The sequence below is a fragment of the Nothoprocta perdicaria genome, unplaced genomic scaffold, assembly GCF_003342845.1.
Source record: "Nothoprocta perdicaria isolate Ctin4 unplaced genomic scaffold, notPer1 scaffold_4, whole genome shotgun sequence".
In the NCBI taxonomy this organism is placed as follows: Eukaryota; Metazoa; Chordata; class Aves; order Tinamiformes; family Tinamidae; genus Nothoprocta; species Nothoprocta perdicaria.
Window position 1 is genome coordinate 3,497,824 of NW_020455643.1, and position 242,905 is coordinate 3,740,728.

The 242,905-nt window shown below is 42.1% G+C and overlaps 2 protein-coding genes across 2 annotated transcripts in view; one reads left to right on the forward strand and one right to left on the reverse strand.

Moving 5' to 3' along the window:
• The first annotated feature begins 18,233 nt into the window (after positions 1-18,233).
• Positions 18,234-185,110, forward strand: LOC112952379 (multiple epidermal growth factor-like domains protein 6). The gene is made up of 37 exons (XM_026045227.1): positions 18,234-18,304; positions 28,673-28,807; positions 29,423-29,532; positions 30,961-31,065; positions 106,286-106,408; positions 124,012-124,134; positions 133,396-133,518; positions 136,505-136,627; positions 138,434-138,571; positions 140,653-140,688; positions 140,774-140,896; positions 141,669-141,827; positions 143,740-143,871; positions 145,663-145,791; positions 146,058-146,186; positions 146,805-146,939; positions 147,892-148,026; positions 148,608-148,733; positions 149,555-149,686; positions 150,631-150,759; positions 152,901-153,032; positions 155,783-155,911; positions 162,078-162,206; positions 167,348-167,476; positions 169,186-169,314; positions 169,460-169,585; positions 170,665-170,793; positions 171,351-171,479; positions 172,332-172,463; positions 176,619-176,747; positions 177,613-177,738; positions 178,361-178,489; positions 180,097-180,225; positions 180,556-180,684; positions 181,313-181,438; positions 184,080-184,208; positions 184,796-185,110. Exons 1-37 carry the CDS (start codon positions 18,234-18,236, stop codon positions 184,873-184,875), a joined length of 4,557 nt encoding a protein of 1,518 aa, XP_025901012.1. The 3' UTR covers positions 184,876-185,110.
• Positions 185,111-216,925: 31,815 nt separating this feature from the next.
• The window catches only part of MECOM (MDS1 and EVI1 complex locus), a 45,992-nt gene continuing 20,012 nt past the window's right edge, over positions 216,926-242,905 (reverse strand). The window contains exons 7-15 of the mRNA XM_026045323.1: positions 239,346-239,730; positions 237,303-237,390; positions 227,521-227,687; positions 226,177-226,254; positions 223,699-223,868; positions 222,627-222,771; positions 219,658-219,894; positions 219,023-219,209; positions 216,926-218,107 (exon numbers count right to left, since the gene is read on the reverse strand). Coding sequence (XP_025901108.1) covers positions 217,973-218,107; positions 219,023-219,209; positions 219,658-219,894; positions 222,627-222,771; positions 223,699-223,868; positions 226,177-226,254; positions 227,521-227,687; positions 237,303-237,390; positions 239,346-239,730 — 1,592 coding nt within the window. The 3' untranslated portion in view covers positions 216,926-217,972. The remainder of the gene's footprint in view (positions 218,108-219,022; positions 219,210-219,657; positions 219,895-222,626; positions 222,772-223,698; positions 223,869-226,176; positions 226,255-227,520; positions 227,688-237,302; positions 237,391-239,345; positions 239,731-242,905) is intronic.

Sequence of the window (242,905 nt, forward strand, 5' to 3'; positions counted from 1 at the left end):
AATATGCATTGTATGTACATGCTGCTTGGTACCATGTAATGGCACAGAAGTTCTTACCTGAAATCTATTTGTATCCTGTCAGGACCCCAAAGAAAGTTCATACCAGAACATCCTGGTATGTTGTCAAAGAGTTCTGGCTATAGTGWACTCACTGTATTTTAAACATAGGATGCTTAATTTGCCTCCAAGTTGGAGGTCAGAGCATTATGTGCCTGCCAGCAGACAGAGGAACTGATAGTCCCTGAGGAAAGTGCTCTGTGACTTAAAGGTGGCAGATGGCAGCATTCCTAGGAATTGCTAGGAGGGATGGACTTCGCTTCCGGTCTCCCAGGGACTGTTTTGCCCCTCTTAGGCCCAGTCTCAAGGAGATTCTCTCTTCTTCCCTACATATTCTACCCTTGACCCGAAAAAAAATTAGCCCTGCTAAATCTGTAGGAGTCAAAGTTGCTCTTCTCATAAGTCAGGCTGATACCAGCAATCCAGTGGCCCAAAGCTTTGGTGACCGTCCATGCATTCAGCGCACATCCCAAATGCATCATGTGCAGGCAGGGACCTGATTCTCCATTCTTTCCTTTGGGATATTTTGTGCTTTTGAAGTCTCACTTATGCTGACCTGCTAGAGGACRAGGACATGAGATTTTATATGACTGTTTGTACCTGCATGTGATTTGTAGCAGGCGGTTGTTTATTCTCTACTCTTCAAAAGGAACCTCCTTTTCCAACTGAGCCTTACGGAAGTTCCTGTATTTAAAAATAGCAACCATAAAGAGCTGGAATTCTTCTCTTGGCTTTCTTCTTACATATCGTATGATTCAAGAGAAATCCTGAGCATACAGAGAGGAAGTGACACAGACATATTGCTCGTGATGAGAGCACTCATCATGAAAGCAAATGGAAAACAGAAAATAGAAACCTGGCAGGAGCAGTGAGAAAGATTAAAGTACATCTGGAGTAGAGCTATTTTAYTCCAAGGGATTGGAAATCCAAATACATTATTGGATATTTTAACATTCAGTTATCCAGTCATCCAGCAGTGGAGAGAGGGAATTGCCAAATTTTGGTAAAATAATATTTTATTATGGTCAACTTTCTAAAGCTACTTAGGTAAATTTCCTGGTTGCCTGGAATTAATTTGTTTTATCTGTAAATTACTTCTAAGAAAAGAGAAGAATGTTGAAACAAAGTGACACAGTTTCCACATTCATGTGGAAAATGCTCTAAAATGCTGAAGTTTTTCTCCATTTTCAGATAGTAGAAATGTCCAAATCTGAAGGATACAGTCAGGTAAAACAACTTACCTTCTGCCCTTAAGAATGGTTGATTTAAGCAGCAATTTCTAATCAACTCAAGTACCTAAGATCTTTGCTCCTCACAAGAGACACGTGCTGTGTAAACCATACTACACAAAGAGAAAAAAGGCTTGAACTCTTACAGACGGTTTTGTAGGGTGACGTACTGGTTCTATGAAAGTCAACATCAGATTCCTGAATATCGTGCACTCAAGATTTCACTTCTACTTTCTTTTTTTTTTGTCACAATTTAATATGTGATTACTTTGTTTTGACTTGACTTGACTTACAACCGACTGCATGACTAATGCTGATATGCAGTGATAAAACTTCTTATTAGAGTAAATCCCAAGAAACTCCAGTATTTTTACTATCAATTTGGACTCACACCTATGTTACAGGGGAGATTTTTTTCATCTTTATCTCAGTACAATAAAAATAAGAGGCCCCAGTTGAAATGTGACAGCCAGGCTGCATTTTTGAACAGTTTATGTCCAGAGCCAGACCTGCATTCTGCACTTGGGATCTTGTTCTAATTAAGACACGTGATCTGCTGGTAAGAGTGYAGAAGGGCTTTTGAAGTTCGACTCTTTCATTTTCACAGGGTATTTTGATGGAGGAGAGTTGCCTGTGTTTTGGGGCACATACCTGACGTTAGCAGATTGTAATAGCCACAGGCTAGCTAGTGCTGTGAGTTTCTTACCCTGCTTTGCTTTCTTTATCCTAAAATTCCGTCGTTCTTACTGTACTTACTAGAGGGGTATTCAGAAAATTTATTATGCTTCAAATGGGACTCAATAAGATTTCAAACTTTTATTTTTCTCAGATCAGTGTAATCTCTCTTCTAGAGCTGTGTTCTTTCAATTCAGATACTCAAACTGATTGAAGGAGTGGGTTTTATATTATTTTTTGAAGTCAAGAAGTTTCAGAGTTATTCAGGATTACCCATCCTCTTTGGAYGCATTGCTTACATTCAAATATACCAGCATTTTTCCTATAAATATCAAAGGTATGCGGCCTCATCTGAAAAGTAGGGTTTTTTTTTTTTTATGAAAAACTATTTCCACTTATTTGGTAGGAATTACAGAATATAGCATATTTTGATTTATGAAAGATTCCTTTCCATATTTGTGCCTGATACTGATAAACTGCAACTGATAAAATGCAACTGATAAAGCCCTAACATTCAGTGACTTCACATGTACATTTTAACCCCTGCTTTGAGCTCCTATTAGCTCATTTGTATGTGGAGCAACAAATAAAACTGAAAACCTCAAGGTACTCAGCTGCTGAATGGCTCTCTGTAATGTCACTTTTTTGAGGGAGAAAATATCTTTCCCAGAAGAGCAGGATTTATTTAAATTTCATGTTTGAGATATTAGCTCCCTTCTCAAGCAAACATGTACTCGCACAAAACTCCTCCTTTGTGAATATTTACCTGTAAACTTTGTGGGAATGCAGCATGTTTGGTGACCTCCCTATGCTCATGAAGAAGCCACAGCATATTCACCTCCTAAAGGGCGCGTGTTAAGTACCTCCTGATAACCCTGTGTGTGGGATGTGCCCAGGATTTTTAATTAACATGGGATTTCTTCTGGCAGTAACAAACACTCTTCCTAAAGAGTGCCAAAGCTGTTACCACTGGACATTTTTCTATTGAAACGTGTAATAACAGGCAAAAGGGATTCCGCCTGGTTGTTGCTTACACAGACAGTACGCCAAGACTTCAGACATGAATGATAACAGTTTCTTTCTCTATTTTCTTTTATTTTATTTACAGAGCAAATTGTGCAATTCAGCATACGTAGAGCAGTCCTTGAAATCATTCAAAATATTCACAGTGTTTTTGGTACTGCAAAGGCCCCAAACCTCCTGTTTGTACAGCAGATTCAGAACGCACATCCARGCTTTCTGTCCTGTTCAGAGCTTGTGTGCTTTGTCGGGAAACAATCTGAAAATTCCTTTGAATTCCAGTTCTTCTCAACTACAAGAAAARAGGCTAAATGATGATACCCAGCTTATATTAGTAAATATTTTCAATGGAGAAATATGCACCAAATGATTCCTTACTCCAGGTTCTCCATGGTTTTCCACACTGCTTTTAGAACACAATTGTCTTCTGGACAAAGACCATCTCTGCTGGGCATCCTGCCATATTCTATGTTTGTGAGGCACGTTCATGAGAAAGGAGGCTTATCCAAGATTTTTTTTTTAGGAATTTCCATTTGGATTGAGAAGTGCATGAGCTTTAACTTCAATTTTTCATGACAATAAACTCCACAGAAGTAAATTGCTTGTTCAAATATATCTCTGGCAGCATATGCAGGAGCAAATCCAACAACCCCTTTTCGGATTTAACTCCTAGATTCCAATAAAAACTGCTTTGAGATTGGTAAGTAAACCTGACCCAGGTAAACCCAGGAGCCGTTTCTGTTGTTCCCATGGGCTAGAGCAGGAGCAGTGCTGATGTCCTCCTGTCACAAAATGCAAATAAGAGAGTCAGTTTGTTCAGGGGTTGTTGCGGATGGGGCCACAGGCTCCCGGTGTCCACCAGATGGCACCAAGTTACTGATGCTTTATAGAAATATCCTGGTGGCTCCACAGCGTTCCGGCTGTGACGGCACTAGCMGTGGCTGTGAGGGACTCACAGAGCAAGCCATGGACCTGAATGGGGCTGTGGCTTCACCTCTGTCTCCCTTTTCTCTGACAAAACTACTTCCTGTGTAAGCAAACGTGCTTTGTTTAGATTTCAGACATAAAAAAAAAAAAAAAATTCTGAGGTTGAACTAAACCCCAAATATTTAAATATGAAAACTTAGTTAAAGAGTTCACTTCAGCAGCATTTTCCTTCGAAGAGTACAGATCTTGGGCCTTAAAAGCTCCCTCAGTCTGAAGGATCTTTGTGAGAAGACCTTCCTACCCAGGAATTCCAGGACAGTTCTGCTTCCCTGCTTCCCTTGTGTGCTGCAGGTTTCTTACAGAGCTGTAGCTGAATGGTTCTGCTCTCCAGCTGGGTTGCAGCTGCCCCTGCAGATTCTGTCATTTTGCACTGTCAGTTTGACTTAAGGAATTAGCTCTTTGGAGCATTTCGTTGCCCACCGAGTTGCAAATACTCTATTGCCGCTCCTTCACCTGGCCTCAGAGGAATCTGTGTAGGGGAAATAAAATCTAGTTGGGRCCACCTATCCCCGTGCATCAGGTTTATTTCAGAGCCAAAAACAGAAATGGTGAATAGGAAACAGGAAAAATAAATCATCTCCCAGTTGTTAGAATTTCATCTTTGCGTTCAAACATAACTATATATTGTTGTTCATCCATGCTTTCCATCTTCTGATCCTTTTTCCTGTATGGCTTATACTGAACTTCACTACCACAAATAAAAATATATATGCATATATATAGTCCACTTCTTTTAGCTAGGGCACTGGTGGGGCTAAAGATATCTATGTTCATTTCTTAGCTTTGTTTCTGYCTAATTTGGGGCATTTTGCATATTGCCTTTTCCTCTTAGGTAAAATAGGGATAATCATTCTCTTTTTCATGCATGTTGTTTATTTATACCACAAAACTTTTATTTCTCACTGTTCATTTTTTTCACAACTGAGCTCAGACTTCAGTGGGTTTCTCTAGATGCTAGTGTAATGGAAACAATACTTGATTGCTATGATTTTTCACTGATTTTCTTTTCTCTCTATGAATTGCTGATAACTCTTCTTCAGAACGGTAAGGGAATCTTTGCTAGAGAAGTGCCTTGAGATTTGCAGGAAGAACGTGCTAAAGAAGTGCCAAGTGAGATGAAAATAACCTGTGTTTATTACTTAGATATAATCTGTGGAGCTGCAGAAGAAGCAAGTCAGAAAATACTTGTACCCAGCTGAGGGAAGCTGGGAWCTGTCTCTGGCAAGTCTTAGTACTTTCCTATTACCTTCTTTCTGACACCCAAAGTCGTCTTCCTGCTTTTCATTGACCTACTATTCTCAGTGCCCCAGTGAACTGCGTGTTTTCAGTGCCAATGTGCTTGCACGTAGACTAAAGCCCAAAGCCTGCACTCTAAGTGAAGCACTTTGGTTTCTGATGCCTCATTACTTTATTTTTTTTGTGATATACCATGAGGCAGGGGTGTTTTTACAAAGCATAATTGAAACCAACAGGTAATTGCATGACCTGCACTAGTTAGAACTGACCTAGTAGGTATCCATTTAGGGTAGTCAGGCTGCTTTTTTGGCTTGTACACAAGTATTAATGGCAAATCGGTTTTAAGTCTATTATAAGAGGGGTTGCCTTGGCACGATGGGGTTATTTATGGCCTAGAATTTCACCTCTTAAAATCTAGCTTTTATTTCACAAATAAAAATGAACCCGTTCATCTCTGCAGAACAGAAATTGTACCACTGTGCAATCTCACATTTACTGGGAGCTGCTCAACCTGGAGGTTTTGTTCAGGGCCCTAAAAAAAAGAGAAAAGCTGAAGTCTGTATGGACTGTGGCCCCCCAGGGCAGCTCTGCACAGGGGTTTTGATTGCTAAATTTTCTCAGAAACAGCTTTTATGGGAAATGTTTGGGCAGGAAAAGTCCTAATAATTTTAAAAGCGTTGGAAACATATTTTTCTTTTCCATGGACATCTGTTGTGCTAAGAAGAAAATAGAGCTCAGAAAATAATGCTGACTGTGTAGCTCAGTATTATTTTCACTGTTTGCACATATTCAGAACAGACCATATTTGTCAAAAGTTTTTCTAGGCATTAGTAAGTGTTGATGTAAGTACAATATGGAGCAGTGTGTTTGTAGAAATCACATAATAATTCATAGAAATAAAAGCAAAAGGCGGTGAGAGCATCCTCAGAGCTTGCAGTTCTAGAAGGGAACTCATTCTTCTTAGAAGAAATTGCAAATGCTGCTGGAATGCAGCTCCTGCAACTTAGGTTTGTCAGCTCTAAACTCATCGACTCTTCTTTCTTGGCAGCCAAGAGCAAGTCAGTTACGGCATGAGGAATGCGCCGAACAAGGTCAAGAACGTTTTAAGGCAACAATTTCTTTCCTTGATAACATAAGGCTTGGGCCTTTCAACAGCTAAGTAAAGGTCAGGACAATTCACGGTCAGCTTGAAAAGTTCTAGTTGTAGAAGAATCATAATCAGACAATAGCCCAGAATTTTCTAGTGTTCAACAGTCTTTATAGCTGATTACCCCAGAGAGAACATAGATAATCAGTCAGCATCACAGGTCCTGTGGGGATTACACCTAAATTTTATTTACGAACAGAGGAAAACATTATGAAGGGTTTTTTTGGAACCCATAATTCATATTTATGGCAAAAAAACACAAGACCTTTCTGAAAAAATAAACCACAACAGCAGTCTTTCTGAGAGGAGAAATATAAGCCTTATTTTATTTGGGAAAACCTCATAAAGACGGACTGGAATACTGTTCTGTTTCTTTTATTGTAAAGGTGTCTACAAAAAAGCCCAGTTGCAATCTCACAAGAGGTTTGAGCCAGGCCATGTCTAAAAACTATTCATTCTTTGATATGTCACAGAGAACACAGGGCAGAAAAGCTCTGTGCATTGTGAAAATGTCTTTAGGAGTGCAGACAGTACTTCTGCTCAATACCTCACTTTAAAAGAGTTAAAAATTGGCTGAACTATGCAGTGACAATTTGTCTTCTAGCTTCAGCAGAACTTGGATAGAGTCCCTTTTTCTGGAATATGAGTTTATTGGCATTTTGCTTGTTAGAACAAGATTTTTTTGTCGTGTGAGGGTAATTCATGCTTCCTAAGTGTGTCACATTTCTTTAGGATGCCTTTTCTACAATTGAAATGTGACTGGATGTTGTCCATCATCTGTCTTAGGACTGAGAACATGAGTGACAGAAGCCATTTGTTACAAATTGTTAAAATTATTCCACAAACACTACAGCAAAGTTACATTGTTTATGTAGCTACACTGCAGTATGTGTATTTAAATGAAATACTGGGAAAATAAATTAGTGCAAAACATTAAAGGCCTTTTCAATACATGGATTCTTCACTTTGTCAGGTCTGATTTATAATTTTGTGGCTTCTAGAACCCTAATTACAGATTAATGGCAGAGCATTTGCCTTTTAAGACCCTACTGCTGAACTGTTTGCTCAACAAAGCTGCCTGTCACTCCCCCTCCATCAGACATGTTCTCTGCAGCCTCATCTCTCTATGGTCTACCAGTAAGAAATGTGTTTTACATAACGAGCTCCACAAGCTCATTGCAGGAGGGAACAGGTAAGCACATTCGTGATGCTCTCAAATATGTCAGAACAGACACTGATTTCTAAGGACTGCTAGTGCCTTCGTTGCTTCTCATTGTGAGATTATTTGTATACTTATATGAACTTCATAGCACACAGCTCATTATCTTTGCGAATAAACTATTTTTGAAAGCCATCCGGCTAATAAATTAGCTTGGAAAAAAATGGTAGTCTAAAACACCTTTTCAATAGATGGCTGCCATGCTTGGTTCCTTTCAAAGAGAAGCCTGAATTTTTGTGGTGACATATGGAATAACTGAGCCTTCCCTGCTGCGAGGAAACAAAAGAGGATTGGTGATGCATGGAGCAATCAGATCTTAAAACAGAGACATCAACAAAGAGACATGACAGCGTGAAAAGGCAGGATACAGTCTGCTGTCCACGTTTACAAAGTYGTTCTGTCTGCAGCTCCAGCATACACCTATCCTGTGGAGTTTTTTTCTCTCCAGATAAGSAACAGTGTTCCTTAGCTATATCATCTTTTCAAAAAACACCTCCCAGACAAAAGTAGKAGCCTATAAAAACAACCTGTATCTTGGTTATCTTTTCCATTAATCCACAATAGCTCTCCAGGGTCAATGAAGAATCATCTCCAAGCAGTTACTTTCTTTGCCCTGGCTTTCATTTGTCCTAGGGGTTGATACCCTGCTGAAACTCAAATGTGAAAGAATAGAACAGGCTGGGTTTTGGTATTCTTACCTCATTTCTTCTACATGATCATGACATTTTACTTGAGACAGTTTTATTTGTTGCTTCTGCTTTGCCTACTCCTCATGTGTTTAGATATCTAGCTATAYAGCCATTTATACCACCCTTGTCACTGACAGCTACATCCTTGTGGTCCAKCTTGTTTCTACATACGATGTTTAGACATAAAGGGCTCATTCTGGGCTCTGGGCTGGTGGATCAGCCCATAGTTCTCGTCCCCAGCTTGGAATCAGTGACTTATTCGATTGTAGAAGAGAGAAAGTTTGGTAGTGCAAGCAATACAGAAAGCCACAATGGCTTTGTGCTTGGAATGCAACTTTCCTGAATGCAGGAATGCAGAATTTCCTATTGTTTAAAATATGTAATAAATTTTGCTTCAAACAAATTGTTATCTGCTGTTCATGCTCAGGTGGATTAAATTTGTTTATTGATATTTACCCCTTCAAGATCTGAGACTTTTATTTCATTGTCTTTAATAGCAATACTTAGTATTTTCTTGATTTTTAGATAGAAAGATACTTTATTTCCTATCACTTTAGAAGTATTTTTCTTCTCTGAAACTCAAGATATTTGTGTGAAAAAAATACTAGCCATTGCATAATTCTCACCGTACTGACTATTGCTTTTAAGGGTGATTTTCTGATCCTTAAAGAACAACTAATAGAGCTCTTTGCCCAGTCTATTCTTGTCATTGCTGTCAATAGAAAAAAACCTCTCAGCGAGAGAAATTATTCATTTTATTACAGCTTGTCAAGACTGTCATCAGAATAAGACTAGATAGCTTGATCCTCTCTTTCCTAATTCTTATTTTACACTGGCAACTTCTCTGGCTTGTCTCTATCAGAAGTAAGTGGGAGGGAAGTCCACACAACCTTCTGCAGGGGGAAGGAGAGGAAATAAACATCAGCCCTTACAGCTCTTTGCAAGAAAAAAGTGTGGAAGCTTGAAGSGAAAAGAAGACCAGATCTTGCTTATCCGCAAAGCCTTCCATGATTTATGAGATCTACCTGCTCAGTTAACACCCCAAGCGTACCTGCATTTCCCCTGTATTCATGGATTTGTCCTCATGTCCACTGTTGTCTTTAACACTAACAAAGCCAAATACACAATTTAAATTTGAAGATTCCAACTACTAATGCTGGACCAGCTGAAAAACAGTGTAGCAGCTCAGGAAGCAAACTCCATTTTCACTGAAAATCATGAGAAAAACTGTACAATGAGAAGCTGCTTTTTAAGCTAGATTCTTGCATGTTGCTGTAGTTCCTAATATCATGATCAGATCCCCTGGAGGGCTGCTACCTAGTTCAATATACACACGTAGTTAAGTGACAGGGGAGGAGCAATTAGGCTGTAGAGGCATCTCCTTTAATCCRTATCATATCCTGACCAGGCCCTGAAAATCAACTGCCCTGGCAAAATTATGTGCTCTAATAAAACTAATTGATGTTAATTGAATGTTGTCTTTCCTGACAGCTTAACAAAATACAATATTTCTGTCATATTTCCCTAYGATGAGTTTACTTCAGTATGAAAGTAAAAAAGATGTTGCTGCAAGGAATGACATAGTGGGACTGAGATTTTGTTCTTTTGCARGAAATGGTGTCCGGATCAAAAGGACGCTCTGCCACGGTTTAGATCTGCAAAGTGGGCTTCAAAATCGCTGATTAATCTCTAGTCTTTCTCCCACATGCTTCATTGCCAGAGATAAAGGTCTTGTAAAGAAAATTTAGGAGGCAGCTTAGCTGATGGCGCACGAAGGGATGATAGAACCTGTCTTGTTCTCCTACTAGCCCTGCAGTAGGATCAGTAGGATCTACCCTCAGGATCTACCTCACTGGTAAYACATGGTGTCCAAAGAAGGAGCAGCAGCTACTCTGAGAATCAAGTTGACACATATCATTATTCTTCCACTTCCAAGTAAACTATTAAAAAAAACCCATCATTTCACACTGCCAGTAACAGCAGAGAAACTTAGCTAGCAGGTATGAAGTACCTTGACAGCACTGCTGTAATTACCACATTAGTGTCCAGACGGGTGCGTGCAGCTTTGCATTTAAAGACTGTAGCTGGCCTTTGCTTTGGTCTAGCCTCAAGCTAATTCTTCTGTGATCTGAAAGATAAGTACATTTTTCCTCTCTTAAAAGAAAACATCACAGCATGCTCTAATTTCAGGGYGAAGTTGCCATTTTTTGGTTGTCATTTAAATTAGCATAAGGCTCAAGATCCTCAAGCAAGATTCAGAATTCTACTGCACTCAAACACAAACCAAAAAGATTATTCTTGTTTGAAAGGCCAAAAGGCCCCGTTGTTGGAAGTCGGTAAAAACTAGTTAAATTCGCAGCCCCTAAGGCAATTTTATGTAGTTGCTTATGGTAGAGCCCAGTTTTTAGCACACARATCTCTCTCTTCCGATCTCCTAAGTTATACCAGAAGTTCCACTACTTTCAGGTTGCATAGTCTTTATTATGGGGACATCTCTTTGCACGCTATGCAGGTAAAATAAACAGCATCCTACGAGGCAGGCTGTAATAGTAGTGATGTCTTCTCCATCTCAGCAGCTGCTTGCATATTGCAAGTRAAGTGGTCCAACTCTAGTGCCTCTCTTCAGGGATGTGCTGAGAACTGTGCCACAGTTTCTTGCTGCAAAAAGGAAGATTCCGTATYGTGAATTCCTAGTSAGCAAAGGGAAATTAAGTCTTTGTTTTTTCATTATTCCTTCAGAGGTAACTGTTTACACACACACAAGCACAAATACATGTCTTATATATGTATATATGTGCATGTGTGTCTGTGTGTGTATAAATATATATACAACATACTAAAAATGGATCAATGCATTATTCTTGTACCCGTGGCTGCAATACTCTATGCACGCTATGGTTATAGTGATAGGATTTGTTATTAAATGATTAAAAACTGCTAGGAACGTAACATGAAAKGGCCACCTCGTGACCAAACCCAACCCCCTGTTATCACATATAAACATATTTTGGAATTTTCTAAAGAACTTTTACAGTTCTGCCATGTAGCTAGTAATTTTTGTTCTTATCACTTGTATTAGGAAGCTATTCCAGACCTTGACTTGTGAATGCTTAAAAACACCCCCCTAGTTTCCTGCTTACACGTATGCGTGTGGCTGGTTTCAGCTGGTTTGCTCTAATGCCAGAATTGTCTCAGCTTTGCCAACATTCTTCCCTGTCCCTGATATTTATCCTCTCCCGGCCCCCTTTTCCATGTGCTTTAAGAGAGCAGTCTCACAAAGCTCCCCCCCAGCCCCAACTTTCYCTCTGCTGGTTTAAACAAGCGTTTTTGCTCGTCAGAACAGATCAAATTCTTTGGAGTTTCCTGGCTCCTGGTAGGCCTCCTCCAAGTCCGTTTCACATTGCAAGTTTTTTTCCTATTCCTGAAAAATCAAGATTGTATGTGGTGCCTCAGAAGGGCTCCTACWGGGCACAAGATGGCTTTATTTCTAGAGTAGCTCTATATTCTAGGACAGCAGCTAATATATTTTTTTAAACTAACGTTTCAAATTAGTGGCTTAGAATCAGGYGAATGACTCTTCCATCCCAGTTTTTCTCTTTGTCCACATGTCAAAATGAGCAGATCGTTGTTATTACTGTTCCCCAAGTGCATCATCTGGCTGCTGCTTCTTTTAGATTTCATCAATTTCTTTCTTCAACCTCAAAGTCATCATGTTTCTCAAACATGTTCTCATGCTCTTCACCACCTTTCGTGTTTTTCACCACCAAACTTCCTGAGTATATTCCTKTCATTCATGTGCAGTGACATTCATGTGCAGCAATAGTACTGTTAACTTTTTCTTCCTGAGGCTCATCCTTGAGAAATTCATTAGAATTTTCCATAACTAAACAATTTGCTTTTGAACACAGATCACCATTATGTACCCCCTGGCTTTTCTCATTGTACAAGAAGCTGCATCAGGTTAAATTAATAATTTTCCACAGGCAGGAAATGCTTCATTGAAGTCTACATGGATTAGACATATATATATATACATATATATATATATATATATACACAAGAAGAATTTTGAGCTAATTCGGCACTTCAGAAGCAGTTTGATATTTTATTCCATTTCTATTAATCTTTAACTGAGTAATCTTCAGGAAGATTTTTGATTTTTAGACAAATTTTGGGTCAGTCTACAAAGCCTGTAATTGTTGACATTACGGTTTTCCTCCTTATATCCAGGTGCTTAATTTAYTACTGTCTTGACACTTGAATTAATAAAATATATTTGCTTTGCCATTCTTGGTCCRTTCCATGTTGATTTTATTGGAGTAAAAACTGCATTTTTGGCCCTTGTATGTTCTTCTCAAAGATGTATTCCAGAAGTCTGTGTGTCARTGTGGATTTCTCTGCAGGTCAGTAATCGGAACAGGATTATTTGGCAATTCCATTGCAAGACCAGCTTGTTGTTGTTGGATATGATCAGTGTACAACCTTTTAAGCTGAGGATAAACAAGCAGGCAGGTGTGAAATATTTAATTCCAACTTTCTTTCCACAGTCCTTTGCTGGCTCTTTCCTGAGGCATGATCTGTGCAGTTCACGTACTTGGAATGATTTTATTTATATTTGGCAACAAATAGTGCAAATGCTTTCTATCTGCCTCCCATATCTGTATCCCTTAAGATTTCAGAAATAAAATGTGTTAAACCATTATCAATTCATTAATTCCTTGCAGACAGGAATGTTTAAATTCTGCCTAATAACACATTAATATAACTACATATATGTGMATGGTAGCATCAAGTTAACCCAGTTGATTCAAAGAACTATTCCAGGATTTTTCTTATGAGAATAAARGAAATGAAAACCCTTTTATGTACAGAGACGAGCCTCCTCTATGCTTGTCAAATATCCATGATGAGAAAAACAGGATTCTTAATGGCTCCTCGATCCTTTTAAGAGGAGTTGGCTACTAATGTTTGATAGGAAAGTACAGAGGAAAGCTTGCAAATATCCTAGGACTAACTGCCCAAGACTAGTGTGCAAATGTCCTAAGACTAGCAGGAAGGAGTCATCTTCTAGACTTGATATTTGAAGAGAGACCACCAAAAGGTTAGAAGTTAGAGGAAGCTAATGAGTCAAATACTTTAGCACCATAAAGGAAAAATACGCCTACAGAAACCTTCCGAATAACCCTGGTTGGAAAACAGACATTTTAGCATGAAGGTCTCCTTTGATCATGTCTTTAGATTCAGACACATTGGATCAAGTTGGATAGGGCTGTTTAAAGAGTAGTTCTGGCATCTGAATTTGACCCATTTTGGTGTGAAAAATCCAGATAAGCTTTTGAGTTGGTAGATCACGTGGGGCATTTTTGTCTAGTAGGAAGACAAAAGGTTAGGAGGAGGAAAGGAGGGGAATAGCTTTTCTTTATCTCAAAGTGCGAGGAGGTTAACTAAATTTTAAAAGGTAGTAAGCTCCAAAACCATCTGAAAGGATAGTCCAGACCTGGCAGTTCCTATTCGTACAAAAAAAAAATGTACTGCAGTCCATAAGAGTGTGTGGTGGAGAAAAAGAAGAAAAAAAAATCTCAAATTTGGATTCCATCATTCCCATGAAGTTTTCCTGACTTCTATTAATGATTAGTTAATATGTTCATTGTAGGTGAACTGCCCCTTATAAAGAAAGAAAGTTAAAACCTTTCAAATACTGCTCTTTTAAGCTATGGATAAAGCACCTTTGAAAGGCAATAAAAACATGAAGAATATGGGAAAAAAATCCTCTTTCATTTCATCTTTCCCCCATTCTTTGCCTCCAAGCCACTACATTAATTAGCTGTCTGACTGATTACTCAGTCAAGGACTTAAGAGATCAATGGTGACAGGAGTCAGGCAGGTAATTTAGAGCAAAACCAGTAAAGTGATGCTGTAATGTCTGTCTGAGAACGGAGTGGGCTCTGGCTGCGTCAGCAGGACGGACAGGGAAACCTAGACCTAGAAACACAGCACTGCGGCCCGGATCCTGTGTGACACATTATGTGGAAAGSTATTGCTGGGATTTCATTAGCTCCTAACTGAAAACAAACAGAGACCCCCTTGTCCACATCTATTCGTTCAATTTTTAGTATTTTAAGTACTGGTGGTGGGCTCAGCACTGAATTAGAGCAGAAAGTGCAGATCTTCCTGGGAGCTGATGTCAGAAACAGATGAGTGATTCCAAAGGGGCCGGGAAACCCTGAGGAGAATTTGAGAATTCCACTTCTGAGCCTTTTTTCTTTTTTTTTTTCCTTTGATATATTTCACAACTGCATTTTTATTGATGTAGATTAGAGCTACTAGTTTTAACATCTTAAAACCAGATTTTGAGGGGGATGCCTACCCTGGAGGATAAATTAGAGCACTTGAAACACCAGTGCTAGTTAAGGCTGTAGTTTCACATGCAGAAGTTGCTGAGTGTTATTATTGCCTATTCCTGGTAGCTGAGTTTGTTCCTTTGCAGCTCAATAGTCTTTTCTTGACACTCACTAAACTATGGTTAGAACACGATGAATAATTCATTGTGTAAAACGGACCTCTTTTATCACATTCTTTATTTTTTTTTTTTGGCATATATTTCTTTGTTTCAATTTACTTTGAGAATAACTTTGTGAAATGTGCTATTCTCTGGATAAATCAAGACACTCGAAATTCAGGTTTTGTTGTCGGTCTCTGATTACTGCAATAAATCACAAAGTGCTCTCTGTACTTCCAGCCTGGATGAGTTTGTAAGCACTCACCATTTTGTAAGCACTTCCACCATAAACCCCYCATATTTGGTTTCTGTGAATACAAGAGCATACAGTACTCTGCTAAATATTTAAATCAGTTGCCTACACAGATTTCCAGTTAAATTTTTTTCCTGTTAAAAAATTATTGCTGGAAAATATTTTGTAATATTCGCACGGCTCTGCAAAAGAGCGCATGGCTCTGAATCTTGGTGCTCTTCTTTGTATTGACATGACGCTGGAGTAGCTCCACCGAGTTTATTAGTCACATCTGGCTCTCACCTGTGTGGGTCAGAGAAGGTGCAAGTCCTCCCATATGTGTGATTTTAATGTCAATATATGTACGATGGATTGGCCACTCACAGAGTGTTATTATCCAAAAGCGGAAATAGATAGAAGTATTCACAACTGTTATTGTGTGCCAGCATAACACATATTTCAGGATTATATTGTCAATAGTGGATTCTTGGTAGGTTTCTGGTTAACTAATGCTGAAGTGAAAAGCTAAGAAATGAGATCAGTGGCCTTCATGTGAGTAATTGTGAATGTAGGTACCATTTTATTTTCTCAATCAGATGTAATAGCTCCCTACAGAGCCTGACTTGAATATCCTGACTTGAATATCAATAGATTTCTACTTATATTGTCAGAAAGATACTTTATTTGAACATTTCGTCTTTCAGAGGTACTGCTGCAGAGTCAAATTGTTCAGACCTTGTCTTTTCTTTCCAGTCCCTTCCACCCTTTATTAAGGAATTATTAAGGAATAATTAGAGCAATCTGACTAACAGAGTAACCAGTACAGACATTTTTTTTCCCACTCTCAGTCTGATTTGCCACCCAGTGGCACTGCTGGAGATGAAGGTCAAAAACTCAGGCAAGTGAAATAAAGCAGAATTCCAGGGAATCAGTGATAAACACTTAGCATCCGAAAACAGGTACTAGCCCAGCAACTCGTTCCTTCCTGCTCTCTCAGCWTCCCCTCTTTTTCATCCTATCCCTGGGAACTGAACAACCAAAGTCCAAATAGGCTTTTGGATCAGGGATACTGTGAAGACAAATGGCAAATGTCTGTTACCCCAGCTGCTAAGTTAATTACTGTAATGGGAAACATCTTGAGAGAAGCATTGCATATGGTTATTAGCAATTAACCCACCACTCTAAAAATCACAATTCTTGATAATAACAGAACACAGCACAGTCTTTCTAATTACAATCTCTGCACGAGAATTTCTTTCTATCAGAAGGGAATGTTAAATCCTGTAACTAGCTACGATTTAAAAAGACTGGAAATCGAGGTATTGAGGATTAGACAGAAAAATTAAAATAGAGGAGCGTGGCGTGTGACACACTCACAGTAGTGGGTTGACTCGTTCATGCTTGGGGATGCACAACATCTTTCACAGTGTCCCTGTCGCAAGATAAAATCATAAATGGAAGTCAAGGTGCTAGTGGAGATGGAAATAAGCTTTAAAATGGAGTGGGTGAAATGAGCTTCATGTGAGAAATACCAAGTTTTCTAGAGAATTCATGGTCTGGACAGYGATGTAAGCAATATACCAAATTTGACAGTGCTTAGCACTGGAATCTAATCAACAAGAGAAGGGAATAATGAAAAGAGTGTGTTTTACATTCCATAGAAAGTCCTTTGGCACTATGCACAGGKAATGGGATGCCCCTTCTGTCAATTTGTATTTTACGCAATTGGCTCAGATTAAAACTCACCTGAGCAAAATCACCAAGGGGAATCAGGATCAAAGATACACAGATGTGTAGCARATACGTTTCGTGACAGTAAGCACATGTCTAGTTGGTCATGTGGGGATGCGGAATGTAAAGAAGTCACTAGAGCTAAATCCACTACCCTTTTTTTCTGGACATTTCCCACTGTCACCCTGCAAGAACAAGAATAAATGAGCCTGCCTTTCGCACTGTATTATCTGCGTCAGGTTCGAAGATTTAACTGGCGTGGGGACAGTCGGATCAATTATCTCAATGGGCTTTGGAAACGRCCTTCACAAATGTTGGTTCCCCGCAACTCTTACTGGTGTGAATCATCCCATTCAAGTCAACAGCTTTGCAGGATGTTCTCAATTAAAACACAGCTGAGGATGAAACATTAGATAATATTTGGAAGGGGGCAGATAGCACAAACTGGGTTCACATTTCAGTGCATGGGACGCAGCAGCTAAAGCCAGTCTCTCTGGGCAGGTTTCAAACCGCAAAGCTCTCATCCATTACGACGTGGCCTTCACCAAGGAAGATGCTGAGAATACTTCACTTTAGTAACTCCCAGTTTTCATGTTGCTGGTCCAAATCAGGGCATAATTAACGCTCTGCCTCGACATAAAGATGGTCTGTTATTTTATGAAGAGAGATTTTCTGGGGTTTAAGAAATAAAATGATTAGAAAACTGTGTGCTCTGTAGGAGGTAATGAGATTAGCTCGACACAAGGTCCTGCAGAGTTAAGGCTACTCCGGATACAAGGAAGGTTTAGCCCTTCAGYGGAAGTTTCGGGGTACAATTAATCCACTCTAAGGTCAGATAAGGCCTATATGTTTTYTTTAACTTGAAAAATAAATGAGCGATACAATCTCAAGCGGATTGTGTCATTAAGAGCTTCAAAGCAACAAGCAGAATAAAGAAAAATCCTGTTACAATTAGCAAACATTTTAGCAGAGCTCCTGGAAATAAAAACCACACACAGAACTGTGCTCATAAAATCTGTATAAAACAGAAGCCGGGGTACCCTGTCACACGACCASAGGGAAGACCGATTGATGCCGATTTGTGCAAAGCTGGACTGAGCCCAAACCTGAGGAGTTGGTGTCTCCATAAAGCTCCCTATGCCACAACCTGCACAGGAGCCGGCCCGAGACTTTCCCCATCCCAAGGGAATGGATGGGAATCTCCCTTGGGAAGCCAAGGGGGGTGAATCTGCTCCTCCCGAGCCCGTGGCTGGGTAGTTTCAGGACCCTCGTGAAACGAAACCCGCAAGGCRCGACCCTAAAAGTGGATGCCCAACCCCACTTCCAGCCTCCCTCCRCCTCAGGGCGAAGAGAAACGATCCCTTATCCGAGAGCGGCACCGGTAGCGGAGCGGGGCGGAGCCGGGGGGCGGTCCGCGGCTCGCGGCCAGTGACGAGCGGCGCCGCCGCTTAAAACGCGGCCGCGGCGGCGCCGCTTGTCCCGCGCGCGCGGAGGGGCCGCGGATCGTTCGCCATGGCCCCCGGCGCGGCCCTGGCGCCGCTGCCGCTCTGGTGGTGCCTCAGCTGGGCGCTGCGGCCGGGCATGTGAGTGCGCGGGGACGGGGCCGCGTGGGGCTGGGGGGGCGGCGGCCGGAGCGGCCCCGTGGGCGCCTCGCGGAGCGGGGACCCGCGGGCGCCATGAGGCGTCATGAGGCGTCGGCGCGTCCCCGCTCCGCGAGGCGCCCGCGGCTCCTGCTGCGCCCGCCACGCTTGGGGAAATCGAGTTCTTGCTTGCTGCTCTTATGAACCGTTCCCTCTTACCTGGGGGGAAACTCTGGTTGACCTGCAGTCCCTTCTGTCCGCACCGGGCGTGAGCAGCAACCCGGCTTCTGCACTTCGGGAGCTGAAGATGAGCAGCCTTGGGTGTGAATTGCTTCGGTTTAAATCGATTTTGCCAATTTGCTGTCACCGAGAGTGCCACCCAGAGCGTGTTTCCTTTGGGGGTGCTCAGGTCTGAGCCTATTTCTGCTCTGCCTGAGTTGCTGGAGCCAGCCGAGTGGCCCAGCAAAGCCTGGTGCTTTGCCCAGGGGCTCCTCAAATACTGTTGAGCTCATTGCCGTGCTTAAATTAAGGCAAAGAAAGTGTTTTTTTAATGCTTGTTTTATGCTGTTTGGGGTGGTCTTTACTTTTGGTATAARTAGAAGGATAAGAAGACACTGCTGACTAGGGAACTCTCCAGATGATTTATTTTCCTTGATTTTTTTAATTAATAGCCTTTCTCGCATAGCATTGTTGTGTCTCTGTTCATCTGCTGCCGGGAACAAGGGCTCCAGATGCATCCCTGAGAGCATACCATGCTGGGTGCCTCCTTTCTAGCACTTGCTGTTTTGATGGGGAACTTCTGGGACTGGGAACATCCAGGAGATTCCTCATAACTGCCCTCTCGTTCCGCTGCTAACTTGAGCACTTGCTCCTGGCTAAAAATGCCCGGGTTCAGTGTGGCTGCTGCCCTTGGGCTCCCAAGCCCCCTGAGGAGCCTTAATGAAGGGCAGATTATAGGCTGAGTAGCTCTTGCCATCAGCTGTGTTTCCAGACAATTAGCCCCTGATGATCCTGTGTTAAAACTGGAGAGAAGGCTGGAACTACCAGAATACAAATGTAGGGTTTTCATCCCAAAGCGTGTTATTTAGGCCTTTAAATGGGGAATTAACCATCACTCCTTTTGAAGTGCATCTCTTCAGCAGCTCCCTTTGCTGCAGGCAGCTGCGTGTTAGTTGGGGTGTGGGGGGTCATTGTTAATGGGTGATGCCAAGTTATTTAGGGCTGAAGGGCTGTGGAGTCATCAGAGGGTCTAGGTTGGAATGGCACTGCACAATGTTTGTGTTGTGAAAGGTGGAAACCTCTAGAGAAATATTCTGTTGTGGATTTTATAAGCACAGATGTTTGCTTACAGAGATCTTACAAGAGAAAAAAAGGCAGAAATGATTGCAGGAACTTATTTTGTTCAGTAAGTGTAATGTTTCTCAGTAAGAATTTGAGGCAAGAATGGGCTKATTTGTGACAAATGAGTGAGGACTTTTTTGGAAAAGTTGCAAGATAAATTGCTTCCTTTTGACCAGCAAGTATTGATTTGCTGTGGGGTTTTGCAGGCTCCTGCTATCTGCAATGTCTAGTCATAAGGGATCTGGTCCAAATCCTGCATCAAAATTGTTGCTCTATTACTTTTTTGATTGCTAAAATATTGCAGCTGCCTATTTTCACTTCAAGCAAGAAAACATGATCACGTCCCAAGCTACACCTGCATTTAGAGTTGGATTCTTGTCTGAAGAAGTTCTCCAGCTTCCCCAAGTCCATCAAGCAGCACAGGCTTGCAGGCTAACTCATAAATGCACTTCCAGATGCAGCTGAGTCCCCAGAGCAAAACCGAACATTTGTGGCAGGGCAAATGACAGTACTTGATTCTTTTGGGCAAGTAGTTAGTGTTTAAAAAGTGATTAGTGTTTAAAAAGGCCACACATTTTTTGTGCACTGTTGAAATGTACCTCAGTGAATTTCACAGAGCATTTTCTTGCAAAGATGCAGCCTCTGGATTTTGATTTTTGAGTAAACAAAATGGATGTCACTTTAAATACATTGGAATGCACTACAGAAAGCCAAGTAAAGCAGGAAAACCTCCAGTGAGGAATCTAGTGATGGAGTTTAGTCTTGGAGATGAGATTTTGGTCACAGAACTTGTCACAAATGATGTGAGAAGTGGTTGTGCAATCTTTTTTGGTGAGAAATGWCCTCAGTATATGTTCTTTAGCAAATACATTATTTTTTCTTCATCTCCGGTGWTGCAGATTTGCAGATACGAGGGAAGGTCCTGGCCTCCCAAAGGCTGAAGGTAGGCTTAGGTTGAGGAGCTGAAATGCAGTGGAAACTGTGGGCTGCTTACTTTGTATCTTACGGGCAAGTTGGTGTGGCACTTCTGATTTCTGTCTTTTGTTTAAATAAATCTCTTTCTATATTTTTGAGGTGATGCTGACATCCCAGGGTAACTATCAAATTCTAATCTGGAGCACTGGATCTGGCCTAGCAAGGGCTAACACGATTGYTGCCTTTTTATCTTGAGCGCATGTGGACTAACTCTGCAGAACAAAAGCAGGTTGTGGTGCTGGCCTCTGCACTACACCGTGCTGCCACCAGATAGAGCTCACGCTGGTCTAAATAATGCACAATTACATTTTTCAAGAGTTTGCCTTTAAAGCTTGTTTCATCAGGGTTCCTGCAGGAACATTGAATTTATTTTCTGTTAAAAGACTAAAAGCATCTTTTTTTTTTCTTCCCTGGTAATTCACATTGGCAGGAGGTTTAAAGATGGTGAATGAGTGTCTTTGTGCTGCAGTGCTCTTTTTTTTCCCTCCTCATTTATGACATATTTTTCTACTTCTCAGGAGAAAAATGAGATCAAGGCTTCCTTGTAAACTCTGAAATAGCCATAAGACAATGAAAATACACAGCCATAAAAGTCTGATAGCCTGAGGCTGCCTTATTTTTCAAAGATAAACTTGATCTGATAGRTTGCAATATGTATCCCAGTTCTTATAAATGCGCATTGTGCCATAACATGCACCTTACAACATACCTATGTGAGATTTTAAGTTTCCCACCCATGAGGAAATAGCTSATCTAGGCACTGAAAGGCTTTAAATTTGCAGTTTAAGATCGATAAGCCTCCTTTCCATTTACTTCCATGAATTTTGGATTCCTAAATTGCGGTCTAAAAATGTTCTCTAGCAAAAGAACCTGTCACTCCTTCATCAGGTTTAATTGTTYTGTATTCTGAAATGTTGGTGCTATTTAGTTACGTTAGCTAGCATTGTGTTTATCCAGTATTTCTTAATTCTAAAAGAATTGCAGCTTTTTCTGTACTTTGCATTGTTTATCTCCAGTTCCTCTGATTTACCTCAGTTCTAGGTATGTGTGYTGGGGAGAACACAGGATATTTTAATAAAACTGAACAAACTTTTTGGAGGAATGGGTGGAATTCTCGGAGTTGAAAAATCAGTGCTTGTGTGACTCTTTAGCAGGAACCTCCTTTGTAGGAAACAGCGCTTTGGCTCTCTGAGAGTTAACTGACCATATTGCAAACCCCTGTTATTCCTCAATTAAATACCTTCTCTTTGAACACAGTTAATAGATTTCCTTCTTCTGAAATTCAAGCCTGTTACTGCTGACATTCTGTCTGAAATCTACTGTTCTTAATTTACATCTGACTTAGCAATAATGAAAATTTTCTCCTCCGAGTATTTGAAAATTGTAACGTGAGTGTACGTAGTCTGCTTTGTACTTTGGTCTCGGTCTAAAACTAGTCACTAATTCTGGGGGTAAACTTGAAAGCCTTTTGCCTTTTCATTATAAAACTTGCATGCTGCAGTTATAATGTATGTACATCATAGGTGATAGTTGCATTTCTAGTTGCATTTCCTTCAGCTGAATTTGAGAGCATGGATGTGGAATATGGTGTTTTTAAGTTGCAGGGCCAAAGTTCATTTTTTCTTTGTATTCCCTAGCAGAAGCACCAGGAATTGTGAGTATTTAAGTCGAAGCAGAATGTGCATTAACCTTTGGTTATGTAAAGAACATCCCGATATGCCCATGCGGTGGCTTTGTATGAGTTAATTTCTTACTGATACCATGCAAGCAGTGCCTAGGAGGAGGCTTGTTAAGGTGTGTCTTGAATCATTCCCAAATCCATGGCTCTTCTGGAGTGGTCCCTGAGAAGGAAGCTGGTTCCTTTACCCCTTAACCCTCACAGCACTGCCCAGCTTTGTGCTCCTCTCTGCTGGCCACTGCTCTCCCTAGCACATGCATCATCAATTGTGTTTATATATACATATATGCTTGCATGTACTCATCTCTGATAATGTTGTTGTTTGAGGCAAAAACCTGCCTTTTTTTGTAGAATAGGACTGGGTTGCTCTAAACCTTACTCTGAAGTTTCCGTTGTGAAAGATTGAAATGTTCAGCAGTAACAAACTGTGAAAACATTAATTCAATAATGTGCATGTTAGTTGCCCCAATTATTAGGACTAAAATTCATAAAATATATAGCTCTACTGTGATTAATCTTAAAATCTGAGTTCTGCATTAATGGTATCGAGTTGAGGGCTTATAGGGGAATAACTGCTGCTTTGTCTTCTCTTATCTCATTTTTTCCATTGGGTTGGTCTGACTTTGGGCWGTTACTGCATCTGAATGACAAGGACACAAACCTCTTGTGAGGTGATTTGCTACGAGCCCCTTCACTTGCAGAAGCCTCGTGGTGCTGGAGAAATTGCCCTGTGCAGGAACCTCTCACTGGATGTTGGGGCCTGGGGTCCTGGGCAGCCAATTGAATCAGGAACCTGAATCTTTCATCATTTTAAAGCAGCAACTTACATAAGTCATGTTAATTGACCTGATGTTTGTGTTAGTGTACTGCGTTTTTTCCTAACCAAATCGGAATAGGCTGTCTTGAAGGTGAGGGGAGGATGGCTGAAGAGCAGTTTAATGGCAGGCTGGGACTAGGCATCTTAGTGCCACTATCCTAGCAGTGTGTGTAATTAATCATCTCATCGATTTGCTCCGAATCCAGATGCAGTGCACAGAGGCAGGAAGAGCCCTCGTGTTGTTGAGCTGCTGTGAATACAGCCCAGCAGTGCTCTGGTAACCCGGGCCTTGGAGGAGCCCTCTCTGGTAGCCTCTGCTCCAGCAAATGACCGTGATAATAAGGCTTAGTCTAAGGCCTGGGCTCAGCCTTGTTCCCAGAGGGCCTTTCAGCTTCACACACATGGGCACAGAACCCATGGAGAACAGGGATTGATTAGTGGTCCAGAGGGCGGTCTGTCCTGATGATCTTYGGTAATGCTCGTTAATTTTATCCAAGCAGTGTGGGGAAATGAGCCTTCAGATAGGCTARGAATAGACAGGGGGCACAGCAGTTCAAAGGTGTGTGTGTGTGTGGGGGGGGAAGCAGTTTAGGACATTCCAGCTTATTGGAATTGTTGATATTCAATAATAGGCTTTTTTTCCCTCTTAACCTTATTTCCATGACCTATTTCATAGTTAGATTTTTGCCCAGATGAAGCTTTCCTTCCCCTTCCTCATTGAGATAATATGTATGGCAGGTTTTTAATTAACAGACTGTTTGCATACAATGCCCTATAGCTGACCTTTTTCTGTCTGCAGGGCAGTGTGTTTTAGCTGAGTCCCAAAGCTGCTTTTCCCTTCTTGCAGCAACTGTGCTGGGAGTATTTGGGTTGGATGGAGGCAGGGGATTTGGAGATATTTCTGGCCAAAAGATTCCAGCCTAGTTATAATTTATGGCTATAACAATGTGTGACGAGAGTGACTGGTGTCATCACAGTGGAGATGTACCCCGGGAAACAGGTTATATTGGGGGCTGCGGTTCTGGTTTGATATTTTTGTGAAGTAGGTGTGGAAAAGCTTCCACAYTGTGCTTTCCCACATTGTAGTGGTAGCAGGAAGGAGGGAGAGCCCTTAACCAATTAGTATTTTGAAGGTATAGGATCCCTGTAACTCATTTCTTACGGCAGGTTTCATCTATTGACTCTTGCACGGGAAGGATCAATAGTGCTCAGGCTGCAGATTCTTCAGCTGAGGCGGTGCTGCTTCAATGTCTCGTTTTTGGGAAGATATTAACAGGCTTCTGGATTAGTGTAGAAGGGGGTGTCACTCACGGAGTCTCTGTGGAAAGGCCTAAAATTAGACAACCAGATCATTCTTTGGTTCATATTCATTAATACTTTGATTTCAAATTTGTGCTGTTGAACAAAACCTTTGGGGACCTTTTGATGTATTTGCTGTCTCACTGCTATTAAAACTCGCTACCTTTAGCTTGAGTTGAGAAAATGTGGATTGATAAAGAGTATGAGAGATTTGCCTCAATTGTCACTCAAAGACTCAACCCTTGGGATTTTGCTAGACAGGGGATAATAAATACCCCTATTGCAGAGAGCTGATATGTCTTTTGATAAACCTATTTGGAATGGATTTATTTTAATAGGAACTAACTAGACTGTTTCTGATGCAGTTATTCTCTTCAGTGTGGGGGAAGCTTTGAGCCCTGTGTGTGCATCCTCCTGATGAAATGACTTGCGTAGTGGAGTTCAGCATTTACAAATTCTCACAAAATAACCTGGTTTCTTTAAGACTTCAGTCTGTGTCATCAGATCCCTTCATTCAGGAATGAAGTCAGGTCCCCCCCACCCGAAATGCAAGATTAAAAGATAAAGAATCTAATTTCTCATTCAGGCTTTTGAGCCTGAAGCTACTATGCAAGCTTTCCTCTAAAACCACAGGGCTGGGAAGGCTGTTTTGGAATGAAAATTGAGATTCTTGGGTAACCATATGTCTTGGGGATATAGAATTTTTGGAGAAAATCTGAATACTGTGAAATTAATTCTCATGTGAACTTTCTTTTTTGCAGTCGTCCTCAGGCATCGCAGCTGAGGCTGCTCTGGCTTCATGTTGCTCTAATTATCTGTTCATTAGGATCTTAAGTCCTGAGCTGGGAGTGTGCTGGGTGCCTTTGTTTAAAGGGCATCTCCTAATGCAAATATTAAATAAGAGCTCTCTAGTTTGCTCAAGTCAGACTGACAAGCTAATAACAGCCTTCGTGTTAGTCTTGGCTAACAGAGCAGTGGTATAAAAAGGTTTTAGGGGATTGGTGCATCAGTTAAAGGGTAGAATATAATAGATGTTTTTGTTTTAACACTTAAGCTCCCATTAAGAAATGTTTTCTGAAAGCAAAGCACASGGGAGCTCCAAATGTGCCATCATACCCACTTAAAGTGCTGGTTTGGTTTGAAGGGATGGAATATCCTCTAGTCAGGGGGGAGCCCTAACACAAAGCTGTGTTCAGTAATGATACTGTTCAAGAGCCTGGTCTTAAGTAATGTATGAGTGGCTCACATGGCTAAAAATTGGTGTGCTGAGTGGTGGTGGGGTTGGGAACATGGCTAAATGTTGGGGAGGGAGTGTTTTATTTGCTGGTTTTGCCAGCAGAGGATTGTGTTATGCAATTGCAGCATTTTAATTATAATGTAGCAGAGGTTTTGATATCTGCCTTTAAATTATCCCAAGGGCATCCAGGAGGAATGGCTTACTCGCAATAAATCTTAATAAGCACATGACTTTTTGCTGCTGCCTTGCTTTATTCTGTCCGAGTGCTATTTGTTCCTATTAACCGTATTGCAGGAGTCAATACAGCTATTCCTGGAAACATGGCAAAAAATCACACGAGTAAGAATTATGGATGGGCTGGGGATGTCATTACAACAATTGTGAGCTGTTTTATTTATGGAGGAGCAGTGTGGCTGGATGTAGCTCTATCTGGAAAGTTTTAGGCACTTCTCATAAAAGGAGATCTGCATGAATTATCAGTACACGGTGTTCTAGTCGCTGGGGGAGGGTCCATTTTATTTGCCTCCATTAAATGAGGCAGGGTTGCCTAAGTTAGGCGAGGGTTTTATTAGACCTGCTCATGCAGAGAGGGAACAGACAAGGTTTGGGGTGTACAAAGACTTGTTTCTGAAGCTCAAAGCTTTCAGCTGAGAATGGTCTGGGAACAATTGCTATGGACATGAATGTCTTAAATGGGAGGTAATTGAAGAGGGAAGAGCTGGTAAGTAATGGAGATGGTCCTGGAGCCCATGGGTAGGGTTGTTGTATGTTCCTGCAGGAGCAATGGGACATGGATGTTGCTCCTGCCCTCTGCCTCCTTGCATCATGTTGGCAGTGGCAGCTGGGTGAACCCCAGGAATACAAAATMGAGCAGTGTGGCAAATGGATATCGTGGGTGCACAACGAAGGGGAGAGTGTGGAGCAAGAGGCTTGAGAGGCTGGGAGATGGTTGGCTTTGCAGGGGAAGGGATGAGGGAGAAGCTATGTGCCAGTGGCACTTGGGTGTTTCTGTCCTGTTGATTGAGGTTATTTTGGTCAAGTTGTTGGAGACAGTGGTGTTGTCTGAGGACCCTTAGTGCACTGACTGAAGCATGTTTATGTTCTTATGGATGTGTAAGATACAGAGCGTTCTACATTTTTGGACACTGCTTTTTGAACAGTCTCACCCAGATGTGTGTTGTGGTGTAGGCAGCGAAGGGTGGCAGCCTTTTTGAAACTTGGGCAGAGATGGTTTTAATTCTACAAAAGCTTCCATCAATATAAGGTGCTCTGGTGTGAAGTAGTCTGAGGTGAACAGTGGGAAATACTTCTGTCCTTGGGCTCTGTTTTACCTGCAAACGCATGCTTGTGTGACTCTGATTTGGGCATGCAGGTTTTCATCCAAGTATCTCTAACTCATCAGTAAAAACAATCATTTTTACAGTGTTTTCCTGTTCTGCATGGGCTTAATYTCAGTGATGCTTACAAGCTACCTCCAGATCTGCAGGTGACAGGCAGGTATATTGTCCTTTTACTAGCATGGCTACTTTGTGCAGCGTTCAGACATAACAGGGAGCTGCCAAGTGCTTTGAGCCCCTGAGATAAAGCACTGTAAATCATGAATGAGGAATTAATATTCAGTGTAGCTAATGATAACTTTAACAGCCTGGCAGCTGTTGGGCTATGACTGTTATCTATCTGATTAATGCAAAAGAAGTTGTTTTCTACAAGGAAGTGTGTGTGGGTGCATGTACATATTGCGCTGACAACCCAGCCTGCATGGTGTGTCTCAACTGGAAGCGTGAGCTGATGTGACACCACTGCTAAGTGTTGCTTGCCACTTACCAGAAAAGGTATAAAACCAYCCAGGCTTCCCACCGTGTTTGAGTTGGTGAGGCTTAAATGTGCAAATCATGGTTATAACAGCTAGAACAGGTGTTTTGGAGAATTAATGACTTTACAGGTTGTCAGTGTAATTATCAAGCACTCTGAACATCACCAAATTCCTCTCAGTTTGGAGAGGCAGCCCTCTGGCTTTAGTCAGATGTTCGATGCATCTTTTGCAGGCTTCTTTTCTGTTATGCAGCTCTTGGGACCTTGTACCAGGGCAGCACAGTGAGAACCTGGCTGAGGACCTGGCAAACCCATCAATATGGGACATGGTTAATTTTGTGCTGCCCAATCACACCTGCTAAAAGTTACTGTTTTTCTAAGCAGGGCTCAGCAGCAGGATGAGCATATCATCCTGCAAAGCAATGCTTCTTATTTAGCCTTGTTATTTTAGGAATAATCAGCAGAGAACATGCATGCTTCCCCTATTATAAATGCCGTGTGCCCAGGGGAGCTGGTAGCAGCGGGGGCTTCCTACAGGCTCTGGTTCCCCAGCAGAAGCTCCAGTGAAGGTCTTATCTTCACTTGAATCAATGCAAAGCTTGCACTGACACGGGTAGACTCTGAATTTCCCTGTCTGGTTTGCAGTGTTCTCTGCATCCTCCCCGGCCCTCCAGGCTCTCACCTAATGCTCCTCAGCCCTGCGAGGCACCGTCCTTGGTCCCTGCTGCGTCTGCAGGGATTACTGGGCTGCTGTTATCTGCAGACAGCCAAGGGTCTGCAGAGTCTTCCGTCAAATCCTGCTCGGAATGAAGCAGTTCATTTTCTGGGAACAAAGTGCAATCACATTTTGCTAGCCTTGCTGCTCAGAGGCCAATAATTCTTATATTGCTCATGTTAAAAATTGCTATTGGAAATCCCTTCATGCTTAGACAGCCAATACACTAATGAAATCTTGGCTCAATTAAAGTTTGTGGGACACTTGCCATTCCGACATCATCAGATCATGTTATACAGGTGTCTGACTGCTATATTCTTGCAAGAGCTGTTTTTTCCACTCTGAACTGATCGCAAATTGCAGAGTTGCAGTATTTTTAACCAGCAATATAAAATCCATTTTGAACTACTTTATAATTTAGCTTTATGCCTTTTTAAGACTTTTAAAACTCGCTGTTAGAAATAACCAGTTTTTCCTCTCTTTTTCTCTTCCCAAAGGCCAAATGTCTGCCCAGAGTTGGAGCTGGTGCTGGTGGGGCACCAGCAGCCCTGTGTTCAGGCCTTCACCCGCACTGTCAAGATGTGGAAACAAGGCTGCACGGGGCGGAGATGGTGTGTGGGCTATGAGAGGAGGTAACTAGCAATACCTACAGCTATTTGCTGTAGTAACAAATGAGTTCTGTTAATTAAACTTAATATAAGGCTTTTATGAAGTTTTGAACTTCAAAATACACGTAATCATTATTTAAGGATAGTTCATGTCTTACTGACTTTTTTGAGGTTGTATTTGGTTTAAGTGAGCAGAAGAAGCAAATATGGCTCTYTGAGCATATTATGAACTTGTGACCTAATGACCAAAGTCAACCATTTCTCAACTGTCAGAAGGTGATCCTGTTATTTCAGGTGATGTGCAGCTGCCCAGCTCACCTGCTTTGAAAACTGAAAGCTTCCATTTTATGTCTTATGTTTAGAAGTGTGGGAAGATCAGACTCTCAACACTTTTCGAAAAACATACCATGCAAATGGGTTGCCATTATCCTTGACTAGTCTGAATAGACCCTGGAATGTATGGGGACATGCCTGATTTAGAGCTATTGAAAGTCATCACGAGGCATTTCCTATTTGCTTTGTTTATAAATAGGAACTACTGGCAGGGCTTGAAAAAATGTGGTAAACACAAGGGCTGTTTTTTACTGGTGAGATGGGGATAAGCTGGAGGGGAGCTGTAACTGCTCTGTTCTTTCACAGGTCTGGGTACTACACAGTTTACAAGCAGATATACAGAATGGAGCATCAGACTGTCTACAAATGCTGCCCTGGATGGGCCCGAGAAGGTGCTGAACCTGGCTGCTTACACTGTAAGTTGGTGGCAAAACTGATAGGACAAGACCAGAACCTATGATATTCTTAGGCTTTACTATCTAGATAAAGTTTGCTCTTAGAAAGTTGGATTTTGCATCTTATTGTTCATAAATAGATTTTCCCAGTTATAAGGAATAATACTCCATTTAGGGTGAGAGAAGGTTTTCTAAAAATACAGAAGCTGTTACATGCAAAAGTACAGAGCATCTCTAATTCTAGTTTAAACAGYAGATAATATGGTTTTGATTGTGTTTTTGAAGCAATCTCAGGCCAGCCTTAGCTTGGCGGACTAACTTAATTTAGTGCTGTTATCCAAATTAGAGMGAATAAGGAGGCTGTAATGTGCTTTCCTTGGACTTGGCACTCACTGCAGAGTCTGACTGGTTTTGGCTTTTTCACTGTTGATGTTACAGTTGAAGTAATTGTGTGTACCCTRAGGTTACTTATCTGAGGAAAACCTGTTACTATTAGTAGTTTTTAATCATGATTGGATGTTCTTCTAAAATGAAATTTAATTTAAATGATAAGGAAGCACTTCRGCCACTGCTAACAGCACAGGCAAGTGTGTGATAACAATCTGTTTTCTGGTTTTGCTACTGTTTTGTGAGTAATTGTCTTCTGTGTGAAAGTTAGCATCTGTTCCTGTGTGTGTTAATCTTTCTRCCAGCTTAAGGACTGTATTCTGAGMTTGCTTTTATGATTTTTATATTAATAAGGAGCAAAAGAAGCAAGCCTGTGAGGTATAGTTGTTTGTTTCAGCATGAAGCCATGTATCTAGTGTGCACCTCTTCTGTTGTAAGAAGCCTGATATGTTTAAAATGTGTGTTTTAATACCTGGCTTACCCAAATCTAGAATATTTGGACACCAGTGATAACAAACTTTGTCCTTGCAAGAGCACTACAGGCTTGCTTTCAACTATTTAAAGCACCAAAGGGGTTAATCTTTTGAATTTGGTATATTCAGTCAGTGAATTTTGCTCAGGTATGTGGAATTTACCTTCCTGTAAGTAAACATCCTGCCTTGTAGGATAAGATAAGTAATGCAACTCCCATGGGCATATATAATCTCTTTTAATGAACCAGTGGTTTCTGAACCACTCTGCATTACTGTCCAGCAATTAATATCTTTTGCCCTTCTGGACCCAGGTAGTATCTTTAGGCCAGTCCAGCTATTCTGCCTCTGCAGCATCTTGAAGTTAAAATGTGTTTAACTTACTGARGTTTAATTTCAGGCCAAAATTTACTGTACTAGCACCATATTTTTCTMCGCTAACAAATCTGTTGCAATCCAGTTGGTTTAATAAAATCAAAAGCTTGTTTGTTTTCTTGGTTGCCTTGGAAGTTCTTGATACAGCAGAACTGTGRTATGAGAAGTGGTTCTGGAAAGGCAAAGCCCAAAAGCTGTTTCCTTCTGCTTGTACTAGCCCTGTGCACTGTTGGCACTTGCTTCAATGGAGGGAAGTGCTCGGAAGCAGGATCGCAGATGTGTCGGTGTCCGGCAGGATTCCAGGGTCCCCGCTGCCAGTATGGTGAGTCCTACAAAAATTTTCAAATACATCTGCTGGGAATGACACTTTTCACACTTGTGTTCAGGTGAAATGCATGTTTAACAACTTATTAAAATACCAATAACTAAATATTAACTTGAGATTGAAGTAACATCTGCTGCACTTCAACTGGCTGTGTGGCAGTCCTTGTGTTTTTCTCCATTTGCTACTTTTTATTAATTTTTACAAAGCAATGTAACAGGCTGATTGCTAGAGGTCGAGTTTCTGCGGAGAGCAGTGCTGTTCAATCTCCCTCGTGTCAGAAGGAATGGCTTTGTACTGCCTGCTTCTGAGCTTGCACAGTGCTGCGAGTAGCCTGGCATTCAGCATTGCCTTTAACCTTGCAAAGGTAACTTGCAGATGTCAAAAGAAACGGGGAGTAGGTAAGGAATGGATATATCAAGTGAACCAAATGTACTCTAATGCTTTTCTAGAGCCTCTGAAAGTAGGAAGACTGGATTGCAGATCATGTTCTGTGTGACCCAATGTCATGCAGTGTCAGTGGGAATCCGCTTGCTGCTTTGCAAACTGGTAACCCCACAAYGGGGTTCCTTGTAACTTCTGTGAACTAATAATATCACATACTGTGTAAGCCTCAAATCATGGAATTGTATCTGTATAGTTTCCTTCAAGGAAAAAGAAAACCAGACCTTTGAGCGGGCTGTTACTGGGACCAAGTTCTGCTTTTTGTTAATTGAACAATAACTTTAGCTATAAAAGAAGCATACTGGGTTTTGCTCAAAGAAATGCAGGTTATAATCCTTGCATGCTTCCATCCTTACCTGGATTTTATTCTGTGRAAGCATGAAGTGTAAGTGAGAAGAATATAATAAGAAGGATTATAATGATTTTTGTTGCAATGGTACAAATAAGAGCTGAAATACTGTGTGCTTGATTCAAAGTTCGTACTGTTCTGGTTCTGTAACGTGTGTTATAAGCTGATCTCTAGACTCCACCAAGGCTTGTGTGATGCTGAGTCCTGGGTGTGCTTGCTCCATAGTGCAGTGTCCTGCCCATATGAGCAGCATTCTGCCCAGTGCTACTCTGAAGGTAGTGAAACAGTTGGAGTTGCAGCAGGCAAGTGAAACAGTGAGTGGGAAATGCAAAAATCAAWTGTGACAACAGATCCGTTTTCATCAAAGCTCGGTCATAGATGATAACTTTCATTTGTAAAGTAAAAGGCAAGTATTAAAATGCTATGCATTTTGCAATAGAACTTCTGCTGTCTTCAGACTGCAGTGATGAAGTCTGTCTTCAAATGATGCTAGTTGAGGTGAGCGGACTTAGTGGTGCTGCAGTTCCTTTTACTTGCAATGTAGAAATGCATAACTTTGCATTGGTTTATACTTAGTTATACCAATGAAGTTTGCTTTGTTACTGGCTCTGCAGTAATGCTGCTGCTGCAAGGTAAGCAGGCTTGCCGAGGCTAAGAACCCCATTTAAGAAGCATGAATTTTAACAATCAACTGTTCTCATTAGTCTTCTGATTGTCTACTGCATGTTAGAAATCTCRATCAGAATTCAGAACTCCAGCCCCAAAAGCACCATTTGTCTGCAAATATCTGCAGTGCTACAGCATTCCCCTCAGACTGTGGATGCAGCACATGGAGAATAGAGGTCAGATTTAAGGAGTGCGATGTGATGCTGCCTGTATTTCACGGGGAGGTAACTGGAACCGCTGTAAAAGCAACATGAGGTACCCCGTGGCTTCTGTTCTTTGCAGCTGGCTGAAACTTTATCTTGGTGGTTTGTCTGCTTTCTATTGATTCCATAGGGCTTGAATGGAATCCCAGTCGTCATCACTTCTGGGCTGTGCAGTAGTGGCTATCGCAGCCTGGCAGCAGGGAGTTTATAGATGAAGTTCTGAAGGAAAAACCTTCTTTCAGAAAGACTATTAAGGATTGGGCTGCCTAAGAGAAGCAAGGCAATATAAAGTGCAAGGCGCCTTAACCACTGCAGGAGCCCCCAGTATTGGGTGTTTGAGGTTTGCATTATATTTTTTCCAAAGGAAAAAAAAGCCAAAGCTGTATTTTTTTCAGACTGATGCTGGAAAATTGTCCCTCTCAGTAGTTTAAATTTAATGTGGATGTGTTAATGGCAATTTTGTGGCGYTTTTATTTTTCAATAGCACTGAAACCTAGTTACACCATCTTCCTCACTTGCATTTGCAACCTTCCTCAAAAATACTGTTTTCTATTCTGTATTTCTCAGATAACAATCTCTATCATCACTGTGTTTGAGGATTCAGTGAAACAGATGTGTATCACCCAGATCTCTGCTTACAGCTTTAAAATGTATGTACTAAAGTACTAGAAGAGTGTTGCTGAAAGGGAATGTGTAACCATAGACGGTGCTGTCGGAAGGTTGGTCTTTGCTACAAGGATGTAGGATTGTATCCCAGTTCCTTTTTGATTGGGATACTGGGTCACCCTCTTGGAATTCATGTCGGAGGAAAGATTCTCTAACCTGGATATGAGGCTGCAGGGCTCATTTTCTTGGAGGAAGTTGCCCATGGGCTCTACTGAAATGGGGTGACTGGTCATCTTGCTGGGGCTGTGGCCTCCTGTCTCTCTCCTGACAGAGGAGGAACCACTGGTGTTTGGTAACCATATGCTCACTCTCTTCACCAAAACTATTGCACATGCTTCTATTTTATACATGCTTGTATCCTCTCCTCTCAATGTCATTGCTCATCATTGTGTTGATGTGTGATCATAAAGGTTTGTATGTGCAGTGGCTCCAGGGATCCTCCTGCTTCCTACCCTGAYCTGTAGAAGAAAGACAAACTTAGAYGAATGAGTTAAAAYTGCTCACYCTAACGAGTAAATGGGAACAAACTCCTAATCTGGGTTTTCTTGGTTGTTGCTTTTACATATGCTAKTGATCAGTAGCTCGAGCTACTCCTGAAGTGTTACATACGCATTGCATCAGTCTATCCCATGAAAGAAGATTGATAATGACTTAAGATAGCCCAGGGTATCTCAGTGATCTGTAATGGATATTATAATTCACAATTGGCATGATCAAATCAAATGACTTTGTGAAGATATAATGTTGTGTTTTAGCAACTTGTAGCATAATGTTACTTCTGGTTAGATGCTGAATGGGCTTTGATTCCTGTAACGAAATACAGGAAATTCTGACTAGAAATGCATTTAACTGCATCCATTGTATGCTTGACTCTGGTTTTATTATTTTACCCACACAAGGAGCAATAAAACTTAAAAGAAAGATTTATGAGTGAAATGGCCAGGCTCTTCATGCAGCCGTTAGAAGGATTCGGTAACAGATTGCGCTGTCTCTTTCACTGTCTGCTGCAATTTGTCTTGTAATTGATACGAGTCTATTATTACAATATAAACTTGCAAGCTGCATTTCTTTCAATTTTTTTTAACTTGTTTGGAAGTTGCTTCCCATTTCTCCTGAGYGTAGTGGAAGAGAGGGAAGATTTAAATTGCAAAAAAGAGAAATGGCAAACCCCAGTGCCAGGAATGCAATCTGTTGCAGTGCTAATTTCATTGCTRTTCACTAGTTGTCCTAGTAGTTTTGTTGGAGGCCTGCTAGCCACCTGAGCTGGACAAAGAAGTAAATTAATTTCATTTAGCTTGTATAATTCAGGCCCAAAACTCATAATTGGACATGCAGCTAGTGAAAACACCTCAATTCTACTAGTGGAGGTGACTTCATTTGTTCCTTTTGTACATTAAATTGCCCAGTGCAAAAAGTGCTTCTGAGCATTGTCATTGAGCCTCAAGTTATTGGAAGTACTTTGCAAAACCAATGACTTCCCAGGTTTTTAGGTGAAAGCAAAAAGGACAAATGAAAAGGCTTTAACTTGGACTAGAATAAGGTCCCAGCATTATGAAGATTTTGCAATAAGCCCTAATTAGGGCATAATAATAATGAAATCTGAGAAGACAGGTGTGTTTGCCCACTTCCAAACATCTGATGTAGATGTTTGAAGAAACAGTATTTGTTATCTTGGAGTAATCCTTTGGGGAAAATAAATTTAAGGTAGACTCTGTAGAACACTGGTGTGTATAGCAAGTGTCGATATAGTGAAATTTCACATTGTAAGATGAAAGGTAAAATTTTAGATGCTGTTGGTGGGAAAGAATTCATTGTATTTTTTGAGAGACAGTATAGTCTCCTGAATGTAGTTCTGCCTTGAAAACTGTTAAGAGCTTTCTTTTACCTGCTACTGACCTTGGGTATGAATGAGTTCAATAACTTACAGCAAATAATACCACTGTGCCTCTTTTTTTGTATTATTAAATGTTTATAATGATAGCTTGTTCCTTTTTAAAGTGTTCTGAGCTCAAAGTAATTAAGCAGGAGATAATTGGGACTTCGGAATGTGTGTGTATAAAGGTAAAATACCCTCTGCACAGGTAGCTAAGATGAAATGCTCATGAGACAGATATTCATCAGTTCATTGACTAGCTGTCAGTCTCATCCACAACTCTGGTCACAAGCTGTTAAGATACTGAACTATAAAGATTTTTAGTAAATGAAAATGCCAGCAGAACTTAGTCCAGGTGAGTCGAGGCATTCACACTAAAACTATTTTCCTTCTTTTCTCCCCACTTAAGCATATTTGAAAGGGCAAGGAGCCTGGATCTTCCTGTAGCCAAAAGTACTCTTTTGGGAGCTGAAAAACTCTATGTTCCTTCCCTTTTCTCAGGATACTTTCTAGTCATTGGACCTGAACCACACTAGAGAGGGAGTGTGGGGCAGCGTCCAGACAGGTCCCTTTGGCCAGTCACAAATACTTAAATTCTATGGCAAGTGTTGGTGTTTATCTCCAGTGGTTTTGTGGATTTTAAAGAGTTTTCTACTATGCAACATATAGAAGCCAATGGGGAATTTTCAAATGTAAGATCACATTTGAAATTAATTTTAGATTAAGTCCTGCTTGGGTGGAAAATGTTGCTCTAAATGAATTCATGTGGTTTCACTGAGATAGCAAGTTGGATGCTCAAATCAGAATATATGTGTAGGTGTGTGTATATATATATGGGGACATGCAGGGCCTTCAAAAAGGAGTTAGAAATCTTCTTGGCCTTAAAATAAGAATGACATTTTCAAATTTCATCTCATTAACTAAAAAGCAGTCTCTTTCCTCATGTGAAGTCACTGCTGTTACTGCTATATTAGTCCTCTGCCCGTGTGTGTCTGCTTTCCTTGATACCTGTTTGCTGCAGAGGTATCGGGTGATTTCAGTGTGATTCTCAGGGTGTCATCAGCCTCTTTCAGCTTGTAGATGGCAGGGTAACCTGGTGTCCTGCTCTCACCACAGCTTCTTGCACAGTTTCTTGGTGACCTTGGAAGCTGCTGTCACCAAACGGCCTGTTTCTGCCTGAAGTGGGGCTATGAAGCCTCTCTAAGATTTRCACATTCATTTTTGCCCCTTTCAGACCCAATACAGAAGATGAGTAGTGCTCCAAGCTTGTTTGGTTGAAGTCTGGAGTGGACTTTGTATAATTGGAGACAAATAAGGGGACACTTTAGGCAACAGTCACTGATACATCTGGAACAGATGTCTCCATGCAAGTTCCAGAGGAATCTTAGTRAAGTAAGGTGCAAAGTTCTTGCTTCAGACTTTCTTATGATGTTGAATTTGGTCATTTTTGCTAACCAGGACCTAGCTCTAGATGTGTGCACTGACTGAAGCAAGTGCTTCAGTGTGCCTTTTTGTTGCGCMCTTGTTTGAAAATGGTAATGGTAGTTCTCTCTTGTTTGGCCTCTAACTGCAAGGTTTATTTTGAGGGGCAGATTTGTATAGGAACTGTTTATAAAGGGCTTAAAACTGCATAAAGTATTTGGTTTATATAATTTGGCTAATCAAAATTAATTGTATAAGGGGGGAATTATGCCAAAAGACATTAGGTGCTTAATCTTAACCAGAACAGTGTCATTTAGTCTGAACTAGATAAGTCATTTTCCTTACTGTGTCCTACACTGTTTAGAATTGGTCCATCTTTTTCTGTCTTATTTGTAGGGAAAAGGCAAAAACACTCAAGTCTTGCTCTTTAGTTCATAATGTAAATGCTGCTTTAGCTGTGGTAAGATTTTCTGCCTTAACCTTTTAGCAGTTTTTGTTCTCAGTGGATAGTCAGATTTCCAACATTTTGATCTAATTGCTTTGAAAACTTGAGAACACAATATAGGCTACTTAAATTTGGTTTTCTTATTTATCGTTATAAGCCTTAATGGAGCATAGCATAATTTCACATTTGGCTGTTCTGATACTTTAAAAGAGGATAAAAAGCTATTTCAAGTATTTAAAAACATTTCTAACATACAGTGCTAACCTGTGTATCTGTTAACATGGTTTTCAGTCACTGAATATCTGCTTTTGATCTCATGATAGGCTTTTYCCTTATCTGTTTCTACATTTCACACAGCTGGCAACTGATAGGAGTTTTTATACTTAATACAGACTGTCACTGAGTATTTTATATAGTCACAAACTAATACAGAGGTAATATWGGACTTAAATACAAAATGTCACAGAACTAGAGCTGGTTAGAAACCCAGGAAGGACTAGGCTTTTAAYTTATAAGCTTAATTGTGATAGAAATTGTCAGAGTTGGGAAGATGCTTTGCTGTCCATCTATTTGCAAGAGACAGAGTTGGTGGGGAACAGTGCTACTCASAGCCATTTCCCTCCCTGCAAAGAAAGATATGGTTAAGATGAGATGACTTTATCTGTTCTGATGGTGGTAAGTGGTTTAGGATATTAATTCCACTTGCAATTGCGCTTTCAAGCAAGATTGTAAAAWGGATTCTGAGAATTAAAGCACAGATTCTTCCAGCCTTTCCCTTTCTCCGTTTCAGCTCTGTTTCCTGAATTCTCTGCTCTCTTCACACACGGCTAGTCTTCAGGATAGATTACAGGAGTGTCTTTTCTGTGTGGGTAAAATAGTCTGCAGCTGAAAAAGCTTTGTAGCAGCCCCTAAAAAAAGCTAGGGAAGGGCTAACTGCTTTGTCATTTTATAATTTCCACTTTAAAATACAGATGGCAAAATCCTGCCTAGCTCCCACCTAGATAGGATATAATAATCAGCCCGTCTTGCAAAATGCTTCTGAGTGCCTGGGCCCTGCAGCCCTTAGCACAGAGCGACAGGTAGACAGACGGGAGTCGTAAAGAGGCAAACAAATATGTCAAAAGCAAATGAACCTGAGAATAACCACTTGAGAGCAAATTCACCCTTATTGTCTTTGATACAAAAGACTGTGCTTGATGGGAAAAGTAAAAAGAGTAATGGCAGTAAATTTTCTTTGTAGCTGCTAGCACTTGGGATTGGGCTAGGAAATGGCAGCTGTGGGGAAGATGAGTGTTGTGAGGAGGTTCCTGCTGTCACCTTCCTCTTGRTAAGTGTGAGGGAGCAGATTTGAAGCCTCTGGGAGAACCTGGCTCCTGCTCCGTGGCTCCTGCTGTGTGACCCTGGGCATGGTTGGGGATGTCCAGGCCACCCTGCAGTGGAGAGCAGAGTGTCCCAGCCCCATGGCAGGCGGGTCGGTGCTGCAGGGGTTCAGGTAGTGGGTACAGCCACAGCCAGCTTGTGCATTCATGATGTGCCTCAGTGCWGGTTGGAGATGATCAAGCATACAGCAAACCTGAGGCTTCAGCTGTCAGTTGGTGGAACAACCAACATGAGTGTTTCCTGATGTAAACAGAGAGGTTTGCTCTGTGTTGACAGAGCCCTTTTGAGGGCTCTGCACCCTGTTCTGCCCTTGATGGTTCGTGTCCCCTGCCATCCTGTGGTGTTGGTGGCTGCTGGAGCGGCCTTGGCCGGGCTGCTCCCGAGGAGGCGCCTGCCAGGCCTGAGGGCCTGTGACCGCCTTGGTCTGCCCTCTGGCTCGGTGGTGCCGGGGCTCCCCAAGACTGTCCTGAGGTGTCTCCATCGCTACTGATATATCCCTGTAAAAATGAAATCCTTCAGCTGTGCTTGGAGGATTGAGAAGGTCAAATGTGGGTAGCTAATTGAAGCACTAATGACACCTGTTATTGGTGTTCTCTTAAAACAGTTTTATCTTTCTGGAGAATGTTTTGAGGCTTAAGAATAGATTTGGTCCCATTGAACCTCCTTTCCTTGGGGAATTCCATCCATCCTGAGCCTTGTATCTTCTTGGGTGTCCTCCCAAGCTTTTAAGGAAACCTTTGTTCTCACCATTTATCAAGAAACTTGTTTTCTCAGGTTTAATGACCACAGTAGAATTTCTCTATATAAATACCATTTTCAGTCAGTACCAGCATTCTTCAGTGCTGATGTTTATTTCATCTAAAAGGGGCAAAAGAGTTAATTACATTGTCTAGAAGTGGAGACAGGATCTTGCCAGCAACCACCAGGCATTACTGCTCACTTCGATATATCCTGTGCTCGCAGTAGTGGCAGCTGGATTTAATTATAAGTTTGCAACCCTGTGGTTTCTGCGGCAGCTGCTGAAGAACCAATAATGCGAGTAGCCTTCGAAGCCATTCACATTAGAGATAAAACCTTGTCATTCAGGGAGACAGCTGAGTGAACAAGCATTGAAATGAACAAAGATTTCCCCAGGGAGGCTGCAGGGAGAGGTTTGGTTTGTGCCTGTTTGGCTCCTCCTCAGATATCAGGCATGCAGGATTTTATTCTATTTCCACCCAAAATGAGACTGAAGAAAGTCCTAAGGAAACTAGTCAGGAACATACTGGACAGTGATGTTGGTGCATGTGCTTTTGTCTACTTTTGAGTGACTGCCACAGTGCTGGGGAGGCTCCATAGGGCACTGGCTGTTTAATTAGCATGGGTGCTAATGGAGTGGAAATGAAATAATATGTACTGTTTTTGTTGTATTTCTGTAGCAGTCTAGGAATTAAAAACTGTCCTGATCAGAACCGTGAGGAGAGGACAGAAAGGCTAAGCATGTGTTCAGGTTTCATGTCACTTTTGTATTTGTAGTGACATGTCAGTGATAACTCCTCCAGCTGCCCTGTTATGGAATAGTGTGTGGCTCTTAAATATTTTTCGTTTTTGGTTGATAGTTTTCCAACTTACAGGGGAAATTTTCCAATTCCAAAATGAATGTGAATCTTTAAAACTTTAAAATCGAATACATCCTTGTTTCCCTAGGGGACTTCATATATTGTTCCAGTCTAGATTGGGGTGGAAAAATAAATTTCTAAATGGCATGGAAATTCTGAGTGGTTTTCTAAACAAGATTTTAGGCTTTGTTTCAAATCTGGTTGCATTAGTATCACTTGGTGCATCACACCTTTTCCATATGAAAAGCTGCTTTGCTACTAGATTTTCTATTTCCAAGGCGGCAATGATGCTTTATTTCTTTAAAGTAGTTGAGCACCAAACTGTTTCCAGGAGAACATTTTAAAAAGCAGAGCTTTACTACTTGTTCTGGTGCCTAGAAAAGCTCTCTGGCCTCTCCAAAATGATCATAATCGTACAGTGGAAAATCCAACCGCTAGTCCTGAGGTAACTATGGAGCAGGCTTCCAACTCCAGGCAATTTAACCGTTCTCTGTCACTTATATTTTCCTATGTTACCGGTCACAATTGCTTTCTAAAATCGCTTTCTGTGCTTTTAAATTAAGGAATCAGTAATAATTTGAAATGCTGGAAATCCCTTTGTTTTCTCCAATTTCTCCAAGTTTGAGAAGCAGTGCTCTGAAAATATTCCATTTAAGGTAGTTCTTGGACACAACCTAATTTAAGTGGAGTCTTACATGACTTCCTGGGACTTTTTTCTGCAATAATAATGAAGCAATGAAATGCATTACTTCAAGGGAAATTGCAATTTTTAGAGGCTTTTATGTAGGCAGGTATGTCCTTTGTGCCTCATCATATCTCCCTGAAGGTCAAGAAGGATATGGGTGAGGTGGTGTCCTAAGGTCTCACCCTCTTGCTCCTCTGATTCTACAAAATTCTGCAGTCTTGGCTTTTTTCCCCTTCATTCTTCCCTTTTTCTTTTTTCCTTTCTCCATTTTCCAAGGCAAAAATTATCACCATGACTTTAGGTGCAATTGTTTGAAAAATAGTTTTCTGCTTTTCAGCTGCTTTCTAACTTCCAGGTGCAGCCAAAGCTGGAGACACCAACTTTGGCTCATAGTTGCCTAGAATGATGGTGGCTCATTTTGCTTTGCAAAAGTTGGAAATACTCTGATACTTCCTCCTAAGTGAAGAACCTGTGAGTGAAGATACCATTAGCTTTTAAAGAGAAGTMATTTCTAACTGTTCCTTTTTTTTCTTTGTTAATCTAATGGCTTTGGTTCACCCGAAGTTCATGGACAATGGCTTTTCTTGATATTGGCCGTACAGCAAGTGCAGCCTGTGCATTAGGGGGTGCTGACCTGAGTCTGGCTTGTTTCACAGGAAGCTCATACTGTTTCAGAGCTCAGAAGCTGGTGGGAGGTAGGAAAGGCATCACTGCTCTGTTGGATTGTACATATTTGCATTGCATCCTCTACATGTGAATACTTGAAATTCTGTTAATGCATAACGTGAAGGTTAGCATGAAAAAATGGCCATCAGGTTCTGGTGGGGATTGTTCACTCAGCCTTCCCTGCCTCCTGCCCCTCTTTGCCTGTTCAGCTCTCCTGCATCTAAAATTGTTTGTTTTAAACCTTTACAGTCTGTTTACAGAATAAACCCCAAACTAAACAGACCCAAATAAMCCCCAAACCACAGACCTAAAAGCTGTGACAAGCTTTCTATTGGGATATGATGGTTATGCTTCACATTGTGTCAAGCTTCCTTAAATGTTTTCTTCTCTATTGTTTTGCCTCCCTTACAGGACACACTCGTGAAAACTTCTAGTTCTGGAGTGCTGGTGCAATGAATAGACCTGTCAGTACATTTGCTTTACTSTTGCATTGCTGGTATCTGTAAGGGCTGCGTATAAGTGGTGGTTTTTAAGGTTATGCTTTAGGTGTATCTCATCTGGATCTTAATACATTAAAAGAAGTTGGAAATCAGATCTTTGTGRCTAAATCTTAGCTTGACCTGTGCTCTTAGGCCCCTATTTTAAAATCTGTTTCATCTAGTTTTCAGGTGCTGCTGTATGAATGTGTTTGGGAACTCACTATGGTAAGCTCAGAAATAATTCCAAATTAAAGCAGAAATCTGTGCAAGGGGTGACCTTATTTGAGTTTTACATTGAGTGGGAAGCAGAAAGGAGAATGTGCTAATGAGGTAGATCCTAGATGTTCATCAGAGGGCAAGACTAATAACCGCAAGAGTGAGAAGCGAGTGTATTAATGCTTGCACACGTCTGCGTGGAGAGCAAATTCACCTGCAGCGTGAATGATCAATTAGCCATTGATTGCTTTGAGGTTGTACTTGATATCCCTGGAGAACTTAACCACAGGTTGCTCCCTATTCCACCTCTGCTTCAGCCGAGTAAATTTGGAGCGGAGAAGTGCAGCACAAGGGGGAAAATGAGGAGGGAGCTGTAGGTGTAGCTCAAAGTGCTGCTCTCATCATCATCATCTTCGTACTGCTGAGCTGTGTGTGACAACCCATTCATTGTGGCAATCGCTCATTATCCTGCCAGCCCCTTGGCATTATTGCTTATTCTAACAAGTGCATAATAAAGCCTGGAGTTTTAGAGCTGGTGAACTACTATATATGWGAATAAATACTTGAGGATTTGGGGRGCTGTGCAGTTAATTAAACTTCAATGAAAATACATTCCTTTCGGTTTCATTGTGACTATGCAGGCAAATGGGGGTGCAAATACAACCAACAAAGGAGATGCCATCACTGCAGTGCCTGGTGTGCAATGTGGGGGCCTGTGGATATGTTTGATAATGGGCAGATCTGTTTTTGTAAAGTGTGGAAGTTAATGCAACTCTTTGAAATTCTGGGGATAGCTGCAGGTACCTGTTTAGGACACTTCGGTTCAAAGCAAAATTCAGTCAGCAACTTGTGATCTCAGCATTTCTGCATATTCTGAAATAAGCTCATGTAACAAACTCGGTAAGTGGGCAGCTACYGCAGCTGCCTGTGTATGGGCTTGCCTGCATGTACAGGTTGCCTGCACATACAGGGTCCACCTGGGAAATGACATGATGCCGTGGTTCCCTGCCCTSATCCTCCCCCTTGGCATGGTAATTTCTTTTATACATTTTCTTTGAGACAGGGATTGAGCCTTAAGGTCGTCAACCATTTGTAATTCCCTTATAAAATTATTTAAGCTGTTTTATGGATTTTTTTTGCATGTGTTGTTTCCAAAAGGCTGGCATCAATATTTTGTTCCTGCATCCTGGGAATGGTCCATTGCAAGTGCTTCCTACTCTTACCTTTACTTTGCAAAAAAGTCTCTTGTCTTAAAAAAAAAAAAAAAAAAAAAATGCTTGAATGAGTTAATCTCCAAAATAGCTAGTCCTCTCTTTTGTGAAGTTTCATATGTACCTAAATATTAAGAAAAGCAAGTTGTGTGGTGCACAGTGGAAGCAGCTGTGAGAGCTGAGTAGGAGAACTAATCTAATGTTAAATTTAAATCTAATGTTAAATCTATCCTGATAGAGYCTCAGTTAACTGTAAGGCTACTCTGTCAGAGCAAGTTTTCCTTAGTAATATATGTACTGCTCTTCTGCCCTTTTTGTGAGTGTTCATTTACATAAGCTTTAAAAATGCAAATTCCATGCCAGGATCTTTTTCTCTTATTTTTAATAGACATATCGAAGCACCAAGAGGAAAGCATCTGCAGGAATAGCATATTGAAGTTTATAAACACAAATATATCATTAAAGTAGCCTTGTTCTATGGCATTTGTATGTTGAATATCATTTGTGTATATATAATGAGGTATATATGTAGCCTGAATACCTTGCACAAACCCTTCTGCATTCAGTTCACTCTGTACTGTTATCTACACACAATGTCCTGGGTTTTGTTTAGCCTTTATCTTGACARCAGTGGCCAGTAACTATCACTTGATTTATTGCACTGGGCTTGTTTCCTTCTAATATTGAATTTCCTGACCTAGTAGTCTTAAGCAGGTCTCCTGCAGGTCTTTTTTTCCCTCCCTCTTTTCCTTCTCGTGAGAAGCCCATATTTCTGCCACCACTTCAAAAGCTTTTATGAATAGTCGTGATTAAATTTTTTCAGTGCTAACAGAAAACCTGTTAGAGATTATTAACCAGTAACGGGGTGATTTTTTGCTTATGTAGTGTACTGTCCTGACAAATGCTCTGGTCTTTTTATTACTGTGGTAATCCACTATAGGTTGCAAGTTAAATTACAACTTGCAGTAAGTTGTGAGGACAAATGATGGGTGATGGCACTTGTGCAGAAACCACATAAATAACTGTTTGGAGGGGCAGAGTGGAGGGTTTCTGTGGCAGGTAGGGTAGCCCTGTTTAAGCTGTTCCCCCAGTCTCTTTTTCCAGGAGAAAACCATCAGCACCTGCCTTTCAACAAGTAGTGTAGAAGCAAATGGGATCAAAACTACTGTGTTTTTCTGCCTGTGACTATCTGCAGCCAGCTTCTGGATCGCAGAAGTAGGTCTCAGTGCTTGTAAGTACCATACGTGTGTAGTGACATGAAGGAAAGCCTGACACATCTGCCCTTGGGCCAGATGTGCCTGTGTCACCCAGGCTGTGAAGAGGCAGCCAAATCCAGGGTGCGGAAAATAGGTTGGTGGCAGTTACTGTGTGTGGGAGAATATATGTTATCCTGGGTATCTACCACGAAAGAATGAGGAGACTGTCTGGGAAGGCAGTACTTTTCCTTTTTAAGATCTTATTATTATATTTCTTACTCTTACACTCATATTCCCATAGTAGATTATCTTAATATCACAATTCATTTTTCAAGCTCTCACTGGAATTAAGTACCTATTTAAAATGAATGCTTTGGTATCCCTTATGAGAATTCCCCAAGCAGTTTATTAAAAGGCTGTATTTGTAGAAAAGGGCGAGTTTGTGTGTGCAGATGCATGCAGAGCCAGTAGTGTCCAGTGGGAAGTTGGGGGGGAAAACATGGATTCCCTGAAAAACTTTCTCCTCTTCCTTTCCCCCCCTGTGTGTATGCAGTGTTAAAGATGGGCTTCCAGCTGTGTATAAATAATCATCTCTAAAACAGATGGTCTTTCTCAGGCTACTCAGCAGAGGTGAATCTGAGGCCCTCTTGCAAAATGTGGTTAAAGGTTTTTATGGGAATTTTCTTGGGTGAAAGTTTGCTCCTGATCTAGATGTTTTTGAAAGCTGGGACTTGCATCAGATTTGAAACCAGTGATAAAAATTGCACGTTTCCAACAATGAGCTCAATGATTAAAATAAACTAAACACTCAGAATACATGAAAAAATGAAATGAAATTTTCAAATGAAATGAGTATTTATTTCTCTTCCTGTCTTGTTGTTCCGATGAGCACAATAAAGCATTTTGTTAGCTCCAGTCATGCACATCTCTCCCTCTTTCAGAATCCTGAATCAGACTAATCCTTCTTTCTTTACTGTATAATACTGCTTTTAAAAGGTTAGAATATAAAAAACATTTCCTTATTTTTTTCTTCTGCTAAAGAGTCCATTCTTATCCTGGATAAATATGGGAGTTCCAAAATGCAAAAGGTCAGTTTGTTTTTCAGATTGCTCCCTTCTCTGGAAGGAGATCCTTGCATTTCTGGTATGCCAGGACGGGACCAGACAGCAGCTCGTTCTTCAGAGTGGCTGAGGTTGATGCGCCCATTCCACCTGTTGCTACTGGTTGAAATACCAGCAAACAACGTTTACCTCTGTAAAGCCTTTAGATCAGGCTTTTCTTGGAGGTTGTGAAGGAAACACCGTGATCCGGAGCTCAGGCTTAGCTCTGCAGGCACTGCAGGAGGCAGACTCCCTGCTGCTCTGTCTGTGCATCAGGGCTCTTCCCACACCTGCCTTGGGCTCCTTGTCCTCCTTGTTGCTCCTTCTCACTAGGCAACACGAGCTGCTTTGCAGGGATCTGGCAGCATATTGTAAGTAGCAACACAAGGGCACACCTATGCCAGATTGATATGGAAGAACAGATATTGCTGAAAAAGAGGTAACTGATGATAAAAAATCTGCTCCTAGGCACACTGGGGGCTGAAATGGTTTCCCTAAAACATCTGGGTTATTCTCCTGGCTCTTTGGCTTGTTTTTGATGTCTGTGACCATCAAACTTTTCCCTAGACCTCCTCATATATCATCTAAATGTTAAAGTTGGATTTTTTAATAATTACATAACTGTTTTTGTTCTCTATTTGTTAAAACCGTGCTGTGTTCAAAGTAAAGGAAGCAAGTTTCATTTGAAATAAGATGTTTTTTCTTAAACATTACAGTAACTATGCTAAAACTGGGGATGCATATTAATTTTAAAGTACAGATTAACATTGTAGTACACCAAGTTTTTCTTAGTAGAAATGTGTCTGCACACATTTTCCCAGGTGCTGATGACTAGGCTATATAATTCTAGATAAATTGCCAATAATGAAACTAATAGGAAATTTTTTCCTGGTTCTTTGCTTATCGGCTGTGTCATACCTGTAATGGTCTCATTCTTTCACTTGCTTAAGTGAAAACATTGTCCTGGTTTCCTTGAGAACAGAATTAAGCTTAAAATGTAAATTTATGCAAATAGCAGCAATTTGTAATGTGCTATTTACAATTTGTGGGTAGAGTGAATGTGACAAATCCTTGAAGAGACTTCAGCTGAAATTACTGACTTGTATTCTGTTCAGTCCTGCTGTTTCCTGAAGAGCTGTGAGGCTGCAGGCAGCTCTGGTCAAGGGGACCCTCTGTTTTGCCCACGGTTTTTGGAGCAGCTCCTGTTGCAGTCATTGGGAGCCCTTCACATTAAACAGGGGCAGGGCAGGGTGGGTGAACTGGGACAAGCTGCCCCAGGAGACTCTTGAAGAGCAGAAATGAAATGGTAAAATAATCATGTAGATACATAATGGACCTGTCTGACAGGATCCTTTCCAACTGCATTAAGCATCCCTGGAAGTTGCCATGTAATTCAGGTGAGTGATGTGCTGTTTCTGTGGAGCAGGTGTCAGGCACTTTCCATCAGAAGGCTTCCTGAGGAATTTCTCACTTGAGTTCCATCCTGCCCTTTTCCTTTCTGTCCAGTGATGGACAGAATGAGTCTATGCCTGGTTCAGCTGGAGAAAATGGGAAGTAGGCTGGTTAAAGTGAAGAGAGGAGTTCTGGGTGATGTCTATGGTATGGTGGCATTGTGATGTGGAATGACATTGAGTAGCTAGGAGAAGGTGGGACTGTGCTGGGAATAAGAGGAAAAGACTGGGAATAAGAGCTAAAAGGATAGATAGTTGCATTTTTTTTCCAGTGTGTGTATGATTCTCCCCTAGTTGAGGCCAGGAAGTTGGTGGTTTCTGATGCACACTCAGGTTCTGGTCTTGGCAATGTGATACAGCTACAATCATCTAGCCAGAATTTTGGCCAAACAGCTTGCTCAGCTCTGTCCATCTGTCATCAGCATCTTCTGTTCTGTGGCAGAATGAAATTGGAGTTTGACTTCAGAGATGCTTGTTATGCCTGGCATGTCACTGTTCGTGACAGCTCTGATGTGCTCGTGTAGCAATTAATGGTGGTGCAGATTTTCTTTTGGCACTCTCATGTTTCATGAGTTTTCATCAGCCTGCGCTTCGTTTGAAGTGAACTAAATGCTGAATATCAGGCACCAAGGGCTGGGACTGCAGCTGCCTCTGCAAACAGCATGAAAGGAAATGTTCTGTAGCGCAGACCTGGCCAGGCAAGGAGATTTCTGTTCTCTGATTACTTTCAAAATCAGATAGTTGTTTTGATCTTGCTTTTGGAGCAGAGTGCCAAAACTCAAATGTCTGTAGACCTGAACTTCCCTGTTGTTCCACTTCAGGTGGAATACATGGCCAATAGCAGAAGACACTTGATGCTGAATAAACCTGCAGTGATGCTGGTCACATCCACTAGACTCATAGCAAGGCAGAGCTCTTGACTCACGCAACAGGAYGGGCTCCTGCTTGGACACAGGTGCAGTTTGGCTGTCCTGGGCTCAGGACCACACAGGTTCTAGGCTTCTGGCTTATGATTCTTCCTAGAATGCCCCTAGGTTCTGCTGTTGATGGATGGGGCTGCTGCCTTCATATGTCACTGAGATGGGCTGTTGCATACTGGGGTCTTTAGCCAACTATGGGAGCTGCTAAGAAGATGCGCACATTTTTTTTAGCGGATGCTTCCTCTGGTTTCTTCAGAATTTGACTGTAACTCATGCTGCCTGTAAAGTATTTAAATTTCAATGAATTTTCTCTTTGGAGATAAATAACTATTTCCTTGGAAAATTCTCAACTGCTTTTATTGTGTATTTCATTATTCTGAAATGGAGGGAAGACTTGAGCAGTGGTGTGATCTGGTAATGGGCCTCCTATAGGTGATGGGCAAAATGGACTTGATGCAGCATTCAAATGCCTTCTGCTGAAAATAGTTGCCTTTTTACTTAAAGCTAGTAAAATAGAGGAAAGCCTTCTCCTTCACAATGAAACTGAGCCTTTTAAAGCTAAAATATAGGAGGTTTAAGCAAGATAAAATATTCAGTGCCTATTTACTAAAAGGAAGATAGTAAAATAAAGATATTTAACTTGATCAAAGACACGTAGATTTAAAAATCTTGTTAAAACCTATATAAATCACTGACAATCATGCTGTATAAATAAATTCAATCACAAAATGACTTGACTCTGCTATTCACATGGAGCGTAGCTTTTTAGCCTGTTGCTGCTGCTGTTGAGAGCATCAAACTCTCACCTCCCATCCGTGGCGGGGAGCTGGGTCGCCAGCTCTGTAGCTGAAGATGCAGACACAGGTTGCTAGTTGGTAAGAAGGAGCTGTTCTGGATAACCTCTGCTAGGTCTTCAGTGACTCCCCAAAATRAGTTTTCTGTCCTCAGGCTGAAATTAGTAACAAGTTGAAATTCCAATTACTTTTGAGTATTACAGCCTATTTTCAGACYGTTTAATAGGCAGAACATTACATAATTTTGCTTACTATACTCTTCAAACTGAAAAGTAGCCCTCTAGACTTSATTTGTCCCAAATCCAGCTTGGCAGCAGTTCCGCTGACGACTTGTAAGCTTCTCATTCTAAATCTTGTTGATCATGTTATTCCTTAGTCCATTACAGGTTTCTTACATAAATAACGTTAAGTCTCAAAGGGGCTAAAACASCAGTTGTGGTGGCCAATTCTGGGCTGTGGCTTTCTGGTCTTTTTATTACTCTGCTGGCAGTGAGTCTGTGCAACAGCCTTCACTCAGCTACTGCAGTCCTTTGGCTGCTTGTTTTTGTTCCCCTTTGTTATTAACAATATTAAAGAATAATGTGAAGTCACAAGGTTGAGCTTTGTATAACTTAGTGCTTGGTGGTTCTGGTATTTCAGTTTAAAAAACCTGAACTATCTTGGCTTCAGAGTAGATGTAAATGATGCAATGTAATCCTTTAGGCAATTCTTTCATGTTCTTTTTGCTAGTGTTATGGTTAACAACTGGACTGGGTAATAGAATCAAATAATTATTTCAATAATAACTTGAATGCCTAATGCCTAAATGCCTCTTAATTCCTTCTGTTTTGCTACTGCTAAGGAAAGATGTTAGATGTGGTTTAGTCATTATACCATTTGAAGGATAACAAAAAGCTCCTGCTAGAATTCACCATTTCCGTCATACGGTAATATATTCTTAAAAACTTGCTCAGTTTTTTACAATATCTGTCCTCCTGAATTAGCAGTGTTCCATGCCAACGTAACTGTGGAGAATTCCTTTGTGGAAAAGTTTTCTGATGCTTTTCTGGAGGAAGTTTTCAACAAGACGTTCCTCAAGCTGGGCTTGAGAAGACACATCTGCGGAGAAGATGGTGCTGCTGTCATTGAACTCAGTGGTAGATTGGCAACTATGTCACTTGCAAAACAAACAAGAAAAAAAATGGTTTTACATACATGTTTCTGGGACCAATAAAAAGATGGCTCTAGATGATTTTTTAATATAGAAAATCTGTGTGAAACTTCACAACCTTTTTTCCTCTCCTGTGGCTGGCTGGGTTTGTAAGACAGTAATTCTGGGATAGCCCAGCCCACACAGGGAAGCTGATGTTTGTTCTTGCATCTTTTGTGTAGATGTAATTGGCTGATGCATATGTATGAAATGTTTGTATATACACAAACATACAAATTGGAGGAAGAGATAAAATCGATTTTTCTGTATCTACAGAGGCCTTTTGGTGAAGATCTTTCAGTAAATGCTCTGTTTTGCTTATGAAGACTCATTTAGATGCACATAGAAATGAACTCCAAGTGTCTGAGTTCATGCTCAGCTCTAATTGCTGCGCACCCTGCATGCACACCAAGAAACTTGGCTATAAATCATGCTTTTTAAAAACCTTTTTACCAAACTTCAGAGAAGGAGACTAGTAATATATTAGAAATCAAAAGAACTATCGGAAGAAGAGTGGTATGGATGTCTTCCTGAAGTAACAGTACAGAGTGTGTAAGTACAGAGTGTGTAGATTTTAAAAAGTAATTTACTAAAAGTAGAATCTTTACCAAATATCTAGAATGGTAGAAGCTTTGGTTAGTTTTTGATTTAATCAGAAAGTGCCAGGATGACAATGATTAAATGCTTTTAAAGGGTTGGTTTCTGGTCATAGTTTAAGACATGGGAACTATTGTGAAAGAACTTTCTTGGTGTCATACATGTGCATGTCTGGCATTGAAAGTAAACCCATCTCTCACCRCCTATTTTCTCTAAAAATGTATATGTTGTAGTGAATTGGAAGGAATATACCTCTAAGCCTGTTTTCTATTAATGTTTAAATGTTCATCTTGTAAGCTGGCCTAATTCTAAAAATACCAAGTCTTTGGAAGACTTAAGTCTCCAGTATCATTTTTTTGTGCCATGATGCAGCTCTGTTACTTCTATTGCCACATGCTAACATCTGTTTCATTTTASTGAGAATTTCAAACATTTATTCTCAGTATAGTATGTGAAGTTCTGGAATATCATTTTATGCAGTCTTCTGGGGATTAGTGTTGGAAATGGCAGCAGGTTTTGAGGCTRCATAGGTCCTTCTGCTCACTTAACTGTGCACAGTGGACCGTAATACATGGAAAAACTGAAGTTCTCTTGTCTGTCATAAAAATTAGTACTTTTCTTTCCCTTGAAATATCAAATATTGGAGACATCAATTTCTGTTGTCCCCTCTCAGTTCTTCAGACTTGAAGTTATGTTTAGATGACATTAATTTCTCTTTAGCAGTCGAATGGAGAAAAGACCATTTGCTTCCAAGTTCACCCAATTAACTTTGTGAACTCTGTTTTATCCCTGCAAATTAGTAGCAACTTCAGAGATATCAGTCTGAGGTCACTTTATAAAACTGAAGAGTGAACAGGAACTTTTGAGAAGCAATCTGCAAAAGGTGTTTGTGGTAAAAATTCTGTTAAGAAGTTTTCTTAAGAGTTTTTATTCACTGTTCAAGTAGTGTTGAGTGCCCAGCCTATATGTCAAGGGAGAAATAAAGGAATCCAGTTGACYTTAGACCTTTAGGATGTTCTTTGTGCATGTAAAACGCCCCTCGTGAATCCAACTTTCTGCTCCACCTTTGCATGTGCCTTTGGCAGACCTGCTCTCCCTGATCTTCCTGAGTGAGAAGCCCAAATTGCAGAAGAAGCCTCATTCCTATTCCAAGCCTATGGTTGAGAGTCTGGAAATAAAATGAGAGACTCCAGAGCAATTACACAGCTGCAGGGAGTTTAAATAAAGTTTAGTAAGGCACACAGAACTCGCAGGGCCTTGCGTGATCATCAGTCATCTCTGTAGATGAGTAATACTTGCTAGGGGCAMATTTGCTGTTGAGACTCTGTAAGACACTATTGAGGAATAGTTTGCAGGGCTGGTTTACTATGAATTTTTGTCATATAAGAATAAAAATTATTTTCCTTGACCGGACAAAACTGAAACAGATGGCTCTTATCATCTTATCCTATCTTTTAAAGCCTGTCTGGATTATATCTGCTTTATTAAACTGCAACCATTAAAGAAAATAGGAGGCTGCTCTGAGAGTCAGAGATCTTTTCATTAGAGAACTGGAGAATGCCACAATAGGTGGGAAGAGCTTGTGATGAATTTTCTTTCTGGTCCACGGTTCAGATGTTTACAATAGGAAATGATTTATGAGATTAATCTCCTTTTCAGCCTGTGCTTGGAAAGAGGAAGAGGCAAGAACACCCTCTGTTRAACAGCATAATGAAATGAAGGCATTTGACTTCTTAATATCATCCTGCACTAAATGAAGCCTGCCAGTTAGAGACATATGTGCTATTACTGATTTAATCATATAAATGTTATACACATAAATGATACACAGCTGATGGGTATTTAGAGTTAATGAATATGAAAATCTTGTTTAATATCAGTTCTATGAAAAGTAATAGCCTTTTGCATAATCTTCTGTAGCACTGTGAATAGCAGCTTACATTTGTTAGTGTTGTAGGACTGCGTTTCCAGGCACTGACATGCACTAGAAGACTTGTTAAGTACTGGAGGAACACTGAGCAGAGACAGCCCATGTCTCAATGCTGAGGGAGAGACAAGAAATGGGAATAGAGATGAGATTTACACATGGAAAAGGCATATGTTTTTTAAAGGAATAAATGTCTTAAAAAGACTAAGAATGAAAGAAAGCTTGTCTGGATTGCAGGGTTTCTACACTTTATTTCTTAAGTAGAATTCAGATTCATCTTTGGGAGTTTTGCTGTTCATTCTGATAGTTTTATGGTTGTCTTGCACATTGTATTGGAAGGCAGCTGCATAAAGGGTGAAAATCACTTAAGGAAATRTGATTTTTTCCTTCCCATGTTCAGACTGTTTTGCTGTTACTGTTAATTTGTCACTAGTGAAATGACTGTCTTGACAAGAAAGGTAGGGTTTGGCAAACTGTGATACTGCTTTGGTTAGTAAYAGACCAGTTAGGTTAACCTTAAGAAAAAGGCATGAGTATCTGCTACAGGCAGTGTCTTGCCTAGTAAGCAGATAGACACATCTAAGATACGGAACCTGATTTTGAACCAGTAGGTCAAACTGTTTGCAAACAGGAACAGCCAACAAGGGGAGCCGGCTGCAGGCTGGAGCCTGGGAAAGAACACCTTTCACTGCTGGAGTTTTTCCTCAAAGACAAGGGAGCAGCTTTCCCTGAGTACATCTATTGGCATGTTCCAAGATCTGACACCAGGYATTTCACTAAGCAATCAGTAACCCTATGGAAACCATAATGAATTTATGACTAAGTTAAGCATCCTTGGGAAAATCTTCATTTATGGCTATAATGTTGTTTCCCCAGATACAGCTCTTGCATCTGCCTTTGATTCTACCTGTAACGGTCAACAGGTATTTCAAGAACACTGCTGCTTACTTTCTTCAAGTACATTCCTGGCGAATAAAGCTTGGTAGTTGCTTCAGCAAGCTCTGTGTTGTGAAGCCCTGAGTAAATCCCTCTTTAAACAGGGAATGGGATATTGCAGTTTATTCCATCACCAGGCAACCAGGGCCTAGGCAAGCGTAGGTAGGACTCGGCTCTAGGTTTTGCTTTGCTGCAATTGCATTTCTGTAAACTTAAAAATCACTAAAAAATTTGAAACCTAAGTTCTTTTGCTAAGCATTTTTTTGCAGCAGAATAGGGGCTTTTGGAAAATTTGAGAACATTGTATTTATGATTTATTTCCTGTGTGAAATAAATGACTTCAGGGAGAACTGGGTAGATACTTCATATGAAACAATGAAGGCTGTAAAAGTTGCTCAGTGAATAGCGAGCTTAAACAAGTAATTATTTTTAATGTTCTATAGGTTATTAATTCTTAAAAACATTAAAATATTTCTCTCAAACTGTTCTTGTGAGGATTTCTCTTTCTGCTTTTCTTTCCCCCTCTTTTATAGTTGAAGATCGGAAAATACTCGAGGCTTTATCCACACTTTTTTCTATTTTGTATTGTTCACCACTTTGAATTTTGAATCACCAATTGGAATAAGTTTTCAAATGTTGCCTCTCAGATGCCTCATGAGCGATGCTTTTTCATGAGACAGGAATTATATGTAAATTATGAAAAGTGGCTTCTGATGCAGTTCCTTATTGCTAATTTGTTCTTGGTGGGTTGATTTGCATTTTTTGTCTGTTTTACAAGTAAACTGAGCTTATCTTTTAATGAAATGTATGAAAGAGGTTACATAGATATCCAGAATGAGAAAAGCTAGTCAGGTATTAGATATTAGGAACTCCCTCTGTTAACCTTCTGCTTAATATATTTTTGCTTGTGTTGTTCTTCAAAGGTTGCACCTTTGCAGTTCTTTTAAAAATCAAGAAAAAAAGAAAATTCGCACAGTTTAGCATTTCTTGCACCTCTAAGTTCCCTGAAACTTCAGGAAAAATAAATATTAAACTAAATGCTTAAAAGTGTGCATATGGCAGCATCCTGTTTTTGTGCTTTGAGTAGATGGTGTATCTGTTTACTTGATGTCACTCATAAATGAATGTAATTTAGAACTGTGATAAAGGCTGGCAGTGCTCGTACTAATCTGATTTTCAGTTGAAATTTCCCTTACAATTTAATCTTTAAAGGAACCAGATTTTATTGTTCATACAAAGTTTGACCCAATAACGGCACAATGTACTTGGGAAAAGGTATAATGTTATGAGTGTGGGAACAAGGAGAGAAAATGTATGCTTGGTGTCACGGAGCAGGAGGACCCTGTGGAGGAAGGAGCGTGGAGGTTGGTTTGGGATCTATGGATTTGTGGGGATCTGCAGGAAGCCCTTGGACGCAGGTCACCTGGGTTAGCAGCTTGCCCTGGAAAGGGTGGGAATGGGTTACCCTGAGATGGGACAGGAGGTCACAGCATCACCTCCTCCAGTGCARATGACACCTGAACAGACAGCAGGACCCTCATGCTCTCCCCGTGGCAGCGCATCCTCCAAGGGGCTGGAGACTTCCTCCGTGAAACACTGAAACACTCTGCATCCCCCACACACCTTTCCAGGTGTGAGAACATTAATCAAAATGCCTGGTCTGATCAGACCTTTCATATCTGTGCTCCACTATTTAATTTTCTATATCTCTTATTCTAAAGATAAAATACATTTAGTTCCAGGCTTGASTCTTTCCCCCTCTATAAAGCTTCTGTGTTCTGGACGTTGGCTGAGACTTTCAGAGAAACGGGGCTGACCTGAGCAGCTCTSCCTGCTTTCCTCTTCCCTGACCCTCCTCTCATACAGCGGGCAGAGCAGGCAGATTGCAGTGAATATAATTATATGGGAAAGCAAAGTCTCTGTTTGTAATYGCCTTTAATTGCTACTGTGTGCCAATAGAAAGTGCTGGCCCTCCAGGTTACTTACAGAAATACTGCTTTTTTTTTCTAGGGGAATTTTTATAATTCTGTTTTYGTTGGTAATGATCTCAATTGTTCAGTCTGGTGACTGTGGCTAGAGAGGAGATATAATTAGTAGCTAATTGCAAGCTTTGGTTGTGTGTGATGGCTTTATTTTGGAAATAACTGTACCTTTTCGCAGCTCAATATGCCTGTTGCCTGTACGAAACTAGTAGCCCAGGGTTTTATTATTCCGTTCCACGATGAACAACCCTGCAAAAGTAGTGCTCTTGTTCATGTGCTATCTGTAGAAAATTAGTCTTTGTCAGCAGTGTTTCCCCTACTTTCCATTCCCGGGAATGTCTGGATCTGTTTTATCAGGTGCTTGAGGAGTATCCTGTTCTGTTGGAAACCTCAAAGGAGAAATTCATGCAGTCATTTCGGTCAGACATTTCTCCCCTGAGCAGTTTTTTTCAATCCAGCTCTTGCAATATTATCCAAATATTTATAAACTGGAAGGCGTAACATACTGCAAACAAAGGGAATATTTATTAATGTATTTTGTCTTTTCCAAGTTGTAAATTGCAAATAATAATGCAGTGGCTGCTAAATATCTGCCAATAATTTGTTTAAATTGTTTTTTAAAAGTGTGTAGGATAGATTGCACTAAAAAAGCCAGGATTTTTCACTTTAAAATTTGTGTTATTTCTAGTAATGAATCCTTGCATTTGAATGAGCTGTTAAATGCCCCTCCCCCTACTTATTTCTAGTAGTGATAMTTTGAGGGCAGTTTTGTATATTAAACTTATATTAAAAGACAGACACTTTTAAACATGCATCTTCCTGTAAGATGCAGTTTTGTTCTTCTGTGTAGGGAACACTGAATTATTTTTCCTTTTAAGAAGCCTGATACAAAGTGAAAGAAGACTTCAGATAGCTAGAGCAAAGCAAAGCTTGTGCAGAAATCTGTGTTGCTTTTGTTGTTAGCAGTGACAGGGCTTCTGGTTTTACTATTTTTTGGTGGTTTGTTTATCAGATGGGAATGTTTCATTCATCACTTGTTCTTCACAAAGAACAAAATTGGGCTTCATTCCTTTTGATCATTGTTAGTATAGCTAATACATGGAGAGCCAAAGTGTGCTGAGGAGAATGCTGGTAAGTTTAACACTTATTTTAAAAGAAAAATGGGCTTGCACATCTGAAAATGAAACTCTTTCTCACTTTATCTTGATGTTTAATCATAGACCTTGCAACTTCCATTTTCACTGTCTGGTGCTTAAGGTTTTGATATGGTTAGTCGCTTTTCTCTAAACTTGAAAGCTCCTGAGAGTGCCTGCAAGCACGTATTAATGACACAGGGTTTTTTTTAAAATTTTTTTTTTGAATTTAAAGACTTTAGAATGAATGTTAGGTAAATCAGAGGTACAAGTAATTATTACATGTGTTGAAGCACACAAATATGGTATTTTACTGAAGTAAACTGATTATTCCTAGGTACAAAGTTCAGAAATATATCCAGTGTGATTCTGAATGGCTTGGTATCAATTTTGACTGTGTACATTTTTGTTCTCACTAACTCTTGGCTTTGCTTGGGACAACAAAGCTTTTTTTTATGGATTATATTGGTACCTTTAAGAGCACATCCTTTGAGCTACCAGACCATGTGTCCTGTTGGAATTATGCAGAATGATCACAGTACAAATCTCAAATGACTTCTACTGTGTATAACTTGGGTTTTACTCTATGYTCCTTGTGGATGTGATTCTTGTGAAAGAGAGCAGAAATGAGTTCACAAGAAGTGTCAGCTCTGGATCCTGCCGTTTATCTCTTTGCAGCAGTAACGAATCCACCTTCCAAGTTTCCTGAACACCCTCGTGTCCCCGTCGTGCCGTTGCCAGTGGAAATCCTTCCAAGGCAGGAGGGGTTTCCTTTCCACTTGAGCCTTCCGTAAGTTAGGCAATTGGGGTAAACTGGCATTGTTTTCATGAGATATTAGGTGTAATCTGGATTGAAGCMATTTCTGTGCAGTGCTAGTATTAAGGTTAGGTGACTTGCCTAGAAACCCTAGTTATTTTCAACATATGTAGAATAAAGTAAAGCTAATAAACACTGCTTATCTTTAAGTATTTCTTACTGCTATGTAACAACAGTGGTATTTTCAGCACAGTCCTTATTTGAAAGCTCAAAGGCTGTTTCACGTTAGGTGGCTTTATTTCCCAAAAATGTATTTTTACACTGCAAGAATTACTGAAATCTCAGACCTCCCTGCTTGGCCGTAAGTCCTCTAAGCTTGATCACCTCTCTGCAATGATGCTTTTAATGAGACTCCGCAGTTCACATCTGGCTTTCACTACTGTGAGCCTACGGCAGGATACAAAGGGTTCAGTGTTTAGAAATGAAGACCTGAGGTCCGTAGGAAAGCAGTAGGAGTTGGAAGYGACTCTAAACAAAATCCATTTTAAATGAATTCAAGTCTTCCAGAGAGTTTCTTGTATACTTTACACATCAAAGGCCTTCAAGCTTTATTTATGCTAGGTGAAAACTCTATAGGCAACTGCTAGGTATTGTTTTGCCCTTATTTCACTGTATTAATGGTTAGTTATTTTAGAGTGGTAGCTATACTCAGTAAATCTATTAATCTTTTCTATATGTAAAGAGCCAGTATGTCTACATTTTTTGTTCAGGAAAGTCTCTTTGTGTTTTACACAGTCCCAAATACCATAGGCCTTTAGTGACAAATGGTGAATAATATTTGCATTAGAAAATGAATAGCCCTCTGTCTCCTGGTCAGGTCCTTCTGCAAAGGGACATGTCCAGGGGAAAACTTTCAAGTGCTGTTGAGAAGGAGGTAGGTAGAGGTAAGTCTAAGAGGATTTTATTGGCCCAGGGGTGCAAACACTCATGAGTGATGGTGAATTTTGCAGGCCAGAACCCCTTGTTTGGGGAAGGACAASGGAGCGATGGTTCTAGAGAGCACTTCTGCAGCCCAGAGGGGTGTGTTGTAGCTGTGAGGGAGGACATCATCTTGCTGCTGCCCAACAGCAGGTCCTTGCACAAGGGTTCTTTTGCAAAATGAAGCAATATGTCTGCTTGAAAGGTGGAGCTCTTCTAGTTCATCGGGGTTTTTGCAGATGTGTTGTGGAATTGCCATAGTACTGCCAAGGGATTTGGGGCTGCACTGGCATTGCTGTGAAGCTGATCTGCACAGCCYGTGGTTACAGGTCAGTTGTGTTTTTCTATGCCACTTTTCCCCCATCTCCTACCATTGTTTTTTATTTTTCATTTGAGTGAATTCAGAGCAGGGGCAGTTCCCCCTGCGCTGTGGCCTCGGATGTGGGTTTCCCTGCACGCTCCGTTGATGTTTCATGCTCCGATTGAGCCCTGCTGCCTTCCGAGCCCACGGGAGGCTTTGGAAGCAGCAATTTCCTGCATGTCGTGTAGGCRCCTCCGCATGCTCCTGTACACGTTSCTACAGCTGGGATGTCTGCACGAGTCCCGAATATCTGCTCTGCTTTCAGGCCAGTTAGGACAGCCTGTCTTAATTCTGTGCTTTCCTTTGGCCTCTAATGTTGCTACTCATCGTTACTGATTTTGAGTCAAGAAATAAGATGCAGTTCAAACTAATGGCATGTCTCTCTTGTGAAGATATGAGGCAAGTTATTAATTAAAGACATTTCTGGAAATATGAAAGCTTGTGATTGTGAAGTTACAAGCCTACCTAGAGGACACAGAAAAAAGTGATAAAGCTAATACTATACACTGTAAGCAGTGTTTCTATTTTCTGTTTAGTGGTTTACATTGAAATTGCATTGGGACTGGATTTGGATTGAAAGAATTGAAACTTTTTTTGTAACTGGGTCTAAATAGTTCTTTTTATTCCTTATGATTTTCTTTATTCCTGATTGATTTTCTATAGTTCTGCAGCTTATCTCCATATGCTGTCAAGGCAAGCAGCCTTGTTACAGCACTGCTGACCTAATCTGACCTCTAAATACAATCCTTAAAATAAGTATTCCTTTTTGCCATCAGTGTATGTGAATGGTCTTTTCATGTATGATCCTTGAAAGCGGGCAGAATGTCTGCTCTTCTCTTCTCCCCAATCTTTTTATTTTAAAAGTAAAGGAATGCTTGTTTTTTTGTCGAGGAAGAGGGAGATGATTTTTATAAAAACATATGTWCATACATATATACACACACYCAGAGCTATGCATATGTACACACGTGCTGACAGGCTAAGCACTGCAGATTGAGGCCAAAAYTGAGGGACCTCCTAGCAGATGATCAAGGCTTTTTGTCTCCATTCCCYAGAAAAGCCAGACCGGGCCTTTGGCCTCATCTCCTTCGCTACAGCTAAGAAAATGTCACGTCTAATTCATGAGAGCTTGATTTGCTCATAAGGGGTTTTGGACTGATGAGAGGCTATGTTTGTAAGGCTTTTGTGTATTCTTAGGAATAGTCCAAGGAAGCACAGGCAGGATTGGAGGGCTGYAGGGCAGTCCCTTCTGCAAAGGGTGATGTCCCACGAAGCAGAGGACCCAGCGCACAGCTGTGATCCCCTTGGAGCATGAGATGTGGWGTGAATTTGGGGAATAGTGGTCCTTGATAAGGATTTAATTAAAAAATCCTCTGGAGCTGATCTACGCAGGCTATGCTGACTCCATAAAACTCAATAAAAAAAAGACTGCTTGGGTAACATACAGTTACTACTCAAGTTAATGTAATCCTTCTGGAAGCCAAAGAGCTGTGGGAGATGCATTTTAACAGGAATTTATACTGTAGCAAATGGTTTTATTTACCTAAAAGGGAGCCTGTGGTGCTCTTGTCAACCTCGTGGATTGCTGGGAACCCTGGGCCACTTGGAGTTTGCTCTGACACTGCTGAGTCTTTAAAACACTCWTCTTTAAGCCATCTTTGATGGTCAGGAGACTATTTGTAGACAGACCTGAATAAAATATAAGCAGGTTAACCTTAAAGTAAGGTGCTGGTAATTCTGTTTCTCACCTGCAGGCAAATGGCAGGTCCAGTTTGTAAGGCAGTGTCTGTGTTTGCCAGCTGCTTCAGGGGACAGTTGGCCAGCCCTGTAGCCCACTCATCACATGGATTGCTGCCAGGTTGACCTTGTTGGAGCTGATGATCTCAAGCCAAGCTCGTGTGTGAGATGGAATGGTTTGCATGTCTCTGCATGCTCCTCCATGCTTATTCTGCTTATTTTCACTTTAATGGAACATGACATATGAGGTCCTGCAGTTTTGTTTTCTGCGTAATTACCCTGTTTATTTGTATTTTCTTGTGTGATAGAAGTAGATCTGCTTTTCATAATCCTTGCTAGCAAGGGGAATTTTAGAAGTCTTTGTCTGTAGAGTCAAAGCACTGCTGTGGTTTGGCATCTAAACCCCTTCCTAAGCAAGAGAGACCTGTCAACACCTTTCAGTGCTGGCAGCAGCAGGAATGTAGGAGCAGTCAACGCAATCGGATTTCTGCAAGTGCCCCTCACCTTTTTGTTCTGAGCAAGACTGAGGTTTTTCTTAGATAAATGTTATCTTAGGGAAAAGATAACAGCTTGGGTATCAATAAAATTTTGTAATGCATTGATGTGTTTATCAACCCACATGTAGAGCCACGAGTGTCTATTGATCACCTGCCGTTACTGTTGTGCTGTTTGCTGTGGTGCTCGTGACTGTGGGCTGTGCACTTCATATAAAATAATGTGCACAAAGGTGAGTTAAATCTGCTTTCAAAGGTCAAGAMAAGGAGCTTCAGCACTTCCAAGGCCCACATAGTTGCGTTTGTAGCAGATGGCGTGAGGGGAAAGCAAGACAAGCATTTGAGTATAGAAAAGACCACTGAGGTCCAAGTGAATGGAGTGCAACAAGAAAGTGCTACGCTGAGCAAGCATTGCATCCTACAGACACCAGGTATTCTACTTTCTGAGGGCAAACTGTTAGTTTTGAGTGTTTTCTGTTTCTGGAGCAGATACAAATCAAACAAACCTTCCCTAACATCACCTAGTCTCCCATTAAGTGGCCAAACTTCTGTTCCATGTAGACCTTTCATGTCTACAAAAGGTTAGAGGCTGGGATGTTGTCCTTTACCTCTCAAGGTCCAAGGTGTTCACATGTAGTCCTGTGTGCTGCATCTCCTCAGTCTATATGTTAAACTGCCACAGATGCTCTGCAATGGCAGGGCCTGCACTGGCAGCAGGAACTGCTCTACCTGCCCGAGCTGTCGGCACCCGCACTTCAGTGCTTTGCTTGGCAACCTTCTACCATCTGGTCTCCAGGATGTTAATTTTATAAATTGTGATTCATGGATACACAACGAGTTAGTGAAAATGGCAGTAATGAAGCTAAATTTCCTAACCTCAGGAAATTTCGGCAACTCCTTCCTGCCAGGTTATGCAGGACACAACTTCTGTAATCGAAGCAGGTCTCTTTTGGTGGCACTTTGCCTCCTTGGAGAATAGTTAGCTACAATGGCTTCGTTTTTCAGAAGTGCTGGCTACCCAGATAACGTGAGAAGTCATTTCAAGTGCACACACTTGACATTTTTGAAAACAAAACTAGGAATCTGGAATGCTGCCCAGTGCTTCAAGTATTCAACCAATTCTAGAAAATAATTGTGCTGTTACTAACTCTGTGGCATAGCATGTATATTAAAATATTTAGTCAAATAGCTTTGGATTGAGTAAAATGCAGTATGGCATTAGTGAGATCTTAGAGACCAAACATGTCTGAAGGTAAAAGACATTTTCTCTTGCTTATTTGTATGACRTAAATTGAAATGAATCTGAAATATGTATCCAGGTCAGGCCTTCTTAATCCTTAATGATCTCTAAATACTCTCCAGAGCATCTAAATACTCTTCCATTGGCTCTTGTTGTTAACAGACCAGGCTCTAATTGTCCCTTTAGTGAGAAAATTAACCTCTTGTCTGGTTATTTTTCTTTTGTGACATTCATTTATTTTCTTACTTGGAGAGACTTTACATTCCCTCAAAATGATTCAGTTGTACAAAGAGTTTGGGAGAAGAACTGAGTTTTTTTTTAAAAAATCCTTTGTACTTTCTTTTGAGGAGCTCTCTAGGAACATCCTGGTTCAACAAAGAGTAGAAATCAGTAGGGTCTCATTAGCTTAAGTCATACAAAAAAAAAAAAAGAATCTTTAAGGAGGAAGTTTAATAAAGATGAGTTACAGCTTTATATTTTTTAAATCTATATCAGATTGATAAATCAATTGGCTGTAAAGAGTATAAAATATTTCTTTGTCTCTTACAGACCTTTTTAATTTAAGCGCCCCAGTAGTTTTTTCYGCAATGAGACACTTGAAGAACCTTGGAGAAGCTGTATTTTTATGAAATTCAGTAAGTAAGCAGAATCATAATTGATTAGAAATTGGCAATAGGAAGATACTCTAAGAAAAAATGTTTTATGACTAACATATGTTGTGACTATATAACATCTTATTACTTTGAGGAATAATGCTTTAATTGGGTATTCCAAGACAACAGTCAACCATCTGTTTCTTTCCTGAATCTTTATATCCAAGGAAGATATAGAGGTCATTCTCTTCCTTAAAACACCTCCCTACTTTATAGCTAAATTGTGAGYGTTGCTCTTCTAAAATAAGAATTGCAGTAATGAAATTTCTCTTTCTCCTGAAAAAATTGGGTGTCAGGAGKGAAACTCTGTAGTCAGAAACTGTATGTAGACACCTAATATTTTGTGAAGAACGATTTCTCCTCCAGGATTACTGTTTCATGTTTTTATTCTAGTAGATCTTGTTAAACAATGAGGCAAATAACTYTGTCTTTACTTTTAATGACTGGCTTTCAAAAAACGTGCTGCTGTTCCGAAGTTGAGTGGTTAATTACTGTTCCCTGGGCCATTTACAWATATGCCCCAAAGCAGTCTATCAATGTAAATATTAATTGAAGTCATTTTGTTGTCTGAGGAAAATGCGAAGTAATTTTGTTGTCTAGAGAGAATTTCAGACAGTTTATGCTGAAGTTCCCCATTTTATGGGTAGGCTTACAGGCGAGTTGGCCTGGGCTTGTGTTGGGCTTGTAATGGCCAACTTTTTTTCAGCTTTTTCAGCCTGTTCCCAGTCCTGAAACTAGGTACCTTTGTTCAGGAGCGCCTCTGAAGCCAGGGGCTCAGACTTCCAAGCAACCCATGGCTTTTTGGTGTGTACATTTTACTCCATTGCTACTTGCTTATTGCTGTGACTTTGGAGGATCAAAAGAGCAGCCACTTTACAGTAATCRACAAGCTGGGATAATAACAGAGGATTTAAAGACAGGAGATTTGGCTTTTAAGACCTTGCACAAGTTGATTCATTAAACCATCGGTACGAAAAATAGAGTTTGCCTAAATGCTAAGCATTTGGCATCCTGAAAAAATTTCATATTTGATGKATATTCTGCTTTTCATCAATGTCTGCATGCTTTATGAAGCGTTCATGAACTTCTTAGCTGTAGCRATTGCTTTCTTCCCCTCATTATAAAAAAGTGTTAGCTTCTGGACCAGAGCTCTGCAGTTATTACGTTAGCTGCCAGTAGCAGTCAAGAAAAGAGAATGTTAATCTTATCTTCTTTTAGTATTATGTAAAGAACCTAGTCAATACGTGGGCCACAGTATTGCCGGTATGGTACAGCCACATAAAAGGAAGACAATTTCTTTCCCAGATAGTATAATAAGATAAGTATAAAATTAACAGTAACAGGTGGAGGCAACAGATTGGAAGAGCGCAAGTTAATGATGATATTGCTATAATTAAAGTATTAGCAGTGGTTATTTTACAGCAGCTGCCTAATCATTGTCTAGAACAACCCATCCAGCTAAAGGAACACACTGATAAAGGTGAGAATGGAGCTTCTAATAATAAAATCCTGAGGAAGGCTTTGCAGCTAGTGTCCTGGCATTAGCACAAATGCATCAAAACACTTTTATTATTTGACGCTTGTGGTTTTGAGTGGCTGTTCTACCTCTTAAATCTGATCTGATTCATGGTGATGGTTGTGATGGTCTGCAGTGGGTCTAATGTTATGGTGAGACCTGGATTTGCTCCTAACCCGTGATACTTTTCATATATATTTTCAAGGTTCCTACCAATATCTGGATTTTTGAGGGAGTTTTACTGAGGTTTAAATAGTAAATTTATTAAGATTTGCCTATTCTTGGCCACACTCATAAAGTCTWTCACTGATGGAGAAATGGGAGGAATTCACATACCCATGGAAGCATGTTGATTTAAGCCCTCATAAAACAAGTAGGAGGTAAGGCTGGAGTACAATCCTATGACTATTTTTTTTGAAAAACTTAGTATCTGATGGGAAAAGCAACCATGCCCAGTAGTAGAGGGACAAATATCCCTACAGGCATCGGCAGTGCTCTCAAATTTGGCTAGGTCTTTTTTTTTACATCATATTCCTGAGTTTTCTTACATTAAAATAGCATGAGTTATTATCTAAAAAGGTTAGGGATGTCACAACCATAAAACATAGCCATTCGTCCATCCATTAATTGTCGTGGTCTCTTCTACCCTTGTGACTGTCCTGTGGTTTCCAGTGCGCTGAGCACTGCCTTGCCCCTATACAAGTGCAATTCAGAAGCTGCTATTCATTCAGAGCAATTTTCTGGAAAAAGGAACATACTAACTTTTGATGTGCGCTCTCAGGAAAGGGTAGAAAAATGCCATATTCAAGAAAATAATAGGAAAATAATCTTGAAAAGGCAGTCTGGGTGCTTTAGGGTGACGCAGCTTTGTAACAGACCAGTGTAAGCTTGCAAACAGAACTAAAATATGCTATCTCTGCTCTGTACACTACATATATTAATAATTAAAGTTGGATTTCCAGGGACAGGTCTGCTTTGATAATGTAATTCTTGGCTCTGCCTCTTTCCCTTTTTTGTTCATTAAGGATATCTTCAGTGTGAGAGGGAAAAAAGGCATTTTCAGAGCATTTGTGTGGCACAGCACAAGGGTAGTTTTTGAAATATGTCTCTGCCTTTGCAAATTTATTTTTCATTGGACTCAGTGATTGGATTAGCAGCACTGTTGGCTTTATTATTACCCCTGATTAAAGTCAGGGCCTTGGGGATCTGAGAAATGAATTCTGTCTGTAGTTCACCCAGCACACACTGCTTAATCCTCTTGATTGCAAGGCTTACCAAAATTGTTTAGTCACAAAGCTCGTTCTGTAAGGYAGCAAGGAGAAAAAAAGGTAAATACAAGATGACTCAGGAGGAAATCAGTTTGCAAATGATGTATATTTACATCACTGCTGTTGAAGTGAAGAGAATCAGAGCAAGGGAAGCTGGAGCTCAGAATRGCCTTTCAGTCATCTGGTGTGTCCCTGTGTTAATGCAGGATTATTTCCTGCATCTCTTAAATCCTGGTAGAAAAGGGAAGATTAGGTTGGAGCACTCAGCCAGGGAAGAGGTACTGAGTGGTAAGAAGCAGGAAAAACATTTCCTATTTCATTTTATTTACTCTTCTGTGTTCCTTGTGCCTCAAGTCTCCTAAGTGTAGCAAAATTGTTATGAATGAAATTATTCTGCTCCTATTTAAGACATTTTTTCCCATAAAACTGAGCAGAATCATGGTTTCTCACTGAGGGTGTTTGTCAGGCGAGTGAGTGACTTTTTTCGGTAGCATTTACCTTTGAGCCTGCATTTAGCTTTGTTCTCTGGGTGCTCTTGATCCGCAGTCTCCGCTTTTGCCAGGGCCCGGGGAGCAGCCCTGGTCGTCCCCCACCACGGGMTGCAATCGGGCAACCCGTGACCAGGTTTCGTGGTCACCCTTGGTGTGTGTGCAGACTTTGCAGCTTGTGCTCCAGCCCRGCGGCCTCGCCAGGGCTCCCGGCGGCTGCTGCTCCTCTGTGGCAGGTGGGATCCTCCTGGGAATCCCGCAGGGAGGCGAGGCCGGGATATTGCATTGAGTAGTTGGGTGCTGGCAGAGCCCGGGTTGCACAGCAGGGATGATGTCTTGTGTGACGTCCTAAGGAAAAAATGCCTATTCTTAAAAAAAAAAAAAAAAAGCTTGTTGAAGAGTAAAATGCTGGGATGAGGTTCCCCCTGAAAGGTGAACATATGGAGCACATACTGTTCTTCAAGTGAAGATCATGGCTGGTTCCTTCTGCACAGGATTAACTCACAGCCAGCATGCAGAGACACTTGAAAATCTGCATGTTTTATACCGTGTATATGGGAATATTTCCTCTGATTTTAGCTTCAGTCACGTTATGGCATTACACAAGTCATTGAGAGGAAGCAGACATGAAGGATCTTTGCATGGTTTGGAAGCCAAAAGTTGCTGCATTTGGGATTAGAGACAGTGCTAGTATGTGTTAGTGACTGCATCTTTACAGAATTTTCCTTTATTGTTACTATATTGAAAAAAACTCTATCTTTCATTTTCTCTTTACTGATCAGTGAGGACAGTTCTCACATAGGCAAAATCTGCCTGCATGAGTCTTCATGTCCCTTGGTTCGTGGGGTATGGGCTGCATCCCAGCAAGGTCCCTGCCGTGCACGGAGAGCGGCTGCTCTGCAGAGGACCTGCTGCAGGAGCAGTGATCCACGCCTGTGCTTTTTATTAAGCAAAATAAACTATCAAAGAGAAGAACATAATTTTAACTGCTTTAAAGTCCTGTTTTTTGATGTKACTTTCAGGCAGAATTGTATAATAGTGTAATTCCCGTGAATGCAGTTGAAGCAGTGCATGTGCATGACAGAAAGCTTCCCAGCTGCTGCAAAAGATCTGTTGCTGGATAAAGAGCCTTCTCCAAGCAYCCTTACTCAGGCAGAAGGCCTCATTACCTAATTTGCCTGTACAGGGTCTACAAATACAGAGCTATAAGCAACACATTTATTCCCTGTAGCCGCCTGTCTTTTTGTAGTTCAGGAATGGTCATTTTTTGACTTGTGCAAAAGCTTTAGGCTGGGATCCCTCTTGCTTAGTGCAGTCAAACTAAGAAAAGGGTTTCAGGTGTTTATTTTCCCGAGTGAAAACGGGGAGGATCAAATGAGTGGTGCTGTTAACACCCAGCTCAAAAACAGGGCCCTGGGGCCACCTCTCAGAGTGGCTTTGACCATCCATCATTAGACCGTCGAAGGAGGGTTATGCAGATGAAACATGATAAATCAAAGCCTCCTTTAACAGTGTGTAATTTGTAGCGAATACCCTCGGAATGAGGTCTGATGATCTGGAAACTGAGTATTAAAATTTGTGGGGCAGAAAAATGTTTTGATGAGAATTAATTCCCAGCTAACAGAATTATGTTAGTGTCTACTCAGCCTCTGTCATCTCCAGGGCAACATCTGGTTTACACTCCTGCCTAATTCTACATTTGGATAATATCAGGATTTAAAAAAGGCACTGCAGTTTTAACCAAGTCAGTCATAGACCTGGTCCCGCTTAAATTCCTTCTCGCTGTTGGCTCTTTGCTTTGGAGCCAGCAATCTCGTGCACTGGGGCCTGGAAAGCCTCCGAGCCCACAAGCAGAGGGCTGAGGCTTCTGCCTCTCTGCCGKTTTTTTTCACTTTCTGTAGGAATTTCCTGCATGCACTGGCCAGATTTTTCAAATATCTGTATTCAGAAACAGCTTCACTTGAAGGATTTGAAGTTGAAGGATTCCATCAGTGGCCACTACATGTTTAATGAACGCTGCAGCATTTGGGCAGAAGAGCTACGAGCACTGCTACAGTCCAGCTAAGGTGAGGAGAATTTGCAGTTTTCCACCCTGCCATTTCCTTCTCATTTTGGGGCTATTTATGTTAATAAATACAGACTACACAGTAGCATTCAAATCTTGTTAAATGATGTTTGGGTTGTCTTGTGAAGCAAGATAATTATGCAATCAAAAAACTGGTTTAAACATCTGATTTGGATAGGGAGCAAAAATGCTGGGTAATTCCTCTCCACAACTTGTAACTCGCAYGTGTCGGGGGTGTTATTGGGCAGATGTTCTTCTCATTCCCCAGAGCATTTATGAGCTCTGATCCTTAAGTCAGAGCACGAGAGCAGTGCCCAGTTGCCTGTGGCTTTGGCTGCAGTTCACCTGCTTCCTGAGCCAGTGTTTTAGGGCATAAAGAATACTCATATTGTGGCAATGCTGGCATTTAAAACAACTTCCTGGAATTTAAGAGTTATATGTTAAATAGACTTAAAAGGGTATTAATATGTAAAGCAACTCATAGCTCCGTGCACACTTAGTTAGATGCAAACATATTCTCTCATTGAGATAGAAAATACACCGAAAGCTTCATTGTCTTTTGGGAGTAAAGCTTTAAAAACAGACTTACTCTTGCTAACCCCAGACTGAGGGCTTCCATCTTTTGCGTGTTTTGTRTGTTCTCTCTCCATGTTTTTATGCTTTTTGTTTGCATTTTTTGCATCAATTTTGTTGTAAAAGGGTTGTAAACATTTCATTGAAATACTACCTCTTCTACTGATCTGGGAAGAAATTCCAAAGAAAACTTGCTTTTTGTTACTTTAAAAAGTATGGAGGGTGTTGTCAAGTCTTAAACTCTTATCCTAAGAGTACAATCCCAGTTGTCCTTGGAAATTTTTCCACTGAGAGACTCTAAGAGCTGAGGAGTTCTGAGGGTGATGTAGTAGGTAGGTAGAGAGACCTGCAAAAAAATCCCTCCTAACCAGAATTTCTTTTCTTTTGATTTTTTGGGGAATTTTCTTGTTCATGTTATAATGTTTTTCCTCTTGCGGTCATATGTCTGATCACTGCCAGGTTTTCCCACACATCCTTTCAGTGTAATGTGATTTTTTTTTCCCTTCTGACGATGTCTATTCCACTGTCACTGAATTTTCAGCATGTATTGATCTTTAATCAAGCCCTGCCTTTAACAGTATCTTGCCTGTGGGCAGCTGCCTCTCATTACTGCTTCCTTGGGAGCTCTGCTCGGGGGCTATGGCAATCACCCCTTTGAAAGCTGCCAGCTCTCTGGTCTTCTAATGGGGGGAGAAAAATAGCAGATATCTCTCTTGAATAGAGATGCAAAATATTGAACTTGAATTATTTTTTCTTCCTCCTGCCCCACAGCAGATATGAATTCCCTTGAATGTGAACTGCTTTATTGTAGGAATGGGACCATCTTTCAAGCTCATTTTCTTTTTGTGTATGTCAGCTCCTACACGTATGCGATTCATAAAAATAAAAAAGCTAAGTATGGTGAGTGCAGTTTGTGTTACTCATAGCTCACAATATAACGTACCTCTATATAGGTAACAGTAGATGCAAGTAAGCAATATTGTGTGCAGCTCTGTGAAGATAAATGATACTCTTCATTAATGCTGTGGTACATTGTTAGCCCCACTGGCATTAGTTCTGTCTCTGAAGAGCAAGTTATTAAGACTTGGATGTAGATTAATCCAGTATCCAGGTACTCTTTTAAAGACATTGGTGGCTTCTGTTGGAAACTGGGTGTTTCAGGGTGGTCTTGTGTTTCTGCTCTCTGTTCTGCTGGTAGCACCCAGTACTTGATCAGAACTCCCCACATTCAGAAACAGAGCAGATCACTCTTTACAGGAGCACAAATAAATTAATTTGTTTCTCAGTTTTATATGCCTCTATATTCTTGGATGAATAGACAAGGGATTTGATCAGGCAAAGCTCAGTTGTGCACTGCACAACAGTATCTAAAAACCTGCAATCGGGAAGCTTTTCTTGGCATGTTATTAAGAGTATGAAATATCCAGGAAAWTATTTTTGTAGAAAGCCATATTATGTGCCATGATAAGAGGGTTATGCTAATTAGGGCTGAGTGAGATTCACTGATCTTGGGGAAAGGAAGGAATATAGCCAATTATTTGGTTGGAGAAGGGATTAAACCAAGTAGGGAAAATAGGTGGTGGGATGTGATTCATGTTCACAGGATCCTTTCTTTTTTATAGAAGAACACAGCATCCCTTTCAGAGGCTGGAAGTGTGCTGGAAAACGTGCTAGCTCAGGGGTGGGAGGAAGCTGCTGCTGGTATTTGCTAAAGCCAACAAATGTGAAATAGTTCTAGAAATGAGGTCGTAAGGCCCGGGAGAATTTGAAGGCACAATTCTTTTATTAGAGCTTAGCACTTAAGAACACGATTGATGCCTGCGGATGCAAGTGGTGTGCAGATGTCTAGCAGCTGTAGGTTAGGAATTTGGGATTTGATGTAGGGAAAAGAATAAAGATGAGAAGCATTTTAAGGAGGAGACAATGAGCAGAATGCAGAAGAGCACGTAGGGCATATGGACCTCCTTTGGGAAGCAGGTTTTCCTCTGCAAGCCTTGGCAGCCCCAAAGCTCCCTCTTGCCTGCAGGGAAAGGCAAGAGCAGTGTTGGCAAATGCCCTGAGGACTGAGAGGATCCCACAGAGTCGCATGGAGCTGTGACTCTTTGGGCAGCGGAAGAATTCCCAGGTGGCAGAGCAGATGTGTCACATAAATCCATCTATAAAACCACAGCAATTTTTTAAAAAACAAACTTAATTTCTCATGTTTGTTTCTTTTGAGGTCTTGCTGTCGTTACTTGCAGAGCTCTTAAACCCTCTGCCTGTGGACACAGAACCTGTAGTATTTCCAAGGTTTCCTTCCTCTCTTCCAGTTGGGTTTGGATTTCCCGGGGTAGCACCGGACAGAAGTCCGAAGAAATGAAAAGGTGAAGGGTTAAAACCCTGTTGCTTTCCTGATTTCATGACCCAGGCAGCTCATGATTTATGGCAGAGRCTGAACCTTGGCTATTGTGATGGCAATTTCACATTTATATTGTGATTAGTTAAAATAAACATTTATGAGCACAGAATATCGCAGGCTGGGATTTCATACATAGAATCTGCCTGTGCTTTCTTCAGGAAACCTCAGAGGAAAATAAAAAAAAAAAAAAAGGGGGGGAAGAAAATAGGAAAGAAATTCCTTTCCCTGCCCATGTTGTGGTGTGCCAGGAGAGCTTTTGTCTGCTGGAGCTGCCTGTGGAAGAAGGTGCTCGGAGGAAGAGCTCAGCGCAGAGCTTTGTGTAGCTGCTGGCCTTTAGTATAGCTTTTTCCTCTCTATTTTTGGATTCAATAAAAGGCAGGAATAGCTGGTGATTTCTTCATATCTCACCCCATCCTTTATTGGGCTGGGTACCCTTTTCCTTAGTAAAGTTTGGACTCCTCTCTGGAGGTAGTTAGCTGTGTGATTCTGCTTAAATACCTCCACTTCTTTGATCAACTTGAGAAACTCCAGCTTAAATGCAGGATAAAGTCCTTTTTGTTGTCCTTSTGTATTTGCATGTTAGTTTCTTGTGGACTGAAATTACACTCCCTATTTTCTTTGCTTACAAGGTCAACACATGACCCCTATTTCCACCTTGCCRTCCTGGTTTGAATTGCAGCTCCGGGCACTCCTGATGACATTAGATACAGCTACTTCCCCTCCAACAGCTGTGGGAATAGAGAAGTCAACTGAACAGCAAGATCAGGTTCTGTTGCTGCTACTTTCTTTYGTCGAGCCAATTTGAATTACTTTCTAGATAAACACTTCAGTCCCAAGCATTTGCACAGTGGTTTGTGTGAGTTTTTAAAACAAATATTTTAAGTAGTCTTTATTTTTGTATTTTGTATTGAAATATTTTTTCCAATGGATGTTGACTTTAATTACAGGTAAGATGAACTACCCACATACTTCACAAAGTAGCTCAAAGCTGTGATGCGTTTTTTGATGGAGCATCTTCCCTACCAATCTTACGGATTGGTATACTTATTTTTGGGTCCTCGTCTCTCAGGCAACATGCAGACTGAAGCCAAACTTCCAAGAGAGTCTTGGTGTGCGGTGAGTAGCTGGTTGTTGGTATTTAGCGAAGTGAYCAGCGTGGAAGAGGAGCCACCCATGTGGCTGCTGCTGCTGCTCTGGCTCCGTGGCCAGGCTGGCAGCAGAGCTGCACATCAGCATCCTCGGTGCCATCCGGCTTGAGAGCGTTGTGCCGCACACCACGTGGAGCACGAGAGAGAATCATTTCAGCTGGGTATGYAGGGAATGCTGCTGGATGTTGGAGGTGCCTCTGTGTCCTCATACTGACCCTTTCTCTGCAGTATATCTGCTTAGTTGCACCTTGTCAGCATGAGGGTTTGCACTTGCACTTTCCCTCTTACAGGACAAATTAATCTGGTGAGAGTTTTATACCAATAATAAATTATATCCTGTGTCTCCCTCCCCTCCATTCCTCCTCCTTACTGTTAGCAGGCGCTACCTCCTGCCAGTCCCTTTAAGTGTCTTTACAAATAACTGAATTTTCTCCTGTGAGGCTGATCCTTCACAGTGGATGAGATTCACATTGTTGGAGGAGTTGTTTTTTAGTTAGCGACTTGTATTTGTTACCAAAYGTCCCATTTCAAATGCAAACAAAACTTGTGCTGCCACAATGAAAACARAACACGTTGAGCAAAGACCAGGCACACGGGGCTTGTCTGATGTTCAGAAGTCCCCTTTTCTCTATGAACTCTTGTCAAAGTCTAGAATTCATGAAAGCAAAAAAGCCTTGATTCACTTTGTGTGCCCTAAAGGAATATACATGGCAAAAAGATTTAAAATTCTGATACGGTAGCTTCAAAAAACACAGCATCTGAAATAAATTATTTTCGCTATATAGCAGCAAGTGAACTTTTACACTGAAATTATTCCGTTTGAACTTGTGCATGGTGGGCAGCCCGGCTGTCTCAAGCCGTACGGCCCCKCCAAGTGGCTCTTCCTTCACTGCTGTAGCCTTTCAGGCTCCCATTTGTAGCAGCAGCTGTCAGACTGTTCCTTCACGTTGATCGTTTGACTGGAAAATGAAAAGATAATCAACAGTCTGATAGGGAATTGTTTTAAAAGCAGTTGGTGTAGAAGGGATGCTGGTGGAAATCACCCGGAGATTGTATGTTGCACTTAAATGCAGATTTGCTTCTCATAAATCTTAACAGTTCTGTTCCGTATTAGATGAATTTAGTGTCAGCAGATTTAGAACAATGTCTGAAGCATCTAATGAGTTTATAAGCCACTAGAGAAGATAGGCTGCTTTGCTTGCAACATGGAGCTTAATTTGATGTTCAAGGTCAGCACATCAAACTCCTTAATCAAGACCGTAATGAGGAAAACATTTCTATTCAAGCAAAGGAGCAGAAAACAAGAATGGTGCAAGTCGGAACATTTTATGCAGTTGATTAACATGTTCTTGTTTTAGTCTTCTGTCAAAGTTTAACCAAATATCTCTTGCTCTTCCGTGTTAAGCTAGTGCATTAAAATATAAAAATTACCTTCGTTTCTAGGGAATTGGTAAATGGATGTGAAACCACATTATTTCATTTTATTAGCAAGGTGACAGCATGCTGATATCCTACATTKGAAATGGAAAATCTGAATGCTTCAAGATTTAATTCATTAAATGTTCTCCAAAATTGTGCCCACAATAAAAGGAGAGCATGAGGAGCGGACTGCATGAAGGCTTTGTGAAGGAGCTGCTTTGGGGAATTAGTGAGGGTATTCTGTTTATATTAGCAAATGAAGATAAGATAGGAATTGCTTAGTTCCTTAGCAAAGTTAAAATCTTTCTCCTTGGGGTACTGTTTCGGATAGAGAGAGCAGTCTGTGCCTTAATTTTATTTGTATGGTTGATAACGTGAATTGCCGCTGTCTTCACTAACTGATGACCATGGGTTGAAGCAGTAGTTTTGTGGTACAGCTGCTATTTRGGAGTGCTTTAGGCATTTGACCTTCACTTTGCTCTTCTGCTGGCTGTTTGGGCTCTGCATCTGCAGACTACATAAATGGAGAGTCCCAAACTATTTCAGGCTGAGGTGCTGTCAATGTGTGATCTAGTACAGACCTATTAAGGAATTTTAAGAGTCTTCTCACCATGTAATGGATRTATCTGCTTAAACAGTTCTTAAAATTCTGGAGAGATAGACAGATCCAGCAGAAAATCAATAACATGTTGCTAGTAACTCTATTACTTATTAATTTCAAAACAACCTAGTGTTATTTCTCTGAATAATGAAATCATTTTTTATTTTTTCCCCTGTTATATTATAAAGCTAGTATTGGGGAGCAAGGGGGACAAAAAGCAGGAGGAGAAAATGTTAGTTTGAAAATCTTTTGTTTAGTATTGGGGAGCAAGGGGGACAAAAAGCAGGAGGAGAAAATGTTAGTTTGAAAATCTTTTGTTGGCTAAGTATCTGCGGAAGGTTTGTCTACCTAATTCTGTCCCTTTTTGGGATATATGTGAAATTAAGAGTTGAATGTCTATATGTAGACTGATATTCGTATGGAATACTGTAGAGGTACCTTTCTTCATAGTGTTTTGTTTTCTCTGGAATTAGGTGTTGATTAAAAAATGTTCTACTTCAGTATGATCCTTCTATCAACTGTAAGCCTTTTCTGGGAAATGAAGCAAAGAGAAAAGTCTGATATATAGTCCAATAAATGCAAGGAAATTCTTCTGATGTGCCTCATAAATAAGGAGTGTAGAAATGCTCTTTCAGTAACTGTAGTTTGAGAATAAATCTATTCTTTCACAGCACAAGCCATTATTGCTCAGTATGGGTGTCCACTATAAACTGACAGTAGCTTTGGGCAGCTGTTAATGGGTAAATCTTGATTATGAAGATATTAAAGCGTGGCACTACCATAAAAAATAGCTATATATAACAGTGACCCCTTCATCCTTGCATATCTGCTTTCTGCATGTATCCACAGCCCAACGTGCTGACAGGAGCAACTTGAGCRCATTTGAGCTCTTCTTTCCTCCTGGGAGCTCCACGGTCAGCATGTTCCTGCAAGGGGGAGTTGGGCTTTGCTAAGGACTAAGCCAGTCAAGCCTGCTCGTTAGGAGAGCTCTCACAGCAGTGTCTGCATGGCCATTGATATATGTAGCAGGAAAAAAAGAAAATTACAATGGCATCCAGATYAGAAATGAAATTGCTAGGATGATGGAAGTCGAAGGGAAAAAGCCAATAGATAGAACAAGATAAATCTAAAGACCTYCTGGGAATTTTCTACAGCACTGTATTTGTAAAGAGGGAGGGGAAAACGAGAAACAGTTCAGCAGTTCAGCATTCAAGAAAATAACTGGTGTGCTGCTTTGCTGCTGAGAAGTGCAGCAGCTGATTTGCAGAGGGTTTTGCTTGGAGAGCAGTCAGCTGGCATGGAGGATCTCCTGTGCTCATCTTCATGGGGAGACGGACGCTGCAGTTCTTGCAGTTCTGAGCAATTCCTGCTCAGTGAAAAACTGTACAAATGGGAAACACCAACAGGGGGTTGTATTTCTAGCGAGGTTTTAAAAACTGGATAAATAGAGGTAGGACCCAGCTCAACAAGCTGAGAGCGCCGGGATTTGGCGCAATTCCAGGCCCTCGAGCTGTCCCTCAACTTCTTTACTGACTGGATGCTTCTTTGAACCTGTCCCTAGCAGTGACAGCAGCTTCATAAGGGTGTCATTTTTGTGTTGTACAGCAACACAAGGTAAATGGTTTTGCTCGCATGGAGTGGATGGGTTGTCATCCCGCGGCTCTCCTGCCGTGTGGCCGTGGCCATGGTGGGACTGCAGCRCTCTGCCTCGCGCCTCAGCACCTCCCTCGGGTCGCGCTTCCTTTCATCCTTATCGCATCCCTACGGAGCTCTCAAGGTGGGTGCAGTACCGTGGATCAGCTTCCTTCTTATCAGATTTGCGTGTTTGCCAGCAGCGCTGGCTTCCCTTCCGAGGTCTGGAGGAGGATGGCGAGCAGCAGCGTGGGCTGCGTTATCCGCCCCGTCCTGGGGGTTACTGGCAGCAGAACCGGGTCTCTGGTGGGAAGATGTGGTTGCGTACGATGAGCAGGAAAACTTGATGCCCTCCTTAAAACTGAGCTCCTGAAATGTTCATTATGCCTTTGGTGCCTCTTTTTCCGTTTAATAAAAATAACCCTCTCCAAATTGCCAATACTAGTCTCCTTCTGTCTTCTGATAAATGAGTCTATTTTTGCCATCTTCCAAGAGGGAGATGACAGCAGCACGTGAGGCAGGAATGGATAACTTAGCCCTGGACTCTGTTCCTGCTGCCATGGGTCARTCTCATCATGCCAGCCCCTCCCTATTTTTTTGTTCATACTGCTACTAGGTTTTTGGGTTCATTCTTCCCTTTCCGGCTTTGTAACAAGTGACCAAAGATATTGGGCATGTTTCAGTCCTTTTGCCTAGCCAGTGTGCACTTCGTTCTTACATTTATCTTATAGTCTTAGATGCAAGATGCCATCTCCGTACCAAGGGTGTTTATCTTTTCCACCAAGACTGATGGAAGCAGACCCGTGAAGCTGATGGTCTAGTCAATACAAAACGTCCATCTCCCTGTTTAAATTAATAATGCAATGTAATGCAGACAGCTGAAATTTTTTCAGGTGAATTGATAGCACTCGTTGCTATTTTTAATCATCTTGGCGGTGTATTTTCACTGGCCCCTGGGTTGTGTTTAATGAAGTTGCTGGTGGATGCCTGTTACCGTCTGCAGTCTGGCGACCAGTTCTGTTTTGCTGTAGTGGGAACCTCAGGGACCTCGTGCCAAGGTGCTAGCTCGGGGCCAGGCCTTTTCTTTCACTCACAATATCTTATGGAAACTACTTGGTGCAGGTAGAAAACTGATATTTATTTAGTACTCATGTACAATAAGGATTAGTGAATTGTACAGCACTCTTTTTTTTTTTTGGATTTTTATCGTAGTTTAACTTGTGGCAGAATTTAAGACATAAAGACCCCCATTAACAAAAGTCTTAGTCCCTCTACTAGCTTCCCTGTAAGAAAGTGATGGCCATTCTGTACATTGAGTGCCAGAGTGTAGGTCTGGGGCTCTTCTGGGAAAAGCATTAAGCAGACACTTAAGGGRGAAAGTCTGTGCTACAAGGACAGGAAATGTCAATTCTAGTACTTCCTACTTATTCTTTGAACTTTATATATAATGTGGGGCTTTTTGTTTTTCTTTTTTTAAGTGGATTCTCTTTACTCAATGGGCTGTTGATCTGTAAGGGTGTTGTGGGGCTCATTTATTTGGGTTTCCAACTCACAGCAGTAAGTCAAGTGATGTAGGATTTGAACAAGCATCTCTTCTATAATGAATTTTAGCATCCAAATACTGCMTTGTAGTTTATAGTATGAGAAGACCTATTAAATACACTTATTTTCCTATTCACTAGTAAAGACATTGTCATCTGGAATATAATACAAGTTTTCTAGAGATAGAACTTATTTAAGACCCCTCTTTTATTTTCAGTAATTTATGACATATAAATCTTTGCTTGTAACTATATGAAGCCTTTGGGCTGGAGGTGGTGTTAAAAGATGAGTTACAGAAGACAGTCATTTTTTATATGTTTCTTATATGGTGCTGGGCTGGATAAGGATGTAAAAAATCAATACTAAGGAAGTAAAAATAAAGCCACTAGATTGTATTTGTGGCTTTTATCAAATCCAAGAAAGAAACAATACACATGCAACAAAAATTGAATAAGGTTTGCATTGCATCTGCCTACACAATAAATTCAGGAGAAGAAATTCTTACTCTGGGCAAGTTCTTGCTTCATTTATGTAACACAAGTTGTATTTGTGTGTTGTCTTAATAGGTTACATTTCAGTGAAATTGGTTATCTTGCATTGCAGATAKGTAACTGCTGATGTAAATCCACAGGAAAGTCAGAGCAATAGGAAATTGAATTGTGGATGTAATTTTTTCACCAAATACATATAAAATTATATCGATCATATGAGACTTCCACAAATAAGTGCTGAAGGAGATAGAGTGGAAAAGTGCTAGTTTTGCCATGAGAAACGCTGGATCTGGAGCTCTATGTTCAGACTTTATCAGGGCCATGTTATGCTGGTTCCTATGCATTTATAAAGGCAAAAACAAACATTTAATGCTGAGTAGCAGAAGAGTGAAAGGTAATTACACTCCTAAGGGCAGCCCAAGAGCAGCTAAGATGATAGAGTTATTAGTCTGTAACGCACAAGTCAGAGTCCGAGTCTAAGCCGTTAAAAAGAAGCCAGAAACCAGTAACAGCCACTTCCAAACACCTTCTCCTCATCTCCCTTTGCACCCGAGTTCTTAGGCTTTAGTGGGGAATAGAGGAGAGCTGGAAAACTTACAACTCTCACAAGCACCATGAATGAAATTATGGTTTTCAGACTGTTAGGTGTTGTGAAAAATGTGCTTGGCGGTGGTTGTAGGCCTGAAAGAYGGAGCGAGGCTTTAACACAAACACAACAGCTCGCAGTGATTTTGGGAAACTCAAGGTTCCCAAGGTATGGAAATAGCACCAAAAATAGAAGTGAGTGTTTATTAGAATATTTTTACCTTGCCAAGTTCTAGGAAAATAAATATTTGTACCAAAGCTACCTACTCTTGAAGACTGAAATGATGCGACCAGTCACTTCTTYGACCTTTGCAAGTGCCACATTGAGGACCACGTGGGGCCACCTCACCCAGACCGGGGCTGCAGCGCACGTCAAGCCCAGGCACCTCCTGAAGGGCAAGATGAAYGTGACAGGGCTGCCTTAAATAGTCAAGCAGGTAATTTTTTTTTTTTGTTAAGTAATTACTGGTGAAGTAAAGGATGAGTTGAGGCATCCGGAGGTTTAAAATGACATGACGTATTTGGTACTACTGTTGTAAGAAGTGATTTATCCCAGTGGATCCAGAAGGCTGCTGTAATGAAAATATTTCTGGATACTGTTACTGCTTACCATGCATAAAATCCCTGAAAGAAAAATATCTGAACCGTCCTGGAGAACAATGTTGGCAAGAAACCCAGGATATGCAGTTTCTCCCAGTTTACCTGTTCATCTCATTCTCTGTTTTTCCCTTTGAAAAAAAGCTAGTAATCCATAAATAATATTTACTGTTGAGAAAGAAATATCCTTTCCCTCAGTTTTTAGAACCGTAAAGTGCAGAGCTGTAATTGAAGTGAATGCAAGATTATTTGGTTGATTACCCACTTTCCCAATGATAGGTTTCCTTGTTGAGTGTGCAAACCGAATGATACATTTAAGTCATGACTGCCCCTCGCCAGCCTTTGAATTCAGATATACCGAGCTTTCCTTAAGGTAATATCAGAGCCTTGCAGGATAAAGCGGTAATTGATGTGCCTGATCTGCGAGTGAACTCTGCAAGGTGTAGGATGAATAGCAATGAAATTGCCAAAGCTACAGTAACGAGGCAGGCTGGTTTTTAGGCTGTTTTATTACATGTGTGCAGCTGCAAATTACACTGACTTGCATTGTGTTGCGTTGTGCAGGGCATCCTAACTCAAAATTTTAGTTTTTATTTATTTGAAATAAATCTCTGRCCTTAAACTTACACTAAGGTACTATCTGAAGTACAAGTGTATTCTTTATATGCACTTGTATATACCTTGTGCTTCAAATGGTGCCTTTTATTCTGGTAAAGCTTGCTTGTAAATAAAAATACTGTGGTGTTTTTAATGCTGCCTTTTATTGTTTCTTATCAAGTTACATTACAGTCTTTTTGTATGTGACCTAAACATGTTTCTTTCTATTTTTTTTGCATTCTTGAAGAGTCGTTTTATTTGAAGTAATTATTAAATTAATATAGCTATAAGCAGCTRTGTTACTGTTTCATGGTAATAACTCACATTTCTAAATTTGACCATAATATTTCTTAGAGAAACTGAGAGAACATTCAAAACAACTTGCTTTAGACGAGCACTGAGGCTTCAAATTCCGGCTTTTGTGTTCAGTGCTGTGATTCCTTAGTCAATATATTTCACATTTGGAATGACAGTTGTGTTTACTCCCTGACACAGAGCACTTGGTTTGGAAGGAGACCTTTCATTGGTGGCAACTGGTGAAATATTTACTAGATCACTTGAATTACACAGAGTGATTTTTCCTGCAGGGCTCCATTGTGGYGGCATTTGGCATTTAGCAGATCGTTTCTGGTTTCAATCTGATAATTAAGGCGGTATGGTGAAACATTTCAGAAAAGCATCAAGTGAGAAAGGAATAAAAAGAGGATAAGAGTAGAGTCGGGAGCGTTTCAGTTGCTTGTGATCATCAGCTGTCCTATCCTTGACTTCCATGCAGCAGGAAAGCCAGGCTCAGCGATCGGAAACGGGATGGACTGGAGTGTTAGTGCTGGGAGCTGGTGGGAGGCTGGAGTTAAAAGGGTYGGGAAGTTTATCCATTACTGACGGAATAACCATAATGACTCCTTAGGAGCTATTATGTGGTGATATGTGAAGGCCTTAGTTGGGGCTGGTTTAATTTATGAATCATTTCCGTGATGGATGGCCTGTTGTGTCAGACCGGCTGCTGCGCGACTGCCGTGTTCTTAATTCATTATGAAAGATTTTATGCAAAGTAATTGCTCTACAACAGCCACTCTTCAAAATGAAATAATGGAGACGCTTCCCTCCCTCCCCAGCCGCGCGAGCTTTGTTCGCGTGGCGAGCTATCCGGGACTGGCAAAATACCATCCGGAAAAGCTTTCCCAGGAAGCAGCACAATTAAAGAATAGAGCTCCTGAAATGGCAAATACTTTTGCGCTTTGAGGTGTAATCTTTCAGGTTTCAGGTGTATTCTGCTTAATGAAGTCTCACTTTAATTCATGCATAGGTCACCTATTGAAATTCTTGTCACAATTGCGCCAGAAAAAATTAAGAGCTGGTTTTAAAATAGCAAAGTGGAATTGCAGAATAATATRTTTTTATTATTTTGCTATACTTCCCATAGAGTTTTGAGGAAAAGCAGTGCAAAATCACAGAACTCAGCTCAGCGATACCTGAAGGCCAAAAGTGCAAATGAATCTGGAAGGACCAGATCCAGTCTGTCTGTCAGCGGCTCTTATATCCTAGGACATAGATGCTCCTGTCTGCAATGCAGCGGCATGAGGAAATCTCTAAGTCAGCCCCAAAATAAGCAGCTGTGTTAATGTGATGCTCAATTAATTCTGCTCCTCAGGGGCTCAGTTACTAGTCATTACTTAAGAGAGAACATAATATACAAATACACGATAAGATCTTGGTATTTATTTTAAAAATCTTAATTCCTTAATTTCGTTTTCATAATTCCAAACAGGTAGGGCACAGTAATACAGTCTTCTGGGAAAGCRCATAAATGAATTCCTCTGGGTTAAAAAATTAAAGCATGAGTCTAAATACACCTTTCGTAGTCTTTTCACTTTCCCCCGACATACCCTGTTTTTAAAGTCCAGAGGTGATTCTTTTGAATAAATAAATGAATCATTTGACAATATTTCTGGGAAGAAGCTTTAACAAGATATGGGCTCCTGTGCCTTGGACAAGATGGATGAGGTTCCCCTGCGTGGCGAGTTTCCAAYCCGATGAGCAAACCAGCCGCCTTGCCGGAGCAGACACGTTGCAGAGGGTGTGTGGGATGTTCACGAGTCCCCGTAGAGCAGGACAGAGATGCTATGAACGATGCAAGAGGAACATTGCACAGGAAGCTATAGAATCAGAGTCCTTAAGGTTGGAAGGGACCTTTAGAGATCATCTAGTCCAACTTSYGCACATGCAAGGTCACCTAGAGCACGTGGCACAGCCTGCGTCCAAGTGGGTTGTGAAGATCTGCAGAGAAGGAGCCTCCACAACCTCTCTGGGCAGCCTGTTCCAGGGCTCTGTCGCCTTCACTATCAAGAAATTTTTCCTTAAGTTCCTGTGGAACTTTTGGTGCTTTGGTTTGTGGCCGTTTCCTGTAGTCCTATCAGTGGCCACCACTGAAAAGAGGTCAGCCCCATCCTCCTCACTCCCTCCTATAAATACCTTGAGATATTTATAGGCACTGATCTGTTCTTTAGGCTGAACAGGCCCAAATCCCTCCACCTTTCCTCACAGGGCAGATGCTCCAGGCCCCTGAACACCTTCATAGCCCTGCGCTGGACTCCAGCAGCTCCATATCCTTCTTGTACTGGAGTCATTACAGCAGACATGGGTGGGTTTTGGCCCAAACCTGCTTTGGTTTTCAGTCGTGCTGCAGGGATTGAGCACTGACGGACRCCGCAGCCCTCGTCTTCATCCCACACGAACTTCCATGGAGGTGCYGCCCGAGGCTCCCGAAATCAAGGGTGGGTGAGACCTTGTGAGCCAGCTTTCAGGCGACCCATACTTGGTTTCAGGGGCTGGGTGGCCACTGCCAGCGCTGCTTATCTGTGAGTGCCCAGCTGGGAACTTTACTTTCTTGGAGGAAATGATAAATGTATGGGCAGCACAGAGCAATTTGGCTTTTCCCCTGCTTACGCTGAAGTCCGTGACAATGAAAAATGGAGCGAGTGGCATCGAGGGGCTCTTTTGCATTAGCAAATGTGAAGCTTACTTGGTGCTGAGGAGGGAAGGAAGGCAGGGCTTAAACTCTGAACTTCTTATCCTGACAGGCATAAAGTTCAAGGGAGATAGCAGGGCATAGTGATTAAAAATGCAATGAAATGTATCCCTACTTCTTCAAAGATTTTAGCACCTTGACTCTATTGAAGTTACCCAATTTATATGTAAAACAGGAAGATATATTTTCTGTGAAATATATATAACCTATTATTATTTATAAATTTATTCTAATTTAAATATTTCTCTAGTTTTGGAAGAGGGAAGACAATCAGCTTTTTGTTCTTATTTCACTTTTTTTTCTAAATGCTCTGCTTTAAGAGTGGACAGATTAAATTAGTTTTCTTTGAGGAGAGCTGGTTGCAGAGTAAGTCCACCCAAATACAACAGAGGGTCCTATATATGAATATCCTGCATATATATATATATATAAAAAATAACTATAGCTTTTGTTTTTTATCATCCAATACCAATATGTTTTGCTGCTAAGTACACTGGACAAACATGAGAGTTTGTGTTCAGTTCAGCTGGGGACTTGGCTTTCCTGGTTTTCTGAGAAATGCAACAATTACGTGTTACTTTTTCTCCTGGCAGTGGATCTGATCGTATTTAACCATGGAGATGTAGCTTTCAAAATTAATTATTAAAATGTAGCTTGGACTTGGTGGCCTTCAAAACGACTGGTGAGTTTGGTTGTCCAAGTAATGAGAGTTTGCTAGAGAAAGTCCATTCTGTGTCTTAGTGTGCAGTTAAATACATAGAAAATAAAAGCAGAAATGTGTGAATCATAGTCAGAAAACACGAGTGTCTTGTAAAGACAGTTATTGAGAATACATATCTTAAAATAATCTTTTGAAAGTTTTTTCAGTGTATGTTTTAACCTGCCCCATGTGTACCCCTAAATGAGCTGTCAGTGTCTTTTTAAATTAAAATGCTTAGAAAATAAGGAAAAAAGTAAGAACTCCCCATAAATTTTACATTATAATTTAGACAGAAACTTCRTGCATTGGAAAGATCTGACAAAAGAATTAAAAAAGAAGAAAATTCATCTCTGTATGCCATTTATCTAAATCCTTTTTCATTTGCATAGTGGCAATCAAAATAACCCTATTCTTATTCTTTGAATAAGCTTTTCAAGACTGTTTCTTTTTTTTTAATTGCTGAATTTTCTTCTGGCATATAAGATAGGTTTTTTCATATTTGTAGTGTAATAATTTTTCATATGCATGTTCTTCTAGGAATATAAAGATTTCAGTAGTATACCTTTAAAGCTGATTTACAGTTTTTCTTTTATTGGCTTAAGGGTTAGAATCTCTGGGCAGATATTAAAGTCTCTGATCTTTTTTTTCCCCCCTGTGATGATGACAGTTTATGGCAATCGTGAAGCTTTATCGCTGTGGCTTTCCTGCGAAAAAATTATCCTTTTATGCAAATTTATCCTTTTATTTTGAAAGCTTGAACAAGGACCATTCAGAAAAGGCTGTATTTTTAACTTAAAACAATCATGTGCGGATGGTAAAAATAATCCTTTTGTGGGTTTATTTGTGGTTGCTTGGCGGGGAGGGGATAAATCTGAAGTCTATTCTCAGCAATCTACAGTAAGAAAATTCAGATTTTGCAATCCACGGAGCAGCCAGTGGAATGTCTGTGATTGGGAAACATGGAGTTCAGAAACACTGGAAAATTAAYCCAAATGTCAGACATCTCTGGTAGCTCCAGAGCTTTGGCTGGTCCTGCTGTTGCCACTGAAAGGGAAGAGGCAGGAGCTGGCATGGATGGTTGGGCACTCGCAGTTCCCTGCTTCAAATCCTGCAACAGAGCAACTAGCCTCTTAATTTTCCTCCAATTCCCTGCTTTTCTTAGTACAAAATTCTTGATCCTATCTGATCCTACACATCCTCRCTTCTCTTGGTCTTAGGCTTTTGTGTTGTCTGAAGTTATACTTGAGATTTCACTCAATGCTATTTACTGAGCCCCTTTTCTTCTCTCTTCAGCTTCTATTTTGGGGAAATACCCTTGTTTTCTGAATGGTCCCTCTTCCCACAGGGTTATCTCTTGCCCCATGGAAGCACCGTAGTGACTTTGACACAGTGTTGGTGAGACCTGCAAGGCATCGTGTGTCCTTGGGAACGGACATATTACATTACATTGATGGCTGCTGTTATCTGCTAAATGTCAGGGAACGTGGGTAAACTGCAACACATCTGAACCTGCTTGGAGATWCTGCTCCTTTTCAAAACACTTTGGTTTAAGAATTGTTTGTAAGAGCCAAACACCTTCTCTTTTCACAATGAAWAGATGGAGAACCTTGGTCTTGCCTCCGTGGAAAGCATTTAGCCATGAAACTAGCAAGTTTACCTGGAAGCCTGCGAAGAAAGATACGATAATATTCCCAACATGCTGCATGAATACCAGTGTATTTAATGAAAATCTGTCTGGATTTTGTAGTTAGGGCTGTATCTAAGATATTAATGGACCTTTTCTTTCATAAGGTTATACTGTACACATACAGTGTTAGATGTATATCTTTGACCAAATGTCTTTATTTTGGGGACGTATATAAAAATCTGGAAGACTCCTGGGTTTGTGCAGATCTCTTGTAACTCGATGTGGCCGTGTTGGCGTTCCTGCGTGGAAAGCTGCCGAGCTGCGTGGAGCTCGGGCAGTGTGAGCACAGGCTTCACTTGGGTTGGCTGCGTGCTCTCCTTTGCAAAAAGTTGTTAGTTTGGGCTGATTTTTTATTTGTTTTTGGGACCCCCTAGACCAATGTGAGGTGTCTTGGCACTCATGGTTCCTTCCCTGCAAAGCCTGGATGCCAGGATGAAGCTGCTGGGCAGTGACACAAAAGCTGGAGATGGGACCTTTGGTACAAATGACCCTTATCTCCAGGCAGGAGAAAGTGCAGGAGCTGGGGCCGTGTGAGCCCTTTGACTGGGACCAGTGGGGGATCTTGCATTGCTGATGGGCCACGCTTGGCTGGGATGGTGCCCCGTTAAGCACACTCTGCATGGATCCTGTGATGCTTTGAAACGTTGGTGAGGTTTTCCCAGGCGCGCGGCTGTTGCTAGGTGCTGTGTTTTATTTTTCTTCAGTGTGCTTGTTATGAAGAAACCTTCAGCAGGCTAGGAATATTTTATAAGGTTAGAAAATGGTGTTAAATGTTAATTAGCAGTTGCATAATCCCGGGTGGCATCCTCTAACATGCACTCGTCAATTTTTAATGAGTGTCACTCGTGCACATCAAACTCAAAATTAGCTTTCTTTCCCAAGCACGCTGTTTGATTTTCACACTCGCCACCCTTTCCCTTCTCCTTTGATGTTCCTGCCACAATATATCACGTTGGCATTTGCTGTGGTGTCACCTCTAATACATAGCTGCCGTGTAGCTGGTTAGCATAGCTGCAGCTGAGGCCATATGAGGCCTGCAGAACCCGCACCTTGACTTACTTCTTAGGCACAGGCTATGTGAACTTGCATGAGGAACTTGGGGTGCAAAGGTGGTTCAGGTGGGTTGACCTGATGACCGTGTCTCTTGCCCCAGCTCTCCAGTTGCTCTCAGGTGACCTGGCTCTATTGGTGTTTCCCAAACACTGGTGTTAGAGAAGGTCCACATGTGTAAAATGATTCAAACATAGGGTCAGTCCAGCTGTGTGCAATCCTTTCATCTATGACTATGTCTTTGTCTTGACGTTCTCAGTTTGAGCGAGTCTGTAGATCTGTAGACTGAAATACGTTAAAGTGACTTCTCAGTAAATCATTTGAATCATTTAAGCTCTGGTTAGCTTTAAAAAAGTTGAACGGAATAGAAGCTGAGATAACTAAATTTGCATTGTTGATTACCTACCTTCATCTTCTGACTTTGTGAAACAAAACATACAAAACAAGACATCTCCCAATACCACACACACAATACAGAGTTTCCTCCTCTGCTTCCAAATTTGATCATGAAGGTGATTTTACTTTGTTCTGCATTTTGGCTTAATTTTTATTTATTAAGGAAAGAATTCTTCCAAGCATCAGTATGATTTTGTTTTGTTATTGGGGTTGTTAGCTCACTTGGCAGGAGACTCTGTACAGACTTTGCTTTGATTTCCCCTAAGAATACCATGTGTTTGAAAAATATTGGCTTCTTGACACCATGGTACCAATGACCTCTCTTTCCAATAGAACAAATTCAGCCTTAAATTATTTTTATTAATCAAGATTTTATCTTGTGTCCAAGACTGACAGTTTTCCAAAATCTTTTTGACAGCTACTGTTGCACACAAGAGGTGAACCAGAATTAATGATTAAGGGTTACAGGCCTGATTTGGGTGTTACTTACTGAAATGTAAATTGGATAAAATGAATGATCCTAATGCAGTTGCACCAGGGTAAGTGCAATCAGAATGCTGTGCTTTATCCAGGAAAATGAAAATGTCACAGCAGTGACTTGTGCCCAACTACTGAGATATTCCAAACACTAGTAATTGCACTTGTCTTTCAGCCACCCTGCACACAATTTTTACCATCTTGATGCTAAGTTATAGAAGTATATGCAATAATAAATTCTTCCATACCTATTACTAATTTTCAAGAATAACATAGCCACTTAATATGAACAAAAACATGCCTAGAGGCCAGGTTCTGTGTCTCTTGCTCAAGTTCCCGGAGTTTTCAAGCTAAAGTAGAAGAGGAAAACTCTACACTTTCCCATCCCAGCAGTACATGGAAGCCCCTGTCACAGAGAGGACATCGTTAATGCAGACACTGCTAAAGGAACAAGAAGGATCAAATCAAGGAGTGGACAGTTGCCCCCTTCCTTCACCTCACAAAGATATGAACAGTCAAGAGAGCAAACTGAAACACATTCTGCTTTTAGTTCAATATTCTTACTGCAGGGGATAACATAAAGGATAGATATACTCTGGGTTGCATCATTGATCTAATTATTTGTAACCATAAGAAAAAGAAAAGGAAAAAAAAGCAAATAAAAACATTTTGATAAGAATCCAACCCTTGCTTGCTCCTGAGCTTGTATGTGTTCTAGACCCACCTGGAAGCAAACGTGATGACTGAGAGAGAAACTCTTACAGAGGTTTTTTTTTCCAGGCTGGACCAGAAGTTGAACGTTAAAAATTTAATGAGATGGCTTGCTGTTGTGGGATTTGGCACCCTGCTGGAGTTGCTCATAAGCTTTGAATAATAAGCAGTATTTATTAGGACTGAATCTGGGCTCATTTTCMCTTTCACTGTTAACCTTTAGGTTTTTCACATTTTGTTTTTCAAGAGATTTGGCCTGCCGTTTGAAACTTCGAAAAAAGAGATAGATGTCACTAAAGAGAATGTGCATTGCAAACTATTTTTGTTGGTGGCTTTTCAAAAAATATCAGCTTCCTCTGGAAGTTGTCCAGGCATTTTGTGTACATTTGTGACTAGGCACATGCTGCTKGACAACTGCCTCCAAAAAGCAGGGGGAGCCTGGAAGAGAAGGGCAGAAAGGTGCTTTTCAGTGCATTACTTCATGTTCTGTTTTCTGGCACATAATTTCATATTTTCAAACACACACAATATGATGTGTGAAGCCTATTCCTTTGGAGGATATGGATTTTTCTTTTTCAGGGATCTTGCTTTTGAATTATGATTTATTTAATGTAAGATATTCTGCCTTCCAGGAGAGAGAAATTGGTTGCTCTTTAAATATTGCCAATATTTMTAGTTGAAAAGCATTGCCTGAACTTCAGAATAACGTTAATCCCAGCGCACATGCAGGTTGTTACCACAGTGAAGGACTATCTTTATCAACTCTAGCTGCCCTTGCTATTGCTTCAGGTCATTAAGCAACAAATYGTCTGTAAGGAATAATTACCTAATATTTTCCCCACTTGTTTTATAATGAAAGGTGTGTATATCTATATGTTCTGCTCTCTTGTGTTCACTTGTCACCTCCAGATAATTCTCTCAGTGCTTCAGGCTATGGGATTGCCCATTTATTCCACCTCGGGGCTATTGCTTTAGGTAGATGAGATCACTCTGTTTAGTGTTTTTTCTTTTTTTCTTTTTTAGATACTACCCTCTGTTTTGATCATCTGTTTGCATTTCGATAAAAAATTTGCTAAATTCATATACTGGCATTTCTAAAGCTGTTGCAGAAGAGGAATGTAGGGAGACAGAATTACTGAGGAAATTCTAGGAATTATTGAATAACTTTACTGAATGGCATGGGAAATTTGAAAGAATGGGAATGTGACACTCTTCTGAACGGAGACCATAAAGGGAGATGTCCTAGGTCATCTGCTCACTTGCATTGAGTTGAAGTCTGATCTTCTCCTGATTGATTTCTTAATGAAAAGGTAAATATGTCCCTTGTCCTTAATGGCTTTATCCTCCATGTTTACAGCTTGTTTCCCCAGAGAGGTAAATATGTTCTATTTTGCATGTTTTTTCCAAACCCCTGTGATTTTGACTGTAGTTTAAAGGAAAAAGAGCGGCCATCAGCTGCCTTGTCTCCTCACCTCTGCATAGGCCAAGGTGGAGCAAACCCTCTTGTCTTGAGCCCGTGGGGCTCTTTCACTGTTCCTCAGGTTTATTCTATTACTCTATCAAAACTAATTCTCTTTCACTGGAAAATGGCTGAGAAATGGCCCAAATACATTGCAGAAAGTGCATTGACCAGGGAGGTGAGAAACAGCAGGTCTGATGTTTCTTTTAGGATGGGGCAAATCCAAAATAACTGCTGAAATCGGTGAGTTAGCTACATAAGYATAAAAATAGGAGAAAGCAAAAGTAAATCTGCCCCATTACCGTTTTGCTTTTAAAATCAATATATCCGATAAAGGAATCATTTAGAAATAATAAACATGCCGTTTTTACAGTCACATTTTGGAGCAGAACCACACTTCAAGGGCTATAATTGTGACCTACATTCTGAATTATTTGATAAGGCTGACCCCCCATGATGATCTCAAATTAAAATCTTATAAATTACCACTTTCTGGCAAATAGGCTTGCTGTTATCATTTCACTCTGACATTTATTCTTTGCTATGGGTCACTGCTTTATTACTGTAAGAGCTTTTGGCCGAGTGCTGTTCCCAAAGCATAGGAAAGACATTAAAGGTTAATTTCTTGCAAACTGTGAGAAAATGTTACCTCTCATTCATTTAGACTAACATTACTGGATTTGCATTMTTTTTATAGTATGTGTATTAGTATGTAGCTAAAATCCCTCTTAGCAAATCAACCAATAAATTGCACTGAATTACAGTGCAGTAATGAATTGCTTGTCATTTGGCTTCTAACAACAATAACAAGAATTTTTTAATGCCTTTGGCCAGACGCTTAACATGTTCTCCACTGGTGTAACTCTGGAGTTCTGCCTGCAGGGTACTTGGCACACAACTTGCAAATGCCGTAAACATTGATCATGTCTTCATCTGAATGTGTCTTGGGCTGTAGCCTTTCTCTACAAAATTGCTATCCTAAGAGATAATGTKTGGGTCTACCATGCCCTGGGTCTTCACATGGACAGGCAGTTACCTGGAAATGAGCAGTACCTCAATGGTAAAAGAGGTCTCAGTTGGCCAGCGCCAGCCTAGATGGGCCAGTTCCCACCAGGAAGAGCTCTATGAAATATTTCTTCTACACATAAGTGAAATTCWTTGGAATATGACAGAGGATCCAGATATTGAGGCTTTGTCAGAGCGGGCCTTCAGCTGGAAGGAGGCAGGGATGATGCAAATTAGATAACAACCTCCTCAATATATTGTATTGGATGTGATTTCTGAGGAGTTTATGTAGATCTTCCCAGTGGGAAATGCTGTCAAGAGAAATGATAGTTGTGTTGATACCTGGTTGGGACTGAGTAGCAGCTGAACCGGTGTGTGATACCTGCACTTTTCCTGTACAAGAACTTAATTCCTGGGAGAACTCCTTAAAAGAGTGAGGACAGGATAATGTCTAGAAAAGGTAATGCCTTCCCCTAGACCCCTTGGTTCCTTCCTCGAGCAATGGAGCTCTTAGAGAAGGAGGGTGGGGAGCTTGGGCCTGAATAAAAACAAAATGAATCCTTGCCTACACTGTGTGAGTTATCACAGGTAGTTCCCTGAAGATACAGGTTAATAAAGTTGTGGCCTAATTAAGCCCCGTGCCTTGTTTGCCTTCTTGGCCGATTGAGACTGACTTCTTCCAGACGAGCATGAGAATAGCCCAGAGGCTGTTGTGCCTCATGCAAGACAGTGCAAGAAAGGGATATATTTTGAGATATTTTACACATTGAGTCACTAAGAAGTCCCTTTTTGCCATGGATAGGGACTTGTATCAATTAGTTAATTGCTTGCTAGTTGGGGTTGCAGATGGTTTGTGCTTAGCATCAAGAAACAGCTGTGTAATCTCTCCCGAGGCTTCTCTCATTACTATACTGTCTAGTCTCAATTCTCTCCTCTTTTTTGGCCATCTTACAGTTTCTTTCTACTGCCAAATTTGAAGGTGTCACTAAATAGAAAATGAAATGTGTAACCTGGGCGTATGAAAAAGCTATACATCATAAAGGCAGTGCTCCACTTGTGCTGTGTGATTAATTCCAACAGTACGAGGAAGATGAGCTGTGCTATTGAGGGATGTGCAAAGCCTGTTTCTCTCATCCCAGGTTTGATGCTGGCAGAGGTGGGAGTTGATTCCCAAAAACTTTGTGCCACAGTTTGGTGCCAAAAAAAAAGGTAGTTCCTGGGCATGAATGAGGTTCATTTGCCAGGCAACAGGGATGAATATTTTCTTCTGTGCTGTATTGTGAAGTGTTCATATATAATAGGGAATAGAGATATGCATCATATAATACTTAAGATTCACATCTTACCCTCTTATGGTTTTTGCTAAGATATAAATCTAAGCAATATATGATATGTGCGCCTGTTGTCTATACATATTCCCCATGAAGTAAACATGGCCTTTGGAGTTCTTAATTTCTTCTTTAGGTTGGAAGCTATTCCTTTAATTCTTTGATATGGATCTGGGCTTTTATTTTCAGTTAAGTTTATTGAGAGCTGTCAGTGAAGCATGTGTCTGCTGGTGTTCACGTAAAAGGATGTTAGAAACTTAAGGAATTGCCCCCTATCATGTTACTTGAGATACATTAAGGATTTTTGAATTGGCTCTTAATTCACCTGCGATAAAATCAAGATTTTTATTTCTCTTCAGGGAAAGAATATACATGCCAGCAATTGCGTAAGAATAAGGATGTGAGCGATCTATTTATAGTGCTGTGCCTATGAAATAAAAGAATTAAAGTCAGTGATGTGATTTATGTAAGAGTTTTAACAATAAATAGATGTGACTTGCATTCCTCACAAAGCTTTCTTTGATTCTTATTCATACCTAATGAAATGTTAATGAGGAAGTTTTGGAGCAACTTCTCTGGCTTTTCACTGCTTTCTTGTGTGAGAGTTGGACCTGTTGTTTTTGGACTTGGAAGCCAGCGTTTCTAGTACTGCCAAGTACATGAGATGCATTTCTATAGGGAAACACTGGAGTCTGCAAGGAAAAAAAAAAAAAGAATGGCAAAAAACATCTTGAAGATGAGCACAGATCACAATTTGATTGAAATTGTCACTTTGAATTTATTGGAAAACATTTAGTTCTTTGTACCTCAAGGTGTTCCTTAWTCAGACCCATTGGTCGTAAAGTCCAGGCCAGTCTGGTTGACCAGGGAGCCAAGYAGTGAGGCCAGCAGGTTGACAAAGATCAAGCTCTTGTGATTTAACTGTGATCGTGTTAAATACTTATCATCGTGTTAAATACTTATCTTCTAAGTATTAATGCAAATATAAGCAATTCTTCTTTTTTTATGTGGTTAGGATGAATGAAAAGACTATTGACTTCAAATTTGTAAGTGTTCCCAAAACTTGYCTTCTGGAAGGGCTGTACCTTGCTCCGCTTCCCTCCTTTGTCATGTCTTTTGCATCACGACACAAATTGGGTCCCCAGCAGCTGTTGAAGCAGCAGCAGAGACTGCAGCCATAGCTCCAATTCTGTGCAGAGGAGAGCCTACAAACACGGGACAAGTGGCACAACTTCCATTTATTATGAAGTGTTTGAGGAGAAGAAATAAAATTGTTTGCAAAATGAGATATGATCCTTTCAAAATCATGTGCCAAGAGAGAAAGTGAGTGCGAGACAAGGAGGACAGGTAACAAATGGCAGCTGAGTGGATTAAGGAGAATATCGAGTGTCTCTCTGCTGCCTTGGTCTCCTGTCCTACTGATGAGCTTCTCTCAGTCTCTTGCTCTGGATGTCTGTCATACATCAGAGTGATAGAAGGCCGTCTGATTTCATCCTCTGGGTAAACACATTTCTGTTATAGGGTGCTGAAATTGGTCCAAGATGCAAGTAAATGATCAAAATGTGCTATCAGCTCCAGGTGTAATTTTTGACTTATTGATTTTGTCTGTGGATAGATACGATATAATTTAAATCAGACAAGTGAGGCAGTGGAGACTAGGGGAAAATCCTGCACTGCTGTGGGTTGTCCAGATAACACAAGCTTTTCTGCTATAAATAGTGGTCTTCGGCAAGTTTTCATTTAAGAGAGAAACTTAATGAAAGAAGTGGGGATGCAATGCCTCACTTCRGAGGGGGAGAAAAGAAAAAGCAACAAAAATGGAAAAGAAATGCAGTCTTAGCTGCAGATACTAAGTGTTGTGGGTCCAGAGAAACTTTTACTACCCTTTATTTTTTTGGAGGTCCAGAGTAGTAGCAAATACCTTGCTAAAACTAAATCCTATTTCATTCTCTTTAGCAGTATTTGACAGGAGAGAAAAGAATATTACATTTCCAAAGTATGGAATACCCTTACTTTCCTATGACAGTGTTATAAAAATTGAGGCACATCTGCTGTCTTCAGTCACGTGTGCTCAATACAAGCATGAGAAAAATATTAACCAATATACTTGTATAAAGGAAATTTTTATATTAACTATATAGTAGCTAGGACATATGACCATTTTACGGTGATTTCTAGACCAGAAGATTATATAATCTTCTCTATTTCTCACTCTGATGCAAAGCAAATGCTTATGGATTTGCTCTAAATAGTTCTAATTTTCAGAAAGATGATTAGAAAATTCTATGTGGCAGATTAACAAACCAGCCATTCATTTGTTGGGCTAAACGTACTAACATGATCTTAACAAGCCATGTCGTCTTTTAACACATGCAAAGGACCAAATTATCTGCCGAAAGRCTGACATTATGTAAATGTAACATTTGCTGGACCTCTAAACCCTGTGATTAAATTACTGTCTAAATTATTCTRAGATATGAATGTCGCCCACAAAAAGAAAAACTGCAGAAGAAATCACTGTGACATCTTCTGGGTTTGCAGTATTTCCATAATGAGCATCTGAAGTCAACAGTTTGTATATRTAACTCGAGATCTTAATGAACTAAGAGGAAAGAAAGCCGAGGATATGACGTGAGAACAGCACACTCCACAAAGAGGCAAATTTACCCTGCGTTCCAGCAAAACATCCTCAGCAGAAGCAGCAAGGAGAATTTGATCCACAAACCAAAACTTGTCCCAGGGAAGATGCTACCTTCATTCTGTGAATGTGCTGGGAAATCAGCAGCAGATAATCCCCTTCCACTGGTGAGGTTGAGAGTCRCCCCACTCAAACAGTGAAAATAGAAGCAGAAGAGGATGCTGAGACGACAGCGTTGCAGGTACTTGTGTTCATGGGAGCCTGCAGATCAGTWGCGTTCCCTGCAAACAGGAGCCTCCTCATGCAGAATAACCCGTCAGTTAATGGGCACTGTGTCATTAACCCGTGTAAATGGTCTTGTTTGTATTTCACTCATTCAGAAAATGAAAATCTAGCAGAACAAATGTGCTTCAGCAAACAGAAGATTGGAATGTTTTATTAATTGGTGCTTAGTGCGCTATAAAAACAACTGYGGATACAGAGACATCACTCCAGAAGGAGTAATTAACGGAGCCTCATAATGCACCTGTGAGGTGAAAAAGACTTGCTTATATCTGTATCCCTTTTCCGGGTACATGATGCCCAGGAATAAGGTGCTGCTGGTCTGTGCCATGAGGCCTTGGTGGTTCGGGAGGCTGGTTTCCAGCACCCAGGACTCTTGTCATCTTATCTCAGGAGCCTTATGGGATTTCTTGATCTTTTTTCTTAAATTGTTTGGTTTTAAAGCATTACAATGCGATTATCTGGATGAGGACTCATGGAGAGGTTTTTACGTGGAATGTCCTGTCTGTGTTATGTTTTCTTGGAGTAATTCTTAGCTTGGGGCAAAGTTTTGTGTCTAACAGCGCTGATTTCCTGGGAACGTTATTCAGGTGCTTGTGGTGTGTGCCAASCCCCCTATAATAATAGGGGAATCAGGGGGGTTATTATAGATATAACTGGTTTGCTCAAGTTCTGAGGAAATCCAGCTGTAATTTCTGGATTGGGTGCATTTTTCAGCACGCTGGGCTATTGTGGTGCCCTTTTCAGGTGAAACGACCGCGTGTCCTAAATAGGCAGCTGTAAAGCAGCTCTGCTGGCTGCCCGGGCCATTTGTTCAGTGAAATAGTGAGGGGAAAGGGGCTCCGTTCACGTAATTTTGTGGCAAGGCCACTTGTTTCAGCAGAGTGCTGTCACTTCAAGGGAATGTGTTCCTTGCTTTCTGCTAGAAAACCCATTTTGCTGGAAAGCGTGTGGGCATCCTGCTGTTTGCCTTCATYGGGACTCTGCCTGTGGTGCAGAAAGAAAAGCAGAAGGAAAAACAGAGAACCAAAAGATGAAGCCCAAGCCTCAAAGGCTCAAATGTCTGAAACTTCTTTCACTTGCACATATTTTTTGCTGTTGCTTCTCAGCGCATCGTGCTGCCCTAATGCAAGCACAGGAGGAGCAGGTAGGACCATTTATCTTTTGACAATATTTTCTSCTTTAAAGTGGAAATATGACCTTCTGTGTCACCGCAGCAAACTTACCTCTAAGGCTTGTTTAACTTTTCAGTTCAGAAAGACACATTTCAGTTCTTCTATTGCCTGCCTCTTTGACCAGTGTCCCATAAACCCATCTCACAAAAGTCCCTGCCCTAAGCACTTCCTAGTTAAAAAGACTAAGAAAACAGGCAACTAGGAGACGCCATGATGTAATCTGTCTTTACAGACCAAGATTATATCATGGAATCAAGAATTTGCAGGAATCAAGATGCACAGGAACGTAAATGATAACTTTCTGAAGATGTGGGCTGATCCTGTATTTTGATATGCTCGGGAATCAGCATTGCTCTCAGTTCCACCATAGTCCATGGTAATTAAAAAAACTGTCTGTCCATTGCTTTGGTTATATCAGACACAAACTTATGTTCAGTTTTTCAATACCTTGCTACAGAACCTAAAAACCACAGATTTGCACTTGTATAACTATAAGCTGAACTTAATTTTCCAGCTTAAAAGTAGGCTAAACTTCAGCCACAGTTGAAGTATTTAAAATAATTTCCCAAAGCCCTTCATAAATGTGACACTGATTCATTGATATACAGACCATTAGCAGTTAGTCTCCTCCGTTCATCTATCATTTCAATTATCTCCAGGCTTCCCCAGGGTCTTTGACAAATGGGAGACAATTTGCATTTTGCACACTAATGACCTTGGTAGAACTTGTAATTTTTTTCCCCTTCCTATAATTATACTTTAGCTTTGTGGATTTTTCCCTTCAAATGCTATATTCAAATGCCAGCTTGTAGTTTAATCAGAAGTGTATGGATTCCATAGTGGGGTGATTTGTATGGCTGTAAAGGTAGCAATAAGGGCAAAAGCCTGAGTGTTTTGTACCTCGGTGTGAGTTTTAACCTGATGATATTGAAAGACTATAGTTAATTAAGTAGCAGGTCAGTTTTACAGATAAATATTACCTGCTCAGGTGACCCTTATAGGAGCAAGCAACAACACAGCATAAAAGTTAAAATCTTAGCCTCACAAGAAGTGTTTTTTTCTCAAAAGCGACTGATTTCTTGCTCTGTCTCTTAGTCCCAACTCCAACAGCACACAGCAGGGTATTCCGAAAAAGGGAGCAGGGAGGGAAAAAGATGGAGATATAAGAGCTGTGTTTTAAAAACACGTCCCATGTGGTGAAATGGACTGCGGCCTTCCCAGGGAAGGCTCCGTGCTCGTGTTAAAGACGCACCGTGGCCCTCGGTAAACACAACGTGGTAGCTCAGATCCCAGCGTCTGTCTTCTCCTCTGAACACCGCCGTGTCTCCAACAACCGGAGGTGGTTGTTGCCAACAGTGGTAACTGCTGGCAACAGCCAAGGCGTTCAGAGCGACGTGTGTTTCTAGCGGCGTTTTCAGAACCATCCGTAACGTTACCCTGCTGTCCCTTGCTCATATATCACACTTTCCTGTTGCAACTCAGAATGAATTTGGCTGTCTCTTCCATGTAAAGCAGCAATTAGACTCGTTTGAATGTGAGGGATTTCGGTTTTGATTGGAAGCGAAAGGGGGGAATCCAGAGGGTGGAAACCGAGCCGTGAGCTGCCGTTGACTTGGGCCCATCGCACGGCGCTCGGCCTGCCAGAACAAAGAACSGTCTTGGCTTTGAGTAACGCTCAGTCCCATCTAAGGTGGGTTTAGGCCCCGCTTTCCTGCCTTGGGTTTTGCTGAGCTGGGCTGTACCTCTGGCTTTGCACAGGCTGAAGAGCCTGTGGGGTTTGTCTGAGGTGCTTTGGTTAAATTAGAAGCTCTGGGTAGTCTCTGAGCTCAAGAGCAAGGTAAACACATTTATTGACTTATTTCTTCCCTTGCACTTCTGCTAACAGGACTAGGGCTGCAAATGGTCTATGGGTCTGTGGAATAGGTTTGCTTTGGCTTGAGGTTACATGTTTCATTCTCAAATTCAGTATGGGTATATCTGTATTTCCACACAAACCTGTATGCCAGTGTTTGCAATCTCTGTGGTCCAATATTTTTTGCCCTTTGTTTTTAATTAATTATTAAAGATTTACAGCATATCTTAAGAATATTAAGTTTATTTCTATTTATTACTTTAATATTTAAGAGAATTTTAAATCTCTCTTCAGTAAACCCACTGAAGAAGATCAGTATGGCCATGCATCAAAACCACACGCCTGGCACCTAGGTAGAGCTAAAAGGCAACTGTAGTTTGTGTCGGAAACCAGCACGTGAAGCTTGTATTGCATAAAATTGGCTCCTGCTGGCTCTGGGATGAACCAGCTTAAGTATTGCAGGATTAGCAGTTTCAGCCCTCTGATCTCTGTGTGTGATCGCCTGTGCCATGACAGGTAAAATGCTCAGACTCACATGTTTTTATAACTGGAGCTCTCAGACCATAAAACTGGAGGTGTTGCATGCGGGAACATCTGTGTGTGCAGGAGCAGTGATGGGTTCGAGCGCAGGTGTCACCGGGGTGACTCTGCACCCARTGGTCACACTGCAGTCACACTGAGCAGATTTCTTTGTTTTAAAGGAAACCTCTGGCTTAGAAAACATCCCTTGCAAAAACAGGGTCTGGTTGCTCCAGTCTTTTGCGTTGAGCTCATTCCCTGAACTGCAGGTAAGCTAATAGCTCATATATCCCTCTCTTTTGCCAGCTTGTTCTAACTCCGTGTGCAAGCTGAAGACTCCCTTTTGAATTCCTGTGTGGGAATTCTGTTGAAGGGACATTCGCCTCACTCTCATTTCCAGCAAGAAAGATGCAGATTTTTCTGAAATGCTCGGCTCTGCTTTGACGTTAAATGGAATTTGTGAAGCAGCCGTCAGCTCCCCGGCTTCTGGGCCCTCTGAACGGTCRAGCTCTTTGCCTCCCTGCTCCGCAGCTCCGGGGACACTGCAGAAAATCTGTCCTGCAGGAACAGTGAGTGAGAGTTAACAGGCACCCATTGGTGTCAAAGAAGTTAGAAGACTTCGGAGGACAAATTAGGCAGTGAAGTCTCTGGGAATAGTGACCTCCCTTGGGTTTCTTTACAAATTAAACTGATGAAGATTTAATTTTTTTTTTTCCTGTGGGTTCTTTTGCCCTTGACACACAAGATCACTCGCTAGAAGACGTGGTGAGGGAGCGCAGTTAAATGCCAAGGAATGTGTCTTTGTAAAGCAAATAAGGAATTCTCACTTGTGCACGTTGTGAATGTGCAGCTCGATTGTGTGAGTGTTTCAGYCCTGCAGAGTGGGTACCAAAAAGTTAATTTCTGCCATGGAAAAGTGAGAGCAACTTTGCAACTTTAATTATAAGCACAGTAGTTTGTGCTCAGGGCGACGAGTTCTTCTGCTCAAATAACTGACAGGAAAATATTCAAAAGGGAAAAACAAGAGAAAAGAGAGAATATTCAGGAGGGCATAGGAAGAAAGAAATAAGAAAGAGATACTTAGGCCCTTTAAATCAGTGGGAGAAGCCTTCCATTCATTCACATTAATCTCACAGCCTGCTCTGTTAGATCTAATGAGAGGTAAAAGTTTGTTCTACCAGAAAGTGTTAATGATTAACACTGACAGGCAAGGGTGATTTTTAAGAAAAAACAGAAGAAAATAGGAGTTTCTCTTCAAATCTCAATAATTCCTCCCAATCCTAAGCCAGAAACTGGGCACATATCATTCTTTCCCTACTAAGAAATTTTACATTCATTTCAGTACCTAATGATTTGAAAGAAGAGTTTTCATTATTCATGTGAAAAAAATGAACTAATTTGCTCATTATGGAAAAGAGAGGTTTGTAAAGAACTGCCTTACTAAAACAGAGGTGCCCTGAAATGCAAGCTCCTTCATTTGCTAGCTTGCTTAGACTGTAGTGTTGGGATAACCAGCCAGTTTGGGTGTTTTAAATGCAATTTCTGGCTCTGGCTGAGGCCCTGCKTTGGGGACAGGGAGCAGATGCCCAACCAGGTCTCTGGAAAGGTCTTTGCGGGCAGTGGGGATAGGGGTCTACGCTCAGACGCCCAGGATGTGCCTGTSCAGCGTTCCTCACAGTCAGGGAATCTACATCCCAAGCGGAGCCTTGCTGCTAATTTGGGTGCTTTTAAGGGCGTCACTGCTGTGTTCTGAATCCTTTCTAAAAAGTCTTCATTTTGTGGCACAGAAAGTTAAAGAGGAAAAAAATCCTTCTGAGTAGAGCCCTGGTGTGAGGAAAGATACCTTGCAGCAAACGGTGCTTTCTTTTGTGTTGTGTTCATAGCCACCCTAGCAAGCAAAGGCAAACACTTGTCTAATTTGCTAAAATATCTCTAATTGCAGCACGTGTGCTTGAGGTTTGGGCTGGAGGCAGCAGCTCTGTTTGTAATCACAGTTCCCCACTCATCTCCAATCAGGGCCAATTAGCGTCCGCGGGGCTTTATTCAGATGTCTGGGATGTTCAGTTGCATTATTCATACCTGATCTCTGCAATATATTTTAAAAACAAGTACTATTGTGAGAGTTTATTGTACTCTGATACCTTTTTTTTTTCTCTCGTTTCCCTTGTTCTTGCTGGTGTAAGAAAGAAAATTTTGTACGTGATTTGGGTCTCATATTTAACACCTAGGAAGTAGTTGTTCCTGCTCTGTAGTTTATCTTAGAGGGATAAAAACAAAGTCCAAGCTGGTATTTTTTCACATAGTAGTTCTGTTTTTCAAGTCATTGGGAAATGCTAGTGAAGTTCAATAGCAAAAGAGGAAAGAAAATGGAAATAAAAAGAGGAAAAAGCAAGAAGAAAGAGAAAGGAGCTGTGTGTGAGGACTGCTGTAAGAGCAATGCAGCTTTTGCAAGGTCTGTTAAGCATCGTTTCGGAATTTAACCTCCTGTTTAGTTCCTAGGGAGACAGGAGAGCTGTGATGRTGCCGGTCGTCTCTGCCCTGTGAAGTTCAATGTGTCCCTAAATATCCCCTGTTCCTGCACCAGGTGCACTCCAGGTATACACTGCTGTAATTCTTGCCAGCATCTTGTCTTTTAAGGGCTTCTTTTTTTCCTTAAATTTTGAGCTATTTTCCTCCCTCTACAGGATTTTTATTCTGACTTTAAAGGAGCTGTTCTTGATGTGTGACATTGCTTTGGTGRGTCTGTTGCATCCTTATCTTCAGCCTATAATTTTAATGAGGGAARACTAAATTTGGGGAATGTGTACTTAGCACTAGAAGCTTGGTTTGGTTTTGAATCTAGGTTTCACGACACCCTTTTCTTTTACTGCTGCAGTAGCAGGAGAGAGCTGTTCATTTTAGAGGTTCAGATGGCAAGGGGAAGGTGGCCCCACGTGCAGCCATGGAACTGGCTGGCTGATGTCCTCTCTATGTGCAGATGTGTGGGTTAAGAGAAGTGTCGGCCTCACACCCGTCTGTGCCACTAATCAGGTGCTTGTTAATAACAGCTCAGATTTACAATACTTCATAACAGCCCACGAAGAAATATTCCTCCTGTTATTGACTTTGCAGAGGAAGAAAAGCTAATAAAGCATCAAGAGCGCTTAATCAATACGCAGGCAGGACGCGGCCATCGGAACGAGCAGCTTTGTTTTCCATTCAGGCAGGTAATTTATGGTGAGCGCTGGAAGTGATGGATGTAATTTACGTTTTGGAGACAATTGCTGTTAACTGAAGACTGCTCTAAAGCTCTTGTACGAAAGGAAGAAAAAGAAAGCAGATATATTGGCCATGGGCATCGTGTTCATCAGCCTGTCTCGTTCAGCTGGTTCYGGACAGTGGCACCACCGTCCTGCTCACAGGTAGTGGCATCAGCTGCACCGCAGGCCAGTTTGTCAGGTATGACACAAAGTTCAAAGCAGCTTTCTCGAGTTTCAGGGTTTATTCAGACTTGTGGGTTTTTGTTTCAGGCCGTCTGGGCTGTAGTTTTAAAAAACAGCACCTAAAATCCTAAGCAAGTTAAGGAGCTACCTATTTACTGGATGTGTAGCACTGGGAAAAAATAGGTCAGATTGTTGCATATTGGCTATAAATGAGAATATGAAAGCACAGTTCTAGAATTTCTGCTCATTGGGTCTTTACATGACTATTCTTTTATGTGATATCTCTATATGATATTGTTTGTGAACTCATTGCCATTGCGTATTGTGCATTCCAGAAGTTTGTATGGAGGCAGGAACAGACAAATCCGCGGAATTAGCCCATCAAATTGCTGTTTTAAAGGCAATGTTTTGTGCACAGAYTGCAGAGGGTAGGGGTGATGTCCTGGAAGTGTCTATGTGTGCCCTGGTTGTGCTGGCCTGGTTTTCACACTTTTCCCTACGTGCTCCCAAACTAAGGCTGTGGTTAATATAGCTCTATTTTCAGAGATATCCCCATGGTCCCAAATTAAAATTGTGCTTTCCCTCACCATTGCGGATTCGTCAAATGTCGCATAATCTGACAAATGTTAATCTGGCAAATGTTTTGGAAGCGTTTGCACTTTGAAGCTCATACGCCGAGCTGTCCCAGGTGCCAGGAAACCAATCTGTATGTGTTTTTAGTAAGTTAAAACTCTGTAATCTTCTGTAGCATTAAAAGGCTCTGAATACTGGGCAGAGCAAGGGTGGGCACGTGTGTGCTTTGACTTGTAAACACTTCCTTGTAACATGAATTCATGCAAAATGTGATGCAGGCACCTACACCATCGCACATGTGTCAGACGCTCGTGTGTGTTGCTTGACGTGCACATGCAGGTGGTTGAAGCTGCACATGAAAATTCATGTTTAGAGCCTGAATCAGAGCATCGTGAGTGTAGGGGTTTGTAGCTGGGAATGCTGGAGTTCTGTGTTTGGAGTTAGGAGTTTACACATCTGAATTGTCATTAGAATCACATCAGACCTGTGTGCCAGGCTAAGACTTTTACACCGAGCAGGAAAACCTCCCTTTTCCATGGTGAGGAGCTTTGCTCGTGTGGTTGTGCAACAAGAACGTGAGTGATTTTTGCAGAGGTTCCTCCTCTTCAGTGGTTCATGGCAAGTCCTGTGAGCAGTGGCACCAGCCCCACAGGGTGGTCRCTGCCCTGGTGGGCTAGAAACAACTGAATAGAGATTCTGCTCATGTTTGGCTGATAAACACAACAACCTGGGAAAAAATGCTTTACATTTTGAATTAATCTTAATATTAGTTTATACCATTTCATGTTGCATGCATTTGTTATATCAGTAAAATGTTATGCTTAAAAAATCCCTCAAGCTGTAGGGTTGTTGTCATATCCTGTAGACACAGATTGTTGGCAGAATGAACTGATAGAGGAGGGGATTGCTGATTTTTTTTCTAGTCTCCAGTTTCAAATACAATTTTCACTTCTAGGAAATCTGAAATCACATAATTTTGATAAATAAAATCTTGATAAAGTCTTTTCTAGGGAGGCCTGGGGTGGTTKCTCCCTTGCTCTGCTCTGTGATGTTCTCAAGGAGGGTGTGAGTAACATCAGAGAAGAAGGCAGGAGGAAGAGGACTAGAATYAGGCTTTCTCTACCCATCATATAGCTCCTGGGCATGTTTAATTGAGCAAAGACGATCTATTTAATGAAGAAAAAAGAAAAGACGTATTCTGCCCTACTCTGAACGTATGAAGTATTTGATAAGGTTAGATAAATTAATGCCTTTATTGTGTGTGGCTGTATGTGTATAGGGAATATAGAACGTCTAGGCACATGTCTGCAGTCCACATTTTGGAGTACTAGTGGGTTTAAATACACAGTTCTCTACTTGTAATAGATCATGTTTAAAGTTAATCTGGAAACTATCATTGATGAAGAAAGGCTTGTGTCTATCGAAAGTGTCTTTTTCAAGGTGTGGTACGGCAGGATTGAAGGCGCACGGGCAGCGTGGCCCGTGGATAATGTTTCTCTGTTGCGACACGGGCTCTATAAATAAACGTGAAATACTGCGGTAGCAAAAATCACATTTATTTGTGAAGCGCCTGCAGCATGTCATTACAGATGGATTGATGGTCTCGATAACATGGAACCTTTGTCAGGCCTAACCTGGCAGACTTGTTACATGTCAGACATTTTCTGTCATTTTTCTCGCTATCCAAGAGGCAAATTTTTTTGCAACCTTGAATGACATTGAATATGAGGAGTGAGCTGAAATTTATCATTTGGCAGGATCGTTTCGGCTGTTTTGCTTTTTTTTTTTAATTACGATGGCAAATCTGTATTCCGATTTTAAAATTCAGAATACTTTATACGTTTTAAGAATGTAAAACAAGTCGTTGCAGGTTATAAGTGCTCTACAAATTGTGTTTTTACAAATGCCAAACAAACTCATTTTTGATCACATTCAGATCATTTATTTTAGAGCTGCTTGGAGGTAACTTCTAATCTTTTTTACTGGAATTTAGAAAATAAATTGGCATGGTGCAGGCGATGGAGAAACCTTTCTACAGGGACTGATGGTACAATTAAGGATGCAGGTGCTTGGGGAGTGATCTGCCTATCCTAGGGTTAAAACTATTATAGTTTATACCTAATGAGTAGATGTCTTCAAATGCTGCACGACAGGGATAAAACCATATCAAAAGCTTATGTTGCTTTCTTACAGGAAGCTAATTATCGTTTAATTGCTGAGTCCTGACGGAGTTTTAAGGGAAATACTTGTTTTAATGAGAAGTGTGGATGAAAAGGCAAGTTTTGTGCATATAATAGAATAAGCAGGGAATTTCTCGTCTAAGAGGAAGGAAAAAGCATGGGATGAGAGCGTATATTAAGGCAGAGACAAGGAAATCCTGGRCAGAGCATAAGAAGTAATGCTGGGGGAGGACATCACTAGTCATGCAACACAAATACTTGCGTAACACGGGACACAGCTTTTTATTCCAAACGGGAAAAAGGAGCACATTTCTGATTGCTAATACAAACACACCGCAATCAAAAGCAAAACCACGATATACATCAATAGGCCATAGCACTACAGACTKCCATTTATATTATGCACTAGTGAAATGAAGAGGCTGATGATTAGAAACGCTCTCTTTTAAAGTTCTGGTTCAAAGCACAGAGGCTGCTTTTAATAAATTGGGCCACATCATGCAGGCAATATCTTATGCTAGGGGGTTAAGTAGTATTGCATATGTTGAGCATAGRCTAGAAGCATAAGTACTTCCCTAATGTGTGTGTGTATATATATGTTTTTTTTTAAGAGAGATTTTATTAGTTGTTGATACTGTTGAAGCCGTGGAGCAAGGTCATTAGTGGCTCATTAGCGTTCGTTCCTGCCAGGCCTATGGAATAGCTGCTATTTGGAGGCAGTGCTCGCTGGGGACAGGGCTCTCTTGTCCCTTGGGTGAGACCCGGTGCTGCTGTGACACCTCCTTCTGCCCTAGGGACTTGATGGAGATCTGTCACCAGTCCTGTGTGCCCTCAGCCTCAGAGAAATTAAATGATTTTAGGGAATTTGCACCTTTTCAGCTCCATTTTGGCAAATATTGCCGTTTCAGACTCTTTCTTTTTAAGCTTTTAATCAATTTAAGTCAATCCTCCYAAGTGCCTGGTTTCTTTAACCTCTGTTTTTAGCTGGAATCCTTGATAAGCTACTGAAGCTGAGCTCAAGCTCACCCATGAGCTGACAAACATAGGTGACTTTATCTGTAAAGGATTGAGGTTGAAGTATCCCTTCTTTCTTGTACATATGTGGGTTRTTTTTTGGGGAGTGGATTTGTCTTTAAAGCGGTTTTCTTCTTTTGACTAGCATCTAATTAGCAACTTTACCAAAAGGCACATGTTTCCCCTGTGGAAATGCAGAATGCTTCTTGTATAAAACCTTTTTGCTTGTGCTTCTAATTCTCCTGTTATTTTGTTGCTCCCCTTCTCCCACTTTTTGGGCAACAGGCAAGATCCCCCAGCCCGGGATTCGTGTGCACGTTCCCTGCGGTGGCTCCTCACCCAGCACTGCATGAATCACACATCCCTGTGACAGGATTAACACTTCAGAGAGGGCCATGCAAGCAAGGAAGCATTACACAATGCTCCCAAAACGTGTTAAATCAATACAGCAAATACCTGCTGTTTTTGTTAAGTTTGCTATTCCATTCGACAAATTTTCCAGTTTGGAAATGCTCTCATACCATCTGGTGCCTGTGWTCCCATTCAGCAGAACAGCACTGTCCTGAAGAGCTCTGTCACACTGCACAAATTCTTGTGCAGAATATATAAATACATGGGTTAAAAAGCCTGATCTTTACTGGCTTTTTCTCAACCATTGACTAGGCATTTATTTATACATTTCTTTAATGTTCTTCACTTATAATTTGCAAATAGCCATTTGTGAATAGCCTTTTTTCTTTTTTCCTGTCCAAAACCATACAGAAAAGCACAAATGTGAACAGGTAAGAAGATAAGGTGTGCGGATATTAGCACATACATATCCTAAAGAAGGAAGGGCTTTCAYTGATTTAAGATGTTACCAATTTCCACATGATTTTCATCTGTCATGACAGCGAGAARCAACTTAAATGACACTGCCTGAATAGGGCCCCACTTGCATTTATYAGCATCTTTCTCCCTCCACAAGCTCAACGTCGTGCACAGTTGTTATTAAATAAGCAGATAACGTGGTCCGTGCCTGCACCTTGCTGACTGCCCCACGCTTTCTCCCCCCAGATGTGAACGAGTGTAGCACTGAGAGGGGTGGCTGCCACCACCAGTGCTCTAACACCATCGGCAGCTACTACTGCAAGTGCCCCGCTGGCCAGAAACTGGAGGAAGATGGAAGATCATGTGGAGGTAACAATTTTTTACTGTGTCTCTCACTGCTGTTRGGAAATCGGAGGACATGCTGGCAAGGAAAATGTTACCTTTTATCTAGAGCCTGCTGAAGAGTTGTCAGGAGTACAGATCTTCTTATGTCTGGATTATGAAGATTTAGCTCTGAGAACACTTCAAAGTGTTTTCATTGAAAAATTGGATCGTTTAACCTGCATGGGTTGTGCCATGTCCCGATTATGGTACTTCCATCATCAGTTTAAAAGCCTGAAGAAAATATATATATTTGCCTGAAGAAAATATATATATATATTTGCAGATATTTCATCTGTCTCTAAAAGAAAACTGTTCTTATCAGAAAATTCAGTCACAATTCTACAGCTAGAGATTACCCGAATAAAAAGGCATCTAAAATCACATGCTTGGTGAACACATTTGCCTTGTTCCTAGGGAAAACCTAAGCCCTGTTATGGGGTAATACTCAGTTCAAGAGTGACTTTGTGTAACAAGGTTGAAGCATCACATAGAGCATCCCATGATGAAGAGTGCTGTGATGAGGTTTCTGAATGGCAACGTGGTAAGCTCCGAGCAGGTGCCAGCAAGCCTGTCCCATCTGTTGATGTGCAGTCGCTGTGTTCTGKTATCTCGGGGTACAAGGGGCAAGCTGAGGGGTACAGCAGGTGTGCAGCGTCACAGACCAGAGCAGATCCTTCTCCTCGAATGCTCTTCCTCACCCCTGGGATACCTGTGCTCGGCTACGTGATCCTCCAGGCACGGGCTCCATGCCTGGGTTGCACCTCAATTCCGTTCCATTGCTGCACTAAGTGTGTGGTTGAATGCTTTACTTCTGTCCAAATGAAAGGTGTTAGGTGCATTTTTATTAAATAATATTGTCATCCTTTCATAAGAAGCCATCTTCTGTGGCTCTTGCTGTTGCACAGGATCTCATAAATTCAGCTCTGCTGGGATTCCATTATGCCTTGGTCCTTTAACTCCATTTTAAGGGCTGATAAAAAGCACTGCAGTTCTTAGATGTGATTATTGTGATTTTCTCTGTGTTCATTTTGGCCATTTGAGAACTTCAGCCGGAAATACTGTGTGTGATCCCAATTCCTGCCACTTCACCTCATATCTCCGTTACCTCTTTTGGGAACTACATGGTACTTGGCATGCGAATTAGTTCATAGCACTATATGCTGGAGAATATTACTGTTTTCAGATTTGCTTAGAAGTTCCTGAAAAACCTTCAGATTTTGAAAGCCAGGATCCTACTCATCTTAATTCGAGATTGTTTAGCCTGTGAGAGTGCTGTTTCTGTCAAAATAGTTGTGAGAATGAGTTAGTAAAATTAGTGTTTCTTCTGCTTAGTTCTACTATTCTTAAAATATACTCAAAATAATAGAATTGAAGGATATTTTATATTCTGTTCATTAAAGACACAAGCAGAGCCTAGGAAATTTGATTCTTGTCAAATTATCAAATATATTACCTAACCAAGAATTACTGAAGAATTTTGAAACCATTACTTGAAAGGTTCTCGCCAAAAAAAAAAAGGGAAATGTGGAATGAACCGGTTGCCATTCAAGTCTTAACATAGTGTGAACGTAGCGGTGACACTAATTACAAGTGGATCTTAGTGAAGTTGATAATGACAATGAGTATATGGCTGTATAGACCTGCACAAGAGACCTTCAGCTCCTCATCATTTGGTTTTACAGCATAAGGGACTTAATGCTTGACCACTCTTTGGCAGTAAAGTAAACATGTGACCTTTATTACTTTATGCCTTACATATGTACTTTATTGCTGCCCCTGCACGATGCATTGCTCATTGGTGCCATTTTGCAGGTGAGGGTAGAACATGATCACTGAGGTTACCCTGGTGTTTTGCAAGAATAAGGCTTATTATAGTCACTTTGGGTAGCTATATTCCTTCTTTCCTTGTAGCTTCATAGTCTGCTTTATATTWCCTTTTAATCTAAAGTATAGTGTAAAATAGCTGAGTGCTATTGATCTGCTTCCGTTATCCATCTCATGGTTGGGTTTTATTTCACCAGTGAATGGAAAGATCAATAACTGTGCTTTTTTATATAAGCTAAGATACAAATAAGGCATAGCATTATAAAACCACCATAGAAGTAGTGCAGACTTTTTTATTCAGGAGATCATTACGTGATATTGTTTTTTTTGGGAACAAATTAGAATGTCCTTCTGACAGAAAAGAAAGATGTTGTCAGAAGTAACCATAAATTTATTTAAAACTGTTCTTAGTTGTTTAGAGCTCTTAGTGCTAAGGAGCAGAAAGTGGATAAAAAATTAAGGAATTCTGCTATAGGATGAAATATACCCCTGACTTTGTCAGAAATAGTTGTTCTTTTTGTGAGCAGTTTTGGGAGGTCCAAGGGCCTTATCTCACCGTGGACGATGAAACTGCTGAGGATGCTCAAGCTCTTCAACCTCTGGGGCATCATAGTTGTCTGCAAGGCACAAGGGGCTATATGAGTACAGCAAAAACAGGCAATATTAGCTTGAAACAAGTTATGGCAGTGAGCATTAACTTAACTGCTGTGGGTTGGTGGTTTTGCTGAATTTGCTCATGAAAACGATAACTTGGTGTGAGTAAAGGAGGCGAGCTGTGTGTGTGTGTGAACAAGTCTGGTTCCTTGTGCCTCTATCTGTAGAATTTGCAGTATTCATTTAATCAAGGTTTTGTGCCTTAGAAACGGCAGATGTTTTGGGTGCTTTTGTCTCTGGTCTGCCAAGTAACTGAGGCCAATCAGCCTCTTCATGTCCTGCCCCCCTTGTATGTTCAGAAGAGGAAACACGGACTTCTGCCGTGATGCCATGAGAGCTGTAGATGCTCCATTTTATATTTTATATTAATGCAAAACAGTTCTGCCTGAGCATCATAAAAAGTGAAATAGGTGTTTTCCAAACTTCAGTCCGGTCTTGGAACTCAGTTCCAGGTCCAGCTGTGTGAAACATGCCGAGTCGAGGGCTGCAGAACCCTGGTTTTCCCCTAGAATAAGCTGCACAAGTCCAATAAAAAAGGCCATGACCTAATGTTAACCTTCTTTGATAGACTGTCATTTCTTATTTATATTAGTGTGTTCTCATCTGTCAAGGCAACTGGAAGAAGTTAGTGACAAATGAAGTCAGAAGATTAGCCGTTGATGAAAAGAAGCTTTTCTTTTACTGATTAGAGYAGTATTCGCATCCCTGTAACCTGATCTACTGTCATCCCTGGGGATTTTGGTCAAACTTTGGAGCCTTGGCAGCYTTCCTGGCCTTTGCCAGCTCCACTTCTGCAACGGCTACATCCCGAGACAGTGTGTGACTTTGCAAGGCCCCAACTGTTTATCCAAGTAATATAATAGGCACTGGGGTCAGCGATTTGTCTTGATTTCATGTCGSATGTAAACTCTCTAAACACTGTTTCCAAAGAAGAGTTAATGGCTAAGGAATGACTAAGAGGAATACTGAGGGGTTTGTCTAAGAGAAAGAGTTTATTAAAATGACCTCACTATTTATTTAGTCTGTGAGATCTGAGGCCCCGGTCAGAATTTGTTCTGGTGAAACTTTGTATTTTGGTCTGTTTTCCTTCCTCATCAAATCAATGCACCACTTATGCTATGTACCAGGAAAAAAATGAGGGACTTAACAGAGGGCTCCACTAAGGAAATGGCAAGGAGTAAAGGGAGATAATACAGAAGGGGGATGTTATTGCAGAGACCACTTCATCATAGTCTTTTTATTTTTAATAGAAGAAATGAGTCCATCACGGGGATTTAGGTTATTTTTGCAGTAGTTCTTGTCTTAGAAATTTCCATTTGACTCATAATATTATGCTATACTACTACACAGATTTACTCGTAGGTGTTTTCAGGACTATTTCAATAGAAAGAGTGAGRAAAACAGATGAAACTTTACAGGATGAGAGGTAGACTGTTCCTGTTTCAACACGCAACAAGTTTCACTCAGCAAAAGCTCAAAACTTGCAGTAATGCAGGGAAATCACACCTGGATAAGGTGAAGCACCCAGACACCTTTATCCTTCTCTACTTCAAAACCTCATCCTAAGATTTGGAAATAAAGATTTTTGGAGGAATTGTAGCACAGTAACCTGTAGCTACCACCTCAGAGAGTAATTAGAGGGATGGGCATCTCGGTCTTGGAGCCTTAGCAGAAGGATAAGGGTAATCTTGGTAACTATGAGCAATATTTTAATTAGAGTGGCATTTTTCATCATAACTAGATGGAAGAGAAGAATAGGGAATGAAAAAGAGTTGAGAAGAAGAAAGAGAAAAAAGCGCTTTCTGGTCTTCCCAGCAGTGTGTTTAAGAACTCTCAGGYACCTCAGGCATCCAAAATAGATTCTTACAAATGAACCAGAAAACTTTTAGCTGTTTAAATTGTAAAATATATTTAAAAAAGTGAAGCTTTCTGTCAAAAGGTGAATGCTGATACATGTCTGATCATTTGAAGTACATTAAACAAATAGCCATAGCTGCTTTTATGTTTAAAAATTGCTTCTCTATGGTTGTTCCTAACTGTCAAATCAATATCTTTAGTCATAAATAAAGAGCACAATTATTCCTTTTGATTTCTGGTCACAGTAAGCGCAGCTCATGGATTTCCCATATTCTTTTTATAATAGAAAGGATATTAGCAAAGACTAAGGTTTAGTTGTGCCCTGTAAAGACTATTCAGCATTGTACAGGACAACGTTTTCTGTGAAGGCTACTGAATTTAGGTGGGAGAAGTCCATATTGTTTGTGCAGGACTGCAAAGACAATCTGGACAGAAACCACTATAAGACTCCAATAGCTTATATTTGCAAGTATTGGCAAACTTTATTGAAAATTCAACTTAAAATTCATTTCTGATGCTCAGTAATTCTTTTGGAAATTCCGTCTCTCCCGGTAAGCGTTCGTGTGTGCTTTCTCAGAGGAAAGGAATGCTGGAGGTCATCCAAGTAACCTTTCCTACGCTGTCCTATCCTGCATTAGGAGCCAGCTGGGATCAATAGAGGCAAGTAGCTGTGAGTGCAACGGTGTCGTCTTTCTGTGTTCACCCCCCAGCATTACAGCAATAAATTTACCAAGAATAAATGGTAAAAAATTATAAACGCTATATCATGAAGGTAAAATAATCCGTAGGTTATTGGGCATTTTTTACCAAATTAATTGAATCCTGCTTGCCACTAGCCTGTGGCAGGGAGAAACCCAGGCTGGACGTTGTGTGGATTTAGCTGCAGCCGAGCGGGGACGTCCGGCTGCGGTGGCTGCGGCGAGTCCCCCCGTTTGGCACTGAATGCCAAGCCTAATCCTGCAATTACGTGCCTGGGACACATGAACCCTTTCCCTCTTATTAAAATATATCATCTACCGAGCTCAACAAAATCACAGTCATTCAGGTCTGGCTTGTTTTCCTGGGGGAGTAAATGCAGATACTCAAACCGTGGAGGGCAGATAAAGAAAACGGAGTCTAGCCTATATTTAGAGCGATAATGTGGCAGACTCAGTTGAGAAGAGCATCTGATACTCTGAACTCATTGAGGTAACCGTAGTGATTTAATTTAGGATTTTAATCGCACTTGTTTAGGTTTTCTGTGAGTCATGCTTGAGAATTGCTAAATTCACTCCTTTCCCCTCTCCTATGTTTAGCAAAGTCGACCATGAACTAAACCACGTAATTCCTCACATATGATCCCCCTCAGGACAGATGAACTAACAGTTATGACAGCTTCCTCCCAAATGAATACAGCCATTGATAAGGGATTTCGTTTATCCTGTATACATTTTTTGATCGATTGGAACTGTGGATAAGATGTACAGCCGCAGTTTTAAATCACTTCCCCTAAGCAGGAATTTTACGCAGACCAATTGGTTAGAAATGGCCAATGTCCGGGAAAAATATCCTAATCAGAGAGTCCAAAGCAGCAGAARCATTAAGGAAGTTTGAGAGAGATTGCCTGGATTTGCAGCTCTGGATCTCAGGATAGTCAGACCGGAACCATTCGCCTCTCAAGAAAGAAACAGGGATTGGTTCAGAGTACTGCCCTTTTTCCATGGAGGAATTTTTTAATCTAGATTTTTCTCTTTGAACATTTGATTCACCTGTCGCATTTTAATAGCAGCCTCGTGCATACACAAAATATGTAACTGTCAGTTTAATTTTCCAATTACATAAGGATTACATTGAGACTTGGTGTAGCGTGGCATATCAATGTGTAAGACGTTTCCTCCAGCATCCCTTGCCGCGTGCCAACGCACTGTGATACTTTAAAAGGCACGTTAGAAACCACAGAAAAACCTGGCAGCCCGTGCTGCATTTCGGTTATCAGATGAATTATTGATCGCTCGATCAGACATGGGCTGAGAGGAARAGTTGTTTGTAGGTGTCACAGGCCTCCCAGGTAGCCAAAACCGACGTGTCCCGTGTCTGCAGGCTCTGCTGCTCTCCTCCATATGGTGCTTGAAACCTCGGCGTGCGTCAGACCCCATTATAGATTCGTCACGGGGACGGCTGCCACGCRGCTCGCGAGTCTGTCCCGGGCTCCAAACAGCCTCACATGGGCTCGGCCAGCTGGAGGGAAATATGAGGTGGCAACTGCGGCTTGGAGTTGGCTTTGGAAAGGAGGGCTTGTGTAAAGGGAGGGAGAAGGAGTCGTTGCCTCAGCGCTTCTCTGGCAGGGAGGCCGCTTTTTGCAGCTATGGATTTGTGTGGAAGGGTTGGCGGGATGAAACCTGCTGGCGTGAGATCCTTTCTTTGTCCACACTGCTTGGGGTAGAAGGCTTTATTGATCAGCCTGTGGCGAGGAAAATGCTTAAGGTCTGCAAGTAATATAATACTTACCGTGTCCGTGGGGAATGTAATGTGGCTTAATTAATGCCTACAAAGAGCTTTGCATATTTGGATGAAAAACACTCTCTAGCTGTGTAACAGGACTCTTATTGTCCAGACAAAATATAATGGGCAGATTGAAATAATGTGACAGAAATGACAGACTGCAGAACAAATATGTTTTGAGACATTTGCAGGGCTCTGATGATTAGTTTATATTAGCTAGTTTCTAGCTTTTGTGAATACCTTTGAAAAGGCGGGTTATGGAGAATGTTAACATTCCACTGTGCTGATTGACAATAATTAGTTTATTTTCAAGAGAAGCAGCGTGGTATTATTGGAGCCGTCTAATGTGGATTAAAAGCTAGGTAATCTTTTCTGCAGTTACAGAGATACAATGATTGCTCCTGTCAGGAAAGAAAATGCGCTCGTACTTTTAAGATTCATTGTGTGGGAAGAGCTTTGCAAGCCTGAAATGGGAGCTCTGGTCATGGTCTTCAAAATTACAATTAATAGTAATTTTATGCTGAACTGAGAGTTTTGAATATTTAAATTATAGCTTGTTTGTAGCAACGTATTTATTGGCAAATATAAGCATCTCATAAACAGCACGTGAGTCATCCTGGTGTTCATTTGGAGCGCATCGAAAATACAAATTGCAACTAAATTATCCTTGTATAGAGAGACAAGGCTTAGAAACCTTCAATTCATACTTTAAATGGAAATTATAAAGGGAAAAATGTGCACATTTGCCTTTCAGAGAAGAGAACTGTGCAGAGTAACAAAGCTTTTTGTATGGCTTTGGCTGCAGGCTGTGTAAACAGTGACATGCAGCAGATACTAAGATAGGGAGAAGTAGAACCCCTGACTGCTGCTTGTCTATTCCTTTAGTAGCAACTACCACCATTCTTCACAGGGACAACTAATAAACCCCCCATTTTCCTACTGAAACACCCATGGATGCTATGAGCCATCTGATATATACTTTAAAAGCGTTAGAAAGATACATGATAAAATCTGAAACAAGCAGAAATCTGTCAGCTTCTCGGTTGAAAGCCCTGGCCCTAAGGAAGCGATCCGGACCTGACTCCCAGATCAGGCGCTGCTGGGAAGGCTACAGCTTGTTATTAAAAGATCAGTAGTTTGATCAACATTGTATTGGATTACTCAAACTTCAATTACACAAGTACCTGAGGGCTTTAGCTGTGATTTATTAGAAGATTGGCTTGAAACACACCTGCCTTCATTGCTTTCTGCCTCTTGGAAAACCCACCTGAGTGCCTTGCTGGCAGTTACTGTTCCGACAGGGATTCAATGTCAGTGAAGGAGATCAAAAATGGCTAATAAAAGTGGAGCAATCAGGTGATTAATTTGGTGTCGTTATAATCCTAGGGAAAAAATAGAAGTCTTCTGTGCTTAATGACAGAATTCGTTAGGATCCTATTCTGCAAGTAAGGACAGAGCTGGGATGTGCTGGCGCCGCTTCTGTCTCCTTGTGAGTGAATCTCTGCAGAGTCGTGGCTAATGTGTGTCACAAGGAAGAACAAGAAAATCTGGGTAACATCCCTTTGTTTTTATATTGACTGGCAATTCRTGTTACAGATCATCAGCTTAGAGCTATGACAGCCTCAGAGGGCAAACTCCTCTTGCTCGAAGCATCTTATGGACTAATGACTGTAGAGCAATTTCAGGGAACCAGTTTTTACACAAAATGGAGCGGAAGGTGCTGTGTTCTTGCTCATGTGAAGCTCTCAGAGACATGAAGCTTGGTGGCTGACTTGTCTTATTTCTCTGCCTGTTTCCTAGCCCCCACCCTCCAAATTATCTTGGCCTTATAAAACCAAAGCAGGCCTGTCAGAGAGAGTAAGAACAGCCTTGCATGTGTCTCACATGGTGAACAAAACACTCCTGATTGGCAACTTCTCCACCCAAACCAATTACTACCGAGGTTGGCTTATGTCCCAGTCAGTTTGCAAGACAAATTCATCTATGTGATGGCTTAAAGCTTTTCACTAAGCAAAGTAGGACATTTGTCACAGATAGCATTGGCGTTTCAGACAAGCAGGGTGTAGGTACTGTAAGCTGGAAGCAGATCAGATTATGAAGGTATTTGCATAATTATCATTTTCTCTTGCATATTTTGCTGTGTATGTAAAAGACATTTCTCTGTGCATCCTACTGTAGTAAAGGCATTTACTGAGCTCAGCAAGCAGGCATTAGTATTGCTGCTAAGGAAAAGCAGATGTTCTCCTCAGAGCAGTCGTTTTTCTCTGTTCTTATTCTATAACTGTTTTCAAAATGTCATGTCTTGCTGAGAAAAGATGCTGATGGCCCAGACATCAGCTACCTTAGTGCTTCTCAGATTTGAATCTGTACAAGGAATTTAGACTGCACCATCCCGTCACTTATTTTGTACATTTTACAGATATCCTGTCTTCCCTCGCCACCCTCTTGCTTCCCAGCATGGACTAGCTGAATTGTGACGAGGAATAGGATTTAAAAATTAGKGGTCTGACATAGTCCCATAACACGTTTCCTTTGGCTGTTATGCCCCATTCCAGAAAATCTTGCCTTTTGCAATGCAGAATCTTGCACTGCAGGGAACCTGCTGSTGCTAGTGACGTGTTTCAGAACGCGGCTGTGGGGCATAGGCCAGTCTTGCTGTTCTAATTCCCCTGTTTACAGTAGGTGCAGTCTCTCACTCTCTTCCTTTATGCAGAAAATGCTGAATGAAATCAATTGAACTGTTTTTTTTATATATATGTATGAGCTGATGTCCATCTGTGTGGAGATTCACAGCAATCGGAGTCAAGCCTGTACTGTTGCCAAAATACCTATTAGTAGCACCCCAGTGTGGAGGCTGTTGATCCTGTCAGCCTTCCTTTTTGGCTCCGCTTCTCTGAGAAGCTCTGTACTGCTCCAAGATTCAGAGACAGATCGTTCTTTTTTTTTTTTTTTTTTTTTTTTTTTTTTGCATTAAAGACTAAAAGCAGAGGAAAATCTGCAGCTCTGCATTGTGAAGAGGAAAAAGTATTTTATTTCTTCGCTGTTATGTGAAAACATCACAGTGCTCTCTGAGGCCTACCCAGGAAAGTTATCATATTCCTTTAATCCTTTACCCTTATTTTTGTTTTTTTCAAATCATCTGATCCCAATAATTGCTTAAAAAACATATTTGTATGTGTATATGTAATGAAGAATGCCTTCAAACTCTAATTAGGGATGCTTGACTCCAAAGCAGTTTACATATCACAGACTTACACAGCTATCAAACAGATGCTTCTCCTTTTTTTTTTTTATTCAACTGACATTTTCATTTTCTCTGCATATTTTGAGGACTGAACAATGATGTGTTTTGACTCCTGAGGCTACAGACAATATCAAAATGCGGATTAGAAATGAAGCTTTACCTGTCAATTAAGTTGTTAAGCTTGTCTTCCCCGGTGTCTACTTTGAAATGGCCTGTTTATTGAATTTGCAATAGTTTTCATTTTTGACCTTGTTTAAGTGGAATGGACAGTTCTAATTATAATCTGCAGAGTTTTCAGCTGCAACATATGGTTTGCATAGAGAGTTGTGCATGAAGGGCTCTTGCCTCTGCATTGAGCTAAGCCCCTGGTAAATATTTTGGGGCAGATTGGGGAATAAAACCCTCAATTCAGGCAACCAGGGCACAAAAGACCTCRTCACCATACAGGTCTCCAGAGGGGTGACAACGTGAAAGACAGAGAAGCCGAGCAAAACGCCCTGTTKCGTGCTGTTGATTTCAAGGAGAAGGTAAATAACTAAATAAATTCCAAGGTCTGTTCCTGTGCGTAGCTAATTGGACAGCCCTGCCAGAGAAGTGCTGGTTAAAGCTGCTTTGTCCTTAATCCTGCGCAGAGAAGAAACGCAGAGCAAAACCCTCTGCTCTAATAAGGGCCCTCTCTCACTGGGGAATTGGTTCACCGGGCTAAATTGGGTAAGGAATCTCTTCACCATGCTTTTTAACCAGTTTCTTATCAGACTTGACATGCTCCTTTCAGTATGATTTGCTCGAGCTTTTCCATTAATTTTGTTGCAGCAAGCTCGTCTCCGACACCTGTGACTTACTGAAATTTAAGTAAGCCTCAGCAGTGATCTAAGCTCCCTGGGCTGACGTGGAGGTGAAGCAGGCAAGGGATGCTCATAAAATCCATTGGAAGGACCAGGGAACGGCAGAAAGAAGCAGTGGAGGAGCAAAAATAAATGCCACGGGGCAGGAACAGCTTAAAATGACCCAGCTAGCTCCACGGGAGCACATTTATCTGTGCTTAAAGCTGTTTCACGAAGGTGTTTGAACAGTAGTTTCTAGTAGACTATTCCAAAGAAGAGCTCGTGAGATTTTTATCTGTTAGGCTTAAATATAAATAAATATATATGGGTATATATATAAATAAAACGTAAGCTTTGAGGAGGAATCACAGCTATTGAAAATTACTCTCTTCCCTCTTCCTAGCTGAGTTTCATTCAGAGAAACAGAGTTTTTTTTTTCAAATTAGCAGTAATTCAGCTTTATCTTGGAGATTTTAGAGTCTAACCTGACCAGACTTAAAAATTGCTATATTTTCGTATTATTATCAATACCTCTAGCTTCTTACATAGTTGAAAAAATAAAACAAATATATTACTGGGAACAAGAGATACTAGGAACAAAACTGCAGCCTAGTTTTGAAAATGGAATAGACTGTTTTAACTTCTATGCTTCAGGAGCAAATGATACCACCATTATAGTATGTGTATTTAGGAATGGCTTCACATTGTGGGTCAGATGGTGGATTTTTTCACATTCAAGACTTGCATGACTTTAGGGAAGCTGGAAATTGAATGTTGTATAAATTTACTAACAAGAATAGTGATTCTGTTATATTTTTACAAAATTAATTCAAACTTTTGAGATCAGCTTATGGGAGGCCTAAGACCAATCTGTTTCCCTTGCTTCCTTAACATCTAAATTATTGAAGTTCGAAACAATTAGCATGTTGAAATTCTACCATATAAATTAGTGGGGAAAGACCATATGATATATTAACTTCTTAATTTGCTTGAGGTTTAAACATCCTTTGGAATATATAAACCAGAGTAATCACGGTGCTGTTACAAAGAACAGAAGAAAAGCACTGCCATAAATCTCTGGTGACTTCTCRTTTTAAATATCAAAAATAAGGGAGTCAGAATTATAAATGCAGCCACTTAATGCTTCTGTCTGTTTTTTTTTTAATGTATCATCCTGGCTTCCCTTCTACGTTTCTGTGGCACCACAGCCATCGACTGTACTGCTTTAATCCTCAAAATAATGTGAAGCTAAGGCCCACGGAGACAAACCACTGACTTTCCTGAATTCTAGGATACTATAGTCGCACCATGCTTCCTGCCTCTGCTTAGGACATTTTAGAAATAATTAGTGTAATGAGTTATAATATAACATACAAATGTAAAGCCATCAGCACAAGCCACCTTCTGCATAAAGGTTGTTTGCTGCTTCTCTTGGTTGCAGCCTTTTCCTGGCAAGCTGGTTGCCGGTGCAAACCACTAATGGGCACGTGCTGTTCAGCCCGATTCAACGTCGTATTTCTTGAGCATCTTGCAAGAATATTTCTTGTGCATTTTGCACAAGGGCTGCAGTCGAGATGCCCTGGGCGGGTGGCACATCCCGCTGTGCCCCGGCTGCGCTTAGCTGGGCGAGAGCAAACAGGCCGGCTCGTGTGCRCGGAGCCGCCGGCCCTGCCGCCCGTGACACGTTGTCAGTGCAAGGCCGTAGTGCTGCTCTGACTGCCGGGGGGGCTGGCAGCAATTCCCAGCCTGACATAAAWCTCTTCATCCCTGTCAGGTCGCCTGTGTTTGCTGCGCAGGTGACATTCGCAGCTTAAATTTATTCAGTCTCTGCCTCTCTGCATTGTTYGGTACAGCTGGATGGCGCTTGCTGTGGCGGGGTTGTTAGTTTGTCCCTTTATCACTGTTGAGATCCCTCTTTAACATTGGCTCCTGCAAGGATGAACCTAAGGACTGAGCTGATGTCCTCTGCTCACTTGTCAGGAGGTCGCAGCTCCAGACACTTGTCAATCCGCGGATGCTGCAGAGCCTCCTCGTTTGTCACCCTGGGAAGTGCCCCTCACGCAGGGACATGAGCTGAAGGGCCGTCTCCRCAGCCCCACGCGGGGCCTGCTCAGCCCTCGACGTGGCAAGACGGCCCTCCTGTAAATGCCATTCTCCTCACGCCTCGAAATGTCACCCGTTTCCATTCAGGGATTCCCAAAGTACCTACCTTATTGACAGGCTGCCCAGCCCAAAGGAGAGCAGGGAACTCAGGCCTGCAGCAGAGCCTCGATAACAAATAATCTTATATCCAGCCTTTCATTTTACTGAAAAATGTGCAAGAAGGAGAAGGCCACAAACTGAAGCATAAGAAGTTCCGTCTCCAGGTGAGGAGCAACTTCTTTACTGTTAGGGTAACAGAGCAGTGGAAGAGGCTGCCCAGGGAGGTTGTGGAGTCTCCTACTCTGGAGGTCTTCAAAACCCGCCTGGATGCCGCCCTGTGCCACATGGTCTAGGTGTGCCTGCTTGAGCAGGAAGGTTGGACTAGATGATCTGTAGAGGTCCCTTCCAACCTTAAATATTCTGAAATATTCTGAAATATTCTGAAAGGCCTGCAACAGCCTCGATGTGAGAGGATGCTTTTGTCATGGGCTTGTAGTTGCCAAACAACCACACAAATAAGCTGTATGTGAAAAGTGCKGRAAGTTGCAGACACTGACCTTACAAAGAACCAAGATGAGAAGCATTCTTGCATTTATTTTAAAAAGTAAATTGATCTTGAAAGAAAAGCAGGCCCTTCTCGAAGTGTTTCTGCAGGCATTTTGAGATCTGAAGTGGTGGTTGTCCTACACCAGAGCCCAAATGTGCCTGCAGCAGAGAAAAAAAGGGTCATGGATATAGCATTCTGCAATAAGATGGAAGAGAAGATGACGTAGTAGTCTTCAGGGTAGTGAAGGGTTCCTTGAAGAAGATGGATTTAAAAGGAAATAGGAATCAGGATTTCATGAAGTGTCTATCCAATGGTTGTTATCAAGGACAAGCACTTTCACTCCCTTTTTGAGGCTCGTGACTGTTGAGGTACTTGTTATTTGAAGGCTTAAGGGTGTAATGTGGAAGGAATACACGTACTCGAGCCTCCCCAATCCAAAAATTGGAACTGCTTTTTTCAACTTTTGATATTTCTTTAGTTTTGCATGTTGTTTTCCTTTCGTAACGGTTTAAAAGCCTAAGATGTTGGTAGGGAGTAGCTTTGATAACATCCTGCATTTTTCGTTTCAAAAAATGTAATTGCAGATCCACAAATCATTGATGTTTCCAGTTAATGCTGCTATCTGTTTATTTTTAAGGAAATGGATTATCATAGTTGTGCTTGATTACATTTTAGTAATGATATTAAAAAAAAAAAAAAAGGCAAAACAAAAAAGAACGAGCTGTTCTCAGATGCCACTGGTGTGATGACCCTGAATTGCAAACAGGTAATCCTGGAGCTCTGTGTTTCATACGTGAATAGGAAAATATTCACATACTGGCTGCTTTATTCACCTTGCAGCCTAATCCCCAGCTCAAGATGACTTTGGGACAGCACAAAACTCTCATTTTGGGAACTTGCCTTTCACTAGATGCCTCTTGCTYTGCTTTCTGAAGTGCAGTTGCTCTCATCAGGGTATGGCTTGTGATAAGGAAACCTTGAATGGCTTGGAATTCAGGTTAGTTCAGATAAGGGTCCTAAAGTGTAGCTATACAACGTTACTGTGTAGCTGTTTCAGTTTGATCTGTAGTAGAAAATAATCCAAACTTAATTATAGTGTATTGTTAAATAGATACAATGGCCTGTAATCTCATGTGGATTGACTCTATAATTGTTTGAAGAATTTTACATTTCTATAGTTACTTGCATGTGGAMAAAGAAACAGCTACTTAATATACCTCTAAAAGTCTCTCATTTTCCTRGTGTATGTGTCTTTTATAAGTGTCAGTGTTCTAGTATAAAGATCAAAAGAGGTTACACTTTTCAAGCTTGCCAGTGTGGAGGTAGCATTTAGGTTAGAGTCTGCTTTGCAGAGTGCTTCCCAGACAAAATAATTTAGGCATTTTTCTCCTGTAAGTGGGGGTAAAATTATTTCCTGTCCCTAACACTGAGGAGAAATTGAAAGGCAACTGTGTATTGCATTTTTTCCTGATTATATCTATGATATGTGAAGGAATCTTTCAACATGTAGTCCTTAAAGTATTGATCTTGCTGCAGAAGCTTTAAACTAAACAGACTTGTTTGCTGTCAAGCRTGCCATTCATGGGGTGTGCGGAGCCGCCGCCGCTGGGACTGCATCGTGGGCATGATTTCTGATTTCAGTAAAATATGTTGTCCCTGTGGTATTCTGGTCAGGTGAATTTTTTGTTGTTGTTTTGTCTTTCTTAGTGGGTGCCCAAAGTTAGGCACCCATTTGTTAGGAGAAGTTAATGCAGAAGGTGGGTGGCAGAGGGTGGGTGCTGCGATAGGTGATGATAGGAAGGCAGTTGAAGAAGTCTCCCRGGGCTCCAAGGCACAGAGCTGTTCTGCAAATCAAGTCCCTTGTTTAAATGTTCATGTGAAAAAGAGCTGGCTTGCTCTTTTTTATCATTTCCACTCTTTTCTTTTTTTTCCTACTCCTTTGCAAAAGTGCTGATATCCAAATTGAAAGCTGTAGTTGATATATTAGGGAATTTCTGCAGCTGGTTGTATCCTATAAAATTAATATATGGAAATCCACAGCAAGTGAGATTATTGAGGTACAAGTACCATAATATGCTATATTGTATAGATCAGCTGCTTCCTTGTTATATATTTCTGAACCTTGTAACTTATTTTAGTTCTGTGATACTCAAGACTGGGTTTGATTTTAGTAGAGCATTTCTTAACGGTATTGTGTTCAACAAGATGAATAACATTTTCTATTTACTGTTTACAGAGTATTCCAGATGCCTCCAGGCTGCAGGAAATGTACCTAGTATACAGTCTAATAAAAGAGCAAATTTAGCAGGACCAAGAAGTTGCACACGTTAGCAAATGGTCTGAATTTAAACACTRGGGAACATAAGGACTTCATTTTACATGAGTGGAATTCACATGTAAAGTATTAAAATTTAACTTTATATATAACTACATTTCATCAGGACCAGGACATTTTGTGTTTCCAAATCATCTTTAAAACTTCCTTTTTCATTTAATTTTCATTAGGTTTTCCAAAATGGAATAAACATAAACACATAAAAAATGTAAACCATAAAGAGAAATGCAAAGCAGACATATCAGCAGCAAAAATCTGAAAGCCAGATCCCCTTCTCCTCAAGGGCAACGTGGGAGGAGAGTCCTCCTTGTGTTCTGGTTTCCCTGCTCCTCTCCATCCCGCCTGCCTTGCTCCCTTGCCGGCTCCTCTCCTTGCTCCATGCAGCCCGTCCTTCCTTCAGGTTGGGTTGTTTTGGGTGGGTCAGTCCTTTAGGGGGTTCAGAACATAATCCAAAGAGCAATAAAATCAGTGGGAAACTTCCCAGAAGGGAAAATGGATTGTAAAGGGGTCGATTCCCATATAGCTACATATTGCAGAAGGGTGGGTTGGGTCTAGCCATGGAAAATGACTTGAGTGCTGAGGATAATTTGATATCAGGGTTGCACCTGGGCCAGAAAGGTGCACATGGAGTTGCCTGTGCTCGAGGCTGTTAAGGAGAGGGGGGTTTCTAGGCATTTAGTGTGCCGAGTTTTGTCASGGTATGGACTAAGTGACCCTTATTTGCGATGACTTGTATGTTGGGATTTGTGACAGTGACATCAACATGCCAATCGAATGCTACTTGCAGCAGCCTCATGTGCTGAGAAGATCCTGACACTGCTTATATGTTCTGAAAATTTTGGTTTTGTAGATCTATTTTAAACTTCCAYGTATTTGCTAAAAAAATATTGATTCTTTTTTTCCATCATCATCTTTGGATGAAATGTTACAGAAACATTTTCAAAGTGGCCTGTGGCAGTTTCCCTATTTATTTGACTGAATATAATCCTCTAATGTATGAAGTATGGAAAGATGCCTGCCTAGGTGGAGAACAGATACCATCAGGAAATGATTGCAATGAAATCACTTCTCAGACAGGGAAGTCATCTGAGAAGAAGTCAAGAAAAGCTCAGGTGAACAGGAGGAAGCCAAGGGAGAAGAGTTACAGAAAATGTAGCACAAAATCTAATGCAATAGTTAAGTTCTTTGTATATATTTCAACTCATTGATTGAAACTGTTYGATTGAGATGCTCTTGCATGTCTTTTTTTTCCTTTTTTGCCTATTGTATGTGCCAGTACCCTCAAGAGGAACTGCTAAAAATATGCCTGATGCAAAAGGAAATCTTCATACCTCAAATCTTTATAAAAGCCAGATGTTATCAGATGTGTTCCATTACTGTAGCTCTTTGCCTGTGTTTCCTGGGGCCTCAGGAAGCATGCGTGTTGCAGATCACTTCCATTAGCAAGTGCTTCGGAAGTGCAGCGTGCACAGGCAGTGCCCGCAGGAAATTTGGAAAACTCCATGAAATTTCCATTTTCTTTGCTTCGCTTACAATGCAGAAGCAAAGAGCAACAAGAAAAAAGAGAAACCCTTGAAGTGCAATGGTTGTGTTATGTGTTATCTTTAGACGGGCCAGGAAAACCAGAATACTTTTTTTCTGAGTCTGTCATGCAATTTTAGTCTTCTCTTTCTTGTCCAGATGTTGACGAGTGCGCGGCAGTGAACGGAGGCTGCCAGCAAGGCTGTGTGAACACCCCGGGCTCCTTCCACTGCGAGTGCAGCGACGGGTACAGGCTCCACGCTGACGGGCGCACTTGCATTAGTAAGTAAATGGTTCTTGACAAGCTTCAGGCTGCTCTTTCTCAAGCTGCTGAACTGTCTTTGCAGAAGTGTAAAGACATGTAGTCTTTCTCAATCTCAGTTTTGCCTAATTTGCAAAGGATACCTATATCCCTTTCTGCTCAAGCAGTTTGCCATAATTTCCAAATTTGTTCTTTCTTGCGAACAAAGCGGTGTTGGTGTCCAGGATTTCTGTGATGTCTTGTGAAAAAATCCTGATTTTTTGAAGCCATCGAGAGGTAAAGAAATGAAAGGTCTTCCTTTCAAATGAAAAAAGTTTCCCCAATTCTGAGTTTTTTTCTCTTCATCGTATCCCACTGCACACTCTTACCATGCTCTTGGCTTCTCCATCGCCATTTCTCATGCTCATTCTTTAATTTTTTTGCCTGCTTTTTCTGAGGAGGCACCAGCAATACAGAGCAGAATCTCCTGTCCACAGCTGCCTCTCAGTGCTCTATTGTGCCAGGCACTTGGCTCCATAAAACAGCTTGTGTCTTCAGTGGTCCTAAATGAAGGCTCAAAACCAGCTGAAGTTGAATTTAACCCAGTCTATAATAGAGAAGCATCTTGAAGAGACGCCTGGGAGTCTGTAAGGTTTCCCAGGCTCTCTGGTGAGAAGCAGCAGATGATCATTAGCTGTATTGGGAGTCAAGGAGGAAGAGGAAGGTGGTGCAGGAGTGAGCGGAGCAGATAATTCACTGTGGAGGCTCCAGAGCAGAGGCCAAACTTGTGAATTTTTAAGCTGCTTCTGGGAATAAGGTGCTATGGACTGGGAGATGGAGAGGGAGCTTTTTAAAAGGCTAATGAAATATTTAAGTATGTTCTGAGAGGTCTTTGATTTTTCAGAAAATGTGTGAATTGTAGCCCTTCCCTTCACCCACTCTCTCTTCTTCAGTTTTCACTGTACGCTGAATATTTATGTAAAACCATTGGTAGTGCAAATTTGTCTGTTTCGATCCGTTTTATACTTTACTTACTAAGCATAGTGAAAAGGATGCACAGGATGGGCCCAAAGCATTCCTCTCGGGCACATTACAGTGTGTTTATCCTGTGCTAATCCTCTGGCCTSCTGAAGAGGGGCCCGTGCATATGAAGCTGAGTTCTGAGTGCTTTTCTGCTCATGCTGCTGGCTTCTAATTACGAGGCAGTAGATTTATGATAGCTCTTTGTTCCCACTGTGCTCCCATTTCCCTTGATATAGTTCTTTAAAGCTGCTTTTAAAGGGTTGCATCGCTCCTGCATATCAGGAATACATCTTAATCTGCTGCAGTCCTGCTCACCCAACACTGATTCTGCTCTGGTGATGGGCTCAGTTGTCATTACAGACATCTCCTGTTGGTCAGAGAAATCCCATTTTAAGAATCCRGCATCTGAAAACAGTGTGGACAGGGTTATCATGATCCTAACGGCTGTTTTGTGTTCAGACTAAGGTGAAAATCCCGTGATGTGCAACTTAGAGCTACCCTGATGGACACTCATGTAAATGAGAGCCCCGTGGAGCTCAGCAGTTCAGCTGGCTGATGTGACACGGCTGCTGCTCTGTGTTTCTTGGGAGGTCTAGCAAGTATATCTGCCATTCAACTGGTAATAAATGCTGTTTCTTACACTGGATGCTATGTGTCCAGAAACAAATCTGCAATTTATTCTGCATCTTGTTAAAAAGGGAGAGCTACCATCCTTGTACAGCAGTTCAGCTAGTACGAAAGTCAAGCTGTCAGATTCTTTAAAAGGATTAAAATGTTCTGTCGTTTAAGAAGAAAAGAATGTCTCGTTTGAATTTTTTGAACTTGACTTACATAATACAGAAAGAGCAGTTAAGCATAGTCCTATCACTTCTGCAGAATAAGTTTGCTCAAAACTGTGTCATTGTCTTAGTTCTTGCATAAAGTCAGTCCCTTGGTCTAAAGGGACTATAAAGTCATTGGTGCAAAAACACAAGATATTCTAGTGCACAAGATGTGGGAATGCTTCATTATTTAAAGAATCTACCACTTCAGGTTTGTTACATTTACTAAGACATACGCATTTTGATAATTAGCTGCAATTAATAATATGCGTTTAGTCTTTTCTTAGTGCTCGTATTTGGAGAAGGAGTGGATAAGGAAACACAAGTGTGAAAGAAGTAGATAAGTTGAATATATAGAAAGGAGTGGTTCATATTTAGTAGAAACACTAATATTTTTCTGCAGATTAAAAGAAGATAGAGAAGGTATAATGGCTGAGTTATGTTACTCCCTCCTAGAGAGTGTCATTTAGACAGTGGTGAAGGAGGAATTCCATACTAAAAGTTACTGAAGTACACTGAGGGGAAATAAGCAACAGAAGTGAATAATTAATGCAAAAAAAAACCCCCCAAAACCTATTTGTGGGATTGAATGAGCTTATTTGTATAATACTTAGAAACTCCGTTAACATGGTGTGGTAGAGTTTTCTTTTGTCACARACAATGAAGAAGTTCAGTTAGTTTTCCCAGTCATGAACATTATCAGAAAATGAATTTTCATTTCACATATGTAAGTATACACAGGAAGCTATTAAAAATACCTAATACAATGCTATTTGTATTCACTATATCTCAGAAATTATCCAGGATAAAAAGAAATAAATCCTAAAATAAGAGACAAAAGTAAGTTACAGAGCGCGCCGCTGTCTTGGCAATAGATATACACAGTACTGAGCTGAGAATACTGAGTTTCATTTCAGCTTTTTAGACAACACAAAACGATTATAATAAACTCTCGTGAATTGGAGCTCAAGAAAAGTGCTCCCTGATGATGATAGACAGAAGTGCATAGAAGAGAGCTCCGCGAGTGCCTGGCCTAGGGACTCTGGCTCTCCGTGACAGGACAGCGCTGGGGACGGAGCATTTGTCCCTGCGGCTCTGTGTACATTTCTGAGCGCTCGCCTGATCAGCAACAACGACACGTGTCCGCTCTGACCCCGTGTAGCTGAGCAGAACATGCAGCAGTTCCAGGAGGGCTTACATTTGCAAGAATATTTGTTCCATGAATAGAGTGGAGGATGTAACCGTCTCTCAGGCACGCTAAAAAGGGACTACRTTGTGGAAACGATCTGTTTGTGAAGGGTTATTATCTCAGATACAGGAATAGGAAACAAGCATCCCTTTACACAGGCTTTTCAGCTGAACACAGCCCAGATTTGTTATGTTCATTCTTTTCATCTCTCCTTTTTCTTTTCTGGCAATCCTATGTTTCTGGAAGCAAAAGTGCCAAAATCATTTGAGGGAAGCAGATTTCCTATCCTAAATGGCTTGTAAGTGGCACATGCATAAGCAAGTAGATCTGTATTGTTAAAAGAAGTTATATAGGCTGTCTCTGAAGACTCAAAAACCCAAGATAACTTGTGTTCCTGTGTGATGATATGGGGGATCATTGAAGTTCCATACAAGCTCTTTCCATAGAGTAGTGCCATACTGTTCCCACGTCCTCCTAGTGCGTTTGGGATCCTGTCTAGTCCACCCTTGCACTGCTGGTGCAATCCTTAGAGGAGAGAATTGGAAGAAATCTCTCTGTAGTTTGTAATTCTTCATATTAGAAACTCCTGCACACACTCTGGAACAAGTAACCTCTCTGCAATGCGTTGCCCTGTTCAGTTTTGAATAGCCTGTGATTTCCCTTGAATCCCTTGATGATCTCCAGTACCTTGTGTTTTGCCAGTGTCTCCTTTTTCTTCCTTATCTTTTTTTGTCCCAGAAATTTCTCTCCATATTGATTCATTTGAAGCTGTCATGACCAGCCTGAATGATCACTAACAAGTTAGGTAATTAAAAGAACCAAAAGTAGCCCTGTCCAGTGTTTCCCTTTTGTTTTGAATGCCTTGATTATGTTGATTTAATGAATCTGACCTCGTTAAAGTTTCACTCACTGGTGCCTGGAAAGCAGAAATTCACACAAAGAGCATGTTTATTCCTGTACCAGACTATGTTTTTGATCTCATGTAAATTCATTGTCTACCCTGGAATTCATTCCCATCCKAACTCTAGAAGGGAAAGCAGCACACAGGCTTCAGGATGCAGTTCATCTCCTGTGCCAGCTGTTACCTTTCATGTCTGCCTTATGCAGAAAAGCCGTCGAGATGCAGCTTTTTTGCTGGGACTTCTGCTCACTGAGCCTCTTCTATAGGTGAAGCAAAAAAGAAAACATCTTTACAGAACCACAGTCTATATTCTGCCTCAAAGTAAAAGCACAGTATACCTGCAGTTACATTCCTAGTCACTGATMAGGTTAAATTTAAGGTGTTGGAAGACGCAGGCCTGAGAGGCTTCGTGGTTTAACAGCGGGGTTGCCATCCTCACGCCTACCCGTGGCTCCTGCTGCTTGCCACGTGCTCCAGCCCCGTGGGACGTGGGGTGGCATTGGCCACGGTCTGCACCCGTCGCCAGCCCCAGCCAGCAGCTCGGGCCAGGCCCAGGCTCTCTGCTCTTAGTGGCTCCGCAGCAGGGCTGGGTTTCTCCCAGACACGAAGGGGAGACCCTGGAAAGTGGAGGGGGCACCACATTTCTGCCTAAATCCTATGCAAATAGTAATGCGCTCAGAGCTCGAGCGGTAAGCCCTTTTATGAGAGTGGAATTAGGCTTATTATATGCAAAGTCTCTCCTTTTTCCTGATCAAAGATGGGCTGCCAGAGCCTGGCAGAGCGAGTGTGATTTATGCTGCTGCTTYGCTAGTGGCTGATCTCGCTCCGTCTAGCACCTTCTCTCCTCGGCACGCGGGTGCCGYGGGAGCGGGCGCAGGAAAGGAAACCCTGTGGTGGCTGCTCCAGGATGCTCAGTCTCTCCAAACGCCACCCAACCATGCAGCACAGGCTGGCAGGGGACTCGCCAGCAGGTTTGCAGACCTTCCACGGGTGCAGATCTGCAGATGAGATCCAGCCAATTTGTAGGAGAGACGTCTCCGGGCTGCTGCACCGCAGGCTTCCACGGTACAGGGAAAGTTGCTTCTCTTTTTTAACACRTATTTGATTGTAGGAATGACTTGGTCATCATTAATTGATCGCACCAGATGAAACACATCCCGTGGTAGCTTTTGTGGCAAACGTTTTCTGAGTATGTAAGGGTACCTGGCAGAAGCCACTGTTGTCCTGACCTAGCAGGGTGGAATTGAGCTTCCCTCCCCACTTCTGCTCCTTGACCTTCGTCCCATCAACAGCAAAGCTCTTTGCTGGCTTGAATGAGTCCAGAGCTTCATCACTGGAGCTTGATGTCCATGGAAGACTAAATAGTCTTTCCAGCTACCCATGGATAACACAGTACAACACTGCTGTTAAAATATATATAGATGCCGACACACACACACACACACAGGTTTGCTTATGTGCAGCACACTAGTAGGTTCAAGTGATCCATCTTAGTTTTAAAAGCAGCATGTGCGTAGGGGTGGGTGTACGCTAACATGCTTTGGCAGGAGGAGAAATGCTTCTCCAGAGGCTGGGGATGTATGCTGAACAAAAGAAGAATATTAATTTGCCTGTGTAAAAGAAGCAGCTTCTTTACAGGCACATTAAAGGGTGGCTTATTCCTTGTTATTTACTTTGTATGTCTGTCCTGTGCTCCTGCAGAGCTTATGAGTCCCATCACTTAGAGCTTCCCAGGCAGGAGACCGAGGAAATGAGCTTGAAAGACAATTTCTTCCTTTTAATCAATACTAGCAGGGACGGAAGAAACAATGGAAAAATGCCAGTGGATCCTTTCTGGTTTTTCTTCTTAACTCGGTGGACTCTGGAGTGTTTTGCTGCTGTCAGATCAAAGGGTGGCTCTACTTCACTCGGCATTACAGGTCTTAGATCTTCCCTGCCTTGCTCTGCAAGTCACCAGCTCTAGTGGGAGAAGGGAGCCCTGTGAGTGCAAGGGGAAGCCACCCAGGTGGAGTGGGGAAAGGTGCATTTATAAAAGCTTGTAAAAAGTATGAGATTGCATCCTTTTACTGTCATTTACATATCTGAAATGGGAAAAAAATTTGGTGGGTAAGTGAGATATGTTGTTGCAATGCTTTCTTGCAGCAACAATCTCCATCCATGCCGTAAGGGGCTGCAAGGGGTAATGTGGCCAGTTCCATTCAGAGCGGTGCTGGCCAGGCCACCAGCTGAAGAGAGGTGGCCCTACTGCATAAGCAAGCCCTGTGCTACCTCTCTGGAAAGCTAAAGACTAGTAAAACCCGCCCAGGGCACTGTCCTRGACATGAAATTCATTTATATTTCACCCTGCCTGCCAAAGCGGGTCTAGGATTCACRTATTAACAGGTCTAGAATTGCACACAGTTGGGTGTGAAGTTTGCCTTGGTTCATCAATACAAGCAAGTTATTAGCCTAATAGGACCCTGGTTGTTCATCACAAGCTGACAGTGATGGCGTAGATTAGGACCTTAATCATTTTAAAGCCTAATATTTCATTACTTATCAAGTTGTGTATAAAGTTGGCCTGTGTAGTACGTTTTACTCAGCATGAAGCCTTTTCCTCATCTGCTCTTGGTTTATGTTATTCCTTATCACAGTCTGATTCATTCATCTGCCCCTCCAGGTTATTAAACAAATATGTTCACAAGCAGGAGAGAAGTGCTACCATTGGGGTTGATTCATGCATTTTTGGTGGACTTTAGAAATGCAGCAGCCTTTGGGCGATGGCCCTCCTTGCACACCCAGGCACATGAATCACGATGCACCAAGGCGAAAGAAAGCCCCGGGAAGACTCTTGTGCTCGGAGAAAGGGGGATCTGCCTTGTATGGGGCACTTGTTTGGCAAAATGAAGGCCAAGTGGGGTGCTTTTCTCCGTAGATACCTTAGTTAGTAAAAGAAGAGAGAAGAGTGCTGCTTAAGCCATCAGACACGATTTTTTACAAGAATAAATGCATGTAAAGTAGCCGTGAGCACATTTGGGTTGGTGTTTAGGGGTTCTGAGACATTTTAAACAGAGAAGATGGGAGGAGGAGAGTGTGATGGGTTTAAATTTCAAACCATTGGGAGCTGGATGGAGAACTGGTAGAGTCACAAGGGTTTTGGCAGCAGTGGGTCTCCGTGAGCAGCGGGGCAGTCACCAGAGCTGACTCCTTGGGAGCTCTGAATCCAAGATTTTTGTACCAAGAACATAGCTGCCGTGCCAAATCAATGCAGTAGCTTGGCTTTTTTTAGCTAGGCTTCTCCTAGCTGTCCTGGGATGTGTAAAAAAGATAAATGTTCTACTTTGTTTTTTGTTGTAGTGCTTAGCAGCTTGGAATAAGGTTTCATACCATGGAGTCTGTTTCCTAATAATGTCAAGTAATAGAGTCAAGTATGTAGGAAAAAGAACACCAAGGAACTATTTTAAGCRTTCCATGAAATCTGCCTCCGGCAGCAAGGAACAGATGTGTAAAACAAGACAATCGGTGGTTGCCTTATGCTGTGAAGATCTTTCTTTTGCAAACCTTAATCTTGTATAACCGCTACCAAGGCTGCTATTTTTATTGAAATTGCTACATTTTACTATCACCTACCCTATAATTTGTCGTTTGCTTGTTGTCATTCCAGAGAGTATTACAAGTTTTACTCCGTGCTGTAATCATTGCCTAATTAAAGCTCTGAAAACCTTTATAATGTACAGGTTTAACAGATGCTGTTTGATAGCGATTTCATTCAGTTTATCCAAACAAAAAAAGAGCCAGCAAATAAGATGTTTTCTTGAATCTAAATCTTTTGTAGACTAGAAATTGTGAAACTACAGAGCTGTTGTCAGCCCTGCAATGTGTCACAGAGGATGAAGAGCTGCTGTCCCTTCCTAAGAAAACTGTTTGCAGCCTGCGTTGAAAGTCCAATGGAAGATTTCAGTCCTATATCCTGAAGAGTGATTTTTTTTTTTTTTTTATACCATCAAGTCAGACTCAACCTGCAGACTTGAATGGTTAAATTCAAGGAGATGCAAGGAGATGAAATGAAGGAATTCAGATGTGTTTTGAGATGGTGTTGTCTGTCATTAAACAGCAGCACAGACTGGCACAGACCGCTGTTGGCCACACAGAAGAGAACAGGTGAAAGCTGGAGGAAATGGAAAAAAATACATATTTAAATATATGTAAAAATTAGTAGTCTTTTGCTCCAACCCCTTTCTCTATAGCTTATATATATATATAAAAAATCTCTTGTTCAGACATGCCATGTTCTGACGTGATAAAACTGGACAGGTACTGCTGAAGTGAATGCTTGGGGTCAGCCACAGGCAGGCTGGTGGTGAGCAAGGAATCCTCATCAAATTTCTCAGATCAGGCAGTAATTAGTAAGGTGCTAAAAATGAATTACAGCTGGAATTGCTAAGGAAATAGGCATAACTTTTAAAGATCCTTATTTCAAGTTCAGCAGAACACTGGAGGATGCATCTTCCAATTATCCTTCAAATTTACCTAGTCCACATTACTCACCAGCATCTTGGCATGGCTAAAACTCCATGCTGGAACTTAAAAATAGGGCAGAATCAGGTGCTGGTATCAAATCTCTGGCTCCTAACCTAAATCAGCCYCGTGCAAACAGTCTCTGTTGTCAGTGTGGGCCTGTATGTGTGTTCAATGTCTTTATTTGCTTGGGCTATTGCTGYATGCTCCCAGGTGGAGCGCACGCAGGGGTGTTTTCCATAGAATAAACTCATAAGATCCAGTGAGGTCTTGAAGGAGGTGGTGAGTTTTGCAGACAGTTCATAAACCTGTTCATAAGTATTGCCACTTAGAACTGTTTATCCTTAAAACAAAGGATAAAAAAATCTGTTCAAAAATCTTGAAATATTAATGCTCTGTGTTTTTAAGATTCCTCAGTCCTTTTGGGGACAGGCCTTTTGGGGCTCTTCAGCATTTATTTCCTATGGTGACATCTAAACCTGCATTATTCTGGGGCAAGCTCCACTGTTATATGTTTATGTCTTGGGATGCAAATAGCCAGTGTTCAGAGTAATTCTCAAAACTTGAAATCTGTTCAAGTTATACCAAAATAAGGATAAAATGCACTTTTTCTGTCCTACATAAGGGACATCTTTTTCCCACTGTTTAAAGTGCTTCTGCTGCTCTATGAGGAACTCTGTCCAACAGCACAGAAAATAGCGTGCAGTAAAAGAACGGATTTAACTACACGCCAACTGCTGTCAAATATTTTTTCAGCCTAATCTCTTTCAGCTACAGTAATCTCAGCTGCTGGTTGTAACGATGGCAGGTAAGTCCAATTTCAGACAAAAATGTGACCTTTCAGTTGACAGGGTGCTCTAATTGGTTTCAGTGATAGACCCCTGCGCAAGCGGGAACGGCGGATGCTCCCAGATCTGTCAGAATGAGGGAGGTGCTGCAAAGTGCGAGTGCCATCCAGGGCATTACCTGTCTGCAGACAGAAAGTCCTGCTTAGGTAAGAAACTGCGTGCGGGCTATTTATTGGGAAGGACAGGTGTTATTCCATATTCTGCCTTACTGAGTTTGCATGGAAGCGGATATGTTGTACAAATTTATGTGTGCATTTTGAAACAACGGTATTTGTGATATTTTTATCAGCCGATAGTCTTGAAAAACCATTTTAATATTGGAAATTATATAATCCCTTAAAGCATGCTTTCTAGCAATTAGATTTATAGATTCAGTAGCATTGTTCTTGTATGGTCCCTTTAAAATAATGCCCCAGATACAGCTCCTGAAAAATTGGTTCAAGTAACACTCTGAACCAGGTCACTGAAAACCTATTTAGAATTCAAAAGGCTTTTTAGCTGSAGAACTGTTTCCATATTAATAGAGAAACTACTGTGAAGAAAAAAATAGCAAAGTCCAAGATTTCCAGAGAGCTTCAAAAGTTGAATTCCAAAGTCCCGTATTTAGTCTTGGATTTTCAAAAGGATCTAAAGGATTTCAGACACCAAATCTGGGGGAATTAAGGACCAAAGTAACTGCTTTTCTCTTCTAAAGTGGTGCTTGGAAGCCACATAGTTGATCAGTTTTATGAAGAGCCAAGCACCTGTGGGCTTCCAGTGAACCAGTTTTGAACAGTATTGTCAAAAGCAGGGTGCATATGCAGGCAGTGATTCTGAATTGCTCTGTTAGRAAAATTGGTCAGGATTTTAAAGAGAGTTAAGTCCTTGTCTGAGGCAATGTGCTGAGCATTTAACAAAGTACTTGCTTCTTGCCCTGGGTATTTTACTGAACGGCCTGCMCGCCTCCTGGGAGTAGCACTGCACACCTACGTGGTTCCAATGTTTTTACTGGGTTTACTCATCTCAGTTAAGTTATTGACCAGCTAAAACATCCCCAGGTACCGTAGACACTGCTATGATGATTAATAGGTGCAAACAGCAGTAGATCTAATAACCTGGATCAGAACGTTAYTCATTTTATCTTGGGTACACGTTGACAATTGCATTAATTTATGTATAACCTAATATGCCAGATAACTTCTAGTGCTGTATGTAGGAACAAATTTTCTTCCTGACCTCATAGCAAGTCTTGAATCATGAATCATTAAGCTTCATTTCTTACTGTGAATCTTCAGCTATTGGTTTTGCTGCTGTTCGATGCCTTTTGCACAATTCAGGCTTGTATTTGATTTTTGAGAAACTAAGTTGGGAGGGGGCAGAGGACAGGGGAGTTCATACTGCAGTTACTAGCCATATTTACAGGATATGAAGAAATGCATGCAAGGTGGCAGCTGTGGTATGATTTTCCATAAAGAAAACCCAAAAAGAACACAGAGAAAAACCAAAAAGAACATTTACAGCATTTGCCAACATATTCTGCTTGAAAGGTGGCAATTAATTAGAGGGCATAAAAAAAGGGGAAAAATAACCCATCTTATTCGAAGCTGCAACTGCACACACTGCTGCTTCAGAGAAGCTGTCATTCACTCTTAAATTTTCATGACCTCATGAAAGGCTTTTGCCTCGGGCCCCTTTGGCAAGTAGGCTGGGTTGTATCCAGGTATCTTCGTGTGCTCAAGGGCAGGAGTCCCTGAGAAGAGCAGACAGCAACTCCTCCACTCCCTGTGCAGGACCAGCTCTAACGTATATAGAGAAAAGAAACTGCTAGGAGGTGGTTTRCTATGGCAAGACGTAACGATCCACATACCTGACAGTTCTGTCCCGTGGGAGGCTCTGACCCATGGTCTTTGCAATTAAAGATCTGCCATTTTCAAGCAAAACATCAAGAGAAGATGCAAGAGAAGGAGCAGGAAGGCGTGTAGGTGTTTGGCACATGGAAGACGATGCCAGCCTTTGTGCAGAGGCTTTTCTGCAGCTACACTCTCCAGCAGCAGTATTTAATATATTTTTTTAAAATTATTCCTTAAAAGAACATTCTCGTGTTCTTCCAACTGAGCTTTTAAGAACATAGTTGTCTTTAGTGGCATTTATCTGCAAATGCAGACTACTGATCATACAGAGGAGGAACAGATTGGCTTTGAGAGGTCTCTGAGAAGAACAAGCTTCCATGCAGAGCTCCTCACCCTTCTTTCCTTGCAGGTAGGGGTGACACCCCCTTGGTTGTGGCAGGTGCCTCCCTGCAGGACTTTATAGGGAAGAAACTGCAGAAACAGCAGYAATGACTGCAAATCATATGTCACTGATGAAATTATCAAGTTTTCCTTTTCCATGACAATTTAAATGACATGGCTGTGAGGACCTAGTGGTGTTTTTAGGGAACTAGATTTTTTTCTGAGTTTTCCAAGTTCTTCAGGTGGCTGCTATTGCTCTTGCTGTCATTACAGAAACAATCAGCAAGCCACCCTACAGTATAGAGTGTTTATATAGAACATAAATTCAGAGCTTAATATTGTAATATTCATTTTGAGAGGTTCGGAGTCAGAATGCAGACAAAAGCATGGCCCGTTTCAACAGAGAGGTAGGTAGAGATTGTTTGACCTAMTAACACTGTGCAAGAACTTTCAGCAGAATTTCCTTAGGAAAATATCTTGTATGCCAGAGAATGAATGCATTCATTAAGAATTTATGTATAAGAAGGGAATAAGGAAGAAAATCAATTTCAAAGCATTGACATAAACTAAAAACAAAACCCAAGCATTAGAGAGAGATACTGGAGAATTATTTTGTAGGTCATTACAGAAACAATCAGCAAGCCACCCTACAGTATAGGGTGTTTATATAGAACATAAATTCAAAGCTTAATATTGTAATATTCATTTTGAGAGGTTCGGAGTCAGCAGTTTCAGGATCAAAAAACATGACTATTTTCTAGAATGCTGCCGTGGATTTAGCATTTCTGGATTCATTAGATACTSCCACATGCAGACTAACATCAAGACGCTCTTCCCGGTGGACACTGGCAAACGGATCCACATGGCACGGAGCGGTGCCGTGGTTTTTCCCAGTACCCAAACGTGTCTCTGTGCTCCGCAGACGTGGATGAGTGCGCGGACGGGGCAGCCGGCTGCGCCCACGGCTGCGTGAACGCGCCGGGATCCTTCGCGTGCGCCTGCAAGCCCGGCTTCGAGCTCGGCGCCGACGGCCGGCAGTGCTACCGTAAGTGACAGCTCCGCAGCCGCGCTGCCCTCCGCCGGGAAACGCTCYGCTGCTTTCCTAGTTCACCTAGGTTAGAACTCCCTGCAACATAAACGCGTGCACGAGCTCAAGCTTAATATTATTTCCTTTGTCATGTGCTGCAGCCACTGTTGCGGTTGATACATTCCTACGCCTGTGCTCACAGTCCCTAATTATTGCATTTGAAAGAGCAAATAGTCCTGCTGCTTTCTTTTGAGCAAATAATGAATTTTATTCCAGAGCTACCCAAAATATAGCTGTTCTATGAAATGAATTTATTCCTGTCCCCATCTCCTTTTTTTTTTTTTTTTTTCTGGATCTGAAGCAAGGGAAAATCAACTTGATATTCTGCTTTTGTCGTTATCTGTCAGTGTTTACTGGCATTTCTTCCTGAGATTATTGACATCATTTAGCAGATCCTATAAGGAAGCAAATTCTGCATGAGAAAATTCATTGTACGACTAAAATTTCCCAAAGTACCACATTGATGAGCCCTGTTGTCTCCCCTCACATACTTCACACTTGCCAGAGGGATTTATTTTTGAGGATTTTGTTGAGAAGAGGACTGACTTCTAGTCCTGGCCTGCCCTTGAGGGTAAATTTAGATTAATACAGGATGTGGTGTGGAAGAGGTGATGTTATTACGGACCTAACATAAGCTCACTGGAATGCAGACAAAAGCATGGCCCGTTTCAACAGAGAGCTAGGTAGAGATYGTTTGACCTACTAACACTGTGCAAGAACTTTCAGCAGAATTTCCTTAGGAAAATATCCTGCATGCCAGAGAATGAATGCATTCCTTAAGAATTTATGTATAAGAAGGGAATAAGGAAGAAAATCAATTTCAAAGCATTGACATAAACTGAAAACAAAACCCAAGCATTAGAGAGAGATACTGGAGAATTATTTTGTAGGTGATGTGGACCTGGGAATGGTGCAATGGCAAAGGAAGTACAACTAGTGCATAGATAGGAACTGACCTGTTACTGAGACAGTAAAAGTGGTTTAAACTGTTTAGGCTTTCTTGTGATTTTCTGAGAATGTTTTTTTGAATGTTCAGCAAGTGTCTGTGGTCCTGTTTCTTTGTGCCTTATGTACGACATTAGGTAACAAATCCTACAAATAAAAACATCCTGCATATACTTTTGATCAGAGTTACTACAGCTTTTGAGCAATTTGCAATCTTTGTTTATTCTCCAGAGCCTTAGTGGAGTTACCAGAGGCAGAAGGAGCTGCCGTCCATCAAAGGCCCAAAACATGCAGGATTTGTTATATGCTCCTGGTTTAGATATCAGCCTTGGGAGCTGAATTATGCCGTTAAAATGTCAAAGACATTTGTGTTTGCTGGGTGTTTTATAAACTGCCTCCCACTCACATACAAGTGAAAAAGCAGCTTTTTTGGGAAATGGCATAGGCAGATTCATCTGTCTGGGTTTCTCAAATGCTTCCTTCTCTCTTTTGGAGCAAGGGCAGAATTCATTACTATGTTCAAACAAAACAGAAATCTGCAGAAATATGTAAACAGCCCTATAAGAGGTCGACTGCAAAACTGGTGASCCAGGTTCACGTTACTGAGGTCCAGACTATCAGCTGTTAGGCCACAAGACGACGTGCAGCCAGCGTTCAGTGATTCAAACCCCCTCTCTTCCCTGGTGTGTGCGCTCCCTTCGTTTGCATTCCCTGCTACAGCAGCCAGCTTAAGGATGCTGTTTCATGGCAGGGTTATTCTGCAGTTCCCCTCCTCCCGTGCTGGCTTTTTAACATCCTTTTGATTTGTGTCTCCTCGAGGCATCGAAATGGAGCTCGTCGCTAGCTGCCAGGACCACAACGGCGGGTGCTCGCAGCGCTGCGAGAGCACGAGCGCCGGGCCCCGCTGCTCCTGCCGCCTCGGCTTCCTGCTCGCGCCCGACGGCAAGACGTGCACGGGTAGGTGAGACGTGCACGGGTAGGTGAGACGTGCACGGGTAGGTGAGACGTGCACGGGTAGGTTCACGTGGGCCTGCCTCCCTTCAGGGCAAGGGAAGGGCATCACGGGCCTGTCGAGACAAAGGAGGTCTCTCCTCTCCCCTTCTCCTACAAGTTTTAATCGGTATCGTCCTTAGTGTCTCACTCGCCTTGCCATGTGTTTTTGGTGGGATTAGTCATTTATGAGAAGAATGTCTTCCCAAATTGAGAACGATGCTTCTGTACAACTTCCATAGTCGGGGCCGTGTCTCACGTGTGCAGCCCAAGCCTGGGTTTTGCGCAGCTTGGTTTTCCCCGTGCTCCTGAGCCAGCGCGTGGAGGAGACGCCTGGCTCTGCTCGAGTGCAGAGCCTGCTTTTCAGGAGGGCTTCACGTGCAGGCTCCGCTCTGCGTGGTGCAAGTGGCTCCATTTCCATCCGATTGACTCACTGATGCCTTTTCACTTCTGGCTGCGTGAGAAGTTACACTTCGGAATTGAAAGCAGTAGAATTTGATTTGTTTTATTTCAAGAGAAGAGCTTAAAAATTCCTTCATGTTTCATGCAATTTTACAATGTGATTTTTCTGTGTTTATAGCTTTTGCTATGCAAACTGTATTTCATACCCTTTTAGAATTTCTGTCTCTGTGCCATAAAAATGTAAAGGATAGCCAAGACAAGAAAACAACCCCAAAGGAAATAGGCTTCACAGAAACRTGTGGTGAGATCTGAAGAGAGATAGAAGACAGGAGGTCTTACAAATAGGAGAAGCATTGCAGACTTGTGCCAAAACAYGTAAGGACAGACACACTGTAAGGCCTGTAAGCCTGGTTGATAGTGGAGCTTAAAATAGGAAAGAAAAAAACGCAGGAAGGCAGATTGGGACCCAGACCTGAGCAGAGACCAAATGAAGTGGTCTTACCCTGTCTGCTTTCTCTGTCTACGTGAAAGGACTTAGTTCTGCCCAGGCTGCAGTTCAGAGACCTCCTCACAGAGGTGCAGAAGGAAAGCAGTTATTCTGGCCCCAGCAAGGGAAGTGAGAGCATAGGTGAAGATTTTGGCAAGGCTGAGGAAGAGGAAAGCTGTTCTTATCAGAAAAAAAGCAGCCTTATTTGTTGGATGCACATTTCACATTCCCACACAGATGACCAGCTCCTAATAGAACCCAGAGCAAGCTATCAGCTGAAATATCACAGAGAAACTCTGCTTGTGACATTTCTGGAAAACATGCCACGTTCAAATAACCTGCATTAATCATTTTCACGCTGACCTCTTCACCTCAATTGATTAATTACATTTTTCTCCTCCTCTTTCTGTTGTCAGTGTTTCTAATCAGGCCAGTACTCTTTCCAAGGTTAATTGAGACACTGACCTCTCACATCTGTGGTGGCTCATCTAGGTAATGCTCAAAAGCCTTCTGCAAGCTCAGCACTGACAGGGTACCCCTTGAACAGCTACTGAATTGCTCCACAGACTGCAAGGGCTGGTATCAGCCTGCAGTTAACAGATAGCAGCTGGGTTCTTGTATCAGACCATAGCACAGCAGCTCCCACCATACCCATTTCCACACAGACAACAGGCACCATGAAGCAGTGGCCTGGTCATTATTGGCCACAGAGCCAGGAGGAGAAGCTTTTGAAGCTGAATCCCTAGCATGTTTCCTAAGAAGAGCTTCAGCAGCCATGTGCCAGCTCTGCTGATAAGGCTTGCAAATGCGATTGCACTTTTATAACTGGAATCCAATAACTCAGCATCACACTGGGACAAGTGGGGCCATAGGAGACAGGTCAGCACAGGGAGCTTTTGCTTCTCTGTCTGCATACACCCTTTGCTGACACATTTTAAAGGCTACTTCTGCCAAAGGAGAGCCCCCAAAACTAGCCAAGGATCATCAGCTGAGCATCACAGCTTAAAGCGGCTGCTTCTATTTAAGACAAAAATATGGCTGAGATAATCTATTCCATGCTGTCCTGAAATACCTTTAATATTTTCAATTCAAGAGAGAAACAGAGAGCCCCAAAGTACTAAGAAAGGAGGGTTTTTCTATGTCTAGGGTAATTTTTCAGATGCTGCTAGGCTTAGACTATACTCTGCAGTCAGAGGTACTCGGGCCTTAACRTTTATAACTTAAGTTATAAATAGTTATAACTTATAAGTTATAACTTAACATTTATATTTGGTTTCTAGATGTGGATGAATGTGGTCTGCATAATGGTGACTGCGCCCATTTCTGTGTGAATTCTCTGGGATCCTACGAATGTGCATGCAAGGAGGGCTACAGGCTTGCTGTTAATGGGCAGTCTTGCATCCGTAAGTGTTTTTYACATCTTGAAGGCTTTTAAATATTTCGCACTGCAAATATGAATTCAGAACCAGGGTTTGCAGAGACCTTGGGATTTTGGCCGGCCAACTCGAGCCATCTTTCTACATGGTCTGTACGGTGCTATAGACAGCAAGGAGATCCCAAGTTCATATTCAAACAATTGACTTTGCCAGAAATTAATGGAAAGTGAGCATTTATATCCCCTGGACATGTATGAAGGCATAAACCGTCTGTTTGTAGAAATAAATACTATTTTGACAGTTTTCCGTACTGTTTTATCAAGAAATTTAATATCCTGTGGCAGCCAAAAGAAAAAAAGGCCAAGTTCTGCTGGGATGAACTAGTGTGAGTTTTTGCTGAGGTCAATGGTGCGATTCTGGATTTCTGCCAATGTAACCATAAAAAAAAAAAAAAAGCCTTTTTGAAGATGAGTTGAAAAAAGAAAACTTCACTCTGTGTTTTTCATCTCCAAAATAAGCTAAAGTAATGACTTAAATATAGATATCCTCAAACTTTAAATAAGGGAGGTGAAACTGCCAACTGCAAAATTTGATGTGGTAATGAAGGTGGCCTTGACCTGAGCTCCAGATCCAGAGTTTACTTCCCAAAGAAAGAGAAGCATTCCCTTTCTTTATCTCGGATAACAGAAACTCTGTTCCTGAATGCAGAACATGAAGTAGCTCAGTTGAGAAACGCGACAGAGAAGTTGTAATGGGGGAAGGTGTCACGAACGGGGTCCTSATGCCACGTGTGTCCTAGCGCTCGGCAGTGCCGAGGTGGACGCGGACGTGGCCTTGGTGGCGGTTCCTGGCCTGCAGTTCAGGCACCCTCCGCAGCTCCTGCACTACGCGCTCGCGCTCAACGCCTTCCGTGAGGATGAAGAGGAGCGAGGAGAGCTCACGCTGCTGCACAGGGCTGGTGAGTGCTGGTTTTGATCCTCCTAATGGCAGCGGATGAGGGGAATGTTCTCGGAAGGATCGGGGCCCGCTGATATATGTTGTTCTGTGTTCTCTTCCCTTGAGTAGGACTTCTTTGGGCACTAGGGAGAAAGGCTCCCATCTTGGCAGCTCTTCCTGGCATCTGCTAGGGAGAAGATGGGGAAGCAAGAAGAGGGAAGGAGAGGCAAAGCAAGCAGCATGCCAGTAAGAGATGGGAGACTTCTTCAGAAAGCAGGAGGTGTCTCCAAAGCCTCAAAGCTTATGGGGAGAAAGATCCTTCCCATGCTGCCAGAGCAGAAACTGTGCAGAGTTTATTGCAGGGCACAAAATCCACGAAAGGCTGTGGGCTRAGAGGGAGACCATGGGAATATCCCTCTCACTCCCCTTCCCACTTTCGTCAAGTTGGGCAAAATGTGGGAGTTAGTTATTTATAAACCCTTCTTTTAGTCTACTTGGAGAGTAGATCAAATATCTACTATATCACGAATATCACAATCAAATATTAATTGACCAGTTTTTGAATGTTATATTCAAGTCTAGCCGCATCAATTTGGGTGCTATAACTCAGTGCTGAGCATCTGTACTTTTTCTAAATTGAGAATTGAAGATATTTGATTGTTTGTGGGCAAAGGTGATGAAGGAATGAAGCTTCTGGTGGCTGAGTAAGTTCTTTTACCTCTCAGATATTAAATTATTCTTTATACTTTCAAATACAAATTAACAGAAGCCCTCTTTAAACAACAAGCTATTGCAATTGATTATGGTTTTCTTTGGTGTGGATTGAATGACTTTTTTAATGTGGAAAAACAATGTTTTTAATGACAATTTGTATTCTTTTGTCTTGATACGAGTTTTCAGTATGTTTAAAGTGAGCGCACTGGAATTCTGCTTTGGAATGCTTGGGTGTTTGTTCAGATCTATAAAAGGAAACAGTTGGGTGCAGAGACCTGGAGGAAATCTGGCCTTACACAGAAAATTGCTGCTGAAAAGCAACCAACCTGCTGGTTATTGTTGGCTGAAGTAGTCTGCCAACTTGCTTTCAGGTGTTTTTCAAAATTCCCTTCCAAAAAACCTCCGGCTACATCCATAAAACCTGTCAGGCAATAAACTGAGCATGTGGTTAGGATCTGAATGTCACAGAGATATTTTAGCAAAGACTAACATTTACTTTCCGTGCCTTTGTTAATAGACACTGCAGAGGGAGGGCATGAGAGTGCATGAGCGTGTGCGAGTTATCTGTGTGCAAGAAGGAAAAAGAAAGGAGGGAAAGTGAGGGAAGAAGGTCATTTTCTTATTTCTTAGTTCTTCCTTAAAATGTATCCTTTTTCATATCCAGAAGAAAAAAAAGGAAGTAATAAATGTGTTATTCTTATATTTTCCTAGAATAACTTAAGTTTTGCTGTTAAAAATATCACTTGGTTATGCTTATATAGCATAGCATCCACCTACTGCAATAAAATAACGAAATGAAGAGCCTTGCAAGGAATTAAGATGTTCCTGTACTGGGGAATATTTTAAATATACAAAGCTAACCATTAGATGCAATTTCACTGTTTCTGAAGACAAAGTGGTTTTAAACATGATTTTAAGTGCTTTCTGAGAATTACAGTATATAAAGGAATAAATTCCAGCTGAAGTCCCAGCTTTGTCTTCATATAGACCCCTAAATTTGAAGAAGAAGATTGGGGCAGCTCCATTTGGCCCACCTTTTGGGATGCTCCAGTGGTGTTCAAAATTACCATTTTGAAACTACAACATCAGTAGTTTTTGTTGAGGCTGTCAGTGCTCTGCACATGTCGTTTTGGCACTTGTGCCTCGGGAATGATAGGTAGGAGCTTGTGAGGTCTTCTCTGCATGCTCACTGAGCCTCCTGTATTTTTTTTTCATTTCAGTTTGCCTTGATAACACTTTTGGCAGTGACTGTAGCTTGAGCTGTGCAGATTGTCTGAATGGAGGGAAATGCAACGATGAGAAGAGTGGCTGCATTTGCTCACCTGGATGGAGTGGCATTATCTGTAATGAAAGTGAGTACTGGATCGTTGGCTGGCATTTGAATGTTAGGGGCTTTGTCCTGATGCTGTGACATTGTAGGTGAGTGGGACRTACGTAAGTACAACTATCACACTTTTAATCAGAAAAGCTCTTCAAGGAGTACAACTGTCTCATTGGCAGATCAAAACTTCATGATCAAAATTTTATTATAGCATGGTGCATTAAATTCTAAGAGATGCTGCATGATAAAACAAGAACCCTCATGCAATGAGCTAAACAGGACACCTCCTTTTTACAATCTCAAAAACATTGCCCTGTTTTTCCTTGCATTGGTAGACTAGGACCTGTTCTCTTCTTGTCTTTTTATTTTAATATATTTTCTTTTATTATTATTTAACATGATTTCCTTGGGATATTAAAAATATCTTTTAAAAGAAATGTTTGAGATGGAGACCCTTTGTGTTCACGGTATATAGTGTGATGGTCCGTGGCAGTAGAAATTGTCATTGCTGCCTTGTCACTGATGGGACAAAAAATAGTTGTCCCATCACCAAAAAAGAACTATTATTTAAATAGCATTGGTCGATAGCGAGCAGTCTTCAGGTTGATCGTTGTCAGATTTGCTTTGTAGGCAAAAGATAAAAATGAAGAAACAACAGAAAATGACTGAAGTCAACCATCTGCCTGTGGCTATTTGGGAGACTAATCTTTGATTAGGTTTGTAAATACTGGTTACAGATGAGAGAATGGGAATAAAGAGGACTAAAATGGTAATTTCTAGTCCACATGAGACACTTCAATGTGTCAGGTTAGGATGTTTTTACTCCCTGGTACTGTCATGGTTACAGATAGATGATGACATTTTCAAGATAGAATTCAAATTRCTTAGTTCATAAATAACGATTTTTGTTCTATATTTAGGATAGATTTCTGTGYTTGTAATCTAGCGGAATTCTTTGGAACTTAAGGAATAATGACTAATGAAACGGAATTATTAGTCAAACCTGCAGTCCTAGCAAGTAGGCACTGACAGAATAAACACAACATTTGGTCTGTATGGGTTAGTCATGCTTTCCGTATTTTTTTTTTCTTATTTTCCTAAAATACAGCATGGTTCATGGTTTTGGGGAAAATGTAATGGTTGAGAAAGCTGGAACTAAATTTCTGTAGTAATGCACAAAAGAAACTGAAAGGAAATTGATRTGAAGTGTCAAGTTTCTTAATGTACATTGATAAAATGTCAGTTAAGTCAGATGATTCCTGCAACGGCTTTTACTCAGCCAGCTCAAGCTGCAAATAATGGAGCAGTGGTCAAATTCACCATTTCTTTTCCGTGGGAGCAGTTTAAGCTTTGGGAAGGTATCCCATGTTGTTATGGATCCGTCTCTATGCATGATTCTCTGTGGAATTTCGGAGACACTAAGTATTTTAGATAATTATAGCGTGATTTTTATAAAGGCATTTGGGAGAACAAAAAATGATGTGTAAAATAGTTATATCCAAATATACAAAATTGTGCTTTGATTTGAAACTTTGAACTTCATATGCAGAGTTTYAGAAGACTCCTGCATTATTTGGAGGGGAGACTGTATGGGGGAGATTTTGGATATTGAAATTTGGCRATTCCTGCAGGTAAGAAATCATCCAGCAAATATTTACTGGATACTTACCATTGCGTATAGAAAGAATACGATGTATTTTAGAGCCTGCTTGACTAAAGCAATTTTCCCATTGCTCGACTGGGATGCTGGAAGTCTCAGTTCATTTTGAGCAYAGGGGAAAACAATTCCTTTGCCCTTCCATCTTCCCTCCTCTCTCCACAGCTTGCTCCCCCGGGACGTACGGGACAGACTGTGCTGGGATCTGCAAGTGCCAGAACGGAGGTTCCTGCGACCCTGTGACAGGGCAGTGTCGCTGCCCGCCCGGYATCCGTGGGAAGCTCTGTGAGGAAGGTAGGAGCTTCCAATGAGTTSCTCCTTGTGCAGGTGTAAATGTCCAAGGGCGTCCTCTGGGCCCAAGTTAAAATAGAGCCCACTCTACAAGATCTAGTGTAAGACAGAGGGGTGCCTTGCTGTGCTTTTTATGTAAGTAATAGACAAGAAAAATAGGAGAGAATATGTAAAGATGGGCCACAGAGGCAGCAGCCCCATGCTCTGAAGGGGTGTCCGTGCTTTGATGCTTAACCACTGACGTGATTTGACCTTCCTGCCCTCAACAGGCTGCCCCAAGGGCTTCTTYGGGAAGAGCTGCACCAGGCCGTGTCACTGCGCCAGCGGCGGCCACTGCCATCGCCTCTACGGAGCCTGCCTGTGCRACCCCGGCCGCTACGGGCGCTTCTGCCACCTCAGTAAGTCGCAGGAAAGCAGAAGGGACGGGTATTTTCTCTCAGTTTCCCCTTAAAGAGGCTTTTCCTTCTGCATGGGCTTCCTAACAGAGGCATCCGAGTTTTGTCCCTGCAGCGGGAGTGTTTTCACATGCTGATGCTCACGAGCACCGGCGGTGCTGATGCACCCATGAGTAATGGCAAAATGTAAAATTAGAATAAAAGGAATCAAAGCATAAAAACATTACAAAATAGGTGGTTAAATTTGTTTACGCTTACAGCTTCTGTTTGAAAAATACTAAAGACTAAAAATAATTGTGTGTTTTTTTATGAAAGCTTTTGTCTTGGAATGAATGCAAATATTTTCCATTCAGAAACTTCAACTGACTTTGCTTTGAAACATATCTGGTTCCTTCACCGCGGATTGCTTGAAATCAAATTAATTACCTTCTCTAGGAGTCATGTAAACTGTATTTTACACACCCACACATTAATAGGCATCGTCATGTGAATGTGGAGGGATTTGCTGAGGAGCACAATGAACTTTTTTGCTTTGCAGCAGTTGCATTCTGCCGAAGTGTGCAATTTCAAATAACTCATGCATAATTACAGAGTTAATGATTCCTTTTAATGTGGCTGCAGCGTGTCCCAGGTGGGCCTTTGGAGCGGGCTGTTCGGAGGAATGTCAGTGCGTGAAAGCGAACACGCTGGAATGCGACACAAGGAACGGGGCCTGCACCTGTAAACCCGGTTATCAAGGCAAAAAGTGTCAGAAAGGTATAATAGAAAGCCAGATTCTCTTTTGTCTGGGTATTCTTTTGTCCTGTATCACTGTTTCCCAGTCATCCTCCCTTGTGAGCTTGCTGCTGCTGCAAATGCTCTCTGCTAATTAGTTTGTCTGCAGCTTTGCRTGTAGCAAATTCTGTGAGTGCCTGATGTCACACAGTGCTGATATCGCAGAGACATCTGTACGAACACAGTTTAAGGCTGTARTAGTTTCGGCTTGAATGACAATAGAATTTGAGAAACCAAATTCCTACAACTGAAGATACTGAGAATTTTCACTTGATTTCTTTTTTACATAGTAAATTGTGTGTTTTGTGTCAGCAGAAAATATTGGTAAATGATTTCAGTAAGGCTACTTTCCTTTCAGATGTGCAGGTCTTTGAATTTTTCCTGTTTTCTACTTTTGAGCGTAGTTCCAAGAGAATTCCAAGCCGGATTCATGCTGGCGTGGCTCAGCAGCCCTCTGCAGACAGCGAGGGAGCAGAGCAGGAGGGATGTTCTCGCATGGTCCTCTCCCTGCTCTCCAGCCACACAGTGACGGGCCAGATTTATAGTACTAGTTCTGGGGGATTTGGTGGATACCTTTAGCATTCTTGCTACTGTACTAAATTCTGGGGGAAAAGGCCCTRTTCCAGCACTGAATTTTTCCTAAATACAGCAGCAGAAAGTGAACAGATGAGAAGATAATGGATTTTGTAACTGCTCTGTATTTGAAAGTAATCCTAAATGTTCTGCAGCTCTGTTTCTGCATTCTACCTGAGCAGTAATCTCTTTGAAATGTTCATGAACATGTATGTTTAAACTTACATTATCAGCACCCCTAAAATTCACATTTTAACAGTTTTTCTCCAAATTGCTGCCTGCTTATTTTATGAGTTTTGTTCAGTTTTCTCAGCTCCTCCTCCTCCTTGCACATGTTTTGTATTTATTGCATTTTTTTCAGAGTGCATGCCTGGCTTTTACGGAGCTGGTTGCAGACTGCAATGCAGTTGTCCTGCTGATGTTCCCTGCGATCATGAGACGGGAATCTGCAAGCACCAATGCCCGCCTGGTTTTCATGGAGAAAAATGCCTTTTACGTAGGTACTCGATGCATATTTCCCTGGGAGGTACACAGTGGTTGGGAAAGCTGTTCACAGTATCCTGCTCACGTGCAGGGGCTGCAGGCAGGCGAGAGGCTGCATTTGCTGTTGATGCAAGTGACGGTGCTGGCTGTCACCCCTGATACAGGATGGAGAATATGTACGTAGGCACAGGGCTATTGAGTTCATCTAGAAGACACATAGGACAACTGGATTTAGTAGGAGACACATTGCTGTTCTTCATTGGTGTTGAAGGGAGGCTGTATTGCAAACCAGCAATAAGATCTGTTGTTGAGACAGGAAAAGTGCTGTGTGATTTTACATGCCCCCCAAAGACTAAGGTGAAAGATTAGGGCACTTTACTAGTACTATTTATTTAGCCAGGTAACTGTATTTCTTTGTCAAGCTTCAGGCAGAAGCTTTCCAGCCCTGTGTTGCAGGTAATTACAAACCACAGGACACTGATGCTAACACAGATCACTCTCTGCTAACACAGCTCAGTTTCAAATTGCTGTTGGTGGCACCTCCTAATATTGAACATTTTATACTCACCAAATCTTTGGATTTCTTTTGAATAGCTTGTCAGCCTGGGAGGTTTGGTGTCAACTGCAAGCAGAGCTGCAGCTGTGGAGAAGCATCGTGCGATTCAAAGACTGGGCAGTGTATTTGCCCAGCTGGGAAAACCGGTGCTGCCTGTGACCAAGGTGAGTTTGCTTTTTGGCTAGGAGCTTGCTTGCTTTGGAGATGCATATACAGTGCTTCAGGAGCTGCTGAATAAGACATTCTTATGTCACAGGTATGTAAGGATCACAGAAAAGCTCTATAGAAAAATGAAGCAATATTCTTTATGAATTATTTTGTTCTAATCATCTTTTTCCATTTTCTGATGAGATGCCGCCAACTTCCATTATATGTAGTTCTGTGATGTTCCTGTTGCGTTTCTTTTGTTCCTGCAAATTCTGTGGGATGAAATTTACTTGCACCTGGACAGAGGGAATGGGAACTAGAAACTGGCCAAAGCAAAGTACGGACCTATGAGAGATGCATGTGTTTCTGACACCAGCTTACCTAGAAATGCAGTCCTTTAAAGGAGGAATATACTTTCTGCTATTCAGCAAAGCAAAAATACAAAAGCACRATCCTACTCTCCTGCATCTCTCATCAGTCTACTGTCCCACTTCTCTTCTATTGAGTGCAGTAATTCATTTTTCAGATATGTCTAAATGCTTCCGATGTAACTGCATCAGAAACCAAATGGAAAAGCAGACAGAGAGCGATGGAAGTTGGAAGGGAGCCTTTGTGTCTGTCTTTAAATGGGCTCAGAAGTGCTGCAATATGGAATCAYGTTGGTTATTTTGGAAGGTTTATCATGAAGGTCCTATAGATCTATAGAGATGATATAAGTCTCCTCTTTCCAGCTTGACTTTACTATTATTTTTGAATTCCTTTAAGTAACAGCATAGRTCTGTTATTGTCTTGAAATAGAAAATGGTATCGTGGGCATCTCTTGTGCTTTTTTTAATAGATTGCCCTGATGGTTGGTGGGGATTGGGCTGCCAGTCTCCCTGTGAGCCCTGTGCCAATGGAGGGCAGTGCAACAAAGAAACCGGAGCCTGCGACTGTTCCCCGGGTTACACTGGAGAATCCTGCTCATCCCGTAAGTCATCATGTTGGCATCTCATTTAAAACAAAGAAATCAGTTTGAAAATTCAGCTTGCAGTTTGATTTTTACCTTCTTGCTGTTTTACAAGACTTTTTCTTTTATGTTAGACACACTGCTTGAAGATAAATCTTAAGTACTGGAAGCTTCAAGAATTCCCTGGATTGGATTGGACAGTATTTGCCCAGAGCGAGAGAGATTACAGACCAATGCAGAGGTCAAACCAAAATGCCTCCCACAATATATAATAATGTTATCCCTAGACCTAATCTGTGGCTATATTTACTCGTACAGTTTATAATAGCACGATGCTTGCTTGGTAATTCCAGTTGCTTGATAAGGATCATCAACAACTGATCCCTGTGCAATTACTCTAGGATTATTTTGCAGCAACTCTTAATCTGTTTCACCCAGGGCATCATAGTAGTGAGGGCACAGGAGCAGAATCAGAGCTGTCAGGAAAGACCCACCAGGGATGTTAAGAATATACTCAAGCAGTAGACAAGTATCTGCACTAAGATGAGGTTGGCCATGGTGCTTGTAACACAGACAGACCCTCAGGAGAGCAATGCTCCGGCAGGACATGAGCAGGGGCTCCTGTGTTCTGCTTGGTTGTCMCAAATCGGCTCACTGCTTTCCACGGAGGTTTGAACGTGTCCACTCCTGCCCATGTGCCTGTGCTAAGTGTTTTTCCTCACCTCATTGATCCTGACACTCAGCAAAAGCGCCCTGGCGTCTCTCAAGCTATTTCCACCTTGCAGGATTTGTCCCTAAGCTCCTAGTGCACAAATTGCAGATGTTTCTTACTCTTTACCTTTCAGATTTCCAGTTTCTGCCAATGCATATTTTGGGGGACAAGCTGTCACTGTCTCATTTGAAAAGATCAGTGGGTGCTTGAGTTATTATCTAGGTGAAATGACAGTCTGTTCATCTGCTTTCAGCCTGCCCTCCTGGTTACTACGGACAAAACTGCCTGCTGTTGTGCAGCTGTAGCAGCAGTGCTCAGTGTCACCATGTCACCGGAGAATGCACATGTCCCCCTGGCTGGGCTGGCCACGACTGCAAACACCGTAAGTCCTATGAGTATTCACTGTGTCTGGCATGTGGCCTCTTGTAGGATCAGCAGGAAATCATATCTGCTTCCTTCTAGTCTGTTGGAGTTCTCTAATACACTGTTATTAATTTTACTGTTTCTGAAATGGTGTTTTTATGGGCTCACCTGTCTTGGGTGRCTGTAATCCTTAATTATCTAGGTTCAAAATAATGAAATAGATGGCTGATGAAATGCAAAGAATTATTYCAATAACTCATTTCAACACTATGGATCCCTTTGCCCATCATAACTGAGAGTCAGCCTTGTTTTTCATTCTCTGCACAGATTAGTTCTGAGATTAATTCTGATTTTTTCAGTTTGTTTAGGAGAGATTTATTCAGCAGGTGATGTATAAGGTCTCACATCTTAAGGTMGCTCACTAACTTGTGAATGTAAATGCTGGGAGAAATATTGTTCTGTGTAAAAGCAGAGCATCCTTGTATTGACCTTAGCATGGTTCTCCATATGGACTGCAATGTAAGAGTGCAGGTTTGCCCTATCTGAGTAGTAGCCTATAAATATTAAACTATTCTGTTTGAATCTTTTGCTTCATTACATTCTTTTTCTACTTGATTTGTTATGGTCTCCATTGCTGAAAGCCAACTGAATACAAACATCCTTCTAAACTTGGTCCTGTAAACATAAAAAGATACAAATTGCTTGCAAATGTTGACAGAAKTAAGTTTGGGATCTGCTTCCCAGGCTTGGTATTGAGGAAAAGTGTTGAGTATCTAAAGATTTCACCAAAGTGCATTTAAAATTTGTAATATTTGCAAGTATTTAGATAACTTTCCATAAATCTTTATGCTGATTAATGAGATCATGATAAAGAAAAAGATTTATTTCTATTCAGGAAAAGAGATAAAAAAAAAATTACAGGCCTCTACCTTCTTCATTAGACGAGGCATCTTAGTAAGGCAGTGCTTCAACTATTGCAAACTGGGCATGAAACATGGGCCGAACTCTGACTTTTCTGGTGTTGTAATTGCCACTTTCATCTCTGCAAGAAAGGAAGGAGATACTGTGCTTCAGCTGTGGTAGATTGCTGAAATCCTGGTAAAGTAGCGTATGATTTTTAGATTGAAGGCGGTAAGGTTTTACTTTTTTTTGTGTGTGTGTGTGTGTGCTTAAACACAGATTGTGAGATTTCTCTGTCAAGGTCCATATTTCCCAGTACTTTGAAAATATTTTGTTGTTGCTGTGTTTTTTGTGAAAGTTCTCAAAAGTGYTCAAGTGATGCTAAGATCACTGCTTTCTCCCCAGTTCCTTTAAGGTTTCAAATAACATGATTTCTTTTTCACTTCTTTTGAATTTGTTTAATTTCAGAAGCACCCGGGCACTCTTGTAAGAATGGAGAGACAAAGAGCACATTTCTCCAGATAAGGGAAAAGGTTCATTTTTTCCCCCTTTTTGCCCTCAAAATGAAATGCTTCTACCAAAATCAAAACACAAGCGTGCATAAAAATAAGCCTGCAAGTTTCTTAACATGAGGCACTTAAGCCTTGCTTGCCCACCCAAAAGAGGTTAGGGTTTCAGAGAGGGAACACATCTGAAGCACCCACTTTCTCTTTTTATTTCAAGGCCAGAAGGCAGGCGAGTGAATTATTTATATTCCAGATTAGTATCTAACACAATGACAAGCTCAGCCGTTGCYCTGCACTTGTCACAACCCTGTTTTGCAGAGATGCATCCAGTCCAAGTGCGAGTACTTCAGGAGATGAAGCAGCTGCCTTCTCCAGTCATAACTTGTACCAATAGCTAATTATTGTCCCTACTCCATTTTAATTGTCTTATCATACCCATTAGCTATTTTTGTTATGCAGATTTTTACTAAGTGAATAATGAGTCAATATTTGGTGTTTTTGCCCCATTAAGGTCTATGTTTTTGACTATGGATTGATACAGACTGACTGTGAATGATTAGTTTTACATTGATCCCTCAATWTCTGCCATAAACCAGGAAAAATTGTGTTGATTTCCGCTGATTTGTGCCCTGTCTGCTGTGCTTTATTTTATGTGGCCATTTTGCACCTCTTCTGCTTGCTTATTGAAATGAAAAATTATCTGCTAGTCCAGGGCAGTGTTCATTTTCAATGTAAACCTTGCTTTGCATTGCAGCTTGTGATAGTGGCCACTGGGGACAAGGCTGTGAAAATCCATGTGTCTGCAATAACAGCGATGGGAGCTGCGATCCGGTCACTGGATCCTGTTCCTGTGAGCCGGGATACACTGGGAAACACTGTGAATCGCGTAAGTGGCGACCTGGTCAGTATGGGGAACTGGCAAAAGCGAGGAAYGGAAATTGCTTTTCCTTCTGTTTGCCTTCAGGAAGACATGTGGGCTGTCTTGTCTCCTGCCATGTCCCAGGAATCTCAAATTTCTTCAGGATTAGATAGTTCAACTAATTTGGATTCCAGAAGAGTTATTTTCAGACTTGTTTCGAGCTAAGCAGTTATTTTGAATGTTAAGACTTCATGTGAGTGAGAGGATTGATAGATATCTGGCTTGTAGCATAGAATTTTCCATATCAGTTATTTATCCAATTTGGGGTATGTGCTTTTTTTCATAAATCTTTAAGTGCCTGTCACATAAGCAGGACAGAAATAAGTCAGAAAGATGCAGCAACCAATGTTTATTAATAACAAAAAAATACAGCAGCCTTACCAAAGTCCCATGTCCTCCACTGTCCTCACCTGTCCCTAACAGTGCAATAGCTGGTGCCATAAGAGGATTAAAAACAGGCATGTAGATCATTCCTGGGGTGTTTCCCCCAGTTTCAGCAATTTCTGTCTCAGGGGTTTCTTAAGACAGAAATCAGAAGACAGATATTCTCTGTTTATCAGACCTTAATATTTTTCTTCCCTTAGCATGCCTAATTGMTTTTTGATCCAGTGCAAACTTTAGGTATCCAAAGCATCCCATAGCAGTGAATAACACAGGTAAACMATTTCATTACATTATTATTACTATCATTATTAAATCTCTACCTGTCAGGTTAGCAATCTGTCAGTAGCATGGTCCCAGCTAAAAGAGTCCCAGTAGCACAGGCAGGATTAATGCTGGTGTCACAGAAATGCCAAAATAATTAATGTGCCATGGTGACCCAAGACAAAAACCCCAGGAAGCTGAGCCTACAGCTCCTGCTGCTCTCAGCCTAGAGGGCCAGGAAGAGCAGCTCCAAGAGAAACATTCCCACTCCACTCATCTCTTTCTTATCTCTCTCCATACGGGCTCTCTGCAGACAGAAGGTACGTGGTAGCTGATCTTCACCTCTGCACCATGGGCAGAATAATCAGAGCAGCCATTGCCCCCAGCAGAACATTTGGCAACTGCTGATGTTTTGTCTGTAGGTTATGGGAAGTTTGGGTCTGCTTTTTTTCCCCCTTTTTGTAATTACGTAATTATTTATTTTATGTATTCATGAAGCCCTGATCGTAAATGTAGACCTGTTTTAAGGTGCAAGCTTATGAAAGCCACAGTTTTTCCCTAAATGTTTTATGCTGCCTCGAAGGCAAGATCGTTATTACAATCTGACAGTTCCTGTGCTCTCGAAGCTTATTTAGGCTCTTGCTCGAGGTTAGGCTCGCTCTCCTTGCAGCTTTGCAAATCATCTCAGCTTCTCGGCGAGCTTTGAACGTTTCTTGGCAGGCGTTGCAGCCGAGTGTGCCTGCTGGAGCAGAGGGCAGGTTGCCTGTGACAGGGACTGCAAAATCATTTGTGAAATATCCTGACCCGTTGCCATCACCTTGAAGGTCTCACCTCCAGRCTAAATGTTTTCGGTTTGAAGAAAGCCCAGCTGAGAGCTAACACCTAGTATAGCTCTGGGAAACTGTTTTCCTTGCGTAAATCTCCCTGGACTTTGTCTAAAACTTCAAGAGAAAAACGAACTCCGAGGAGGAACAAGCGTTTTAGAGCCACATGCAGTTCTGCCTGTTTGCTCGTTAGGACAACGTGGAAGGTTTGCACGATGACATGCAGCTCTGGAGTGTGAGGGGATGCAGGTGGAATTTTGCACCAATTCAGCTCTGGGACTGAATTGGACTTCCAAATGCAAGGACACATGTGGTTAAACAGAGGCCCGGTTTCTGACACCAGCAATGATTGAAAGCAAGAGAAGACTTAAGGTTCTTTCTCACCCCAGCCCAGCCATGGGCTCTACAAGAGGCCTAGAGGAGGGTCCCATTAGAAAATCACTGACATGCTGAAATGATTGAATTTTACCCCAGCTCCTCCTGCTGAACAGGCAGGCTCCTACACACCGCTTCCCTCCAGACATGGCCTCATCTTTGAGCATCCTCCTTGTTTTCTGCTCTCAGTGATGCTTTCCAGATTGGCTGAGCGATCACTTTGCACGCTCCAGTGTTGTTTTCTTTTTTACAGCTAGTGAGTACCATGCAAATCCTTTAACGCTCCTACCAGAACTGCTGTGGAAATGGAGCTTCTTAATCTGTCCCCCAGATGTAAAGTTGTAGCTCAGATTTTTCAAGCAGAGCTTGCAAATGAAGCATGTTGGAGCTTTCGAAAGATGGTCACCACATTTCATATTCTTTCCCACCTCCTGGGAATCAGGATTGCAGGAAAAAAAGAGGGTAGGGCCCCATAAGCTGATGCAGAAGCTGGGAGTTTTACTCCTCCTGGTTGGAGAAGATAAATGCAAGTAAACCATCCTAGAGCAGTATGTGAAGAGCCACCAAGCAGGAAAGCTGAAGTCACAGAGCTTTGCAACTATCAGGTGATGTTTTACTCGCCTGCATGGAATGTGCTGCCATTCAACAACCTGATGGGGTTGTTTTTCCCTAAAATAGACCTTAGTAAAAAACAGTGTAACTCTATCTGGCCCCCAAGGAGAATACTTCATCCTCTCAGTTTTAGGTATTGCAGTTAAGCCTTGCTCTTTCTTTGGCAAACGGTAAGAGCGCCCATGTATCTAAGAATTCCTGGGGGATCGCTGCTCTGTTCCCGAATTAACCTGTCCCCTGGGTCTGGTTCTTTCCCCGCAGGCTGTCCCGAGGGAACCTTTGGCCCGGGCTGCGCGCGGGGCTGTCGGTGCCAGAACGGGGCTGCCTGCGACCACGTGAGCGGGGCCTGCGCCTGCGCCGCCGGCTGGACCGGGACCCTCTGCGCAAAAGGTGCTTCCTCATTCTGCTCCCTTGCGTTTTTATGCAAATATGGGGGTTTTGGGGCACACTGGAAGATGTGATTTTACAATTTGCAGGGCCCRATTCACATAAACCTTTAAACTTAGTTGGAACATGATATGAAAATGTGCACCAAATGCTTTGCTGAGCTGAGTTTTAAGTGTGTGCCTAACTTTGGGCTGCGAGTCCGATTAGCGTTCAGGAACTATCAGGTGCTTAAAATCAGACACGTGCTCAAGACCCCTGCTGTATCATGTCTCTATGAAAGTTCTCTTCATAARTAGAGTCTTATAGTTTTATTGTTGAACAAAAAAATACTTATCCTGCCTCAGACTTACCTGTACGTGGAATATTTTAGAGAAACACCTGAATCTGTGCATTTGCCTTAGGAAAAGAGTCTTCATTTTATATTTAGTAATTCCAACAGATCATCTTCTATGGCCTCATAATTTGGAAAATGGGAAAGCTGAATTGGCTTTCTTAGAGATGTTATTATGTGTTGCTGTGTGGCATATTCTAAGGAAGTCACTGCATGTGGTAACATTGCACAGATGTATAAAGTATTTTATGAATGCAGCAGAAATATTCAGTCAAACATTTTCAGAATTATTTAATTGTGTGTGCTAGAATCCTTTATAAATGATCATCAGTAAATCAGCAGCACGATTATTTTGTTGAGGAAGCAGCATTACCAGCTAGTGAAAAACTGGTGTTGGAGCTGCAGGAGGGATACGTGTGCACTTGTGTGCACGTACTGCCCTCTCATGGAAAGCAAGGGGCTTCTCTGCCTGTGCAGAGGTACTGCAAAACACCCGACTGCAATTCAGGGAACTGCTTGTTGTTTCCCTTTCAGTCTCTACAGGAATTATTATACGAAATGAATATTTGTTTCAATTGTGTTGAAACTGGATAACGTGATGAGCCAACCTGTGATATGCACATGATGTGCTTTTCTAAAATAATTTGCTTTAACTCTATTATTTAAATTCTGCCTGCTCTTTTGACTTGGAAACAGAGAAATTCCTGATGAACTAATGCTCTATATAGACCACACAGTCCAAGTGCCAGGTGGCCCCCAGGAGGGCTTCGCTAGCCAGCAAGGGGCTGAGCAGCGGTCCAGGCAAGTTGTGTTACCTTCAGCAGGCACCCAGGGAGCTCTAGAACCATGAACAGCCCTTGGGTTGCTCCCTGGCCGAGATCTTTCTTTACGGTCCAGCCTCATCTCAAAACATTCCAGTATTTGAGTATTTTAGCATCTAAATATTTAGAAAGCCATTTAATCAAGGGTTACTTGTCTGAAAATAGTGCAGCTTTCATTTTGTTCTTACCACTTTTCTGAACAAAGCAAAGGGAGGTTAATTTCTAGCAGTCTTTTTGTATTGGAAGACTTCCCATGTCTGTCTTCACTCTTTTTTTTATTAGCTGAACTGACAAAATGCTTAAAATATTTCATGTAGGTTGTGTTTTCTGAACTTTCTTGTGTATTGCCACACTGCTCAAAAAAGAATAGTTAAGATGTCATCAGTGCAAAGTAAAGCCTACTAACCACATTGTGCCTTCATGTGATAGCCCTGCTAATAGTTTCCAGAATTAGGTTTGCCTTTTCTGTGCTCCACCACCGTGTTTATGCCTGTTGTGTCTGTGTGCTTGCTTTATCCTGTTCCAGCTGTGCTTGCACTGCACACCCGTCCCCGACCCGCAGCGTTGCAGCTGCCCTCACGGAGCTGCTTGCACTCCTTGGGATCCTGTTCCTGTTGGGTGCCCTGAGCTTTCATCTCTGGGATTGCTCAAACCAACCAGCCCCCAATGTGCTCTAGCTCTAACACTTCGCTCTTGGTTGAATTTCAGCTTGTTTTCTTTGGACCATCTCTCCTTTCTTGCATGTTCTAGGATTTGCAAGACATGTGACACAATTGGAGATAATGCAGTTTTTCTTCCTTGAAAATTTGTGAAAATACTCCAAAAGATTCCAAAGTTTTTGGAAGAAAGGGCAAAACAAAGACCCTTTGTGCACTTTGTTAAACACAGTTCTTGAATTTATCTTGATGCATGTCAAGCCTGTTTACTATCCTGTCATAGTTATGGTTGGGAGTTGGCAAGTGAAAATGACTGGTTTCAGTCTGTTCTATAGGAAATGAAGTCATTCAATTTGAGAGAGATTTACTGGCTTCTTATATACCAAAGGCATTGGTGAATTCAGTACTCCCTGCTGAATTCAAATGAGTCTGTGACCATCCTGGAAGACAACACAGTTATCTGCATTGTCGTGAAAACCAGTTCCTCTCAGAACTTGTCAAAAGGACAAGGAGGCTAAATATCCTTTAGGAAAGCAGGAGTGAGGATTCCTGGGAAACCTACATGATGTCTACTGGAAAAAAAAAAAGCTCAGTTTCCAAATCAGTTGAACATTTATCCTTTGGAACTGCTTTTTTAAATTGCTGGAGGACTGTGCTGGGGCAAGTAGACTTCAGTGCTTAACACTGGGTTTGCTTACACTTGTAAGATCCTGTTTCCTACATGTTTCGTCTCAGACATGCTGAGTGTTTTCCTCTGCACTGACCTTTTTTACCTTTTCATGTAGCAAGTTGCAGCCAGAAAAAATTGGCTGCCTCAAAAAATAGAGGAAAATGTGTAGGTTGTTTGCCTTTGGTGGAACTTCCTGGCAACCTTTCCTCCGAAGAGCCATAGCACTTCTGGTTTTAGTGCCTTGGAAATTGGCAGGGTTTCCTTCTGGCAGGTATGTGGGTTTTTGCTGTCCTCCTGACAGCCTGCCCACATTAGCCAAGTTTTCAGCCTTGGAAGCATCACCCTGCTCCCAGGCTCCAGAGAAAGTTGGACCTAGAGCTGAGTTGTCTGAGACACCTACCGTGTTGTTGAAGCTTCATCCCGAGGCTGAGGAGGATTTTGCCACCGTCACAGAAACACTGAAATGGAAACATTTGCAGCCTTCTTAGTTCCAAGTCCCAGGAGAAAATGGGACCTTACAGAATGTAATATTGAAATACACACCTGCACAACCAGCATTTAGAGAGTGCAGTTGTTATTTCAGGTATTCTGCATTGTGATAACATGGTAGCCAGATTCAGGCTGAAATTGCAAAAGCCTCCAAATTCACCTCCTGGGGTTTGTTTGATTTGGTACTCAGCAGAGCTATCAAAGGAGCAGAACAGTTTCCATTGCAAAGCAGTTAGGCTTTAAATGAAAACCCCAAAAACCTACCAAGGACTGCTCGCAAGCCATGTGAACCACGTGGAAAAGACTTTCTTGGCATTTGTGTGAAACTGGCAAGTGATGCGAACAGAACAGTGGAAAATAATTTGCAGTTCTGCACAAGATGCAACATTACTACTAAGCTATGAAGTATTTTCTTAGAGCAGTGCTACCAACAAGTGCTATCCTTCTTACCTGAAGAGATAATATTATATGCCAAAAGAAGTAGTATCTCATGCAAACGTGAAGTTCTGGCTGTTTCTGAATTAAAGTAACAGTTAACATCTTTGCATTTAGCAAAAGATGGTTATATAAGTCCTTTCCCTGTCCTGTTACGTAGATGATGTGAGAGGTTTTTTCCCATGAAAAGATACCTACTGTAGTGACCCATTGCTACAGGTCTTTGGTTTTAATGCACTTGCAGCTAAATAGTCAAGTCAAAAAAAAAATCAATCCCTTCCTGCAATAAATTGCTAAATATATCAATGCCTGCCTTAAATAAACATCTGACATGAGCAAACCTAGGCCTCCGTGGGCTCCTGATGTCAACTCAGCAAAATCAAAAGGCATCAAAATCTGACCGTGTAGGCTGTCGGTGCTATCAGTTGTGTTACCAATGTGCTGCRTTACATCAAGTTAGACAGGTCACCCTGCTCTGCACCCAGGTTGCTTTGTTCTTGTTTGCAAAACTAATTGTGATAATTGATTTCATTCTGTGCAGCGCTGAGTATGCACAGCGCCCACTTTGAAGGCTGTGATTGCCTTTACTGTACTGTAATTTTGTTTAGTTTTGTTCCCCCTGCTCTCTGGTGTTGTATGGCTGAAGGCAAGTGTCAAGTATCAAAGCAGCAGCAGAATTATCTAGGCCATTGCTTGGTCTGGCTCAAAATGCTCCACAGTTATTCCTCAGCCTTGAAGGAGGGCAGAACTCTCAGCCTTTTCCTACAGTGTTTTATTCACTGATGTCTTGCTAACATCAATTTGCAGTCTATGTTAAATGCAGCACTAAAAGTTCAGATTTGAACTGATGACTAAATTGTCACTGTAGGGACAGGTCAACTGCGCTCCTGTCTTGAGACTTGTGCAGCTTGTCAATATTGCAAAATAGCCCAATAAGATGATATAAATGAGATAAAGGAGAAAATAATACTGTAYACGTCTAGAAAGAGTCAGCAATGCTTTGTAGTCCCTCTGTTAAGCAAGGAAAAACTTTATTATCTTTTCACCCTTACTTGTGTGCTGTGCCATACCCACTACTGCAGCATAATAAATAAGAATATAAAGATTGAAACCACATGCAGCTGGTTGTTCCTTCCAGCTTAATTAACATCTTCTCACCAGTAAGAACTGAACAGGGCCTGACTAATGCTTTGTAGTTTTGTATCAGTATGAGATACTTYTGCGTTTTTCTGGGACAGCACATGCAGGGAGAGCTGTGCAACCCAGGTATTCCTCACGTGCCACAGGAGAAGCTGCAGTTTGGGGAGGATGAAGGAGAGATCGGCCTTTTGACTAAGAATATATGTAACAAGGATATGTAATCAGGCTAAGCAGGACTGAAGGAATGAAGAAGCCAAAGCAGAAGTTACTCAGTGTTATATTGCCATCCTCGCTGTTTGAAGGTCCAGGTTTGCCTATATCTACAGACTTTTTTTTTTCCCTTATAGACAAAGCAGATGGAACTACGCCCTGTTAGAGGACTAAGTTTGCATTTGCAGAAGTGACAGTGAGACTAGGCTGGGAGAAAAAGCCTGTGTGTGAAAAAGAGGGCAAGAAAAGGAGGAAAAATGTCTGAAAAATGCAATGCATGTGAATAAGAGTACTGCTCTGATCTGGTAGAAAGCTGTGAAATTAGTCTATGATGTCTTTGGATATTATCTAGTGATAAATATCCTATCAAAGTCTGCTGAGAAACCAGTCATTCTGAATTCATGGTAGAAGTTTGAGAAATGGGCTTTAAATACAGACTTATACTGAATAATGAGGACAAAGCACAAAGTTTTATTGAATAGCTGCTCCTTTGATGAGCACAGTCACTCCTGGGATTAAGTGATTGCGGGGTTCWGGAGAAAGAATGACGTGCAATTGTGTATCTACAGATTTATTGTTGCTAGTTATTTATATACTTATATAATCTACAAACACACATCTATATGTGTTCAGACAGAGAGGGTAATTTATATAGACAGTTTAATTCTGGCATTTCCTAAGAGCTTTGGACTCCACATTGCAACTTTAGCATCCTTGTGATACAGCCTTTTGGATATGATGTGACCCCTGACAGCCACTGATGCTTATTTTCTRTACACTAGCCCAATAAAGATATATGTTAAATGCAGAACCTTTGCTTTTTCTTACGCATCCTAGCAGTGGGTACTGAGTTCCTTAAGCTCCCTGAAGAAGTTTTGCCATGGTTATTTTACCTTTATTTGCTCCATTCATTCTCTTTGCAAGGTTTTCATTTCAGCACTGAACTGTGACCACATTTYCCTTTGTTCACTGCTAGAAAACCTTTAGAAAGGTGCCAGGAGACCAGATGAGAGCACACATTTTGTATTTCAAAAGGCAGGCAGAGGTGACCTGATGGACTCCTATTAAATCATTTCTTTTGCTTTGTCCTTTGTAGAGGCCCAATTGCTGACCTGTAGGAATTCAGACTCATCTCTTCTGTTCTATGGCTTTTGAGTATATTTTTCARTGCATATGTTTTTCTTTGCAGAAATCTACTGCTTGTATAGAATTGGTCATTTTTCTGAGATATGCATAGCATGAGACTGTGGTATTTAACCCTTAAAGCAACCGTGGCTCCTGGGTATAATTGCTCAGTGAGGATGTGGTAAAGTTCCCGGGGTTTTAGCATACAGTGTTTGCAGAGCTCTGAGCTAAGGTGTGTACGAAGAAGAAACAGGAACTGCAATTACAAAAAAGTGTTGTTTTCCATTTCCAGCGTGTCCAGATGGATTTTTTGGACTTGACTGCCACCAGGTGTGCAACTGCCAGAATGCGGCGGGCTGTGACCACGTCCTGGGAACCTGCCACTGCCTCCCTGGCTGGCAGGGAGAGAAGTGCGACCAGCGTACGTACCTACCCCAGCCCTGCTCCTTGTCTGCAAACCCTTCCAACACGCTAATAGTTGTTTCTTTTGGGAATGTCAGGTACCTTATGACAAYATGGTTTTGGATGGATCACATTCCTTTCCAAAGATGCCAAAAAATTGAAACAGTTTCTAGTTGCTATATAAATGATCAACTTTTTTTTTTTTAATGCTGTTGGCTCTTGTCCAATGTTGTAAGTACTAGTTTTTAAATAGCAGAGCTGTTTGTGAATTTCAGCTGCTATTTCGTGAATTTCAGTTCTTCAGTTTTGCGAAATATTAAGAGATGAAAGGGTATGTCTGTGTTTCTGGTTTACCTCATCTAATTAGCAAGTGACAGGTGACAAATGCACAATGTGGTAAAATCAGAGCTGGGRCTATTTGATTAATTTAGTGGAAGAAAATAAGGTTATAAACAGTTTTTAGACAAATTATTTGAAAGTAGTTGACTTGGTAAGTATGCAGATAGGAAACTCTGAGAAATTTTATCACCAGATTTTATGGAAAATTCAGCTATTTTCCTTATCTACATGTTGTTAAACATGGAGCTCATTGAGTCCATTAGCAAAATGCAGCAAAAGTGGGGTTTTTTGTTTGCTTTTTTAAGATAGTCAACTTTCAGCTTCTCAATGTCTCAACTTCACCTTTAGATTGATCCATAGTGTAATCCATATTTCCCTTTGAAAATACGACTGCCTTCTGAAGGTGCTGCAGGAACATGCAAAGAGCCAACTTCTGCTGATAGCAAACGCTTTCATAAGATCTCTTTAATCCTCAGCTGTGCTTTTTTTCTTTAGTAGAAACTTACAGCTTCATTTAGAAAATAGAGAGAAATAATACTCCTACTGAAACAGTCGTTTTCTCCAGGCATGCACTATGATAGGCAGGCACTCCAGGCATGGTCATCAGCCCTGTATGAACAGTGCTGCCTGCTGCATTTGCTCTTGATAATATCTCACCTTTGCTCCTCCACATAGTGTCTTTTTCTGGAGAGAGCTTCTTCTCCTGCCCTCCTTATCTATAGGAGAGTCAGTGCTGGTGACTCCTTCACCTCCTTGTGGCCCCCGTAGGACCTTTTGATCTGCTCTTCTCCCATCACTTGAAGATAACTGTAATTCTGCCCTGTGAGTTTAGGCACTTGATCCAACTCTGAGAAATAAATATGAAGCCATTGACATTAGACATGCTTCAAAGAAGAAAAGGTGTCCCTGAGCAGGTGTGATGCTTGCGTCTTGGTCACCATCTATTTCTTTGTTGTCCTTTGGACAAACCTCAAAGTTAGCAGTCTGTCAGCTTGGCCCTTGGGCTGAATTAGGGATGGGAAGCTTTGTTCCTGTGTATCTCATTAAGCTCAATGAAGAAATGCAGCATTTTGTCAAAGGCTGCCTGTGCTCCCCTCTGCTCATATGAGAGAGAAACTATTTATTCCCTTGCCTTGCRACCAGTAGGGCTTTATGCCGAGCTTGATTTATTCCTCCTGCTAGTTAAGATGCCAAAGCCCTTGAGGCCTCCTTTGGCTTGAGGAGGAGAACAAGGTCAGTTAATGATGCAGAAGGGTAACCTGGGCTTCTCCTGGCTAAAGCCTGAGTCTTCCCTGGGTTTTAGCTGAGCTAGCAATGTCCTGTCCTATAGCAGTCAATAAAATCCATGGAAACAGCTCCTTTGCAGATTGGCATTGGAGTGTTGTGGAGGGGCTTGAGAATGGGGGAGAAGAGCAAGTTTGAAGGAACCCAATTTACAGAGAAATCGATTCAGTCTGAACCATACTGCACTTAAGAGCTGCTGGCTTAGGGAAATCCCAGGGTGCAAATGAAAAAGCTTTCAAAACTGACAGCAGAAGCAGCAGCTTCCCTGCCAGGAGCTTGTAAACAAGGAGGGATGAGAGGACCCTGTGGCAGGGGCCAGCAAAGCGATCCCAGCTCTGCAGCCTGCCCGCCTCGAGTGCGGCTGCRGTCTGCGCGCTGCCCTCGTGCACAAGTTTAATGAGACACCAAGTGCCCAGAGGACTTAGAAGATTGATTCAGATGAAACATCTTTCAGGGCGAAGCAGGTTTGCCCAGCATGTAAATGAAGGTCAGTTCTTCCTGCCTGTTGCTTTACAGATGGCACTTTGCAGGGCGAGTAGTTACAGGCAGCTCATTTTGGGGTGCCTGGAACCCTTTGCAGAGCTAGAGTGATATCCTTGGGAACTACCTGCTGTCCCTCACCATACCCATCCATCTGGGTAGGATGTGTGTCTGATCAGCCAGGTCAACTCTGAGTGCTCTCGGGTCAAAGACTACAGGTCTGCAGAGAAAAGGAGGTACCTGCTGACCATATGGATCCACAAACCATTTCTCTTGGAGCTTCAGACCTCGGCCACAGTGCTCCCAATGTTCCTGGGTGACTCCAAGCAGGCTTTGGAGATGCTCACCTGCTACTCCCAGTCTGTGCTCGGTGCTTAGTGTTTGTGCTCCTGTTTCCAAGAAGTTGCTAGCTCCAACAGCTGGAAGGACAACATTTGTTTTCAGGTAATCAAATTGCAGGCAATGTGCTGCAGGATATTGAAAACTAATTCTGCTCTCATGGGCTTTGAATTGATCTTAAGCGAGCCATGCAGCGCCTGCTGTAAGCTGCTATCTAATTATGGGAGATACAAGCAGGAATGCCTGTTTGTGAAAGCTGCCTGACACTCTGCATTAAAAGACTATATTTTGGCTGTTTGAAAATAATTTTCAATTACTTGGGATGAAATCTGCTAAGCCTTAGCTTAAAGTATTGATGGGGAGATTTATATTTTTTTTTTTTTTATTGTCTGGCCAGGCTATTTCAGGATTTGAAAGAAGAGGTATATTGGAAAGGTATACTGCCTATATTAAAAATAAACTCTTGTTGAGAGTTACAATGCCTCAGCTATATGGAAGTTAGGATTTGGCCGTTGGCATTTTCCTGTGCCAGAGATGTGACTCTCTGTATACAAACTCACGCAGAATGAAAGTCTCAAAAAAACCCAAAACTTCGTGTGTATGGCCTGTAAAAGCTAAATTGAATTCRGCAACTAGCTTTTTTTCCCAAATTCTGCTCAGCAAGATCTTCACAGAATCAGCTCCTTTCAGAARAGAGACCACACTAGTATGTGAAGTAAATCACTGCAGAAAGATCAGGGCTCAGAGCATTTGTATTTGAGCTACTGATAACTAAAGTTTTCATATTTCATAGTATCTGAGTGCTCAACTTTGCAAATTTCATGTTCTTTCAAAACAGCAGTTTCTTTTGAGAGAGAAAAATCAGCCCAAGTTGCATGAAATCCAATCTCCTGGGCACCCTTTTGTGTCTTAGTCCTTTCCTTATGCTTCCATATGCTTTTGATAGATGTTGAGTTTCTTGCCTCAGTATTTTGGCCTCTAGTTTTTTATGTTCATTATTCTGAGCATAAAAGGGATTTTAAAGACCACTAAGAAACATTTCCTCAGAAAAGAGAAGTTTAGAGCAAGAAGAAGTCTAATAATTCAGRTGTTTCTGCTTCTTTACATTCATCGTGGCAGGGAAAATTCACTGGGATGTTTGTTTGTTCGGTCAAGGAATTTGATAAGCCAGTTAAATATATCCCTTGATCTTCAGAGCAGCGGTTTGATAGTCGGGATAGTCCCACAGAGAAACTAAGTTTGTATACACTGAATGAGAACAGCTTAATTTTTCCTCTCCAGCAATTTCTAATTTCTTACCAGAAATCAGTGCAAAACTCTTCATCTTCTCAAGGAAAGTAAGAAGAGCCTTGCACACATACTCTAGAAACCTCACTCCAACCACTGGTAACTAGTCGGAGGAGCTAGTTATGAGATGGTTTTTCCTTTGGCTTGGTTCTGATACAGTCTTCATCTCTATTGTGGAAATACTTAGTTTGCTCCTGTAGTCGAGCCAAAGCTCTGTGAGATGGGCTGAATCTTTCACTTGGCAAGCAGACCTCATTTGCAGAGCAAACTTTAACTGTGATGTGGCTGAGTTCCTGCACTTTCTTGTAGTTTTAGCATGGATGGGGTCCAAGCAATGACAAAAATGAATAGTGTTGAAAAGATGTTCTAGGAGAACCGATATCTATGAGAATTGCAGAAGTCCTCAGGTAGGAAGCAAAAGGCGGTGAATAGCTCCAGTGCTGTCAACCAGATCACCCCTTGAGGTCTGGGTGRTTTCAGTGCTCTGCCCCCAGAGATGAGTCCTTCGCACAGAACCTCATTCTGCAGCCACACCATCAAAGGCCTAGAGGCTTTTGTGAAGAGTTGTGCTTTGGCTGAGGTCCTGGAGATGTTCCAGTCAGCGAGTGCAGGACACTTTCCTGGATCAGGATGCTTTGCTGGCTCTCCAGTGTTTGCTGACAGCCCTGGCCATCTAGCAGAGATGGATTCACTTCATGGAAGTGAATTAGTGAACTTCTCTAACACAGACACGGAAAACCACACCAACTAATTTTGTATTCTGGGGTTGTTACCTGGGAAAGCAGAGTGACAGAACGGTCTACTTTCCACCATTTAGAGGTCCACATCTCCAGTGCGAGGGAAATTACAGGGATTTCACCCTCATTGTTTTTCCACAGCGCAGTTGAGAATGGAGCTGAAGCAAGTGTACGTTTGTGAGATGGGTGTGCTAAGTTTTCACCTGGGAGCCAGCTGCTTAACTCAATGTGTTGAAAATATCACTCCTGTCTGACCAACGAGCAAGGCTCCTCGGGGTGAGCTAATGCATCCAACTGTGAAAAATGAACAATGAAAACAATGAAGTTGTCAGTTCTCCTACCAGGATGCAAATAAATATCCAGCCTGTCAAGCTRGCTGTTCTGCTGGACCATTAGTTTAGCACAAAGACATTCCGCAGCACAGGAGGATGACAGCTGATCCATCACCCCCGAGAGCCTAGTCTTTGATAAAAATCTGCTCAGAATGTGTTATRATACATATTTTTGAGCCACATTATTTAGTGTCAGGTGTGGTTAATATGTGATCCTACATGCCTCTAAGATGTGAAAAGTATGTCATGAGAAGCCAATTTCAAACTGATTTCCCCAGAAGTGGGTTRTGTCTCAAATGTGCTCTGTATGATGCCTCCTTTGATGTGTTCTAATTGCATTTTATGGCCTTCTCTCGGTGCAGCCTGCCCGGGTGACAGTTACGGGAAGGGCTGCAGTCGCGCTTGTAATTGTCACCACGGCGCGCTCTGCGATCACGTAGCTGGGACGTGCATTTGTGCCGCGGGATGGAGAGGAGCCACCTGCCAAGAAGGTACAGTTGGGATTGCAGTCCTGGTGCACAAGACTGTAGGAAGGAAGAATGAAACCCCAGCTCGGGGGGTGTCCACTGGTATTTAAATTACCAGCTCTGTGCACTGTTCGGTTGTTATTTTCATATCCACACAGTAATGAAGTTCCGCACATTAAAAACCCAACTTGGGGCCAGCRCTGTTACAAGTGCCCCACATTAGGGCACGCATTGCGAGGCTGGCAGGAAGAGGCAAAAAGGGCCAAAACAGGGTTGTAAACTGAAAGGAGAGCTGATTTTGAAGTCTGTGTGATTAAGGAGAAAAACTCCAACAAACTTTAATTTACGACACAGCAATGAAGCTGTTTCCTTGCTGCAGCCTGCGTTCGCGTCCCGCGCGCTCTGCAGACACGCACCATTACCTCCTGCCGGCCCAGACGCAGGCAGCCAAATCCACACCACGGGAAAGGCTTTGGGAGCTTTAGTGCTGGCAGCTGTACCAGTCTGCGAGACCGAAACCAAAGCCCTGCTCCTGGGGGAGCTCCGGAAGGAGGACAGCAAAGCAGGGCTGTGCTGAGGCTTATGTTGCACGTTCTCATCCACCGTATCCAAGCCATTGGCCAAGTTTGTCCATCTCTGTCCTAGAAACTCTCTCTTTTCTATGTCCCCTCCTMAGCATTACCTGCATTTTTCAGCTCTCTGGTACCTTAGGAGTGCCATAGAGCAGGGAGTGCAAAACTGGGATGCTTGGTGCCCTGGATGCACTGGGCTTTGGACCAAGTCAACGTTCCCAAAGAAGCAGCTGCAAAGCATAATAGGGAGCAAAAGTTAAGCAAAGGAAAGATACAAATGATGGTAGAGTAATATAAGAATTAATGGAAAACTTAATATAACCTGGTATTTAGAACCCAATATAAGAGGGTTTTCCATGAAGGAACACAGAGCAGAGATGCACCAAACCTTTCCTCATGATGCATCCAATCATCATGGTTTTGCTTAAAGGCCTCAAATCCGAAACAAATACAAAAATAAAGCCACTATCAAATATAAAGATTTTGTGAAGCATACCCTTTTCCTTTAATGCCACATTTGGTGGTTTCTGTATTTCTTCACGTTTGGAAGTGAGGAGGTGGTACAAATCTGTGAGGGTGAGTGAGCAGTCTCCCAATGACTGTCCCTTTGCAGAGTGAGAACCTGTTCCGCTAACATTTCGGTTACCACTTCTGCACAGAAAAGATGCCTGCATTTTTACTGCCAAAAAATTAGGATCTCTCCATAGGATCTAGTTGAAACGGGATTTAAGAATCTTGCTTAAATTAAAAATAAGTTAACTGTAAAATGTCCTCAGCCAGCTACAGATAGCAAGATCAATTGTTCATTATGAAAGTAATTGTGATTTTAAGTGCACTGTACAAGGGAATGCTGAAAACAGAAATCGATAATGACATTCCTTAGTGCTGAGAAGGTAAGAGAAAGGACCCAAAGTATGTTTATCATAAGTCTGAGTAGAAAAGCTTGAGTTGATYGGTGAGGTCTTTGTCACCTGCCGTTTTACATATCTTGCTCCCAGACCAGTTTTATATTAATGTAATTCCTCGGAAGTCTTTGCCTCCGGTTTCGCTCTGTAGTGGCCCCGGGCGTCATGGCAGGTTTGGGCTGGGGAGGGCYGTGCTCTCCGCGTGCTGTCCCGCACTTGCCGGCTTACGTGTCTTGCTGCTGGCTCTCGTTCGCAGCCTGCCCGCCGGGCTGGTTCGGTGCCAGCTGCCTGCAGCCCTGCCTCTGCCCCAGCCCGGCGACGTGTGACCGAGTGAGCGGCCGCTGTGGGTGTCCCGAGGGCTGGACGGGCACGGCCTGCGAGCTGGGTGAGTTCTTCAGCACCTCCTTTCACTCCACAGCCAAATTCTGTCCTGGTGAGACCTGGCCTGAACCAGGCCACAGGCATTAGTCTGGCCCTGCTGAGGCCCTTCCTTGTCCGGCCTTGTGTCAGTGTCCCCGGTCTTGTTTCAGAGTGTGAGGATGGGAAATCCGGAGAGGGCTGTGGGCAGAACTGTAGCTGCCACCATGGRGACTGCGACCGGCTTTCGGGGAAATGCATCTGCCACTTGGGCTGGACTGGCCACCGCTGTGATGTTGGTATGGATATTTCCTCCTCATGTTTTATCAGTCAGTCATTTCTGCTCCTAGAATATAGAGCAAGTTTCCTTATATTTTTTAATATCTTAATTTGTTATATTTGGTAGGCCAGTAAAATAATGGAAGTGCCAGAGTTCACCATGTTTCACAGGAGCTCTGGAGGCAGGTCGCTACTCAATCACAAATACATGCCCTATCCAAATCATTTATCCCTTTCTACTTCTGGGTCATGTCTGCTAAGAAAACAAAGGTATTTCTCCGCTTTACAGATGTATGGAAGTATATATTAAAGAAAGCAAGTTGTAAAGAGAATCTGCTATATCAGACTGTGCCCAACATGTGCTGCTGCTTCTCTGTGCCTCACTGAGGAAAGTTCAGGAAATCAGATCGTAATGGTCCATGCTGCATCCTAACTGCTATGACTGACCTATGATCCRCACTGCACAGGTTTAAAATAGATGTCTGCCATGTTTACCTCCACACAAGTCCCTTAAACAGAAATCTTGGAAGCAGCAGGTATCAGATGACTTGAAACCTGCATTTGATTCTGCCCCGGCATGCTGTGGCTTTTGCAAGCCACAAGCGGTGTTCAAGCCACTTGGGTGCTGAGGACTTGCACAGCCTCCATGGTCAGTGTGAACTGGAAGGATCTGTGCAATGGGGAGCTATCACGTCCTCAGGTTTCACTTTCTCTTTAATCACTCAATAAAGATGTATGAGGTGGAAAGCAGTAGCAGAGCGCCTATATCTAGGCACAGTATATTCTCACTATAGAAAGTTAGTTACTCCTCTTCCCATTCACATTACAGTGTAAAAGTGACATTACTACCTCTATAGAGACTATCTGAATTGGTACTCTCGACTGCAACTCTGCAAACTTGCAAACTTTCATGTAGAAACTCACTAATAGTCAACATTAAGCACTTTTAACATTTTGAGTATATTCTCTCTGTTATATTTTCTGGGCATACAGTGTTCTAAGTGCACATCGTTATGTCCAGGAAGGAAAAATACTGACTTCTTTGTCAACAAGTGATGCTTTACATGCAATAGAAGGGCTGGCRTTTTCTGTTCCTCAGTCTGCCCCCCTGGCTTCTTTGGGAAGCGGTGCGAGGAGCGGTGTGACTGTGTGCACAGCTCGTCCTGCGACCATCAGACTGGCGCGTGTCACTGCGAAAAGGGATGGCGAGGGATGCGGTGTGACAAACGTGAGTATCKGCCAGGGCTCTCAGGAGAGAAGTCCTGGTTGTTGTGTTTGTCCCTGGTAGATCCTCATCCACAGAAAAGACCCTTCAATTCCTTTGCTCTGATGTTTCCTGCACTTAATAGAACCAACTCTGTAGGATTCTGATATTTTTTATCCTTTTTGAAAATCAGCCTGGAGTCATTTTGAAAATATCTCACTCTTCCCTCTGAAATGCTTCAATTTTTGAAAGTATGGGTATTCCTTATAGCATAGAGGGCTGGATCTTGACCGTCTCTAACTGAAGTCCGTGCTGAACCTGGCTTTTGATTTCTAATGGCATAACTATTCTATCTAGTTAAAGCGTCTTAAGAAAGTTCCAAATCCTTTTTCARTTTGCTCTTTGCCTCTGTCAATGGTGTTGTGTTCATGTGTTAACCTGAACTCTTCTGGGATTTGGGCTAGCTTGTGTGGCCTCCCTGTTGGGTAGGTAGTGCTCACATGGAGCAGCAGAGCAGCTTTCAAACCATCATCCTCATGCTCTGCCAACTGTTCTAAGCAGAATTTGTCCCCTCGTTCCAGCTTGCTTGAAAGGCTACTACGGCCTGAGCTGTGCCCAGAGGTGCGCTTGTCCTGCGGGTGTCCCCTGTCATCATCTGACGGGAGAGTGTGGCTGTCCACGAGGATTTACTGGTGACAGCTGCGAAAAGAGTAAGTTGTTTGTAAGAAAGCAAAGAGCTTCCTTGGCAGGCACCCCAGGAGAGGGGTTCATATCTTAAGTGGCTACAGTGGTGAGTTAATAAGTGCCTGAAAAGCAAGGACAGACGTGCTGCTGCCCCTCGTGAAGACCAGGCTTGGCTGCTGCTTCTGCTGCTCTTGGGAGAAAAGCCAAGATTGGGGATTGATGGAATTTCTCCTCCGTCCAGCAATAGCTGCAGTTTGTCTGTCTTGGAGGAGCTCCTACCTTCCTCCTCCTTGCAGCAGGGAGCAGAGCCACCTCCTTAGGCAAGGGATGGGGAAACCCAGCCTTGTTTGTATTAAATGCAGTACATCTRCTCTTTGTACCAATTTACATCAGCTGGCAAGAGGGCCTCAACCGAGGAAATGCTGTAGGAAGCAGTAATGTAAGAATTAAGACACAGAAAGACCAAAAAACATTGTCACTGTAACYGTGATGGACAAAATGCAACCTGTGTAGATGTGCTAAAGCGGCTTTGCAAGTTTAAGCTCCCTGCAAAAGGTAGAATGTCTTTATCCGTGTGCCTGGTCCTCTGTGAATTATACTGTTATTTTAGTCAATTTTACCTGACATTTCCCTATGATTTTCTCTAGTGACAAGAAAATTGTATCTGGCCCTTGACAGTTGGGCACAAATTGACTGAGYGAAACAAAATCAAGCAGTGAAGTAACCCCCAAGTAAATGTAATAAATCCAGAGTCCCGGAGGACAGCATAGTTCTGTAGGCAGGGGCTTTATTTAATAAATTTGAGCTTGCTCTTTGTTTGAGTGCTCTATTTACCAGGACAAATTGAATTTATTGGCTTCCATTTCCTCTTCCCCGAGCTTGTCCACCGGGCACGTACGGGAAGAACTGCAACCAAGTGTGTCGGTGCTCTGCGGAGAAGGAGCAGTGTCACCCGGTGACGGGCAGATGCTCCTGCAGGTCGGGGTACTTCGGAGCCCGCTGCAGGCACAGTGAGTACACAGGAGCCCCTGCCTCCATCCCTGTCCACCTTCAGCACTGACCAAGACACAGCTCGTGGTAATGCACAACAGCAGCAGCGTCCACCTTGTTGGGAGGAACTTGAAGTCAACAACAGAATCATTCACTAGCAAAATTCTATCCAATTTCATCCATGCTGAAGAATACCCATATAATTGATATAATTGCATTTACAACTCTTGATCTTCAGCTACAAAAGAATATTATATAACTTTTTTTCTCTCTTTTTTTTTTGCTCTTCTTTTTTTTTCCTAACATACCTAGACCAAAATGCTTCCCGAAATCAGAGTGTTCAAGTAAGGACAAATGGTTACTATAAAGCAACGAGCTGCGATTGGCAATAAATCTAAGTGATTCATAAAGTCAGTTAGGTTGTAGAGCCTTCTGAGGAACAATCAAATTAAACAAATTGTTACTCTGTATTGAAAAATGGTGACTGGTGTAAAGGACAAAATGCCAATTGGCTGAACACTCCATCATAAAAAATATTCCCAGATCCACATGCCTCATGCTGGTATTTTAGGACATCTGTAAAATTGTTTGTAGTGGAATGTGGCAACTGATAAGAAACATATACTGAAGTATCCAAAAAAGGAGACAGTTAATTACCTTTTTATTTACAACTTTAATTTTCTTTTTACTCCATGACTTGTAATAGTCTCATAAAAGAGTAAAAGGCTGTTTTTTTTCAGGCTCAGTCTTTCTCTCCCTGGCAAACACTGGTTTTCCTTTCCTAAGAATCCAGAATGGCTGTTTTAGTTTGCTTGATTTTTTGGGTGATGATTTGGATACAAAGGCCAGAAGCCATATGTGCAGATCTGGTAAGGGTTAAACCTGTGCTTTATGCAGCCAAGAAGCTTGCAGATTTAAGAGATGAATGTTTGCATTGCCATCAAGTTATCACAAGTCATTCTTTAAATAAAAAAAAATATATAAGGATTGATTCTGTTCTCCTTTATACATCAGTTCTCACTGTAAGTGAAATCAAAATCTGGCCTTCAAAATCTAGGTTTGAGCCATCTGGATCCATTATCAATTGAGTTATGGTGAAYATTATAGTAGAGCAGTCAAAGAGATCATCTATTTAACAGTGCAGTTTTTTAAAGACTTAAACATGGTTAGACTCTTAACTTTTATGTAGTAGTCTTRCAATAGCCCTTGTCTTGCAATAGCCCTTATCTTTGTATCTCTATCTAAATCTCAGTAGATTATAATGAATGTCTTGAGTTTGCTTAATTCCTTAAGATTTTACTTTCTAGTTTAAAAAAACATGTATATTAATGATTATTACGGAAGTGCTGATGTAAAAGAAGTTACTTGCAAAGTGGAAGCTGTGTTTATTGCAAAGAGGATTTTGCTGTATAGTTTTCTGTGGTTAGGATTAAACCTATAGCATCCTTCATGATGCTGTGTTTTCTAGATTCCAACAGTAGACGGTATCATGAGAAGCAAATTCTCAGCTAATTGATACAGTTCTGTTAAAATGTTAATGTTGGAATAATGAAATGTCTGTGTATCATGAGTGTAGAGACTTAAAGGAGAGGAAAATTTATGTCACGTCTTTCTTCCCCACCCTTTTTATCCCTATTCTCGTACAAATTGGACTAATCTGTAGAGACATGAAAATGGAAACAAAGCAGTTTACATGTAAGTTATTTTTAAATATAGGTCAGTGAAGTGAGACATCATGGATCTCATTCTGAACTCACACTGTCTGATAACCAGGGATAGCTAGCGTGACATTGAGAGAAACACTCCTCGTTTCTGCTACATAGCGACCTGGGGCTGCTCCATGGTGAAGAAGCTTTCGATATAATATGAAAAACAGCATAGGGAGCCACTCCCAAAGAAGTTAAACGGGCTTCGGTCCAGTCAACATGTGGTTGGATGCTGCTGGAAATAGTTTCTGGCAACTATTGCTGTATTTTTAGTACTGTGAAAAAAGGTTCAAGAAAATATCTATAAAAGGTGTAGTTGGCTGGGAAGTCAAATTTCCAGGAGCCAAGAGCAACTAGGCTTTCATGTTCTCAAATTTTGGAGTGAAGAACTGAAATAGTCTCCTGGCAGGATACAAAGGAAGCAGGCGAACTAGCAATGAGGTTCCCATCAGTTGTCTATAACTCGATGGATGGACAGATACGCTTGAGTTTGGAGAAGCTGGAGAAAAAAAAAAATTAAGAGGTGTTATAATGGATAGAAAAAAACACACTGCATCTCTGTACTGTTTATTGAGCTGGATGAACTCTGAGCCAAAAAGACCTCACCAGCTTCACCTTCAAGGTATCTAAACCAGATGCAACAAGACTGTGTTTTTGGCARCGCAGTTAGTAATATTGGTAAGGAAAGCCCTAGTGCACAAAGTTGGTAGGAAAAGATTTAGGAACTCTTGGTCATGGTAAACCCACCCAAACCAGAAGGAAAAGATCAGGAAATGAGTTAGAAATCTGGCTGCAGTTCCTGCCGCTCTGACAAAAACATAAGTCAGATGCRCAGGAAACTGTTAAATTAGAAAATGTCTTTATTAGATAACTGGTGGTTAGAGGCTAACCCTCTTAATAAATGCAGAGCCTACTTAAATGGCAGGACACTGTGTAAATTGCCCTAGCTGTCTGCATGTAAGTTCTTTTGCAAAGTGGTAACAGATGAGACAGCCTTGTTAATAATCACGTGGAAGTTGCAGCGATGCATTTGCCCTGCCTGTGTTACTCCCCCTTGAAATGAAATAAATAAAGCCCTGCAAGGATAAATAAATCTGTAAGGAGGGAAATACTGCATCGCTTTTTAGTTATGGAACAGCTCTTGTTAGTTTTGAACTGAAGAGCAATTCTGAAAGCTTTGCCAGGGAGAAGCAGCATAGCTGGGACTGCGGGAAACGGAATTAAAACAGAGAAAAGCCAGACGATGACCCAAAGGAAAGGGGAAGGGAGAAGGAACTCTCTGCAAGTCCAGACCAAATCGTTTAATCRGGGTGTGTCCTTAGCTTCATTTCTTGGTAGAAATTAAATAGATGCTTCAAGGATCATTCTTTGATGCCAGGATTTGCATATGAAACAAATTTTCTGTACTGACAAATGGAAGCACAAAGTATTCTTTGAGAAGAAGGCACGGTTGAGGCACCAGAGAGAGGATCTGCGTGATGTGGAAGTGTGTGTCTGCTTAGTCCTGATCATCTGCTATCCTGGTTCAAGCAAAACCCATCTTCAGTTATATCATATATACTTTTAAAGATGTAGCATAATCTCAGTCTCTCCCTCTCTCTCTTCCTCTCTCACTCTCCTTTTGCAGGGAGTTACTGTTGAGCCTTGTTCATATTTTTGTTGTTATAAGAGCAGTGACTTCTTCCCCGTTCCAGTCTTCTATATTCTATTTCTAGTCTTGGAAAATTGGGAGAATGGTATCCCGAGTTCAGTTTTAGCATGCTGGAGTCAACCACGACAGCTAGAGGCACATGCCTAGGACCYGAGCCCTGCACTTTTCTTCTTTCTGGCCTTCATGCTTCAGGAGAGTATCTTGAAGATGTGAGCTAAGTGTAACTGTTGCATTGAAGTCTCCTTAGTTTTATATTCAAAATTCCTTCAAAATTAGTTGTCCAGAAAGAAACCAGAAAAACACTGTATCAGAAAATACACAGAAAACCTATTTGTGCACAGCCACATGACATTGGCTCAGCAGTTCATCCAAGTCCAGTGTTTGCTTGGGTTCTCACAAAACACAGCTTGTCTTTTCACAGGGAGTTTTCAGCTTTGCATGTGAAGTGTATCTGCCCTATATCCATCTTCTGAAAAGGTGTCTCTTTTCAGTCTGGTGTCTCTCTAATCTGGAAGACTAGAACAAGTCTTCCAGAATGACACTTAAAAGAGGCAGAGATGTCTTCTCACCATTACAGACAAAAGAGACTGTTTTTTTTTGCCCTGAAGAGAGACCAAGGCTTCATCTCTCCATCTCAGCCTTGTAAGGATAAAGGAAAATGGGTGTTTTGGAATAGAAATCCAGGAGGAAAAATCCTGAGAGGACTGGACTGGCTTTTCTTGCTACCTCCAAAACAAAGGGCTTAAGACAGGAAATGCAACGGTCCAAATAGCAACAGACCCTGGCAGCTTTGTTATTTGGCTTTGTTTTTTAAACAGGGTGTCCAAAAGGTACTTACGGTTCCTCCTGCCAAAAATCCTGTACGTGCATGAAYGGAGGCCACTGCGACCCTGCGACGGGCACCTGCGACTGCGCGCCCGGCTTCATTGGAGCCGACTGCAGCAAAGGTGGGCTCCTTTCACGGGCTGCTGCTGGGAGAAAGCAGCACTGAGAATAATTCAGATAATTGCCAGTATATAAATAGATCCCAGCTCATATTTGCTTGAATTTTAAATCAGGTTTCTGGCTTTGTAAAAACTCTCTTGCAAAATATTTTCCCTTTCTTTCATATGTGCAGAAGCAGGGATACTCATCCTAGGATTACAGCCCGCCCGCCCAAAGTTATGTGTAGAGACAGCTCAGTGTGAATTGCTCAAGTTCCTTTTTCCTGTCCAAAATTTCTCAGTTGAGAAATTATCCCAGTATTTTGCTTCAAGCTGTGGTGTCATTATTTTCAGTAAATGGGAGAAAGTTCAAGTTTTGTCATGGCAGAGCTGGTAAGGAGGCCATGGCAACCCTGCACCTCCTTCTTTATGTTAGGGTTGGGTTATGAGGCTGAATTGCTGTATTACCACATCTGTGATCTCCTAATATGGGTAACTTGGTATTTCCACATGCTGTACCTGTTGGCTAAAACCAACTGTACTGTACAGCACTAATCAGAACTTAACTATTATTTTATCATTTTCAGTCTCTTTTCGAAATTCTCATTTGCTTATCATAGAAAGGCAATGCTTTAAAACATTCAGGAGGCTTAAACAGGAGAATATTGCTATTAACAAAAGAAAGAATCCTTCAACATGGAAACATGGAGGACAGTCAWAAAAACATTCAGAAGTTATCATATCTCTGGATGGGGTTTCCGGAGTTGTTGTTCTGAAACACATTAACTGGAATAAAAATGAGCTGGTTCTGCAGAGTGTCAGCTCTGTTAAAAAGAAAATCTGGCATTTTGCACCCGAGGTGTTTAACCAAAGCCCCTGTTTCCTCCAGCTTGCCCTGGAAATCGGTACGGGAAGGACTGCGCCCTGCTCTGCTCCTGCGGCGGAGGTCGGTGTGACCCGCGGACTGGCAACTGCTCCTGTCCTCCTGGCCAGACCGGAGCAGCCTGTCAGCAAGGTAACCAAGCGGGGCCCGCGGCCCCCCTGTCAGYGGGGCACGTCCCTGGGACAGCCAGCAAGTCAGCCCCAGCACCAACCGTTTYTGGCTGTTTTCCACAGCCCTCCTTCATCCTACCCCAGTCTCCTGCCCAGGCCTCACCACTTGGTCCCACTAGCACTGGTGCCATTGCACTAGTTCCCTGCAAAGCAAAATAAGTCACAGCTCTCCCACACTGTGCTCTAAACATGCGATGTGAACCCAGGACAGAGGCAAGGGTAGCTCTCTGTGGTGAGCACTGTGAGGGCATGGTGCCTGGCTGGGACTAAATTTCCCAACCAACTGCTTGAAACCCAGAAGGGAAGGTTAGAGGATGTACTGAAGAGAAGACTGGAGTGAGATGGGACAAGGGGAGGAGAACAAGTGGAGTGTGAAGCGAGAGGGACATGGGGTGAGGCAGGGAGTGCTTGAATTAAACTGCTAATAAAKGTACAGTGACGAGCTGTGTGCGTCACGCAGCCTTGTTGCATCAGGCACTTGTGATGCTGTACGGGGAGCAAGCATCTGTTTTTGTTCCCTGTCACTTTCCTCCTCCTTCGTGATGGTAATATCTTCTTCTCCAAACTTTGTTAATTCTCTGTAGTGTGTCCCCAGGGACAATATGGCCCCAACTGCCAGCTGACGTGCACGTGTCAGAACGGCGCCGTCTGCAACCAGGTGGATGGGAGCTGTGCGTGTGGCCTGGGCTGGACTGGGAGCTCCTGCGAGAAAGGTGATTTTCTGCTTTGATGATAGTGAACGTGTGGATTCAAGAAGTATCTACATCAAGAAGTATCTACATATTTCASTATCTACACAACCTTGAAATGAAGCAGTTTTTTGCTAAAGCAGACACCCTCCCAGCTGTACTCATCACTCTCAAGCAGAATAGCTCCAAGTTAGAGCTTTAGGTCTCTTTTTTGKTTTTTTTGGGAGAGACTTTTCTCCAGAATCCTACTCTGTGCAGTTCTGGCCTTCATGTACAGTGTTTCCTTCCTTGTTGTCTGTAAAACATCCACCTCAAGCTCCCTCCTTAGCAATACCAAGAATCAGTCAATTACCAAGAATCAGATTTCCAAAAATGACACTTTAGGGAAGGAACAGGSAGAAAAGATGCTAACTACGCAGGGTCCCTCACAGTGTGACTGCCCCTGTGGATAGTCACTCAAGGAAGCCCCCAGAAAAGTGAGGTTTGCCACTGACTGGCTGAAAGGTTGAGCAGACATGGACACTCACGTGAATTTGTCTCTTCCTTGAAATCTCTGCAACTACTCACTAGCTGCAGGTGTGTAGCAGAGCTTTCCTGGGGCCAGGCAGGTGTCCTAGGGTAGTGTGGATCATGCACGCATGTCTTACAGATGTCTTTAGATAAAAAGTCCCAGGTTTTGAGGACCAGGGACACATATAGCATGAAGAACCTTGTGCTATATCACTAGAAAGATCTTCACAGTTTATCTGTCTGTATAGATAGGCAAGCTGTTGGAAAACAGAATCTTCCTTTCCACATCTGTGTGGTTCTTGGTGCATTTTGCCTGAAAGGCTTCTTGAAGCCATGCATCATTTTTTTTCTACTGATTAGATATGATGTTCTTGAAAGATACAAAAAAAAAAAAAGCCTTGTCTGACATTTGCAGACTTATGAATCTGATTATTTGGATGGTCACACTCATTTAAGTCAGTCTGCACCAGATTCAAATTACCACAGCAGTGATGAAGTTAACTTCTGCAGATATGATGCATAGGTTAATTATATTGACACAGTCATTTTTGCATGACTTGGCTTTCAGTAATTTGAGACGTGTTTAGTTCTGTAAAAGTAGATATCTAATTACACATGGAAGGTCTGTCACTATGTGTGAAGCAGAGGTCCTTCCATTTTCATTAGAAATTGGAAGAGGGTGAACTCTAATGACAACACAGTCCAAGAAAAGCTGTATTTTTTCTGGCTTTTGTAAGTCCCTGTAAGAAGTATTGCTGTAGATAGGCAGATAGCAGAGAAGATATCATTTGCTATGTGACCTTGCAAAACCATTATTTTTTTTCCAACATTAGCTATATGAAGAGACAAATTAAGAAGATGGACTACTATTAGCGTGAGGAAGCTGAGTGCTATACAAGTATCTATATACTATAAAACATTTCTCACCAAAGTAAGCAAATGCATCATATCACATGCAGAAGTGCTGTGTCTCCAATGTGCCAAAGGGGGTGGGCGTTTGGTAGCAAGTGTTGGTCTCAGCACTCTAAGCTATTATATGGCCATTAGATTGCAGCTGTGAAGGCGATTTATCCCCRTGAGGTCAGCAAAAAGCCTTTGTGCTGTTCTTGTTCTGTCAGCAGAATGTCTCCCGGGAAAATACGGACCTGACTGCCRCCTGGACTGCCCGTGTGGGAACAACGGCACCTGCGACAGGTTCACGGGCTGCTGCCRGTGCCCCGAGGGTTATTTTGGCCACGCGTGCGAACACAGTAAGTGGGCAGCCCCTGCCACAGCCTGAGCAGTCTGCTTTCCAAAAGTAAGACCATGTGGGATCTTCAGCGTAGTCATATAAACACTTCCATGGTTCAGTAAAAAATTCCGGGGTCTCCCAGATCACCAGGCGGCTTCAGCGTCTGAATAACTTCCATATCTCTTTAGCAGTGGGGTGTTATTGTGAATTTAAAAGCACATAGCATAGAGGTTGCAACATACAGCGGTTTTGTTGGCTCRCGGGGAACACAGCAGAGAATGCCCAGGATTTTAAAGGGCTGTATGGTTTTCTTCATCAACTTTCCTCATTTGGCACTTTCCTTTCTCAGAGTGCCCCCTTGGATTTTATGGGCTGAACTGTCTTCAAGCATGTGCCTGTAAGAATGGAGCTAGCTGCAATGCAGTGACAGGACAGTGTATTTGTCCTTCAGGTTATCAAGGTGTCTACTGCGAAAAAGGTATGTATACACATTTAATTTTCTTTAAAAATAGTGTTATTACTCAAATACTTCACTACGTTGAGAGCAACTTTGTCCGGGCTTTTACCTTTATGAACACCCTGAATTGTGAATTTGGGATTGTTTACCTGCATGTTGTCGTTCCCTTATAAACAAACTAACCTGGTTCTGATTAATGCAGTTAAAGTCCTCGTCTCCATGATGTCTTGCAGCAATGAGTTCCACATGTTGATTATTGAAAATGAGTTCCTTTTACTGATTTTAAATTTGCTTCTAAAATTTCAAATGAGATTATTAAATTGGTGTATGTTAAACCAGTTGAGTGTTACGAAATAGTCTTCCACCGACTTCTAATTAAAAATGAAAATAAGTGCCAGTTACATTTCTGGGACAGATTTACAGATACCTTTGATAGGTTGGATTAGACTAAACCAACATAAAGGGCGATCATATAAATATTATGCCTATTGCACGATATTCCATTCTTCATTAAACTTGGCATTTATGCTAGGTTCAGCTCAGAGTTTATGAGCTGTCCTGTGAGACATCCTTGAAAAAGTCCTCTCAACTAATGTATTTCTTGCGATTGAAGTATGCAGTGCATGTGACAAAGGGTTCTGTGTGTCAGGCTGTGACGCTGGGTGGTTTGGCGAGCGGTGTCAGCATCGCTGCGACTGCGGAGGAGTTCCCTGTGATCCCCAAACTGGAAAGTGCCTTTGCCCGCCTGGGAAGACTGGGGACAAATGCAGCATTGGTAAGAGCAGTGAGATGTGCTGAGGGCGGGACTGTGCAGAATTGAACCGGTGTGACCTGCTGGTTCTGGCGTAATTGCAAAAGGACATTTCCTGGCACAGGGAATCTGTGAGCGTTTGTAACTTAAGTATTTTCTTGCAGGTTAAAGTGCTCTGCCAGCAGGGTGCCCGTCTTGTTTCAATCAATACCCTGATTGACCCACAGTTAGGAAAGCTCTGAGGGTCACTCATTGGCACCAAGTTTCATGCGTTGTTGAAGAATAYACCAAGAAAGTAGAGCAAATAGCAGTTTTGCAGACGTGGTGGAAAGATGCTTGACAGGAGTGTGAAGGGATCCAATTGCATGTGTAGGTGGCGGGTAGGGAACCTGCGGCAGCTGTTTCTGGCTCCGGGATTCAGTAGTAGTCCGAGAACGTTTGATCCAAATAAAATTCCCTCATTTGCAGCACAGGCACTTGGGCTGCATGTTTAGTAATGAGCTGGTCCACAAAGGCTGAATTATTTCATAACAAGGGTATAAAAATAGGTGAGAAAACTCTACTGTAAAGAAAACAAACCAAAATGCCGTATCCTGGTGAAATCATTGCAGAGTTGAGAGGCACTAATGATAGCTAAAGTTCCCGAGCCAGATTCTGGTCTCAGAAATGCTGGTGTGAATTTATGGCAATCACTGAATTAAAATTAAAAAAAAAATCATCATGTCATAGCAAACATGCTAAAAGGGGTGAATGTCTGTGTGCTAATACTACAGACTCACACTGGGAACTGTAATGCCCAGAGCCTCAGGGTCGTTTTTGGGGAATACTGGTTCTCCCTTTGTTCTCGGACAGGGCAGGAAACAGTTTTAAACATCACRCCATTAGTGCAGGGGAGGGTTAAGTAATTGCTGGGAGCTGAAGTGCAACCCAAAAACCCAAAAGGAAAATGATTTGCTGCCCTCCCTGCACCGTCCTGTGGTCCGAAATCAAAGTAACTCACTCTGCAGGCGCGGGGCTGAGTGGGAGTCCAACCACACCATGCAGTGAGTAAGGCTCCGTGAATCCAGAGGCTTTTCCAATGAAATTTTAGGCAGAAATAAAACGCAAGGGGGAAGCTCAGCACCACAAATGTGAAACAAGTATTCTGCTTCTTGAGAACTATAGGAGTCATTTTTATTTTTCTTAAATCAGCTAGGGTAGCCCCTGTCCATGGAAAGCTGTTACAGGGTAGGTTTTATTTGCATTTTTATTTTCAATTAGGCTCAGTTCATCTGTGATATAACTGTGAGCAGCTGTGACTGTGCAGCAGCCATAAAGATAAAAGGCCTGATTTTAATTTGAACTCTGGTAARGCACCCATTAAACAGGCAAAATGTTAATTAAAAAAAAAAAAAAAAGAGAAAGAATATAGCAGACTTTTATGGGTTCTCTCTTGCTGTAGTAAATTAACATTGCAGACTTCCAAACAGATGTCTTAAATACACATTGTTATTAACATGAAAATGTGGTATTACATAAATTAAAGTCAGGTCCAGAGGTGTTCGAGGAGACCTTTTCTCATAACATTTCTAATGGAAAAGGCCAAGCTTGGGAGGGCAGGGGGGATACCCCGGGGCCGGGGCTGCCCGAGCAGAGCTTTGCTTGATGAACGGTGCCGTGCAGGAAAGCAAGAGCCTCGGGTGATTGCAGTGGGTTTGAGTGAGGTRAGAGGCAGAGGGGTGTTGCTTGCAGCATATTTTGCACCCTGCCTTGCAACCCGCTGCTGACTTTCCCTTCGTGCCTGTACGCTGAGGTATAAACAGCTTGGAAAAATTGCCAGGAGAATTTGTCAGCGCAGTCCCAAAATGCCTATGAGCTTGTTCATCCTCTGCAGCAAAGGTAATTGGAGTAAGAGGTTTAGTGTGTTTGATTCATCATTAGAATTGTGTGTGATTGGCAGTAGATGAGTGAGTATACATGAAGTCCATGTATGGAATGGGGAGTGTGGATCCAGCATGTTGACAGCAACTATCCTGAACAAATCCCGCGATTCCTTTTGCTAACATCCTGTGGTTTTACACTGGTAATGGTTCCCATTTTGGGAGCTTCTTTAGGAAAGCTGGAGCGTAGTTTGGTTGGGAGCAGGTAGTAGATGACACAGCAGATGACTGCAGCCTGCTGCTCTGGGGTTAGCAGGCTGAGGAGCTGCCTGGTGTCTTCTCTCTTCACGAAGCCGTGGCAGGAGCATGCTTATACGGTGCAGTAATACTGGTCTGCTTTTTGTTTTGTAGAAGTAGCTGTATCGCCTTAGGTAAACCAAGGCAAAGTCTCTTAACCTACGCTCTTAGGCTAGATGTTTAGTAGAGATTAAACAAAAACAAGAAAAGAAGTTTTCAGTTGAGCAGGTGACCCCAGTTTGCAGACCTTGATGGAGGTTTGAATTCTCAGCAGAGCCAGTAGGAGCTTTGCTTTCCTCCCTAGTGAAAAGCCAGTGACTTTTCTGGGGGATTGTTTGTTTTAATAAATATCCCCAATTTTTCCTACTTGCATTTATTTGGTCCTGAATCCTGCCACTGCAAATGCTTCCTGTTCTATCCACACATTGTCCATGTAGAGCAGCCATCCCACAGGGACACGAGAGGCAAGAGGAGTGCACCTCTCACTGCTCCTGCTTTTGTGCTTCCAGCATGCAGCGGGGACCGGTACGGCCCAGACTGCTCTCTGCCATGCCAGTGTGCCCACGGGTCCCAGTGCAATCCTTACAACGGGAACTGCGTCTGTCCAGCCACGTGGATGGGACCAACCTGCAAAGAAGGTAACGCAAGCTGGAGATGCGTAGGCTTTTTTAGTGTAAGAAATTGTAGAGCTGTTCTGCATTTTCCAGCCTTGGTAGCAGCAGCTTTGCTTGGGAGTGTTGTAGCCATGTGTGTTACCTTGGTAAGAGGCCAAGAATTAATAAATGTGATAAATGGCCACATAGGTAGGTAACACATGGACAAATAGATTCAGATTGCTCTGTGAAGGTGCTGAAGAACTTACCACAGTATCACAAGCATTTCTTTGTTTTTAGTTTGGATAACTTCTTAATGATGTGTACTACTGTGTGAAAGTTTCCTCCCACTTGTAATCTAATCATGGCTGGCTTGTTTAGCAATGCCATACAGTTTAGAATGAATTAAATGTAGGAAACACTTTGTGAACTTTCCATTTGAGAGAGGATTTTACTGTTGTTGTACATGTTCTGTCTGTCTCCATGAGGAATTCAGTGTAGCTCAATCCTCTACTTTTTTTTTTTTTTTTGAAAGGTGTAGTATATTACATTATTTAAGTATGAACTGTATAATCTATATAGTATTTCAGAATTATATAGACCTACAATTGTGTTTCTACTGAATTCTCTAGGTGGCCCTCCAAAACTTCCTTTTTATGAAGAGCAAACCCAAGAAAGAGAGAATGTTTTTCCAAGAGCTCTGCAACAGTAACATTTGGATTAATAAATGAACTGTTTTATATGCACAGACGGTATTTGAATTTGGAAATGAAAATGGCTATTCAATTCAGCTTGAATGGTACTGAAGTATTCACACGTCTTATGGAAGAATACAGAGGCCATTTAGTAGCTGGATCCTTTTAAAAAGTGGAATCTGTTTTATGTATTTATTCCTAGCCTTTTGCCCCTCAATTAATCTGAACTGGACATTCTTTCTGATTTATAATGCAATTCATTGTTTGAAAGCTTGGACACATTTTTAGTAAAACCAGCTCCAGAGTATCAGGATAAACAGTATGGAACGTATCAACTTACAGTGAGCCACACCAACTGTAAGTGACTTTCTAAACCCACTTGACAACCAGAGTGAAGTTAAATGAGTTTTTCGTAGATCATGAAGCTGATATGGATCCACTGCAGAATCACGGTGTCCAGAGGCTCCCAGAATTCCCTGAATTAATTTCTCTGAGAATAGCATCACATGTTATAAAAAAATGTCTAGTCTGATTTTAAAATTGCCATTGATGAAGAATTCTCTGCAGTCCTTGTTGAGTTGTTAACTAATTTAAGAATATGTACTGAATTTTTCGCCTGAATTTCACAGACAGGAAGGTCTCAGTTTATATCTCATTTATATCTCAGTCTGCCTTCCAAAACATGGGATGCCTTCCATCAGGCTTGTCTGGGTTTCTCCTGTCTTATCACTTGAATTTCTCAGCAGTGTGTCAAATCAGACTGTACAATAGTTCTCATAAAAGAGTGCACAAAACCACACACACACCCCCAAAAAAAGACCTTTATCTTTTTTATAATAAGTGAACAACAGCAGATGTTGAATGCTGTCAGGACTTTTTAAAGCTGAGCTGTCTTAAGCAATTATTGTGTAGTAAGAGCACATTACATCCCATTGCAAATAGAATACACAAGGACCTTTGCTTGAAAATCATCTATCTTTGCTTGCTATCTCCTTTCTGCAAGCAAGATAAAGACGTTCTGGTGCTATTTTTTCTGTTTTTACAGGTTTCTGTTTAATAGGGACAAAGTCCTTATAAAGAAAGAATGTTGTCTGTTTTAATATCCTGATTCCATGGTAGCTCTCTATACTTCTCTTTGGGTCTGTTAGAAGTTACAAAACCTATGCAGTAACCTCTTCAGTCTGACTAGATAAAAAGTGCACTTACTAAAAGACATCAGAATCCAGGGCTCTTTAGTTTTGCAGGTCATGCAGTCAGCCTACTATTAACTTTCCACAATAAATTACCCCTCTACAAGAAAAGATTTTCCTCCTGGAAGAGGCAAAGTTGCAGTAATTGATGCTAACTTGTGATTTAAAAAAAAAAAAAAAAATTGTTGTTGCTGCAGTTGGGTAATGAGTAAGTGAAATAAGATTTACCCCAAGGTTCACCTCAGGTCTTAAACAAATCTGCAGTCATTAAGTGGCCAGTATGCAATAAGTGACTTTTGCTCACCTGGGACTTTAATTCAAGCTGTGATCTTTTGGAAGCAATACAAGTTTGCTAGGTATTTTCAAGCTTAATGGAAGGCTTATTGTTGTTATTCATCACTCCGTGGGTATTGAAAGTCATTCATGCCTGTGACCATATTAATTAACCATCTGTGCTTTCCATCAGAAAATCCCAGGTACTGATCTGATCCCTTGTCATTTCTTCTTCATAGCTCTATGAATGTTACCAGAAAATTTACTTGATGTAATGTGTCAAAATTGCCATTTTCCCCCAGCTAGTCAGAAGCRTGTGGTTCTCCATAGACCTATTCTGTCAACTGTGACATTTTAAATGTTTCTTTGGAGAGCCATTTCACTTAAGTGAATTGAATGTAGTAAGGTAAATCTTGTACAAGAGGACAATTAGGTATCATGCTATTAACTGCTACAGAAGGAACATCTGAGTTGAGCAACTGCCTTCTTTTGATCTCACCAGCGTATTTACCGCTCACTTGTCAAAGAGCCAAACTACTACAAGCATTAAGTTATATTCAAAATTGTTCATGGAATAGTTTAGGTTGGAAGAAATCCCTGGAGATCCAGTCCTGGTCCTGATCAAAGCGAAGTCAACCTCAAAGCAAAATGGAGTCACTCAGAGACTTGTCCAGTTGAGTTCTGAGTATCTCCAGAGATGAAGACTCCACAACCTCTTTGGGCCTTCCTCCAGTCGTAACTCATCCCATGAAATTTTTTTCCWACTTTGGAACTAGAACTTCCAGTGTCGCAATTTGCTGCTTCTCATCCTTCCAGCGTGCGCCTCTGAGAGGAGTTGGTGTCCTTACCATCTCCTTCACCTCGTGACCTCCAGGAAGAGGCCTTCACCTCATCTTCAGTCCATATGGAGTAGCTGATACTGCAACACACCTCTCCTTAGCCTTGTCTTCCCCACACTGGACAGACACTGCCCTCCTGARCGACGTGTCCTCCAGCCACTATTAGTCTTGGTCTTTCTCCACTGGACTCATCCTAGTATGTCTGGAATTTTAATTTAATGGAAGATACCTGTTGTCAGTGGGCCTTATATTTGGTATGTTTACACACTAATGCAGAAAGAACAAGAATGTCTTGTTCTTTTGCAGCAGTATAAAAAAAAATAGACTGTTTTTCTTGTCTGTCTGCTATCTTCAAGCAGCTGATGGAAGGAGAAACCCTTCTGAAGCCATATCCGTTACACCTGTGTATACTTGTTTACATTTTCCTCAGTACCTTAGTATCAGAATTGTAAATATGTACTATAAAGGAAATAACATATTTTGTATTAAGTATTTTTAAAGAATTTCTTAATTCTAGATACATGATGAAACACATATTCTAAGTGACTGATATTGAGCGTATGCCAAAGAATTAGAGGCCCAAGTCGATCTGCCTGGGAAATATTTCAGCAAAGTTTTTCTTTTTTTTTTTTTAAATTAGAAAATACCAATTCATACAAAACTATTTACATGCAATAGTCTTTTTATAGGCATTCCTCCTTCAAAATACTTCTTAGCTTCTTATATTATTGCCTTAAGGAAAAAAAGATCACTTCAGTGCAAAGTATTAAAAGAAGACTTTTTGACATCTTTTTTTTGGTAGCTGTAGATCTGCAGATTTTCTTATAATTGAAGTTATGGAAAGTGGTCACATGATGTCATTTGCTRGATGAAAAGCCAAACTTTACGTAATTATCTATTAATAAAGTTAACTTCCTTGTATTATCACCAAGACATTCTCATGCTGCTTCTTATTGCAGATTAATAAATTTACCTGATYGTGTTCCTACAAATGACATTTAGTAGACAGCATGGAGTTTTCCTGAGATTCGTTTTGTGACAGATTACATTACCTTAGTAATAATAATTTTGTTGATTTGATTCATGAGCTCCTGTCGGAATCTTATGGCAGCACAGAATCATATGATAGCACTGAAGCCCATTGAAAAAGAAAATGCAGATTTCACTGAAAGTTAGATTCAGATTATGTTCATCTTCCATTTGGTGACTGCCTTTTTGACTGTCTGTTTCCCAGAAGATCTCAAAATTAATGGAGCTTTCTTGAAAAGAGCACTTTGTGTATTCCCGTGTAACACACTTGCACTTATACAGTGCTTCTTTCAGGAGGATATTTGAATTATTTAGAACATGCAATCTGTGCCAAAATCCACTGTCTTACCTTGCTGTGTATTCCAGATAGCTGTTGTTGTTGAAGAATGGAAATGAGTGTAACTCAGTGGATCCAGCAGAATTTTAATCAATGTGAATTCATGAAGCCAGAACAACATGTTTTAAGTTAGACTTCAGTATTTATAATGCTATCCTCATAGGAAAACAATCAGAATTTTAAAAATTCTCCGCTTCTACTGCCAGAAATTATTATTCTACTTTTATCCTTTTTATGTTGAAGAACCATTGCTATTAAAGTTTGCCCAGATTTCTTGCCAACCATATTATTTTGATTGGCYGCAGCTTTCTGTTTGTGTAAGTAATAACCATAACAGCATCAGGAGTTGCCAGGGGGACAAACATGGAAACTAGACCTTCGTATCCCTTCCAGAGGAGCCGGGAGACGCGTTTTGGAGCCGTGGTGGCTTCATAGCGTTGGCCTAATGATGACAAATCACAGCGTTGCTCCTGGAGCTTAGTTGTTTATCAGAGCAGAGACAAGTCGGGAGGAGCTCCGGAGGGAATTGCTGCACCGGGAAACCTTGATCCTCCCGCACTTGTGTAAATTTTTTTTACAACAGAGCCGGAAACCCTTTCGGCCCCCAGGCCGTGGCAGAGGCTTCGTGCGCGGACGGTGACCCGTGGCTGATGGCAGCTCCCCGCATGAGCAGTGCCCCTGCCTGGTCGTTCGTTTGCAGTGTCAAAGCTTTACATTTTAGCCCGGTAAAGCAATTTCCAGGGATAAACAAAGCATTTCAGGCCGGTAGCGCATGAATTGTTTAAATTTTTTTTTATCGGTTTTAATAAGCACTTGCGTAGCAATAGTGTGTCTTAGTGGATTTGTAGCCCCTGTTCACAGAGCATGGGGAGGGGTGTATCTCAGAGCTGTACTGTGCTTTCTGTTGTACACGTGTAATGGTGAAAGGATGCTGATTTTTTTTATAAATGTGTCATTCAAACTTCTTCTTGTTTTCTCCTTATTGGTAATATTCATGTAATAGGCTTGCGTTACAGATCAAATTTTATCCTGTTAAACTAATTTATATTCAGAGCAAACACTGAAATCACACCTGCTTTTAGGAGTTTATTAAAAAAAATAGTAATGTGGTCTGTACGGAAATGGGTGTATTTAAAGATCTCTGAGCAGAGCAGCTTCTCCAGTGACCAAGCCTGATAAACCGAGATCTCTGGCACATCCAGAGTATTAGAAGCATCCAAAACACAGCATAAATCTTGCTGGGAGAGGATGCTTATGAAGTGTAACGTTTCTGGAAGACTCGGGCATTAGGCACTTGGAAACCACACACCTGCAGGCTTCCCTCGGCCTCCTTGGCCACTTCCCAAAGGCTGATGCTCGCCGTACAAATCGCCGTGTTCACCTTGAGGGCATTGTCCTCCCACCCTGGCAGGAGCTGAAGGAACACGTGTGCCCCTCGAGTGCCAAGCAGTGCAGTAAGTGTGTGCTGTTTAATTGGAAGGAGCATGCTGAATTGAATTGAAAATGTGGAACAAAGAAGGGACAGTATATCAAGCTGTCAGATAAAAAAAGAGAGGGGGGAGTGTAGGCATATACGGTTAACTGGATTCTGGGAGAATTCTGCCTTTACAGGCTTGGGTTTATTTTTAAATCTCAGAGCAAACAGACTGTTCCAAGCCTTGCTTATCCTACCAGTTCCAAACCTTGTTGATAACAGCTGATCCAAAGGAGATGAAATGGATGAATGTTCTCAGTCTATGTAGAGTGAACATTGATCCACATCTTAATTCCTCAAAGAAAAAAAAAAATTGTAGTATTTGATTTTTTTTTTTCTGCCCTTAGTATATATTAGCACTGGAATAAGAGTGGTCTTGTTACTGTGTTATATGAAATGCCACTCTAAGGTACAGTCTCTCGAGCATATCGAGGCAGGGTTAAACCAATTTGTCCCGATAAATATCTCACTTTGGTCAGTGCTAAAGCTTTGCAGAATGTTACTGCAATATTCTCTACACCTCCAGTAAAAAGACAACGGTCCAAAACCCACAAATGGTCTAAAAATAACTATTAAAAGTTCAGTATGATAAGATACTGCTTTGTTATTCTTTCATGAACAGTAGTTAAAAAAAGAAAAGTAAGCATCTTAACATCTTAATTGTGTTGTTACATATATGAATGAGGATGTCGGCAGCTAGTAATCTAATTGTTTGTGCCGTTTGGCAGTGGCTTCTTTTTCAGTAATAGCCTAATAAATCCTTGTCTTTTAGAAAACCGATGACAGCAGAACATCTTGAGAAGCTGCATGTGGTGTAGATGTTATAGCTAGTTTTTAGAATGCTTCGTGCCATCATCTGCTGGGTGTACTCTCCAGTCCAGATGTAACATCTTGGTGTGAGGCATGTGCTCATGTCTCCCTCTAGTGACTCCAAGGACTGATGAGAATTAAATTAATTTATTTTAAAGGCTGTGATTTCATGGTGTAAGAGACCCAAGAGGTAGTCCTGCTGCTTCCTGAAGGTCACATCTTGATTGAATAACTAACATTAATAAAGTACAACCTGGCAGCATCGTCGCTGGACCGTGGTCCCTGTGGGTGGATATTGTATAACCAGATCAAGATGATGGTCCTGCCCCAGGACCCTCGTGCTTGTCCACAGCAAAGGAGATCGAGCTCTGTTCACATGGCCTTGGTGCTTGGACATAACTACCAAAAAATAATTTGAAACTTGCCGAAGTTTCTGTAAACTTTCACCTCTTTGCCTTTTTCTTTACCTACTGTTCCTTCTCAGTTCAGCCCAAGTTAGGAAGGAGAGCTCTTGTGAAACGTCAAGATTTATCTTGTGTCTGAGCCTCGCTTTGAAAGTTGCATGTGGGCTTTCTAGCGTGGGAACACCCGAGCTAACGGAGCGCACGTTTCCTGGTTAAGTGGAGCCATATTTGGGGTGGAAAAGCTCCACTCTTCCCACTGATTTTGTCCTGTTGTTCTAGTTCTAATTAACAAGGAATTGGCCTGTCATTTCTTTGTTATTTTGTAAGTCTTAGAGTGCTATAAATTACTTAAAAAGTGACTTAATGAAAATTCTCTGGTTTTCGCAGCTGGAGTTTTTTCAGCTAGAAATCCAGTTTAAAATGATTTATACGTCCTCCAAGATATGCACTTAGATTCCTTTCCGTATGTCATCAACAAAAAATAAGATCAGTGCAARGAGAGGCTGTGGGGGTAATTCCTGCTTGTCGATTTGGGGTTTTTTTAACTCTTCTATTTGAYGTTTATGTTGTGGTAGCCGTTGTGGATCTTGGCCGCACACTGCTAGGTACATAAGTAAAGAAGGCTGCTCTTAATTACCACTTTAACCTTARGGTATATATGAAGTACAGAACAGCAAGCATAAAAGCATCACATTAAATCTGGGACGTATTTCTGGGCAGGAGGGCTGCAGTAGCCGTCCTCCTCCTCCTCCTCCTCGGAGCCTTCCTCTGCCGCCCACCCCCTCCCACGCAAGGAGCTTGAGCAGGCACCTTGAAGGGCTTTTAGGCCTGTGGGCAGTCACGTGTAGCATGTTAAATTTTTACAAGAACTGTTGAATTTGATCGGGAAAAAAAAAAAAAGTTATTTCTGGCTGCCATTGTGGCAAAGAGACTTAAAATACAAGCTCAAGAATGTGTTGAAAGAAGCTGGTTTGCCAGTGGTGCTGTTGTTGCAGCAAAGTCTTCACCATGATCCAATGGGAAGCATTTCCCCCGAGTATTTTATTTAAAAAGSTAAGGGAGTACTTACCCCTAGGTATTTTATTTGCAAAGTTAAGGTGAAGGTAAAATGCCTGGAAGATTTTTGCCTCTTTGTAAAGAGTGTTGGCAAGGATTTTTTTGGTTTAGGTGTTTTGTTGCAAAGCCCTTCCTGGTGTGCAGTAGTGACTGGCTTTTTTATTCCTTTGGAGAGGGAAATTTGCACACTTTGCCTTGTGATAGTTGAGTGTCATTGGCTTGACAGTGTGCCATCAACGAGGGAACGGCAGCCCCTTAAATCTGGCGTTGCACTCAGAAGCTAAGTACGTTGTCATGAGGAATTTGCAGTAAATTTTCTCTTCTGATGTCTAGCTCCAAAAAGACATGATTTTTTTTTTTAATAGCCTTCCAGCAGAAATTGCAGAGACTCTGCTGAGGAGGGGAGGTGCCGGTGCTTGTTTCCCCGCGGGGAAGATCGGAGGTGCAGAGTTGATGGGACTTGAGTGCTACTCCCTGGAGCCCGGAGCCCCCAGCAGCAGCCCAGAGTCCTGTCTGGTAGCCAGGGCTACCTCCCCTGGGAAAATCCCCAAAGATTCGTAAAGCTTTGGGAAAGAATGATGTCACCTAAGCCCCGCAGCAGTAAAAGTCTATTTTAATGCGTATTTCAGTGAGTGTTGTTCTGCTGCATGCAGAAAACAGCACCTGGCTCCATCAGGAACTGAAGAAGGGAGCACTACACAGCTCCTAGGGGTTTGGATACCTACATGGCCCTTCAGTGCCCTGCTCGAAAACCATGACATGATAAGCGTGTGCCAAGTCATGTGAGAGGTGAAAAACATTAGAGCTGATAAATGAATGTTTGACTTTGAGTCCGCATGAAAGAGGATGTTGAAAACTGGGTTTCTTCCTGCCCCTGCTGCCAGGAATACGAGGCACCACACAGGAGACTTTGAAGGGCCCTCCGGGAAAAATGCCATTACCAGCTCAACTATAGCGTGTTGTCCAAGCTGCCCTGGAGGAGTCTCTGCCAGAAACACCTGTTAACAATAAGGACTTGTTAATGTTTCATAATTATTTTCCCGAGTATGTTATTGCTACACCAGTCCCCAGCACAAGAAAAGAAAATCTTGGCAAGCGTTAAATGCACGTGATAGTTGCGAAAACCTCTGGTCTGTCTGAATCTGTGAAGAGCAAGATGAAGGTGGATCTGCAGGTCTGGTGATGGCTCCGTGCGGCTGAGGTTGCACTCAGCAGCGAGGGGCTGATGGAGCCAGTTGGCCACACGTTTGGTATCCTTTGAGAACTGGCTTCAGAATTTGCCATTGAGTGAAAAATAATCTGCTTCTCCTTTTGATAGTATCAGCAGTCTTACCTATTGGTGACTTGTTTGTCAGTTCTTGTGATTCTGCCCAGGGAGGTTGTGGAGTCTCCTTCTCTGGAGGKCTTCAAAACCCGCCTGGATGCCACCCTGTGCCACATGCTCTAGGTGTGCCTGCTTGAGCAGGAAGGTTGGACTAGATGATCTSTAGAGGTCCCTTCCAACCTTGAATATTCTGTGATTCTGGCTTTCCATCAASCCCGCTCGGTCCCAGAGTTGACCAAGTTCATTAGAGATGTAAATTTCTGCCTTCTGCTTTTCATGTTTTTTACTTGAAACAAGGCACACCTGATCATCCCCCTACTCAGTATGTAACTAATACTAGTAGCAGTTTATCCTSTTCAAGGGAGGCAGCTGTAGCACCAGCATACTTTCAAAATGCCCGCCTCACATGGCCAGATTTTGAAGCTAGGAATAGACCTTTCCAGATTTCAAAAGGGAAGATGGATTTTTTTAGAAAAATATGCTAAGAGTTTATCTGGAGATAGGATCTTTATGTGTGACGCACATTTTCACGTTCCTGGGGCCCTGGTAAATTTTTGCAACACTACCAGGTTCTCAGTGGTTGAGCCCCGCATTCCTTGTTCTGAAGGTATTTGCAGATTGCAACAACAGAGACTAATTTGTTTTTTTTTTCCCCCAGGAACAGGTAAATAGGTGACACAAGAGGGATCCCAGAGTGGGTTCTCCCACACCCAAGACTCCGACCACCGAATGATTTGGCCTAAGGAAGACTCTTGCTGCAAACTTATAAGCAGACCTTTACCGTTTGTCTRTTTTTCACTGGGACAACCTCTTGGTGATTTCCAGGGTTTCTTGGCCTACACAAACATCCAAGTGGCTCAGGAGGTGGCACCCTTTCTATTCCTCTACTTTCAACCAAACGTCAAAAATAAGTTGGGGCTTATGCATATGTGAAGCAAGTTCGGTAAAAATATAAATGCATATTTGTCTCCTTAATTGAATATAGTAKATTGTGAAATCATTACTGTCAGGGCACACTTTGGTTTATATGAACACTTAAGGGAAGAAAATACATAAACCTGGATTGACTTGAGCAATTTGAATGTGATAGTGGACATCTGTGTTCAATAATGTTACTTTGGTAGGCGGTGTTTAGTATTTCATGTCAAAGTGAGGAGCGTAATAGAACAGGGTATTTTCTGAGCTCTTAGTTTGTGCACTTTATGGTACAGTGCAATATATAATCTGCCCTTTGTCAAGCTCACCAGAAAGAGCCATAGTGCAGCTGAAGATGTAAAGTGCTCTAATATATATATATATTCCAGAACCTCTTCCCATTTGAGGAATTAATCYTGGAAGGTGCTGAGTGCCCTGAAATGCCAGCAAAATCGGTGGGATTTGAAGTTTCTCACAGCTTTGTAGGCCAGGGTACTTACGCAGGGTAATTGTTGTCCCTCTGGTCCCCAGCAGGAAAGCCCTTAAGCACCGCTGAGTTTTGAGATCGTGAGGAGCCTGTGGACATTAGTGTTATTAACGCTGCTGAGATAGGTCTAGAGGGCCAGCTCCTACYTCTGCATTTTCATGCTGTGTAAGGAAAATTAAGGGATGATCCCTCACCCAGGAAATGGAAAATCTGACCGTGCCAGATGGAGMAAAGGTGGAGGAGAGGAGCCGTGTTGCTTGCCTTGTGGTTCATCRAGGGTTGAACCCCATTTTCCGAGTCAGCATCTTCTCTGCTGAGTGTTAGGTGGTGAAGGAGGGAGGAAAGGACACCGATTTGCTGCAGATTCAATAGATGCACAAATACGGTGCTCGTTGGAGGACCCTGTTTGCCTTCAGAAAGTTCAAAGTAAGAGAAACATTTCTAAGTATCTTCCAAGTCTATTATTAATGAACAATTGCACTGATGTTTTTGGATGGATTTGCAGCAAGTAATTCGTCTACAAACAAACCTTTCTTTTGTATTTTCCCCTCAACCCCAATCTTTTGTATTTCATTTTTAGGTGAAATTTTGTAGTAGGACTCGCCAAAAGAAACATGCTTTCCCAAGCCTCATGCTGAATGTCTGTCTGGATATTTTCATTTTAACTGCAGCTTGGGAAAAAAAATGTAAACACGGTGCTAGTATCATTTTTAAGTTGAAACTATTCTTCCCCCGTGTTCAAAGAGCATTATAAATGTTTGCTCAAAGGAGGCATATTTATTCATTTAACCTTTGAGAGAATACTGTGTGCATAGGTAGTAATAAAAATGTATTAAGGAGTGAGTGTGATTCCCCTGGCAATTGGCTCCTCTCTTGACCTCCTCTTAAGGATCTTAGCGGGCTCTGCTGCTGCCTGTCTACGAGCTGTGTTTGCACTGCGGGGAGAAGCTGAAGGTTGCAGTGTGTTGTACGCCAGCAAAGAAGGGACTCTCCTTTCTAAATGCTGGGGGAAAAACATCTCAAGAAGAGGTATGATATGTAAGGCAGTCATATGCCGTGAATATTGTTCCTAACATGCTGTATGATTTCCTACATAAGGCACATGATCCATGCAGTTTTTGCTCCACAGTGGTACTTTTCCCTGCCTAATTTTGTTTTTGGCATCACCGTTGGCTGTGTTGGATATTCAGATGCCRATAGGATGCCCAGGAGCCGGGTGCAGATCCCACATGGCTCCTTCGTCCCCAGAGCTCATGTGGGCACCAGCCACTTCCAGTAACGCTTCCACATGAGCCCATAGGATTCCTTTTCCATGAACGTGGACAGTCACGTGTTTGTGGGAAGGAAGCACAAAACGGGAGGGATTAATAGCAGAAGGAAATTCATCGAGCTATTTGCACGATCAGGGCCACGACTCCTCTGCTTGGTTTGCCCAACCATCCTAGCTGCTTGCATGTGCCCTGGGCGGTCCTCTCATTGGAAGTCTGGATTCGCTGCAGAAGCTGGAGATGGAAAACACCTGCTCAGGCCATCTCCCATCCAACACGGAGCCATTTCCCTGCAGGACATGGGTCATCTCTAAATCCCGTTGCTGACATACTATATACAGCCCGAGCTGGCAACATCCTGTCCTGGRCGACACTTCATAAATCAGGCTTAGGGCCAGTAAATCGGCACGGACGAGCGGTTACCAGCTACATATCTCCCTAACCAACGGCTTGCATGTGTTCCAAGGAATCAGTGGCATGTCAGCAATGGGGCTTTTGCTCAAATGCTCATCTTGATAGGGCCGCGTCTCGCCAGCGTGAACATCAGCAAACACTCAGGTCTTCGCTGCAGCCTTGAGCAATCGCCCGTCGCCTCCCGCAGCCCCTCCGGCTGTTGCTGAGCTTGTCCTAGGGCTGATGCTGTTGTTATCAATAGCCAATATTGTTGTTATTGCACCTTTTTTTGCCGTTTGGTTATTCCTGGAGGGAAGGACAAGTTAAGGGATCGATTGGTGCGTGTTTGTCGCGATGGGAGTCTCCGGAGCTGGATGTTTCTGTGGAAACCTTGCTCCTGTTTAGCTGAGCTGGCTTCACAATCTGGCCCCAATTGTGGGTGCTGAGCACTCAAAAACCAAGACAAAAAGCTGGCCCTGAGCTCCACTTGACAGTCTGGCCCCAGATGTAGGGTTGTTTGTTTATTTTTATATTTAAGAGATCTAGAAAGCTGCACCGAGACAGAAAATAGCACGACAAAAATAGGTTTTGCAAAAACTAAGCTTCGCCGATTGGCATAAAACGGATGTGTATTCTTTCCATAAATTTTGGGGCAAGCTCAAATTACAGGAGGCCAGAAAGGAAAGATCAAAAAAAGCCCATCTCAGCCAAGATCATTAGTTCAGAATAAATGTAGTGCCAAAACAACACAAGTTGCACAACTTCACCACGCATACCCCTCTCTTAACCCATTCTGGCCAGGTCAGAACAGAGGCCGAGTGCAGCTCAAGAGCAGTCCATGGCTCTGGATCATCTCCATGGMGAACTGACTTCCCAGTGATAGTCGACATCCTATTCCTGGTTATGCTCCATTGGCCCAGGGAGTCCCATAGAGGGAATACTGGAGAATGTAGAGGTTTTCAGGCCTTATCTGATGAAGCAGGGTTGATCTCGGGCTGAAGTCCCTGGGTACTAGTTAGAACCCTCCTCCGCATTAGATGTTCCAGGGTGTGGATCCCTGTGTGAGAACTGCTGCTTCCTTCTTTCTGATACTGGCCAAAATCGTTGTACCTTGACATTAGGTTTTTGAAAGTGTTTTTGAGATACTTGTAACATATGGTGACATTTAAAACCATTCGCCGCGCTAGAAGTCCATGCTGTCATGCAGCAACTGACCCGCTCCGGCAGTGCGGGGGAAGTAGCAGAACTCTGGCTTACAGAGCAAATATCTGATAATATTGTCCAACTTTTAAGAGAGTATCACGCCCTGTCTTGGATGCGTTCAGCCATGGGGTTCTCTAAATAAAAGACCCTGGGGTGCTGTTAGTTGAGTGACCGCTGTGCTCTTAGCTCACAGCCGGTTCCCTTTCTTCGAGTGTCATGGGCAAATGTGAAGCTCCCACCCTCTGGTTTGACGGCACATCCATCAGGAATCCTGCCTTGTTTGAGCAAMCACCTTATTTCATGGATGGGGTGGCAGGAGGTTCCAGCTCTCCCACCCAACCTGCCCTTGGGGACCAAGAAGACCCCAGGACCCACCTAATGCTCCCAGTCTACCAGGGTCGAGACGGTGGCACCGACCTCCTCAGGGACTAACACAACCCAGCAAAGGGGGGGTGGCGCAGAGACACCCACGATCGAGACTCGGCACAACATCCCTATCGCGCTCTTGTTCTTGGCATTGCAACAACGCATAGTTCTCTGTTGTCTCTGGAACCACTCAGGCACATAATGAATGGAGTACCAGTGATTGGAAACGTTCCTTGCAAGCGGATGTTTCCATTACTTGTTTTCCTCCTTAAGCCTTGTAATGGTTTTCTCAAGTGTCAGCAGAAGGGCTGAAGCATCTCTTGATCTTACAGATTGCATGTCCATGTGGCCCATTCCAGTTACRGTGTGGAATTTGCAATACAATATTCACTTGTTCTCCCAGCTCGCAGTGTTTTYATTCTTTCATTTCACTGGTACTAAGAAGGAGAGACTTCCAAGGTCCACATTTTCCAAAGTGCTTGCAGACAGTAATTCTGTTTGCAAACATGATATGTAAAAGCCAGAAAGCCTGAGCTCACCTTCTTCTCCACACTCTAGGCAAAGTTATGAGAATTAGATATCTCAGAATAACTAAAAGAAAAGAGAAAAAGTAAAGAAAGAAGAAAAGTGTAGATCTTTCAAAATATCACTTAAAAGTTTAGAAATGGTTAGGAATGTTTCACTAAAATTTTAGAAAATCTTCATTWGTTGTCACCAAAGCTCTGTGTGGAATCAGGTTAAATTAGATCATGACTTCCATTAACTAGGTTTYGTAGATCCATAAATTAGCCAAATCATGAGAATGGTGCTGCTTTAGCAGCCCCATGGTCCAGATAGCTCAGGTGTGGGAGAGCTGCAGTTGCAACCCTATGCTGCATGTGCTGCATGCACTCCAGCTAGGATTTGATCTGGGATTTTTCACACCCAAAGACCTAAATTCTAGGCTGTTAACAAGACAGCAACAGTTGTCAAGCATCAATTTTGTTATGTTGAAAGAGGGAAAAACAGAGAGAGAAGAGAGAAAAGATGTTGGCTTCATCCCAGCGTGGAAACCTCTTCCCATCTACATTTAGCTGAAATAAGAGCCAAGACTAGCAGCCAATGACCAAGTAATATAAGGGCCCTGGTCAACAAATTGTTGAATCCCATACTTAAATGTACCTAAGTATACGATTCCAGTTCAAATATGCATTTAATTGCAAGCTTAAAGATTCCATAGGCACAAGCCTATATTTGTGCTCCGTTGGTCTTTACCCAGTTAGAAACTTGCTGGTCAATAAAAAGTTCATACAGTGCAAGAACTCCAAGAGAAGATCCATTTTCTTCCTCCACAGTGATGGAGATCTAGGTTCATTCTCACCTGGGCGTTGTTTTCTATGTCTATAGAAAGCCCCAAATTGTCACCCCTGCTGTCGGGGTCAAGTGGACAACAGGTAGCTGGTAGAATAGAGAAGAGGTGTATGGATTTTCATCCATTTAAAGGCAGAAATCTGCTTTGTGGGACACATCAGGCAGTGGTCTTAACCCTAAACTCTTGTCTTTTCTTCCAAGGAAAAAAGGGGGTTCTTACAGCTTGTGCTGCTACCTGTATTTTTGGAGGATGCACTGGGATCTGAGCATATCCATGCAGAGCAGATCCTGTTCCAGAGCCTAAACGTGGGGATGGCAGCTGGGACCAGCTACTGGTGGCATCCATAAAACAGCATCGTCGTTGGGGACCAAAATATTTTGGCATTCAGGTGCGACTGCCCCGCAGGATCACAGCGGTTATTTAATATTTTATACTGCGCAATGYGGCTTTTAACAGTTTCTACAAGGTGAGCGGGGCTCACGAGATAGTGCTGGATTAGTCACCACCACAGGCCACCTTCTGAATATTGCAAACCTTAATTTACTTTTTTTATAATCTGAATGGACTTTTTAAGTACATCGAAGGGAATTGAAGGGAGGGGAAACTTTGCTTAATTCAGCCATTGCATCCTTAAAGCCAGATTAGAAACATGGAAACCATATGTGAGCTTTTAGCTAATAAAATAAAATGCCAAAACGTGGTGGCTAGAGCTATTGCACCCAAAAAATAATTGCACATATGCTCATTTACTCACTTATAATCAAAACACTAAAAAAAAAAAATTAAAAAAAAAAAAACTTTGATACTCAAACTAGGTGTAACTGTTGGACTAAGTCATTTTAGAGAATTATTTGACGTGGAAAGAATGTACGTGAGGTTTTCTAATGRCAATATGAAAAGCAAATTGTGTAAACAGAGCCACACACAGCACCAATTGATAATGTTTCACCTGAATACCAAAAAAAAAAAAAAAAAGAGAAAAAAAAAAAGCTCTTAAAATGTCTTAGCGAGCCCAACACATGCATCTGTTTCGCTATGGCCCCATATGATTTTTTAAGGTCTGTAGCATGCACATTAAGGCTGAGTGTGGTTATTTGCTGAACACAGGTTTTCTTAGTGGTGGGCTCATTTCTTTCTTCCTTTTGGGTCTCGAGGCTGCCCCAAAAGCCACTTCTTGATGTCCCCAAGCTCTGTCCCCCATGCAGGAGCTATGAGATCCTGCCCTCCTGCTGCCCRTTGCTCGTCCCCATGGGCCCTGCACGACGCTTTACAAACAGCAAACATGAATAGAAGCCTTCTAGGGAGGCTAATAAAAAACGAGTGGAGTAATCTGCTTAAGGAGAATTGGAAAGTGAGAAGCTGATGTGCAGATGCCGTGCCGGGTTGTCCACGGGCTGGGCTGGCCAAGAAATGGGTCCTTGTTTGTTTTCTTACGCGATAAGTTAGATAGGGAAAAAATGTTTTTATAATTTCTTTTTTTTTTTTTTTGCCCCAAAAATAATAAAAAAAAGAAGCCAAATGGAGCAGCCAAAGGAATGAGTGAAGTCAGATCAAAGATGATATATTGGGTCTGATGAGATGAAGAGTTTACCTATTTCAAATGCCTGACTTAAACATGTCCACTTTTATAGAAGATTCCTTTTAAAAAGAGAGAAAGAGAGAAAGGAAAAAGAAAAAAAAAAAAGAAAAAAAGAAGAGAAATGAAAAGAAAAACATGCCATAGCCAATAAGTTGTGAAAAACTGTGGAGACTGGCACTTTCAAATGCTTGGCAGGTTATTAAGCCAATTTTTATTTAGTCCACTCTAGCTGTTGGAGGGTCTGTGATTCCCAACTGTTTCACATCAGAGAAGGAAAACAGCCCCAGCCCGGCCAAGACCACATTGGTGACTGCCAGCCCTTCATGTGCCAAACATGAAAGCAACAAGTCCAGCTGCTTTGATCCCAGCATTTTTGGCCGGAGCCCAGAATGTTTTTAACTCATGTTAGGACAACATACATTATAACTGGAAATCAATCAATAGCGCCGTGACCTTCAAACGCCGTAAATGTTTGGAGCTGGTTTCTGAGCATGTAATCTAAATTGGGGATTGGAAGTTGGAACGGGTCCTAACGCAACAGGGGAAAAAAAAAAAAAAAAAGGGAAAAGGAGAGAAAAAAGAAGAGGAAAGAAAAATGTATAGTTTAAAAAGCTGGAGCTGTGAGGAAGGGATGGATGAAGGTGGAATTATCTAGGAGAGCAGTGGCAGCCAGTGCTGCAGGCAGTCCCCAGAGGGGCTGCTGAGCTGAGTGTTATAAATATATCTATATATGTTTAATACATCTCTCTATATAGACATATATACACTAGAGGTAAGGCTTCAGCCAGTGTCATGCACTGATGTTGCAACCCTTTCTCCTGTGCAATGTCAGCAAAGCAGCACCTGCCTCACGATGATTAAAATTAGACCAAGATCCAGCCCCCGCGGGGGAGAAGTGGCCTCGAAGGGTAATTAAAAGAATTTCATCTCTTTTCCCGCTCACTCCCCTGTATGATTTAATTGTATTGCCACTAAATACCAGTCTAGACGAGGTCCTGTTAAAAGCTTTAAAAATCACAGGGCGGTTTAATGTTGTTGTGAACAGTCATTGGCATCTTGTGGAATGAACTTGCACAAAAGCAATTGCATCCGTARCGTGGCAAAACTCTATTATAAGGAATTAAAAATAAGTTTAAATAAATTAAATACAAAAAAAAAAATCCACAAAAAATGACCTCTTCTTCTCCGGCTAGAAAAGCAAGTCTCTCATAGCAGTTGGAGTCAGGAGCTACAGGACACCATGCTTTGCTTAGCGGTTACCTGCAATGTCAGAGGYTTTGTGTGGATAACTGTGTCTATAAATCAGGCAGGGCTTTCTTAGATCTGATATYGTCYTTTTTTTTTTATGTTTGTGGYTCTTATTGCTCATTTTKTTTGTTTGGAYAGAAGAGARATGTGGGCATTTCCTCCCATGTGCTTTTTATCCAACTCCAGAAGGTTGATTGGTGGCTCTTAGCAGCTAGTTAGATATGAAGAGGTGTTGAGATCTTCTCTGCTGATGACCTCTGGTTTGAAATCCTGCTCATGTCTAACTATTTTGACTGCAAACCTGTCAAAGCAGGGAGAATCTCACTATTTTTATAAAGAGCCAAACACACTGCTGCTGGTCCTATGTTTGGACCTGMTGGTCTGCCCATAACAAGAATAATAACGATGAAGAATTAGCAGAGGTTTTTTTTTGTTTTGTTTTTGATTTAAAAGTGAGGTCCATGTGCAAGGATTCCTGGTCCAGGTTGGGGAATGGGGCCAGGCAGAGTGGTCAGAGGGAGGACATGGACCAGCTGGTACATCCTCGGATTTGCATCTCCATAGGAAGGCCCTGCCTCCAGCCACGCGCCRTGCAGACACCACAGCTCCCGTAAGCCCGGAGGCCACCGAGCCACGTGGCTCATCAGCTTCGAATAACGGGTGAGATTTATCCCCTGCCTTCTTCATCCACGTGTGCGGAGCGAGCCCGACGTTGCTCAGCTTGTGAAATGTGATGGGATCACAGCACGAGGCTGCTGAGCCCGGCTGTGCGGGATCCCCGTCGACGTTAAGGTTTACGGCGAGGGTTATGTCCCATCTGTTTCTAGATGCTCCTTTCATGTTCTCCATCTCTCCGGGTGCTCTTTTCCAAAGGGTTTGCTTGGTCCATGTGGAGTTAATAAGCGATTTTGGTGTGAGTGTAGATGTGTAAGGACTGAGATGTCTTGTTTCATARAAGTCTGTTGTTGATTTATTCCTTCTTCTGCTGAGTTGCTTCCTGTTCGTTTCTCCTCGCACTTGCCGAGAGCCGGACGCTGTTTACATTTGGGATATTTCTCCTGTTTATGGAGGGGRCAGCGTTTCTAAAGGATCCCCAAGCGTTGCTCTTTCAAAGGAGCCTCTCCAAGCTCTCGAGAAAGGAGCTCAGGTGGTAGACACTTGTGAAGTTTTGCTCTCCTCTCCTTGAGTGTCACTGGGTGCAGCTGTCGTGCAGCTTTCATCCAGAAAGACACCTCTCTTCCTCCTCAGTCTCTCCTGTGTGTCGTGAGGTTTCAATTTGGWCCCTATATGGCAACAAGGAGCACTGGAGTTCTACCATAATGCTGCTTTTCCCCTCAAGAAAAATGAAAAAAATATATATATACTCATCTCCTCTTCCTTCGCTACATATATTTGGGTTTTTGAGCCTCAATTGAAAAGCTTTTATGGTGTTCTGGGCATTTTCAGTTTGATTAAGAAGATCTAGAAGAAGAGTAGAACCAGAGGAGCAGCTCATACCCAGCCAYGGCCCCGGTCCCCTCTCGCCTTGGGCATCTTCAGGATGGGAAGTGGCTTCTGCCTCGGAAGCGCAYGGAGAAGCTCCATTAACAATCAAATACACAATTCCCTCAATTCCCTCCTTTCTCAATCTTGCCTGGCTCTGCTGGCTTCTTTCCATTTCCATTTTCAAGATCATCAYTCTCAGGTTTTCTGAGAAGCTCCCTAAGAAGGAACAGTCATGGATGTGGAGATGTGGGAACCTGAGCCCAGTTGGCAAGACACCTCTGTCCGGTATTTTGCTGTTTCTGGCCCTTTCTGATTGCCCCTCTCTTGACAGTTTGCCCATGTGTGCACTAGCTGTCATAGACATGTGGATACCAGTTCAAATTGACCATGATCCTTTTTTCTTTTTTTTTTTTTTTTCCTTTTTTCCCCCTGGGATGTAGGAGGATATATTTTTTCCCCTAGCATCATGACATAGTTTCGCGTAGCCTCAAATAAAAAGCACATGTTGTGTAAAGGCTAAGTACACATTTATCTGAGCTATCAAGGAAGAAGAGTGACCAAGCCAAATATCTTTGGCTAAAGAAGGCTGGAATTCAAAAAGCTGAGGACTGTGGATAAATAAAATGCCAAATTCATTGTTGTTGTTTGCAGGCATTTTTGGGGAAAGCGGAGCAGAACGGGCAATCCTCACAAGGGGTTTTGCTGAAGCAGCACAAATGCAGCTGGCAGAAAGGAGCTGATGGGCTTTGGAAAAATCCAACCTGAGTGAGAGTATTTCTGTGTCTTCTGAGACAGGTTTAAAGAGTGGCTACAAGTCAAGTGTTCAGCTCCCGGTTGTGGAACGTCTTTATTTGAGTTACTCTGGATGCATTTTCTTGGATGAGATGTAACGCTGAGGTCTTAACCCTCTTGTTTAGGTTGKTTTTTTTTTTAATCCAATTTTATGTTTCATGATGTCCCAGTGTTCTGGGTAAATTGCGGCCAATTACCCTCAGTCAAACTTGGTGGGACTTTTTWAAAATGATTCTTCTCCAATCTAAATTCCTATAGATGAAATTGAACGCAGCAAAGATATTCGTCTAAGTAAGCATGTCTATAGGAGATTTAAAATGTAAATGGCACTTGCTGGAGCTTCTCAATCATTAGAGTATTGTAGGAAAAAGAAAGTAAAATTGTTAAATAAATTTTGTAATCTTGCTTCTGGAAGAAAGCAAGAAAAACACACACAAAATTTTACCTCTTTAAGTAGAGATATGGATGAAAAAAAAAAAAGTATTGCAGCCTGAAGTATGGAGAAGTAGCATGGTTTCTGCTTAAAAARGCATTTAGAATGATACATAAAAATGTTCATGCGGTATTAGTTTAATATGTGCAATACCAATTTTAAACATCCTCTGYGGACGAAGTTAAAGACAAAGCTGCTGGTGCTGAAATGTTGTACTCAGAAAGGCCTGGAAGAAGCCGATCCATCTGTGATAACGCAGATTCGGATACTTGAGTATTCCTTCCATTTATGTTATTTCCATGCTCCATTACCTGTAAAATATGTAGGTGTCATTCCAGTTTTACAGTTTGGAAGTACTTCTTCAGCGTTGTAGGGCTCTTTTGGCATGAAAAATGCATCATTCACAGGAAATTCTACAACTACCAAGGTAAGTTTTTAAAATATTTTTTTTTTCAAAGAGGCATAAATCAAGCACTGCTCTGCAAACCATCACTTGATGGAGCAAAGTCTGAGCTTCAGGAAAAGGGCTACAATTCTTGATATTTTTCTGGTGCGTGAGTGTATTTCCAAAAAGGATCCGAATGAATTAATATCCTAGGAAATACCCTTCTCCGGGTCAGCATCGCGGAYTGATGCTACAAAAAAGCCCATCATCCTCCTGCAATGTGGAGATTTGTCTGGGAGAAATGATCAACACTCTGTGTTCCAGTGTTACAGCAGCTACTTCGGAGATACCAACCCTTGATTTTTCAGCTCCTGCCACAATTGATTCGACCAGACAGTCTGGAGAAACTTAGTACTTAAACTCTTGAACCACTTACACCCTTGAGCTTTGATGCTCTTCGTGCAAGCACTTCCAGTGTGTAGGACAACCATCTACTGGAGAGAAGGTTGGGTTCTCCGTGCCCATATGGGAAATATTATTTTTCAGAGGAAGGGCAACGTTTAAATCTTGAAAAGATTCATTCAAGATCATAAGTAATCACTTCCAASGTAATTTTTCTTTTAAGGGTTCAGCCTTCTGAACCATCTGATCTCACCTACAACGTTGCACTACGTTACGTGGTCCATCCTCTCGCCTCTCTTCCTAGGTAACCTCCAGGTTGGACTTGCCTTGGGCAAGGTACCAGGTTATGCTTTTGTTTTGTGGAACACAATTTGCTGATGTGATTTGCTGTGATGTTTGATTGCAGCAGCTAAGACATTCGGGTGAATCATTATAGCGAAATGCAAAGGAGGTAACTTGAGAAAGATGCTTATGTTTCTGTAGCACTTTGCAGCAGATGTCTCCTATTTACTGCTTTATTTTATTGCTTAATGACTGGATCTCAAGTAATTGAACAATTTGACAGATATTTATTTGTAAAACGTGATTCATTTAGTCAGACGTTGCGAAACAGTTTCATGCCAGTTCTAGAGAGCTTGGTAGGACCTTCTAAAGATGCAAGCATTCAAGTAAATTGCTCATGTCAATAGCACATCCACTTTTTACTGTTCTTTGCTGCACACAAATATTTGAGTTGACAAAAAAGCGCTGGTGAACAGACTACAGGGACTTCTGAACTTTAATCAACCACAAGCACTGGCAGGGCTCAGAAGTAATTTCCTAACTATGAATCACCTGCAGACAATGAATCACACACTGGAGAAGACTGCCAAATAAAACAAGCCATCATGTATAGCTCGCATTGACTGCCCTATGGAAAGGCCTTTGATTCACCTAGCTGAAAGAGAAGCTGTGATGAAAGCCCTGAAAGAAAGGCAGAAAAGAATGTAGGAATCCCAAACCACATCTGCTAGCAGTGAATGGCGACATTTAAGTTCGACAGGGAAGATAAAAGAACATGAGACTAAGCAAAAAATACCAGGCAAGGAGACACTATCTTACTGGAAAAGACTTGCCTGGAGAAGAACGTCACGACGCGTTTCTGGGAAGAAGACCTTAGCTTAACTTTAAACATATGTGTGAGCTCGGGTTTCTCCTCCGATGGAGCAGTTGTCTTTTCTGAGATGTCCAGGGTGATTTTTAGGAGAGCTGAAGGGTTGAGGCTYGCAGGGTGATGCCTAGAAGAGAGGCAGCCTCTCCACCATCAGTTGCTGCTTGCTGAGGTTGTTTTTGCTGAGGGCTCCTTAGGTCTACGGGATGGCCATAAACTGCAGTCTCCTGCTGCTGGGTTGGGTTTCTAACAGGGGCCAACAGCTCTGGGGCTGGCACAAAGGGGCCAGATCTTGCATAATGTTATTCAGGAGCAACGATGAACAAAGGAATGCTGAAACTGGAGAAGAAACCCAGAACTTGCTGGAAGCTATAAAGAATCATGAGAGTAAATCCCACCACAAGGGAAAGAAATGGAGGAGGGAATACAATTTGCTTTTTCATATTTTATGTCTTATGTGAGGTATTTGGCCGGGCTTCCCCAAGCAGGGAGACAATAGCGGGGAGATCATTGAGAGCGGAAGCAAAAAGCCCCGCAATTATCTCTACTTTGATGACTCCCCGCGCTCAGCCAACCCTCAAATTGTATGCTGGAGCAGGGCAGCAGATTTATGGCAGCCAAAATCATAGGAGCACGATGAATCAGGACTGCCTTTTTGCACTGTTCAGGTCTAGCTCATGTCTGACGTCCCCGTGCTGCAGGATACGCTGTTTTCTACACATGCCGTAATTGAAGGGAGAAGAAAAACAGGGGGAAAAAGGTAGAATTCAGATGTGCCGTATTCAGAATTGATGATGCTGGGAGGCCTCACTACCACCTGTGCCTGACAAGCTGTGTTGGCAGAGATGCTTTAGCTCCTGCTAAAGCTTTAGATCCTCCTCAAATGAGCAGCAAACAGGCAAAAGATTGTATTTGCTCCGCAACGCCAGAGAAACAGGGAGCCCAAGATCTGGAGCAGCGCMGAGTTGGCGCTCTGGCTTGCAAAGTGTCCAGGTAACCTTCCGAAATACCTGACTTGGGAATTCATARTTGTGCAGAGGTGGTTTCAGCTGGACAACAGCCCTTTTCCTGCCTTTATTGCATGCAGGAATGAGGTTGTTTTCACCTGGGCAGGCAGTTCCCCCGAGCAGCCACGAGAGAGCACCAGGCAATTAGGGCTGCAGCGATGCCGCCGGCGCCTGGGCTGCCTCTGCTGCAGCAGCAGAGAAGGAAAAAGGAATAAACTGAAGCTGCGACAACCTTAAAAGAACTTGCAAGAACATGCAACATGCAAGAACATGCAACACGCATTCTAAAAGAACATGCAACGYGATTGCCTTCTGACATAACACTCGCTACCCAACGCTGCAATTAGCAATACATAGCTAATTAAATCCATATTACCCATTTTGAGTCGCAGTTTTCTGTGAGGTTTTTAGCYGTGCAGTGTCAGGGCAGTAGCTGCAGAAGAGCTCCTGGGAAGGGAATGTTTGGGTGCTCTTAGAGAGCTCGTTGGCAGCTGAGGGCTGTTCAGTAACTGCTGAGAACGTCAACAGCCATTTGAACAGGGCTATTTCTTTGCAAGTGTTGTCCTCTTTCCTGCATAATGTTCCAGCATCTTATGATCAAAAGTCCTTCCTGCAAGGCACAGCTGAAATCAGTTTTCYACACCTAATTTTTTGCAAGGTGGAGTCCTCAGACCAGAACACCATGCAGCAGAGTCCACCAGGCACGTGGGTTGAGGTAGAGGTGACAATGGTGACACATGGCTGGTCCATRCACCATGTCCCCATGCAGCAGGACGTAGGACACCCAGACGGAGGCAGAAGTCAAGACTTCAGTTCAGGCTTGACCCTCTAGACCTTGCTAAAGGTTTTTTTTAAGAAGGGCTCACCCGAGTTCTGACCACAAGGGTTGGGGTCATCGATACAAGTATGACCCAAAGAGCAGTCGTGGGAAAGCCTTGACGCAAAGTTCCTCCACAGGGCTCTTCAAACTTGCCAAACACAGCACTAAAAACGCAGAGATCTCAGTTCCTAAACCTCAGGTTGCATGTGAGTCATGCAGCTCAACATGAGCATGTGGTCGGCGGGGTGCTGACTTTTCCAGCAATTTTCCATTGCTCCATTAGGAGAAGTTGCTGGAGAGGCTCCTGGGCTTGCAGGACATCTCTGCTCCATGATCAGCATTTCCATCATTTCCATTTCTGCTTTGAGAGAAGCAGCCCTGAATTCATTTTGTTGGAGCAATCCCACTAATTATGTCTACCCTTCGATATTAAAGGAAGGACAAGAAAACAAAATCTTGCTTAATACGAAAGGTTTAAGTTCATGTAAATATAGTCAACTGGCAGAGATCAAATGTTTGGTTCAGTACCAGATGCCAAAAAAATGCACCAGAAGGTGCTTTGAAGGACTTTCCTAGCGCTCAGTTGGGAAGGGGGGAAAAAAAAAAAAMAAGGAAAAAAATGAAGTACATAATGGGTCTATTTCTTTAAATAAATTTGGGTTTCTTGCAGAACAATAACAAACAGAGTGTCGTGATGCCTCGGAGAAACCTGAGCCAAATGGCCAAGTGCTCAAGTCAGATTTTTCACCGTGTTTCCTCGGTCCATTCATTTGATCGTCGTAAAATGTTTTCAGAAGTTTAATTTCTTCCCGCTGATCTATCTTGTACTCAGTAAAAGCTGTTTATGTCGGCGGCAAACAAATCTTAACTGAATCTATGCAATTAATGTCTAAGTTCAGCGAACAAAAATAATCACAGCAAAAAGTGTTTAAGGCGAAATCAAGATAGGATTGCAAAGCCCTTGTGGAAAACATATATGGATGGTGTGGGCTGACAGTCAGGCCGCTAAGGACACCTTCTGGATCTGTTTTAGGAATTGCTTATTAACCACTTCAATAATAAACAGAGAGATTAAGACTATGTAATAAAAGAAAACCCATTGAATATTTCACTTGATATCCTTAAACATGACACATTTACTTCATTCAAAAAAATCACTGCTGTTGACTCAGTAACGTGAGGCACTGTCTGCTTCACTTAATGATTTTTAGGCATCTTTCCTTGGCCTTTTAGTGCCGTAAATGCAATTAAGATTTGGGTGCCGTGTGCGGGCTTGGTTTGCTTTCTGAACGCCAACGCTGTCATGGGAGGGATCGAAACGTGCGATTTCACCTCCTTTCTCAGGGCCGTGTCCTGCTGTATTTAATCCTCGTGTAATTGGGTTTTAACCCTCTGCCCGGCCCAACGCAGGCTGCAAGGGGATGCGAACCAGGAGAGCCGCACGGGTGGCTGAGCCTGCCCAGAGCGGGGCTTAACCCGAAACAGTTGCTCCTTAGAAAGGCTCTCGTTTCTGCTGGGAGCTCAAAATTACTTCTCGCGTCTGAGTTTTGAAGTGCGTGAAAAAAAATGCGGGTGCAGTTAGTGCTTTCTCCAGTCTTAAGAAAATACCTTTGAGTGGGTCCTTGCCATTTGCAGATACTTCTGTGTCCGGAATTGTTTAAAGATACAATTGTTAGGCATGTTTWAAAAAAAAAAAAAAAAGAAAAAAGATCTTTCAAGAGCTTGTTTCCCAGAACATTAGCAGCCAGCAGGCTCTATGGGCTCACAGCACCAAGCAATTGTTGACTAATATTATGTGCTTTGTAGGGGAAAAAAAAAAAAAGAGAAACAAACTGTTATATGCTTTTTTGTTGAGATATATTTAGAGAGCTTTCTCATTGTTGAGAGCTTTAGGAACAATAATCAGCGGTATGTCATTCTGGTATTGTTAGCAAAGTCCTTTCTATTGAATTTTCAAGATGTTGTAAAACGAGATTATGTGAGTAGCACCTCTGGACACTTTTTCCCATCATTGTGTTGGTATCAATCGCTGACTTCCACTGTTTCTCCTGGTATTAAATGAAAACGTTGTTTCCCACTACGCTGATTGGAGGCTTTATAATTCATGACATAACTGATAACCCTGCGGAGATTACGCATTGTGGCCCCGGGCCGCGCGCGAGGGCTGCACCGCAAGTCGGTGGCCACTTCGGCGGGGACACGGAGCGGGAAGGAAAATGTGCCGGCCTCATTGTTTCAGCCAAGCGAGGCAGCGCTGAACACGGGTGATTTGTGAGGCTGGGCCTCCAGGTTTCAGTGCTGCCGCTGTTGGTTTTTTCCAGCAAGGGAGGGCAGGTGGGGTGGCTTTCTTGGTGGCTCCGAGCTGCCCTAAGGCAGCGCAGGCRCCCGGTGCAGACGCTTTTCAGCAGAAAGCAGCACCCTGCCCAGGCTCCGGACATTTTCCAAAGAGGAAATATTAAAAATTGAGTGGCAGAGTGGAGGAGGAGGAAGTTATGATTTGGAAMCTAGCAGTGAGCTGAGAAAGCCAGATTTTTAGTTTTTATAATGAAAAAAAAAGAAAGAAAATAATGAGGGGCTTTGAGCTACGTCCTGTGTTACACCCGCCACCAGCATCCAAGGAAAGGGAAGAGCAACAAGGGGGTCCCAAGAGCCCTCTGTGCACCCTGCCGCTTCCATTGGAGTCCTGGGGCAGGGCTGGTTTGCACAGATGCTCCAACAGGATGGAYCATGGTGGCAATTCCATGCTACCCCTCGCCATCCTCGCGTGCTGCTCCTGCCCAGCCCCAAGCCAAATCCATGGCCTTTCCATGGGTCCTTGCAAGGGGTAAAGTGAGGGATGGTGAAGATCCAGGTGCAAGTTGTGCTGCCTCCATGTGCCCGTGCTCATCCCGGGCAGGGACATCCCGGGAGGAGCCGCTGGCACCGCTCCCTGGACACGCGTCAGCTCCGGGAAGCAGCTCCCGAGCTCCCGCGCACAGGTTTTTATGGACGAGTGTAAAGCTGCAGTGAGGCGCTCCATGCAGTGGTTAAGGTTTTAATAGCTCCTAAGTAATAAAAACAGCATAACRGCTTCCAAAAGGAGTACCAGGGAATCAAGTCTAAACGCAATAAAGGTCTCTACTTCGTTACGGCGCGGAGCGAAGCGCTTTGTGGCTTGTGGTTACGCAGCAGAGCTTCTGGGGGTCCTTGGGAACTGGATTTTCACTGCGTGGAGGTGCTTGCAGCAGCCTGGGCTCTGCATCTCAGCTCGTCCCCGCTTAGCAAAGGAGAGAGAGCAGCTGAAGGGGCTGCTGCAGCTGCAGCGTGCCGGGGCTCACGCTGGGCCCCTGCTTGCTGCCGTTATCCGCCCCTGAAACAGGAGGCTTTTAGCTCTGGGAACATCTGCTGCGTCTTTCAATATTTCTTAGTATTATGAATATTTAATACTCCCCAAAGTTTTCCCCCTTTTAATCAAGAGGAAGGAGTTGCGGTGGCGTGTTTCCCCCAGATTTAACATTGGACTCATTTTTTTTTAAATATTAATGTATACCTAGGCTTTCCTAAAGACAATTTTCACTAGGAAACAATGGGATGCCATTCCAGATACCCGCTGAGGCTGCTACACCTTTGCCCAGGACAGACGGACGAAGATGTGGTTGGGGAAGGACCCCGCTTCTGGCATGGCCAGAGCCCTCCAAAGGGCTGCTCAGTGTCTGCACCCCACTAAGTGCCCCAGGCCAATTAGCACCGCGTGGCCGGGATGCTAATCGGGCCTGACGGGCGCCGGTTTAAGGAGATTCCCCGGGAATTGGAGCGCTACCTTCCCCAGTTTGAGTTGGCTGCGAGCGCGAAACACGACCCGGTCTGGAGAAGTTTCTGCACTTACCATGAAGCAAATATGCCACAGGTATCAAGCAGGCTTTGTTGTGAGGGCTCTAATCATACTGCAAATTGAACATTTCCACATGTGCGAGCTGGCAAATCCAGCCTCAGCTATCTCGTATGTATCTGCCCCCAGGTACAGATGCTGGGGTCCTGACATAGCATAATACGGATCTAAATATATTTTCCAGATTGCCTTAGCACATGCTAATGAAAATGAGGAATAAAGGCCTTAAAGAAGCAGCTGTTAAAAATTTTCCTCAATCCCAGAAAATGTACTTCTTAATTACTGATAATTTAGCATCAAAATGACCACCAACCCTTTTCTCCCACTAGACCCTCCCAAGCTGGGAGGCCTCTTCGAAGACTTGCAGGAAAAACTTTTACTTAAAAGCAAGCCATTTCATTACATTTCCCTAGCCTTTCTGGAGTTAATTAGTATTAAAATACAGCAGGAAGAGGAGGTTCCACTCGGAAGGCAGCATCTTGCAGCCCCTCCAGTCAGTTTGACAGAGTGGATGCAGGTGAAGGTCATCCACAACAAATTATATGAAAGCACTTCTGTATTTCCATAGCACCTTCCCTAATAAAAGGCTCCCCAAACTTTCCGGAGTGCATTTATAAATTATAGGTATAAATAGCTGGCATTGCCACTAAGCTATAGAAGCTTCTGGGTCAAGGAAAAGGGAGCCCTGGCAGGACAGGGCAAGGGGGTCGTGGTCGGTCTGGTTGATGGTCGTGTCCTGCAAAATGCAGCCAGTAACTGCGGGAAAAAGAGCTCCAGCCTTGTGAGAAGCACCTTGGGACTGTGAATATTGGTGGGGCCTCTGGTGAGGGATTATTTGAATGCTATTCCGATTAAAATCTCARTCCTGGGAAAACGGCAAACTTGGATTCATTTGCTGCTAGAACAAAACAGTTTTCAGCAAGGTGGAAGGAAAGGAAAAACCCCAGAATACCGTGTTTTTTAGTTTTTGTTATTTAATGCCCTCTCCCCASGTTTTCATTAGGGGAATCTGAATTGCAAAGCTGAGCATTTAATAAAGTTGGCACCATTTTCTGTCCTGAAACAAAGGGTGAATTAATAGGGCTATTGGAATCCACATACTAGGTGTATGCAAAAAACGTACAGAGACTTTCAATGGGATGGGAAAAAAGACAGTTTTGGCCAGCAGTCAGAATACATTTWACTTACAACAGGAGCCCTGGCAAGGTAGGCGGGCCTGGACACGGAGAAAGGCTCTTCTGTTTAGTCCTGGATGGTCTTGTTTGGTTTAAATCATTACTGGAAGCATCTTTAAAATGAGCTCGCTTTTCTGTGCCACTCTTTGACTGACCAGTGAAGCCACAAACGAGACTTAATACGTTTGGAAGGCAGCRGAGCCCGGCCAAAGGATCCAGTAGTTCAATGTATAAAAAGAAGGAACTGACAGAAAGTTTTAAAGTTCAAGACATGCGTGTAGCAACTGGCCGAGCTGAACCTCCCGGAGCAAAGCAGGAGCTCCAGTGTTTTCCTAATAACTTCCCGTCCCATCATTCTGCAAATGTGGCGATTCCATAAAACGGGAACAGGGGCTCAGACCTGCTGGGGGGGCGAGGGTTTGGGCCAAAGTGAAATATTGATTAATCATCTTGTCGCTCTGGTAGTTTGTTATGTTCAGCAGATAGAAACTGAGACCATGATACGCAGAGCYGTCGTGTCATAAACGCTCTGTATCGTGTGGGAATGATTATTGATTTAGGGAAAACTACCCCAGTAGGTTGAACAGTAGGACGATACTGAAAGAATTTGAAGGATTTTTTTTCTTTTTTAAGTACATATTGTTTTTCTAGGAAAAGAAAAGAAAAATCACCGTAGCCAGAAATCACGGGCCTGACTTTGCAAGCTCTTCACATGTGGGCAAGTACGTTTGCTCCTGTCTGTGTGGTCCAAAAAGGAATTTATGACACAAACACAAAAATTGCTCTGTCTTGTGGGTTTGGTTGGTGTTCTTTTGTTTTCTGCTTTGTACTCAAATGAAATAACGCAATTTCGATTTGCTTTTTGGCTGCTCTCCTGTGGACTATTGCTGCCATTGAGGAAACGCAAGGAAAATCAGGATCATGTTAAAATGTAGAACTGAAGCTGAAGGAGCCTGACAGATAAGGTAGTCCTATAACGTCACAAATTCTGCGTTTTCGTGCCAAGGAACCTCATCAGTGAGCAGAGAGCTGCTGTTTTCCATGCTCTGCACTAACTAGCCTCTTGGCACACTGCAAAGGAACTTCTTTCACAGCCCAACAGTAGCAATAAAAAAAAAGTTTAARAAAAMCCTTTACAAGTGGGTCTATATGAGTAATGTCCATATATAAGGATGCTTCAGCTGCTTTTCCTTCAATCCCTTGATGTCCACATGTTTTGACTGGATGGCAGGGCAATTGATCTTCTGCTCTTCTTGCTACACCAGGAAGGTGGCTCTGGGATTTGGGCATTTCCAGGAGGTCCTGTGGGCCGTGGTTCTTCACCAGCATTTGGAGCCAGCAAGAAGGTGTCAGCTCAGGAGAACCACTCCCCAACAGTCAATAAAAGCTGCTTGGCAGAGTTAAAGCAGCCYTACAGGTCCTCAGAAGGAGCAGGTTCCCTGCTGCCTATTCAATGGGAGTGCAGCTCTTAATTGAGCACATTAATCCCTGCAGAAACCTTCCCACCCTTTCTCCACCTCCAAAATCCCCTTTCATGTAGGCCAGGTGAGGGGAGCGCTGATAAGAACTGTCAGCCCATCACATTAAAGGGGAAAAAAAATCTGGAAAGCTGTTTGCAGGTAAAACTTGACTTGATTAATGTCTTTGTTCCCTTTACTTGGCAGTGACCTAAAGTCATGTTCCAAAGTGGCTTTGAGCAAAAAAGAGTGGCAGRTTTGTGTGGTTACCTGCCCATACGYGGCCGCTGGCCGAGAGCAGAGCCGGTGAGCGCGCTTGCTTGCTTGCTTTTCTCCTAGGTRTGGATTCGGGTCTCACATAGAGAAACGTGCAGGCCCACAGGTCACTGCTTGGCATCAATCTGTGCTTGGGGCTGGCACCAAGAGCTGCTGGTGGAGGCACCTGGCTCCATCTGCTGGGGCTTGGTCCTTCTCTTGCTGTTGAGTGCAGGAGAAGACAGAGATGTGCATGTGCCCAGCTTACCGCTGGCTTTTCTGCACATCCCGCTGGTCTGCTCGGCCACAAGAAGCAGGGCTCTGATCTCGAAGGGAGTGCTCCAACTGGAACATCTCTTACTGCTTTTAGACCTGCAATGCTCCCTTAATGCTGACACAGTCTATGTCCCTTAATGCTGACACAGTCTATGAGGGATTGTGGTGCTCCCTCTCAGCCTTGTTTCTGGAATACGTGCCCATGCTTAGTTGGATGTTCCAAGCCACGAGGCTGCCCCACCAGCACACCCAGGGCTGGCAGCAGAGCCCCCCAAGCCCCAGGCTCTGCAGCACAGCTCCAATGTCACCTTGTCCTCTCTGTAAAAATAAGTGAAATATTTCTCTTTTCCAYGGGAACATTTTGAAGCTTCAAGGCATGATCTAAAGCCTTCTGCTGTGACATTGGCTCAGGCCCTAAATCACAGGACGAGAGGCTTCCCGGTGCCACGTGCCACCGCCAGCCTCGCCGTGACCACCTGAGCTCCGCAAGAACCAGACAAGAAAGAAAAAGCTCCCATCAGGTTTGTAGTCCTTTATTTTCTTTTTTTTTAATATTTTTTAAAGTCGATCCTCCCATAGTAATGTACTGAAATGCGTAACAGTTACATTGTACAAAGCATTTAAAGAAAGTACCTCAACTTGCCGATTATTCCAAAATGAGATTATAAACAAAAGGAAAAAATAAATCTGGTCCCTCACTAAAGGCCAAAAAAAAAAAAAAAAGAAACCCCGAAAAAATAACTGAATACCTTCCGTTATTTATTTATTTTTTTTTAAACATAAATTTGGAACACTTCATCTTACAAATAGGATTAACATGAACATAACATCACACAAGCTCGCAGACAACCAGCATAAAATATTGGGTACAGTTTTTAATCAGAAGAATCATGCTTTCATGAAGAAATTATAACTGTTTATACAATTGAATCAATTTACTGTATTACAAAAAAAAAAAAAAAACTAAGTCGCATCTATTAGTTATTTAGTTCATTAAAAGGAAAAAAAATAAAATAGGAATGTAAGAAAATTTCAAACACTGTTTTGCACTCCCATATACACAGATCAGTTCACCTCACTTATTTTGAAGTACATGGGTGCCTGCATCATGAAGCAGTGGGGGACTGGAGCAGTGCTGTTTGTTATCGGAACAGTGCTATTTTAATCAACAAACAACTGTTTGCCAACAAATAAATACATGGTACACACAACACAAAGAAGAAATTAGAGGGGGAAGGGGAAGGAAACGATACAACAAAATAGTGACATGATTGTCTAAAATTAAAAACTCCTTACAACSATTGGAACTAGTGGTACTGACGATGAACATGGTGCTTTCACGGAATTAGCTGGATGATTTAGCGTCTTGGAGTAGTGAACATTCATAGTTTACAATATACACAAGCCTCTTACGAATTGCTTCTCACAGTTCTTTTTTTTTCTTTTTCTTGTTTTTCCTTTTTTTTTTTAACAATGCAGTTGAGAAGGCAAAAGAATTATGGAGAGAACAAAACATTCCCTATTACTTGCTTCTACAGTTAGGATGGAGAGAGTGCATTTGGTAGAACTATTTTCTGTCTTTGAAGGGCTAAAATGCATAAAGCTTTAATGAAGAGATTTGTACATAAAAGCAACTGTTCCCAATCCTGTGTCAAACTATATTATACAAAAAGAAAATCAATTCAGTTACTACTTTAAAGGAGTGCCCATGTGTGTATCAATGCAGTCTTAACCCTTTTGCCCCTGCCCCTCAAAGCCGGGTGAACTGGAAGACACTTTTTCCCGGCCCCGGTTTACATAATCCACTGAAACTGTTTTTTTTTTTTTTTAAGTCGCATTGATCCTCGAGAAGTCAGCAGCTGCCTTTGCTGTGCAAAACAAAATATTGAGAATAAATAGTTTCTTTCTTTTTAAAATTATTCAGTTTAAGGTCACCGGACTTTAAATGAGTGACCCTGCAGATTTATAAGGCATTCTGCTCAGCAGTCTTTTAAATAGTCACATACGAAAGAGCCATGCTACTGGTCTGGACTTGGTCCCACTCCTGGTACGACTTCACAACGTCATACGTGACTGATGGACTGGATGGCGCTGGATTCTGCGGCAGCTCTCGCCATACTGTGCCACATGTTGGGAGAACTATGGGGTGCGGAATGGAGGGAGTCCTTGTCGGAGAGAGAGAGCATCATGGCATAGGCCTGCGGGGAAAGCACAGGGAGAGCCGTCAGGTCCACGGGAGCCCTGCTGCATGGAGAACCACGCTGGCTCTACGCACAAAGCACGGAGCTTAGACCATGGATGGTACCCTCAACGCAACGGAAACATCACAAAGCGGCAGGGAGAACCACTATCCACCTTGGCTTTGCTGTAGCAGTGGTTGTTTCTGCTTCCAGGGGGGTTCACAAAGCTCTGAGAAGGAGGCAGCACTAAGCAGGCTAACTGAGTCGTGTTTGCCTTCACGTTCTTCTCAGCGACGTGTTCCCAAAGAAACACGTGAACTTTTGGCTGATATTCTATGTCAAAAAATATCACACTCTCCTTTGTTTTGTCCCTATGGGCGTATTCCAGGATTTTTAAAACGGGACACTTTTTAAAGACTCTAAGAAAATAACACTTATTTTCAAAATAGTGTTAATTGCACTGACATCTTAGTGGTATTTATTAAATATTATGAGAACGAATATAAGTTGAGGATGTGGAGGTACTAGCATCYCACAAATTTACCTGCTAAAAAAATAAAATAACTGGAAACTTGCTAGACTTGCTTGCACCCTCGCAAACAGCTTCACTCTGACCTGAGTGTCTGCCTGAAAACAGAACCTACCCAGTTGTTATCAGGGCATCTCTACAGAGGTGAAAAAGGCACATAGATAGCCCAAAAAAAGGCAAGAAAATACTGCAAGACCAGGGAGCAGATCATCCAGTGATCTGTGTGTGGTGGGGCTGTGGTATTCCAGGTGTTTTGGGAGAAGCAAGGGGTGCATTCAGGGAGCTTTAGAGATGTGGGGATCAGCCTGACTGGTGAAGCTAAAATGACCTTGCCTGACACATCAATGACTTTGTCATTTGGGTATCTGGCTGACACCAAAATTTCAATGGAGTTAAGCTTTTACCTGGGATTTGGATTTYCTGTACAACGGTTGTTTCAAGTCCTCCGGCAGCTGAGAAGTATTGAAAGCTGCCAATTCAGCTTCATTATATTGATTTTCTTCCATTTTCCTCATCTTGAGGCTATCTGTGAAGTGCCTTATGTGGTCCAAAGCCGAAAGTCCAGTCTTATTGTACTCGTCTTCCTTATACCTACAAAAACACCACGGAGGTTACGGGGAGTTTTCAGGTCGATTCAGGCTCCTCGGTGGCCAACAGTCCCCCGACCTCTCTCAGACACTTGAACCTGCTCTAAGCTGCCTCTCTTCTGGTCTCAGCTCAGCCTTTCACGAGACCATTGTGAGATTCAGGCAGACTTAAGGAAGAAGTAACACATCTCACCCAAGCATTTCCTGCCTCGCTCTGAACCTGAGCTCCATAAGCAAAGTTATTTTTCCTCTTAAAGGCTATGGATCGCACGGAGAGACTGAAAATAGGGCCAGTATTGACCAAAACACAGATGCACGTTGCTATTGTTACTGGGAAGTTGGCTACTTAGGACCATTTCCCACAGCACAACAGATTCTGGTGTTGGCACCCTTGTATGGGTTATTGTTTGGGTGTCGCATATTGACTGCACCAATACTAGGAAGGAACCAACCTGCCAGGGGAAGCCTTGCAGTTCATGTCCAAAGTACTCGTTTCCTCGTAGTCTTCCTCTGGAGATCCCTCATGTATGTCACTCGTAACAGGTTCTTTGACTGCTTTCCCTGCAATTTCAGTTTCTTCATCTTCTTCGTCCATCATTACTTCATCTTCTGCCTCCTCATCATCCAACAAATCTGAGTTCTGGCTGGCTACCATGGCTTTCTCATCCTTAAAGTGGCTGCCATTCATTCTGAAAGCATCAAAATAAATATGCAATAATCAAAGATCAGTTACAAAAGCTCAGCACCCATGAGATAGATTTGAAAAAAAWAATCTCCCAATAGAATAGCAAGATTTCCAGACAACTCTTTATTTTGCATCCTGCTTAGCTTGAGATGTTTAGGCAGTACTGTAGAAAATTCCAGCCCCAAATCAGTGAGATGTTGCAGTGCAATCAGCATGTGATTTTCCTAATATCCTAAGGGTCTAAAAAGGTGATTTTCAAAGCTCAAGAGTGATGTTTGGAGCTGTGTTCAGCTATCCATTCTACGTTTTCTCATGCACCATTTCATCTCATGTTTCCAGTCACATAGATACATGACTGGCAAAAGTCTGGGCAAAATAACTCAATAAATTTTAACAGAAGACGTAGGAGCAGAAAAACTTTGAAGAAGATCYGGCATCTTCAAAAATGATACCCCTTGGTTCAGAGTTTTTGAGCCAAGTTCACATGCATAATTAATTTTGCTCCCAATACCATCTGTTTGGAAGCCTTACTACTTAACTGAACTTTTGGATTACATACACAAGCACCTGAATGGGGTCTGCTGAAGACCTTCAACATTGCCTCAACACTGAGCCATGTTATTGACTTATTTGAAGGACTGCAGTAACTGAAAGGTCACCAGCCTCATACAGTATTTTAAGTAAGCAAACTTTCTCCTTATTAAATAAGTAATTAAAGCAATAAGCATGTGGAAAACCTCCTGGTCTATATACTGTTATTACATTGTCTTTTGCTTTCAAACAATGACTTACCTACGCTCACAAGACATTTATCAACACATAATATCCATGCTGACCTAGAGGCTTAGACTCCATTTGATAAAGTCCTCRTCCCTGTCTGATTGAGACTACCTGCAGCTGCACAGCGTGCAGGGCATTGAACAAGAGCTCTTGGCCATTGCCAATGCATTGATATCTACAGTCAAGGCAAGTTGTGGTATTAAAGGGCTGAATTCAGCGTCTCCGTGCAAATGTATGGCAATGGTGTAGCTGGTGCGCCGCTTTACGTAATCTGGAGGCTTTGATTCATCTATTGTTTTAATTGTGCAAAAGGTCCTTACTCTTCCAGGAATACAGTTACAAAAATGGAAACTGTATTGTCTGCCCATGGTTAGCTTTAGACTCTATACGCTTCAAACTGTGCAGGACAATATGGACCATGGCAAGAGCTTTCCCAGGGTAAGGATGAGCCATGTTAGAAACATATCAGATGTTGAACAYTTGACTCGCCTTTATAACAAATAGACATTCTAGAGAGTGTGTAAGTGAAAGTCAGTTTCTTCTAAGATGATCGCATCATTTATCTAAATACAGCCAACTTAGATCTATCTTCTGAGCAAATTCCTGATGATTATTACAAGTTCATACTTAAGAAAGGGCAGGGAATGAGCTGTTCATACTACAGTTTGAGAAAATTTGAGGTTGTACCAGTGCTGGAAAGCTGAGGCAAACACCTCCCTCCAAGCTAATCAGAGCAGTATCTCTCTATCATCCTTTACCTAAACAGGCACATATAAGAAATTGTTGAGGGGAGTTTGGGCTGCCAACTTGCTTGTTATGTTTGATCAAGACTGCTAGAAAGGAAAGGGAGATGGACTAAAACCAAAGTAACAAAAGCCATGTGATTAAGAAAACAGATTCTCTAATTATGCTTTCAAATGCAGTAATTTGCCAGGGATAAAATATCCATCAAAAGCAGTCTGAAGTGCCAAATTCAGAAAGGAAACACTGCATAACCCAGCAACCTTTTCACTTTGCTGACTTCCTGTTGGAAGACATGTTGAGACCAGATGTGCAAAGAAAAAAATCCCGAGCCCTCATTTCCAATCAAGATGGAATGAAATTTGAATATGCATGTAATCACTTAATCCAATACTTTCATGGAAATTGTGTTATGCCCACCATTTTTCTTCCCTCACAAAGACATCTGCAAATTGAGAAGACAGCCAAGTTTCTCGCTAACAGTAAGAATTTTTTGATGTCGATAATGCAATGCAAATCAGCTGAAAAAACACTGAACCCCATGCCCAGGCCCAAAGAAATATATATAGTCTATGTGCATACCTACATAGCAGTCTTTTTTTGTGTGGCTATGTTTCTATTAGCTGAAAACCTTTATAAGTGGTCTCCCTTCTGTCAGTTTTGAAGAACTGAAACCCACATGTCCACTTGATTAAAAGAAGTCTCTCAAAATTTAGAATGCTATGAGCTACCACCAGCCTCACTGATTTTCTCCTAATAAGTATCTTTCTTGGCGTCAAGCTGCCTGCTGGAAAGGACTTCCAGTAACAATCTTTCATTTATTCTTAAGAATTTACCTTACATTTAAACTGTAAGGCTTTCTAATCCTCTCACGTTTACCTGTTAGATGTAGAATTCAACTCTTTTGCAGCGGATTCAAAGCTAAGGAATTATCTAATAGACTGAAACTGGTAAACAGCAGTGTTAAACCAAGGGTTTCTGAAGTTGTTCATAGCTGCTGCCCAGACTCTGCCTCCAGTAACGTGCTCATGCACGACTGGGAAGGAATCAACATATTTCTTTTTTAGAAGATACTGGTGTGAAAACTGAAATGACCAGATTGCTAAAATTGTTCTGGTCCAACACAACAGTACTGTTGCAAAAAACAAGCTTAATATCAACCCAAACAGGAGAAGGGAGAGTGTCGCCTTGTGAAGGACAACCAGGCCAACTTACCTCTCCTCTGAGCTTCTAGGGGATTGATTGTTGTGGTTGCTGTTCCCAATGAAATTCCTAATTTCTGTGAAGTAAGAATCTTCCTTGTCGTCTAGGATTGCCCCTGTGCTTTCAAGTTCTGAGTGAGGTGAAGATGTTGCAGTACCTTAACGGGGTAAAATGCAGCAGTTTGGTTGTTGTTCATTTACATTTTATACATTTAACATTAATTTACATTTTATACATTAAACGGGTGAGGTCCCAAGAGAGCTGTCCAGAAGGGTCTGTCGTCTTTTGGCTGCAATATTTGTAATTAGAAGGCAAGTATTATTATTTCATAGGCTAAGATTGGTGTCCAGCCAAAATTACTGCTTGTATGCAGGGTGCCTTTGTTATTGTTTATAACTGCTTTTGCCAAATATGTATTTCAACATCTCCTTCCTGTTACCTCACAATTTCTATAATGTCAGTCAACAACTGCTAGGGCAGTGGTTAAATGAAGCAAATGGAAATTAATTTTAGCTACTGATTATGTAGCTTTGCTTAAAACATGGAGCAGCCATTGACATAATCGTCAAAGTCTATATTCATTTAGCCCTTGGAGAACTAATGACAGACACCTTGGGGGCTACGGAGACCCCCAACACTTCCCTCCAAAGCAGCCAGTTCTTTCTATCTCCTGACAGCTGGGATACTTCAGAGGATGCCAAAAATTCTTGTAGAGCAACCCCTAAAACTCTGAAGTCAGGACTCCTATTGAGAGCCAAGGTGGGATGCCAGGTTGCAACCAATTTTGCCAGGCTGTTCTCAAAATGTTACACTTGGCTTAATTAAAACCAAAAGAAAAGACATCGTCCAGTTGCRTTGTTATGCAAAGACAGCATTTATGCAGGGATTTTCAAAGGTCTTTAATTGTCAACAGAGCTTATGCACTTATATTTTTCCAAAAATCCGTTCACTGGAGCAGACAATGCAGAATGACTTGTGTCTCTGCACCCTTGGTGTTCAAAGGCAGTGTCGAGAGTGAGGAGGAAGAGCATGTGCATGAGTGCTGATACACGTCGGGGGCGAAGGAAAGGCACAGGGAACCTACCAGACATGTTGCCGTTCTCGTGCTTTTTCAGATGTCTGTCCAGATTTGTTTGCTGACCAAAACACCTGTCACACAAGTGACATTTGAAGGGCTTCTCTTTATTGTGGATGTTGCGGACATGTCTCTGCAGGTTAGAAGATATGCTGAAGGACCTGTCACAGTACTTGCATCTAAAATAACAAAAAGAGGGAGGAGAAAGGGGCTTGTTAGGAGCTGGAAACACAAGATCTGTCCTAAGAGACACGCCGCCCAGTCCCAGTCAGTGCTCAGATGTAGTCTCTTGGTGGCTCTGCAGGAAAAGCCTTCCCTGAAATGAAGAGATATTCTGCCTGAGTAGCTGAGGAGCAATGTTCTGGCACTGGAGATGCCATTTCTACAACCGGCTTTTTTTAGCTTTAATTTATACTCGTCTTTAAAAATATTAATCTAGGAAGAAGCATAATGTTTCAGAGTTAATTGCATCAAATTACCTAGGGTAATTGATTCCTGTGTTTTTGTAACTGTTGCATGCAAAGTTGGTAAGTTTGAAAACAGTAGAGCAATAACTCTATTGTTTCATGTGCTGCCAATACAATACAATTAAACACTTCTGGAAAACACATGAAACAGATCCCTTYTAATGCTCAAATAAGGTAAAAAGGGCTATTTCTTTTCCTATTCTAAATTATACTGTGTGATTAAATCTTTTTTTGAGGAATTAGCTTGCTCGATTGCTAATCCCAGAGGAAATTCRGTTATCTTGCAAAAACCAGCAATAAACAAACCCAACCTTTAATACCGTGCCAATGCGAGTAGTTTAGTCTATCACTCTGGTACCAGAGGCATCAATTTTCATACTCTGCAGTGATTTGGAGTCCCTAAAGCCTTTACTGTATTGCTCTTTAAGCCATTACTAAGTCGTACCATAACTATTCCAAATTCTCTTGTTGGCAACTAGCCAACAGTCTTCATCACTCTCGTTTTTCAATCTTCTACTTTCCCCATACTTCAAAACATGTCTCTCACACTGTCGATGAAGTCAATTTTTTAGTGCTGAAAGTATCCATTATGCTACTAATTGTTCCTGGCTTTTATGCAGTGGACAAGTACAACATGGATCAAGACCTCTCTTGAACAAAATTAGATGTGAATCCCATTTCCCTAAGAGACTTCCCTCTGCCCCCMAAAAAACATATTGTTTCCTCACAAACAATGAGCTTACTCTGCTCTTTACAGGTCATAAAATGTATAAATCTGTGTATTTGTTTTACTRGAATATGAACTGGCTTCTTTCCAGTTGATTCAAGTTCATCTTTCTTTTTCAATGCCGTATAAAGCTCCTACACTCATTTCTGCCTGTACGTAGCTGTCCTGGATACTGATGCCACTTGCATGTCAAGGTAGGTCTTGGTTAAGCAGGCAGAGCTCAGAGAGGATCCGTGCTGGGCAGGAAACAAATTAACAACAGTAATGGGAATCTTTCAGAAACCAAATCATCCAGAAAATACCCAACTTGAGGCTGCAACTAACACTGGGTTCTTGTGGAAAGACTTCTGGGAGGGGAAGGTGATCATGATCTCTACTGAAAATCCCTTCAACYGTGATGGCCGAAAGGTGCCAGGTATCCCACAAGGCAAGGACAGCTGCTGGGAAGGCCCGGGGTAGCAGGCTAGTGAATATTAGGTATTAGCCATTCAAATTTTACAAGCTACAAGCAAAACCTTCCTCCTCCTTGCAGCTCCAACACCAAGCAGCAGCTTGGGATGTAGCTGCTCTTGTTTAGACAAGCACAGAAAGGTCTGCTCAAAACAGGCAAATTGGCATGTTTGCTGATGTCCCTGCAGAGGGATTCTCAGACAGCTTTAGTTTCTTGCAACAAATACAACTTTTAATGGTATGTTTAACTGGGAAAGCAGCTCAGCCAGTAAGGAGCACTTCTCGGTCAAGACAAAAAGCCACGGACCTCTACTGACAAAAGCTTGTGTAAACAAAAKAAAAAGCAGGTAATAAACAGTGAGTAATTCCCTTAAGCAAGAAAAGAGCTCCATGGACACATATTAATGCTCCGCAAGCTGCGCCCATTTTCTGTAGGAAGCCCAAACACAATGCTGGGGAGAGAGGAGATTTCCACAGCGCCTTCAACATAATACGTCYGCTTGCCTCACTGGGATTTATCTTGGTAACTTCAAAAATCAACCTTGCAAGGCTTGCATTCACAAACCTGCTGTGAATAAATAGCTAAATAAATACCAGTGAGTCACACTGGGGCTATGGCAACACGTGCACACACCTAGACACAGCAGCGGGCGCCAGGGAGCCCAAGCACAGGCTTCCTGGCCGTGGGAATGTGCCTTTCCTGACAGCACCAGCCTTCCACCCTCACATTCACTGGGGCCAGGGGCAAAGCCATCCCCAGCTTCAATGGGCTGTTAACAGCTCAGTGCTGGGGCTGTTGGAGAAGGTGCTGCTTTGCTCCCGTAACCRCGACACGAGTTGTACCTGTAGGGCTGCTCTCCAGTGTGTGTCCTTAGGTGACGTGTTAGGTTTGCAGATCTCGGGAAAATCTTGCCACAGTATCTGCGAAGAGAGATCGGGTGGTAGGATAAACAAGCTCTGCTGGGTCCAGGCTGCACAAGTGGCACAGCCAGGACTGAGCGATGCCTGGTCCTGTCAGCATTGCTCTGGTAGCTAACACTGCCATAAAAGCGCTCAGCAAATAATGCAGCAAATCAGAGCTGGAGGATGCCAACATACACAGGTGGCCATACGCACGGAACCCCAGTCGCTGGCACGGACTGGCTTTTCTGGCACATAAGCAAGTGACAGATGAAAGCACAAACTAGTTTTAAAGAAAGCTCACCCCAAATTTCGAAGCTCGCTAAGAGCTTTTCTGTCATGTTCAGATTTGGGATCTGAAAACCATTATTAAAGCCTTGGGTTTCTGGCTCGAGGTAGGCAGATTTCAAATCTTTCAACTCATTCTCCGTGTCAGCTAACGTGACATCATTCTGTGCATTGAATGGGATCAGACCAGACAAGATTCAAAGACCTAATCCATCAAGGTATGTTTCTATAACAACATGTCTCGAAAGAAGGTGACATGTTTCTAGAAAGAGCAGATAAACTGATATGCCAGTGTCAAATGCCTGTGCATGCTGGAGATGATAGAGAGACCTAAATAATGGAATTTAAAACTCATTCTCCAAACTCAGCAATATGTCACAGGAACAATAACAGCAAAAAAAAAGAAAAATGTCTTGAGCTCTACATTTACCCTTGAAGTAAAACATTACAAATTAGTTTATAATTGGCTCAGTTCTATTAATCACATCCAGCCCATTTTGCATAGGGACAGAGCATGCACAACTTGCTCTCAAGTGAAAAAGGGTAGTGGTTGCTCCACGTGGAGACTTTCAAGTGCAACATTTTATTTTTAAGATCCTATGTATTTTTTGTCACCATGACATATAAGCTCTCAAAATAACCATGCAGCTAATTTTACTCTTGCTGACAAAGCTACAATTCATTGTAGTTGCATTTACAATGACTGTTTTCACTGCAATTAAAGTCTGCACATGTATGTCCTCATAACTCCATCACGTTATCGTTGATCTCTTTGGACATTCAGGACAGAAGCCAGGGGAAAGCATTTCTGCAGCATATGATCCAAAAATTAACAGTGAGAGAACACCCATTAACATAAAGGTGATGAGCAAATTTGGGAAGAGATATTCATATAATAGTTCCACTTACAAATCGGGGGTGAGCCAGGGTGAATTCCTTGCTTGCCAACCATAAAGGACAAGAAAAACGTGACCAGAAAAGCCAAGGAGGTGCCCTCACCTGCAGGTGTAGCGCTCCTTGCCCTTGCGCAGCAGGTTCTCGGGCAGGGCGCTCGGAGGCGCTCGGAAGTTGAACATGGACGGCACCGACTGGATCAGCTCGCTGGCCTCTGGCTTCAGGGCGCTGAAGCTCTCCAGCTTCTCTGCCATGTTCTCGATGGCTGACATCTGCAACACACAATAACACGGAGGCCGTCACGGCGGGGGCGCCCCGGGGTTCTTCCCCCCAGGAGAGCCCTAAGAGCAAACGCTGCCTGGTTTAGAGGCGGCGAAAAGGCAAATGGGGAGTTGCTGGTCAAAAACCTGTGTGTGTACGTTGTGAGTGTGCAATTACGTGTTCATAGTTCATAGAATTAGTGTTCATCCCCTTGCTAAAGTCACTGGGCATTTTTAAACAAATTCAACATAAAAAACAGAGATCCCAACAACAATCGAATTAAGTGTGGTTAAAAAAATGAAAAATTGCAAGGACTAAGATTTTATAAATACTGCAGCTGAAGCAAAGGCTGCAAGAAGGCAGGTCCTGAGAGGCGCTGACAATGTCCCAGCTACATCCAGCTATTSAAGCAAGTCTTCTTGTACATCAAAGACAAACACTATGAGATGAATGCACAAAAACTGAAGTTTCTGTGCTTTTGGTGCTCTTTGTTTGCATTACCAGCTACATCCTGTTTTCCTACAAAACCCCAGATAAGAAAACCCCCATAGCCAAAAATGATCCAAGTCAACGAARCAGGAGTTGCAGTGAAGTCAAATGCTCTTCCCAGCCAAATAAAATKAACTTTGCTGTACGTGTAAATGCTTTGGGATGCCTCCATTTTTGATTCTTCACCATAAGATCTTCMAGAGCTCTACTTTTCATGGAGGGGTCATTAAATAATTTCTGAAGATTGGTTTCCTCTCAGTTGTCCTCAACTAACCACAAAGAACTAGTTGGAGGGTTCAAGATTGCTGCTGTACCTACTGACAGGCAAGACTAACCATTTGCCCATTCATATCACCAAAAAAACCCAACAAGAAACCCAAGAGCTGCACCTGAAGAGCACAGATGCCACTGCACAAGTCCTCTGAAACACCCTGCGGACAAGGTTGGTGGTGAAGGGGGAAGCTACATTAAACACCAGGCACCCCATGCTCCTCAGTGCTGCCAACGTTGGGTCCAAATTTGCTATTTCTTCTGAAGGCAGTTCTCTGAAGACACTAAGAGCAACTTTCCAAAGCAAAGACAGCACCGTCCCAGAGTAGGCATGGCAAAGAACAACCCACACTACCCCATGAGCCACGAGGTTGCTTTGCAATAACCCACGGTATTAACCAAGTGCTCTGAGAACACATTTAYGGCCTATCCTTTAAAATCCACCAGACACCTTTTTTTCTTTTCTTTTTTTCCATTTGCTTTTAATGCAAAGAATTGCGTGTTTGTCTCCTGAAATGACTATTCACGTGCTGCTTAGCTCAGGGCTTGGATATCGTTCCCCCTCTTGCCTGCAGCCTGCCCTCTCATTTCATGCTCAGACTCCTAATGCTGCCTACAAATTGCAATGTACAGGGCACCACTGCCAATTTGCCAAATGTCTTTCATCAAACACGGTGCGAAGGCAAAAAAAAAAAAAAAAAAAAAAAAAAAGATCTCAGAGGGAAGTCAAGATACATTTACTTGTCAGGCAACAAATGGGAAAGCATTGCAAGGCAGTAGGGGCTGTAAGTTCTGGGCTTTGATTCATAATCACTCAGCTGCTAAAACATTCTCCACAGATGCAAGCGGACAGCACATTTGTCAATATGAAGGATTTTGACACGTACTGATCACAGGCGTGAGCTATGTAATGATGATGCTGCTGGGATAGGAGGTAATTCTATCTTGGCTGAGAGATGTCATTATCAAGCTGCACAACTCAGCATTGCCTTCTATTTATTTTTATACGGCGTCATATCTGTCTTTAGCTGGAACTGCTCCTTAAAGCTTTCATGATAAGCTTTCCGCTGCCTTTAATTCCTTCTAATTGTTCCCTTCAAGAAATCCTCCTTCTACTCTGCAGTTGCGGAAAAACAAATGGCTTGGATGAAAAATGACCTCTGGCCTTCAGGCTGATTAGCAGTGACAAGACAGTGCATGGGTTATGATAGCACATATTTATGGGGAAGAAGAATAAGGCCATCGAGAAGTGTAATAAATGTTTTATTTATGTAGATTTAATATTCAAGTCAGTTTCATTATCTAGTGCTTTTAAATCCTTTCCAGATCACCATTTCTCATGAACCTGTCTCCCTACAGTAATACATTAAAGAAACTACTATTTTCCCCTTTACATTTAAAATGGCTTAGTCATGCTTATTTTTTTATTARTATTATTTTCAGCATTTTGCAGAGGAGAAATTGAGACTGATTCTTTTCCCATGCACATAGATGTAGGTCAGCAGCAACTCCAATAATTCCTGCAGGATTACATCTGTCCCGAAATAGGGATGATATCAGGATCTCCTCTTAAACCCCTCCTTCAGAGGAAGTACAGGCACTTCCAATTGTTTTAAAGTATTAGTAGGTTTCCAAAAATACATTTCTTACCACAGAAGTTACTATTGTCTGTTTTCCTAGGACTGACCATTTAGTTACCTGGTATGAATTCTAATTTTCGAGAAATGAACGAGCAAGAAAGCGAAGTGTTTGGACCTAAGTCTTCACAGCTAAGAAAGGGTGCTGCTCCACTGTTGCCTGTATAACCAGAGCAGTTAGAATTTGSCAAAGATAAATCAAAATCAGGACATTTTCTTAATATGGATGACAACAAAGGTACTGAAGGGTTAAAGCAGCAGAAGCCTGGGAGTCACCTAGATGCAGACTGGAGAAACTCGGGTGAGYGAGGGACTGCGAAGCCTTGAAGGAGGAAGCCCCAGGAATTCAAAAAGCTGCAAGTGGCAGATCTCTCCCCCGGTATTTTGGGGCACATGCCAGAAATGGGAAGTGTGAGGTCTTTAACTGGAGGCTGCATCTTGCTCGCTGTGGTTAATGGCTGAGGGAGCTGTTGCTCCCATTCATTTGGCTAAACCCTGTTTGAGTCCATTTACATTTCTGTCAAGAAGTTCACTGCTTTAATTAGGTGCATGTGAAAAGATACTGCCTTCCCTTCCTTTCAAGCCTTTTGCCTCATAATTCAGCCGGGTGCCCCTCATTTTTCTGTATTGTAAAAACTAATGAATACCCGTTTCTCAGGCAGGTTCTGCACACTATTCACGGCTTCAGGGCAGCGTGCCTGCCACAGCTCCCCCGGGCATTTCTTTCCCGAGCTGAAAAAGCAAAATCTACTTAGGCTCTTTTTGTATGGAAGCTATTCCATACCTCTGATCATCATTGTTGCACTTTTCTGTGTCCTTTCTGATTCTGCTCTAGCCTCTTAGAGAGGGACTTCAGCTGTATTCAYGACCTGAAAGCAATGTAACATAATGATGCTTTCAATGCCTTGCTGCTAAGATGACATTTTCATAGAACTATTGACTTTGGGATCTCTTTCCTGAATGATACCAGTTAAGAGATACACTTTCCCCTCTGTATGATTTGGTACTTACTGACACTGAGTTTTATTGCGATTTTAATCCCCAGTRACTCAACTTTCTCTGATTCTCATCTTCATGGTTACATTTGACAACTTTAAATACGCTGTTTCCTTGCTCATGCTCCTTCCTACAGTGTTTACAAATAAATTYAGCAGCTCATATTCCTGTGAGAACACTATGCAGACCTGGTGATAATCTTAACTGATAGCAAAAATTGCTAATTTATTCTTTTTTTCCTGACTCTATTCTTTTTTTAAGCTAATTTATAACCTCAGAGTTGACTTTCCCTCTTCCACAATGAAAGCACAGTTCCCTTCATAGTAAGAAGCCCTACTTCAGTTGAWGCACACAACCAAAGTCACACTTTCTCCTTCAAAACACTCTTATTATGACTTGTAAAGAATGAGGAGCCTCTGAGCTGTGCTGTGCTGTCCCCTTTGCCTCCACAGGAGCCCTGCTGACCTCTTTGCTTCCGTAGGAGGTGTGTTGAGCTCAGCCTTAACTGTGGAGCCGCTGCTATGGAGATGGTACCTGCTGAACTGGGCCATGGTGTCCTATGGAGCATTTGTCCTGGGAAGGAAGGTGGGTGTGAATTGCTTCTTCCAGCCTGTATCCAAAACCTCTTTCCAGGTCGAAGTCCTCCACTGCCAAAATCAAGACTAGTAACATTGCCTTCACCTGGCAATTATCACATGGGAAACGAGTTTCGGCAGCCTTGATATGGTCACCTCGTTTCAGCCTGGTGTTTCTTCCCTGAGATCTGCTAGATGCACCCCACCAAGGCAAACCATGCCTTCAAGAGCCCCGGAGCTGCTTGTCTTGGGCTCTGCATKCAGGGTCTCCAAAGACTTCTACCGAAGACCTCTCCCAGGAGCTGAAGCGGAGGCCAGGGCCCCGTCTTTAGCACAGCTTTCAGGAGGGGTTACATCCCAGCTGTACATCCCAGTCCAAGGTGCTCCCCGGAGGGGACACGGGGAAGCAGTGCCCGGGGTGGGAGGCACAGCATGACCCGGAGGATGGCATGAGTAGAACTGCTCCGTCCATGAAGAAAGGTCACCAAGCAGGCAGGRGAGCACTGCGCATTTTCCAGAGGAGTTACTGCCTTCTGGACATGTAATATCTGCTCCTAATCTGAGATCAGTGAATGACAGCACTTTATATAGAACAGTAACTTTTGATTTACATATATAAGCGTTGTTGATTCTATCTGCATCCAGATGTCTGGAAAAGGAAGCAGCTTCACCCCCACCTCCTCCTGCTCCCTCRGAGGCTATTAACCTCCGACTGACGCAAACTCATGTGTAGTCACCATTCCCCAGCTCGGGCTCCGAAACGCAGACATTACCATAATCGGCTAAAACAAGTATTTATAAACATTTCAGCAGGCAAGATATCATCAGCAGGGGCCTTGGATATTTGTCTTAAAATTTATTAACCAACCCAAGAAAAAGTGACATAAATAAAGCAAGGTTTGTTGTTGCTGTTTTTTAAGAATAACCTGATGATATGAAATAATCTAGCAGACAATGTCATGAATTACATGACCTAATGTTTTACAAACCGGACTCTTTTAATGCTATTATCGTAAAAACAACTGACTTTATGGCTATAACTCATGGGAAAAAAACTGTTCATATGTTTGTTTTCTATTTTTACTAGTGTTATTTAGAGGAGTCTCAAAAACCCAACTATTAAAGTTCCGGATTTCTTCCTCCCCAATTCAAGTTATAATGCTTCCTCTTAAAATTACGACTTGTGAATTTGTCATGTTTTAACTCTGTGCATCTGAACATCTAGCCATGGAACTTGGCTGAGCTTTAGTCCTGTCTKAAGGACCTGACACATGGGGCTGAACTTTCTGAAACGGTAGTGAGAAACTCAAGCTGACCTCTCGTGCAGATTCAGAACAACTCTGTTCCAATTAAATGGCATTTTAATTAATAGTGGGGATTTAAGCTCATCTGACAGAGGAATGGTGGGGATCGTGCCTTAAAATAAGTAAAATAAGCACTTTGCTAATAATTGCTTTGCTATGCACTCAAATTGTTTTCATTCGTTTCTAAAATTATTTTAATTATTTACAATGTGTCCCCATAAAGCTGTCGCAAATGAAAGCTGAATCTAATTCGAGAACCTCTTCCTAGCAGCTTTCTTTTGATGGCACCAGAAGGGGATGACAGAGTGGGCAGACTAAATAAATCGTGATCCATTCAAGAGAGGGTGGTTCTCATTGATCTGAGCTATGCAGTTGCTGCCAAAGAATGAAAAACAATCTGAAATAATCTTGAAATCGATGGCACACTTAAGCGTGAATTGAGATGGAGAGGCTCGTGTGCCATATTCAAATCTTTCAAGATGAAGATTCATCCATGAAGCAGCCTCCTCCTCTAGACCATTTATGCTTTAAACTCTTACTTCTACTTATAGCTACTTAAGCACCCAGCACGGCCAGGACATACACCAAACAACAACAGCAAAAATCGGGATGATGGAAACTTGAGGACACAGCCACTATCAATGCAAGCGGACAGAAGAAACAAGCTGCGCTGAATTTTGCAGCTTCCCAATTATTCTCAAAAAGAGCCACTTTTCTGAAATGCAGGCCAGATCCCAAACCCTTCCATGGCTCCTGGATAGTGCTATGTTGATCACACTATACCGCAGAGAAAATGCTTGGGAACCACTCGCGAGCTCTCCAAGTTGGATATTCACTCCTAGTTCCTCTCTGTTTATTGTCCAAGGCTTGCTCAGACTGAAGGGGGACGGAGATCTGCCAGCTCTTCCCTTGCTTTTTTTGCTTTTTTTGGTGCCAAGGAATTTGCCAATGAGAGGGGACGGGGTCCCCACTCATGCTGCCAGGTGCCTGGACCTGCATCTGGGAACGGATTGTGCACGTGGCAGCCCCCCTGCCCTGCAGGGCCAGACGTTCTCCACCCGTGGAAGGCTGCACTGAGACCCAAATCACCTCCCTTTAGGAGATTCTGTCCCCACGTTGTGAAATCTGTCTCTGTGTTTCGCTGTGAGTGATGGAGCAAGAGTGAGTCAGGACTAGAGCAGCAGCAAACTGGCCCCAGCTTCTCCCCAAAGCTGTGAGGTTTGGGAAAAATCCGGGACAAGTATTTATGGGCTCAGCACAGCAGCTGAAAAGCCAGGAGTGCACGAGCAAAACACAGCGCTACTTGAGTTGCATCTGCAAAAGCAGTTGCTGAGGCTCATGTTTTTATGAACAATTTAGGCATATTAAAAATAACGTTTTATAAAAATAGAAGAGTAAGCTCAAATTTATCCCATGGATGCTAAAAGCACAATTTCTGTTCGCATAAGGAGAGGCTATGTAAGTATACACACAGGACAAATTTGACCCAAACACTGCAAATAAATGGATGTTTTATTTGTGCTTTAAGTACAGCAGTGAGCAATTAGGCTCAAAACTTCAAAGCTATTAAAGTGAGCAACTCCCACTGAAGTCAATATGAGATAGAAAGATGAAGTCCTCTGAGTCTCTGTATTTTAATGTCTACAATGCAGATTAAATATTTATAACTATTGCAATCTAATAGGATTTCAGCCTGAAAAATTTCTCTCCAACCTCTGAAGCAAACAGCTTGGAACAGTTTCAGTTAAACATAAACAAAAATTGTGTTTTTAAAACCCTTACTGAGGTAAAGCTCCCAGTGCCTTCAACAATTAAAACCTGCAGGGTTAGGTACGTAAAACTGAAGCCAATTGGACATAACAGAATATTATCCACTACAGCTGCAACATTCTGTAGGAAAGTGTGGCATGCTCCCTAACTGCATGGTGAGCTACCTTTCATTTCATATTTTCCTTATGCAATTTATTTCACAATGATTAAATCAAAAATATAAGCAATGAACTTACCCAAACTCTTTGATCAGGCAATTGGAACTGGGAGCAAAATTGAAACAAAAACAACACATTATTCCCACATTGGAACCCTCATTGCAATCAATCTACTAAGTACGTTTCATTCTTTTTTAAATAACTCAAGGTTTTATTCTGAATACTTTGTTGTGCTGGGCCATTCCCTCCTTAAGAATTCAACCCTTGTAATGGTAAATTATTGCAAAATACAGCTAGCTGGCTGCCCTAATCTTTCACAGCTGCTGGACCATGGGCACTGAAAGGGCTTTTGCCCAAGCAGGGATGGAATAAGGACCACAGGTTTTATATCTTTAATAGCTAGTCCAAAAAGCTACTTTAAAGATCTGTTAACAATCACATTATTCACTTATTTTTTTTCAGCTAAATTCCTGCTTAATCAAATTATAAATTTCACAAACAAACGCACCTATAGAAATACAAATTTGCAGGAGCCAAACACCAGAAATATTTTATGTTTTACACAGATAAATCCTGCCAGGAGAAAATGGAAACTCGTGGTGCAATCCACACCTGCGCTTTTACAGGGGTGAACAGCGCTGTAAACCGAAAGCAGCTCCCCTGCACGCCGTTCCCCGCTCCTCCATAAACACGGAGCCCGATCCGGCCGCTGCGAACAGCAGAGCCCTTCCCAAGAAGGCCGGCAAGGAAGCCAGCCCGTTTGGACACTGGCTTTCTCGACAGGACATGGGATCGGGCTTTAGTTTCCCCTTATGACGTGTTAAGAGCGGCTGCAGCGCTCGCCACTTTGGTATCAGCCCATCTCACCACGGGCACGAGCCCCAGCAGCACCACCGGGGGGAAAATGAAAGCCAGTCCTCACCACGCATCCCGTTTTTTTCCTATTGTGCAATGAAAAATGTGAATAAACGGGCAAACTGGCGCAACGCACACGCTCGCTCCCGGAGCACGTGACGGGGAAGCTGCAGTGGTATCCCGCAAAACAAGGCCTGTGTTTCACRGGAGGCCTGTTCCTCCTGGCGGGATGCGGGGCCTGGGACACTGCCAGCTCCGCTCRCTCCGGGTCACGGATTCGCTACCTATCCTCCGTGACACAGGACTTCCTAAGCGGCACCGCGGGAGCTGCTCCAGATGCACTCTAGTACCCGARAAACTCCACATTATTTTCATTAACCCCTCACTACCTACAGGCATCGGACCTGGAAGGGAAGGTTCTCTCTGTGTTCTCCACCCACGCAAGGACATCACAGCTGAGTGTCTGCAGTTGCATGGGCTGTTATCGGTCCTTACCAGATCTTCTCCCAAACCTGTCCTCCTCACGTCTCCACAGGGCCTATATTTCAAGGGCATTTACTCCTTGAAACACAAGGAACAGCCATGGACACCTGCACTGACAAAGAGCACCTGTGGCAGGGTGGGCCCACAAATTCAGAGGAACCAGAGGTTGCTTCTGCACTTAAAACACAGGACCCATTTGGGGCATTTCTACTAGGATGAATCTACAGTCAGTAGAGGGTCCAAATTTGCAAATACCACAGAGGATTTTAGATTGGGCGCAAGATTTAATCCACACAGATACTAACATAAAATCTCCTTGAGCAAGGACAAGGAGGACACAAGGAGGGTAGGGTGCTGGCCAAGGAAAGCAACGTGGAGTCTTCCCACACATACTGTTTCTGTGACTGTTGCTTCAAGGACACCTCTGAAATTGTTGTTACACAGCAGGCAACGGGCAGGACAGTAAGCACTAGACCTATACAYAGGACAGTAGTTGCCCTGTATAGCAAAATCTGATGCTTTTCAGGCATGTAGAAAGGATTCTACAAAGCCCTTGGACACACTCTAGCTCCACTACTCCTAACTAAGGAGATATAGGGTTTGTGTTACACGAGCAGAGAAGCTCACCTGTGTAGAAGGTTTTCTCACTTTTCTGGGAGTCCCTAAACATTGACGAGAGGGACTGATCACATAAAGGCAGCCAAAGAGATGACAGAGATGCTCAGTTTTGCAGGATCTACATCATTCCCTTGTAATTAGTATTGACTCCACTGCAACCACCCGCACCTGGGAGCCTGCCAAACAAYGGGGCAGTTCCCAAAGTTGGTAGTTACGACAGTTTTGTAGGAATACAGCCCTAAAACATGCATTTAGCTTGGACCTGGCTTCCTCTGTAATCAAAACATGTTGTTTCATCTGCARAACATCAAGAAGCTCAGAACAATGCTGATGTTTTTCCATCACAATGATGAAGTCAAAATTGTGTGTCTTAGGAAATCCAAAAATGACTAAGACTGCATTCATTTCTCTGCACCTGCTTTGAAGCATCAATAGGCCTGTTTACAACATCAAAATTCCCAAAATACTTACTTGTGGATGAAACAAGAATCCTGGGGAAGGTCTCAAGTATTTTTCTTTTAAAGCTTCAAGCGGGTCAGTTAACTTTCTTTTCTCTACTCTGTAAATGTTAAAATCAGATTTGCTTGTGATGAATCAGTCTCAGGTATTAATAATTATACAGCTACTCATGTTTAAAATAATCAATTGCACATCAATTTGCTTTACAGGTTAAGGTAAAGGTTAAGGAAGTACAGGCAACCCTCGATACTCGCACACAACTCATTACTACTAGAGGGTGTTGTGAAATGCCCTTACAGGGAGATTTTACCATTTACACAGTGAATCATCCCCTTTCAGAAAACCAGTAATAATGGCATTAGAAACCTGTGACTAACCACGAGGCACTTGTATGAAGAAATCCGGCCCGAGTGCTTTTGCCACTCACAGGAGTAGGATTCAAGGCTGAGGAGCTCTGAGCAAGAGGTCTCTTCTCACTTGCCCATGGGAGATATTAGAGCCACAATCCTGGACCCTGCTCCTTGTGCACACACAGTTTGCGTGGCACGGAACAGCAGGAAACACAGGCTGGAAGGAATACTCTATCCGCAGTAAAGATTGCGATCAACTAACTGTGCATTTAGGTAGTGAAACGTAGTGCTGGTGTCCAGAATCAACATGGAAATTTGATGCAAAGTCTTTTTGCTTTCTCTCCTGCTTATATACACAGCTTAAGGGACAGATCTTGTCCTTATATATGCAACTCCTGACAATGGAGGGCTTGGCAACAACGGCCTCATGTTAGGCTGGCAGAATTTGCATCAATTTCATTAGTTTGGAAGGCACGAGCATAAAACAGGAGTTGTTTCCACTGTTTCAGTCACTTAAAATAAATATGATGCAAAAAAATCTTATGGTCTAATACAGATACCAATCTGGCATGAATAAAATTGTTGTAATAAGTAGCCTCATATCCTGTTTCTTTGCAGTATCTCTGGTCTTAGGTAAGACAACATTCTGCGAAAGTTCTGCCAAGAGCAGTTCTTTTTTAGATAGATAAAGTTAAAAGTTAAGAACATTTATATGCCAGTAATTTTACTCTACTTTTCTGTTCCTGAAGACTGATTTAGATGCRTGGCTACTGCTGATTGCAGATATACAAGCAGAATGGCAAAGGGCAAACAGTGGCTGACGTACACATTACGTAGGTGAAATCCCAGTGAAACCCATGTCAGTCCTGCTGGAAGGCACYGAGACACCAGGTTTTTGCAACCAGTTTTTAAAATCACTGACAGGGCCTACTTGTGTGTCCATCAACGTCAAAATCAAAGCTCCCACTCATTTAGTAAGGTAGCTCAGATTAACTTAAGCCTTGGTTCGTTTTTGCATGCCCAAGGATGTTGTGCCCTCACTTATATTAATGAAATGTCTAAAAAGATCAACACGTTGCTCAAATCAATGTAAAAAAAGGCAGAATTCACTCTCAATTTCCATGCTCCTTACCATCCTTAGAATAAATTTGCCTCTTTGCTTTGCTTTACCTATGATATACTCCTTTTTAACACAGAAGGAAATAGAAAGGTGGTGCACATTTGGCCCAGAAAACCTTTTGAAATGCACTCTGGTTTTCAGGGAAGGGAAGGCGAAAGGGCAGGTAAAGCCAGTGAAGCATTATGGAAGAAAAGTAATTTGTGGCAAACCAGTGTTTTCACAGATACGATATACAAAATATATGAAGATACATCAGTGATGCAAATTCATTTATGGTAAGAGAATATATTTGACTTCTGCACACTAAGCTGTGCACATTGAAGTAATATCTATCTTCAAACAGGACAGTAACAGACACTTGCTAACTACAGAACTGCAAGCCCTGGGCTTTGAGCTCAACAGCTGTGATTTGAGGTGGGGGGTCCAGGTTCACATGGTGCCTGGATCATCACGTGCCCAGGTGGCCACATTTCCTTGCACTGATGCCTGCATGGAGAAAGGGCTGTCCTGCATCTGCGTGCAGGCAGCGTGGACACGTCTAACTYGCTATCCTGAAGGATGCTGAGACCCAGCATAACGTTTTACCTGTAAATGGGATCCATAAAGAACGGGGTTGGTCTGGCATGCTGCAAAGAAGACTCGGAAGCTTTCCTTTGTTCGGGGTCACCTCCTTTCTTCTCACCAAAGACGTGGTTTTTCCGGGGCTCGGCGAGTTTTGTGCCACTGGCTCGACTTCGGCTGCCCATGCTGAGATCTAGAGGCTGGTCCTGGCTTGTCACGGATGGAGCTGATGGCTTTGAGGGTATAGAAGTAACTGGCTTCTCCTCCTTGCGCTTAGTGGTGAGGTCAAAGGGAGACTCAGAGCTTCCCTTTGGGATCTTCTTAATTTCACTGGGTGATTGGGGCTCCATTTTCAAGGGTAACGGTCTCAAGTCTCTATCAGGAAATGGATACATTGATTGAGAGAATGCTGGAAAAAATGGGAGGGGAAACATGGAAGGGTAAGGTAAGGCTCCAACTTTTTTGTCTTGCAGCCCCACAAGTCCTGTTGAACCAAAGTATTTTTCAGCAATAGAAGCAATAGCCTTTATAGAATCATTCACAGCTCCTGACACCGCAGTCTGCTCCTCTAAAGATGGTGAGAAAATGGAATGATTGCTGTGTTCTTTCTTATTATTTATTGAAGCCAAATTCTGCAGAGAGCTTACTTTGTCTTTGAACATTTTACCATTTTCTTTAAATTTCTCTTTCTCACTTTCAATGTCACTTTCCAGATCAGAGCCAGAGGTGGTTTCCAGGTCACTGCCACTGGGGGTACTGACATCGTCAAGGTCACTACTCTCTGACTGGTCACTGAGTTTTTCATGCGGCCTCTCTTCAGAGGACCTCTCTGGTTGAAGCTCCACTGGCTTATTTTCACCTACAGATGGTTGCTTATTTAGTGCCTTCAAAATATCCTGTGTAGCTGGCAGTATCTGAGGATTGGTCATGAGGGGACTTTGACTTTTGTTTGTCTGATCTGCGCTCGGTAGTCCTTTAACAGGAGAACTAGCAGGTATCAAAGGTGGCCTGTGGTACAAGCCTGAAGGAAACAGACCAGGGAAGCTAAAAGAAAATCCAGGAGCTGTTGGAAAGGTAAGACCAGCAGGATGCCTATTGGCTCCAAAATAGTCAGCAAGGCCCGGATTTGCATGATTCATATTAACCATGGACGTTTTATCCATAGCTGGGGTTCCAGGAAGTGAAATGCCTTGGCCAAAAAATCCTCCTGCTGCAAAATGGTTCTTGCCCTCACAAAATCTCCTGTGTTTATTTAAGGAAGACGTAGTGCTGAACATTTGTCCGCAGTCTTTGCACTTGATTTGGGTTCTGCAATCAGCATGCATGCGCTTATGACGACAAAGGTTTGAAAACTGAGTATAGGATTTATGGCAGACCTCACCTGTATGTGAACAACAACAACAACAAATCTCAGGCTTTGCAGTAATTGCCCCCACCCTCAAAAATTTGCAAATAAAACAACTTTTTTTTTACCCTCCAAATGTCAATTCGGAAGTCATAAGGAGAAGTCTGGTTGCACAAATGTATGAAAGCTACAGTACTATTCCAAAGCAAGGCATCCAAGCAGACAAATGTCTAAAGACAGCACACACCCCCAAAACAACAAAACAAAACAACAAGAAACACAAAACAGAACAAAACCCAAAGCAAAAGCCAAACCTCCAACAAAACAGATAAGGTCTGAAATTGCTAAAATTTAAAGTTTGTTCCCCTGCTTCCTTTTTGCACCACACAGACTTTCCCCCTTGGAAGCATTATTTCACATTGCATCAGCACCCAGAGCCCAGGCAGGATGTGCAGCCCCAGGGCTGCGACGCCGTGTGAAGCATTTCTGCCTCCAAAGGGCTCTCTCTTTGAMGGCATTCATTTATGCTGCTATTCACATGTGTAAAGTTACTCAGAACAATTAATATTTGCGGAGACAGACAGAGCAGCTGCCTCAGAGCCGTCAGTCCCAAAGATGCCAAGGATAGAGCAGAGGTGAAGAAGGAGACAACTGGATATTTACAAGCACATGCTATTATTAACAAACAACATTTTTTTTTCCATTTACAATTAAGAAATTAAGCTTGCGGAAGTCTAAGCTACGGTTTCTAAAATAACCTCAGTCAAGTACTCTCACCTGTCCCAAGTATTTCTGCTCGTGTAATGCATATGGTCACTGTGATATAGCAACAGGTGCCTTGGAAGCCGTGGCTCTAAATTCCACATCTTAATAGCATCATTAGTCTTAGCATTGTTTATTTCTCCCTTGCATGCGATAAAAATATATACTGTGAAAAATATACTATATTTAACCAGGAATTTCCTTGAAAAATACAGTGCTATTAATCTGTGTGCCTGATGCTCAGCACATCCCAGCTGATTTCCTCTCCAGTAATTTCAGTTTCACAAAAGCAGCAGCTGGAGAAAGCCTGAAGCTACGGAGCAAGATCTGCCTCAACCTGATGGCCTGATTTAGACTGCAGCATTTAGCAGGATTCCTACAAAAATAAAAATCATTAGCAGGAAGCTGAAAGCAGTCCTGTAATCGGAACAGAGCCGGACACCCCACTGTGAAGATGAACTGTGCCACTGAGGGGAATCCCATTGCTGAAATATCCCATCTGTAGCTAGAGTGGCTACTCCCAACATCTCATTTCCTGCCTTGCCTTTGCTGCCTGGAGAACGTCCTTGGTGCTCCAGGCCTTAGTGAGCAAGTTATTGGGGTAGTGCCCAGATTGGAGGTCTACGTGTCTGACTGTGCTTTGCCAGTCCCACCAAACGTCACAGCTTCACATCTACCTTAGGGTACCTTTGGGGGAATTTTATATCCTTTTGGGTTAGCAGAAACATCAGACAAGCTCCAAGGTTGCGCTCTTTCTTATTCTAAAATATGCCAGGACCTCTGCACTACCTTGCTTCTGGTAGCACAGGCGCTAGCTTTCTTTAAAAACATAACAACATCAGCAGCAAGTGGTGTTATCTCTCTGTAATAAATCCTCTCTTTTTTTTTCCAGTCAGGAAAAAGCATGTGGCCACTTTATTTTTATTTAATTTGCGTTATATCATAAGCTCTCATCTTTCACACATCAAAGCCACACAACAATGCGCATTGTGTATTCGGGGGCCTTTTTAACAATCATTTTCAAGATTTGAGACAGTCTGACATAATTTACAATGGCTCTATTTTAAGCCCGCAAAGGAAACTGAATTGAATGTATCCCATCCTGCACTGTTGGTTCCCATGAACCGTAATCACGTCCTCTCGCTTCCACTCGCATCGGGGCCACGCTAACCTTCCTGCTCCTCTGAATCTCTGCCCTTGAGAAACTCGGCTCATGTTGTCATGTCGGGGCTGTTTACCTCTCCAGTGGGCTCAGTGACAATGTGCCATTGTCTGCGGGCCTGATCCTGCCCCCCGGCAGCCCCGGCACCGCTCCTGGGGTAAAGGGTGCGGAGCTGGGCCYAGGCACCGGAAAGGTGCAGGGCACTAATCCAGGAAGAACTCTTGTCGCTGGCTATCAGGTATTGTTCCTGGTGGAAACCTTCATTCACAATGAAATGGGAAAAAGGGAAAAGGGTGAGGAGAGGAAAAGAAAAAA